The sequence below is a fragment of the Lithobates pipiens genome, unplaced genomic scaffold, assembly GCF_037356315.1.
Source record: "Lithobates pipiens isolate NorthernLeopardFrog02 unplaced genomic scaffold, aLitPip1_a1.2 Scaffold_10, whole genome shotgun sequence".
NCBI classification, from domain to species: Eukaryota; Metazoa; Chordata; class Amphibia; order Anura; family Ranidae; genus Lithobates; species Lithobates pipiens.
The window spans coordinates 192,968,579-193,231,733 of NW_027507686.1; the positions used below are offsets into that span (position 1 = coordinate 192,968,579).

Genomic DNA, 263,155 nt, shown 5'->3' on the forward strand with positions numbered 1-263,155 from the left:
GCTGGCCAATCAGGAAGCCAGCGGGCAGGGGAGCAGAGAGATGACATCATCTCTCACTGCCCTGCATCCCTCCAGTTCCGCCCTCACTGTGCAGGAAGCTGTATGCAGCAGAGAGATTACATCATCTCTCTGCTGCCTATCTTCACTCTAGACTCAACAAAAGAACACCTTAGCAGAAAAGTGACACAGTGGGTGACAATCCGCAATGTGTGGCAGGCTACGTGGCAAGTGGCAATCCGCAATGTGTGGCAGGCTACGTGGCAATCCGCAATGTGTGGCAGGCGACGTGGCAAGTGACAATCAGCAATGTGTGGCAGGTGACGTGGCAAGTGACAATCCGTAATGTGTGGCAGACTACGTGGCAAGTGGCTATCCGCAATATGTGGCAGGCGACGTGGCAAGTGACAATCTGCAATGTGTGGCAGGCTATGTGGCAAGTGACAATCCGCAATGTGTGGCAGATGACGTGGCAAGTGACAATCCGCAATGTGTGGCAGGCGACGTGGCAAGTGACAATCAGCAATGTGTGGCAGGTGACGCGGCAAGTGACAATCCGTAATGTGTGGCAGACTACGTGGCAAGTGGCTATCCGCAATATGTGGCAGGCGACGTGGCAAGTGACAATCTGCAATGTGTGGCAGGCTATGTGGCAAGTGACAATCCGCAATGTGTGGCAGATGACGTGGCAAGTGACAATCCGCAATGTGTGGCAGGCTATGTGGCAAGTGACAATCCGCAATGTGTGGCAGGCGACGTGGCAAGTGACAGTCCGCAATGTGTGGCAGGCTATGTGGCAAGTGACAATCCGCAATGTGTGGCAGGCGACGTGGCAAGCGACAATCCGCAATGTGTGGCAGGCTATGTGGCAAGTGACAATCCGCAATGTGTGGCAGATGACGTGGCAAGTGACAATCCGCAATGTGTGGCAGGCTATGTGGCAAGTGACAATCCACAATGTGTGGCAGATGACGTGGCAAGTGACAACCCGCAATGTGTGGCAGACTACGTGGCAAGTGGCAATCCGCAATGTGTGGCAGGCGACGTGGCAAGTGACAATCTGCAATGTGTGGCAGGCTATGTGGCAAGTGACAATCCGCAATGTGTGGCAGATGACGTGGCAAGTGACAATCCGCAATGTGTGGCAGGCTATGTGGCAAGTGACAATCCGCAATGTGTGGCAGATGACGTGGCAAGTGACAATCCGCAATGTGTGGCAGGCTATGTGGCAAGTGGCAATCCGCAATGTGTGGCAGGCTACGTGTCAATCCGCAATGTGTGGCAGGTGACATGGCAAGTGACAATCCGCAATGTGTGGTAGGTGACGTGGCAAGTGGCAATCCGCAATGTGTGGCAGGTGACGTGGCAAGTGACAATCCGCAATGTGTGGCAGGCTACGTGGCAAGTGACAATCAGCAATGTGTGGCAGGTGACGTGGCAAGTGACAATCCGCAATGTGTGGCAGACTACGTGGCAAGTGGCAATCCGCAATGTGTGGCAGGCGACGTGGCAAGTGACAATCCGCAATGTGTGGCAGGCTATGTGGCAAGTGACAATCCGCAATGTGTGGCAGGTGACGTGGCAAGGGACAATCCGCAATGTGTGGCAGGCTACGTGGCAAGTAGCAATCCGCATTTGGAGACAAGTGACGTGGCAAGTGACAATCCGCATTTGGTGGCAGGCGACATGGCGAAAGACACCCTCAGGGCCCCCATTGATTCTGCATTATGGTGAGTTGAACCATTTAATTTTATATTACAATGTATTAATAGAAATAATGTGCTTCAGTCATCCTGACACCATAACCACCATGGTGCCGTAATGGTTGAAGTGCCAATACCAGCCATTTCCCATATAAATTGCCCCCAAAAAAACATATTTAATAGAAGTGCTCCTCCCGAGACTAGACTCTGGATCCGCCCCTGGTTAGAGGATGAACCTCTTTGATTCAAAAATGATCGCACAATTTCAACCCCCTTTTGATGTGGGATAGCGTTGTATAAGCATTCGACATCGATTGTTACAAGCCAGGTGTTAGGTGACACAGATATATCATCAATAACCCTCAATAACTCAATCGTGTCTTTGATGTATGAAAAAAGCGAGGTAACATGGGGACGCAAGTAGTTGTCTATTAGAGAGCTCGCGTTCTCCGTAAGACTCTGACAACTAGATATAATAGGTCGTCCAGGAGGTTCAGTCAATGATTTATGTACTTTCGGAAGCGCATAAAAGGTTGGGAGTTTGGGATCTTTGATGTTAAGAAAGTCCCAAGTATCTTTATCAATTATTGCTGATTTGTAAGTTTTAAAAATTATACGGCGGTATTGGGCGTCAAAATTAGAGATCACTGTAATAGAAATGGGTCGATACCATTCTGAGTTTTTTAGAATCCTCTGACACATATGGATGTATTGTGAAATATTCATAATGACCAAGTTCCCACCCTTATCGGCTGGCTTGATCATTATGTCTGGATTGGTTTGTAATGATTTAAGTGCTTTCCTTTGTTGTTTTGTAAGGTTAGAAGATTTTGTAGAGGTAAATGAACTTTGTTCTATAGTTTTTACAAACCCGTTGAGTGAAAGACAAATATTAGGGTTTGAGTTCAATTGTGGAAATAATGTAGATTTAGGTTTATATGTTGATGGAGGGGGAAAGGACATGGCAGCTACGGATATACCCGTAGATTCAATGAATATCGGGTCATCCGAGGTGTCATGTCCCTCCTCCCAGAGATCCATCAAATCTTCCATTGCCTGCTGTTCAGATATATTCTCCATTAGTGGGCTTACAGGAAATTCATTTTTGGGTTTATCAAAGATAGTTTTGAATAATAGTCTGCGGGCAAACAGGTGTGCATCCTTTATCAAGTCAAACCTATCTATATCAGCATTGGGACAAAAGGTTAAACCAAATTTTAAAATCTCTTTTTCTGATTCGGTTAAGGTGTAACTAGACAATATACACTATAGACAATTCTGAATTTGCCTCATCATCATGATTCAAATGTAGACCACCATTTAGATTGATCCCGGAGGGGGTTCCTTCCCTAAAAAATGGGGGCAAAACGGAGGTCGGCCGGAATGGGGGTGCCTGAGGGTGAGATAATAACATTATCCATGTTTGTGTTACTTACTGTGGGGTGATTCAGAGCTAGCATGGTATTAATGACATTAGTAGTGCTGGACGTGGTCAAAGTAGAAACAGGAGCAGAAAAGGAAGATCTGCGAGGAAGAGGTAAAGAAGACGGTTGAAACATTGTGATAGAACATGTTGGTGCCTGTTTATAGGTTGAAGGTTGTGCCCGAGGTGGTAAAGAGGTACCAGAGTGAGGATATTGTGAAGTAGAAGAGGCCGTGTCCGAATCTCCCTTCCTCTTCTTAGGAAAGCGATCTCCCGAAAGGTCTCGGTAAACGGTGGACTGGCTAGATGAGAGAGATGAGGAAGACAGGTTAGACATATTTTCATCATGTTTATTATTTCTTGTTTTGTTTTGACGTGGGTTTTCTGTCTATGCCCTCTTGAGCCACTATACCCAACCGTTGAGCGTGTGATTGTGCACACCTTTTTCATCCTAAGTTTGGGGCACCTGCGTGGGATTGTGGAGAAGGGGGAAGGGTAAGCACCAATTTGAGGTCCTGGGTGTGGAAATTATAATCATATGATGTATTTCTATATATGTTATAAATTGTATCATGTTTGTAATTAATATTTGTCATTGTTATTACTAGCTCGTGCATCCCCTGAAGAAGCTTACTGTGAAACATGTTGGGATAATCAAGCACAAGCAGTCCTGTATCTGTTTACCATATGGACCAGTTGTTATGTGTTACTTTGTATAAGTAGATATTAACCTAACACATGTCATGTGCTAGTTTTTAATATTTGATAATAAAAATATGGCTTTTATAACCCTTATGTTTTTTTCTTTTCCCTGGGCCATTTTTGTCTAAAATAATTATGCACCGTAAAAATCCCTCTTTTCCCTTTTGAGTTCTCTCATTATTTAAAAGATTATTGGAGTTTCAAAGAAAATTTTATTAAAAAAATGCCTCTCAGACATTGTCTGGCATATCAATGGCCCCCCTATCCACAAAGTACTCCACATATCTAGATCGGACCTCACGGGCGCTTTGGGGGGGCAAGCCAGGACGAGCAACTTCAAGGGCTCCCATTTTCCATCAAGTCTGCATCAGGGCCAACTAAGGCCACATAGTTTACTGAATTTTTTTTCAAAAAATTGTGCAGAACGCAGCAGGCAAGCAAAATATGATTTAGTTTATATTCCGCCATGTGTATTAGAGTCAAAAATAGGCGGAAACGGGTGGCCATTATCCCAAAAGTGTTCTCCACTACTCTTCTGGCTCTGGCCAGCCGCACATTAAAGATCCTCTGATCCGGGGTGAGGGTCCTCATCGGGAAAGGCCACATCAGGTGGTTTGCCAGAGCAAATGCCTCATCCGCGACTAAAACGAAAAGGAGTCCTTCTACATTCTCCTCTGGAGGTGGCAAGCCCAGACTGCCCCTCTGGAGACGCCAGCAGAACTCCGTCCGCGCGAACACTCTACCATCCGAAATACGGCCATTTTTCCCCATGTCCACATACAGGAAGTCATACGTCGCTGACACCACCCCCAATATCACAATACTATTATACCCCTTGTAATTATAATAGTAGGACCCCGAGTTGGGGGGTGGGACAATGCGGACATGTTTCCCATCAATTGCACCTCCACAATTGAGAAAGTCCCAACCGCTGGCAAAGTGGGATGCCACAGTCTGCCATTCCTGTGGCGTTGAAGGAAACTGTGGAGTCAAACAAGAATTTTTTTTGTCATTTTGCACATTAACATTGAAAGAAAATTAGACACAAACATTTTTGGCCAATATCAGTATAACATTTTTGGAAATGAGTATTTAAAGTCTAAAGTATAAGGTCCCCTTATCAGGATTCCTCACTCATTTTAGGGGTGTTTAGGGGAAAGCAATACTATGGTGCTGATAATAATAATAATAATATAATGCTAAGTGACTAGGCTATAGGTTTATGGCCCCAGAAGAGCATGCTGGGGAAGTTAGTGAAGGCAAATATGCATGAAGGACAAAAAAGGAACTTGAAAAGCTTCCAGCATGCATGAGGACAAAGGGGCACAGCATATCAATTACAGCATATTACAATCATGGTAATTAGGGAATGAGGAAAGAAATACAATACATTAGCAAACATTAAATACATAGAATGTGATGTTAAAGTAGAAAACTCACCTTAATATAGTCCTTCTGCAGGACCTGTATGATGGCAGAACAGGTCTCTGGAATAATGATTCCCAGAGCCGGGGGGGGGGGGGGGGGGGGGGGGGAGATGCCTGTCGAGAACTTCAGGTCCTGAAGACTTCTCCCTGTCACCAAGCACCGCAACATGGCTCTGCTCCGGAGTGATGGCTTGCCACATGCAGGTATCCTACCTGCTGATATAAGGGGACAGCAAAGCCAGCAGACGGTGAAAAACGGGGTCCGTCATCCGGAGATAATTCCTGAAATCATCAGGATTATTCTCCCGGCTCTCACGAAGCAAAGGCATGTGCGAGAACTGGTCAGGCTGGAGCAACCAATTCTTGGTCCACGAACTCCTCCTCGCCCTGTTTATGGACCGGGCTTGTGTCAAAGCTAAAAGCCCAACACCAAGCCCCTACACAGCACAAACTCTATGACGAGTACATACACTAAACATGGCTTTAAAACGGTCGGCTGGTCAGAACGGACAACAGAAGGCACCAATAAACAGCAAGGCCTGAAAGAACGAACTGAAAACCAGAGACGAGCAGACAATAAGCAATGAAAATCAAAGCGTACTATATACCAAGATATAGTCCACAATGACCAACAAATGCTAACTGACTACACGCACTGATAAGCAGATACGCACCGACAAGCACAAACTGAAGAGCAGTAACGATCTGAAGCACAAATCTGAAAAGCGCAAATCGTCTCTAACCAAACTTCTACTAACACGCGATAAACACAAGATCAGCAGAAGGAGCCCAAAGGGTGCCGGACGTGGTGCTGAACTTCCCTTTTCTAGTCCCGTCGGACACAGCTTATGTCACCGCGTTCTTGGCAACCGGAAATTCCAACAACTTAGTCCAACCGTGTGTATGCAACACCACTTCCAGACCACTTCCGGACTAAATCCGTCAGAATTCATCCAACGGATTTGGTTGTCGGAATGTCCGACCCTGTGTACAAGGGCTTACAGGAGTGAATTTCCCTTCCTAGGGGTAGATTTCCTCCCACTTCCTGTTGTCTCCCTCTGTAAGTAGGAGTCATTTGTAAGTCTGATGTTTGTAACTCGGGGACTGCTTGTACTGGTTCACAGTGGAGTTTACTCTGAGATGGTCTCAAAACATGGTATTTACTACCCACTGAGCACAGACATTTGTAAAAACAGGAATAATTAGTGTAAGAATAGTGCAATACTAATTGTGCTGTGAGCTCTGCACAACAAAGTACTAGCACTGGTCTCCCAACAATGAGATATAGAATCTAAAGCCAAAACTTCAATTTTATTCTTGGATAGAGTGGATGAGAGTTATCAACCTCTGTGTCCTGTTGGGGATTCACTCTTTCTATATGTCCTATATGACTCAGAAAACCAAAGAGGAACACTGTTTACCATGGTGTCCTCTTGCTCTGCATTGCCACTGCGGATGAGCGCCACCTGCAGTGGAGACAGTGGACTGCACCTGCCTACAGGGTGGTGTGAATAAAGGCTTACAAAGGGGTTTTCACATTTTGGAGATATTTTCTTACACTGTTTGTTGGCTCTACAGGACAGAAAGTGAAGGAAAATTCCCTCAATAGGACAAAGGTGCTAAAAAATGTGGGAATTTTAACTCTTCCTACTCTATCCAAAAAAAAAATAGTTTATATATAATTTAACATGCCATTCCGAAGAGCCAACTCTGAAGAACAAGAAATTGGAAAGCTTGCAGAACCTGAGGTTGAAATTCTCATATCAGAAACCAGTGACAAACAATTACAAAACACATAGCGGAAACCTGACTACCGACATCATCTCCCGAACACATGCCTGATGTGTTTCTCAACATTTTTTTTATGTTTCCATGTTTTTTCCCGGTGATTAGTGTCTTAAAGCAGAGTTCCAGTCATTTGTGTGTTTATTAAAAGTCAGCAGCTACAAAAAGTGTAGCTGCTGACTTTTAATAAACAAACACTTACCTGTCCCAACGGTCCAGTGGTGCACTCACCCCAGCAGTTTTCTTCCTCTCTCCTCTCTCTGCGGCGCCGGAATTTCTACTATGGTAACCCAGCTGTGACAGCTTGCAGCTTCACAGCCAGGTGCCTACTGCCCATGCGTGAGTGGCGCTGCACTCTGTGATTGGTCCTGAAGTCTTCTGGGACCTGTCTTGTGTCCCAGAAGACTTCAGAAGGGAGGGGGAAGAAGAACTTCCACTTCGGATCACCTAAGGCGACCAGAACGGAAGTGGCAAGTGACAAAACCGGGTACCCGCTCCCCCCCTCCCCAAAAGCTCAGTTTCACCATCAGGAGGCGGGGAGGAGGCCTTAAAGCAGAAGTTCCACTTTTGGGTGGAACTCCACTTTAAATTATATAGCAATAGCCTGAATTACATAAAATCATTATTTAGCTTCACTTACAACGCTAAAGTATATCTAGAGGCAAAATGTATTTTAGTTTTGGATAGAATGGAGAGGGATTAGTGTACGTGTTGGTGTAAACTAAAGTCATAAAGTAGGATATAAGGCAATTTGCCCAATGTGGCCCAACACTGCTGGTGTGAATCAGCCCTTTTCCATCTCAGCTGGTTGGCTGGTATTAGGGTTGTCACCTCATCCCTTTAAACCTAAACACATATGAATTAGGCCCCTTTCACACATGCGGACGATATGTCCGTATTTCATCCATCCGTTTGCGGATGAAATACGGGCATACATTCATCCCTATGGGATAGCGGGTGTCTGCAGGTGAACATCCGCAGACACCCGATATCGTCCGCCTCCGCTATTGTCCGATTCTGCAGACGGAGGAAAATCCTATTTTTCTATCCGTCTGCAGAGCGGATCGGATGAACACGGACAGACAGTCCGTGCTCGTCCGATCCCCCATAGAGGAGAGTGGAGAGCTGACAGGGCGGTCCCTGCACAGTGTGCAGAGACCGCCCTGTCCACCGCCGGCTCAGCGGGGACAACGGAGCGATCCCCGCTGAGCGAGCGGATCATCACGGGGCGGATAATTACTGATCCGTCCCGTGTGAAAGGAGCCTTACACAGGTTCTGAGGCTAATTTAATGCAGATAAGGTGAGCTTAACCCCTTCCCGCCGAGCGTACGCAGATCTGCGTACTCGGCTTCCGGGGGGTATACCGGGATGATGCCCGCACCTGCAGGCATCATCCCGGTGCCGTTTTGTTCAGCGGGCGATTGGCTTTCCAGCCATAACAACCGATGCGGCTAAAAGCCGCTCGGCTGTTATGCCGGAGGAGCGGGAGGGGACGTCCCCCCCTCCCGCCGCCTCTCGCCGCTGTTACCGGTGCTCCCGCTCGATCGGGAGCACCGATCAGTGGTCCGACGCCTCCGGCTGCTGCGGAGGAACTGGAACGAAGCCGTAATCGGCTTCGTTCCAGTCTCCTCATCGTAAACACGGAAGCGACGTCATGACGTCACTTCCCGTTTACTCGGCTGCCAATGGCGCCGGTTTTAAAAAAATATCCGGTATTCAGAATCGCCGTTTTCGGCGATCTGAATACATTGAAGTGTAAAGGAGGGGTGGGGGGTCTTTTAGACCCCCGATCCCTCCATAAAGAGTACCTGTCACCACCTATTACTGTCACAAGGGATGTTTACATTCCTTGTGACAGCAATAAAAGTGATCAAATTTTATTTTTTTTTTTAAAACAATTTAGTCGTTTTAAAATAAATCAAATAAATAAAAAAATAAAAAAAAAATTTTCAAAGCGCCCGCCGTCCCCACGAGCTCGCGAAGCAAAGAAAACGCATACGGAAGTCGCACCCGCGTATGTAAACGGTGTTCAAATCACACATGTAAGGTATCGCCGCGATCGGCAGAGCGAGAGCAATAATTCTAGCAGTAGACCTCCTCTGTAACGCTAACCTGGTAACCGTAAATTTTTTTTAAAGCGTCGCCTATTGAGATTTTTAGGTACCGTACTTTGTCGTCAATCTACAAGTGCGCGCAATTATAAAGTGTGACATGTTTGGTATCTATTTACTCGGCGTAACATTATCTTTCACATTACGCAAAAAAATTGGGCTAATTTTACTGTTTTGTTTTTTATTTATTCATGAAAGTGTCCCTTTTCCCAAAAAGTTGCGTTTAAAACACCACTGCGCAAATACCGTGTGACATAAAATATTGCAACAATCGCCGTTTTATTCTCTAGAGCCTCTGCTAAAAAAAAATATATAATGTTTGGGGGTTCCAAGTAATTTTCTAGCAAAAAATATGGATTTTAACTTGTAAACACCAAATTCCAAAAATAGGCTTAGTCATGAAAGGGTTAATTACCACCTTAATCAGCCACAGAACCTTTGTAATTACAGGCATTTACTAAAGCTGGAGAGTGCAAAATCAGGCTCACTTCTGCATAGAAACCAACGAGCTTCCAGGTTTTATTACCAAAGCTTAATTGAACAATCTGGGGTTAGAAGCTCATTGTCTCATCGTTTCTATGCAGAAGGGAGCCTGATTTTTCACTTTCCAGCTTTAGTAAATAAACCCCATTGTGTACTTAAAAGTGGGGTATGCCTTTAATATGTGTTCGGGTTTCAAGGGATGAGGTGGCAACCCTAGCTGGTATGCATCAGGCATGTCCATGTTTTGCCAAAGCCGGCTTGGCAGACTGCTTGCATAGCCCTTGATCATATCTCAGAAGGCCAGAAGTATGCAAATATGTAGAGCAATGCAAATGAGAACTCCGCTCAAATGAACTTGCAATCTAAATAATAATATATTGTAGAGTTTTTCCTCCTAGTCAAATATCAGTTATATATTACCAGTCCCTTGGGACGACCTTGTGTCAGATGACCTGTGCCTATATTAACATGCAATCACGGATCAATATGTTCTAGGCTTACTGACAGTAAACAGGTTAAAAGGTAGGGAGCTACTTAGCGTGCCGAAATTAAACGTAATACCTAACCTATTTAATGTGTGCATTGCCTAGGAAGTACTGTGGTACCAAAATCCGATCACAATCCCAGCAGGGTGACATAAGGCAAGAGCCTCGTCTGTCTAATTCATATCTGGCTTTTCAAGAGAGGTGACCTTTCCCCTACTTCAGAGATCACCATGTGACCAGTGCTTGCCTCCGGGGAGGTTGGAGAAAATAACACTCTGCATTCCGAATGCCCTTCAATTGACACCATGAAGATTCCACACGCATTGTACATGGATGACTTAGCTCTTGTTTTGCTTTCGTTTTCACTCTTACGTCACTTATCTTACATCTGCAAATTTCTCTCAGGATTTTGTAGTTTTTGTATTCTAATTTCTGGCAGAAAAATGTATCGAAATTGCTTAGCGCAGACATTTTTAAAAAGCGTGATGTTTAGTTGTTTATACACAACAGCACGCTGGATTTGTGTCATACATCTGTGTTTTGAAGGAAGTATGGCGACCGTTGTAAACAAAAAGTTACGAAATAAATTGAAGAAGGAATTCCAGTGGAAAAAACGGCTTGCAATCAATTATACTATATTATAGCGAGTTTCACGTAAAGTAGAACTATAGGCAAAACTTCCTAAGGGAGGGTCATAACCCCAGTCAGATTTCTTTTCACCGTCTGTGTCCAATTGAGGAGATTTCCCTTCACTTCCTGTCCCATAGCCAAAGAGGAAGTGAGAGGAAATCCCTGCAAATATAGGGAATTCCTTGGGGATCCCCAGCTCACCAGAACTAGTTTCCCCACTGGAATATTTTTCATCTATTGCTTATCTGGGGACAACCCAGAAATGGGCTTTTCTTTTACTTTCACTTTCAATGATAATGGTAAACAGGACAAATAGGGTGAAACTCCCTAACGGGGCGTCACGTCACATTCGGCTACCCATCACATTTTGCTACCCGCTGGAGTGCGCATGCGCGACGCCGGCATATGCGTTCCAACAAAGGGCCCCTCACGGGCTTGCTGTGGTTGCCACATTTCGGGCACGGCCTCGCTTCGCTCGGCATAATTATGATCTGGATCTATGTCCACGTGGATGGTGGGGCTTGAACCTGGACTCAGGGGTGGAACGCACATGGTGTCATCGTGCATGCGTAGTCCAGCGGGTAGCCAAATATGATGGGTTGCTATATGTGACGAAACAGGGGCACAGACAGCAAGAAAAACTGTCAAGTGTTCTAATCCCTCTCCACTCTATCCAAAACAAAAAAGTTTGCCTTTAGTTATACTTTAAAGTGGAACTCCACCCTAAAGGGGAACTTCCGCTCATCGGATTCCCCCTCCCTCCGGTGCCCCAATTGGCACCTTTCATGGGGGAGGGGTGCAGATACCTGTATACTACAGGTATCTGCAATACTTTCGTGCATATATAGCCACAGAATATCCGCAGATGCCCGCCCTCACCCTCCGTTGTGTTCTGGGAAACACACAGTTCCCAAAACACAATGGGGACCAGTGAAGATGTGCAGCGCGACTCGCGCATGCACAGTAGGGAACAGGACAGTGAAGCCGCAACGCTTCACTTCCTGATTCCCTGACCGAGGATGGCGGCGGGGGCAGCTGAGATTTGAGCAATTGCTTGTCATCTGCTGCCGACAACAGGGGCACCCTGGACAGGTAAGTGTCTATTTATTAAAAGTCAGCAGCTGCAGTATTTGTAGCTGCTGGCTTTTATTTATTTTTTTTAAGGTGGAGCTCTGCTTTAAGATGACACTAAACTCTAGTTTAAAAAAAAAAAAAAAGTTATACTCAAGTATACCACCAATCAGCTATAACATTATGACCGTTATGAAGATACATTTATTGAATTCTGAGTTTACAAAAAGACAAAACATATTACAAGTGTACAGAAAAAACATTGAACAAAATAAAAAAAAAAACAATAAAGTCGGTACCAGAACATCTCACATGTCTCATGTTGGTAGTAACAATGGTGCCACCCAGAAAATGCAATAATAGTGTAGCGGCCATAACCCGTTGCAGGGCGGCCTTGACTGAATGGGCTTACCGATTACCTTCTCCTGGCCTGCTCCTCCGCGTCTAGGGGTTCCCAGGGTTGATACCCAACAACTTGTACACTGACACAGATAAAGTCCTTTCAAAAGGTTTTATTTTGCAGTAGAACTTTCACAAAACACAGTCTCTTTGGGAACAGAGGGTACGGGTGAAGAACTCAGATACCTTGAACTGCAGGTTTAACAAAGTCTCTACTTCCACCCAGAGAGTAGCCACTCGCAACTGGGTACTTCAAGGCTGAACAGGCCTCTAGCCAGAGGTCATGACAGTCAGCACGTTGACTCAAACCTTGAACAATCAACTGAAGATGAACGGGAACCTTTTTCCAACTGTACCTGGAACGTTTCCCGCTTCCTTTGAGGTACAGGAAAAGTGTACACTCGTCAATGTCCTTCCCAACTCAGTAACCAGGCACTTCTCAGGATGCTACTTGCCGGCTCTCCTCCGAAGAGTCCTCCCCCGGTCACTTGTACGAGCTGCGGTGTCCCTCCAAGCCGAGAGAACACCCCGACACTTGAATCCTCCCTCAGTTACAGTGCCTCGGACCAGCAGGTTCCGAAACTCGGGAACAGACGGATCCCTACCCCAGACCAGTTGGGTCTATCAGGGGCCACTGACAGGAACATGCTGAGGATGTCAAACACCCCGTTACCGGGACCCCTCACGGGGCTACCCCGGTCCTGGAACCAGAACAGACCACTAGGGTCTCTCGAACAACTCCGGAACCCTGAACACGTGACCCACACCTGCTTAAGTACCCTCTCCTCAGCGGGCCCAGCACTCCCGCAGATTGGCTCCGAGAGGTCCATACCCAAACATCCAACCAGGCCTGGTTCTAGCCTGTCATGTGCACCTCACCGCTCAAATGACAAGGCAGAACATCAATCATGGCCTGGTCAGACTGGTGTTAAGGCTTACCTACACAATTAACCCTCAGTACTGTAGGATCCTGAGGCAAAAACTAAATTTACAATGCGTGTGACATTTGATCCCAAATGTCATCCACTACAAAAGCAAATACAATATCTGCCAGAACAAAGTGCATAACAGTTATAAGTATAGAGTTATGACTGTACAGAAACCAGAGTTAAAGGACTACCAATCCACTTGCACCAAATCTTTTGGAACACTTTTGGATTCTTTCGAAGTTCAAAGGTAAGTTTATATAAGAGTGGGGAGTCATTTACAAGTTTTAACCAGTGCGTCAGAGTATGTGATACTGATGCCTTCCAAGTTAACAGAAGTGATTCCTCAAATTATTTTTAAATTCATCAGGCCAAGCCACCTTCTTCCATTGCTTTGTAGTCCAGTTCTGATGCTCCTGTGCAGATTTTAGGTGCTTTTGGCTAGGAACGTGGGTCAGCATGGACCCCCTGACCTTTCTGCGGCTATGTAACCCCCTATGCAGCAAACTGCAATGCACTATGATGCATTTCTATCAGAACCAGCGTTAATTTTATCAGCAATTTGAGCTACAGTAGCTCTTCTAATGACTGGACTACACAGGCCAGTCTTCACACCCCACGTGCATCAATGAACCATGGCCACCCATTACTCTGTTGCTAATATAACTGTTTCCGTTCCTTGGACCACTTTTGGTAGGTCCTGACTAGGGATGAGCTTCGTGTTCGAGTCGAACATACGTTCGACTCGAACATCGGCTGTTCGCCCGTTCGGCGAATTCCGAACGTTATGGGCAGTTCGCGCCAAATTCGTGTGGCGCTCACGGCCCACAATGCACTGCATCATCGCAGTGCATTGCTGGCTCATGATTGGCCAAGCATGCACTGTGACCCCGCATGCTTGGCCAATCACAGCGCCGGCAGCGAGGAGAGCCATGATTGGCCACAGGCTCAGGCTGTGTAGTACACGCCCCACACTATATAAGGCCGCCAGCGCGGCGGCCTTGTGTAGTGTGTTGGCGTCTGAAGCAGTTAGTGGGTGTTCTGTGTACCTTCAACACAGTATACACCGTTATCGGCTGATTTTCGATCTTGCTCTTCTGTAGTGGTTGTTGTCTGCGTGCCCTGACCGCAGTATACACCGCTATATTCACCTCACCTATATAGCTAGTGATCTATCTTTTATAATAGAGCTTGTAGTCAGTAGTGTTAGGAGCTTGTGTGTGCTGTCTGCGTGCTCTGTACCCAGTACACACCGCTATATCCACCTACATAGCTCTTCTCTATTTGAGCCATCTGCAGAAGTTATTGAAAGTTGTGTGTGCCTCCAGCACAGCACAGTATACATCTGTATATACTCCTTTATCTCTGGTGTTCTATAATAAAGGCATCTGCAGGAGTTAGTGGGTGTTTTGTGCCTCCAGCACAATATACACCTGTAGCTACCCTTTATTGCTGTTCTCTAATAGAGCCATCTGCAGGGCTTAGTGGGTGTTGTGTGACTCCATTACAGTATACCCCTTTATCTCTGGTGTTCTATAATAAAGGCATCTGCAGGAGTTAGTGGGTGTTGTGTGCCTCCAGCACAATATACACTACCCAACTGCTGTTTTACCCAACTCCCTTCAGGCCATTACCATGTCTGGAAGGCCAGCAAGGAGAGGCAGACAGGCGCGAGCCGATAAAAGAGGGCAAGCAGGCTCTGTGTCTAGAGACAACAGTGCTGGTCGTGGACGCGGTGCATTGTCATCAGCACGTGGCCATGGGACACGCTTGTCCTTCTTTTCGGCAGCTGGACATGTTGAACCGCAACATGCCAACGACTTGGTAGAGTGGATGACCAAGCCCTTTTCATCCTCCTCATCCTCTCTCACCCAGTCTCAGGGTACTAGCAAAGCAGCTGCCAACGCATCGTCTTCCCTCCTCTCAATGTCATCATCAGTGACTCCTTCCCTAGACCCACCACGTCCTCCTGAGGAGTCTCCTGAACTCTTTGAGCACAGTGTTGGGTACATGCTCCTGGAGGATGCCCAGTGTTTTGTAGGCTCTGATGATGACACTCAGCTAGAGGAAGGCAGTAGCGTGAATGCAGAGAGAGGGGATACTCAAGAAGGACAGCAATCTGGCAGTCATGTTCCACAAGCTGCAGCATATTGCCAGGTTTGCTACAGCAACGAAGAGGGAGGGGATGATGAGGGCACTGACTCCACGTGGGTGCCTGGTAGGAGAGAGGAGGAGGAGGAGGCACATGTCCAACGAGGCAGGATGCCCTCCGGGGGCCAGCTTAGGGGCAGCACACCGACTGAATCACACCGCAGAGCTCCGCCTGTGCAGGGCGCTGCCTCTGCGCGTTATTCTAAAAGTTCTTTGGTGTAGACCTTTTTTGAGACGAGTGCATCAGATCGTACCGCTGCTATTTGCAACATATGTCTCAAGCGTATCTCGCGTGGCCAAAACATCAGCCGCTTGGGCACCACATGCTTGACCAGACATATGTTGACCTGCCATGCAGCTCGTTGGCAAGCGTACCTCAAAGACCCACACCAAAGAACAAAGCGGACCTCTCCTTGCTCCTCATCAGCTGGCATCTCCAACCCCACTAGACCTTTAGTCCTCTCTGAAACCTGCTCTGAGAGGAATGAAGGTGTAGAATTAGGTGTGTCACAGCCAAGTGCTTCCGGGCACTCTGCTAGCAGTACACCCACGTCCGATTATAGCAGGCAAATGTCCCTGCCCCAGCTGCTGGACCGGCAAAAGAAGTTCACTCCCAGCCATCCACATGCCCAGCAGTTGAATGCTAGCTTGGCTAAATTGCTAGCACTTCAACTGCTGCCTTTTCAGTTGGTAGACTGGGCCCCCTTCCGTGAGTTTGTACAATGTGTGGTTCCTCAGTGGCAGGTCCCCAAACGCCACATTTTCTCACGGAAGGCGATTCCGGCTCTCTACCGGCATGTGGAAGGCAATGTCCTTGCCTCGCTGGACAGGGCGGTCAGCGGTAAGGTGCATATTACCGCTGACTCATGGTCCAGCAGGCATGGACAGGGACGTTACCTGTCTTTCACGGCCCATTGGGTCACTCTTCTGGCAGCTGGGAAGGATGCAGGACAAGGTGCAGTAGTGTTGGAGGTTGTTCCGCCACCACGCCTCCAAAATGCTACTATTGGTTGTGACACACCTCTCTCCTCCACCCCCTCCTCTTCTTCTTCCTCCATGGCCTCTTCCAGTGCTCTGTCCTCAGAAACAGCGGTGCTCTGTAGGCGTTCCAGGGGCTACGCAAGTACGCAGGCAAAACTATGCCATGCCGTGCTTGCGCTGGTTTGTTTGGGGGACAGGAGCCACACTGGGGCGGATGTTTTGTCAGCTCTGCAGGGGCAGGCCGAGAGGTGGTTGACGCCACGCCAGCTTAAGCCAGGAATGGTGGTTTGCGACAATGGCACCAACCTCCTCTCCACCCTCCGACAGGGACAACTGACCCATGTGCCCTGTGTAGCTCACGTCCTTAACCTGGTGGTGCAGCGGTTCTTGGGCAGGTACCCGGGCTTACAGGATGTCCTGAAGCAGGCCAGGAAAGTCTGTGTGCATTTCCGCCGATCATTTAATGCCTGTGCTCGGCTGGCTGAGCTCCAAAAGGAGTTGAACCTGCCCAAGAACCGCCTTATATGTGACATGCCCACCAGGTGGAACTCAACGTTGGCCATGCTGCAGCGGCTGCACATGCAGCAGAGGGCCATCAATGAGTACCTGTGCAACTACGGCACCAGGACAGGGTCAGGGGAGCTCGGTTTTTTCTCACCACGCCAGTGGGGCATGATCAGGGATGCATGCACTGTCCTGTCACCGTTTGAGGAGGCCACAAGGAAGGTGAACAGTGACAGTGCATGCATCAGTGACACTGTACCTCTTGTCCACCTCTTGGAGCATACGCTGCGTGGAATAATGGACAGGGCACTTGAGGCAGAACAGAGGCAGGAAGAGGAGGACTTCCTTGCCTCTCAAGGCCCCCTTTATCCAGACAGTGTTCCTACTGTGCCACCCATCACACAGGAAGAGGATGAGGAGGAGGAAGAGGAGGAGGAGGATGATTGTGTCAGCATGGAGGTGGAGGCTGGCACTCAGCAGCAGCAGCAGCAGTCTTGTAGGGATGATTTACAGTCCCAAGAAACACGTGGACTTGTACGTGGCTGGGAGGAGGTAGCTGCGGATCATGTTGTCCTTAGTGGCCCAGAGGACCCTGGACCGAATGCCTACGCTGCATGGCCTCCCTGATCCTGCAAAGCCTGCGGAAGGATCCTCGTATTCTTCGGATCAAGGAGAGGGACCATTACTGGCTGGCCACTCTCCTTGATCCACGGTACAAGGGTAAGGTTGCCGACCTTATCTTGCCATCGCAGAGGGAGCGGAGGATGAGACATCTCCAGGAGGCCTTGCAGAAAGGTCTGTGCAACACGTTCCCAGAGACTGGGAGGTTACAAACTCCTGGTCCTGGACAACGTGTTGCTGAGGCGTTGGTCAGAAGGAGCGGTGGAGAAGGTGGCCGTCTGACTGATGCTTTCAGACAATTTTTTAGTCCGCAGCCCCAAGGTATGATCGGTTCCAGCAACCATCGCCAGCGTCTGATTTACATGGTGCAGGAATACCTAGGGGCAAGGTCAGACTTGGACACAGTAGTTTCAGGAATTAGGAATTAGGATTTCTCTATTACTGGGGCGTGATAGCGTCATGACGTAGGGGGCGTGGCCTTGTAGCTCATTCCTCCGTGTCCTCCCCGCTCTCCCTCGCTCCCCCTCACCTCACGCCGCATGGAGCGCGGCGCACTGCTCAGGCGCTCGGGTCTTACGGACGGACCGGACTGCTGATACCGTTGATACGGTCTCCGGAGGGGTACTGTCTGGATGGAGAAAACAAGCGGACCGGAAAGCAGACACAGGCGCCGGGGTCATACCGGGATGACGAAGTAGGACACCACCGTTCTCCGTCTGCTGCTAACTCTGCATAAGCCGGCTGAATGATCCGTATTCTAACATCCTCGTTGGCCCTCACTTCCCCAAGCAGCGCTGTAACGAAAGAGAGCCTCTGGAAGATAATGCTGATGGCGGGACGCTGGGACTGACTCTGCAGGGCTGCACCAGGGAGGTGGTAAGCTTATCAGCCTGTGAGGGCTAAGTCAGTTATATAGTATCCTTGCTTGGTGGTATCTGTAAGGGGAGCTTGGTGGCAGTGACAGGTGGAGGAAGACCTGCGACTGGAGAGTGCCCCAGGAAATACAGCAACCCCCTATAGACACACTGGAAGAAGTGTATTAGTATCCTAGATGGAAACTATGTTGAAGATTGTTTAAAGGCCAAGATATCTCTATACTGTTGAAGTTTTTATATTGTTGAAGTCTCGACATTGCATATGTGCTGCGGAGCCCCCTTAGAGTAAACAGCGGGGAACTTATGGTGAATACCGTCTTATATCTATCTTGAGATGAAATAATAGACTTTGAAGGAGAACAACAGTGACTGGTATTACCTTATGCGAATCTGCTGGATCAGCGGATCAGCGGTCTAATAATATTGGAGATTATCTATGACTGGCACCCTGAAAATAATACCTCCTATGGTGCCTGGGGTGTCTGGGTGCCTGGGTGGGGAGTGTGGTAACAGAGACAGGGGGTAGATACCCTGGAAGTGGGAGTGGGGAATTCCACGGTGAAAGTAAAGATCTGATAGTGACTCCCCATAGGGTACCCCGGAAGAGAGGTATTTGTATCTGGACTGGATATGGGAATTATAATGAAGAAGTATTCAAGTATCAAGATGTTCCTGTATTACTGAAGTCCCTGTATTGCTGTGGCCCTTATTGTATATGTCTTCTTATGGATCAAGGTGGGGTCTAAACTTAAAGGGCCCACAGTGAACATTGTTTTACACTTACTCTGAAGGAGAATAATGGGTAATGGGAATGTCTAATTCCACTATCTGGATCGGCGGTGAAGTTACACTGGAGACTGCGAGATAGTATCTTGAAAGTAAAATTTTTTATGGTGCTAAACAAAAACGCATCAAGTGCTCCTGACCCTTTCTCGGAGCAGGTGGATAGAAGAAGTTTATCTACACACTTTCCCTGGACTTATACTTGATAATATATTGGTTAAGGGTATTGTTCCTCCCCCCCCTTTTTTTTTTTTTTATCATGAAGGGGAAATCAAGTAAAACAAAATCGACCACCCCAGTCTCAAGCCCGGTAGGGATTCAAAGATATATGGCGGCAAATTCTACTATAAGAGAAGAGGAGAGCGGAAGCCCTAGAGTGGAGAAATCCACACGGGCAGGAGCTAGTAGACAGAGAGGAGGGGAAAGCAGAAAAGAGAGGAGTATCCCCACAAATTTAGCTGAGACCCAGAAAAATGGAAGGGCTATACAGAGGGCGGTGGGTAGACAGGAAGAGGTGCAGGAGGAGGAGAGGCAGGGTGTAGAGGGAGGAGGGATACCCTTGGGGGATCACGGTCGGTCGCCACCCCTAGTACAAACCTCACATTTAAAAGAGATGCTCGGGGAGATGTTTACAAAAATGGAATCCTCCCTTAAAATAGAAATTGCCACAATAAGGGTAGATATCGGGCAAGTATTGGGGAGAGTAGAGGAAATAGAAAACAGAGTAGAGACCCATGAGCAGACAATAGAAGAAATTCGGGAGCAGGTCACAGCATTACGGAAGGGAAACAGGGCATTAATGCATAAATTAGAAGACCAGGAAAATCGCAGTAGGAAAAGGAACTTACGGATAAAAGGCCTCCCTGAGGCCCACAACAGCTTAACACTTAAAGAAGTGGCCCAATAAATATTCAACCCACTTTTAGATAGAGAAATCTCAGAACCTTTAAGAATAGATAGAATCCATAGGATAACACGATTCTCAGGAATGAGGTCAGAATCTCCGCGAGACGTATTAGTGAGGTTTCATTATGTGGAGGAAAAGATTCAAGTGATGGGTAAGATTAGAACTAATCCAGGGCTGTCGTATGGGGGTCTAGAACTGCAGATCTATTCGGATTTGGCGCTAAGAAGAAGGAGACGACTTAAACCGCTCACGGAAATGCTGGTGGCAGCAAATATCCCTTATCAATGGGGATTTCCATCATGTTTAATCGGAAGGAAGGAGGGACGGTCTGCGGTGCTCCGTTTTCCCGAAGATTTACAGGATTTCTGTGAGCGGTTGGGTTTAAATCCTCCCCCGCAGTTAGAATGGGAAAAGGATGACGAGGTAGGGTCGATAGGGAAAAATACTAAAAATAGGAGGACTCAGGAGCCTTGGACCAGGCAGAGAGGAAGAGGGTCAACTGGCGGTGAGGGGGTATAGTGGGGGATGGGGGGGGAGGGGGGGTGAGCGAGGCGGGGTCTCCTATGGTTGTGGACTTGAATGAACCCTAGGGAAGCTATGGAGGTGGGCCGACCAGGTGGGGAGGCCGTCCAGAACCATAGTAATAACGGGAAAAGGGCTGTCTTACCCAATCCCTTGAGATGTTCCGTTATAAGACATGGGGGGGGGTGGGGGGAGGGAGGGGATGGGGGGGTGTGAATGGTTTTCTTGGGGCTCTCACTCGATCCTTCCTTAGAGTCAGTAGGACTAGAGGTAGCTGGGACCACTGGACGCGTCAGAAAGAGAGGAAATTAACCTTTTTCAATTTGCAACCAAAATATGGAAGTACTGAATGTGGTTACTTATAATGTAAGGGGTTTAAACACAAAAAGGAAAAGATTTAGGATTAATGATGAATTAAGGTACATGGGAGCAAGTGTGGTGTGTCTCCAGGAGACACACATAACACACACTTCAGGTATAAAGATTAACACAGTGGACTTCCCGGTGTGGATATACGGGGATTCTCCCTCCGCTTACTCTAGAGGAGTGGCGATTGGTTTTGGTAAAGAAACAAGATTTGAGCTAGAAAAGCGTCTAGTGGACCCAGAGGGGAGATATTTGTGTGTAAAAGGGATGTTATCAAACATGAAATGTACAATTGTTAATGTCTATGCTCCGAATAAGAATGCTGATAAATTTTTAAGCAAACTGCTAAAAAAGATAGAAGATTTTAAGGAAGGGAACCTGATCTTAGCAGGCGACCTTAATTGGAACATGGACGCGAAGAAGGAGGACGTTAGGGAGACAGGAAGTGGGCCACCTAGGGTCAAACAGAGGAAGTTGGTTAAAGCTTTAGCAGGTTTTCAACTCCAGGATGCTTGGAGGGCATTGCACCCAAGGGATAAAGACTATACCTGCTTCTCCCAGGTACACGGCTCTTTCTCTAGAATTGATTACATTTTCTTAGAGTACCATCTCCTATCAGCTCTGAGGAAGGCTGAAATAAAATCAATAACGGTTTCTGACCATGCGCCAGTGGCGATCCAGCTGGAGATGGGGGGAGTGCGTGAGCCGGGGACAAGCTGGAGGCTCAATGAATTATTGTTACAAGATAAGGAATCAATAAATAGGATTGAACAGGAAATGGAACAATTTTTTTAGGTTAAATAATACCCCGGAAGTCTCTATCTCAATACTTTGGGAGTCACATAAAGTCGTAATGAGAGGTATACTAATTGGGATTGGGGCGGGAAAGAAAAAAGAGAGGGAGAGAAGGAAGCGACTGCTGTATGAGGAAATACAGAGAGAGGAACAAAGTAGAAGGACGGAGGGAAACCCGGAGAGTCAGGAGTTGAAAAAAATAAAGAGTGAGTTAGAAGAATGTCTGGAGCAAGAGAGGAAAGCTGCTTATCACATGCTAGAAAAGGAGAGATATCTTTGGGGGAATAAATCAGGAAAATGGTTGGCCAGGAAGGTAAAGGAAAAAAAAATAGAACTTTTATCCCAAAGGTAAGAGATAAGAAGGGAGAAGTACAAACTATCCCGGAAAAGATAATGGACACCTTCCAGGCGTACTTTAGTGCTCTCTACAATATTGAACATGGGGGGGGGGGGTGCGACCCGAGAGGAAATAGGCGAATACCTGAGGAGGCTAGATCTACACAAGCTAACGCAAGAGGAAACGGCCTCGATAGAAGCCCCAATTGCGATTGAGGAAGTGGAAAGAGCAATTAAAAATACAACAGTGGGAGGATGTCCAGGTCCGGACGGGTTCCCGATCTTATATTATAAGAAATTCCAAAAACAACTTGCGCCAAAATTATGTGAGTACTTCAATGCGGTAGGAGAGGGGGGGGGGGGGGAATTTAGAGATGAAACAATGCTGGCACATATAGCATTAATTTTGAAGGAGGCAAAAGACCCCATGGCAGTTGAAAGCTATAGACCAATATCCCTCTTGAATTCGGATATAAAGCTGTTTGCAAAAATTATTGCGGAACGATTGAGGCCCTATGTACCGGATTTGATCCAGAAAGATCAGGTGGGTTTCGTTCAGGGGAGAGAGGGGAGAGATAACGTTCTGAAAACTATTGTGTTGATGCAGGAGGCGATCAGACAGGGAGCCCCTACCGTTCTGGTGTCGATTGATGCTGAAAAAGCATTTGACAGGGTCGGCTGGGGCTTCCTGTTTGAGGTACTAAGATACTTTGGATTAGGTGAAAGGATGAGAAGATGGATAGAAGCTCTGTACGACCATCCCAAAGCCAGGATAAGAATCAATGGATCCCTGTCCCGCCCCCTTGAATTATTTAATGGGACGCGGCAGGGATGCCCCCTCTCACCGCTTCTTTTCATAATGGTGTTAGAACCCCTTCTGGCAGCCATTAGGAGAAACCAAGATATCCAAGGAATAAAAGTAATGGGTAGGGAGTATAAGATAGCATGTTTCGCCGATGACCTCTTACTGTATATGGCTAACCCAAGGATCTCTATCCCGGTAGTCATGAAAGAACTTATGGAATTTGGGAAGGTCTCAAATTTCAAAGTGAATATGGCGAAGTCGAAGATACTAAACTTAAACCTACCGATAGTTGAACAGAAGGCGTTGCAAGGGAAGTTACCGTTTAGATGGTGCTTGAAAGAATTAGGGTATCTTGGAATTAATTTGACGGTAAAAATGGGAGGTTTGTTCGAGGCTAACTATATCCCCCTTCTTAATAAAATTAAGCAGCAACTGAGTAAGATTCAATATAGAGCCCTTTCGTGGACGGGAAGAATAAATGTTATAAAGATGTTCATCTTACCGATATTCACTTACACCTGCCAAATGATTTCTATCTTGTTATCCCCAGCGTATTTAAATAAACTTAAAACTATGATTGGAAGATTTATATGGAGGGGGAAGGCAGCGAGGGTAGCAATGCATATCCTATCTAGACGTAAAGAGAGAGGGGGGTTGGCCCTACCCGATCTTAAAAAGTATTATGAGGCTATCATGGTATCCCGCATTAGGGATTGGATATATACCAAGGAAGGCAAGGACTGGGCAGAATTAGAAATTTATTTAAGCACAAAGAATATAGGAGAATTAATATGGATACCAGCAAAAACTAGAGAGTTAGCAGCAAACACAAGTACACTGACAAAAAATGCACTGTGGGTGTGGGACACAATAAATAAGAGATATGGTTGGACACATAATTCTCCACAAATTCCATTGTTGGATAATTTTTTTTTTAGACCACGACAGGAAGAGTACATACCGTATATACTCGAGTATAAGCCGAGATTTTCAGCCTCTTTTTTGAGGCTGAAAGTGCCCCCCTCGGCTTATACTCGAGTCATCGCTGTCTGTCTGCCCGATCAGCGTGTCGAGCAGACAGACAGCGGCCATTCTAGGATTCAAAGGCCGCGCCTCCGTCGGTGATAGGCGGAACACTGAATTTCCCAGCAGTCTGTGTTCCGCCTATCACGGACATCCTCTCATCCTCGTCCGTAGTATGAGGATGAGCGGACGTCCATGATAGGCGGACCACTGACTGCTGGGAAATTGAGTGTTCCGCCTATCACGGACATCCGATAGGCGGAACACTCAATTTCCCAGCAGTCAGTGGGAAATTGAGTGTTCCGCCTATCACCGACAGAGGCGCGGCTTTTGAATCCTAGAATGGCCGCCGACGAAGAGCTGAAGGACGGAGGCTCGGCTCGGGACGGGCCGGGACGGGACGGGACGGGCCGGGACGGGACGCAGGCTGGACGGGACGCAGGCTGGACGGGACGCAGGCTGGACGGGACGCAGGCTGGACGGACGCAGGCTGGACGGACGCAGGCTGGACGGACACAGGCTGGACGGACACAGGCTGGACGGACACAGGCAGGCTGGACACAGGTAGGCTGCACGGACACACACACACACACACACACACACACACACACACACACACACACACGGATGCATGCACACACACACACACACACACACACAGGGATGGATGGACACACACACACACGGATGCATGGACACACACACACACACACACACGGATGCATGGACACACACACGGATGCATGGACACACACACACACACACACACACACACACACATGCATGGACACACACACACACACACACACGGATGCATGGACACACACACACACGGATGCATGGACACACACAGGGATGGATGGACCCACAGGGATGGACGGACACACAGGGATGGACAGGCATGTCTCACCCTCGGCTTATACACGAGTCAATAATTTTTTCCAGTTTTTTTGGGGGTAAATTGGGGGCCTCGGCTTATATTCGGGTCGGCCTATACTCGAGTATATACGGTATATTTCAGTAGGTGGGCTGGGAAAGATAGTATTAGATTACACGAGGTCATGGTAGGTGATAGATTATGCACATATGAAGAAATTATTGGGAAATGGGGACACAAGCCTTTAGATAAATGGAGACACTCACAGTTATCTCATTTTGCCCAGGCCTTGCCGCATCCATTGAGGGGAAAGGAGAAGTTGAGGCCTCTAGAAAAATTACTAGTGAACCGGCATAGCCTGGAAAAAAGGATAGCAAAAATATACAAAATCCTGATAGAGGAAACTGAAAATAAATATCCTGAGTACCTGGGGAAATGGGAAAGGGAAATAGGCCCTTTATGCAATGATGAACAAAGAAATAAAATACTGAGACGTACGTATACGGTAGCAACAGACTCACAAACAAGGGAAATGTCCTATAAACTCCTGACTAGGTGGTATATAACCCCACAGCAAGGAAATAAGATTAGTAAGGAAAACCCCATTGGGTGTTGGAGAGGTTGCTCGGCGGTAGGGTCTTTTGCTCACTTATGGTGGGAGTGCCCTAAAATGCAAGCATACTGGGGGAAAATAATAGAAGCAAGTTTAAGTGTAACAGGTGAAAGGATCAGGAGTGACCCATGGGTGTGCTTATTTCATAGCACAGAAGATAGAGATGAAGCGTATGGTCGGTCCCTGACCCCTTGTCTGTTGAACGCTGCTAAAGCTTTGATTCCACGGAAATGGAAAAGTCAAGATCCCCCCACAATGAAGGAATGGGTAGAGAGACTGGAAAAGATAAGAAATATTGAAGCCATGATCTCTAAGTCAGAAAGTTCAGAGGAGAGGTATCTGAATAAGTGGAGGCATTGGTTACAATTCAAAAAAACTGATAATTATTGGAAGCTACTCGAATGTTAAGGAATGGTTATAAGGGAAGAATCGAGTGAGAGGGGGAGGGGGGGAGGGGGGGGGGTATAAAAGGGATTTTTATTGGCGACAATGTAAAAAGGATGAATTTTGTAAGAAATGTGATTGTTTGATAAAATCGATAAATAAAGAATTAAAAAAAAAAAAAAGGTCAGACTTGGACCCCTTTCCCACCGAAAATCCTCTGGCTTACTGAATCTTGAGGATGGATCACTGGCCAGAGCTTGCACAGTATGCAATTGAGCTACTGGCCTGTCCTGCATCCAGCGTTCTTTCGGAACGCACCTTCAGTGCTGCTGGTGGCTTTGTTACCGATCACAGGGTGCGCCTGTCCACCGAATCAGTTGATCGACTGACCTTCATCAAGATGAATCAGTATTGGATCACCCACAGCTACCAAGCACCTGAAGCTGATGTAACCGAATATTTTTTTTTTAAATATCACATCCCTTCAAGACTGCCTATGCTGATGCTGAGTGACTGTCCTGTTATGTTGATTGTCTATCCTCTTCCTCCTCCGCTGATATGTTGGAAGAACATTTCTGGTTCTGGGTGATGCCATCAGCCCAATTTTTCTGCCCCTGTTTAACAGGGGCGTTTAATTACAATTTTTGATGCAATGCTTTGCAGCAGGGCTAATTCCTGCAATAAAAATAGAGTATATGGGAGAGGTTGCAGTGTGGTGGCACCAGCACCAGTGCCTAAGGCCCAATTTTTCTGCTCCTGTTTAACAGGGGCATTTAAGTACAATTTTTGATGCAATGCTTTGCAGCAGGGCTAATTCCTGCAATAAAACTAGAGTATATGGGAGAGGTTGCAGTGTGGTGGCACCAGCACCAGTGCCTAAGGCCCAATTTTTCTGCCCCTGTTTAACAGGGGTGTTTAATTACAATTTTTGATGCAATGCTTTGCAGCAGGGCTAATTCCTGCAATAAAACTAGAGTATATGGGAGAGGTTGCAGTGTGGTGGCACCAGCACCAGTGCCTAAGGCCCAATTTTTCTGCCCCTGTTTAACAGGGGCATTTAAGTACAATTTTTGATGCAATGCTTTGCAGCAGGGCTAATTCCTGCAATAAAACTAGAGTATATGGGAGAGGTTGCAGTGTGGTGGCACCAGCACCAGTGCCTAAGGCCCAATTTTTCTGCCCCTGTTTAACAGGGGTGTTTAATTACAATTTTTGATGCAATGCTTTGCAGCAGGGCTAATTCCTGCAATAAAACTAGAGTATATGGGAGAGGTTGCAGTGTCGTGCCACCAGCACCAGTGCCTAAGGCCCAATTTTTCTGCCCCTGTTTAACAGGGACATGTAATTACAATTCTTGATATAATATTTCACAGGAGGGCCCGTTCCTGTGCCCACCCAGAGTAACTGTGAAGACTTATAGTGTTGTGGCACCAGCACCACAACCACCAAAGGTCAATTTTTCTACCACTGTTCAACAATGGCATGTAATTACAATTCTTAATATAATCTTTCACAGCAGGGCGCTCCAGCGCCCACCAAGAGTCACTTTCAGGGCTTACAATGTTGTGGCAAAACCAACACCTTGTTCCGCCATTTCTGCAGAGCATATAAGGCAGGCCCCTACTTTCAAACATCCAACTTACAAACATCTCCTACTTGCAAACGGAAGGAGACAACAGCAAGTGAGATGAAAAAAGATGGACGACAAAACAAATTATACAGGGGTGATAACCCTTCCCTATGTTTTCCAAAAAGCTTAAAAATTGTTTTTTTGACTGGAGCTACACTTTAAAAATGTACCAGTTGAAAATTACAAACAGATTCAACTTAACACAACAAACCTACACAGTCCCTGTCTTGTTTGCACCGCCTGTATACTGCTGTTCTGAGTATATAGGGCCTGGGGGCCACACGCATTTCCTTTTTTTAATATGGGTACGGGGTTCCCCTTAATATGCGTACAAGACCCAAAGGGGCTGGTAATGGGCAGAGAGGGCCACCCATGCCATTTTTCTCAATGATTTTCAACCATATTGCAGGAACCAGATATAACATTAAAACCGCAAGCAGTTTTAAATGATGTTATTTACGTTTAATGTCATTTTGTGCAGGGACTGTTCTAAACACGGGAAACACGTGGCACTTCACAGGCATACCACAGACACCCCCCAGGACCATATTTAAAGGAATATTTCACTTTTTTTCACTTTAATCGTCATTAAAATCAGTGCTCCCGCCAAAACTGCCATTTTTTAAAACATTTTTTTGTTTTCAAAAAGGATTTTATTAAAGACATTAACAGAAATACAGAGTCAGCAAAATGAATCAAATTTCAACATTAGCAAAAGTAGTTGGATGATAAGGTTACAGACAGGTGATAAACAAATAGCAGAACACTGCAGGACAAACCACCAATTACAGATAGACAGTATGGGTCTCACATCCAACCACAGGTTAGAGAAGGAAAGGAGACTAACACGTTCAATGAGCTGACCATCATAGCCAAAATACAAAAGAAGGAACATGAAAGAGAAAGAGGGGAAAAAGAACAGAAAGAAACAAAGGGAGAAGAGGAAAAGATGCAAATAGAGAGCAAAAAAATAAAAAAAGCTGCATGAAAAAACCGAAGGTGCGATCACTTCAATAAGCGAAGTAGGAACCATGGGTTCCATTTAAGGTCATAAATTCGTTCCGTATCATGTAAAGTGTGAAAGATCTTTTCAGACAACATCACCTGATCAATACGTGAGAGAACCTGTGCTAATGGTATCGACTGGGATTTCCAGTGAAGTGCAATAGTCCATAGTACAGCGACGCACATAGAGTGCACCAACAAAGTGTTTAGGAGTGTCAGGCGGGGTTTGGAAGAGAAGACAGTGGTGATAAGAGAGGGACAGTGCTCGGCCAGCGAACCCGTCCATCAGTCTCAGGACCTCCTGCCAGACAGGACGAATTAAGTCACAGTCCCAAAAAATGTGAATAAAAGTGCCGGGGTGATTACACCCTCTAAAACAGTTGGGGGATGTAAGGGGATAAATCTGGCGCAATCGTACCGGGGTGTAGTACCACCTGGTGAGAACTTTGATGGCCGTCTCCCTAACAGTTAGGGATCTGGTGCATTTGCGCATATTGTTCCAACCTTCCTCCCAATCCACCACTCCTGCCTCCAGCGCCAATTCCTCCTCCCAGCGCGTTCTATAACGCAGAGATTGACCTTCCGAATGTCCCTCCAGGGCCTTATATATCAGAGAGATCAATCCTCTTTGACGTGGGAAATTAAAGCATACGTCTTCAAAGATAGTGAGCTGTGCCTGGGGACGGAGTGCATAACGGGAGAGAAAGAAGTGGCGGATCTGCAGGTATCTAAAACGTTCAGAATCCAGGAGTTGGTGTTGGGCCTGCAGTGTCGAAAAAGGAACAAAGCCAGAGCCCGACACAAAGTCCTTCAGCTGGGTAAGCCCACAATGGACCCACATACCAAAAGATTCAGGATGGAGGTAAGCCAGGGGGAACCTAAGGTCACCTAGGAAGGAGGCGCCCATAGAGCCACCCAGGACAAGGACGTATTTCTGCTTAAAGCGGTGCCACAGTAAGAGGCAATCTGCCACTATAGTATTACGGGTGTTTAGCGTCGAGTGAGGACGATTAGTTGACCACATAAGTCCAGGGAGGAAGAATGGAGCGATCGAGTCACTCTCAAACTTCACCCAGGGGACTCTAGAATTAGGGATCGACCACTGTGCTTGTTGAGTAAATCTGCAGGAAAGGTAGTACAACCAAATCTGGGGTACCCCCAAACCCCCATTTTTCATAGATCTGTAAAGTACCCCCCTGGCAAACCTGGGAGCTTTATTGTTCCAGATAAATCTGTTGAAATGAGACTGAAGGTCAAGGAGAAAACATTTGGAGAGCTTAACCGGTAGAGAGCGAAATAGATACAGCAACCTAGGTAGGATAACCATTTTGAGGGCCGTGATTCGTCCTATAAAGGGGATACGTAATGAGAGCCAGCTTTTAAGGGTGTTTTTAAGTTTGCTAATCAGTGGGGGATAATTGACCCTAAAGAGGTCCTCGAAATTCCCGGGCAGTCCCACACCTAAGTAGGGAATATGGGAGGAAGCCCAAGTAAAGGAGTAGTTTTGTTTAATAAGGGCCAATTCATTTGGGGTAAAGCCTATGGGGAGGGCTACAGATTTGGAAATATTAATGGAAAGGCCAGAGACTTTCGCAAAGTGAGACAGTGTCATGAAAAGATTGGGGAGAGAGACATGAGGGTTAGTAATAAACATCAAAACATCATCAGCATACATGCAAAATTTGTACATTTCGTTTCCCTTAGTGTAACCAGTAATATCAGGATGTCTTAGGAGGGCAATAGCCAGGGGTTCTAGGGCTAAAGCAAAAATTAAGGGGGAAAGGGGGCACCCCTGTCTAGTGCCCTTACCTATGGGGAAGAAATCTGAGCTACAGCCAGGTAACTTAATGCGAGTCCTAGGATTGTTGTAAAGGGCTTGGAAACCCGTCAGAAAGCTGCCCCGAAAGCCCATGAGTGGCAAAAGTGTGTCTAAATAGTTCCATGTAACACTATCGAACGCCTTTTGTATGTCTAAACTCAGCAGGAGGAGCCTACGGGAGAACAGGTTGGCATCTTGAATAACGTTGGTGGCTAGGCGGATATTATCTGTGATAAAGCGATGTGGGATGAAACCCGATTGAAAGGGGGAAATAAGGGTAGGGATAAATTTTGCCAGTCTGTCGGCTAAGATTCTACTAAATATTTTAATATCGTTGTTTATAACCGAGATTGGCCAAAAATTTTGAGGTAAATTGTGATTTTTATTGGGTTTAGGGATCAGTGACATGTTAGCTAACAGCATTTCCTCCGGGAAGCTATCGCCTAACAAAATGGAGTTGAAGAGCTGCATCATTCTAGGGGCTAAGATCATGGAAAATTTCTTGTAATAGAGAGCTGAAAAGCCGTCCGGACCAGGGGCAGAACCCAATTTTAGTGACTTGAGAACCCCTAAGATCTCAGGAACCGTGATGGGGGCATTCAGTGCCTCCATTTGTGAGGGGGAGAGTGTCGGAAGCGGGATGTCATGTAACCAGGACAGGTCAACGGGGGAAGGAAAAGTGTGGGGGGATTCAAGGAGTTTCGAATAGAATTGCTCAAAGATCCTGAGGACCTCCCTAGGATGTGACGATACAAAACCTTCACTATTAGACAGCCTGTAGACATGAGGCGGGCGAAGTGTGTTAGACAACTTCCTAGCAAAGGAGGTCGATGCAGAGTTGTTGAATAACAAACTGCGGGCCTTGGCCCAGCGAAGCGTCTTCTCAACCTTAGATGACAACAAGGAGTCAAGTTCCAGGCGCTTCTGGTCTATGGCACGCCTGGTCGAGTCCAAGTGCAATGAGGATGAGTCTTTGTATAAGTGATCTAACTCTCTGGTTAATTCCACTATCCTAAGTCTGTTGGATTTGTTGCGGGCCGCGGAAATACTGATAAGTCTCCCTCTAATGACGGCTTTATGCGCCATCCAGAGAGTGGAGGGCTGTAAATCTGGGCGAGCATTCAAAGCAAAATACTCCTCCAGAGACTGAGCTACCTGGGCTTCCACACCTGCATCCGAGAGAATAGATTCGTTCAATCTCCAGGAATGGGGCGTAGGGGCGAGTCTAATAAAACCCGTGGTGAAGGAAATAGCCTGATGGTCCGACCAAACACAGGGATGAATGGAAGCTTCTAAAGAATTAGCTAGTATAATTGGAGTGGAGTATATGTAGTCCAACCTCGCATAACTATTATGCGGGTGGGAGAAAAAAGTGTACTCCCTGCAGCCTATGTTGTGGGCTCTCCAGGTGTCAGTAAGCTGCAGGTCCCGTAGACCTCTAGAGAGCGACTTCGGGAAAGCTCTAGAAGTGGTTGATGTCGATGAACGGTCTAGAGTGGCGTTGGCTACTGCATTAAAATCGCCACCCAGGAGCAGGTGAGAGGAATGGTATTGTGCTATTTTCTCAAAAAATGACCCAAAGAAAGTGGCTGAGCCCTCGTTGGGTGCATAAACACTGGCGATAGTAAGTTCTCTGTTGTGGACAATGCCCTGAACAATAACATAACGACTGTCGGGGTCTCTAAATACATGCTTAACCTCCATCGGGAGGGAGGAGTGGAGGAGTATGGCGGCACCCCTGGTCTTGGACGAGTGGAGCGAGTAAAAGGCCTGGGGAAAATCTTTATGGAAAAATTTAGGGTGGGAGGAGTGGGAGAAATGGGTTTCCTGGAGTAGAAGGATTTTAGCTCCAAGACTTTTATAAAAGGAGAAGGCTTTACGCCGTTTGGAGGGTGAATTAAAACCCTTAACATTATGGGAGACACATGTTATTGCCATGGAACGTGAGAAATAACTATAGGTAAGAGATCAAATGTGGTGGCAGGGGGAGAGAGGGAAACTCTCAAGGAATACTCATCCAACTGGCGCCAAAAAAACAGGGGTGCCCTCATATCGACAGCAGGGAAACAAAAAAGCAAGATACAGTGCAATAATAACAAGTGTAGCATGAGAACGCTAATCTTAAGCATAAATGGAGCCTGAGTGATCGAAGGAGCAGGAGACATGGAAAATGATCCACCTATAAGGGAGAAAAACAAAAAACATAACAAAAGAAAGTAAACATTGGAGAGGAAAAGCCCAGAGCCTGATATAGGCCTGGGGAAACACATTAATGCTAAGCGTGGTAGCGTGTGGGAAAGAATAGCCACACCAAAATAACAGTCAAAACCCGAGACAACCAGGTCTCGTGACCAGTAGGGTTGCGCAATGGCGGGGGGAACCCACCAGAGAAGCAACCAACCACTGGAGAGGGGAGCCATACAACAGCTCCTAGGGACTTGTAAAAAACCAGTGTGTTGGGTAGGAAAACCTGAGAAACATATTGCCCCTCACTCCGGTGCGCCCCGCCAACCCCCGAAAAAATGGAGGCGCGGAGCGAGCGGGATACAAGAGAGGAAAAACAGTATAAAACTAGAACCTAAACATACGCTACCCCCAAAAATGTAAACATGAGTAGTTTATAAACAGCCACTGGAAAGTATAGCAAACCGCAGTCTGAGCCTTCAGAGAAAAAAAAGAGAAAAAGCATCATCGAGGACTATCCTCCACCCGATCCTCGGCACCATATCTGATTCTGCGTCTGTCCCTTCTGGTCGGGGGAGTTTGCCAAATAGGTGTAGCCCGGGGAGTGGAGGGCGGTCTGCGAATCGTAGAGGCATCCAAAAGTCCAAGCTTCACCAGGATCTCCTGACCCTCTAGGACCGAGGTGGCAGAGTATGTCGAGCCGTTATGAGGAATCACAAGACGAAACGGGAACCCCCATCGGTACCTGATGCGGGCTGATTGCAAGACTGTGGTTATCTCCTTTAGATTCCTTCTCCGCTCTAAAGTCGCCGGAGCGATATCAGGGAAAATTTGGATAACTTTGTCATCGAGAGTGATCCTCTGCTTGTTGCGAGCTGCTCTCAATATGTCCTCCTTGACCAGAAAGTCCTTCATACAGAGGATGACATCCCTGGGAGGTTTATCCTCCGGGGGTTTGGGACGCAAAGCTCTATGTATCCGATCACACTTGAACGTATTGGCCTCATGGTCAGGGAGCAAGGATTTAAACAACCTAATCACCACCGGGATGAGCTCAGACTCGGATTCCGGGATGCCTCGGATGCGCAGATTATTGCGTCTATTTCTGTTATCGAGGTCTTCCACCTGAGACTGAAGTAGCTGGACTGTGGAGGATAGGGCTTCATGTTCCCTGCTGAGATCATTGTGAGCTATCGCCAATTCATCATGTTTAGTCTCTAACCTCTCAGTCCTTGCGCCCAGAGCCGAGATCTCCTGTGAAAGTGCATGAGAAGTCTTTTGAAGTTCTGATTGAAACTTGGAAGCCAATCTGTTGTACATGGATTCCAGACTGTCCTCTAGATCTTCTTTTGAGAGGGCACTGGGACTTCTTCTGTCCGACAATGGAGCCGGTGAGCTTGGGCCCAGTAAGCGTGGAGGGGAGGCCGGGTCGGGGGAGAGACGCTCCCCAACTGCCCCCGCACGCTCCATGTTAGATTGTTCCTGTGAGCGTAGTAGGTACTGTGTGAGGGTCTTTTGGGCGGTGCTCCGTGCCTTCCTTTTTTTAGTCGGCATACACCAAGGCTCTGCGGGTTAGGAGATGAGGTGAGAAAAAAGAGAAGGGGGGTGAAACTTGGAGCAAATGTACCTCAATGATAGGCTGAAGTCCCGAGCGGAGCTAATCTGGGCCTCAAAAACACATCTTGAAACTAGTTACACGTGCTGCTACCTTGAGAGGAGGTGGTGTATTGACGCAGGAGCAGCAAGAGAAGCGCCTGTAGCCAATCTGTGGGCTTGCTGTGAGTTGTTGTGCCTCAGACTTATGTAGGGGCCCGATGGCAAACCGTTCCCATGGAACAAATGAAAGGGGAGGCCCCCCCGAAAAAACAGTCAATGGGGGGTTAAGGTTCCAGGTAGCAGCCAACCCCAGGGGGGGGGGGAAGATCATATTGTACTCACTGCGGGTCCAAGGAGAGATGTAGCAATTGCCACGGCAAGGATCCTGGCGAACCACAGGTACTGGAGGTGAAAACTGGTGGAAGTGACCAGGGGGTGGTGAGAAGCGGTGACAGGAAAGGCTCAGCAGGGCCCAAACAGCTCCATCTGTCAGTCCAAACGATCCTTGGGTTAATTATCGCAGGGGGGGGCAGGGGAGGCCCCCACTAGCTCCAGCGATGCCCCACGCCGCCCTAGAGAGCGGGACCTGGAAGGGTAGTTCCACCTGCGGTTAAAATAGGCCCCAGGAGTGTGGACGGAGGGCCGAGGCCTGCTCCGGGTGTAGCAAGATGGCCGCCGGCCGGTGCTTCGGATAACCAGGCCGCAATCCTCCAGGCACAGCAACTCCGCTCCGATCTGCCCTCCGGTCCAAGGCAGGGAGGCCACTCCGTGTGGACTACGGGATAGCGAGCCCCCTCTGGATACAGCAGACGTCCGGAAACTTCGGGACCGGCATAGGCCGCAAGATGGCGGCGGAGCGACGCTCGCGTGGACGGCAGCCTCCGGGCGGGCCGGAGCTCGTGTAAAGCCCGGAGAGGCTCCAAAAAGTCCCCAAATGACGGCGGGCAGCACCAGCAGGGCTCGTGGCTGAGGAGAGCCCGATCTGCAGTATTAGGAGGCCGGATTGCGGTAGATAGGACAAGGCCGCAGCGGAGCTCTCCCTGATCGCGTCCGTCCGCGGTGACTTCCGGTCACGCCCCTTTTAAAACATTTTAAGGCATTGACCCATGTCCCCTGGGGCAGGTGCCAGGCCCCCAAACCCTTTTTAGGACAGTATCTTGCATATTAGCCGTTAAAATTAGCACTTTTAATTTTGAACGTTCGAGTCCCTTAGACTTCAATGGGGTTCTAAAGTTCGTACGAATTTGGGGTCCGTTCGAAAGTTCTGGTGTGAACCGAACCGGGGGGTGTTCGGCTTATCCCTAGTCCTGACCACTGCAGACATGCTTCATGCTTAGTGTGTCAAGTCTGAAATAGGAAAGTAGGGGGACTGGCAGGATTACCAAAATTTGAATTCAAAGGAAGCAATACAACAAGAATAGGATACATTTTAACACAAGTACATGATAACACAGACACATATCAGGAATATGAAATGTAGGGGTAACATATTCTTTAACCCCCCTGAGGTCCATAAAGAAGGTGAGAGGTTCATATGGGGCCTAACGCCAGTCTGATGTGCCTGCAGTGGAGGGTGCTTGGTATGATCCAACTTTTCACAGACTTAGGCTGGGTTAACACTGGAGAACGCAGCGGCTCACAGCAAGAGTCTGGTGCGTCTTCATTGACCTGAATTGGACCAAAAGACGCACAGGACTCCCATGCAATTTGTACCAGAACCACTGGAGAGATGTGTGAACCGGCACCATAGAGATCCAGTCACGATTTGCTGCTATGCTATGCGAATTGGATGCAGGTAAACCTGCATCCAATTCGCAATAGTGTGAACCCAGCCCAAGTGTTCATTTTGAGGTGTTTACTCACAAGTCCCCAGGACAGCTGCCACCTTATAGATTCCTCTGGAGAAAGTTCAGTTAGTTGAGACAGTCCAGACCAGATCCCTTGTGGTAAGGCCCAACAATCAGCTTCTAACAGGGTCCATCCAGGCCTTCAAGTAATACTAAAGGCTTGTTATATTTTGTTTAAAAATATCAAAATTGTCATACTTACCTGCTGTTGCAGTGGATTTTCACAGAGCGGCCCAGATCTTCCTCTTCTCGGGTCCCTCTTCGGCGCTCCTGGCCCCTCCCTCCTGCATTCTGCCCCCACAGCAAGCAGCTTGCTATGGGGGCCAGAGCTTTGTGTGTCCATTCTGACATGGAGCCCCAGCTTGACCCTGTCCCCTCTCCTCATTGGCTCACTGACTTTGATTGCTGCCTCAGCCAATGAGGGAGAGGCACCGGATACCCGAGGCTCTCGTGTGCAACATTGCTGGATCGATCTGAGGCTCAGGTAGGTATTAGGGGGGCTGAGGGGGGCTGCTGCACACTGAAGGTTTTTTATCTTAATGCAAAGAATGCATTAAGATAAAAAACTTCTGTCTTTACAACCAGTTTCAGCCTGACACCTAACTCTCCAGTGCGTCAGACTGTTTATCCCCCTTCCAGCCCCCTTCTGGAACTCCTCTCCAGGGATTGACTGGAGCATGATAAATGCTGGTTATTTATATCTCCTGCCCTAAACTCTAGAAACTTCTTTTAGGGGCTGAGGGAAGCAAACAAAATCACAGCCCGTGAAAACCTGAACAGGCCAAAACAAACAATTACTGCTCCCGGGAAAGAGCCAAAAAAAGAAATGGACCTAGCATCCTACACTAGGAGGGTGCTACATTACATTTTTGGTTTAATACTGCTTTGTGTTGCTTTCTTATGGCCTTTGGGTCTTGTTTACACAGAGACGTGTTTTTACTGGCCCCTTAACTGGCCTTACACTACAAAAGCAGTGGATGTGGGTGTTCAAATTGCGACTCAGCAAAAATCATCCCTCCTCCCATGTTCAGAGGGCTGTAGTGTCTGCTAAACGCGACCTATGCAGCTGAATGTGGCAGTGCCGCAACCGTTACGCAACTGCTTGCAGTGTTTTTTTAGGGTTGAAATAAGAGGTGAGGAGGCAACATAGCGCCTCCTTACTGCCTATCAAATTCACTCTGTAAAGTAATCTACCACGGGTTGCTCTTCAGAGGGCATTACCAATGTAAATTAGCTCCAACAGCAACTTTAGGATCAGTTTAGGGACACAGACCTTAACTGGGTTTTTCAGCCAATTTCACCTAGTGTTAAAGCTTTCTGAATACCCACTAAAGCAGTGATGGCAAACCTTGGCACCCCAGATGTTTTGGAACTACATTTCCCATGATGCTCATGCACTCTGCAGTGTAGTTGAGCATCATGGGAAATGTAGTTCCAAAACATCTGGGGTGCCAAGGTTCGCCATCACTGTACTAAAGCATGAGAAAACTTCTTTAAAGTGACAAATGCTAATCTCATGGTTATCTGTGTTTAACATCTCAAACATGGCGCTGAAGGCTGCGTTAAAGGTTTTTGAAGCTACCTGAAGCTTTGCAGCTGTCTTGCAAATATATGGTTAGTATTCCTCTCAGTAATTAGTGGTTATTGCATAACTTTATTAAATCCAAGTTAACTTTTAGGACTTATCCTCAAATGACTTTAAAACTGATCTTGAGTCATTTTTTTTTAAATTTCAGCTATTAAATCTTCTGCCCTTGTTGTTTTAATTCAATCTTATTTTATTCATATAGAGAGCAAGGGAGGCAGAAAAAAAAATGTAAACATTACAAACATTGGTAAGGTACACCAACAATAAGCATCATGTACGTCCAATAAACAAATGTATATCCAGGTTACATAAAATTGGAATGAAAACATGTTTATGCCTTATAAATTAGGAGACCATCTGTTATAGCAACCCCTGAAAACATTACAGGTTAAAGTAACATTCACCATCATTTCAGAAAAGGGGATCATAGTGTCCCATAGGTAATGCATCAGGAAAGGTTATGTGAAAAACCTGTCTTTATGAAAATGAATACGTCGTAGGAGTCACACACTGAATTATTATCAAAGGATAAGTCGAAGTGATGGCACATTTGCTCAACGGATTCCTAAGGGTGTATTTAGACATAGAGGAAAAGGAATAGTGGCAGAAAATACCGTGCAGAAAGATAGGGGACAAGAAGCACTCCATCATAGTACCAAGGCGACATCATCTATGCCACTCTCAGGGAAAAACTCAGAGAAATATCGGAACATGGACCATGAAATCCAAGTGAGAGAAAACTTTATCATATTCCTCTGCCAACAGATGCTCAAGAAGGTCCCTTTTGAGGTCCACTTCAGTAGCCCAATCCCCCAGGGAAGGCATGGTTGTCAATCTCCAGTGACGGGGAATGACTACTCTGGCCGCTGCAAGAAAGTGTTACTATGCATCTTTTTTAATGGATTTGAATTTGCCAGGGAGTATAGATAAAAGAGCCACCTCAGGTGAAGGTTGAATGGAAATCACCATCAGTTTACAGTATAGTTTGAAGATCTGTCACCAAAATCCCTGTACAGGAGGGCACTCCCACCAGATGTGGAGCAAGATTATTATTATTATTATTATTATTCATGATTTATATAGCGCCAACAGTTTACGCAGCGCTTTACAGTGTATAGGGGGGACAACACAATTATAGTACAATACAAAAGGTACAGGAGGGCCCTGCTCGTAGAGCTTACATTCTAGAGGGAGGGGGTGATGATACAAAAGGTAATAGCTGCAGAGAATGATTTGATGGGGGTGGTTTGGGGACAGTTAGGTGGGTGTGGGATAGGCTTCCCTGAATAAATGAGTTTGCAGGCCGGGAGCCAAGACACCGCCAACAGGTATCTGGTACTGCCGAGTTGAAATGGTATATACTAGAAGGGCATCTTTACCATCTCGTTACCCACTTTTTCCTGGGTCTTAGTGTCTAGGGATTGCTTGTGCGTCAGGATAAAAAAAAATTTCCAGTCAATAGGGGAGATAGATGACGTAGTTCTGCCTCCCAGGCCTCTAAAAATGGCGGAAGGTCAGGAGAACAAATACTGAGCAAGAGGGAGTTAAGTTGAGATACTACATGTGCTGGAGGTTCTGCCTGCATGAGCAGTTCCTCAAATCCTGTCGGTTCAGCTAGGATGTCTGGAATGGATGGTAAAGTCCGGATGTAAGAAATAGTCTGTTGTCTCTAAAGCCACTGCATGGGATGTTGGGAAAGCAAACCGGAATCTGTCCTTAAAGTGGGGTCTGGGAGGAAGTCCATTCTCTTCAACACACTGTATATTCTTTTTCACATGGGCTTAGAGAACCTCAAAATGCAGGTTATTTCAGCTATAGGGTCAATGTGCGTTCAAGACACATTTCATGCGAGTTACTTAAAGCTGTCCAAGTATCACCTCTGATTTTCATGTTTTGTTCACATTTTTTATTAATGTTATTATCAATTTAACTGATACTGTATCACTTTGTACTTTGAATTTGATTATATTTTTACCCTTCTATCTCCCCTCACCTCCTGAAGAAGCAGAGTGTTCCCGTGAAACCTGTTAAGATAGAGAGAGATTGTCATCCCATGGAAAACACCTTATTTAATATAATATTCTAAGAGCTCAATCCATCATTATTATGTCGCTTAAAGAGTTGAATTTATCATTATTGTGACATGTTTGCTGTCTGTAACTCTAGGGGGGGTATCCGTGATATACAATTCAGGTTATTATTGGATAATTACGACAACCCTGAAATTTACACTTTTAACATCAAGTCAACAATGCTTCCATATTTCCAATCTGACAAGTTCCCTTTGATGTAGTGGTTTATCAAAGCAAAAATTTCCATTACATGTTGATTATAAACAGAGCCAACACTGACCAAAAGGGAAACCAGAACAATCACATATTACAACATATCGCATTTTTGTAGGTTCTGATCTTCTGTGCTAAAAAAAAAAAAGTGATGGTTTCTTCAACTGTTCCTCAGATTCCTAGAACTGCATTTCCTCTTTCCTGTGAGTACCCTGATCTGCTGCACTTGTGACGTGTTTTTATATGAATTTTGCCTATTGATTGGAAAGTTTGATGGCAGAAGAATGGCCTGACACCTCCTTTTGGAAGTGCTAGTTACTTAGCTGTCATGCTGACACTCTTACCTTGATACTAGGAGTCATTGACCTGGAACAACTATGCAAGTATGAACTTCTGACTTTCCTGATATGCATTATTTGTTCAGGACCCATGACTAACACAGTACTGAGAACTGTGGGTTATCATAACAACCAGGTATCTAGTTGTTTTAGGTAGTTTAGCAATAATAGTCTCAATATATCTCATAAGCCCCATACACACTATCAGATTTTCTGCTGAGTTTTCCTTCAGATTTACCAAAACCATGTAGTGCGAGGGCCTGCCTGATTGCACACACATTGAAACTCCTAAGGTTTGACCTCATATTATATGGTTTTGGTAAATCTGAAGGAAAAACTCAGTTGAAAGTCTGATAGTGTGTATAGGGCTTTAGAAAGGTTTATAATATAGTGATACTAAACACACACTGTTTTATTTACATTGCCCCTTATATTTCTGTATGTGGATGAGGCGAGGTATTTATGTTAATTAAAAAAATCAAAGTACTTTTTTTTCCTATTCAATATACATCTGTCACATGATGCAGATCTTCCCCAGCCTGTCTGCAGGGAAACATAAGCAGGAGGAGCTTCTAGTCCTCTGCTATTGGCCGTCTTTATCAATAGATGTCTATTGAGAAAAACGCAATGACAAAACGCGTCTAGGCATGACCATACGGCTTGTGAATCTGTCAGCTGCCCCAATCTCTACCCTGGTATCACTGCAGATGAGAATCCTAGGATCAGTGAGCAAGTATCCTGTCATGTTGTACAGCTATTTTGGTTTTACCATTGGATGCTGTTCAGGTGACCTGACTGAGATATCGGAGATATTGATGGTGTTCCCTTTCTGGATTTAACTGCTACACAGGAAAGACATACCTAGCAAGTGTCTACCCTAGATTGAACAAGCGTTTACCCTAGAGCACTATTTTACCTTTATGGATCGCTAGAGATGAACTTTTAAGGCTTATGATTTATAATTATGTGTTATTATAGCAGCAGCCTGTTCTTTTACACTGTACATAATTTACGCTGGATGAGTAATAGTGTTTTCTTTAAGGGTTGATGTATATGAAACCTTTCTATTTTATTGGTATTTAAACATTAAAACCAGGGGAATAAAAAGAAATCCCAAAATAAAATGTGAACATCTCCCAAGATTGTTCCATACAGGAAAACATATTATACAGTCAGTGAATCACAAAAAATATAGATCCTCAAGGTCAACGCGTTTCACATATCAGGCTTCCTCAGGAGAGTAACCTAGTTAAAAAGCAGAATTAATAGGTATTAACAAAATAATTCATCTTTTTTATTCATACACAATAGCAATTATTTTTTCATGTGTCTCAAAACAAAAATATAAGGGAAACATCAAATGGTAGACCAATGGCTGAGAGGGCCCAGATTAACCAGATGTGCATGAGCTTTTAGTGATTGTGTTTAGATTTACTTTAACAGATAATTAAACCCAAAGAACAGCTTACTGTCCTCAGATGTGGTGGCTGCATTTGTTTTCTATTTTTTTCAAGCTGAGAACATTTTAAGCAAATACAGAAAAATAGGATTTTTATAACAGCTTACCTGTAAAATACATTTCTTTGATGTACATCAGGGGACACAGAGCCATAGTAATAACTATGTGGGTTATATTGGCGTATCAGGTGCTGAACACTGGCACACCCATTAAGGCATGTACTTTCCCCATATAACCCCTCCCATTACTGGGAGTCCTCAGTTTTGTAGCCAAGCAATACAAGTGTATAAGAAGAAGGGAGGGACCTCTGTGTCCCCTAAAGTACATCAAAGAAAATGATTTTACAGGAGAGCTGTTATAATAATCCTATTTTCATTTCTTACATCAGGGGACACAGAGCCATAGTAATAACTATGTGGGATGTCCCATAGCAATTGCAACTGAAAGGGGGGGGGGGGACAGAACAAGGAAACTGGAGGCCAGAGGACTCCTACTGCAGCCTGCAGTATATGCTGTGCCCAAAGGCAATATCCTCAAGACCCTTAATATCGATTTGATAAAATCAGATAAACACATAAACCGAAGAAGTTGTGGCTTTACAGATCCAAGCCATAGAGGCCCGATGATGCACCGTCAAAGAGGCACTAATCACCCTGGATGAGTGTTCTCTTAATATGAAAAGGAAAATGTTTCTTCTTTAAGTTGATGCTTGAACAATCACTTGAAAAATCCATTTGGAAAATTGTGGATCTTGACGCTACCTGTCTATTTCTTGGACCCTCTGGCAGAACAAACAAAACCTGTGTTTTGCGAACCTGAGCGGTCGCCCTTAAATAGACTCTGACCGCTCTTGCTACATCAAGAGAATGTAGTACTCTCTCTTTCCCAGATTAATGCTCTGGGGAAAAAGAAGGAAGAATAATATCTTGGTTTAAATGAAACCTGTTACCACTTTTGGTAAGAATTCAGGATGAGGACATAAAACCACCTCATCCTTATGCATGATGAAATATGGCTCTTACAAGACAGAGCTGTTAGTTCCGATACTCTTCTAGCAGAAGAAATGGCAAGCAGAAAAGATTATCTTTCTTGTCAAAGAACCAAGGGAATTTCTCGTAAGGTTCAAACGGCTGATTTAGCAAACCAATTTTAAATCCCAAGGATTTAGAGGTGCCTTGATAGGGCAATAAACCGTGTTACCCCCTGAATAAGCTACGCACCAAGAGTGAGAAGCAAGAGGCCCTAGGAAAAGACATCGACATGGCCTGGATCTGGCTCTTGATAAAAGTCAGGGCCAGCTTCATTTAACCACTACAATACAGGGCACTTTCGCCCCCTTCCTTCCCAGCCCAATTTTCAGCTTTCATCGCTCTAGCGCTTTCAGTGACAATTGCGCAGTCATGCTACACTGTACCCAAATGAAATTTTTATCATTTTGTTCGCACAAATAGAGCTTTATTTTGGTGGTATTTATTCACGACTCTATTTTTTATTTTTTGCAATATAAGCGCAAAAAAAGCGGAAATTTGGAAAAAAAACAATATTTTCTTTTTTCTATTTTAAAAGAAATCCAATAAAATCAAATTTTGTCATAAATTTAAGCCAAATGTATTCTGCTACATGTTTTTGGTAAAAAAAAAATTCCGTTAAGTGTATAATAATTGGTTTGTGTGATCACGGACATATGTACGCAAATGATCATGTACATATGTGTGCAGGTGATCACGTACATATGTGTGCAGATAATCATTGGGACATGTGATTTTAGTGGGACATATGTGGGGGACATGTTTTTATTATTAGGGACATGTGTTTTTATTATTTGGGGACATGTATGTTTTGGGGACATGTGTGGGGACATGTGTTTATACTGTGTGGTGTGTTTACACTGTGTGGTGATTTGTGTTTACACTAGACTGGTGATCAGTGAGTAAAAAGCTGTAAAAAACAGCTCATACTCACTGATCATCAGCCGGCTGCAGCGATCTGCTCTCCTCTCCTCAGCGATGACTTCTGTGTGAGGAGAGGAGGAGCCGATTGCCTAGCAACCGGCTGTTTGTTTACATCACATGACGGCCGTGATTGGACACGGCCGTCATGTGATCAGGAGGGCCAATCACAGAGCCCTCCTGCCGATCTGAGATGCGCCGTGTCCGGGTGACACGGGCGCATCGGGATCACGCCGCTGCGCGGGCACGCGCGCGCGCGATCCCGCTCCTTCTGATGGACGTTCCTGAACATCCTATCAGAAGTACACGGCTCCCACCCGGCCGTATATGTGCATTGGCCGGGTGGGAAGTGGTTAAGATCCCATATGCAGCAATCAGGAATCCTGCCTATTGACATACTTCCTGGGGCGCCAACCCCTGGATCCATACCGAGAAACCTATGCCTTCCAGATTCAAAAGTAAGTGATTCTGGAAGCCGGCTTCCCGGCCTTAGTCAAAGTAGACACTACTGAAGGAAAATACCCACAATCTTTTATAGAGTGGGATTCAACAGTCAAACCTGTTAAACTCTTTGTCCGTAAGGTAGGATGAAATACCGGACCTTGTGCAAGAAGGTCTGGCTATAATGGCAGAGTCCAAATGACTCCTACTGCCATCTTTATGATCTCAATAAATTAAGATCTTCTGGGACCCGCTGGGGCCGCCAGAATCACCTCCTTTTGTTCCTGCTTAATCCTGCGGAGAAGGCGCAGAATTAGCAGAACTGGAGGAAATGCATAGATTAGTGAAAACTGATCCGCTTGGAAAACTAATGTGTCTGTTCTGCCTGCTAGCAGACCCCTTGTTCGACAAAGTTGTCGACCTTATTAATGAATCTGGACAGGAATAGTCCATTAAAAATGGGGGGAGGGGGGGAAAAAGGAAGAGGGTGGGACTTTAGATAGCCATAATGCGCTCTGCTTATGTGCTCTGCTTATTTAAAGGAATAGTCCATGTCCAGAGTACCCCCTCTGACATATTGCTAGAAAGATGTCTGGGTAAAGAGATCATACTCCCAGAAATAATTGTTGGCTTCTCAAGTAGTACGCCTGAAAAATTAGAATTGCCGAAAGGCAAGGAGTGTTGTGTTCTGCCAAAGCTAGAACCTTATTCACCTCTTTTTGGGTTGCACGACTTCTTGTGCCTCCCCTGGTGATTGATGTAAGCCACCGCCGTGGCCCTGTCAGACTGAATCCTGTCAGGACAGTCACGTAGTCTGACCACCCAAATTCTAGGGCCAGATGTACTGCCTGAAACTTCCAAAAAGTTGATAGACAAGGTCCTCTAACCTGGACCATCTCCCCTGGACAGAATCTTCTTCCAGGGCTACTCCCCCGCCTAGAAAGCTGCCATCTGTTGTTAACACCTTCCAGGATAAAGATTTTCCCTCTTGCTGGATAACAACCACCAATTTAGGCTCTGACCTATGTCGGGAGCCAAGCGTATTAGCAACAAACAAGGCCCGAATCTTCTTTATTCCAGACCGACAGGATGGTGTCTTGAAGCAGTCTTTGAATAAAACTGCGTGTAAGGGACGGCCCTGAAGGAGGCCACCATTTCCCCTAATATTTAAAATATCCTGCACCCGAATGAAGGAATTTTCCTTTATCCTGATAAGTTGAATTAGTCCTACAATGGAACTGATTCTTGTCTGGGGTAAGAATACCTTCTTCTGTATGGTTGCTATAACCAGCCCCAAGTAACCTCCTTGATGGCTTTAAGGAGAATCTTCCTAGGCTGAGATCCAACCTAGAGATTTCAGATATCTACAGCTGAGATCAAACTCTGGTTTTAGACCTGAGCCTGAATGATCTATTAAAAGTAGATCTTCTAATAGGCTAGGACCGTTATGCCTTGAGCCCTTAACTTGGCTAAAGGAGGAGCCAGAATCTTTCAGAACACTCGTCGAATGGCAGTGCCACAACTGAAAAAAATTATTTTATATTTCAAACCGCAGAAATGGAGATGTGCAAATCCCCTCCTTGCAGGATGGACACAGCCGATTGAATTATGAAAGGATCGGATGTTTAAGTGCCGATTCAGATCTCTGAGATCTAGAATGGGTCTTACCTCTCTGGCTCTGGAACCCTAAAAGGTTTGAGCCAAAACCCCCTGTTCCACTAAGGGAATCTCTTATATCACCGACTGGGATAACAGCTGATCCAGAGGTCAGAAAGAGAGACTTCTCTCTTCTTTTTTTTTTTCTCTGGAACCTTAGGACCATTCTCTGAGGAGATGGAAACTCTTGCATAAAGACTGCCGCACCAGCAGCCCCAAGGACCCCACTGGCAGCACCCAAACAGGGACCCGAACCCCAGCCCTCAGATCGAAAGCTGACTGAGCCATCCAGGCTATTGAAATTCTAGTCGTAACCTAGAGAAAAAAATCGCAGAAATCTCTCTGCTCTTGACATTGTTCCTGCCAGACCTTGAGCATCACAGGACCTTTCCCCTCACCCAAACGAGTGGGGGTGCTCCTTCATGAGAAGGCTTTAGCATTCTGCTTTATGGGCTCTCTGCCCCCAAGATCCTGGTGCTGCCCTTGGGAACTTTCTCCTGAACCTGACAATTGAGATAGTCGAGACTGCCTAAGGGCTGATGCCCCAGGCATAGGAGAGGCTGCACGATTAAAGGAGACATATTTAACCTCGTTTTACTGGTAAAGAGAGCTTTACCCTTTTGGATGTACTTATCCACTCTAAATAGCCATACCCCAGGAAGGGACACAAACTGGCTAAGGGTTTCACATGGTGCTTCGGCTGATCAATATCTCAGCCACGGACCTCTGTGAGAATGCACTAGTCCAAGTATAAGCCATAAGGCTTACCCAATCGAGTCCTTCATAGCAACTGTGAGACACAGTGCATCAAATACACCAGCCCCTTGCCGGGCCTGCTGATCAGGCATAATTTTCAGGTATCTCACACCTGTTCCTTAGCCCCTTGGAGTCCACATTTTCCAATGCATTGGCGTGACTCAAAATGTGCTCCACCAAAATAGTGGAGCAGACGTTAAAGGGTTAATGGACTGAGCTACTCCAATTGTAGCAAGAACTGCAAAAGACATCCTGTCTTTAAAAGGAAAATCCAACCTTAACTTGCTGGATCCTTTAACATCAGTGCATTATCCACTGGACATGTGAGACTCTGCTCACTGAGGTGATTGCACCATTATTAGCTGTATCCCCCCATTTCTTCATAGAATTGTTCCCATTCAGAATACATAGCTATGCATGAATAGGAAAAAAACATCCCTAGGAGGGGGAGGTTCAATGAAACTTATTAGAGGTAGATACCTCTAGAGCCGGTGCATCAGGCAAAAAAAGGGTTAGGGGAGTAGACAAACACTTGATTTGTGCGGCTACTTCCTCCCTGTTATGATCCTCCGAAGAGAAAAGATAAGTATCTTCCAGTATTTGGGAAGAGCTACCTGATCCCTAGCCTCCTGCACCTCAACAAAAGGGCTCAGAGGACTAGATGGGAATCTGCTATGTTTAGTCCTACTATGGAGAGACATCATAGCAATAAGCTTTTAAATGGTAGAAGAAAAAACCTGTTTGTATGAAATACACAGAGACAGAAGTGTTCTACCCTTGACGGCTCATCTGACTGGCCCTATACCTCTCAGGGGAGGATTACATTCTTTTGGAAGGGTTTTAGTTTGTTGTATACCCTTAACCCCTTAGAACCCTTAGAGGAGTTCCTGGTCCCTTTGCCACTCATAGCTTACAGTACAAAGCAGAGGCACTGCCAGCAAAAGAATGTAACACTGCTAGGCTATAGTACAGTACAAACCAGGGCCGATCCTGGACAGGGTGCACGGGGTGCAGTGCACCCAGGTGCCACAGAGGTGGGGGCACTGAAGCGCCAGAGTGCTCCCCTTCTCCTCTCCTTGTCCATAGGCAGCTTTCTCCGCCAGTCACCACGGCCGAATCTACCCTCCCTCCTCCTGTCAGAGGAGGAGAGCAAAAAAACAGCCGGAGATCGGAGCGGCTGTGTCTCTGTGTGCAAAGAGAGCGGTTCATGCCCGAGTCTGACGTCTTCCAGTTCTCCTCCTGTGAGTAACGCCCGCCTGCTGCCCAAGCCTGACACGATCTGCTCTCTACCCGGGAGGCGCGGTGGCACACTGTCCTCTCCTCTTCAGCTGCCACCCAGGTGTTTTTAATTAGCTTAATGGAGGGGGGTGGTGTGTCGGGGTCTATACTAATGGAGGGGGGTTTGTCCTGGGGGTCTATAATAATGGAGGGGGGTTTGTCCTGGGGGGGTCTATATTAATGGAGGGGGGTCTATACTAATGGAGGGGGGGTTTGTCCTGGGGGGTCTATACTATTAAAGGGGGGTTTTGTCCTGGGGGCTATACTAATGAGGGTGGGTTTGTCCCTGGGGGGTCTATACTAATAGAGGGGGGTGGTCCATAGGAACTGCAGTCTCTGACCATCTCTTGTAACATGTCTGCAGTCTCTGACCATCTCCTGTATTATGTCTGCCATCTCGGACCATCTCTTGTATCAAGTCTGCAGTCTATGACCATCTCCTGTACTATGTCTGCAGTCTCTGACCATATCTTGTAGTATGTCTGCAGTCTCTGACCATCTCTTGTAGTATGTCTGCAGTCTCTGACTGTCTCCTGCACTTTGTCTGCAGCATCTTGTAGTATGTCTGCAGTCTCTGACCATCTCCTATATTATATCTCCAGTCTCTGACCATCTCCTGTACTATGTCTGCAGTCTCTGACCGTCTCCTGTACTATGTCTGCAGTCTCTGACCATCTCCTGTACTATGTCTGCAGTCTCTGACCGTCTCTTGTAGTATGTCTGCAGTCTCTGGCCATCTCCTATATTATATCTCCAATCTCTGACCATCTCCTGTATTGTATCTCCAGTCTCTGACCGTCTCCTGTAGTATGTCTGCAATCTCTGACCATCTCCTGTACTATGCCTGCAGTCTCTGACCATCTCTTGTAACATGTCTGCAGTCTCTAACCATCTCCTGTAGTATGTCTGCAGTCTCTGACTATCTTCTGTTGGATGTCTGCAGTCTCTGACCATCTCTTGTATTATGTCTGCAGTCTCTGACCATCTCCTGTATTATATATCCAGTCTCTGACTGTCTCCTGTATTATGTCTGCATTCTCTGACTGTCTCCTGTATTATGTCTGCAGTCTCTGACCGTCTCTTGTATCATGTCTACAGTCTCTGACGATCTCCTGTATTATGTCTGGGGGCTCTTTCTAACAGACTCTCTAACAGAAGCCCTCTCTGTGTGCATCAGAGAGACTCCCCTCCAGGACTCATCAGTGTACGCTCTTCCTGTATTTTTTTTATTGTTAAAAGATCATGGCAGGATCCTAGGGTAACAAAGACTTCTTAGGGGAGCATCTCTGTGTTTGAGTCGTTGCTATAATATCATTTGTAAAGGGGAGGAGTTGGTAAGATGACCACAACCACGTAGGGGCACCAGAAATATTTCTGCACCAAGGCGTCTGTGACCCTAAGATTGGCCCTGGTACAAACTGCTATTAATCCTAGCTGTGCAGTACAATGTTGTCAAAAAGGGGGATGCCTGTGTCACCAAACCTGACCAGCAACCACTCTGCTCTGTCCCTGCCAGGCAGCAGCTTCTCTCACAGGGCTTTACAATGCTTCCTGCACGTGTGGCCGTCGTTTAAGACCGTTATCCACACCCCCCCCTTCCTCTTTCAAAAGAAGGAAGCTAAGTCTTCCGTGCGAGCATCCTGCATCATGGCGGGGGGGGGGGTAAATCTTCTGCTTCAGTGAGCGGCCACGGCTTGCCAAAAACATTCTTCTTTTTTTTTTCACAAAAAGAACAAGGCAGCTGGCTGGCAACAAATCAGATAAAAAATGCCAATCTAGGGGCCCAGGAAGCGATCAGACCCCCTTTCTCTTACCTGAGGGCAGGCCCGGACTGGCCATAGGGCAGACCGGGCATTTGCCCGGTGGGCCAGGGGCCACTGGGCCGCTGGGCTGCATGTCTGGGACATGCAGAGTCGGCAGCGGGTTCTGTCATGCTGCAGGACCGGTGTACTAACACTGGCCGTTGATGTTCCGCCAGCGGTGTAGTAAGTGGGGGGCGGGCCGCCAGTGAAAGGCTCTTTGAGAGCTGTAGTTGTTCTTTGCAGTGGGGGGTGGGTGCGTGCTAGCCTCGGAGCCGCACTCGAGTGACACACGTAGGCATGGGGCGGGCGGAACCTGCAACTATTCCCCTTCTCTCTGGCACAGTGGAAGCAGCTCTGATCAGTCTCAGTTCGGCTGTCTCCAACAGCCGAGCAGAGTGAAGCCGCCTCCCCCTACCCCTCCTCCTTTATGTCTACACAGGGGGAGGGGACTCGACATGCAGTCCTGTGCTGATCTCAAGACCTGAGACTCAGGTACATTATGTGTCTGAAGGGGAGGTCTGTAATGTAGGGGGGTAGGGGGGGTCTGTAGTGTAGGAGGGGTTCTGTAATGTAGGGGGGTCTGTAGTGTAGGGGGGTTCTGTAATGTAGGGGGGTCTGTAATGTAGGGGGGTCTGTAATGTAGGGGGGTTCTGTAATGTAGGGGGGTCTGTAGTGTAGGGGGGGTTCTGTAGTGTAGGGGGGTCTGTAATGTAGGGGGGCGGTTCTGTAGTGTAGGGGGGTTCTGTAGTGTAGGGGGGTTCTGTAATGTAGGGGGTTCTGTAGTGTAGGGAGGGTTCTGTAGTGTAGGGAGGGTTCTGTAATGTAGGGGGATCTGTATTGTAGGGGGGTTCTGTAGTGTAGGGGGGTTCTGTAGTGTAGGGGCGTCTGTATTGTAGGGGGGTTCTGTAATGTAGGGGGGTTCTGTAATGTAGGGGGGTCTGTAGTGTAGGGGGGTCTGTAGTCTAGGGGGTTCTGTATTATAGGGGTTCTGGTATTATTGGGGGGTTCTGTAATGTGGGGGTGTCTGTAGTGTAGGGGTGTCTGTAATGTAGGGGGGTTCTGTAATATAGGAGGGGGTTCTATAGTGTATTGGGGTCTGTATTGTAGGGGCGTCTGTATTGTAGGGGGAGTCTGTAATGTAGGGGGGGGTTCTGTAGTTTAGGGGGTCTGAAATGTATGGAGGTTCTGTATTGTAGGGGGCGTTCTGTAGTGTAGGGGGTTCTGTAGTGTAAGGGGGTCTGTAATGTAGGGGGGTCTGTATTGTAGGGGGGTCTGTAGTGTAGGGGGGTTCTGTAATGTAGGGGGGTTCTGTAATGTAGGGGGTTGTGTATTGTAGGGGGTTGTGTAATGTAGGGGGGTTCTGTATTGTAGGGGGTCTGTAATGTAGGGGGGTTCTGTAGTGTAGGGGGGTTCTGTAGTGTAGGGGGGTCTGTAATGTAGGGGGGTCTGTATTGAAAGGGGCGTTCTGTAGTGTAGGGGGGTTCTGTAATGTAGGGGGGTCTGTAATGTAGGGGGGTTCTGTAGTGTAGGGGGGTTCTGTAATGTAGGGGGGGTCTGTAGTGTAGGGGGGGTTCTGTAATGTAGGGTGGGTCTGTAGTGTAGGGGGTTTCTGTAGTGTAGGGGGTTTCTGTAGTGTAGGGGGGTTCTGTAATGTAGGGGGGGTTCTGTAATGTAGGGGGGTCTGTAGTGTAGGGGGGTCTGTAGTGTAGGGGGTTCTGTATTATAGGGGGTTCTGGTATTATAGGGGGGTTCTGTAATGTGGGGGTAGTGTAGTGTAGGGGGTTCTGTAATGTGGGGGGGGGGTTCTGTAGTGTAGGGAGGGTTCTGTAATGTAGGGGGGTTCTGTAATGTAGGGGGATCTGTATTGTAGGGGGATCTGTATTGTAGGGGGGTTCTGTAGTGTAGGGGCGTCTGTATTGTAGGGAGATTGTGTATTGTAGGGGGGTGCTGTAGTGTAGGGGGGTTCTGTAGTGTAGGGGGGTTCTGTAATGTAGGGGGTTCTGTAATGTAGGGGGGTCTGTAGTGTAGGGGGGTCTGTATTATAGGGGGTTCTGGTATTATAGGGGGGTTCTGTAATGTGGGGGTGTCTGTAGTGTAGGGGTGTCTGTAGTGTAGGGGGGTTCTGTAATGTAGGAGGGGGTTCTATAGTGTATTGGGGTCTGTATTGTAGGGGGGTCTGTATTGTAGGGGGGAGTCTGTAATGTAGGGGGGGTTCTGTAGTTTAGGGGGTCTGAAATGTATGGAGGTTCTGTATTGTAGGGGGCGTTCTGTAATGTAGGGGGGTTCTGTAGGGGTTCTGTAGTGTAGGGGGTTCTGTAGTGTAAGGGGTTCTGTAGTGTAAGGGGGTCTGTAATGTAGGGGGGTCTGTAATGTAGGGGGTTCTGTAATGTAGAGGGGTTGTGTATTGTAGGGGGTTGTTTATTGTAGGGGGGTTCTGTAATGTAGGGGGGTTCTGTATTGTAGGGGGTCTGTAATGTAGGGGGGTTCTGTAATGTAGGGGGGTTCTGTAGTGAAGGGGGGTCTGTATTGTAAGGGGCGTTCTGTAGTGTAGGGGGTTCTGTATTTTGGGGGGTGTCTGTAATGTAGGGGGTGTCTGTATTGTAGGGAGGTCTGTAATGAAGGGGGGTTCTGTATTGTAGGAGGGTCTGTAATGTAGGGGGGGTTCTGTAGTGAGAGGGGCTTCTGTATTGTAGGGAGGGGGTCTGCACTGTAGAGAGGGTATCTGCACTGTAGGGGGGTCTGTGTAACATGCAGGGGGTCCAGAACTGGAGGTTCAGGGTGCTGTGTACTGTAATGGGGTCCATAGGTGCAGGGCACCGTGTAATGTAAAGTTGTCCAGAGGCCTTGCCCCCCCCCCCCCTCCAGGCTGCTCTGTCTAAAATGCCCGGGCCTATTTTTTGTCCCAGTCCGGGCCTGCCTGAGGGTCTGAGCTGGCTTAGTAGGAGAGGAGAGTGGAGCTTCTGCTGTTTCCAGCATCAGAATGGTGAGTGCTCAATACAGCCTCCTGTGGTGACACATAGACATGACATGACAACACAATACATGGAAGGAGAGATTCCTGAGAAAATCTCCCTTACCTTATCCTCGCAGCAGGGTTTTATCAGAGATTTAAAAAAAAACAATCTTCACCCTTCACGGTAGGCTCTGGGACCTTAAAGGGAACCTTCAGGAACTGGGGAACACTCAGGTTGACCCACAATCCTGGACCTGCGACAGCACCCTGCCAGTAAACTTTTATTGGCCTTACTAGCAAAAAGTACTGGATCCCAGGGCCTAGCTCTCAAAGCATTTGCAAGCAAAACCTTGTGTCTTCGGATGACAAGGCTCGAGTACTGTTCATTTAGTCAATTATGGAGACATCAGAACGGATCCAGTCAGGATGGCTGGGTCTCATCAAGTATTACTGTCCGTGGAGCTCAGTACAACACATCGTTACACGTGCCCAACACCTTAGACACTGGGAGGGGTTATATGGGGGAAGTACACGCCTTAAGGAGCATGCCAGTGTCCAGCACCTGATACGATATAACCCACATAGTTATTACTATGGCTCTGTGTCCCCTGATGTAAGAGAATAAATACTTGTTGACCTTGCCAAAAATGCTGTGTCCTTGTTACTTCCTATGAGAATATCTTCTTCTTTCCTAGCTATCTTCTGTAAACTATCTATTGCCGTTCTTCCTATGAAATTGTCAGGAAAGGTTCCCTCTGCTGGTAATATTGATCATTTGGCATGCAGTACTGAGATTCACCAGCAGGTGTCTCCTTGCAGTTTGGAGCTGTTAGAAGAACTTTTCCCTGCTGGAATTATGTCATCTTTGGGCTGCAGTACTGGTGTCCACCAGCGGGGGGGGGGGGGTCCTGGCAGTGTGGAGCAGGTATTACCTTCAGCAATCAGGCGTCACATGACTTTGATAGCCGCTATAGTATAAATACCCGGCAAGTGCACACATGCCTTGCCCCGGTATTGTCCCTGTGCCCTGACCTGCAGCCTGTTTATCTGTGAGCCTGAGCCTGAGCCTGGGCCTGAGCCTGAGCCTGAGCCTGAGCCCTGAGCCCTGAACCCTGAACCCTGAGCCCTGAGCCCTGATTTCTGTATCCTGTACCTGTTTGTTTCTGTCCCTGTATCCCTGGATCCTTGCCATGCAGCCTGACTCCTTCCATCTTGTTTCCCTGTCAGTTTACTCCAGGCCCCACATCTGCTGATCTCCTGTTTATGACCCTGGCCTGGCTTGACTACGATTCTGGTACTCCTTTTTGCTATATATGCCGGTTGGTTTATTATCATTGGTTGTTCAGTTTGTTAACTCTGTTTGTATTGGCGGTGTGCTCACATTTATATGCATTTACTTTAATAATAAATTTATTTACTTTCACCTATTTATGTCTGGCTCACTCTGTCGCAGTCACTCAGTTCTGGTCACATCTGGTTTATGACAGTAATAGACATGAAGCAATATTGACTAGTTTGTAGTCCATATCAGGAGAGCAGCCTAAGGTGACAGTCATAAAAAAAAAAAGGGGGGAGTTAAGGTCTGGAGTGACCACTCTCACACCTCCATCCCTGTTCATGCATTCGGCACGGCTGTTACTCGCATTTGCGTTTTATTAGTCTGATGTAGTGGTCACAGATCTGGGAATGTGCTTTACATGGTGGAGCTTGCTCAAATGCATGTAGGTAATATATTATTATTTTTTATCTATGTCACACTCACTGTGTAGGCTGTATCACTCTATCATAGAGGTCACTTATGTTTTTTTTTCCAACTATACCTACCTATATATATTACATTTGGCGTTTTGCTTACCACTGTGTATTTCCCCTTAGCCTCCCCACTTATGCTGATCCCATTATGTGTTTTGAAATCCATGCATCTTCATATATACTTTTTAGATATGTCTATGGGCGTACCTGAGACCACAGACCAAGCATCTCCACACAGACTGTGCTGTTCATCCTGATTTTCTCCTACTGCGGTTTCTGTTCGCTTCGTCCCCTCAACTCCCATACTGGATATACTTTATTGATGCTGTCTTGACACCCAGTCGTTGGTGACCCAGCCCAGTGTATTGGTGAGTATGAGGTCTTCTCTTCTCTTTATGACCTCTCTTACCAACTATTCCTTTGGCCCCTAATCTTCTATTTATCAACATATACCAAATATTTTTATCATTTCTGTGACAGATGCATTGGTCCCTGAAGAAGCGAGCTAAGCCTCTCAAAACGCATAGGACACTTTCAAACTATGTGTTTTGAAATCCATGCATCTTCATATACACTTTTTAGATATGTCTATGGGCGTACCTGAGACCACTGACCAAGCATCTCCACACAGACTGTGCTGTTCATCCTGATTTTCTCCTACTGCGGTTTCTGTTCGCTTGGCCCCCTCAACTCCCGCACTGGATATACTTTATTGATGCTGTCTTGACACCCAGCCGTTGATGACCCAGCCCAGTGTATTGGTGAGTATGAGGTCTTCTCTTCTCTTTATGACCTCTCTTACCAACTATTCCTTTGGCCCCTAATCATCTATTTATCAACATAAACCAAATATTTTTAACATTTCTGTGACAGATGCATTGGTCCCTGAAGAAGTGAGCTAAGCCTCGGAAAACGCATAGGACACTATCAATGCTTCCTTTATGTTTATATTTGCTGGGTATATCTGTTGTATTATGCTTACATACTGCTTCCAATTATGTATGTGCATTTTTTATTGTTTCTATGATGTATGTGGATCTACTGGCTTAGCAGCCTACAGTGAATTTTGTTGTTGTTTGTGGATGTGCAACTATTGTAATGAATTGATATTTGTTTCTACTCATGCTGTGAACATTTGGCTATTATGTCGGGTAACGCACAATCATTGTTTTTCCCATTTTGTTACACAACATTTTGTAATTAACAAATTGATTTTATTGCACTTTTTTGTGAAAGTGTGCCAAATCTCTCCGACCTCACTCAAAGTCCCAGGGCTACTTGTTTCCCTTTTTTCTTAGGGTGACAGTCATGGCTCCTTCCATGGATACAGTAGAGGAGTGACATAGCCACCCAGGGACAGGAAGCCTGTTATTTGCAGGAATACCAGGTAAAAAAAATCCCAAAAATGCTTATATCCGTATTTTGGTTTTGGGTTTAGATACCCTTTAGGCCCCTTTCACACTGATCCATTGCAGGTTCCTTGCAGCACAGTGTGCAAAATGAGGGTTACGCATGCTTTGCCATAGACTTCCATTAGATCAAGCGGTTTTGCTGGATTTTCTGAAAGTGCACTAAAAGTCTTGCATGCAGGAAACTACAGTGAAGCAATGTGAAAGGGGCCTTAAGGTAAATGCTGGAATAAAAACTCAAAATATGGGTTTTCTATAAATACAATCTTTAAAAATGTTTGTAACTATGTTTTAGGATGGTTAACCTCTTTGTACTGACCGCCCCCCAGCCCTTTAGGAGTTCTAAAAGTTGGGAAGTGGAGACGGGCATTCAGGTCATGTGATAGCTATGACTGCATGTCACAGCGGTCACATGATCGGAAAGCACTCAATCGCAAGTATGCATCAGGTTTTGCGATGCCTGCCGGTTACCGCTCTGGGAGCGCGCTCTCTGCACACAAAGTTGTAAACACCTATATGCGGCTGCTCGGCATCAAGGACCACCCACCGAGAGGCCACATATATGCATACAGCCAGTGCCATGAGGTTAAACATTGTCTTTTAATATGATGAGACTACCAATCAGAAGCTTTTAGAATTTACTTAAGCCTGTTCACATTTTAATACACCTCTACCTACTGTACTTATGAGTTCAATGTTCTTTGTTCTTTTTGTTTTACTATTTTAAAATATAAAGTAGCAGATATTTAACATTTCTGTCACACGAGGACAAAGCGCTGTTACAGGATGTCAGAGTCCTCTGCTGACATCACATCATTCCTGACAAACTCAACCTTCGTCCCCAGGACGGTGTGAGGTGGAATGTTTCAGAAAATGATTTGCAGGAAGGAGACTAGGGTAACGTTTAGTGCTTGTCTCTGTATTCCAAGACTTTTTTTAGCATATTGTGGAAAAGTACTACAAATGACAATGCCACTTTATTTAATACTTGCAATAGTCCACAATATAAATGTTTGTTTCTTGTCGCATGTATCAGATGAAATTCCTCTTAATAATCTAATGGAGAGTGCCAAGCTAGGTCACAAATAAAATCATTAGCATTACAAAAACATTCAATGATATATATTTACTAGAGTTGTTCTAATAATGTAATTCTATTTTTGTTTTCTACATAGCCAATATAGACCATATTCTAGGGTGGTAGTGTATACACTGTGTTGCAAAAATTGGTGATGGTTGACCTCTTCCGGGGGGGAATGAACTGTATGCTACCAATGCTTGTTTAAGTACACCTGTGGATTTTGTGTAGCCATACTTACCGTGGGTAGATATATAAGAGACCTATAAATCCAGTTTTAAAGGGACATATACTCATCCATGTGGATGTATATTCAAGTCCATGATATTGTGGACTGAATTCTGGTGGAAAGGTTCCACCTTTAACTTTTTCCTCCTCCTCCTCCTCCTCTTCCTCCATTGATTTGGGTCCCCACGACTTACCTCCAGTGAATTATATGAGGTGTTATTTTTGCTGCTCAGTGATTGCAGTATTCTAGTCTGCTTCTCCCCATGATATTACATAAAACCTGGCCTGTTAGTGGGCTCCCGAGGACAGGGTTGATGACCACTGGTCTAGAGTATGTGTTTTTTTTTCTTAACAAAAAACCTTAAAGGGGTTGTAAAGGTTCGTTTTTTATTTTCTAAATAGGTTCCTATAAGCTAGTGCATTGTTGGTTCACTTACCTTTTCCTTCGATTTGCCTTATAAATGTTTTTTTTCTTTGTTTTCTTTGTCTGAATTTCTCACTTCCTGTTCCTCCTCAGTAAGCTGTTCAGTCAGCTGTTCTGGCTGACTAACCACCAGCTCGGATGATGGTGAGAAGTTTACTGAGGAGAAACAGGAAGTGAGATATTCAGACAAAGAAAAAAAAACATTTAGAAGGGAAATCGAAGGAAAAGGTAAGTGAACCAACAATGCACTAGCTTAGAGGAACCTATGTAGAAAATAAAAAACAAACCTTTACAACCCCTTTAAACACAATAAACAAGCAATTGTTCAACTGTTTCAGAGATAAGCAAAGGAAAGGCTTTCCATATATGTTTTTCCTTTGATGTCTTGCTTGTTGTCATACTTTCTTTGTCTCCATAAAATCAGCTGAGCTGATGACTAGTTTACCTTGGAGATTTAGGATAAGGATCATAAATGCCTCAGCCAAAAGTTACCCAGACAGGTTTTAAAAACCTATCTGTAAACTGCTGTTAGATGTCAGAGGTGGATACTGTGGTCTGTTTTGTAGTAACTGGCTTGGGCCAAACCAGAAAATCTGGAAAAACAGTAAAAAAATAAATAAAAAAAAGATGAAATCACATAGCTCCCAACTGTCCCTGATTTCGAGTGACTGTCTCTGATTGGAAGCAATGTCCCTTTGTCCCTCTTTCCCCCTCATTTGTCCCTCATTTTAGTCTGATCTATATATTTGTATATAAAATGCACTTTTTATCTTTCAAAAGGTGTTTCCTTGTGCTAAGCCTTTCATCTAAATTCTAAATTGCTGCATTTGTAAATTTTTAAAGCCAATGTAAAGGAATAGTAGTGGTAAAAAAAAAACACTTGTAGCTTTTGTTTTTTGGTTAATTCTCCTTTAACCAGTTTCCGACCAGCGCACGCTGATGTACGTCGGCAGAATGGCACGGGCAGGCATATTGGCATACAGGTACGTCCAATCTTTAATGCCGCCCTGCCATCACGAGCGCGCCGCCGGCGGCACGCTCGCGTGCTGGGTGGGACCCCCGTGAGTCCGGTCGCGGGTCTCGCGGACTCGATCGCCGCGGGCATACCCGCGATCGTCTCATGGGGCGGCCGAACAGAGAGATGCCGTTGTAAACAGCATCTCCCCGTTTTGCCTAGCAACAAGTGACGCTGATCTCTGCTCCATGTGATTGGAGCAGAGATCAGTGTTCACTAAATGAAAGCCCAGACCCCAACAGTTAGTAACACACCCCTAGGAACACTTAACCCCTACACTGCCACGCCCTAGTTAACCCCTTCACTGTCAGTGTCATTTACACAGGAATCACTGCATTTGTATAGCAGTGATTGCTGTATAAATGACAATGGTCCCAAAAATGTGTCAAAAATGTCCGATGTGTCCGCCATAATGTCGCAGTCACAATAAAATCGCTGATTGCCGCCATTACTAGTAAAAAAAAAATTATTAATAAAAATGCCAAAAAACCCTATTTTGTAAACGCTATAACTTTTGCGCAAACCAATCAATAATCGCTTATTGCGATTTTTTTTTTTTTTTTTAATCAAAAATATGTAGAAGAATACGTATCGGCCTAAACTGAGGGAAAAAAATGTTTTTTTAAAGATTTTTGGGGGATATTTATTATAACAAAAGGTAAAAAATAATGCGTTTTTTTCAAAATTGTCGCTCTATTTTTGTTTATAGCGTAAAAAATAAAAAACGCAGAGGTGATCAAATACCACCAAAAGAAGCTCTATTTGTGTGGGAAAAAAAGGACGTCAATTTTGTTTGGGAGCCACGTTGCATGACCGCGCAATTGTCAGTTAAAGCGACGCAGTGCCGAATCGCAAAAAGTGGTCTGGTCTTTGGCCAGCAAAATTGTCCGGGGCTGAAGTGGTTAATGGAGTGTGATAGGGGGCGTGTCCTATGCCTTCATACGTTTGCTAGTAGGTGTCCCTCATTTCCATCTCAAAATGTTGGGAGGTATGAAATCACCCAAACCCCACAAGTATACAACAATGCAATTAAATAGAAAATATAATTTTTACATAAAACCGGAAGTAAAGAAAATGAGCACTAATTTCCTATAGAAACTAGTTAGAATTCTTGTATTTATTCCTTTGTTTGTCACTTTTTGTATTTTTGTGTTGTACACGGGTTGCACTGTGTGATGAGTAGGATTGCAGGTCCTCGGGCCTGCCCTGAAAGTCTTGGGAGGGGGTAGACATGGGCTTTTAGCTTAGTTCACCCTCTCTCATGGGATCTCCCTTTGGGGGAGCTCCACCGAATACTTGGGTGGGTCTGTTTCGGCAGATCCTCCAGAGAAAAGGGTCCATCTGGTTTCGGCCAGATGAACCAAGTGTAAGTACCCTTGTCCCCGTCGAGAGCCTAATGCCCCGGAGGATTCAGGGCGAGGCCCTCTGATTTTAGAGAGCGCTTGTGTACCCGTTGCAATTTTTTGTGTTTCACTCCTTATGTGTGTGCCCATTTTTTTGGCACCGGGTGAAGTTTTTCAGTGTGTTTCACACGCCTTGGTCTTTCAAAAAAAAGAAAAAACTAGTTAGAATTCTTGTAAAATTCTTAGCAAATAAAAGGTGAAAATCAACTGGATATTTGTAACAATCCCACTTTTGTTCTTATTGTCTTTTCTCAAATGTTATTAAATCAGGCAATTATTATTTATAGTGTCATTATATCTCTAAGGCCGGCCTTAGACAGAGTGAATTTCCTGCAACTATGGGTTGAAAGAAATTTGCTTGATTACCCCATCAACCTGGTAATGCCTCCTGCAGAGTCTTTTGGGGAGATTTATTAAAACTGGTGTACACAGAATCTGGTGCCGCTTTGCATTGTAAACAATCAGCTTCTAACTTCAGCTTGTTCAATTAAGCTTTACCAATAAAACCTGGAAGCTGATTAGTTACTATGCACAGTTGCACTAGATTCTGTGTAAACCAGTTTTAGGCTGGCCACACATGAAGCAAATTCCTTCCCTACAGCTACTACAGGTTGCAGGAAAGAAATTCTCCCAATTCTCCCATCAATACAAACAGTGTTTATGAGTGAATCCCTCCTGCTGGGCCATTGTCTTCTCCCGGTGGGGAGGGCAGAGGAAGCCATCCTTGCCAGGAGAAGACAGTGATTTAGCAGCCGCTAACTATAATCGCAGGTAAAACCCGGTATGCTGGTTTTACCCAAGCTGATCGATTGATCAGCTTGGTACATTTAGCCTGTCCATACATGGTTCAAATATCATCCGCTTCCTGCTGCCTTAGTAACTCTCCCTCATTTTGTTCTTCTGGCAGAGGAAGCCATCCCTGCTGGGAGAACACAGTGTTTATTGCCAGCAGATATAGCAGCCTCTAGCAACAATTGCATGTAAAATCCAGCAGGTTGGTTTTACCCAAGATGATTGATCGATTAAATTGGATACCTGCCCATACATGGTTCAAATCAGCAGGAACTGGAAGAGATTCAAACTGTCTGTGGCCAACTTAACTGTAACAAATATATTGAAATTTTAAAGCGGGAGTAAACCCAAAGACTTTTTTACACCTGTAAAGGAAAAGGCATAATGAGCTAGTATGCACCGCATACTAGCTCATTATAAAATACTTACCTTAGAATGAGGCGCCGGCATCTCACTCAGTCCACACCGAGGGAGCTGACATGTTCCCTCGGCGTGCCTTCCGGCGATGTGAGCGGCTGGAGCCGCAATGCCGTCACTCCCGCACATGCACACGGGAGTATTCAGCCGAGAATCCCCTGTGCTCATGTGCCGCTGAAGTCAAAGGCTCATTGCGAGGGGAATATCTCCTAAACAGTAAATGTCTATACAATTTGGACATTTTCACTTGGAGGTGTACTCACTTTTGTTGACAGTGGTTTAGACATTAATGGCTAGTTGTTAGTGTGTTGAGTTATTTTGAGGGGACAGCAAATTTACACTGTTATACAAGTTGTACACTTATTACTTTACATTGTAGAAAAGTGTAATTTGTTCAGTATTGTGACATGAAAAGATATAATAAAATATTTACAAAAATGTGAGGGGTGTACTTACTTTTGTGAGATACTGTATATGATTATATTGAAATTATGACTAAAGCTAGCGATACACATTTTGAGTTTTTTCATGTAGCCTCACATTTCGAATCCCCCAGCAATGCTTAACAGCATGGATAGTGGAATCTCCCCAGCTGACTAGTATTCAGGCTGCCTCTCCACCTGTCTGAATACCTGAACAGTGACTGCACATAATTGGATGCATTTACTACTCAGCTGACAATTTTCCACCGACTCCTTGGATTTTTCTGTTGACTTTGGTGGAGATGGTTGTTCGAAAGGGCTACCTGTGGCACAAATATTAGCAGATTCAGTAGGAATAAGATGAAATTGAAGCCATGTATGGCCAGCTTAAAGCGGTAGTAAACCCGCAAATGTTATTTTTTTTTTTTTAAACCTGCAAAGCAAAAGGCATAATGAGCTAGTATGCACCGCATACTAGCTCATTATGAAATACTTACCTTAGAACGAGGCCCCGACATCTGGCCCGATCCACGCCGAGGGAGCTGACATGCTCCCTCGGCGTCTCTTCCGGGTATCGCGGCTCCGGCGCTGTGAGTGGCCGGAGCCGCGATATCGTCACTCCCGCGCATGCGCGCGGGAGATTTCAGTCCGGCCGGACGAGCGCTGCCGGATTTTCACGGCGAGAACCCCCTTGTGGAGTCAGCGGCGCATACCAAGGGGAATATCTCCTAAACCGTACAGGTTTAGGAGATATTTTTTTTACCTACAGGTAAGCCTTATTATAGGCTTTCCTGTAGGTAAAAGTTAAAAAATTGACCATACAACCACTTTAATGTGTTATTAAAACCAGGAGCCTGCATTCACTATATCTGGTCGCCCATAATACACAGAACATGGAAACGCAATTATTTTTGTAAATATAAACTGCTAAATATTTTTTCTCATCAGCAGCATATAGCAGTCTTTAGTTTCTGAATAAAGCTTGTAGGAGGAGTTTTAATTTTGCCCTGATCCTCTGTCTGAACAGTGCTGATTGGCCCTGTGCTGATCATATTCACTCACCCAAGAAAACAAAACAACTATTTAGCAATACACACCAAACTGAGCATGTGCAGCCTGACTCCTAATGCTCTGTTCTATTAGTATATGGGTTGGAGTCAGTTAAAGAAGAGGAGGATCAGAGAGACAGGAACACACAGCCTTTATACATAATGCAGAGGATTAACCCTTAGGCCGCGTACTCACGCGGGGACTGTTCGCTCAACTTTGTTCGTCAAACAGTTTCAGCGGACAGTCCGCTCAAAATTAGCATGGACGGACTTGGCCACACACGACGAACGAACAGTCCGCTGAAACCGTGCGCGATGACGCGAAACGGCACGTACGACGGGACTAGAAAACGACGTCCTATACACTGCAATGCAACCTTCGGCGTATAAATTCTTTCTGAGCATGCGCGGAACTTAGTTTGACGAACAAGCCTACACACGCGGGGACTGTCCGCTCAAACCAAGTTTCAGCGGACAGTTTTTCGGGATTTCCGAAAAACTTTGTTCGTCAAACTGTCCGCTGAAACTGTCCGCTGAAGCCCACACACGAGTGGACTGTCCGCTGAAACACTGTTCAGCGGACAAAGTTGAACGAACAGTCCCCGCGTGTGTACGCGGCCTTAGGTTCAACAGTGAGTATAACAAGCATGCTTTACTACATATATAGACTGATTTTTACTGATGTGGGTTTAGTAACACTTTACGGACCCTAAAGGATTTTCTTACTACAGATGTGTAGCTATTCCCTTGGTTGATCAGTTGCCATCATTTTCTGTAACCTGATATGTAAGTACACAAATGCTTCAATGTACCCCCATTTCCTATTGGCCGTCTTTATTTGCTAACATTTTGTTATTTGTGCTTTTTATTAGAAATACGTCTCTTGCCCTATACTCACCCCTGATGAAGGAGACCAGAATATCTCTGAAACGCGTAGGGTATTGAGTATCTTGGTCCACCTTACCCTTTATGGGTTATTTGTCCATCTACTATCTATATCACACTACGGACATTGTTGCACGTATTTTACTATATCTTTATACTTTATTATACTAAAAACATTTCTCATCTTACTTGACTATTGCACGTGCCTTTAAAGTCCAAACAATAGGGGGTTCTCTCCCTTTTCTCTGTCGATATAGGATGTGGCACAACATTTTTGCACAGTAATGCCGAATAAGACTTTTGTTTGTACATTTTCTGTATAAAGAACCTTATTTATGATCACTATGGGAACTTATTAGGGAAATGTCTCTCTTTTCAAGTTTCTTATTGTGATGTAAGGCTATCAATTTACAACCCAATGGTTACAAGTAGAGATGGGCGAACTGTCTGGGCCGAGCATCAGTTCATCCCTGAACAGTGCCCATTCATCTACGAGGTTGCATGTACCCACAGTAAGCCAGTAGATTTTACAAAGTTGCCAATATTCTGGAATTCAGCTCAGAAGACTCAATAATGCAATTTCTAGACCAACATTTTCAGTTGAAACATGTATCAAGTGATTTCTGCATTGCCAACATGTTCAAAGAAGAGCTGAGATCTGCTAGTTTGTTGGCCAAGGAATAAACATAATCGTCAGTATTGTCCTGAAATAGTTGTGTTTATAATTGAATGCCAGTTAATTATTTACCTATTAAACCCCCAAACAAGACATTACTTAAAGTGCACCTGAGCTCTGACTATGAAACTTAAAGAGTTTACATGTTCTTAACAAGAAGTAAAAGAACTTTAACCTCTTGCTGACCGCCTAATGCACATCAGTGGCAGCAGGGTGGGTGGGCTTTAAAGTCAATGTGCCGCACACGTATGTCCATGTTGCATCGCTCTCCTGTGCTGCAGTGTGTTCCCAGCACACTGACTAGGCTCACCAACATCTCCTGACCACCATTTCAAATCAGGAGCAAGAGGGAGAGGTTATATCAGAGTGGTTATATGATCAGGAACTTCACCTCCTGTTGTTTAGAAACCCTTTTAAAGGCTGTGGGATTTTGCAGCAAGGGGTCTGATCAGGTCCATCAATTTTCCAGGTGGATCTGATCAGAAGGTCCATGTATTCTGATGGACAGGTGGGTGTAAACGGAAAAAGTTTCTGTTTACCCCCGCCTACCTATGTGTCCGATCTGCAAAAAAATGAAAAAAAAATTCCTTACTGATTTATATTTGGCAGTGATTTTTATGAACACTGGAAAAAGAAAAGTTTGCTTTAAAGAAGAACTATTATTTTATACTTTAAAAGGGAGAATTAAATTGGTTGTTATTATTATTTTTATTATACCTACTACTGTTGTTATCTTTTTTTTATCAAGTTTTTTTTTTTTAATCAAGTGACAACATATTAGGCACCTAATAATAACTTTAAGGCTGGGTTCACACTGTGTGCGAATGCGGCTCACAGCAGGGGTTCGGTGCGTCCCTGTTCTCCTTTTCAGAGACGAATTAGGCCCAATTTTTTGCCTGAATTCAGACCTGGGGAAGCCAAAGACACACAGGACCCCTGTTCATTCCGCTCTGTGGCTGCCCCGGAGATGTGTGAACTGGCTCCATTGAGAGCCGGCCACACTCTCCTGTCATGCGAATTGGATGTGTGGAAACCCACCTCCAATTCACACTAGTGTGAACCCAGCCTCAGGGCTTATTCACACCCTAATGCAGGATGGGAAGCCTGAGTGCCATGTGTTTCCCACACTGCATTCAAAACAAACGCACCGGATTATATAGTACTGCACTACCATGTGATCCGGGGCAGTGCGTTTTGGAAAAGTAGTGCATGCACTGCTTTTGGAGCAATCCAAAGCAATTTTAGCCCATTCATATGAATGGGATGAAAATCGCACCACACCCCACCACACAGATTCAAGTGTGAACTGGCCTTAAAATAACAAATACAAATATATGCATATATACAATATACTGTATGTAAGGTGAGCAGCTGCCTTCAGCAAGTCAGCTCCTTACATGTTCTGTACCTTTAAGTGGAGTAGGAGTTCATTTCCAGGTCAGCTTACTTTTAATGCATTAATTGAGATATATATAAATATATATACAGTGCCTTGCGAAAGTATTCGGCCCCCTTGAACTTTTCAACCTTTTGCTACATTTCAGGCTTCAAACATAAAGATATAAAAATTGTATTTTTTGCGAAGAATCACCAACAAGTGGGACACAATTGTGAAGTGGAACGAAATCGATTGGATTTTTGAAACTTTTTTAACCAATTTAAAAAATGAAAAGTGGGGCGTGCAAAATTATTCGGCCTCCTTGCGTTAATACTTTGTAGAGCCACCTTTTGCTGCGATTACAGCTGCAAGTCGCTTGAGGTATGTCTCTATCAGTTTTGCACATCGAGAGACTGAAATTCTTGCCCATTCTTCCTTGCAAAACAGCTCAAGCTCAGTGAGGTTGGATGGAGAGTGTTTGTGAACAGCAGTTTTCAGCTCTTTCCACAGATTCTCGATTGGATTCAGGTCTGGACTTTGACTTGGCCATTCTAACACCTGGATACGTTTATTTGTGAACCATTCCTTTGTAGATTTTGCTGTATGTTTGGGATCATTGTCTTGTTGGAAGATAAATCTCCATCCCAGTTTCAGGTCTTTTGCAGACTCCAACAGGTTTTCATCCAGAATAGTCCTGTATTTGGCTGCATCCATCTACCCCTCAATTTTAACCATCTTCCCTGTCCCTGCTGAAGAAAAGCAGGCCCAAACCATGATGCTGCCACCACCATGTTTGACAGTGGGGATGGTGTGTTGAGGGTGATGAGCTGTGTTGCTTTTACGCCAAACATATCGTTTTTCATTGTGGGCAAAAAGTTCGATTTTGGTTTCATCTGACCAGAGCACCTTCTTCCACATGTTTGGTGTGTCTCCCAGGTGGCTTGTGGCAAACTTTAGACGAGACTTTTTATGGATATCTTTGAGAAATGGCTTTCTTCTTGCCACTCTTCCATAAAGGGCAGATTTGTGCAGTGTATGACTGATTGTTGTCCTATGGACAGACTCTCCCACCTCAGCTGTAGTTCTCTGCAGTTCATCCAGAGTGATCATGGGCCTCTTGGCTGCATCTCTAATCAGTCTTTTCCTTGTCTGAGCTGAAAGTTTAGAAGGACGGCCATGTCTTGGTAGATTTGCAGTGGTCTGATACTCCTTCCATTTCAAAATGATCGCTTGCACAGTGCTCCTTGGGATGTTTAAAGCTTGGGAAATCTTTTTGTATCCAAATCCGGCTTTAAATTACGGACCTGCCTGGTGTGTTCCTTGGTCTTCATGATGCCCTCTGCGCTTTCAACAGAACCCTGAGACTATCACAGACCAGGTGCATTTATACAGAGACTTGATTACACACAGGTGGATTCTATTTATCACCATCAGTCATTTAGGACAATATTGGATCATTCAGTGATCCTCGCTGAACTTCTGGAGTGAGTTTGCTGCACTGAAAGTAAAGGGGCCGAATAATTTTGCACGCACCACTTTTCAGTTTTTTATTTGCTAAAAAGTTTAAAATATCCAATAGATTTCGTTCCACTTCACAATTGTGTCCCACTTGTTGGTGATTCTTCACAAAAAATAAAAATTTTATATCTTTATGTTTGAAGCCTGAAATGTGGCAAAAGCTTGAAAAGTTCAAGGGGGCCACACTGTACAAAGGCACCGTGGTGCTAGCATGTCTAACTTTCCTTTCCCCGTGTATACAACAGACTACGCTGTCTTAAAGGAGAAGTATAGCCAAAGTTCATTTGGCTGTACGTCTCCTATGGATCACAGGAGTGCAATTAATTTTGCACTCCTGTGACCCTTTTTCAGCAGAGAGCGGGCTGAAGTTCACTCTCTGGTGACGTCACAGAAGTCGGTCCAGGCATGTCATCACTACAATGGAATCTGGATCCGTCAGGTGCTTGGACCGACAATTGGCTCAGGCTCTCAGCCCTCACCCGGGTGCCACCCACCAGTGGGGTGACACCATCAAGGTGCTGTCAAGCCCCCCATCAGTGTAGTGGGACTTTTCCCTGCTCAGTCCAGCAGAGAACTCTGCGGCATTGTGACAGGCGAGCTGCGGGCTGTCAGAGGTTTCCCCCGCTCATCCCTCCTTTCTCCTCTCAGGGAGAAGAGATGGTGGCTCTCACCAGGTTCCCCGCCCAGCTTCCTGCCCGCTCCTTCCCTACGGGCCATAACTGAGGGCCAATCGAAGGAGACTAGGAGAGGAGAGCATCATGAGACATGTAGTCCAAAAGACTGGTGGCCCCATTTTCCACAGGGAGGAGGCTACAGCTCTATCAAGAGAGAGATTGAGAGACTGCAGCCTGGAAAAAAGCTGAGGGAGAGAGTACTACAGGACAAAGAATGAGCAGTGTGCTGGGCGGAAGCCAGAGAGAGAGCCACACTGCCCAGCGCCACCAGAGAGAGAGCCACACTGCCCAGCGCTACCAGAGAGAGAGCCACACTGCCCAGTGCCACCAGGTAGAGAAAGGCTGAGCCACTACCAGGGTAATGACATACTAAACTACTGACCAGAGTCGCCCCCGGGGGGGAACCAAGAGTGAGCGATTGTCCAGCCGGAGGGATCACTGTTGTAGATTCGCTGGGTCTGGTAAGAGGGCCTGTTGGCCATTATCCATTACTTATCCTAAGAACAGTACTCTGTCTGCAGACTCTGACCATGATAATGTGATAATGACATTGTTGAAAAGGGGCTGTGCATGAGTGACCCTAAAATGATGCCCCTCCCAAAAAAGTTCTGCGGACGCCAATGCCTGAAGCTACAGAGGTCAGTGAGTGTTTAGATTTTGTAAAGCCTGGATCCAGTTACATGTTTCCCTTAGTATGCCTACAAAGGCAAGGACTGCTATCTTTCTGAGAATTACAAGCTTATGCTATGTACACAGGATTGGACATTCCAACAAAAAAAAAAAGTGGATTATTTTTCAGACGGATGTTGGCTTAAACTTGTCTTGCATACACACGGTCACACAAATGACCGTGTGTAAAAATGACCGAGAAAAATTAAGTTCAATAGCCAGTGTGGCTCTTCTGCTTGATTCCAAGCATGCGTGGACTTTTGTGTGTTGGAATTTCCGACAACAATTCTTGTTGTCAGAAAATTTGAGAACCTGCTCTCAAACAGTTTTTGGAAATTTCAACAGCAAATGTCCGATGGAGCATACACACGGTTGGAATTTCTGACAACAAGTTCACATCGAACATTTGTTGTGGGAAAATCCTATCGTGTGTACAGCCCATAGGAGACTTCTGCCCATCCTTGGTCTTGGACCTGCTACACCACTAACAAGACTCATCTGATGAAAAGCAGACACACATAACTCACAACTTCCTTCCCTCTCTTCAAGGATTGCCTGGGCCACTTGGAAAATTTTCTATACACTGGAAAGTTTCTGTTAATATATAATTGCTTCAAATGTTAAAAGTAATCTTTTTCACTCCTACTGTGTATCTGTGATTGATAATTTTCTAGCCCAAGCGTCAGATTGGGTGAAAGATCAGGCTTCTTCTGGTACAGCATGGAACTTCAATGGAACTGCTGAACAAGATTTATGCATACAAAAATTTCCCTCTAAAGATAAAAGCTTTAAACATCCTCTAATCTTATAACTATTGCTCTTTTATGTCAACAATATCAACAAAGTTTTAATTTAGTTATAAATGAATATCTATTGGTTAGACTGCTGCTAACAGCAATCGATCATTAAAAACAAAGGTTGTAACAGGTGTACATTTTATAAAGCACTGGTAATTGGGCTTTGCATAATGAGGTAGACTTTGCCCATGAGTGAGTGGTGATTGGTCATACAGTGCTCATAAAGGTACACACAGATTATGGAAAACTAGATTAGCTGGCAGTCAGTAACTTTCCAGTAATTTATTACGTCACTCATCAATCTTCCATTCATATCCTTCTAAGACCCCAAAGCAACTAACGATAGTGTGAGGTGACCTGTAATGAGATGATGCAAGAGGTGACCCAACTGGAATCTGTGCAATGAGGCCATAGATACTTTTTCTTGTTGTGCTTCCACGGACCACTGGTCTACCTAGTAGAATCTGTTGCCAAACTCAACCTACTAATAAAAATGCTTATACTGCGCCATGCAGTGAAATTGGGGTCAGTGGGAGCACATCAGGTGAACCAGGAGATCAATACTTCTGGTAAGTATCCTGGTAAGTGTCCATTTATGAAGAAAGAGAGAGTGATGTCACCAGCACACCAAGATCTCCAAAATGGGCCCAAAGCTTTAATCAGCGGTCACATCATTACAGCAGAAAGCAATGTTTCAGAGCCACGCATTGGGCTTTACATAATGAGGTAGACTTTGCCCATGAGTGAGTAGTGATTGGTCATACAGTGCAGATTACGGAAGACTAGATTAGCTAGATTAGCTGGCAGTCAGTAACTTTCCAGTAATTTATTATGTCACTCATCAATCTTTCATTCATATCCTTCTAAGACCCCAAAGCAACTAAAGATAGTGTGAGGTGACCTGTAATGAGATGATGCAAGAGGTGGCCCAACTGGGATCTGTGCAATGAGGCCATAGATACCTTTTCTTGTTGTGCTTCCACGGACCACTGGTCTACCTAGTAGAATCTGTTGCCAAACTCAACCTACTAATAAAAATGCTCATACTGCGCCATGCAGTGAAACTGGGGTCGGTGGGAGCACATCAGGGGAACCAGGGGATCAATACTTCTGGTAAGTATCCTGGTAAATGTCCATTTCTGAAGAAAGAGAGAGTGATGTCACCAGCACACCAAGATCTCCAAAATGGGCCCAAAACTTTAATCAGCGGTCACATCGTTACAGCAGTAAGCAATGTTTCAGAGCCACGCAGGACCCCTTCAATGAGGCATGTGAAGGGTTCCTGCGTGGTTCCGAAACTTTGCTTTCTGCTGTAACGATGTGATCGCTGATTAAAACTTTGGACCCATTTTGGAGATCTTTGTGAGATGGTGACATCACTCTGACTATACACGGTTCTAGCCGGGGGTCGCTTCAGCACCTACTACGAATACAGCCATCTCTACAGGAATGTGTGCATTGGGAATAATGGGTTGGTATTTCTGAAGAAACTCCAGCCAATTATTTCTTGTGAATGGAGTGGTGTTTGGTGGCGCGAGTAGCAGGAGAGGTAAATTATTTTTTGTACAGAGAACACTTTAGTGGCAAACTGAGTGTGGAGACCTTTTCTTTGCTCCCTTACTGCTTCAGGAGCCCAAAATATACCTGGTACTTCCTGGTATGGGGGAACATGTGATTCACTACCCTTCTGCCATGTGACAGAGTTGGTGTTTTTACATTTATGCTATTACTCTGTGTAAGTGGCAATAACTTACTACAGGCCAGCCTGCGTTCCGGTTTCAAATGGCCCTCCTGGTAATTTGGCTATGCATATCCTTTGTGGCCCCCAATGAATCCCCAAGCGCCGTGGGGGCCACACAAGATATATACCCATATTTATATCTTTTGATCGATCAAAAAAATTAACGATTAATCAGGGAATTAATCTTTAACCATTTGCCGACCAGCGCACGACGATGTACGTCGACAGAATGGCACGGGCAGGCAAATGGGCGTACATGTACGTCCCTTTAAATTTGCCGCCCTGCCATCGGGAGCGCGCCACCGGCGGCGCGCTCCCGCGCTGGTCAGGACCCCCGTGAGTCCGGTCACGGGACCCGCGGACTCGATCGCCGCGAGCATCCTTGCGATCGTCTCACGGAGCGGCCAAATGAAGAAATGCCGTTGTAAACAGCATTTCTTCATTCTGCCTAGCAACTAGTGACGCTGATCTCTGCTCCATGTGATTGGAGCAGAGATCAGTGTTCACTAAATGAAAGCCCAACCCCCCACAGTTAGTAACACACCCCTAGGAACACTTAACCCCTACACTGCCACCCACTGGTTAACCCGATTCACGCATGCGCAGTAGGGAACCGGGAAGTGAAGCCGCAAGCACCCGAGAGACGATCGAGAGATCGGCTTCGGGTGCCGACATCGCGGGCGCGGTGGGCGGGTAGGTGTCCTTATTTTAAAAGTCAGCATCTGCAGTATTTGTAGCCACTGACTTTTAAAACGGCCGAACTCCTGCTTTAAGAGACCGTTTTCTTTTATTCTTTTGGCTGCATTTTTTATGAAACCTAAACAGTGCAGAAACAGAAAGAAAATACAGCGCCATTGCTTTTAGCATTACACTTGTTGACCAAATGCAAAATGCATGCAGACTTCAGGAAAAACGCAGGTGTTTATTTTTTCTTATAAAACCGGAGAAACACTCCCTAGGACTGAATAAATGAGTATGTGCAGTAGACAGCTGATCCCAAGTCACCATGTAAAAATCTCTACATGGTAATAGGAGAGAGACAAATAACAAGTTGTACTATGACACGGCCAACCACTCCCTCATAATCCTCCTTAGTAACAGGATATAGTATTGTTTATCTATCTCTGAACAGGTAGTACTCTGTGCAGCTGCTGGGAACACACTAGCATTGGCTGAATACCACTATTGTCCAGTGTAGTCTTATGCCGTGTACACACGGTCGGACTTTCCGACGGAAAATGTGCGATCGGATCTTGTTGTCGGAAAATCTGATCGTGTGTGGGCTCCATCGGACTTTTTCCATCAGAATTTCTGACACACAAAGTTTGAGAGCTGGATCTAAAGTTTTCCGACAACAAAATCCAATCGTTTAAATTCCGATCGTGTGTAGACAATTCCAACAGACAAGGTGCCACACATGCTCAGAATAAATTACGAGACGAAAGCTATTGGCTCCTGGCCTGTTTATAGTCCCGTCATACGTGTTCTACGTCACCGCGTTCTGAACGATCGGATTTTCTGACAACTTTGTGCAACCGTCTGTATGTTAGACAAGTTTAGGCCAAAATCCGTGAGAAAAAATCTGACGGATTTTATCATCAGAAAAACCAACTGTGTGTACAGGGCATTATGCCGCGTACACATCGACCAGACTTTCCGGCAGACTAGGCCCAAAGGCATTAGTCCATCGGACAATCCGCTTGTGTGTGGGCTAGTCCGATCGTTTTTCGAAAAAAAAAATCAGACGGACCTAGAAATAAAACATGTTTCAAATCTATCCGACGGACTTAACTCTGACGGACTAAAATTGGGAAAACCGTTGGTCTGTGTGCTGGTCCGACGGACCAAATGCGACGCAAGGGAAGTTATTGGCTACTCGCTATTGAACTTCCTTGTTTAGTCCCGTTTACGTCATCATGTTCAAAACTAACGAACTTTCGAACGGATTTAGTCTGTTCGTGTGTGGCCATTCGTTTGTGCGCAAAGTCCGTTGGAACTCCGCCGAAAGTCCTTCGGGAAGACCACCGGACCCAGTCTGCCGGAAAGTCCGGTCGTGTGTGCACGATATTATTTTTATATGTACCCAAGGTAATGTACAGAGGCCAGTGCTTTGTGCTATCTTCTGTTTTCCAGCCATTTGCTTACAGGGCACTTAAACCCCCTTCCTGCCCAGACCAATTTTCAGCTTTCAGCACTGTCACTCTTTGAATGACAATTGTGCGGTCATGCTACAGTTTACCCAAATTAAATTTTTATCATTTTTTTCACACAGATAGAACTTTCTTTTGGTGGTATTTAATTGCTACTGGGTTTTTTATTTTTTGCTAAATAAAACAAAAAGTGACCGACATTTTGAGAAAAAAACAAAACTGTTTCATAGTTTGTTATAAAATTTTGAAAACAGGTAATTTTTCTCCTTCGCTGATGTGCACTAATGAGGCTGCACTGATAGGTTGCTCTGATGGGCACTGATAAGGTGGCACTAATGGGCATTGATAGGTGGCAATGATAAGCACTGATGAGGCGGCACTGATAGGTGGCACTGATTCACCCCAGCAACAATAGATCCTACAACAATAGATCCCCACAGCAACAATAGATCCCCACAGCAACAATAGATCCCCACAGCAACAATAGATCCCACGCAACAATAGATCCGCACAGCAACAATAGATCCCCACAACAATATATTCACCCCAGCAACAAATAGATATGTGTGAGTAACCGTGCAAAGTAAATCAGTAATGATCCGCCCCGTGAAGTTCCGCTCGCTCAGCGGGGATCGCTCCGTTGTCCCCGCTGAGCTGGCTGCGGACAGGGCGGTCTCCGCACACTGTGCGGGGACCGCCCTGTCAGCTCTCCGCTCTCCTCTATAGGGATCGGACGAGCATGGACCGTCTGTCCGTGTTCGTCCGATCCGCTCTGCAGACGGATAGAAAAATAGAATTTTCCTCCGTCTGCAGAATCGGACTGTTGCGGAGGCGGACGAAATCGGGTGTCTGCGGATGCTCATCCGCAGACACCCGCTATCCCATAGGGATGAATGTATGTCCGTATTTCATCCGCAAACGGATGGATGAAATACGGACATATCGTCCGCATGTGTGAAAGGGGCCTAAATCATATAAATAACAAAAATATTTGTGTAAAAAGGAATATAAATTGTGCAATGGTATATAATCGTTATCACATACTCTCAGTCTTCATCTTGTTCATAACCATACAGAAACAACCCCGAACTATATCTCAACAAAACACCTATATAAACGTCCAAACAAATGAAATTATATTGTCCATTTATTGTTTAACCACTTAAGCCCCAGACCATTTTGCTGGCTAAAGACCAGACCAGTTTTTGTGATTCGGGCACTGCGTCGGTTTAACTGACAGTTGCGCGGTTGTGCGATGTTGCTCCCAAACAAAACTGACGTCCTTTTTTCCCATAAATAGAGCTTTCTTTTGGTGGTATTTGATCACCCCTGCGGCTTTTATTTTTTGCGCTATAAACGAAAAGAGTGACAAATTTGAAAAAAATGCATTATTTTTTACATTTTGCTATAATAAATATCCCCCAAAAATACATAAAAAAAACATTTTTTTTCCTCAGTTTAGGCCGATACATATTCTTCTACATGTTTGTGGTAAAAAAAATCACAATACGCGTTTATTGATTGGTTTGTGCAAAAGTTATAGCGTTTACAAAAAAGGGGATAGTTTTAGGGAATTTTTATTAATAGATTTTTTTTTACTAGTAATGGCGGCAATCAGCGATTTTTATCGTGACTGCGACATTATGGCGGAAACATCGGACATTTTTGACACATTTTTGGGACCATTGTCATTTATACAGCAATCAGTGCTATACAAATGCACTGATTCCTGTGTACATTACACTGGCAGTGAAGGGGTTAACTACTAGGTGGCAGTGTAGGGTTTAAGTGTGTCCTGGGGCGTGTCTCTAACTGTGGGGGGCGTGGCTACGTGTGACACATCACTGATCTCTGCTCCCGATCACAGGGAGCAGAGATCAGTGACAGTGTCACTAGGCAGGACGGGGAGATGCTTGTTTACATTAGCATCTCCCTGTTTTTCCTCTCGGTGAGGCGATCGCGGGTATCCCCACGGCGATCGCATCCGCAGGACCCACGATCCGACTCACGGAGGTCCCGACAGACACGCGCGCACACCAATGGCACGGCGGGAAATTTAAAGGGATGTACAGATACGCCCATTTGCCTGTCTGTGCCATTCTGCTGACGTATATATCGGCGTGCGCCGGTCGGCAAGTAGTTAAAGTGGTTGTAAACCCTTACAAACCACTTTGACCTACAGGTAAGCCTAGATTAAGGCTTACCTGTAGGTCCAAGAAATATCTCCCAAACCTATACGGTCGATGACGAAGATGCCGCGTCTCGGCTCCCGTGCGCATGCTGTGATTCGCCGGAGCAGCGAGACCCACGGAGACCCATCAAGAAGATGGACGCTCGGAACTACAGGGGACAGCGGTGACTTCGCTGGCTCCTGTGTCAGGTAAGTGACACATAATGGGCTACTATGTGATGCATAGTTGTCCATTATGCTTTGCCTTTGCAGGGAATGAAAGAGGAAGTAAACTCATCAGGGTTTACTTCCTCTTTAATGTGCAATTTGCCAATATGCACAGGGTGCACTATCCTGTGTGAATATGATAATCCTGTGCTCTTAGATCATTCATCTGTGATTGTTTTTGACAATTTCACCACCACTTCAGTGACAATACCACCACCACACGGATTGGCCACTCACCAGATGCTGGTATAAATGCGCCTTTGGTTCATTAAGAAGGGATAACCACTCCACTTGTAATGTTTGTCCTTGCTGACCCCAATAAACTATGGGCATATAGTATCCATCCTCATAAAAAACAAACAGCGATCATTGTGAAATATGCTTGCACTGTTTATTTTAAAAAAAATTAAAAATGAGACTGTGAACTCACATTTTGTAGTGCCCATAAACTGGCACCAAGCTGTTCCAGCAGTTTGAATGAATGTAAAGATGCCGCCATATATTTCCTAGGCCGGCTTGTGGTGAAAGCCTCGTTTTCACCTGGTTTGTGGTTCAAACCTCGTTTTCGCCCGGCCGGAAGTGATGTAGTGACATTGCGTGTATTTCCCAGCAGCCTCTACGCGTTTCGCAATAATGACTGTGTCTTCAGGAAGCTGCTTATTGTCAGTGTGTCACATTATTTATACCCCAGACCTTTAGTTTAGGTCAGGCTTTCTCAACCTTTAAACCCTAGAGGAACCCCAAAAATAATTTTCATGTCTCCAGGAACCCTTACTAAAACCAAATCATCTGGGCTGAATAGGAGCAATGCTCCTTATACATCAAGCTGGGGGGAGGGGGTGGGCAGCCCTTATCCTTGCAGCACTGGGGTCCTTGGTTCTCATTTCAACTAGAGTGCTATCTGCATGCTCTCCCTGTGCATGCGTGGTTTCCCTCCCACATAAACATGTTAAATGGTCCTAATATGTGTGTACAAATTGGCTATTAACCACTTAACCACGCCGCATGGCAATGTACGTCGGCGCAATGGCACCGACAGGCACAGGCACGTACATGTACGTGCTCGCCTTCCAGCGGGTGGGGGGTTCGATCGGACCCCCTCCCGCTGGATGCGGCGGTCCGTTTTGCTGCAGGAGCGATCCGGGATGAGGGGATGGCCGTTGGTTTCTGGCCATCCCCTTTCGATCGCTCCTGGCGAATGAGAAGCTTCCCCCGCTGTGTATAGTAAACACAGGCAGGGAGGAAGTGATGTAATTCTCCTCGGGCGGTCTTTTTGACCGGACTGCAAGGAGAACACAGAAAGTAAGTGCACCAAAACACTACACTGACATGTAAGCACACAAATCCCCCCCCCATCATCCCCCCCTCCCAGTCACAGTGTCACTGATTGCAGTGATCATTTATTTACTGATCACTGCATTTAGTGTCAGTTGTGACAGTAAAAACTGTCAGGGCAGTTAGTGTTAGGTCCAGGGTAGCCCCCTACCCCCCCAATAAAGGTTTAACCCCCTGATTGCCCCTAGAGTTAACCCTTTCATCCCCTTTTGCCAGTGTCACTAAGCAATCGTTTTTCTGATCGCTGCATTAGTCTCACTGGTGCCGCTAGGTAGCTAGTTATTCTTTTAGGTTCACCGCCAAGTTTTTATAGCGCTAGGTACTCCCATATACTACCCAATAATGGTTTTAACCCCCTGACTGCCCCTAGTTAACCCTTTCACCCCTTTTGCCAGTGTCACTAAGCGATCATTTTTCTGATCGCTGCATTAGTGTCACTAGTGCCGCTAGGTAGCTAGTTATTTTTTTAGGTTCACCGCCAGGTTTTTATAGCGCTAGGTACCCCCATATACTACCCAATAATGGTTTTAACCCCCTGATTGCCCCTAGTTAACCCTTTTCACCAGCGATCACCGTATAAGTGCCACTGGTGACGCTGGTTAGCCAGTTAGTTATTTAGGTTCCCCGTCAGGTTTTTATATAGCGCCAGGGACCCCCATATACTACCTAATAAAGATTTTAACCCCCTGATTGCCCCTAGTTAACCCTTTCACCAGTGATCACCGTATAAGTGTTACGGGTGACTCTGGTTAGTTAGTTTGCTTTTTATAGCATCAGGGCACCCACCATTTATTACCCAATAAAGGTTTAACCCCCTGATCACCCGGCGGGTGATATCAATTAGGTTTTAGGGTCAGGGTCTGCGTCGCCCCAGGCAGCGCTAGGTTAGTAGCAGTACCGCTAACACCCACGCGCAAAGCATAAACCTCCCATAGTGGTATAGAATCTGAACAGATCAATATCTGATCTGATCAGATCTATACTAGTGTCCCCAGCAGTTTAGGGTTCCAAAAAAACGCATTGTTAGCCCAGATACCTGCTGGCACCTGCGTTTTGCCCCTCCGCCCAGCCCACCCAAGTGCAGTATCGATCGATCACTGTCACTTACAAAACACTAAACACATAACTGCAGCATTCGCAGAGTCAGGCCTGATTCCTGCAATCGCTAACAGTTTTTTTTGGTAGCGTTTTATATTTAAATCCGGAAGGCAGTGCTTGGTTTTCGGGTCCCGTACGTGGCTAGGCTCCCAAAAAGTCCCCCACATGTCGTATCCCCGTACTCGGGAGAAGCAGCAGAATTTATTTCAGGGTGTAATTTGACTTATGCCCATAGCATGTGTGAGCAATATATCATTTAATTAATATTCCTACAACTTGGACTCAACATGCCTCTCAGTAAATAGCTTGGGGTGTCTACTTTCCAAAATGGGGTCATTTTTAGTGATGGACGAACTGCCGACGGGACGTTTCGCGAATACGAAACGCGAACGCGGCCGATAGTTCACGAACCGTAACGTTTGCGGCGTGCCCCATTGACTTCAATGGGAGGCGAACTTTACAAACCTACAGGTCAAATTTGCAGCCACAAAATAATTACTAGCTGTGCACACATAGTCCCACCACATGGCCAATGACATAACACATGTATGAGGTGAATCTGGGATCGACAACTACAAACATTCTTTTTTTATATGTGAAATTGTGACAATTCAGGACTGTGGAGCGCATGAAGGCAATGGAGGAGAGGGAAGGTCAGGGTAGGCAAAGAAGAGGGTGCAGGAGATGATCACCAGCACCGTGATATAGAGCACTGACACCACCTGCACTGTGATAGAGTGATCTGACACCAGCACCGTGATAGAGAGCACTGACATCAGCAGCGTGACATACAGCACTGACACCTGCACCGTGATAGAGTGATCTGACACCAGCACCGTGATAGAGAGCATTGACATCAGCAGCGTGACATAAAGCACTGACACCAGCACCGTGATATACAGCACTGACACCAGCACCGTGATATACAGCACTGACACCTGCACCGTAAGCAGCCCCAGGAGGAAGTCAGCATAGCACAGGGATGGTGGGAGCCCCTCATAATGAGCATAGCACAGGGATGGTGGGAGCCCCTCATAATATGCACAGCAGAGGTACAGCCCCAGGAGGAAGTCAGCATAGCACAGGGATGGTGGGAGCCCCTCATAATAAGCAGCCCCAGGAGGAAGTCAGTATAGCACAGGGATGGTGGGAGCCCCTCATAATGAGCATAGCACAGGGATGGTGGGAGCCCCTCATAATATGCACAGCAGAGGTACAGCCCCAGGAGGAAGTCAGCACAGCACAGGGATGGTGGGAGCACCTCATAATAAGCAGCCCCAGGAGGATGTCAGCATAGCACAGGGATGGTGGGAGCCCCTCATAATAAGCAGCCCCAGGAGGAAGTCAGCACAGCACAGGGATGGTGGGAGCCCCTCATAATATGCACAGCAGAGGTACAGCCCCAGGAGGAAGTCAGCACAGCACAGGGATGGTGGGAGCCCCTCATAATAAGCAGCCCCAGGAGGAAGTCAGCACAGCACAGGGATGGTGGGAGCCCCTCATAATGAGCATAGCACAGGGATGGTGGGAGCCCCTCATAATATGCACAGCAGAGGTACAGCCCCAAGAGGAAGTCAGCACAGCACAGGGATGGTGGGAGCCCCTCATAATAAGCAGCCCCAGTAGAAATATGAAACCGCTCAACCTCTTCAAACAGGAGGGTACAGGCATATAGTACGGTGTGCTTTTTTTGTACAAGGAAGTGAGCCAAATGAAGAAAGAAGGTCTGTGTGCTCGATTAAAAAAATAGTTTATAGACATATATATGGTCTACTGGTCACATGTGTTGAATTCCTCCGAGATCCATGCTTCATTCATTTTTAGAAATGTGAGGTAGTTAACACTGTCGTGAGCTAGGCGAGTACGCTTATCGGTCACGATCCCCCCTGCTGCGCTGAACATCCTTTTGGACAGGACACTGGACGTGGGGCAAGCCAACAGTTTCGATTGCAAATTGGGCAAGCTCTGGCCAGAGGTCAAGCCTGCCCACCCAGTAGTCCAGGGGTTCATCACTCCTCAGAGCGTCCACATCGGTCGTTAACCCGATGTAGTCGGACACCTGACGGTCTAGGCGTTCCCTGATGCTGGATCCGGATGACACCTGTCGATGGGTTGGCTGAAAGAATGACCTCATATCAGAAGTCCCCAACACATCTTCAAACCGGCCTCTTCTTGCAGGCGCTGTTGGATTGGTACCCGCAACTCCTTCTCTGGGAGTAGGAATTGCTCCTCTGCCAGCGCACGCAAAAGCAGAATGCAGCATTTCTCGAAGCAAGGCCTGGAAGTGCTCCATTCTGACAGCCCTCTGTGACGGCGGTAACATTTCCGCCATTTTGTGTTTGTACCGGGGGTCTAAGTACGTTGCCACCCAGTACTGGTCCTTGACCCTTATGCTTTTTATACGGGGGTCCCTATTAAAACACTGGAGCATGAAGGCCCCCATTTGCACTAAACTGGAAGCGGTGTGGTGGCCTGGCTCCTGCTCATCATCCAGGATAATGTCGTCCTCTTCATTCTCCTCTCCCCATCCACGCACAACAACAGGGATCCCAGAAAGGTTTAAAGCATGCTCTTCTTGCTCCTCCTCATCCGCCCCGGCACCATCCTCCTCTGACTCCTCTTCAGACTCCTGTTGTTCACTTGTCTCAGATAGAGTAGCCCCCCTGGGAATTCATCCAGCATTGCAACTTCCTCATCTTCCTGCTCCTGCTCCTCTACAGCTTGATCAATGACACGACGCAATGCACGCTCCATAAAGAAGGCATAAGGTACCATGTCACTGATGGTGCCATGGCTGTGACTAACCAATTTGGTGATCTCCTCAAATGGCAGCAGAAGTCTGCATGCGTCACGCATGAGCAGCCACTGGCGCGGTGAAAAAAAACCCAGCTCCCCAGAACCTGTTCTGCCGCAGAGTTCATACAGGTAGACGTTAACTGCACGTTTCTGCTGGAGCATCCTATCAAGCATATAGAAGGTTGAGTTCCATCGCGTCGGGCAATCGCAAATAAGACGTCTGACCGGCAGATTGTGTCACTGCTGAATGTCAGCAAGGCGAGCCATGGCCGTGTAAGATCTTCTGAAATGGGCCGAGATTTTCCTTGCCTGCCGCAAGATGTCCTGGACCCCAGGGTATTTAACAACGAATCGCTGCATGACCAAGTTTAAGACGTGTGCCATGCATGGCACATGCGTAATTTTGCCCTGTTTCAATGCGCTAAGCAGATTGGCACCGTTGTCGCACATCACTTTACCAACTGTCAAATTGAGCGGTGTTAGCCACTGATCTGCCTGTGAACGCAAAGCTGAAAGGAGAGCCGGGCCAGTGTGGCTCTTGGCTTCCAGGCACAACAGACACAGCACGGCATGGCAACGTCTCACCTGGCATGTTGAATAGGTTCTGGGGAGCTTAGGCGGCGCAGCAGAGGAGACGCTAGCAGCGGAAAAGGAGGAGTCAGCCGAGGAGGAGAGGGAGGAGAATGGAGTAGGAGGAGGAGGAGAAGAAGAGCCAGACCTGCATGCAATCCGTGGCGGTAAAACCAAATCTACACGGTTGCCACGGGTTACATGCTTGACGGCCGTCAGAAGGTTCACCCAGTGGGCAGTAAAAGTGATATACCTTCCCTGCCCGTGTTTGCTAGACCACGTGTCTGTGGTCAGATGTATCTTGGCACAGACACTGTGTGCCAGAGATACATTCACTTGCCGCTGAACATGGCCATATAGCTCTGGGATGCCCTTCTGTGAGAAATACTTCCTTCCTGGGACCTTCCATTGTGGTGTTCCAATGGCCACAAATTTTCGAAAGGCCTCCGAGTCCACCAGTTTATATAGCAGTAGTTGGCGGGCTATCAGTTCTGACAAGCCAGCCGTCAACCGTTGGGCAAGAGGGTTATCCGGTGTCATCATTTTTTTACGCTTGAACATTAGGCCCACGGAAGACTGCCTTTTTGAAGAAAAACCTGAGCTTGGCATGATGGAAGGTGGAGTGGAGGAAAATTGTGGGGAGAGAGGAGAAGGAGAAGTAGAAGATGAGGCTGGACGGTGATAGCCTGGAGTGTGGCTTTGTGTGTTCCGTTGCTCCCACTGGGCTCGGTGATGGCAGCTCATGTGCCTTCTTAAGGCGGTCGTCCCTAGGTGAGTGTTGGGCTTACCGTGACTAATGCGTAGACTGCAAAGATTGTAGATGGCAACACTATTGTCAGCAGCGGACACGTTAAAAAAAACCCACACTGCGGAGCCATGTGCCGGCATCCTGGGAGCGTCAGATGTGACCGTACATGGTCGATTACTCACTCCTGATACATCAGCAGTCTGCTTTGTCCCTCCTGTGCAATGTAAGTTATTCCTGCTTCTCCTCCCTATCTGATGGTCCATATCTCCCTCTGAACTCCCCTCCTCTTCCTCTCCTCCTTCCCCACCGCTATAAGTAGAGATCTCGGAGTAGGCAGCAACACCGGTGACCAACCTCCTCCTTGGGCTGATCTGGGTACTGTCGTCAGACTGCTGAGTGGCGGTTCTTGCTACCTCCTCTTCCCGATCCAATGCCAAGAGTGGCTGCGCATCAGAAATGTCTTGATATGGATCGGAAAATAATTCCTGTGACTAAAGCGGAAGGTATGTGGTGGTGGTGGTGGTGTTGTTGGTGGTAGTGTCTTTGGGGGTGCACATAGCAGAGAGTGAAGAAGAGGGTGCAGATCGAGAGGATTAGGAGGGTGCAGAAGAGTAAGGCTGAGTGAGCCAGTCAACCAATTCTGGTGCTTCCTTTGACGTAATCGCACACACCTTCTGCAATTTCCCACTTTGGCTCAAGCTTGTTGCTCCTGCCCTACCCCTACCACCCCTGCGGAAGGGTCTGCCTCTTCCTCTGCCTGTCATTTTTTAAATGACCCTGTGACAAAACTCTCAGTCCCTATACTGATAAAGGACTGCTGTAGAATAGGGCAGCAGTCAGCAGTAGTGCACCTCAACCCTATATATTGTGGACCTATACCAGTCCTTAAGGATTAGCAGACTGTACCTCACTCAACCCTATATACTCTAGTACGCTATACCTTACCAGTCCTTAGAAGGACCTTTGTGGAACTAGTAGGTTGTGATTAGCAGACTGTACCTCGCTCAACCCTATATACTCTAGTACGCTATACCTTACCAGTCCTTAGAAGGACCTTTGTGGAACTAGTAGGTTGTGAATAGCAGACTGTACCTCAGTCCCTATACTGATAAAGGACTGCTGCAGAATAGGGCAGCAGTCAGCAGTAGTGCACCTCAACCCTATATATTGAGGACCTATACCAGTCCTTAAGGATTAGCAGACTGTACCTCACTCAACCCTATACACTCTAGTACGCTATACCTTACCAGTCCTTAGAAGGACCTTTGTGGAACTAGTAGGTTGTGATTAGCAGACTGTACATCAGTCCCTATACTGATAAAGGACTGCTGCAGAATAGGGCAGCAGTCAGCAGTAGTGCACCTCAATCCTATATATTGTGGACCTATACCAGTCCTTAAGGATTAGCAGACTGTACCTCACTCAACCCTATATACTCTAGTACGCTATACCTTACCAGTCCTTAGAAGGACCTTTGTGGAACTAGTAGGTTGTGATTAGCAGACTGTACCTCACTCAACCGTATATACTCTAGTATGCTATACCTTACCAGTCCTTAGAAGGACCTTTGTGGAACTAGTAGGTTGTGATTAGCAGACTGTACCTCAGTACCTATACTGATAAAGGTCTGCTGCAGAATAGGGCAGCAGTCAGCAGTAGTGCACCTCAACCCTATATATTGTGGACCTATACCAGTCCTTAAGGATTAGCAGACTGTACCTCACTCAACCCTATACACTCTAGTACGCTATACCTTACCAGTCCTTAGAAGGACCTTTGTGGAACTAGTAGGTTGTGATTAGCAGACTGTAACTCACTCACCCTATATACTCTAGTACGCTATACCTTACCAGTCCTTAGAAGGACCTTTGTGGAACTAGTAGGTTGTGATTAGCAGACTGTACCTCAGTCCCTATACTGATAAAGGACTGCTGCAGAATAGGGCAGCAGTCAGCAGTAGTGCACCTCAACCCTATATATTGTGGACCTATACCAGTCCTTAAGGATTAGCAGACTGTACCTCACTCAACCCTATATAGTCTAGTACGCTATACCTTACCAGTCCTTAGAAGGACCTTTGTGGAACTAGTAGGTTGTGATTAGCAGACTGTACCTCAGTCCCTATACTGATAAAGGACTGCTGCAGAATAGGGCAGCAGTCAGCAGTAGTGCACCTCAACCCTATATATTGTGGACCTATACCAGTCCTTAAGGATTAGCAGACTGTACCTCACTCAACCCTATATACTCTAGTACGCTATACCTTACCAGTCCTTAGAAGGACCTTTGTGGAACTAGTAGGTTGTGATTAGCAGACTGTACCTCACTCAACCCTATATACTCTAGTATGCTATACCTTACCAGTCCTTAGAAGGACCTTTGTGGAACTAGTAGGTTGTGATTAGCAGACTGTACCTCAGTCCCTATACTGATAAAGGACTGCTGCAGAATAGGGCAGCAGTCAGCAGTAGTGCACCCACCCTATATATTGTGGACCTATACCAGTCCTTAAGGATTAGTAGACTGTACCTCACTCAACCCTATATACTCTAGTACGCTATACCTTACCAGTCCTTAGAAGGACCTTTGTGGAACTAGTAGGTTGTGATTAGCAGACTGTACCTTAGTCCCTATACTCATAAAGGACTACTGCAGCAGAAGGGCAGCAGTCAAGTATAATATTCTTTCTATATTTGGAAGAAAGAATATGTACAACCCTATTACCATACCAGTCCTGAAAAGGACCTTTGTGGACCTAATAGTAACAGCTAATGATTAAACTGACTGTCCCTCACTGCCACACACAGCTTCCTGTCTGTCCCTATTGAAACTGACAAAACACAGGCTGCTGCAACAATAACTTGAATAGCACTGCATTTAAAACTATATCCTGTACTACTACACCATACCAGTCCTGAAAAGGACTTTTGTGGACCTAATAGTAACAGCTATTAAACTGACTGTCCCTCTCTGCAACACACAGCGTCCTGTCTGTCCCTATCTGCACTGAGAAAAGACAATCTACTGCAACAATGACTTGAATAGCAGTGCCTCAAACCTATATCCTGAACTACACCTATACCATACCAGTCCTTAAAAGGTCTTTTGTGGACCTAATAGCTAACGATTTGGGTCACTGCAGTCTCTCCCTGCTCCACACAGTAACCTCTCCCTATAGTGACAGTAGAAAGAATGTAAAATGGCCGCCGGATCGGGTCTATTTATAAGTTAGGGGGAATGTCCAAGTGTCCATGTGCTGTAATGTCTCAATTGGCTGTCCTGTACCACATGATGGATGTGTCATCATAGGTCAAAGTTCTTTTACACAGTAAACACGTAAGTCCGCCGGGGTGAACAGTGGCAATAGTCCGCCGATCGAGCGGACCGCGAACAGCCGAAATTTGCCGCAAACCGACCGCCGGGCGAACCGTTCGGCCATCCCTAGCTATTTTGGCATTTTATGGCCTTCGAAACTGTGATAGGTAGTGAGTAGGGATGAGCCGAACACCCCCCAGTTCGGTTCACACCAGAATTTTCGAACGGACCCCATGTTCGTACGAACTTTAGAACCCCATTGAAGTCTATGGGACTCGAACGTTTGAAATTAAAAGTGCTAATTTTAACGGCTAATATGCAAGATGCTGTCCTAAAAAGGGTTTGGGGACCTGGCTCCTGCCCCAGGGGACATGGGTCAATGCAAAAAAAAGTTTTAAAAATGTCTGTTTTGGCGGGAGCACTGATTTTAATGACGATTAAAGTGAAAAAAAAGTGAAATATTCCTTTAAATATCGTGCCTGGGGGGTGTCTGTAGTATGCCTGTGAAGTGCCACGTGTTTCCCATGTTTAGAACAGTCCCTGCACAAAATGACATTTAACGGAAATAACATCATTTAAAACTGCTTGCGGTTTTAATGTTATATCTGGTTCCTGCAATATGGTTGAAAATCATTGAGAAAAATGGCATGGGTAGCCCTCCCTGCCCATTACTAGCCCCTTTGGGTCTTGTACGCATATTAAGGGGAACCCCGTACCCATATTAAAAAAAGGAAATGCGTGTGGCCCCCAGGCCCTATATACTCAGAACAGCAGTATACAGGCGGTGCAAACAAGACAGGGACTGTGTAGGTTTGTTGTGTTAAGTTGAATCTGTTTGTAATTTTCAACTGGTACATTTTTAAAGTGTAGCTCCAGTCAAAAAAACTATTTTTAAGCTTTTTTGGAAAACATAGGGAAGGGTTATCACCCCTGTATAATTTGTTTTGTCGTCCATCTTTTTTCATCTCACTTGCTGTTGTCTCCTTCCGTTTGCAAGTAGGAGATGTTTGTAAGTTGGATGTTTGAAAGTAGGGGCCTGCCCTATATGCTCTGCAGAAATGGCGGAACAAGGTGTTGGTTTTGCCACAACATTGTAAGCCCTCAAAGTGACACTTGGTGGGCGCTGGAGCGCCCTGCTGTGAACGATTATATCAAGTATTGTAATTACATGCCATTGTTGAACAGTGGTAGAAAAATTGACCTTTGGTGGTTGTGGTGCTGGTGCCACAACACTATAAGTCCTCACAGTTACTTTGGGTGGGCACAGGAACGGGCCCTCCTGTGAAATATTATATCAAGAATTGTAATTACATGTCCCTGTTAAACAGGGGAAGAAAAATTGGGCCTTAGGCACTGGTGCTGGTGCCACGACACTGCAACCTCTCCCATATACTCTAGTTTTAGTGCAGGAATTAGCCCTGCTGCAAAGCATTGCATCAAAAATTGTAATTAAACAGGGGCAGAAAAATTGGGCTGATGGTATCACCCAGAACCAGAAATGTTCTTCCAACATATCAGCGGAGGAGGAAGAGGATAGACAATCAACATAACAGGACAGTCACTCAGCATCAGCATAGGCAGTCTTGAAGGGATGTGATATTTCAAAAAAAATTATTCGGTTACATCAGCTTCAGGTGCTTGGTAGCTGTGGGTGATCCAAGACTGATTCATCTTGATGAAGGTAAGTCGATCAACTGATTCGGTGGACAGGCGCACCCTGTGATCGATAACAAAGCCACCAGCAGCACTGAAGGTGCGTTCCGAAAGAACGCTGGATGCAGGACAGGCCAGTAGCTCAATTGCATACTGTGCAAGCTCTGGCCAGTGATCCATCCTCAAGATCCAGTAAGCCAGAGGATTTTCGGTGGGAAAGGTGTCCAAGTCTGACCTTTACCCTAGGTATTCCTGCACCATGTAAATCAGACGCTGGCGATGGTTGCTGGAACCGATCATACCTTGGGACTGCGGACTAAAAAATTGTCTGAAAGCATCAGTCAGACGGCCACCTTCTCCACCGCTCCTTCTGGCCGATGCCTCAGCAACACGTTGTCCAGGACCAGGAGTTTGTAACCTCCCAGTCTCTGGGAACGCGTTGCACAGACCTTTCTGCAAGGCCTCCCGGAGATGTCTCATCCTCTGCTCCCTCTGCGATGGCAAGATAAGGTCAGCAACCTTACCCTTGTACCGTGGATCAAGGAGAGTGGCCAGCCAGTAATGGTCCCTCTCCTTGATCTGAAGAATACGAGGATCCTTCCGCAGGCTTTGCAGGATCAGGGAGGCCATGCAGCGTAGGTTAGCTGAGGCATTCGGTCCGGAGTCCTCTGGGTCACTAAGGACAACATGATCCGCAGCTACCTCCTCCCAGCCACGTACAAGTCCACGGGTTTCTTGGGACTGTAAATCATCCCTACAAGACTGCTGCTGCTGCTGCTGCTGAGTGCCAGCCTCCACCTCCATGCTGACACAATCATCCTCCTCCTCCTCCTCATCCTCTTCCTGTGTGATGGGTGGCACAGCAGGAACACTGTCTGGATAAAGGGGGCCTTGAGAGGCAAGGAAGTCCTCCTCTTCCTGCCTCTGTTCTGCCTCAAGTGCCCTGTCCATTATTCCACGCAGCGTATGCTCCAAGAGGTGGACAAGAGGTACAGTGTCACTGATGCATGCACTGTCACTGCTCACCATCCTTGTGGCCTCCTCAAACGGTGACAGGACAGTGCATGCATCCCTGATCATGCCCCACTGGCGTGGTGAGAAAAAAAGCGAGCTCCCCTGACCCTGTCCTGGTGCCATAGTCGCACAGGTACTCATTGATGGCCCTCTGCTGCGTGTGCAGCTGCTGCAGCATGGCCCACGTTGATTTCCACCTGGTGGGCATGTCACATATAAGGCGGTTCTTGGGCAGGTTCAACTCCTTTTGGAGCTCAGCCAGCCGAGCACAGGCATTAAATGATTGCCGGAAATGCACACAGACTTTCCTGGCCTGCTTCAGGACATCCTGTAAGCCCGGGTACCTGCCCAAGAACTGCTGCACCACCAGGTTAAGGACGTGAGCTACACAGGGCACATGGGTCAGTTGTCCCTGTCGGAGGGCGGAGAGGAGGTTGGTGCCATTGTCGCAAACCACCATCCCTGGCTTAAGCTGGCTTGGCGACAACCACCTCTCGGCCTGCCCCTGCAGAGCTAACAAAACATCTGCCCCCGTGTGGCTCCTGTCCCCCAAACAAACCAGCGCAAGCACGGCATGGCATCGTTTTGCCTGCGTACTTGTGTAGCCCCTGGAACGCCTACGGAGCACTGCTGGTTCTGAGGACAGAGCACTGGAAGAGGCCATGGAGGAAGAAGAAGAGGAGGGGGTGGAGGAGAGAGGTGTGTCACAACCAATAGTAGCATTTTGGAGGCGTGGTGGCGGAACAACCTCCAACACTACTGCAGCTTGTCCTGCATCCTTCCCAGCTGCCAGAAGAGTGACCCAATGGGCCGTGAAAGACAGGTAACATCCCTGTCCATCCGTGCTGGACCATGAGTCAGCGGTAATATGCACCTTACCGCTGACCGCCCTGTCCAGCGAGGCAAGGACATTGCCTTCCACATGCCAGTAGAGAGCCGGAATCGCCTTCCGTGAGAAAAAGTGGCGTTTGGGGACCTGCCACTGAGGAACTGCACATTGTACAAACTCACGGAAGGGGGCCGAGTCTACCAACTGAAAATGCAGCAGTTGAAGTGCTAGTAATTTAGCCAAGCTAGCATTCAACCGCTGGGCATGTGGATGGCTGGGAGTGAACTTCTTTCGCCGGTCCAGCAGCTGGGGCATTTGCCTGCTATAATCGGACGTGGGTGTACTGCTAGCAGAGTGCCTGGAAGCACTTGGCTGTGACACACCTAATTCTACACCTTCATTCCTCTCAGAGCAGGTTTCAGAGAGGACTGAAGGTCTAGTGGGGTTGGAGATGCCAGCTGATGAGGAGCAAGGAGAGGTCAGCTTTGTTCTTTGGTGTGGGTCTTTGAGGTACGCTTGCCAACGAGCTGCATGGCAGGTCAACATATGTCTGGTCAAGCATGTGGTGCCCAAGCGGCTGATGTTTTGGCCACGCGAGATACGCTTGAGACATATGTTGCAAATAGCAGCGGTGCGATCTGATGCACTCGTCTCAAAAAAGGCCCACACCAAAGAACTTTTAGAATAACGCGCAGAGGCAGCGCCCTGCACAGGCGGAGCTCTGCGGTGTGATTCAGTCGGTGTGCTGCCCCTAAGCTGGCCCCCGGAGGGCATCCTGCCTCGTTGGACATGTGCCTCCTCCTCCTCCTCTCTCCTACCAGGCACCCACGTGGAGTCAGTGCCCTCATCATCCCCTCCCTCTTCATCGCTGGAGCAAACCTGGCAGTATGCTGCAGCTTGTGGAACATGACTGCCAGATTGCTGTCCTTCTTGAGCATCCCCTCTCTCTGCATTCACGCTACTGCCTTCCTCTAGCTGAGTATCATCATCAGAGCCTACAAAACACTGGGCATCCTCCTGGAGCATGTACCCAACACTGTGCTCAAAGAGTTCAGGAGACTCCTCAGGAGGACGTAGTGGGTCTAGGGAAGGAGTCATTGATGATGACATTGAGAGGAGGGAAGACGATGCGTTGGCAGCTGCTTTGCTAGTACCCTGAGACTGGGTGAGAGAGGATGAGGAGGATGAAGAGGGCTTGGTCATCCACTCTACCAAGTCGTTGGCATGTTGCGGCTCAACATGTCCAGCTGCCGAAAAGAAGGACAAGCGTGTCCCATGGCCACGTGCTGATGATGACGATGCACCGCGTCCACGACCAGCACTGTTGTCTCTAGACACAGAGCCTGCTTGCCCTCTTTTATCAGCTCGCGCCTGTCTGCCTCTCCTTGCTGGCCTTCCAGACATGGTAATGGCCTGAAGGGAGTTGGGAAAAACAGCAATTGGGTAGTGTATATTGTGCTGGAGGCACACACAACTTCCAATAACTCCTGCAGATGGCTAAAATAGAGAAGAGCTATGTAGGTGGATATAGCGGTGTATACTGGGTTCAGAGCACGCAGACAGCATGCACAAGCTCCTACCGCTGACTGCAAGCTCTATTTAAAACGAGCAAGATAGTTTGCTATATAGGTGGATATAGCGGTGTGTACTGGGTTCAGAGCACGCAGACAGCACACACAAGCTCCTACCGCTGACTGCAAGCTCTATTTAAAACAAGCAAGATAGTTTGCTATATAGGTGGATATAGCGGTGTGTACTGGGTTCAGAGCACGCAGACAGCACGCACAAGCTCCTACCTCTGACTGCAAGCTCTATTTAAAACAAGCAAGGTAGTTTGCTATATAGGTGGATATAGCGGTGTGTACTGGGTTCAGAGCACGCAGACAGCACGCACAAGCTCCTACCGCTGACTGCAAGCTCTATTTAAAACGAGCAAGATAGTTTGCTATATAGGTGGATATAGTGGTGTGTACTGGGTTCAGAGCACGCAGACAGCACGCACAAGCTCCTACCGCTGACTGCAAGCTCTATTTAAAATGAGCAAGATAGTTTGCTATATAGGTGAATATAGCGGTGTGTACTGGGTTCAGAGCACGTAGTCAGCACGCACAAGCTCCTACCGCTGACTGCAAGCTCTATTTAAAACGAGCAAGATAGTTTGCTATATAGGTGGATATAGCGGTGTGTACTGGGTTCAGAGCATGCAGACAGCACGCACAAGCTCCTACCGCTGACTGCAAGCTCTATTTAAAACGAGCAAGATAGTTTGCTATATAGGTGGATATAGCGGTGTATACTGGGTTCAGAGCACGCAGACAGCACGCACAAGCTCCTAACACTGACTGCAAGCTCTATTATAAAAGATAGATATATCGCTAGCTATATAGGTGAATATAGCGGTGTATACTGCAGTCAGGGCACGCAGACAACAACCACTACAGAAGAGCAAGAACGAAAAATCGGCCGATAATGATCGGTGTATATTGTGTTGAAGGTACACAGAACACCCACTAACTGCTTCAGACGTCAACACACTACACAAGGCCGCCACGCTGGCGGCCTTATATAGTGTGGGGCGTGTACTACACAGCCTGAGCTATGATTGGCCACAGGCATCCTGTCTGTGGCCAATCATGGCTCTCCTCGCTGCCGGCGCTGTGATTGGCCAAGCATGCAGGGTCACAGTGCATGCTTGGCCAATCATGAGCCAGCAATGCACTGCGCCATCGCAGTGCATTGTGGGCCGTGAGCGCCACACGAATTTGGCGCGAACGGCCCATAACGTTCGGAATTCGCCGAACGGACGAACAGCCGATGTTCGAGTCGAACATATGTTCGATTCGAACACGAAGCTCATCCCTAGTTGTGAGGAGTGAAATCAAAAATTTGCACCCTTAGAAATCCTGAAGGCAGTGATTGGTTTTCGGGGTCCTGTACGCGGCTAGACTCCCAAAAAGTCCCACATATGTGCTATCCCCGTACTCAGGAGAAGCAGCAGAATATATTTTGGGGTGCAATTCCACATATAACTATGGCATGTGTGAGCAATATATCATTTAGTGACAACTTTTTGTAAACTTTTTTTTTTGTGTCATTATTCAATCACTTGGGACAAAAAAAAATAAAAAATATTCATTGGGCTCAACATGCCCCTCAGCAATTTCCTTGGGGTGTCTACTTTCCAAAATGGGGTCATTTGGGGGGGATTTGTACTGCCCTGCCATTTTAGCACCTCAAGAAATGAGATAGGCAGTCATAAATTAAAAGCTGTGTAAATTCCAGAAAATGTACTCTAGTTTGTAGACGCTATAACTTTTGCGCAAACCAATAAATATACGCATATTGCCATTTTTTTACTAAAGACATGTGGCTAAATAAATTTTGCCCTAAATGTATGACTTAAATTGAGTTTATTCGATTTTTCTTATAACAAAAAGTAGAAAATATATTTTTTTCTCGAAATTTTCGGTCTTTTTCCATTTATATTGCAAAAAATAAAAATCTCAGAGGCAATCAAATACCATCAAAAGAAAGCTCTATTTGTGGGAAGAAAAGGACGCAAATTTCGTTTGGGTACAACATTGCATGACCGCGCAATTACCAGTTAAAGCAGTGCAGTGTGAAATTGTAAAAAGACCTCTGGTCCTTAGGCTAACATTTGGTCCGATGCTGAAGTGGTTAAAGCGGTTCTTCACCCTAAAGGGGAAGTTCCGCTAATCTGATCCCTCCCCCCCTCCGGTGCCACAATCGGCACCTTTCAGGGCGGAGGGGATAATCCAGGGATCTGCACCCACTTCCAGGCAGACCGCCGCAGATGCCCCGCCCCCCCCCCGTTGTGTTCTGGGAAACACACAGATCCCAGGACACAGCGGGGACCAGAAGAGACGCGCAGAGCGACTCGCGCATGCGCAGTAGGGAACCGGGCAGTGAAGCCGCAACACTTCACTTCCTGATTCCCTGACAGAGGATGGCGGCGGGGGCAGCAGCGAGACGAGCGATCGCTTGTCATCTGCCACCGACATCGCTGGACCCTGGGACAGGTAAGTGTCCATTTATTAAAAATCAGCATCTGCAATATTAGTAGCTGCTGGCTTTTAATATTTTTTTTTTAGGTGCAGAACCACTTTAACATGCACGCTGGTCCCAAGCCTAGCATTTGGAGAGGGTTGGAGAAAGACCTGGCAACCCATCACATGGAAAAGGCCTTTAAGTGCATCAGACACGGTGAGCATATAATTGCTGAGCCCCTATTTACATGTTAGCATTTTCAGGCAATTATGGAGTCTTTTTTTTTCATTTGCATTTTTGTATGTGAGTTTTTCTGCCATTTTCTGGCTAGTACACACAATAGCTCAGCGTAGGAGATTGCTGTACTAACATCAGATTTTTAGTACAGTGGCTCCGACCTGAGGTGTCAGTTTTAACTAGTAGTGTGTAAGAGGCTTTACTGTTTAAGCAATTAAATCTAGTTACTAGCAATCAATCAGCTTCTAACTTTAGCTTGTTCAATTAGGTTCCGTTCACATCTTGGCGTTCAAAATCGCGGGCGGAATCGCTGCGATTCCGCCCACGATTCGAAATAGCGGCAAATTGCGGGAGGCACGTGTGATCCCCATCACTTCCAATGGCACCCCAAATTTGTCAGGTGTCAATCGTGGATAGATCACGCAAACAGAATCACGGGATGCCTGTCGCTCCAAAAGAAGTATAAGAACTTAGGCTACTTTCACATTAAAAGCGTCGGGCGTCGGCTAGTTTTAGCAGCACCTTACTGTCGTTTTTGCGGCGCTTTAAGGCTGCTAGAGGGGCGCTTTTAACCCCTGCTAAGGCGCTTGTGTTGCTGCCCATTCATTTCAATGGGCGGGGCGTTTTGGGATATACACACCGCTCCAAAGATGCTGCTTGCAGGACTTTTCAGAACGTCCTACATGCGCACCGCCCCAGTGTCAAAAGTCACACTGAAATGAATAGGGAGGGGGTTTTCAGGCAATAGCTAGAGACGATTTCTAGCACTAAAACGCCTGAAATCTGCCTCAGCGTGAAAGCAGCCTTATGCCGCGTTATACACGATCTGAGTTTTCGTCTGAAAAATCTTGGATGGTTTTTCCGACGGAATTCTGCTCAAGCTTGACTTGCATACACAGGATCACACAAAAGTTCTCTGAACTTTCGACCGTCAAGAACGCGGTGACGTACAACAGTACAACGAGCCGAGAAAATGAAGTTCGATGCTTCCTAGCATGTGTCAAATTGTTTCCAAGCATGCGTAGGAATTTTGTGCATCGGAATTGCTACAGACGATCGGAATTTCCGATCAGAACTTTTTCCGTCGGAAAAATAGTGAACCTGCTCTCAATCTTTTGCTGGTGGGAATTGTGCCAGCAAAAGTCCGATGAAGCCTAAACATGGTTACAATTTCCAACCAACACCTCACATGTGACTTTTGCTGGTGGAAATTCCGATCGTGTGTATGGGTCATTAGGTTTTGACAATAAATCCTGGTAACATGCATAGCTGCAGCAGATTCTGTGTGCACCAGTTTTAGGCATGGTTCACACTGGTACGACACAACAGTCAGGCCGCGTACACACGCGCGGACTGTTGGCCCAACCTTGTCCGCTGAACAGTGTTTGGGCGGACAGTCCGCTCGTGTGTGGGCTTTCAGCGGACAGTTTCAGCGGACAGTTGAACGGACAAGGTTTTACGGAAATTCCGAAAAACTGTCCGCTGAAACCTTGTTTCAACGAACAGTCCGCCCGTGTGTAGGCTTGTTCGTCAAACTAAGTTCCGCGCATGCTCAGAAAGGATTTTCAAGCCGAAAGTTATAATGCAGTGTATAGGACGTCGTATTTTGCGTCCCGTCGTACGTGCCGTTCACGTCATCGCGCACGGTTTCAGCAAACTGTTCGTTCGTCGTGTGTGGCCATGTCCGTCCATGCTAAGTTTGAGCGGACTGTTCGCTCAAACTGTTGGACGGACAAAGTTGGGCCAACAGTCCGCGCGTGTGTACGCGGCCTCATACAACTGTGGATCCGACTTTGCCCTGTGACTTGAAGTCTGACATCCATCCGACTTCAATGAACAGGGATCCGACTTTGATCGTTAGCGGAGGGTTAAAACCGGCTGCTAGCGGCCGAATAGCGCCGCTAAAACAACGGTAAAGCGGCGCTAAAAATAGCTTTTTGACATGTCAAATTGCATGCCAAATCGCTTCAATGTGAACCTAGGCTTAAGAGAGCTTTCATACCGAGCCGCCTAGGGCGTTAGCCGGAAAAGTGGTGCTATTTTTAGCGCCCGCTTTACTGTTGTTTTAGCGGCGCTATTCGGCCATTAGCAGCCAGTTTTATCCCCCCGCTAGCGGGCGAAAATGGGTTAAAAGCGCCCGCAGTGCGTCGCAGTAGCTGCGTTTTGCCGGCAGTATCGCAGCGCTGCCCCATTGATTTCAGTGGGGAACAGCGGTGGAGGAGTGGTGAGTTCACTGCTCCTTCACCGCTCCAAAGAAGCTGCTGGCAGGACATTTTCTGACGCTCTGGCAGCGCACCGCCCCCGTGTGAAAGCCCTCGGGCTTTTACACTGGAGTGAATGGAGCCGCTTTTTTTCAGGCGCTTAGCGCTGTAGCACCTGAAAAATGCCGACAGTGTGAAAGGGGTCTAAGGCTGGGTTCACACTGCGGCGGTGACGAGATCGGATGCGATTCGCACCGCACTGCAGTGCAAATCACATCCGATCTCTGTGCGATGCGAGTCCAGCCATACAGATAGTATGGCTGAATTCGCATCGCATCTGGCCCAAACTCGCACAGGACCCTTTTTTTGGTCCGCAGCAGAATCGGATCACATTGGGTGCTTACACCATACGATCCGATTCCTGTCCGAGTTTGCAGATCGCACTGCGATATGCGAACTGATCTGGGGGTGTCATTAACTTTTCACTGACACTCCCAGCAGTTTGCATAGGGCAGTGGCATGCGCAGCATTCCCGCATCGCAGCAGTGTGAACCCAGCCTAAAGGAGAAGTCCAGTGTGAGCTCATTCAAGGGGGCTTCTCCTTTGGGTCACAGGAGTGCAATTTGTTCTGAAGTTCACACCACATGCAGTCCAGTGTGTTTTCTTTAAAAAAAAAAAAACGCATGGATAGTAGGTTATATGGTTTTCAATGGCATAGCTCAAAGCAGTGTGGGCAGTTCCAGTGTGTTCCAGTTCCAGAAAAAAAAAAAAAAGTAGAACATGCTGCATTTTGCCTGCACTGAACTGTACTTGAATGTGGTAAAACGCATCAAAAATGCACCGGTCCTTATTTAAGTTGAAAAAATAAGAGGGGGGGGTGCACTAGAACGCATCCTTAACGCGCATGCAGAAAAGCATCGGAATGCATTTCTATGTATGAACTGGCCCTCAAAGTGGTTAACACGTCCGTTCTGCGTCATCTTCTAAAGCAGGAAGTGCTGCGATAATCCATGCAAAATATTGAAATTATGGCAACGACGCCAGTGATTTTTCTCAGCATCGCCTGCCACTTGTGGGTTTGAATGAAATTCCATGGCAGCAGCTAGGAAGCTCCAGCTTGTGTAGTGTGTATAAGGGAACAATGCAGGTCCCTCCCTCTGGTAGGAAGGCGCAGGGCGGGGAGGGCTGAATTTCCATTCTGTGAGGTTTGCAGGGCAGAGAGGCTGGAGGATCTGCACAGCTTCTGCTGCAGCTTATCAAGAGGAGAGCACAGGCAGGTAACACATGCTTCCCTTCTAGCAACATCTAACTCTGCACCCCTTTCCCTGGCTATTGTAATGTTGCTTTCTCCCTGCTGCTAATACAGGAGGTCCATGCCCCACATGCAACTTTATCCCGGTGTCACCCTGACACTAATGGTGAGGATGTAGTTGTCGGTCATTGGGATGAGTAAGCCTTGCATTGCCAGGGTCTTCATCAACGAGCAATGTGCTGCAAACCTATGATCTGTCATCAGACCACAAGAAAGAGCTGTCATCTGGTTCCTATGGGCAACTACATTAAAAGGAGCTTTCCTTAGACGAGACTGGGCTGTTGTGATCTGGTTGCTATGGGTAACCACATTAAAGGGGCCTTTCCTTAGACGAGACTGGGCTGTTGTGATCTGGTTACTATGGGTAACTACATTAAAGGGACCTTTCCTTAGACAAGACAGCTGGTCATCTGGGTGCTATTGGTAACCACATCTAGTTATCACATTGATTGTATAGTGCCAATTCATTCAGGACCTGCAGAAATGTCATTTTTTCTTTTTTACTTTGATATTACATTTATGTGTTTATGTGCATGTGATACATTAGAAGTCAGTTATGTTTGCTTATATCTTAAAATATTTCTGTTAATATTTTTGTATTGTTATTTTATTTTCTTAGCCCCCGCCTCACGCTTGTGCGGGTCGCGAACGCTCACAAAACTGAGTGCGTTTCCGACCCACAGCCGAAACGCGCTGCTCTTTACCACTTGTTCTTAGTGGCCGCCCTCCCCTCCACATCAGGTAAACGCGCGGTGTCACAGCACCATGCAATTCCGTGCAGTGCGACTTAAAAAAAAAATGTTACTAGACGCCGTTATCTGCTTTTCTCATTTCAAATGAATGGGCTGCTGTTCTCGCAACGTATGCATGCAAATGCGCCACACAAGCGCAAACATAGCCTTACGTTGCATGCCATTCCGTCATACGTGACACACAATCCTGATTATTACCTGCGTTTCTCATTTCAAATGAATGGGCTGCTGTTCTCGCGACGTATGCATGCAAACGCGCCACACAAGCGCAAACGTAGCCTTATGTTGCATGCCATTCCATCATATGTGAGACGCAATCCTGATTATAATGGATTTATAAAGCGCAAACATTTTACAATATAAAGGGAGAAAGTACTGTTATCGTGCAATTCAATATAAGAGGTTTGGGCGGGGGCTGCGCCCAAGAGCTTACAATCTAGAAGCTGAGGATTATGTTTTAGGATTATTTCACATTCTGCTGTCTCCATCCTATGTAGGGTAATGATTGCAGAGAATAGACTTTTTGCAAATTCATTTTAATGTTAGGTGGATCAGATTGCAAGCTTTGCTGCCCATGAGTCCTTTGTACTTTATAACCCTATCACTGTGATATAGATGTGATGCACAGTGGAAGGATCTGGCTCAGCCTGTCCTATCACACGCTGTTTGAAGATCTCCATTGTAAAGAGAACCTTCCTCTCCTCTATTAATTCACGTTGCATCCAGGCCAGCCAATCACAGCGCGCGACCTTTTACCTACTTTCTGTGCAGACGCCGTCATGTGCTCTCAGAGCGGGTTTGGGGGTTGGGTGCGTGACGTGTACGGAGGGGCGGGGTCCGCTAATAGGAATAGTGTAGTGTGAATGCTGTGCCCTTGACTATAAAAGGGAGATGATGATGAGAAGGGGGGAGGTGGAAGTCACCTTCCCCCTATAGAGCGCAGTGTAATGGTAGAAGAACTGGCTAGCAGGTTGCCAGGGAGAGTAGAATTCCTCTTCAGCTTCCTTGTTTATCCTGTGCTTTTGTTTATAAATAAAGTTTTGGCCCCATTCACACCTGAGCACTTTGTGGTGCGTTTCCTTACTAGGCGTAACACTCAAGACTCCCATTGTGTGTAATTTCAACGCTCAGTCGCTTGTACACTTCGCACAGTCCTAGACGTATATGACCTATATTGGCTTCATGCACAGAGCTGTGCAGAGCCTGACTGACTACTAAGGATGAGCTCAGGCGTGTTCGCATACTCCATGTGCAGAGCCCGCCAGGAAGTTGGCGAGGGGGCTGCGCTAATCACAGGCAATGAGACATTTCACGATCTCTGCAGCCGTGCATCAGGGCAATGTCTCACTGCCTGTGATTAGCGCAGCGATGCATGCGCTCTGCATGTGGAGTATGCGAACATGCCTGAGCTCTTCCTTACTGCCTACCATTATGTCCAGGACCTGCTGCTACCGCCATGTGGGAGGTGGCTGTACACGGTTGTGCGCCAGGAGTTGAGTAAAGCATCCGCATACTCACTGGCCTATGCTCTGAGTGTACACTATCTGCATTCAGAGTATACTTTCGCAGGGGCTGCCCGTGCATTGTGGGTGCACGGGTGCCACCCCCCCATCCATGCACCCGGCCCCTTTCAGGATGCCGGACGCATGGATTCCTATGGCGAGGGCAGGAGGGGGTGCAACTTTTGGCTCTAATAGGCTTCAAAATAGGGTGGGCTCGGGGCACAGAGAGTGCGCCCTGATCTCACCCAATGGTGTAACGATAGCAATGAATTTTCACTATTTTCACACTAACGCTCCTCCCTGCCAATCAGGGAGGCAGGTCGTCAGACCTGTTTCCCAATTGCCCAATCCTATTGGATGCCTGGCGCTTAGGAAGAGGTGGCACAGAGGAGACACCAGGACCAGACGTCAGGACTGGTAAGTGCCGGACCACCTATGGGGGGGGGGCTGCAATCGGGGGTCGGTGGGCACAAGTGGCTGCATATGATGGGCACAAGTGGCTGGATATGATGGGCACAGTGGCTGCGTTTGGTAGGGATGAGCTCTGGCGTGTTCGCATGCTCCATGTGCAGAGCCCGCCAGGAATTCAGTGCAGCGCTGCACTAATCACAGGCAGTGAGACATTGCCCGATCTCTGCAGCTTTGCATCGGGGCAATGCGCAAAAGCGCCTCAAAATGGTTCTTGCAGCAGTTTTTGAAGTCACGCGACCTTCAAAAAAAAAAAAAAAAGCGCACCACTAATGCCTCAAAAGTGTTTGAAAAGCTCTGCAAAATAGGCAGTTTTCAAACGCCTCAGTGTGAAAGGGATCTAACATGTTAGTGCTGCAGCGACCCCCCCCCAGTGCTGTGGTAGTTCATTGAAAGTTCCTGTCAGTGTGTAAATGAGCTCCTCTCCCTCCTTGCCCAACACAGGAAACAAATGCCTGGAGCTTTATACACGTGCACAAAGGTTGTAAGATGTTTTAAAAACACGCATTAATGTATACAAGAGCACTTCAATATAAAAAAAATACTCTACTCATGGGTGACTGAGGGCTGGACCTATCATGTTTTTGTTGACATGTGGAAGCAGATGTGTGAATGCCGCACCACACCTCCTGCGATTTATGTAAGAAGCAAATATATAGCACAAACATTTTTCTTAAAGGCTCATTCATACAGAGGATTCATTTTTCTGCTGACCAAAATCCACAGCAGAGAAACTTTACCCTATGCATACATTTTGCAGGTTGGAATGTCTGCAAATCTGTCCTCATGGTTGGCAGTAGGGATGAGCTCAGGCGTGTTTGCATGGAACACGTGCAGAGCCCGCCAGGAAGTCGGCGCAGCGCTGCGCTAATCACAGGCAGTGAGACATTGCCCGATCTCTGCAGCCACGCATCGGGGCAATGTCTCCCTGCCTGTGATTAGCACAGGGCTGCACCAACTTCCTGGCGGGCTCTGCACGTGGAGTATGTGAACACGCCTGAGCTCATCCCTAGTTGGCAGCCATGAGGACAGATTTGCAGACATCCCAACCTGCAAAAACGAATTTCAGGGAGGTGGCACTTTGCGCCCGCAAACACTTTTTTTTTATTTAATTTTTTCAGAATGCTTTTTAGGGGGAGGGGTTTGGGCAGTGGACAGTGTTGGTAGGGCAGTGTGTCCAATTTCTGACAGGTCCCGACCCCCCCCCGCGTGCAAACCAGCAGGGTGGGGGGGGGGAGCCAGCTGTGGGGGACGAGACGGGGCGGAGGACAAGAGGAGCAGTGGAGAACATTGGGGCCGGAGGACAACGGGGGGGGGGGGGGGGGAGAAGGACACAGAGGGGGCTGGGGGAGGAGCACACAGAACAGTGGGGAATGATCGTTGCGGTGGGAGGGACAGCTGTGAACACCGATCTCCCTGTATAGCTTTTTAGCTGACAGCCGCGGCAGGGAGAGAAGGAGAAGCGGTTGTCAGCTAAAAATCTATACAAAGGACCGATCACTCCCGGGAGATCGCGAGGCACGTGCGGGAGATGCCTCAGAAATGCAGGAGACTCCCGCACCTTGCGGAAGACTTGGGATGTCTGGTTTTGTACCATGTACAAGTCAATGGCTGGTGCCACCACTGTCCACGTTCAAGCACTTATAGAAGTGGTTACATGGTGATGGGGCTTTTGACTGGCCCTAGATACAGACCGCTTACGTCCAGGGCTAGTTGTTCTGACTACAGCTAATCATCTAGTGTGTATGTGACCAGATGCTGCTTTTAGGCCTCATTCACACATGCATTTTAGTGGGAGACCCCAAGTGTTTGCAGGAGACACAGTGGGGTTTCCAAAAACAGCTGCAGGCTTTAAGGCCTGACTCACACCTGTGCTTTTTGCAGATTTGCGCCACAGAACGTGTTCCATAGGAAACCATGTTAAATGGACTGTAGTGCAAATCTGCAAAAAGCACTAAAAATGCATATGTGTGAATCGGGCCTAAGACCCATACAAAACAATGAGAGACCAACAGGGGCTGCAGCTGTTCATTCTGGATGCAAACAGTTGGCATCTACAAGCTAGCATCAGATCCCCCATCTTTAGCTCCTGGATCTGGACATTAGTGTTCCCACCTTGCTTTGTATGATTCCACACCTCATGCTGTAGAGGTCTAATGCCCTGTACACACGGTCAGACATTCCCGAAGACAAAATCTTCAGACGGATTTTGGCCCAACTTTGTCTTGCATACACACGGTCACACAAAGTTGTCAGAAAATCTGATCGTTCAGAAAGAAGTGACGTACAACACGCCAGTAGCCAATAGCGTTCGTCTCATAATTTATTCTGAGCATGCATGGCACTTTGTGCATCGGAATATAAACGATCGGGTTTTGTTGTCGGAGAATTTTATATCCAGATCTCAAACTTTGTGTGTCGGAAATTCCGATGGAAAAAGTCAGATGGAGCCCACACACGATCGCAATTTCCGACAACACGACCCGATCACACATTTTCCGTCGGAAAGTCCAACCATGTGTACAGGGCATAACAGGCAGGGTGAGTCTTACAACAATTGGGGTAGGTAGTAGTTGGAAGTACAATCGGAGTCCCTGACTAAATGGTGTATTAAGACACAATGGCATTCTCCAAAACCTGAAGTATCGGTTTTGTGTGGACTGACCTTAGTGCAAAGCAGAGGTTGCTCTGATCTGGATTTACCTATCATGAACTCACTAATATAAAGATCACATTCATTCATTCATAGCCCTGGTGCCAAACCAGTGGCCCAGGATCCTCGTGTGGCCTGTTGGCACTCTTTTTATGTGGCCCTTAAATTCCTGCAGACATTAATCAGTTTTTTCCTATTCCCCAATTATAGTAGTGATTTCTAGCAGTCTTATGTGATGTGTCTCCAGGCAATCACTGTTCCCTGGATCATGTTTCCAGTCTCCAACAATTCCTATAGTATGTTCAAAGTCTCTTACAGTCTCCTGCATCATATCTGCAGTCCCTGACCATCTCTTGTATCGTGTCTACAGTCTCTGACCATCCCTTGTATCACGTCTGCAGTCTCTGACCATCCCTTGTATCACGTCTGCAGTCTCTGACCATCCCTTGTATCACGTCTGCAGTCTCTGACCATCCCTTGTATCACGTCTGCAGTCTCTGACCATCCCTTGTATCACGTCTGCAGTCTCTGACCATCCCTTGTATCACGTCTGCAGTCTCTGATCATTTCTTGCATCATGCTGTATATGGGTTGCATTCCCATTTATTTGTAATGGGATTCCCAATGTGCATATATGCACACAACAAAAGCCTCTAACCCACAATGCACTGCAATACATGCAACTGAAACATTCGTGTCACCTTTCAGACAATGGACGCACATTGAGGGCACAACACTGTGAATGGGCCCTAAACTTGTATTTCTACTCTTATACATTTGCAGTTTAACTCAGTTAAACAGCAGTTTAAAATCACTACAGCCTTGTCATCCTGTTGAGCGCTGTGCCATTATGCAGGCAGCGGAGGGTTCTCAGCTGTTGTGCCAGTCAGTACTGGTCCCATCTATTTCCTTCCCGGGCATTGTGATTGATGGGGCAGAAATGTCCAAATCACTCATAAGACCTGTGGAAAGGACGAAAGGTGCCTTCTTCCATGGTGAATCCGATGGTGAGAATAGTGCTTTAGCTCCTGTTATGACATCACTACAATGACATCACAGGAGGGACCACACGGCATCTCTGATTGCGGTAAGTAAAAATAAAAATAAAATGCAGCAGCCATCAAAGAGGTGCAGAGCTGAATATGTTAAGAAAACAAAAAGCAAAATGATACATGTACACCGATCAGCCATAATATTATGATGGCGCACCTTATATTGAGTAGGTCCCCCTTTGGCACCAAAACAGCACTGCCCCTTTGCAGCATGGATGTCACTAGACCTTTGAAGGTATGCTGTAATATCTGGCACCAAGTAGTCAGTAGCAGATCCTTTAAATACTGTAAGATGCGAGGTGGGCCTCCATGGATTGGACTGGTTTTTCCAGCAAATCCTGCAGATGCTCAATTGTATTGAAATCTGGAGAACTTGAAGGCCAAGTCAACACCTCAAACTTGTTGTGTTATTCAAACCATTCTTGAACCATTTTTGCAGTGTGGCAGGGTGCATAATCCTGCCATTCCTGGCCATCTGGGAATAGCGTTTCCATGAAAGGGGTATACTTGGTCAGCAAAAATGTTTGGGTAGGTGGTACATCCACATGAATGGAAGGACACAAGGCTTCTCAGCAGGACATTGCCCAAAGCATCACACTGCCTCCTTCGGCTTGCCTTCTTTCCGTACAGCATCCTGGTGCCATCTCTTCCCCAGGTAAGTGACGCATGTGCATCATCAGACCAGGCCACCTTCTTCCATTGCTCAGTGGTCCAGTTTTGATGTTCACATGCCCATTGTAGGGGGTTTCAACTTCAGGGACAAGATGTTTACTTTACTAAAATATCCCACCAACATTTGGATGCCATGATAACAAGATAATTAGTGTTATTCTCTTTCTGTCAGTGATCTTAATGCTATGGCTGATCGTGTATTTTAAAACCCTGCATACTGCTATTGTAATAGTTTATCTATGATAAATAATGAGATGTTATACTTCCTCTTATCTGCACCAAAAAAAACAAACACAGGTGGAATCTTATTATTGATTACACTGTACGGATGACCCATAGAGAACAATGGCTGTATGTGGTATACACCAGTACTTATGTAAAGCTGTGCATGCGTACGGACTTATGACCCTGGACACAGACTGTCTCTGTACACATGTGTATGTTTACGCAAGTACAAGTTTATACCTGCATACAGCTATTTCTTTATGAGTTGTGGTACACACATAGGTGTGCGCAGCCTACTGCATTAGGGTGTGCACCCCAAAACTCAAACACACGCACCTTTCTCTGCAGCCTCAGCTGCACTGGACAGTGAATGAATGGGAAGTGCTCTGTGCTGAATGGCTTCATGTGCATTCACAAACTGAAGCGTAGTAAACTGAGTCTACTATGCATCAGTTATGAATGAACATAGTGAGTGTGTTCATTTAGAAATGGAAGGGGCCGGTAAATTACATATTTACTAGCCTCTTCTCCATTCTTCATCCTGAAACATCCCCTACAGCAGCCGGGGGTAGATGAGAGGAGGGAAGCCAGCAACACTGTGGGGGGGGGGGGGAGGCGCAACATGGGGGGTAGTCTGGGCAGGAGAGGGAATCGACACTACACGTAGAGATTAGGCTGTGCTCAGGTACACCTGGCACACCACCTGTGCCCGCCTATGGGGTACACAATACTAGTGGCTCTCAGCTTAGTGTGGCATACTACAAAGACTTAAACATGAAGGTGCTGTTTAAAACAACCAGTCAGCTATTTTCTTTCATTTTCTAATAACTTCTTGAGAAAAAAAGATTGTGAATTATATCTGCATGAACTTTGTCTTTATCTGGCCTGTTACCTCCACCCCTCCCTTGTTGTCATCTTTATTACTTTTATTACACTTGCTTTTTCTGAGAACTCGAAGTACTTGGAGTTTGAGTAAAAGCACTTATCAGTACAGATAGCCCAGCACTGAGCAGTCGTTCATTATTACCAATTAAGATTGTCTGGCAAAAGCCTTTCTCTGCAGCGCTGAACTTTGCTGGACTTGCGAACAAGTTCAACTTACGAACAAGCTCCCAAAATGGAACTCGTTCGTAAGTAGGGTACTTACTGTATATACAGTAGGGTTACAAGGGTATTGGTGCAGATACTAAGCATTTGTACAAGTACTTGTACTCGTTGTCTCGCTACTAAAAAGGTACGCAAAATATTTAAATCAAAACGCAAGCAAATTTAAAGATGTAAATCCCATATAATAAGGGTAATACAATCGTGACACATACACCAAAGTCTCTGTGAAGTGAAAAAGAGAATAAAGATAACTTTATAGGATATGGTCTCTCTAAAGATGGCAGATCTATCAGGTTTTGGCGTGATACAAATCTGCATTTTTTTGTCATATGTGACGTCTTCCTGGGTCCCAGGAAGACGTCACGTATGACGAAACATGTCAGGCGGAACTACACGCTGATGTCATCATGCCTTGCGTGACCCCTGAAGTGCAGGTGTTCGTTCGTTTGTAATTTTATTGTCGGTGTTCTGACACAAAACCGCCTATCAGATAGTGTCCGGGCCGTACTGTGCAGGCGCAGCGCTTGAGCTCTTGTACGGGGGACAAGGAGAAGCCGAACATCTCCGAAGAAGAATGGTGCCTGCGCACTCCAGGTTGAAGCCCCACCATCCAAGTGGAAATAGGGTTGCTCAAAGTAACAGGGCCCCTCGCTGGCTCGCCACGCTTCGGGCACGGCCTCGCTTCGCTCGGCTTTTATATTCTAACTCTATGTCCACTTGGATGGTGGGGCTTGAACCTGGACACAGTGTGCAGGCGCCGTTCTTCGGAGATGTTCGGCTTCTCGGCGGACACTATGTGATGGAGGACAGTATCTGATAGGACACCGGCAAGTGCTTTTTATGCTGTTTTCGTATATTTTTATGGAAAACCTTTATACAATAAATGAGCAGTGTTTAAAACAATAACGCACTATTGGAGCAGTATTCTTTATATTTGCTCCACGCTCATTTTGGGGATTGGTAACTTTGGAAGAAAGTGGGTGGATGGTGGCCAGTGATTGAGGAGGACGTCCGTGGCTCATCTACACACCTTGGTCCAAGATCCATATTAGACCCTGCAGAGGGCTATATCTGCTGGTGTATATGACCTAGCTACAATAGGAGGTCTACACCATCTAGTAGGAGGGTTTATTTCTACGGAGGGAATCATCACTTGGCGTTTGAAAACTCAGAATTCTTCCCCTCTCTACAGATTTGTAGCACCACAAAACCTGATCTACCTACCATCTTTAGAGAGACTATATCCTATAAAGTTATCGTTATTCACCTTTTCACTTCACAGAGACTTGGATGTATGTGGCACTATTGTATTACCCTTATTACCGGTATATGGGATTCACATCTTTATTTTGTTTGCTTTTTGATTTCAATATTTTGTGCACTTTTTTTATTAGCAGGACTATTTTCATTTACTAAGTCTTGTATATGATTATATCGCATGTTTGCGTCGCTGCTTTTCTTCTTTCACAGGTTTATTTTCACACAATAACATCAATAGGGCAGTATATACACTTTGAATATACACTTGTACTCCTACAAATGCTTTGATACTAAAACTGATTGTTTTTTGTGTGTTGCTTTGCGATTTGAGCCCATCCCAAACAAATCGCACTGCAAAGAATTGTGATTTGAACAGGAATGCGGTGCAATTCCTGTCCGAATCCTGGGTTCACACAGGAGCAGTTTGAGAAACCACATGTGAATCGCACTGTATTCCTGTTCAAACAACCTGTGATTCTTGGCCGTGCGATTTGAGCCCATTTCCAAAAAAAGTATTGGTTTTAGTATCGGAGCATTTGCACAAGTACAAGTACCACACTGCATGAAAAAAATAGGTATCGGTAATTGGTATCAACGAGTACTTAAAGCCGAGTTCTGTGACTGTCCACCACTTTAAAAATGAAAAGCCAACAGCTACACATACTACATGCGTGTTGTATGTGTAGCTGCTGACTTTTAACATTAGGACACTTACCTGTCCTGGAGTAGAGCAACGTAGGCACGGCAGCCAATGTTTCCATCGGCTGGTAGGGTGCTGGCGCCGTTATTGCGGGTAAGGGAAGTGTAGCCTTTCGGTTTCACGGTTGGGTCCCTACTGCACATGCGCGAAGCGAACTGGCCCGGCAGAAGAGGAGGGGGAGGGAGGCTGCTTACGTAATTCACCGCTGCCTGGTCTCCCGGAAGGGGGGGACAGAGTACCTGTAAAAAACTGATACCCGCCCCCCCAGGAAAAGTGCCAAATGTGGCATCGGAGGGGGGGGGGGGGGGAGGAATCAGATAAGGGAAGTTCCACTTTTGGGTAGAACTCCACTTTAACAAAAAGTACTTCTTCTTAAAAACTGGTATTGTTTGGAATCTTCATGAAAGCTTCCTGTAAGAAGAACAGACTGCAGTTTGTTCACACTATAAAAAGGAATTTGCTGGCCCTGTTATCAGATATGGATACACAATGTCACTAACATGAGATCCCCCATGAGATTCCCTTAACAATCTTTGATGACAGACCAAGTCTTTTAGTTCTTCTTATCTGTCTGTCCTGTTCATTCCATTTAGTTACCATTTATATGAATGAAGCGTAGCACAAAGTGTGCCGGGTGTGACCCTGTACTCTGCCCCGAGTCTGTTCTTGGCCATTATCATCAAAGGAATAGAAAGAACAATCGTCATTCGGCGTAGTGAGCATACAATGATATTTATTAGTACTAGACTTCTTTGCACAATAAAACAGTTTTAAAAGCAGGAAGTAGTTCCATTATTAAAGTGGTTGTAAACCCTCCCTAGTGACTAGAATAAGGCCTAGAATAAGGCTTTCCTATAGGTAGTGGAAATATCTTCTAAACGTGTGCCGTTTAGGAGATATTTCACTTGTAGTGCGCCAATCATGTAACTGTGCACGCGCTGTGAAGAAACGGACCTCCGTACCATTTCATCCCCCAGCGTGTGCAGTTACTGATGGCTCCCAGGAGCATGCACGGGAGTGACGTCACGCGGCTCCGACCAGTCACAGAGCTGGAGTCCGCTGCCCCCAGAAGGCAGAGGCACGCAGATAAACCGCGGCCTACACAGGGGACAGCGATCGATTCGTTTTCAGGTAAGTGTCATATAATGGGCTAGTATGCAATGCATACTAGCCCATTATGCTTTTAATTTGCAGGGAGCAAAAGAGGAAGTAAAATCCATTAGAGATTTACTTGTTTCATACTCTATTCAAGGTGGAAAGGAGATGTTGACATTTATTGTGTAAGGCCCTATTTACAATATGATGCTCAATGTCAGATGTTCACTCTATACCAGCGCAGGTGAGTAGCATATTTCTTAATGGCATGAAAAATGTAGCAAAACATGATAATATGAAGAAAAAAAAAAAAATCAATGGTCAAAGCTTAAAAAAGGTGCATGTCGCGCATAGGGTAGCCCATTGAAATTAATAGACTGCGGAATGCGTAAAGTGTGATTGGTGCACAATAAAGTACATGTGCGCAACATCTGACGTTGAGCATCATATTGTAAATAGGGCCTTGCACCATAAATGTCAACATCTCCTTTCCACCTTGAATAGAGTATGAAACAAGGAAATCTGTTAGTTTGTTTTGTGCCATCTTTGTCCCATTTAAGAGCTTTCTCTTCACTTCCTGTCCTGTAGATACAACAGGAAGTAAGGGAAAATCTCCCCAGAGTGAGGTAAGTCCCCCGTTAGACCGTTGTCACAGGAAGTGTCCACTTAGGAAGATTTTCTCTCCCTTTCAGTTCTGATGACGACTCGCTCCCCTCACTTCTAGTCCCAGTGACAGCGGTCATCAGGGCAAATAGAGACGGATTGCGACAAGGTTCCAACCCCTCGCCCCTCTATCCAAAACTAAAAATAAAAAGTTTTGACTCCAGACACACTTTAACCACTTGACCACTGGAGGGTTTACCCCCCTTCATGTCCAGGCCATTTTCTGCTGTGATACGGCACTGCGTTACTTTAACGTTATTTTAATGGCCATCATGCATTTCTGTACCCAAATAAAATTTATATATGTTTTTTTTTCCCCACAAATAGAGCTTTCTTTTGGTGGTATTCAATCACCGCTGCATTTTTCATTCTTTGGCTATAAGCAAAAAAAAAAAAAAAACACGTTATAAAACACATTAAATAAAAAAAATAGAGAAAAAATCTAATTTCCTCATAAATTTAGGCCAATATGTATTCTTCTACATATTTTTGGTAAAAAAAAATCCCAATAAGTGTGTATTGGTTTGTGCAAATGTTATAGCGTCTTCAAACTATGGGATGGATATTGGAATTAGTATTTATTTATTTTGTATACTAGTAATGTTGCCAATCAGCGACTTATAGCAGGACTGCGATATTGCAGCGGACAGTCAGACACTAACTGACACTTTTGACACTTTGTGAGAACCAGGAACACTACAGTTTTGGTGTTGCATGAAAAAAAACTGACAGCTCCGGCCATGAGCCGCTGTACTAACCATGCAAGGTTAATCCAGCGATCTCCCCCGCTGAGCTGTTGAGTTCTGATAGGGGAACGCCGGCCCCCCCGCTAGAACACTCCAATCGCTGTTATCTGCCATTGGCTAAGAGCTCTGATTGGGAGTCAGTCCAGCATGCATGTCCGACAAAAGCCAGCCAATGTTCTTCGACATTCTGCCTGTGTGTACAGGGCTTAATACAGTTATCAGTGCATATTTTTAGCACTATCACTGTATTATTGATACTGGCTGAGAAGGGCTTAGACATCTAGGGAGCTCAAAGGATTAAATATGGGCCTAGCCAGTGTTTTACTGCGCTGTGTGTGCTGCGTTTTACTCAGGGAAGTGAGGCAAAAAAGTATTTGATCCCCTGCTGATTTTGTACATTTGCCCACTGACAAAGAAACGATCAGTCTATAATTTTTAATGGTAGGTTTATTTTAACAGTTAGACACAGAATAACAACAAAAAAAAATCCAGAAAAACGCATTTCAAAAAAGTTCTAAATTGATTTGCATTTTAATGACTGAAATAAGTATTTGACGTTTCTTGTAGTTGGCCACCATGTTTGCACACATCTCAGGATCTCAGGAGGGATTTTGTCCCACTCCTCTTTGCAGATCTACTCCAAGTCATTAAGGTTTTGAGACTGACTTTTGGTAACTTGAACCTTCAGCTCACTCCACATATTTTCTATGGGATTAAGGTCTGGAGAGTGGCTAGGCCACTCTATGACAATAATATGCTTTTTCTTGAGCCACTCCTTTGTTGACTTGGCCGTGTGTTTTGGGTCGTTGTCATGTTGGAATACCCATTTTCAATGCCCTGGCTGAGGGAAGGAGGCTCTCACCCAAGTTTTGATGGTGCATGGCCCGTTGTCCTGTCACATTAGTAGAAAAACGCCCCAAAGCATAATGTTTCTACCTCCACGTTTGATGGTGGGGACGGTGTTCGTGGGGTCATAGGCAGCATTCCTCCTCCTCCAAACACGGCTAGTTGAGTTCATACCAAAGAGCTTGATTTAGGTCTCATCTGACCACAACACTTTCGCCCAGTTCCCCTCTAAGTTATTCAGATGTTCATTAGCAGACGTCAGGCGGGCCTGTGTGTGTGCTTTCTTGAGCAGAGGGACCTTTTCGAGCACAGCAGGATTTGAGTCCTTCACAGCCAGCGTAGTGTGTTACCAATTGTTTTCTTGGTGACTATGGTCCCACCTGCCTTGAGATCATTGGCCAGATTCTCCCGTGTAGTTCTGGGCTGATTCCTCACCGTTCTCATGATCATTGAAACTCCACGATGTGAGAACTAGCCTGGAGCCTCAGACCGAGGGAGATTGACAGTTATTTTGTGTTTCTACCATTTGCGAGTAATCGCACCAACTGTTGTCACCCTCTCACCAAGCTGCTTAGCCATGGTCTTGTAACCCATCCCAACCTTGTGTAGGTCTACAATCTTGTCCCTGACATCCTTGGACAGTTCTTTGGTCTTTGCCATGGTGGAGAGATTGGAATCTGATTGCTTCTGTGGACAGGTGTCTTTTATACAGGTAACAAGCTGAGATTAGGAGCACTCTCTTTAAGAGAGTGCTCCTAATCTCAGCTCATTGCGTGTATAGAAGACGCATGGAAGCCAGAAATCTTGCTGATTGATAGGAGATCAAATACTTATTTCACTCATCAACTTATAACTTTTTTTATTTATTTTTTTAAATGCATTTTCCTGGATATTTTTGTTGTTATTCTGTCTCTCACTGTTAAAATGAACCTACCATTAAAATTATGGACGGATCATTTATTTGTCAGTGGGCAAATGTACAAAATCAGCAGGGGATCAAATACTTTTTTTCTCTCATTGTATGACTATGAGTTGACCTGCATTTTACAGGTGCACTAAAACACAGATCAATGCACTATTCTGAATTAGCCCTAATACTGTTATTACATAAACTGTGTGAACTGTGATGAGTAAGGATCTGTTTAGCTGCAGGAAAAGGTCTCGGATGTTTATACAACACATTATATTAAGCACCTTTTTATTACTACAAATACTTTACAAGTATTCTCTGGTGTGTATCAGTTTATTTCAAGTGCTTGTTGTAAAAGTGCGCACCTGATGCCTGCGTGTCTGTATCTAAAACAGTCATTTGCAAGCAATCTTTTCTGCTTTTACAGTTAAGCGAAAATCACTTAGCCAGATTATTCTGTATAACGTTAAAGGGTGTAGTTATAAAAAAATCTACAGAGGTATTTGTCCTTTGAAAATGTGAGAGTGCAAAAATAAATGTTATTAGGCTTTTTCTCTCCAGGTTGAATGTTCAGTTTTACAAAATGGAGTGAATCAGAAAATTACCCCATTTTGGCCACTAGAAGGGGCTGATGGTAATACGGTAATCAAGTATATATTAAAGTGGCTCTAAAGATTACTTTTTTTTTTCTCTCTCTTTAAAATAATGAACACATAATCCTTGCTTGCTCTGTGTAATGGTTTTGCACAGAGCAGCCCCTATCCTCTTCTTCTCAGGTCCCCTGCCGGCACTTCTGCCCCCCCCCCCCCTTCTTGCTGAGTGCCCCCATAGCAAGCTGCTCGCTCCCAAGCGCCTCTGTGTGGCTACGGGACACAGTTCGTGGCTCAGTCCCACCCCCTGCTCCCTTTTTACTGACTGTGATTGACAGCAGTGGGAGCCAATGAGGAGGGAGAGACCCAGGAGAGCTTGTGCACATTGCTGGATCGGGCTCAGGTAAGTATTAGGGGGGAGCTGCACACAGGTTTTTTTTTTTTCCTTCACGCATAGAATGCATGAAGGAAAAAAAACCTTTGGCTTTTATAACCACTTTTGTGCAATATTTTCCTGATTCACTTTATTCTGTATGCATGCATAACATTTGATCTAAACAAAAAATGGCCTAATTATATAAATTTTTTTCCTCCCTAGCTCAAACGTACATGCCGTTTCTGAGGATTAATATCACTGCAATTTTTTTTATATGTCCTCCTCTATATTATGCTTAAAGTGGTGTTCCACACACCAAAAAAAAAGCTTAAAATAAAAAATAAATAAAAAAAAAAACATTTGGAAGAAAAAAAAAATTGAACTCGCCTCTAAATGCCTGTTCCTAGGGGGCCCCTCGTAGTCTGCCTCCTTCGGTGCCCGGGCACCTAACGTCAATTTCCCTCGGCGCAGGAAGGGCTCAGCTCTGCCCCCTCCCTCTTGTCAGTCATCTGGGACACGTGACAGGTCCCAGATGACTGCGCGGCCAATCACGGCGCCATGCATGCATGCGCAGTGGGTGCACGGCTGTGCCCACAGTTGCAATGCCGGCGCCGCTGAGAGGAGGGGGCCTGCAGTATTTGCAGCTGCTGACTTTTATTTATTTTTTCTTCAGGGGAACACCTCCTTTAAATTAATTTGAAATGCAGGAATCCGGTAGATGGACCCCATGAACAATCATAGTTAGAATCACTGTTATGGAGAATACACCTTCATTTGTATAGTAAATAGCCTTGGTTTCTGTGGCTTCCAAAAGGGGCTGATCTTTAAATTTAGGGAATTCTGTACTGAAATAAGTGCAGAAGTTACCATTGATGATGTCCTTTTGGAAAGCTAGTACACACAATCAGAATATCGGATGTAAAATACAGCTTTTTAAAGGGATCGCACGATAATGTGATCGTTAGTGCAGAGCTTTCGAGAGCCAATCACAAGAGTTCATGCAAAATTATTCAATGGAACAACCATAAAATTAGGATTTTTGTTCAATTGGTACAGAAGACATCGCATGTACGGAGACAAAAGGATACAATACATTGCTTCCGAAGTTGTACGAGAATTTTCGTTAATCGAGTAACTTCTTCATTTTCGATATGAGACTACCATGCAAAAAAAGTTATAAAAAACGGACGTTCATTCATCTGATGTTCTCATTGTGTGTAAGAGGCTTTAGGTTCCTAGCTGTGCCCGGCTTGTATTTATAGTCACTGATCTGGTTCAAATATGCAGTTAGAGAATTCAGGGGAAGAAATTAACTCCTGATCTGCATCATGGTTCTATAGCTAGGTTTTCTCGGTCTCTCCGCCCCCCCCCCCCCCCTCGTGATCACTCACTCAGGCTGTACATTGTAATATTATAAGAAGCAGTAGCAGAAAGCTGAGATGCGTTGGGCAACATGCATACACCTCCGAGAATCTAAATTATAAACAAAGATGGTGCTGACCTGCAGAGAAAGATTTATGGTGGTGTGCTGTCAGAAAGCCGCTACCCATCAGAATATGTAATAGAATTGACGTATCGGCACGGCCATCTTGGTACACCCGCACTCGTCCGCAGTAAGCCTACAGTCAGAAGGCGGCAAGCGGACATCTTTTTACACCCACTGAAGACTTGCATTTTCACACTTAGTTTATTGATATAGTCAAATACAGTATTTGGAAGTCCGTGTCACTGTTTTGATGAATTTCAAAACATCGGCAAGCCTGCTGATCTCACAGGTTTGGTAATCTGACAAAACACCGCTGCTTTTAAAATTCAACATCAAAACGGTTTGACGGATTTCTAAATCCTGTATTTCACTATATGAGCTCAGTTTACTGGTAAGAATAAGTGTGAAATGCATGACTCCAGTGGGTGTAAAAAGGTGTCCGCTTGGCGACTTCAGACTGTAGGCTTACTGTGGACGAGTGTACCAAGATGGCCATCATAGAACGGCATTAAGGTTGCAGACATCTCAAGTCTTCCAGAAGGTGCGGGAGACTCCTGCACACCTGCAAGCCCCACCCGATCTCCCGGGAATGATTGGTGCGGTGGAGATCAGCTGTGATCACTGCTCTCCTTTGTATAGATTTTTAGCTGACAGACACTTCTCCTTCTCTCCCTCGCGCGGCTGTCAGCTAAAAAGCTATACAGGGAGATCGGTGATCACAGCTGCTCCTGCAGCCGTACCGATCATCCCCAGCTACTCGTGTGCTCCTCCTGGGCCACCTCCATGTCCTTCTCTGCCCCTGTTCTCCTCCAGCCCCCTCCATGTCCTTCTCTGTCCCCGTTCTCCTCCAGCCACCTCCATGTCCTTCTCTGCCCCCGTTCTCCTCCAGCCACCTCCCATGTCCTTCTCTGCCCCCGTTCTCCTCCAGCCACCTCCATGTCCTTCTCTGCCCCCGTTCTCCTCCAGCCACCTCCATGTCCTTCTCTGTCCCCGTTCTCCTCCAGCCACCTCCATGTCCTTCTCTGTCCCCGTTCTCCTCCAGCCACCTCCATGTCCTTCTCTGCCCCCGTTCTCCTCCAGCCACCTCCATGTCCTTCTCTGCCCCCGTTCTCCTCCAGCCACCTCCATGTCCTTCTCTGCCCCCGTTCTCCTCCAGCCACCTCCATGTCCTTCTCTGTCCCCGTTCTCCTCCAGCCACCTCCATGTCCTTCTCTGTCCCCGTTCTCCTCCAGCCACCTCCATGTCCTTCTCTGTCCCCGTTCTCCTCCAGCCACCTCCATGTCCTTCTCTGCCCCCGTTCTCCTCCAGCCACCTCCCATGTCCTTCTCTGCCCCCGTTCTCCTCCAGCCACCTCCCATGTCCTTCTCTGCCCCCGTTCTCCTCCAGCCACCTCCCATGTCCTTCTCTGCCCCCGTTCTCCTCCAGCCACCTCCCATGTCCTTCTCTGCCCCCGTTCTCCTCCAGCCACCTCCCATGTCCTTCTCTGCCCCCGTTCTCCTCCAGCCACCTCCCATGTCCTTCTCTGCCCCCGTTCTCCTCCAGCCACCTCCCATGTCCTTCTCTGCCCCCGTTCTCCTCCAGCCACCTCCCATGTCCTTCTCTGCCCCCGTTCTCCTCCAGCCACCTCCCATGTCCTTCTCTGCCCCCGTTCTCCTCCAGCCACCTCCCATGTCCTTCTCTGCCCCCGTTCTCCTCCAGCCACCTCCCATGTCCTTCTCTGCCCCCGTTCTCCTCCAGCCACCTCCCATGTCCTTCTCTGCCCCCGTTCTCCTCCAGCCACCTCCCATGTCCTTCTCTGCCCCCGTTCTCCTCCAGCCACCTCCCATGTCCTTCTCTGCCCCCGTTCTCCTCCAGCCACCTCCCATGTCCTTCTCTGCCCCCGTTCTCCTCCAGCCACCTCCCATGTCCTTCTCTGCCCCCGTTCTCCTCCAGCCACCTCCCATGTCCTTCTCTGCCCCCGTTCTCCTCCAGCCACCTCCCATGTCCTTCTCTGCCCCCGTTCTCCTCCAGCCACCTCCCATGTCCTTCTCTGCCCCCGTTCTCCTCCAGCCACCTCCCATGTCCTTCTCTGCCCCCGTTCTCCTCCAGCCACCTCCCATGTCCTTCTCTGCCCCCGTTCTCCTCCAGCCACCTCCCATGTCCTTCTCTGCCCCCGTTCTCCTCCAGCCACCTCCCATGTCCTTCTCTGCCCCCGTTCTCCTCCAGCCACCTCCCATGTCCTTCTCTGCCCCCGTTCTCCTCCAGCCACCTCCCATGTCCTTCTCTGCCCCCGTTCTCCTCCAGCCACCTCCCATGTCCTTCTCTGCCCCCGTTCTCCTCCAGCCACCTCCCATGTCCTTCTCTGCCCCCGTTCTCCTCCAGCCACCTCCCATGTCCTTCTCTGCCCCCGTTCTCCTCCAGCCACCTCCCATGTCCTTCTCTGCCCCCGTTCTCCTCCAGCCACCTCCCATGTCCTTCTCTGCCCCCGTTCTCCTCCAGCCACCTCCCATGTCCTTCTCTGCCCCCGTTCTCCTCCAGCCACCTCCCATGTCCTTCTCTGCCCCCGTTCTCCTCCAGCCACCTCCCATGTCCTTCTCTGCCCCCGTTCTCCTCCAGCCACCTCCCATGTCCTTCTCTGCCCCCGTTCTCCTCCAGCCACCTCCCATGTCCTTCTCTGCCCCCGTTCTCCTCCAGCCACCTCCCATGTCCTTCTCTGCCCCCGTTCTCCTCCAGCCACCTCCCATGTCCTTCTCTGCCCCCGTTCTCCTCCAGCCACCTCCCATGTCCTTCTCTGCCCCCGTTCTCCTCCAGCCACCTCCCATGTCCTTCTCTGCCCCCGTTCTCCTCCAGCCACCTCCCATGTCCTTCTCTGCCCCCGTTCTCCTCCAGCCACCTCCCATGTCCTTCTCTGCCCCCGTTCTCCTCCAGCCACCTCCCATGTCCTTCTCTGCCCCCGTTCTCCTCCAGCCACCTCCCATGTCCTTCTCTGCCCCCGTTCTCCTCCAGCCACCTCCCATGTCCTTCTCTGCCCCCGTTCTCCTCCAGCCACCTCCCATGTCCTTCTCTGCCCCCGTTCTCCTCCAGCCACCTCCCATGTCCTTCTCTGCCCCCGTTCTCCTCCAGCCACCTCCCATGTCCTTCTCTGCCCCCGTTCTCCTCCAGCCACCTCCCATGTCCTTCTCTGCCCCCGTTCTCCTCCAGCCACCTCCCATGTCCTTCTCTGCCCCCGTTCTCCTCCAGCCACCTCCCATGTCCTTCTCTGCCCCCGTTCTCCTCCAGCCACCTCCCATGTCCTTCTCTGCCCCCGTTCTCCTCCAGCCACCTCCCATGTCCTTCTCTGCCCCCGTTCTCCTCCAGCCACCTCCCATGTCCTTCTCTGCCCCCGTTCTCCTCCAGCCACCTCCCATGTCCTTCTCTGCCCCCGTTCTCCTCCAGCCACCTCCCATGTCCTTCTCTGCCCCCGTTCTCCTCCAGCCACCTCCCATGTCCTTCTCTGCCCCCGTTCTCCTCCAGCCACCTCCCATGTCCTTCTCTGCCCCCGTTCTCCTCCAGCCACCTCCCATGTCCTTCTCTGCCCCCGTTCTCCTCCAGCCACCTCCCATGTCCTTCTCTGCCCCCGTTCTCCTCCAGCCACCTCCCATGTCCTTCTCTGCCCCCGTTCTCCTCCAGCCACCTCCCATGTCCTTCTCTGCCCCCGTTCTCCTCCAGCCACCTCCCATGTCCTTCTCTGCCCCCGTTCTCCTCCAGCCACCTCCCATGTCCTTCTCTGCCCCCGTTCTCCTCCAGCCACCTCCCATGTCCTTCTCTGCCCCCGTTCTCCTCCAGCCACCTCCCATGTCCTTCTCTGCCCCCGTTCTCCTCCAGCCACCTCCCATGTCCTTCTCTGCCCCCGTTCTCCTCCAGCCACCTCCCATGTCCTTCTCTGCCCCCGTTCTCCTCCAGCCACCTCCCATGTCCTTCTCTGCCCCCGTTCTCCTCCAGCCACCTCCCATGTCCTTCTCTGCCCCCGTTCTCCTCCAGCCACCTCCCATGTCCTTCTCTGCCCCCGTTCTCCTCCAGCCACCTCCCATGTCCTTCTCTGCCCCCGTTCTCCTCCAGCCACCTCCCATGTCCTTCTCTGCCCCCGTTCTCCTCCAGCCACCTCCCATGTCCTTCTCTGCCCCCGTTCTCCTCCAGCCACCTCCCATGTCCTTCTCTGCCCCCGTTCTCCTCCAGCCACCTCCCATGTCCTTCTCTGCCCCCGTTCTCCTCCAGCCACCTCCCATGTCCTTCTCTGCCCCCGTTCTCCTCCAGCCACCTCCCATGTCCTTCTCTGCCCCCGTTCTCCTCCAGCCACCTCCCATGTCCTTCTCTGCCCCCGTTCTCCTCCAGCCACCTCCCATGTCCTTCTCTGCCCCCGTTCTCCTCCAGCCACCTCCCATGTCCTTCTCTGCCCCCGTTCTCCTCCAGCCACCTCCCATGTCCTTCTCTGCCCCCGTTCTCCTCCAGCCACCTCCCATGTCCTTCTCTGCCCCCGTTCTCCTCCAGCCACCTCCCATGTCCTTCTCTGCCCCCGTTCTCCTCCAGCCACCTCCCATGTCCTTCTCTGCCCCCGTTCTCCTCCAGCCACCTCCCATGTCCTTCTCTGCCCCCGTTCTCCTCCAGCCACCTCCCATGTCCTTCTCTGCCCCCGTTCTCCTCCAGCCACCTCCCATGTCCTTCTCTGCCCCCGTTCTCCTCCAGCCACCTCCCATGTCCTTCTCTGCCCCCGTTCTCCTCCAGCCACCTCCCATGTCCTTCTCTGCCCCCGTTCTCCTCCAGCCACCTCCCATGTCCTTCTCTGCCCCCGTTCTCCTCCAGCCACCTCCCATGTCCTTCTCTGCCCCCGTTCTCCTCCAGCCACCTCCCATGTCCTTCTCTGCCCCCGTTCTCCTCCAGCCACCTCCCATGTCCTTCTCTGCCCCCGTTCTCCTCCAGCCACCTCCCATGTCCTTCTCTGCCCCCGTTCTCCTCCAGCCACCTCCCATGTCCTTCTCTGCCCCCGTTCTCCTCCAGCCACCTCCCATGTCCTTCTCTGCCCCCGTTCTCCTCCAGCCACCTCCCATGTCCTTCTCTGCCCCCGTTCTCCTCCAGCCACCTCCCATGTCCTTCTCTGCCCCCGTTCTCCTCCAGCCACCTCCCATGTCCTTCTCTGCCCCCGTTCTCCTCCAGCCACCTCCCATGTCCTTCTCTGCCCCCGTTCTCCTCCAGCCACCTCCCATGTCCTTCTCTGCCCCCGTTCTCCTCCAGCCACCTCCCATGTCCTTCTCTGCCCCCGTTCTCCTCCAGCCACCTCCCATGTCCTTCTCTGCCCCCGTTCTCCTCCAGCCACCTCCCATGTCCTTCTCTGCCCCCGTTCTCCTCCAGCCACCTCCCATGTCCTTCTCTGCCCCCGTTCTCCTCCAGCCACCTCCCATGTCCTTCTCTGCCCCCGTTCTCCTCCAGCCACCTCCCATGTCCTTCTCTGCCCCCGTTCTCCTCCAGCCACCTCCCATGTCCTTCTCTGCCCCCGTTCTCCTCCAGCCACCTCCCATGTCCTTCTCTGCCCCCGTTCTCCTCCAGCCACCTCCCATGTCCTTCTCTGCCCCCGTTCTCCTCCAGCCACCTCCCATGTCCTTCTCCGCTCCCGCCGACTGCAAGAGGAACCAGTTAATGAACACAGCAAGCGAGATCTCTCCTGTGTTCTGTGATAAATGAGCAGAGTAAACTGTGTTTACTCTGCTCAGTTTATGAATGGACAGGAGCCTCTGTCTCCTGTTCATCCATCTTTAGTGCCGAGAAAGGGACTGGGGAATATGTGTCCTCAGTCCCTTTATCTGTCTCAAAGGGGAGATGTCAGGGGTCTGTTTCGACCCCTGACATCTCACCAAAGCCCCCAAAAAATATTTAAAAAAAATTGTGAAAAAGTGTAAAAAAAATTAATTAGAAAAACTACTGACACTACTCTCCCCTACCCTACCAACAATGTCCACTGCCCCAACCCCCTCCCCCCAAAAAGCATTGTGAAAGAAAAATTAAAAACAAATTAAATTGTAAAAAAAATCAGTTATAAAAAGCTCAAAAACTACTGATACCATCCACCCCCTTCCACAGAAGCACTGCGAAAAATATTGAAAAGGTGATTTAAATAATATTTTGCCGCGGGGGGTGGGGGGGCGTCTGTGGGCGTGAAGTGCCACCTCCTTGAAATGAGTTTCTGCAGGTTGGGATGTCTGAGGTTGCATTTTCTGATGGGTAGCAGCTTTCTGATAGAACAACAGCATTGGTAGGTGGAGTACCAGGGTAATTAATACCTACAAGTGTTACATTAACACACTAAAATAACGGATCCAAAATCTGCTGTAAGCCCCCATTCACGCCAGTGGGACTTGCATTGCAATTTGGAACTGTCAAATCACATGACAAGTCACACCCCATTGTCGGTAATGGAACCATTCAAATAGTTGCGACTCTGAAAATTGGTTTTTGCACTACTTTTTTTTTTTTTTTTTTGATTTCAGTGCAAATCACACTGATGTTTGAAGTAGCACGATTTTAATGCTGCACTGGTGCGAATGGGGGCTTAAAGTGGTTGTTAACCCACTAGGTACACTTTACACTATCTTCTCTGTTTATGTATGTAATGTGCCCCTGTGTCTGTGCCTTATAAAAATAATGCAGCTATATGCCTGTTTCACAGCGCTGATCGGTGCTCACGTGATCTGCCGACTCTCTCCTCTCCCGCATGACAGCTGCAGTGGGCGGGCCTGAGGATCCCCCACTGACGCCAGTCATGGGGGGGAGGAGGAGAGCTGCAGCTTTAATACGAGAAAGGATAGAGACAGCGGGTCATGTGAGAGCTGATCAGCGCTGTAACAATTATATAGTTGCATTATTTTTATAAGGCACAGACACAGGGCACATTATATGAATTGGGATACTGTAAATTTAACCCTAATTTTAGCAGGAGGAGGGGGTGGGCACAGACATGGAGCTGACAGGCAGGGAGGGGAGGGGGAGAGGACGGAGGAGAGCACAGAGAAGGATGGGAGAGCTGTGGATGATGGAGGTACATAATATGACCACGGTGTCAGGGCTTAGCAGCCAGGATAAACCAGGGTCAGCTTACAAAGGGGAGGGTAGAAACTGGCAGGATCATCCAGGTATTTCAGGTGATACAGCGGGCCATTCAGCTTATGATTCATCGGTTGCTAAGGATACACCGCCCGGCTTCCCGGCCTGCTTCTTAACAACCAGCTATATACAATTTGTTAAAGAGAAAAAAAATGCAAAACGCATGAAAATTGCATGCAAAATGCATCAAAAACAGAAAAACATCACAAAATGCACTGGAAAAACACATCAGCCGCATAGATGTGAACCAAGGGTTAAACATGACATTTGGCAGGTAGCCTTTGCCAAGAGACCTTTTACCAGGCTCAGCACACAATTGTGTGGGTGGTGTTAGTTGTGGCATGCATGGCTCGGTTGGATTGGTTATTGATCCTTATTGCACACGGGCAATGGATTCCGTTTTGTGTTTTATGGTGGCTAACAGATTTTGAACACTAGGGACTAAAAAAAAAAAATGTCCTAACTGTACTTTCACAGAAATCTATTTCCTTCTTGTTAGACTCACAAAGCATGAATGCTTCCCAAAACGCACTATATGCAATCTGCTAACACTCAGAGTTTCCTTTTGCTATATTTAGCACATCAAAGGAAAAAAAATCATACTAACAAGTGCAGACTCTGGCCAAGGGACGAAATCTGCAGTGAACTGCAGCACATATATTGCCGCAGGGAGGTCGTTAGACTATGCACTCCATCAGAATAGATTATGCTCATCAATTTGTTTGCCTGCATAAAACTGCAGTTGCATGGGAAATTGCTTTTCCCATGATCAGAAATGTATTTTAGTTTTGTGTCTAAAATATATATATTTTTTTAAACCCCAAAAACAGAGCTAGAATGTGCCCTTTAATAGAAAAGCTATTGTACTCAGCTTTTCAGCAGCCCTTGTCAACTATACCTAACATTGCTGTTTCCATCAGTGTCTTTTGCATTCAACACTTCTGGGAGTGTCAGGGGCCTGCATCTCCCACTATGTGCCGTTGCTCCACCTGGGGAGAAGGCATTGTCGAAGAAAGTGCTGTGGTCTTTTCGAGATATAATAAATACCTGTGTGCATAGGTGTAACTAGAACCTTTGGGGCCCCAGTGAAAGAAACCACGAAGGGCCCCCCTGACCACCAAGGCCCTTTCCATTTGCCCTTCCTATTGAGCCCGAGGGCCCTTCCCACTGATCCCAGGCCCTTTTACTTTTATTGCAGGGGCCTTTTTATAAGCTCTGGTCCACACTGGGACACATGGAGTTGCATAACAAGTCAAAACACATTCATTTCAACGAGTGCCTTCTTTATCATTGCAACTCAAGTTGCAGTAACAGAAAAAATAAGGTCCTGCACTACTTTTCTGTGAGTTTCTTGAGATTTAAGTGCCAAAGACTGGAACGTTAAATCCCAAAAGATGCAAGGAAAGCGCAAGCAAGTTGCATGACTTTGGGGTCACAGCAATGTGAACCAAGCCTTATAGTCCCATCCGCCCCCCTCCCTCCCATGGTGGCAGGATGCCAGGGCCCAGTCGCAAGTGCAACCTTCGCAAACCCTGTTAGTTCCACCATTGCTTGTATGTTTTACTCTTCCACAATCCTTGGCATGCTCATTACATATGTCTGCATTAACAGTAATGGTTGCATGTGAGCTCATTGCAGCCTCTCCTAACAATAGGGGTACATTAACCTGTCCCATGTCCTTCTACCCTATATCTATGCCTCTATGTGCTAAAAAATTTAAAATATAGATGTGCATTGTGAAAGTGCTGAATCCTAGGGTGGGCAAGAATATGTGACCCGATTTGTGGATTTTTAGAGGCAGCTCTCCAACAGGGAAAACCCAAGGAGTGCCTGAGAACATTTGTATGATATAAGAAGCATTGGAGCACCACACTGATGAAATTAGTTCAATATGGTCTTTTTATTAGATATGATGCAAAGGTAAAGGAAAAAAAAAACGTGTTTCAAGTGCTCATATATCCCCCTTCGTCAGGGACTTGTGTGCTGCCCATAAATACCAATCTGTACCTGACTTGTGTCAAAATGCTGCTGTTATATTTGTTATCAGAACAGACCAGTACAGATATGTCATCGTTGTCAGAACATAAACCCTGATGAAGAGGGATTTCTCCTAGAAACGCAATGGCTTTTTACCTTGCATCATATCCAGTAAAGCTTCTATACTGGATTTTTTTTCTTTTTTTTGATCCGTGCACAGCTCCCATTCTTCCAAAACCCTGCCAGTAAATTTAGGCTCAGTTAGACAAAAATAAAACAACATACGTTTTGTAGAGTGGTAGACAGCTCTCTGATTTTAATTAGTAAGGGCCTCTGTTTCCAGAAGAACATAAATGTGCAATGTAATAGGAATCAAAGAACTGAGCTGATAAATATAACATCTTTACAGAATGTGACTTTCAAACGGCAGCGCTTTTGTTTCTGTGGTTTAGTCTTGGTGTACATTCATGTTATAACTTGCAAATTGATTAGGTTTGGTTAAATACACATAGCGGAATGAAGTATTGTTTGTTTGCCTTGTGGTATGAAGTCAAATAGGTTGTCATTTACCCTTTTATCAGCAAGGAAGAATGTAAACTGAAAACGATCTACACTGCCATGAAGATCAAGATTACTGCTTTGGCTGTGCCACTTGTCACATTGATTCGTGTTTTTCTTTTTTTTTTTTTTTTTTTTTTTTTAATTCAATTCTGATTTTATGGAAAATTTTAGGAATTTACATAACCAACAAACAAAAAAAGTAAAAAAACACATTATCCACATCCTATAGTTAATAACAACAAACATACCACATTATAGTAAAATATAGTAAAATATAAAACATAGAACAATAAACACCAACACAGTGCCGGAGTCCCTAGAAAGAAGAAAAAAAAAAAGAGGGAAAAAGGGCACAAGGTGATACTTCAAACAAGTGAGGGCGAACCCCGGCACCCCAGACGCCCCAGCCCCATGCTCCCAACGACGCCCCCACACTCTGCAGCATAGTTGGGCATCAAGGGAAGTGTGGCCGCCACCACTGCCCTAGATCACCCACATCCCTAAACCCTTATAGGAATATTCCTGCCTTAAATTCCCAATCCCTATCTTCAGCTCCCACAGTAGTATTGGATATATTACACAAAGCACACACACACCCATAAAACACAAAAAATAAATGGATAAAGAGTAACAAAAAAAAGGAATTTTTTTTTTTTTTTTTTTTTTAGATGGATAAATAGAACTACCAGAAAATGCTACTTAAGCCAAAGTTGCCTCACTAAACCCGACTCTGCACCAGTTTCACATCCTCCAACTTCTAATCAGGTTTTTTAGTAAGGAGACTGATGATTTCATACTGGGGCAAAGAGCCATAGGCTCAGAGCAGTCCCAGCTTGACCGAATATAAAGCCACATTTTTAAATATCTGTAAATCTGACCCTACTTATGGAAGCTGAACATTCGTTTGTCAAAACCACAAAGCAAATCAAAACCTAATGAACAAAGAGCAACAGATTTTCTGAATCTCATCGTACGAAGAATTCGAGGCATAAAATAATTTTTATCGACCACGAGAATGCAATCTAAAATAGCCTGATCAAACGTAGTGGAAAAATCTAAAGAGATTTCTGCCTTTTTTCCCTTTTTTTTGATTCCATTTTCATTTAATGGCAATTGTTCCTCTTCATTGAAATCGTCTTTTTATTTATTTTTTATTTTAACCTCCAGAATTACCAAATTCTTGTGCTCAGTTAAAGTCATGGATCGTAGATTGATTCATTTTTGGCGAACACTTTCAATCAAATTTACAATTACCAGTGAATCAAAAGTGGTTGAGATTGAATATTGGCGTGGGATACAGTCCGTTAGTTAAAGCGGTAGTAAACCCGCAAATTTTTTATTTATTTTTTAACACCTGCAAAGCAAAAGGCATAATGAGCTAGTATGCACCGCATACTAGCTCATTATGAAATGCTTACCTTAGAACGAGGCCCCGACATCTGGCTCGATCCACGCCGAGGGAGCTGACATGCTCCCTCGGCGTTTCTTCTGGGTATCGCGGCTCCGGCGCTGTGAGTGGCCAGAGCCGCGATATCGTCATGCGCGGGAGATTTCATTCTGGCCGGCCGGCCACTGCCGGATTTTCAGCCCGAGAATCCCCTTGTGCGCATGCGCCGCTGCAGTCAGCGGCGCATACCGAGGGGAATATCTCCTAAACCGTACAGGTTTAGGAGATATTTTTTTTTTTTTACCTACAGGTAAGCCTTATTATAGGCTTTCCTGTAGGTAAAAGTTAAAAAATTGAGTATACAACCACTTTAACACCCCATAAATAGTAGATCACTGGCCAAGCTCTCTATTCCTCTGGCTACCCTTTGCATAACCCAAACAGCACATGGAGCAACCCACTTCCCTGATGCCTTTTAAACTAGTGGTCTCCAAACTGCGGCCTTTTGATTGCTTTTACCTGGCCCTTGGGGCACTATTTTATCTACTGATACCAACAATGGCACATAATTCCCTGCCAATGAAGGGGCACAAATACTCCCAATGACACCAATATTGGGGCAAAATTCCTTCCAGTGATACCAACATTACGGCACAATTCCTCCCACTGACATCAAGACCTTTTCTACTCTCAATGGCCATAGCCCAGCTCTCCTAAATTCTGAAGGACAGTAAACTGGCCCTTTGTTTAGAACGTTTGGAGACCCCGTCTTTAAACTAAAGTCAAACTTTTGTCTTTGGTTATGAAAGGGAAGGGCTAGAACCCCTGTTTTTATTGCAGCCTGTGTCATCCTTTATTATACTTTTCCTAGTGCAGATGCCTTTCTACATCTGTCCCTAGAGGTTAGCTCTGGGGTCTTGCAGTTTGGTTATAATCCCTATGTGAAACATTGCCTGCATGGACTTTGCATGTCCTCCTTGTTGTTTGTGAGGGCTTCCTTTCAAAATCAGGGAACGTATTGGCTGGATAATTGGCTTCCAGACAAATTGGCCCAAGTTGGTGTGTGTGTGTATATATACACGTGTTTGACTGTGATAAGTACATTCGATTAAAAGCTACACTGTAGTAGGGTCTGAGGTGAACCTCTTTACTTCATGAAGCACTGCAGAAATGTTTAGGCCTTATCTGTTACTAAACTAAATAACTAAAGTAGTTTATATTCTCCAAACAGATGTATTGTACATAGAAGCTCGATATTCTCAAAACCTCCCCTGTGGATTAGTGAAGCCATTGTCTTTGCCAAGTGACAGCTCCAGTTACAGTGATTCAGATTTTTGGCCATTTCTTATGTAAGAAAAACAGATGTGTTTGTTGCCTTAAGTCAGTAGGAAATACTTGACCATGTTCCAGCATCTGGCTGAAAAGAAAAACCTAACCCCAAGATCAATATGTGCTTTTGAGTGTTGAGTCTTTGCATTTTCCTTCATTCTTATGACATTTGTAGCACTAAGCCTAAGGGGACCTATTAAGGTGGCCCCTGGCAGATGACACGGGCAAACCCAGGGCACAGATTCTAAGTACCAGTCAGTCTTCTTTAGAGTACCCCACAAGGGATGATAGCTGGAGACCTCATCCTAGTGGCACCCTGGGGTTGCCCCGGGGATCACTCCATCAGTGGATGACAGGAACAAAGGGGCCACAGTGCAATGACAGTGGTCAAAACAGAAGACTAGAGAGTATTCAGATGCTTAAGCAGGCAGAGAGCAGACAGACAGGTGCAGGCAGGGGTTGAGGCAGGCAGCAAGTAGAGTCTAGTCAGGCAGTCTGGGTTGGCAATGAGCAAGCACTAGATGAGAAAGTAGTCAAGTTCGAGCAGGGGTCAAGGCAAGCGGCAAGAAGGGGGTAGTCAGGCAGTTGGTGTTGGTAACAAATTGGCAGTATAGAACAAAGTAGTCAAGCAATCTGCCTCACAACAATTCGGCAATAGTAAGCTTTAGCATCAAAGATCACAGGTACAGTGGTGTGAAAAAGTGTTTGCCCCCTTCCTCATTTCCTGTTCCTTTGCATGTTTGTCACACTTAAGTGTTTCGGAACATCAAACCAATTTAAACAATAGTCAAGGACAACACAAGTAAACACAAAATGCAATTTGTAAATGAAGGTGTTTATTATTAAAGGTGAAAAAAAATCCAAACCATCATGGCCCTGTGTGAAAAAGTGATTGCCCCCTAAACCTAATAACTGGTTGGGCCACCCTTAGCAGCAACAACTGCAACCAAGCGTTTGCGATAACGTGCAATGAGGCTTTTACAGCGTCCTGGAGGAATTTTGGCCCACTCATCTTTGCAGAATTGTCCTAATTCAGTTACATTAGAGGGTTTCCGAGCATGAACGGCCTTTTTAAGGTCATACCACAACATCTCAATAGGATTCAGGTCAGGACTTTGGCTAGGCCACTCCAAAGTCTTCATTTTGTTTTTCTTCAGCCATTCGGTGGTGGACTTGCTGGTGTGTGTAGGATCATTGTCCTGCTGCAGAACCCAAGTTCGTTTCAGCTTGAGTACACGAACAGATGGTCGGACATTCTCCTTCAGGATCTCTTGGTAGACAGCAGAATTCATAGTTCCTTTTATCACGGCAAGTCTTCCAGGTCCTGAAGCAGCAAAACAGCCCCAGACCATCACACTACCACCACCATATTTTACTGTTGGTATAATGTTCTTTTTATGAAATGCAGTGTTCCTTCTACGCCAGATATACTTGGACACACACCTTCCAAAGAGTTCCACTTTTGTCTCATCGGTCCACAGAATGTTGTCCCAAAAGTCTTGGAGATCATCAAGATGTGTTGTGGAGAAATTGAGACGAGCTTTGATGTTCTTTTTGCTCAGCAATGGTTTTCGCCTTGGAACTCTGCCATGCAGGCCATTTTTGCCCAGTCTTTTCCTGATGGTGGAGGCATGAACGCTGACCTTAACTGAGGCAAGTGAGGCCTGCAGTTCCTTGGATGTTGTTGTGGGGTCTTTTGTGACCTCTTGGATGAGTCGTCGCTGCGCTCTTGGGGTAATTTTGGGCGGCCGGCCACTCCTGGGAAGGTTCACCACTGTTCCATGTCTTCACCATTTGTGGATAATGGCTCTCACTGTGGTTCGCTGGATTCCCAAAGCTTTGGAAATGGCTTTATAACCCTTCCCAGACTGATAGATCTCAATTACTTTCTTTCTCAATTGTTCCTGAATTTCCTTGGGTCTCGGCATGATGTGTAGCTTTTAAGGATCTTCTGGTGGACCTTACTGTGTCAAGCAGCTCCTATTTAAGTGATGCCTTGATTGTGAACAGGTGTGGCAATAATCAGGCCTGGGTGTGGCTAGAGAAATTGAACTCAGGTGTGGACAACCACAGTTATAGTATGTTTTAACAAGGGGGGCAATCACTTTTTCACACAGGGCCATGATGGTTTGGATTTTTTTTCACCTTTAATAATAAACACCTTCATTTACAAATTGCATTTTGTGTTTACTTGTGTTGTCCTTGACTATTGTTTAAATTGGTTTGATGTTCCGAAACACTTAAGTGTGACAAACATGCAAAGGAACAGGAAATGAGGAATGGGGCAAACACTTTTTCACACCACTGTAGGTAGCAAGAAGAGACAGCACCAGCTTGTTCATAGACTGCTGCCCAAATATGCTCCAGGTCACTCCTATAGCACCCTCCGTGTACAGTAGAAACTTTTGAGAATTTGTTTAGAGTTGGCTGGCAGAGCTCCAAGGGCTGAGTCCCTGTTGCTTCCCCCTGGCTTCTGGAACTGCTGGAGGGTTCTAGAACTTAGAGGGTGGAGGAGCAAAGATGTAGTCTCAATATTTTTGGAGTCTCCTCCAATCCCTGGGTGAGAACAGACCAGAAATTGGACAGACAGGCCATAAATATTTGGGAAAATTGCCATGTGGGAGCCGAGTCCAGGGTCCAGCTGTCTGGAGGGGACCCCTGGGCTGGGGGGCTCTGGCACTGGGCAGAAGGAAGGAGCCAAAGAGAGAGAGAGAGAGCAGCAGATGAAGCCTCACACCCCTTCAGCCTCAGCTAGGTTTAACTGAAGCCATTGTGGAAGCCATTGGGACCTGTTCAGCAGTCACGTGTGCCAAAGGATTCACCTAAGGGACTGAGAGAGTAGCTTCTTATGCAGAGCAGACAAGGACAGAGCCTGCCTTCCTCTATGGGCGGTTGAATGGAAATGGACCGTCTGTCCATTGCCATCCAACTTTCATCCAATCCGATCCACCAGACGGCTGGAGATCTCCATTCATCTGTGTTTAGCGGACAGAATTGGATTGGATGTTGGGAGGACCAATGAGAGAGCAATGTATGGATCCGCCTGTCAGTTTTTCTATGGGAAAGGGGCCCAAGGTGTGAAAGTATACAATACAACTTGGGTGGAGGCTGTAGGGTTGCCACCCATCTGGGATTCACCCGAACAGTCTGGGTTTTGAATTATGTATCCGGGTTTAAGGCTACCCGAGACCCAGACACATTATTCAGACCAAACTATGGCTCCCCAATGTTTGGGGCTGAGCAGCCAGCAGGTACCTCATAGAGAAAAGGGGCTGGTGACTGAGGGGTGCTCTGCAGACTCTAATGTAAGGCTTTGGGAACCCTGATTTAAGAGGGGATGCTGGGAACTCGGATGTAAGTGGGGGCTTTGGTGATGCAGAAACCCCCTTGCATAAGAGTTCCCCTTAAAAAAAGAAATGCTGTGTGGCGCTAAAGTGTTTGGGGGTAGGTTGGTGGGGAGGGGTCTTTTATATAGGCACTGTCACTTTACCCTGACAATGGCAGAGGAAATGAGAGGAAATCTCCCCAACAGATTTCTTATTCCTGTCAAAGATATGCAGTTCCTGGAGGGGAGATGTAGGATGTGGTGATCAGGGCTACTGTTAGAAATCACAGGGCCCCATACAGCCTACTTGACAGGACCCCCACAACACAGTGTACTATGCTTCAGTGATAAATGGACGCAGGAGTAATTGGTATCGATTGCTCACTGTATTTATTCATAAAAGGAAGGGGTCAGTAAATTACATATTTACTGACCCCTTCCCCTCCTTCTCCATCCGTGAAACATCCCCCCCCCCCCATGTGCCCATAGCAGCTACTGGTGGGGAAAGAAAGGAGGGAAGCCAGCAGTGCTGTGGGGGAAAGGGGCACACGGGTGGGGGAAAGGGGCACACGGGTGGGGGGGGGGGGGTGTCTTGACAGCACATGGAAAAACACATGTGCTTGGACCAATCCCCCCTGCAGTGCAGCCAGAGGCAAAAAGAAGAGGAGAAGCTAGCAGCACTGCAGTGGGAGGCAGAAGAGGATTGTTGTCTGCAATAAGACAGTACAGCCGGACCTCCTGCTCAGCAAGTGCCTGGGCCCCCCTTTTGAGCTGAAGGGGCCTGGGCCCAGCACTGGAGGGCTGGTTCTACTGCCTGATCAGCGGCCCTGATGGTGACGCTTTCTTCCAGGAATGCCTGAATCACTATACTGCCTGAATAGCATTAAAGTGGCTGTAAACCCACTAAAATAATAAAAAAAAATAGATAAATAAAAAAAAGACAAAGGCATAATGAGCTAGTATGCATAGCATTATGAAATACCTTAGATCGAAGCTCCCACTGTGGTCCCCGTACACAGCTCCGGCAACATCACTCTCGGAGTTACTTCTGGGTATTGCGGGCTCCGATGCCTTGATTGGCTAGAGCCACGATGACGTCACTTCCGCCGGTAACGGCACACTAGCTGAAGCAAGTACACAAAAGTCAGCACATGCTGATACAGGGGATATCTCCTAAACTGTGCAGGTTTAGGAGAAATCTGGGACAGCTACAGGTAAGCCTTTATTATAGGTTTACCTGTAGTCAAAAGTGGATTGTAAAAGTTTACAACCACTTTAAAGATCATTGGACAAGTAAAACAGGTAATATAAGTATTGCAGCTGTGTATTGCACAGGCACACTTATACAAAGGGATGCGCTCCCCATTGCGCTGCAATGTCCATAGAGAGGCTGGGTGGGTCATGGAACAGGCTTGTTATGTGTAGAGAAGCCCAGGACCTGGCTGTGCTGTCTGGCACTAGTATCTGGATCACATAACTGGCTGAACATATGTAGAAATCCTATGGCAGGTAAATATTTTACATATATACATTTCAGCGGTGGATTTAGTTTGGAGCTCAGAATTACGGAAATGGTTTGCCATACAATAAATTTGACTATTCCCTTTAGATACACATTTTTCTTATATTTCCAAAATATTCCAGTTACACTGGTATTCTACAGAGGGTCTTTGGTGCTTATGCTGTTCATAGGACTATATTTGGATTACGCCTCAGACATTTCTCAGGGAAACTTAGTTTTATTACATGCTAAATATGAAGTTGTACATTTTATATTTAGCCAGTGTAGACGGGGGAATGCAGAATCTACCATGTATTTTCCACTCTTAGGGATTTTGATAAAAAGAAATGCATGTATACAGTACGTTAAAGAGCTATGTGTGTGTAGTATAGGTTTCCGGGGACAGTCCCCGGATTGAGGACACTGTCCCCAGATCAAGTTTTGTCCCCGGATTGGATTTGCTGGGGCAATTTCAAAAACATAAAAAAATGTAAATACAAATTCTGAATTGCACACCCCCGCTCCTACTAGCTTAGGGGGGTATATTATTTTCTATTATCCGTGCCCCTTTCTGATGATCCTGTGCTGGTTGGAGTGAAGGGAATATTTTTTTCAGTATCAGGTCCATGTTACATAGTTACATAGTTAGTAAGGTTGAATAAAGACACCAGTCCATCCAGTTCAACCTAAGTGTCTACAATTGTCCCCATCACTGTACATTGCACACTCACATCGGTCCCTACCCTCAAGGAGCCCACAATCCAAGGTCCCCATTCATATACTGGGGTCAATTTTGGACAGAAGCCAGTTAACCTACCTGCATGTCTTTGGAGTGTGGGAGGAAGGAAACCCACGCAGGCACAGGGAGAACATGCAAACTCCAGGCAGGTAGTGTCATGGTTGGGATTCGAACCAGCGACCCTTCTTACTGCTAGGTGAGAGTGCTACCCGCTACACCACTGTGCCGCCCGCCTGTGTTCTTCTGCCTTGACTCAAGTCCCAGCCAGCCGCCTACCTGCTTATCTTCTTGCCTTCCCTGGTGGAGTGATCTTCCTCCACTCCCAACCCAATAGTAGCCAGGGCCTGGAGAGTAAGTGCCCGTTCACACTACCGCGACTTGTCAGGCGACCTAGCCGCCTAACAAGTCGCGCTCCGTTCTGTACTATGGAACCATTCTAATAGGAGCGACTCAAGTCGCTCCGACTTAGAAAAAGGTTCCAGTACTATTTTTGGGGCGACTTCAGGTGACTTGCATTGACTTCTATACAGAAGTCGTTTTGCAAGTCGCTGCTGAAGTCGTGTGCAGGTCGCGTCTGTGAGTCGCGCTGCAAGTCGTGTCGCCCCTGTGTGAACGGGCACTAAGACTTGACAGGCTGTGAGGTGGGCAGAGAGTCGCTGATTACAGCCATTACTAGTAAAAAAAAAAGTATGTCCTCAGATTTAATTGTAAAAAATCTGGTCACCTTAGTGTAGTACTATAATTCCCAACAGCCAATTAGGTCTTAAATACTGTTTTTTTTTTTTTTTTTTTTTTTTTTTTTTATATTTCCACATGCTTTTGTTTGGAATATCCTTCTGCATGTTGATGGGAACCACTGCAATTCAATGGCCTACCTCTTAAAGCCAACATTCTTTTTTGCCAGCTTGGTGGTACATTGCAGCTTGACAAGATTATGATCACTGTAAGGACTGGGGCAATATTGCAGCTTGCTATCTGTTTCATTGCCCATTCGCTTACTATGGGGGGGGGGGGGGGGGGGCTGAGGACAGGTGCGGTCACATATTTGGACATTTTATGTTGTCATGGGTTTGCTTTAGGTTTGGGGCTGCTGAGGAAGGACAGTCCTATAGCCTGTAGTAAGTAAGTACTTATTTTCATAATTGCTGCTGGGGTAACTATAGGCGGTACAGGGAATCCAATCGGACCCATAAGATAATACGACCCAAATACATCCCCCTTGTTTGCCACAGTACCTACTGTAGAAAAAAAAACACATTTCCTTCTTTCATTCAAACCCCCATTTTCCTTTACCTGCTGCAAATAGTGCACAGCCTATTTGCCTTTATTAAATCAACCCCATTATGTACACTGGCTGCTCCAAGAAAAATTGAGAAGGCTCCTATAAGTGTTTTTGGAATGCTATAAAAATGCTTAAAGGCTTAGGCATCATTATTATACTTTAAGCCTATTATATGTTGGCAAGTTCAGTAGGTTCCTTAATCTTAGTTGAGAACATTGTGTGCACGTACGACTAAAGATAAATCCATTGTCACAATTAAAACTTTTATTTTCCTATATAAAGATTTCGTTAAAATTCAGCACGTGTGCACATAGAGAAAAATGTAATGTTAACAACTACAGATACATGTTGAAATGTCACATTTCTTAGCATAGACAAAATTTAAAGTTTGTGGTCACCCAACACTAAAATGTCAGCTTTAGTGGACAATGACGTGGTACAGTACATACTAACTACTGATCAGTCTTTTAAAGTTCATGGTCCTGAACTCTGCTCCTGGATCTACGTAGCAGGCTAATACATGGTCTGTCTCCTAAAGCAGGGGTCATCAACCCTGTCCTCAGGGCCCACTAACAGGCCAGGTTTGCAAGATAACTGAAATACATCACAGATCATTTGCTGCTCGGTAATTGCAGTATTCTAGTTTGCATCTCCCCAAGAAGGTAATGCATAAAACCTGGCCTGTTAGTGGGCCCCTAGGACAGGGTTGATGACCACTGTCTTAAAGTTTACATTCTTTCATTATGTCCCTTAATCTAACTCATAGATAATCTGTCAGTTGAAGTTCAAAGTTCTGAATTCTCCTGAATCTAAAGGTTCTAGGCTTATAGATCTCTGTCTGTCTCTTGAAGTTTGCATTACATAAATCTGTTCCTGAACCTAGGTACCATACTCTCTTTTGAAGTCTAATGCCGCGTACACACGACCGGACTTTTCGAGGGACTAGGTCCGACAGACTTTCGACGGAGTTCTGACGGACTTTCCGAATGAACGGACTTGGCCACACACAATCACACCAAAGTCTGACGGATTCGAACGTGATGACGTACGACCGGACTAGAATAAGGAAGTTCATAGCCAGTAGCCAATAGCTGCCCTCACGTCGGTTTTTGTCAGTCGGACTAGCATACACACGAGCGGATTTCTCGGTAGGAACTGGGTCCGGCGGAGTTCCGGTGGAAAAATTTGAAACATGTTCCATTTCTAAAGTCTGTCAGACTTTTGCAAATCAAAAGTCCGCTGCAGCCCACACACGATCGAATGGTCTGCCGGAATAGTTCCGTCGGACCTTTGATGTTGAAAAGTCCGGTCGTGTGTACGCGGCATAATGCCGCGTACACACGTCTGGACCTTTCGAGGGACTAGGTCTGACGGACTTTCCGAATGAACGGACTTGACCACACACAATCACACCAAAGTCCGACGGATTTGAACGTGATGACGTATGACTGGACTAGAATAAGGAAGTTCATAGCCAATAGCTGCCCTAGCGTCGGTTTTTGTCCGTCGGACTAGCATACACACAAACGGATATCTTGGTCCGGCGGAGTTCTGGTGGGAAAATTTAAAACATGTTCTATTTCTAAAGTCCGCCGGATTTTTGGCAAGCAAAGGTCCGATGGAGCCCACACACGATCGAATTGTCCGACGGACTCGTTCCGTTGGACCTTTGCTGTCAAAAAGTCCAGTGGTGTGTACGTGGCATTAGGTCCTGAATTCTGTTCTGGAACCTAGGTACCGGGCTCGTAGAAGTACTGTATATTGTAGCTCAACAGTCAGGGAGTTAGAGCAAAGAGCAGACTCATTCACAGTAGGCTGTTGCTAAGCAAAACCAAATCTGAAGAAACCTGAGTTTTGTAAATCACACTTACGACCAGAGCTAAGACCACATCCAAGATTGCAATGCAAGTGCCATTCAATAGGTTACTGAACCTGCATTGCATTGTGGGTGGTTGTAATGTAGGCCTTTAAAGTTTGACTAATCTATACTGTTCTTGTAATAAAGCTGTTGTCTTTACATATGTCAGAACTCATTATTTGCATTTTTTTTATCCATAGGAGAGTGGTAAGTAAGGATGGCAGAAGCCCACCAAGCCGTCGCATTTCAGTTTACAGTTACTCCAGATGGCATTGACCTGAGATTAAGTCATGAAGCTCTGCGACAGATCTATCTCTCTGGCCTCCACTCCTGGAAGAAGAAGTTCATTAGATTTAAGGTAACAAAAGCCTATATATGCAGTGATACCATCAAATAATAAGTAATTTTTCACCTGATTTTTATTAATATATTCTGTCACATATGCACTGTATTTCTTGACAGAATGCTCTGTGCAAATGCAGATACTGCCAATGGTAACCGTACACCTTCAGACTCAGGGTCTGGTTGGGTTTGTACATTGCTACACATCCATTTTTTGCATGCTTGTTTTCCTCTATAGTGTTTTATCAATTGACATTATTTGCTTTGTGATACCCAATTAAAGAGTTAGCCCACCAAAAACTAATATATATCTGAAGCTTCTTTTTTTGTGGGGATAGCATGGACTCTGTGCCTCTCTTGTCATTCTGTAATATATATCAAAATATTAGCCAGCTCCCTCCTCATAGTGGCATATAGGAGCTTGGTTCCTGGGTGAAGTTTAATGCCTGCGGTAGTTCTTTGCATTTGCATCTTGTTTCTATTTTATCATGGCAACACTACATTGAGGAACTTCAGTGTAACAGACACAACTGTAAGATAGATGTTACAGAAGAAAGACAATGAGAGAGAAATGCTTATATATGAAGCCTGTATTCATATGAACATTTCTTGTCGACCATCACAACCATTGAGCTTTCAACAGTTATTTCTGCAACCTGGAAAGAAAGTCAGACGCCATTGTTGACCTCTTTTTATGAAATGCCAGTTACCAGTCGCCTAACTACAGTCCTTATCCTCTGTCTTCAACACTTCAAGTCTCTGACCAGGAACAAGTAAAATTCTGACTTTTACTTGACTTTTTTTATTGAGCATATTCAAAAATATACGCACAAGACATCGGGTAGGTAGTACATCATATATAAGCATCAATGAATTCCACAGTGATCCAGATAATAGTGTAACCATCAGCAGCCTATGACCATAATGTCCTGAATCCCCAGCCCTACCCCATAACTCAGTATGGTCGCTTTTTTTGTTTTTGTTTTTTACTGTAAACAGGGCAAAAAAAATGTCCTTTAAGAGAAGGAGGTAACCGATTTCCCCCCCCCCCCCATTCTATTACGGGCAGAACTCCCCCCCTCCCCGGGGGGTTCCAACGTTTATTTTAGAAACCATGGGCAATGGGATATAGAATACCCTACATCCTTCTAACTTCAACATTTATTGTCAGTGCATTGTGCTCATACTCCCACCCTATGGTGGAATGCTGCCATTTGAATTTATACTCCTAGCCATCTAAACCATACCTTCCTGAATTTCTTGGGGGCACCCCTGGCTTCATATGTCATCCTATATAAAAGTACATCCGCATTCACTATCTTTACCCACATCCCTACTGTCAGCTGTTCTCCATAGATCCAGCGCCGGGCTATAAGTTTTCTTACTCCAAAGTACTAAATCCTAAGGAACAGTTTAGTGTAAACAGTCATCTCCTTCTGGTCAAATGCCCCCAGGAGGCAGCGTAGGGAAGAACATATTTTAGGTAGGTCCAAGTTATCGGATATAAATGCAGTCACTTGAGACCATAAAGGTCTTATTCTAGGACATTCCCATACCATATGGATGAAAGTCCCTTCTACCCCCCATACATTTGACACACTGCAGAGTCTCTCTTATGCATTCGGTATAATCTTGTTGGCGTGTAATACATCTGGTGAAGTTATCGAAGTTGAATCATATGATCCGTGGAAGAGATGACAGAGACAAGATAAGTATCCAGAGCTTCCTGCCATAACTCCTCAGACAACTCTGGTACAATAGCCACCCATCGAGCCCTGGCCTTGGATATCAACCCCGGGTTCCCAGGACCCACCTCCCTATAGTATCTAGAGATTCATTTGGTTGGATCCAGAACAATTAGAACCTTCTCCAGAGCCGAATTTTGTACCTGAAGCCCCCCTCTCCAAAACTGTGCCACCGCTGCATGACACAGCTGAGCATAGTAGAAATGCCACGTCCTGGGTATTCCAAATTGTTCCTGCAATTGTGTAAAAGTGGACAATCTGTTGTTGTGGCATATATGATGTAGATACTTTATACCATACTTAGCCCATACTTGACCATCTGTCAATTGAAAAAACTCCTCCAAGGGTTTATTACACCACATAGGGCTATTTGGGGATAGCTGTAAGGGCTCATCCGCTGGGAACAGAGATGGAATATTTTACCCAGAAGCGCCATGACCGATTCCCACCTTCCTCCCTGGGATCCCCTTCCTGTATACTATATTTTCTAGGGTTTCTTGCGAGGTGGCAACTGCTGCTTCCAGTAAAGTAGTGGCATTAGGTGTCTGGGTAAATAATCGCCAATGTAAAAAGAACAATTGTGATGTGAAAAAATAGGAGCACAAGTACAGAAGGGATAGCCCCCCCATCGTAACTGGTCATTTTAGAACAGCTAGGGAGACTCTGGGGGCTCATGATCCCCACAGAAATCCCACTACAATGGAGTTAATGGTTCTGAAAATCTGCAGTGTCACAAAGAATTTTGGTATCAACATTCATTAGTGAGATCGGACGATAGGAGACACAATCCCGAGGATCCTTTCCCTCTGTAGGGATCAGACACTTCCCTCATAGAAGGTGGCAATCTACCATCCAACCTAGCCTGATTGAACACTCACAGCAGGCGAGGTTGCATATCTCAGACCCCTGCCTGTCTTAAACACATTTAATATACACAGGGACGTATTCTGGCCTTGTCAGTTACGCCAGGAGCCTGTTATTCTTGTCCCCAAACTCAAAGATGCGCCTCCGCTGTTCAAGTCTAAGTTTTGTGGTTTGGTCAGTCAAAACAGCACAGTATTCCCTGGTTCTTTCCTGTAGGGTCAGCAGTCTCTCTCTAGTGGGTCCCCTAACATATTCTGCTTCTGCTAGTGACACTCCTGTCTCCCTATCCTGCACTGTAGAGGCCAACTGTTTTTTAAACCCGCTCACTTCTGCTATGAACACCCGCCCTGCAGAGTGGCTTAAAGGCCTCCCATTGGAGAAGATGAGACCCAGTATTTCCATTTTAAGCCCAGAAGTGATTGATAGCCTCAGTACATTTAATCGTCACGCATGCCTCTTGCAGCCAACTAGCTTCTGTCCACCAGTGACGGACCCTGGTTTTGGCCCCAGATTGAGCTCCAGCGGCATAGGAGAATGGTCAGACCGAGCTCTAGGTAGATAATATACCTCCCTGACCAGCTCCATACCTTCCCCCTCAGCAGGATTAGTGTCAATTCTGGAGAGCGTCTTGTGTGTTTCAGAATAATGCCACGTACACACGATCGGAATTCCGGCCAGAAAAATACTGATGAGAGCTTTTCATTGGAAAATGCGACCGTGTGTATGCTCCATCGGAATTTAGCTGTCTGAATTTCCGCCAGCCAAAAATTGATAGCATGTTCTCAATTTTCCAGACGGAAAACTTTCTATTTACCCAGAGGGAAATTTTCAAAAGGAGAAAAAAAATATATATCCAAGGGGGAGAAAAGAAAGCAGTAGGAAATTTCCACACCACCTCCGGTCTACAGATTTGTCATAGGTTGTTAAGGGGGATGGGAAGAAGTTCCAACCTGCGAGCGACCATGGGCATTCAGTCATTCTGAAGCTTCAGTAGGAGTTGTGAAAAAATAGACCTTCTCGTTATCCACAATGCGCAGTTTAGCAGGATATAACATACTGTAGATCAAGTTCAGATCCCTAAGACATTTCTTTACTGGTTGAAAAGAGGCCCTCTGTTTCTGAGTGGCAGCTGAGAAGTCAGGTTAAATGGATATTCGATAGCCATTAAACTCCAGCTTAGGGCCCGTCCTAGCCCCCTTCAGAATATTCTCCCAATCACGAAAATGTAACACTTTTGCTATCATAGATTGGGGAGGTGCTCCCTTTTGGCAGAGCTTGGCCCGAAACCCGATGTGCCCTTTCAAACATTTTGGTGAAAGTATCAGGAGCCATGTGTTCTCCAAGCCAGCTCTCCAAAAATTCTTCCGGGTGTCTCCCCTCCATTCCCTCAGGGAACCCCATCAGCCATATGTTATTCCTTCTCATGCGGTCTTCCATGTCGGCCATCTTTAAAGTGTGCTCAGAAAGGGTTTTCTTGGTCACCTGCACAGCAGTGTCCAGAGGCCTGACAGTATCGTCCAGGGAGGCAATGTGATGGTCTGCATTCTGAGCCTTTTCCCTCAGTTTCCACATATCATGCTTCATGAATGAGAACTCCTTCTTAAGTTCCCCAAATTGATCAATAAGTTTGTTCTCACATCCCTGCATGACTGCCATTATCTGTGTAAGGGACGGTTCATTCACCTCCTCCTCCCCCCCTGCCAGCTCTGCCTATGCGGTTATTCAGTCTGTCCTGTGATCTCCCTCTTCTCTGGTCATGAGCCCTCTGGGGTCTGGGACTCACCCGGTCCAGTGGAGGAGACATTGGTCTCCACAGGTTTCTGTAGCGGCGACCATTCCTGATTCTCCCAGTTACCAGTGCCATTTTGAGAGCCCCAGGCAAAGCAGGCTAGTCAGTCTCACAAGGTTTTGGGCCAGGGGGGCCCGTATTTGACCATCCTCGGAGGTCCCAGCACACATCCCCAGCAGCTCAGCTCAAAAATCAGGCGCTGCTTTCACAGGATCAGGTAAGGACCAAAAGCCTGCAGACGGAGCTCTGTTCCTTCACTCCTCACATGCTGTGCGCCGGCTCTGCCCCCTTACTTGACTTTCTTAAACTTCTGCTTACTTGTTCCATATATAAGGCAAGATAATGACCAAAGTATGTCAGTGATGGCAGCCCCTTTCCTCATAACAGATTTATGAGAACTATGGGATAAATACAAGAATTGTGTGCATTCTTACTTGAATCTTGATGTCCTTTGTGTATTTATTCCAAATTTGTGCAGTGATCTAGTATGAAACAACTTCTATACTTTGCCTGCTTTACAGGCTCAAAAAAAATGTGCATTTATCATTTTTTTCCTAAAAAAGGAACTTATCCTTTAAATGTTTTTTTGGTGGCTAGAATTAAAGAGAAAGTAAACCCTGATAAGTTTACTTCCCCTTTCATTCCCTGCAAAGGTAAAGCATAATGGACTACTATGCATCGCATAGTAGTCCATTATGTGTCACTTACCAGACACAGGAGCCACCAAAGTCACTGCTGTCCCCTGTAGTCCGGTGCATCCATCTTCTCGGTGGGTCTCGCTGCTCCGTCGCTGTCATTCGGCGAAGCCGCGATGACGTCACTCCCACGCATTCGCACGGGAGCCGCCACGCGCGGCATATCACCGTTGACGGCGGCGCGCTCAGTGCGCCTGCGCGCCGCTGTCTACGGCGCATGTGCCGTAGATAGCGGTGCCTGTCTTTCGGCAAATATCTCCTAAACCGTGTAGGTTTAGGAGATATTTCTTGGACCTACAGGTAAGCCTTAATCTAGGCTTACCTGTAGGTCAAAGTGTGTTGTAAGGGTTTATAACCACTTTAAGGTCAATTGATATTGAATGTATGAGTTGTAATGTTTAGTATCATTATTCCAACTCTACTATGACATCAATCAGAAAATGTACAGGTGACAAAAGTGGCTAAGCTAAATGTCAGGTCCTGCCTATCACAGTCATGGCAAGGATAGAAAAAGATTTCCTTCGTTTGGCCAAAAAAAGCAGTGCATATTTCACAGGGAATTGAATCTGCTCCCCTTCCTCTAAAATAATTATACTCTTTTGAATGACCTTACACCTAGACATAAACATGGAAGTGTGCACAGTAAGGGAGGTACAGCAGATCCAAACAAATTAAGAAGACAGCACGCCAATAAACTTACAATGGGCAACTTGATTTACTGAGGTATAGCACAAATGAAACCCCTTCATTGTCACCTTGATAGGTATTAGGGTTCACGTATGGCCCTGAAACACTGTTAGTAAATCAAGGCTTCCTCTGCAAGTTTATTGAACTACTGGCTTCTTCTTCTGTTTCTTTTTATAATCCTGGCACGGTACCAGCATCATATTTTAATCTAATCGCAAAATGTTTATTTGGTGGGACACAGACAGTAATATTATTATTTCTTCCGTAGAATGGAATCCTCACTGGCGTCTTCCCATCAAGCCCTACCAGCTGGTTAGTCGTGGTGGTTGGCGTGACATCAGCACAAATGTATACCAAAGTGGACCCGTCACTAGGATTAATAGAGAAAATAAACCAAGCACTCGCTACAACGTAAGTCATTAAATGAGATGACATCTGTACAATGTTAACGGAAGTAGGGTTGTGTCTCTACTCTGGGCTCACGGCCAAGAATAGCACGTGTATTCTCTATAATAATATGAGTGAAAGAACAGTAATATGTCTTGAAGCAATGAACATCGCTCTAATGGTGCTTAGACGTTACACTATAATACAGAAAGTCAGTGCAGCCCAGCACATCAATGACTAAGCAGATTGCTTGGTCTTAAAGTGGAACTCCAGCTATAATTGCCCACAAAGCCATCTGCCCTTCCCCCTGAAGCCCCACAGGTCTTTCTTATTTAAAATAACCTATACAAACCATTTTCTGCAGTCTTCTAGACAGTCCAGCAAAGTCTTAGGAGCTTCCTCCTTTTTTCTTAGTGAAGGGGGTGGGGGTAGGCATTCCTCGTAGGCTGAGCACTGTTAAGTCCTGGAGAACTGTGAGCTCACCCAGTGCAGTCACTCACCCCCAAGGGGTGTGTGAACAACAGGTTGGGCTTACAAGAAATGGGCAGAATATAGTGGGTGTCATTCTGCTTGGAGAGGACCTGTGGTGCCAGATGAAATAATAATCTGGGGCAGTACTGAAGCATGGAGGGCATAAGTAAAGCGTTAGCACTTTTTTTTTTAATACAGGATAGAACACAATAAACAGTAAAAATAAAAAAAACATCTAAGCAGTTTCTTCTGCAAAATGTATCCTCGATTTAGACATGTCCTCCACTGTAATTCCTTTCCACAACAAGATGTTACTGGTTCCCTTGTTAAATGATGGCCATCATCATTCAACCCAAGTCCAGGCTGTCATGGACATACCACCATGGGGTGCATCACCATACAGGCCTATGGTCAACTCTAAGTAGTGGATTTTAGGAGAAAGTATTTCATTAAGATGCTGAAGTTCTGCTTTAAAGCGGGAACTAGGATTGTGAGGTTGCTTTATGAAAGCTGGAGCTGTGGGGTCTAGCAACCAATAGGGATTTGTCTAGATGAAATGTGAAATCTGATTGTATGCTATGTAGCACAAATCTACTTTTGCTTCATGGTTCTTTAACCCATCTTTAATCAAATTTTTGCCATTTGGGGGCGCACCTGCTGCTTCTGCTGTGAATATTCACAGCAGAAGCCGAACATCGGTAAAGAAGACAGAACGTCAATCTGCTTGTGTAAACAAGGTAGATCAGCGTTCTGACTGGGAGGAAGGGATGGATTCTGTGTTCTTGCAATGCAGGGACTAGAATCAATTACTTCCCCTAGTAAAAACAGTATACAGTGTACACCAAAACACTGGCTAGGCACACATTAAACCCTTTGATCGCCCTATAGGTTTAACCCCTTCCCAGCCAATGTCACTAGTATAATCACAGTGCATATTTTTCGCACTGATAACTGTATTAGTGTCACTGCTTCCCAAAAAGTGTCAGTGTATGATTGTCTGCCGTAATATTACAGTCCCAATATAAGTCTCTGATTACCGGCATTACTAGTAAAAAAACGAAACAAAAAAAACAGTATATATTCCATAGTTTGTAGACGTTGTAACATTCCTGTAAACCAATCAATATACACTTATTGGGATTTTTAGTTACCAAAAACATGTAGCAGAATACATACATGTATATGTTTTTATAGCAGAAAGTAAAAAAAAAAAATAGATATATATATATATATATATCTATCTATCTATCTCAAATACCACCAAAAGATGGCTCTATTTGTGGGGATTTTTTTTTCTTGGGTTCAGCGTTGCAAGACTGCACAGTTGTCAGTTAAAGTAACTCAAAAAGTGGCCTGATCATGAAGGGGGGTAAATCTTCCAGAGGTCAAGTGGTTAATTTGCCCCTCCTAGGTGGCAGACGGTAGACAGCCCAGTGTAGTGGGTGTTTATTTATGACAGTGGAGAAACTGCTATAGGCAGCAGGCTTCTTTTCACCCCATTTTACAAACTTGTCTGGCGTAATAAAGCTTGTTTAGTTCAGTGATGGTGAGAGTACAGCAATGTTAGAAAGAGACTTGCAAAACTAACATTTGTTTATAGATGGAGCATTTAGATTGGGCTTTAGATCAGTGGTCTTCAAACTGCGGCCCAGGACCAGATGTGGCCCTTTGTTTGCTTTTATCTGGCCCTTGGGCCACTATTTCTATCCACTGGTCCACCGGACTAAGGCCGCCGGAAAGTCCGATTGTGTGTACATGGCATAAGTTTCTGCTAAGTGTGTCCTGTGTGCTACCTTCACTGCACTGGTCCTGCTGTAGAGAAACATCGCTGCCTTGGCACATCGTCCTAGGACAGCTATGGTTCTCAATGGCTGTGAGATAGAAATAGTGTAATGTCATTGGATAACACTAAGCCCTTGTACACACGGTCGGATATTCCGACTGAAAATGTCTGCTCGGACCGTGTTGTCGGATAATCCGACTGTGTGTGGGCTCCATCGGACTGTTTCCGTCGGAATATCCGACCGACAAAGTTTGAGAGCTGGGCTATAAAATTTTCCAACAACATGATCCGATAGGACTTTGTCCGATCGTTTGTACAGAATTCCGATCAGACAAAGTGCCACGCATGCTCAGATCAAATTACGACACCAAAGCTATTGGCTACTAACCGCAACGTAGTCCCGTCGCATGGCATGAACGTAATCACGTTCCGAACGATCGGATTTTCTGACAACTTTGTCTGACAGTGTGTATGCAACACCACTTTCGGACAAAATCCGATGGATTTTGTTGTCGGAATGTCCGACCGTGTGTACAAGGGCTTAGACAGTTTTGATTTTTTTCAGACCTGATCCAGAAAATACATAAAAGCCATAAATCAATATGCTGTGGTGGTGTAAACCTGCATCAGGATCCATCAACACACTGTAATATTATTAAATCAGTACAGTAGGCATATTGATTTATTGTTGTCTGTCCAGCAGTTTCTCTGATGTAATCATTCTGCAGACAGTATGTTATTGCTGTGGATACATCTTCTACAGGATCTTTTTCTTCATAATTACAGGGTATACTATTACTTAAAATTGGTATTCACAGTAACTCCCTTTTTATTTGCAATTGGTACTGTTATAATGAATTAGATATAATTGTCATAAGGTGTATAATTCAATGACTGTCTGTCATTACTTGAGTATCAGAAAGCTGTAAATACACAGTTATGCTTTTTTTTTTTTTTTTTTTTTTTTTTTAATCCAATTTGGATATCTATTATATATACAATTCTTAACAAACGCACACCATAGACTGATTTGCAGTCAGGAGTGGTATTGTGATGTCTTTCTATATAGACATGCAGACTCATAGGGGAAGAGGCACACAAAAATCTGGTAACCAATCAGCTTCTAGGTTTTATTGTCAAAGTTTAATTGAGCAAGCTGCCATTAGAATCTGATTGGTTACTATACAGATTCCATGTGCACCAGTGTTGGTAACTCTCCTTCATATAAGGAAAAAACCTTGCGCAAAAAATTATCTAAAATAATAACTTATAAAAAAAGCTGCTCCCCAAAACAATCAACTAAGCACTGTGCAATTGTTTAAGGTTTATTGATACGTGACAACGTCCAGAGCGAGCATAGGAGAAACCAAAAGCTTCACGTCACTTCTGGATCCCAGCTTCCGGTTTCTCCTATTCTTGAGTGGAACGCACACACGCTCTGGACGTGAGCCCAGCAGCAAGCGGTTGTCGCATATCAATTTTTGCAGGCTAACCTCAGTGCCTGGTGAAGGCACCAACAAATGTAAGCAGGCACCATTTTCATGTATGATTTTAAACAAAACACAGTATTGCGCTATGTATTGTCCCTTTGTTTTCTATATGGGAATACTTGGTGGAGAGGAGCTTACAGTTTAGAAGATCCATCCATTAACCAAGGGTATCCAATTAGGATTTCCCAACAGCGCATTAGACCTTCTTTTTAAGTAAAGAGGTCGTCCATTTGGTGAGCAGTTTCATTTCTGAGCGCTTTGGGTGTATCCATATGATAAACGATGAAGGAATTCTCCCTTTTTTGTGGTGTGGGTCTACTATCAAGACTCAACATTGAATGTTATGGACTTTATAATTTATATATCAATCAATTTTTTATCACATCATATGTATATCAGAAATGGTTATTAATTATTGCACTTATATGCACATGTTCCATGATATATGGTCTCATTTAAGGAATTTATTAGAATAATTTTGCACTTTATGCACATGTTCACTTTATTCCATGTCATATGGTTGTATCTAAGGCAGGGTTTCTCAACCAGGATTCCATGGAACCCAAGGGTTCCTCCAATGGTTGCTAGGGGTCCCTTGAGCAATGACCAATTTTTCCCTCTCAGACAAGTTCCCATTGACACCAATGATCTTTTTAGCTATCTGTAGGGGGGAAATTCTTCCCCAAGACCATAGATGTAAGGAGCACTCTTCCTCTGACTATTAAACCAATGTATCATGAGTTGTAGATATAGCCATTTTTAACAAGGGTTCCCATAGTCCGAAAGTTTTTTTTCAAGAGTTCCTCTGTGTTGAAAATGTTGAGAAAGTCTGAGCTGAAGGAAGGAACCTAATAGAATCACTTAGCGCCCCCTATCGCCCTTTTAACCAAATCTCCTTCATAGTGTCCAGTATGCATTCTTCCAAAAGAAGTTTGCTTGCTGATTTAGACTTCTGGTAACATTGGGGTTGATTTACTAAAGACAAATAGGCTTAGTAAATGAGGTAAAGCTTCACTTTGCATAGAGTACCCAATCGTGTGCAAGGAAAATTTAAAGTAAAACAGCATTTTTATTTGTACATGATCGGATGATGGTCAGCAGAGCTTCTGCTTATTTACTAAGCTCTGGAGCAACTGCACTTTGCAGCATTCGCAGCCTGTTTGCCTTTAGTAAATCGACCCCATTGAGCTATAATCTACTATCTACGAGTCATTTTGGAAATTTAACATGAGTTATTCTGTCTTCAAGAAGCTTTAGTTAGAGCTTTAAGTTTAATTTCGTAATGCTTGTAAATATATTTTGTTTTCTAACAGTGGATACATGACAAGTCAGACTCAGAACGTTGTCAGTGGTGTTATCTTTGGCACTGGTCTATGGGTGGCTCTCTTTGCCACCATGCGCTACTCTCTGAAGACGCTCCTGTCTTACAGAGGATGGATGTTTGAGGAACATGGAAAGCTCTCCACTACTACTAGGTTATGGATGGTGAGTAGATCCAGTAAAATGCAGCCAATTTTGTTATAGCGCTAGTACTGTTATTAGTCTACAATCTTACATCGACACTATATACCCCCCCCCCCCCCCCAAAAAAAAAATGTTTAAAAAAAATTATAATCACTATATCAGCTTTTGCCTAAACTGAAAACCGGGCCTGGCTAAACAAAGATTATCTAACACAAGAGCTGTGTGGATTCTTGCCTGAATCTTGGTGCTTTTTGTGAATTTCTTCCAGACCTGTGCAGCAATCCTGCATGAGAAAACTCCTACACTTTTCCTCTGTGCAGGAGTTTTCTGTAATAAAGACCACTAAAGACCACTACTCTCTCTCCTTGTGCAAGGTGACTGCTCTTGTATCTGCCCCCTGTCGTTTTCTGGAGGCAGCCTGTAGCGGGTGGAATACCTGGTCTCATCAGCACGTCTGCAATCTACTCAAGCTATGTTCAGCCCAGCGATGATGTTACCGCTACTTTTACAAGGGTATATATTGGTTTGCAAGGGCATTTTCATTTGCAAATTTTAAAGCTCGTACAGGTCAAAGCTTTGTCTGCAGTTTCATGTCAAGCTGTAGACCAATAACAAAGAAACACACAAGGAAGTAATAGTTTATTTTGAACATGGAAATCATGTGAAGTTAACATATGACATCCTTGCACAGATGCAACTGTTTTTGTTGTTCCAATAGTAAACATATATACTTATCAGACTGTTCATGCTTTTATTTTGGTGTAAAGACCAGCGATGTTCAATAGTGTATTACAGCCATAATTTTGGTTTGGCTATCTACAACCACAGCTACAAGAATTTATATTGATATGAATATTAACTCAATAGCCTATCAGTTGATCAGGTCTTTATGGGTAAACTTGCAGTTTACTACTTTTTACTACTCTTGAGCCATTTGTGTCATTGTGCCTGCGGATAGCATATATGTTTTTGTTTTTCAGGGAATGGTGAAGTTGTTCTCTGGACGGAAGCCAATGCTGTACAGCTTCCAAACTTGTCTTCCTCGCCTCCCGGTGCCAACTGTTAAGGACACAGTCAGAAGGGTAGGTTGTGCATTATTTATAGCATGTTTAACCATAGAAAAACATGGCTGTTACTTTGTAAGCTCTTTGTAGCTAATGTACCTTCCATTACATTCATGCTTTTTGAGATTTTCTTTTTAAACATGTAATAAAAAGCTCTATTTTTTGGTTAGGATTGTAACATGCATCTTACCATAGAGTAATACTGTGCAGTAGCATGTCATAGAACTGAAGCATCCTTAAAGTGAAAGTAAACCCATCGATCTAACAGTTTGGAAAAACAGTTACATTCCCGGCATGCCGGAAATGCTAACTGTCACATTGGTTGTACTCTCAACCTAACTTTTAAACTATCCAATGGCTGGTGTCATAACTGATCACATGTGCAGCTTCATGGCAGTTTAATATTAAACGGAGGCCAAGATGGCAGCTTCCTTGGCTGAAAACGATAGGAGGGTTTACTTCCACTTTAATAGATATGAAGCACACTCACTGCCATGCTGACTGCTTGGTCCCTTCATTTTAATCAACTTCATAATTAAAGTCAAACCTTTTTTTTATTTAAGATAGACTAGGGAATGATTAAAAGCACTGTCAAATTTTTGCCATCATCGTCTCAATGGGGAGATTTACTTTCACTACCTGTAACTGTCAGAGAGTAAGGACATCTCTTTAAAGTGAGGACAATCTCCTTTAAAGCTGTCACTGGACTAAGTGTCCCCATTAGAAAATGTCTTCCCTGTTCCGGTGTCTTGTCTTAGTTAAAGTACCCTTTAGGATCACTCTGGATCAGTCCAGTATTTGTGTCTTTTTTTTCAATATTTGTCAAGCCTTGATAAAGGTGGACCATTTGAGCTTCCAAATGTATTAGCTAAGTGTTGAAAACGATGTAACGGGTATGGAGGCATTTGTTCAATTATGTTTGATGCCTCATATGAAGTCCCAAAACCCTCTTTCTTCTTCAAGTGTTGAAAACCATTTCTGGACTTAACACAGTCTCACATTTTCCTTTTTGCACCCTTATTCAATCAGGAACATGAGCCCACAGTCTTTACTCTTTGAAGGGCTGCCTAAAGGGAATGCCTACATATACCAGACTTGAGACTCGCTTTGGGCAGTTAGTAAAATAAACAATCCAGTTTCCCACCCTCCTTTCTCACCTTTCAAGCTTTGTTGCTTTCTTTGCCCCTGTTGGAGAAATTTACACTCTCTGTTTGTCCTGGTGACCTTTGTTACAAGTGTTAAAAGTAATAGGCAATCGAAAATGTTGAGTTGTCACCAGAACAGGAGGCAAGGATAAATCTTCTAATTTCACTCCTTCACTACTTGTAGTGACAGCTGTGTTACCGAGAAGTTCCCTTACTTTGGAGATATGTCCTCTCACTTACTGTTGTCTGGGGGGCTAGAAGTGATGGAATATCCCCCCAATGAGATGCAGATAGCAAAGAACTTGACAGGAGTTTTAACTCGTCTCCCCTCTGTCCAAAGCAAAGTTTTGGCTTTAGATACATTTAAAGTAAGATAATATTTTATTATTCCAATGTTATTGTAATCTCAACTATTTTGAATATTTTCCAGAAAATTCAGAGATTTATCTAGCAGAGTAAAAGCATTTAAGAGTCCTAAAGCATATGTAAACCCAAAAATGTAAAACTGAACTCTGAGCTGGAGACTAAGTTACCCTTGCAGTGGGTCCCCCTCTGAATTGCAAGGGTTAACTGCTCATTTTGTCTAGGGGTTGATGAATAAGGTGTGGGTGTAAGCCGGCTCTTGGTGTCTGTACATCTAAAAACTGGTAACCTGCAATGTAATGTTTTATTTGTTAATTTAGATACGCTTACATTTAGGCCCCTAACACACGGGGTGGGCGCCATTGAAGTCTGCCTGCTCAGCGGGAAATTTGTCCACTGATGCCCGCTAAGCAGGTGGATGGCTGGTCTGTGTCTGCTCCACCTATGCAGAGAGGACACAGACACAGCATGCTCTCCCCTATGGGGGGTCGAATGTAAACAGACCATGGGGGTTATTTACGAAAGGTAAATCCACTTTGCACTGCAAGTGCACTTTGAAGTGCAGTCGCTCTAAATCTAAGGAGTAGATCTGTAATGTGTGGAAGCTCTGCTGATTTTTTTCATCAAATCATGTCAAGCTAAAATGATGTTTTTTATTTTCCTTGCATGTCCCCCTCGGATCTACAACGACTTTACTTCCAAGTGCACATTCAAGTGCACTCAAGTGCAAAGTGGATTTGCCTTTAGTAAATAAACCCCCATTTGTCTGTTTACACGCCCGACTGCCATCCCATCTGATCCCATCCGTCTGTTTATAGCGGAGAGGATTGGATGTCAGAAGGTGTCCACTCCATAGAGGAGACCGGAGGGTCCAATCAGGTGCTCCTGAAAAACTAACAGGTGGCCTCGGTAGGTCTGCCTGTGTGAAAGAACCCTTACTATATATTATGCTTTATATACAGAGGTAAGTATATATTGATGTAGAATTGCATCCATGGTGCCAAAGTAAAGTTGGTTGGTCCTGAAGTAATTTAACTCAAGATTGCAGCCACCAGCATATAATATACTCTGTCTACACACACACAGTACATCACTGAATGCAGTACTTACTATAGAACTGGATCCAACTTCTGTGAGGGTTCAAAAAACATTAAGCTTGACAGATAGAAGTTGTTGGGTTATAACCTACCTAGCTTCTGGTGTTTGCCTAGTTTCAGCAAGCACTGGTGAACAGACATTTGCTCTTCAGCTACATTTTTGTACTTTTTTCAATTACATTAGAGTGATGATCATGCATCTGTATAAAATAAATCCAAATACACTATATGGTCAAAAGTATGTAACCGCACCTCCACATTATTGAGTACATGTGTTTCCAGTGAAGGGTTCTGTTAATGCTACAGCATACAAAGATATTTTAGGCAACTGTGTGCTTCCGGCCATCTGACAACACATTGGGGAAGGGCCCGTTCTGTTTCAGCATGACTTTGGCCCTGTATACAAAGTCAGCTCTGTAAAGATATGGTTTGTCAGGGTTGCCAAACGTCAGTAAATTCTGTGACAGTTTATAAAATCTGTGATTTTTACATCTGTCAGTGAATGTCCATTACGGACATGCATAGGTCGTTGTAAAAATCACAGATTTTACAAACTGTCACTGAATTTACTGATGGTTGGCAACCCAGTTTTTGACATGCTTGTAGTGGAGAAACTCAAAGACACAGAGCCCTGACCTTAGCCCTATTATACACATTTGGGATCAGTTGGAACACTGAGCGTAAGCCAGGTCTTCTCATCTAACATCAGTAGCTGACCCTACAAATGTTCTTTGGGCTGAGAGTTCAACAGAAACACTCCAAAATCTTGGGGAAGGCCTTACTAGCAGAGGGGAGGTTGTTAAACCAGCAAAAGGGGGGCATGCTCCATATTAATGCCCATGGGCATATTAATGCCCAAGGTCCCAGAATGGTAATATCCAATATGCTCATATAAGTGTGGTGGTCAGAGATTCACAAACGTTTGGCCATATAGTGTGTATTAAATAGGAAATGGACAGGTAATTATACCTTGTTGTTTTATGTGAATTTGTAGGAACTCCTGGTAATGGGGTAAGTCTTTGAAGCACGGACACAATGCACTTATTATTGCAAAGAGCTTCTAACATGCTGATGTCCATGATGCAGCTATGCTTCAGTTTTCAGTATCAGCTTGTGGCTTCAGTTTAAAAATCTCACCATTGCTTTCTAATGTGTTCAAGTAGGAAATCTTTACAGATAATAGCTACGTTTGTCCTGAAGTAGTGGCTGCATATTCTGTGTTGTTTGACACTATTTCTTTAGTCCAATTTTAATAAAAAAAATAAAATAAAAATAAAAACTGAAAAGGACACTAAAGGTGGTTGTAAACCCTTATGCCGCGTACACACGACCGGACTTTTCCACGGACTAGGCGGAGTTCCGACGGACTTTCCGAACGAATGGACTTGGCCACACACAAGCACACCAAAGTCAGATGGATTCGAGTGTGATGACGTACAACCGGACTAGAATAAGGAAGTTCATAGCCAGTAGCCAATAGCTGCCCTAGCGTCGGTTTTCGTCCGTTGGACCAGCATACAGACAAACTGATTTTTTGACCAGACTCGAGTCAGTCGGAAAGATTTGAAACATGTTTTAAAACTAAAGTCCGTCTGCTTTTTAGACAACAAAGGTCCGATGAAGCCCACACATGAATGAATTGTCTGGCAGATTTGTTCCATCGGACCTAGTCCATCGAAAAGTCTGGTCGTGTGTAGTACATTACATTATGCATTACATATACCCAGTGAAGTGACTGCCCTCAAGTGATACACAGGTGAAACATTTTCTCTTGGTGTCAGGAAAACTTGTCAGAAGTTACTCATGCTGAAAGCAGAGGAGTGAAGCAGCAGACAGAAATGATATACTCTGGATTGAGACAAGTACACACTATAGAGGAATATGCCTTGTTCATATTTCATGAGGTTTACATCCACTTTAAGGCTGGGTTCACACTGCTATAAGGAGCCGCTCACAGCAGGGGTCCGGTGTGTCCTTGTTCACCATTTCAGGTCTGATTTCAGGCTGAATTCGGACCTGAAACAGACCAGAAGATTGCTGTGCAATTCACACTGGAGCTGCTCCAGAGATGTGTGAACCAACTCCATTGAGAGCCAGACATGATCTCCTGACCCCAGCCTAAAGCTGTACTCCTGGCAAACACCTAAATTACACACCTGTTAACTGTCTTATCGGCCTAAGTGTTTTAACTTTTTTCCATACACTTTTCTACTTTTTACACCTCTGCCAGGCCGTACAGCCAAGAGAGTGACATCATTTTATTTGTTAGCATTAAGGAATACAGTGGTGTCATCTCCTTTCTCCCAGTTGGAATAATTGTACAATGAAAGAACAGCACTGATAAGTCACCAGTTGTGCTCATTCTGCGCTTTCCTCCTGTTTGCATGTTTCCTCACAGCACATGTGCATGTAGCAGATTCTGATTGGTTCTAGGTGCTGCCCCTATTTCTCCCATTCTTACTGCTGCCAGGGAATACTGAGGGTGATATCTTGACAGATTTAGGTGCTTATGCTAGTTGTATGAAAAAAAAAAACAATTCTACACAATTGTATTAAATGGTGCTTTTTTCCATCTGCCAGGGGTTCAGATGCAAGAGTGCGTTTTAAATAGGACAGTTTTAATTAACTGATTACCTCCTCTTGCCAGGAAGCATGAAGGTAGTGCTAGGCTTTCTTATTAGAAAGCACCTCTTTTTTTAGCAGAGGGTTGTGCATGCATCTTTTAATTAAAGTGTATTTGAAAAACAAATATTTCATCAAAATATTGAAAAAACATTGGTTCATAAAATTTAAACCTTCTATGCACTTCAGCAAAGTAGTGCTCCTATGGCCAGTCTCATGACATGATCTGACCACTAATTAAAAAGAAAATTAAATAATGTGCAAATAACAAAACAGTATCTATTGTTCTGTGTATCATTTATGACTATAGCATATACTGTCAATGATGCACATAATTGCATGGATTTGAGATCACTTATTCGCACTAACAAGTGTTTATATGTAGCTAGAGTTAGCTCCTTTTAGCACCCCCTCCTCAGCAGAATTTTTCTTCATATATATTTTTTTTGTTGGCTTCCCCTTCCCACCGCCACCATTCTGACCTAAGCCAGAATTACATGTCCCTGGTTCTGCGGCTTCCTGGATCAGGCACAAAGAGGGGCCTGAAGGTGGGCCCAGTGCATCACCGGCATCTGGCTGCCTGAACCTGGAAGAGGGACAACACTGGATTGGCTTTGGTGGTGAGTATGTGTTTTGAAGAGAACCCAGAAATACAGGTATGAGGAAATAAGTTAAAGGGTTTGTAAACCTTCGCCGTTTTTCACCTTAATGCATTCTATGGCTCCCGCTGCTGTCAATCAAGTCCAATGATGCGGGGGGGCCGTCCGAGTCATACATTCGGCGGCTATGGATGCCGAATGCTGGACTCGGGAGCGTGCCTGCAAGGTAACCTCCTCGGGGAAGCGCTTCCCCTGGGGGTTATCTGATGCGGGGAGGAGCCGACGGGGGACCCCAGAAGAGCAGGTTCGGGGTCACTCTGTGCAAAACAAGCTTCACAGTGGAGGTACGTATGATATGTTTGTTATTTAAAAAAAAAAAAAAAAAAAACCCTTACAATCACTTTAAGTGCTGTTTTAATTATTGGAGTTTCAGCTTACGATTACTGCAATAAAACGGCAATAAAATATTATACTCTCAAGATTCAATGTAATCTTGATTGTATTATCTGTTTTGAAATGGCTGTTACTGAAGTTTTATTTTGTTCTTTGCAAGATGTTCAAATTACTGAGCAAAGGTTGTGCTGGGTGAACTTCTGGTCATTACACTATAAAATTGAAACTATGTCTTGTTTACTTTTTGTATCGCTTTTACTATCTTCTTTTAAATGCTACGAAATTATATATCACCTGCTTTGCCTGTACATTGAAGTAATTGGAGGTTTTGTCCAACACATTGGATATGATATTAAAGTAGTGTGCGTTTGCTCTCCCCCCCCCCCCCCCCCCAAAAAAAAATATATACCACCAGCCGCCACTGGTCTACAGAAGGAGGGATGTCACTGTCAGGCCCAGACTTTGGGTTGCATAAAACAAAGATCCCTTGTACTAAACACTTCCAGGAAAGAGGAACTAAAAGCATTTGTTACCCCAACACTTCCTATTCCTTATATGTGCCCACTGTACCATGTTCTTGAATGAGAAAGAATCCTGTTCTTTGCATTGCTTCCTTTATGTGAAATCCCCTGGTGTTTCTGCCAGTCCCTCTGCTTGCCTATTAAAAACTGACCACACTAGGCATGAGAGCACAGTGTGGCCAGTTCGCTAGCTGTGCTGGGAACTCATTGTACACTCCTCCAATGATCAGACTTGTCCTGACACACCCCTGTGTAATAGCCATTCACTGGGAAGCTTGGTGTGCTGCTGCTTCTCCTCTCCCCCCGCTATTATGCAGCTGACACAGGAGGGAATGTGATCAAAAAAAAAAAAAAGGGGGAAAAGGTATTTATAATATTTTTTTTTATATCTATACAAAAATGTTTTGCCTTTCATTTCCATTTTAAACTGACTGGGTTGTTTTACAAGGTGATCGTTTACAATCACTTTAAATTGAAATGTATTCTAAAAAGTTCAAAGTATGCAGGGCATTATCTGATTGGACAAGGTAGAGAGTCAGAAAATCTCAGAAAATGCAAAGCATTCTCTGAATGGCGCTCTTCCCAAGTGGCTGACCCCTTGTGTGCAGAATGCAGCAGCCCAGCTGTTCAGCATGCGACCTGGAAACAAGTGGAGATCACTGGAGTAGCGGTGTCTACTTCAGCTGCCAGGGACATCGGGCACGTATGGTTTATCCATAGTTACGTCAGTCCAAGCTGGACTCTCTCCAAAAGGAGGGAAATCTCTTTTTAGACAGCTGTCACCGGAAAAAGTGTCCTCCAATGGAATTTGCCCTCTATTCGCCGATGCATTTCTTCGCGTAGATTGCCCTTAATTTCCTGTACTGGGTGAACTGCAGGAAATTGGTAGAGGAAGTGAGGAGAAATCTACTCTTGGATAGTTGACAACCAAGCAGTGTACCCATAGCAAGATTTCCTTCAGTTCTGAAAAACAAAACAAAAAACATGTACATAGGCTCTTAGATATTATTAGTGGTTGAAATATTATCCGTGTGTTTCGGCCTTCGGCAGCCAATCAGATGAAATCTACACTTTCCGAACAATCAATATAGGTTTGAAACTTATCAGTTGCTCTGAGGTTTTCAATAAGTATTGCTTTCCAATCTCAGATTTCATAATTAAACACTCATTGTCATATCTGTTACTGTTTCGGTCTATCGATTTTGCCTGTAGTAGACTGGATGTATTAGCTGTCCTGTAACTGCAAATGAACAGTACTTATAGCTCCTATCTTATATCAAGACATTCGTAAAATCATACACACTGATCATTTTCTGAATGACTATAGATGGAGAAGATAAAAAAGCAGTACAGTATGACCCCTACAGTATCATTATTTTGGCACTCTAACTCTTTCCTCCTTTATTCCTTTAGTACTTGGAGTCTGTTAGGCCCCTCATGGATGAGCAGCAGTTTAAGAGAATGGAAGGCCTTGCCAATGATTTTGCCATTAGCCTTGGACCAAAACTTCAGTGGTACTTGAAGCTGAAGTCGTGGTGGGCCACAAACTATGTAAGTGACATGTTGTTTTTTTTTCCAGTAGTTTTTCTAAGTGCAAATAAGAATAAAGCTTTTATTGTAATGTGAAAAAAAGTGTAGCTTCGTCAAGGGCTCTCTAAATTTTTGTTCTGTGTGATGTAGGTGACAGACCTGCTGTCTGAAATGCTAGAACAAATCTGGTAGCATTATCCTCGTAATAATAATAATACTTGTATATAAAAGTTGTAAAGGCTCAGGATAACAAAATAAATCATTTGACAGACTGGGAAATTCTTGGAGGTGTTACAAGAAATATCTAATAAAAAGATAAACGGAAAGCAAACCCAAATCTGCTTTCGTTCTGTCCTACAATCTCCTGGAGGCTGTGCGCCCTTCGAGTTGAAAATTGACAAATGGCAGGAGGCAGAGCCCTTATCTCATGTATGCTGCTCCAGGTGCTCAATTTGCTCTGTCCTTTGTTCTACACTGACATGCACTGCTGCCTTCTGCTGTCTTGGTACATCTTGTAAGAACTGCTCTGATGCACTCGTTTTCAGCTCTGCTAGATCAGCAATCGTTTTTGTGCTGGACTCCTGACACAGAAAACCATATACTACTGTTAGGTTCCTGTCACTGTAACGTTAACCCTTCTTGCAACCCTAACCTTCTTTGTAACCCTCAACTGTAATTTCAATTCTCTGTAAAGCCTACCCTCCCTGTAATTACAAGCCTCTCTGTAGTCTTAACTATAAATCCAACCCACTCCATAACCCCAACCCTCCCTCTAATTCCAACCTTTCTTGTAACCCCAACCCCCCCTCTAATTCCAGCCCTCCCTCTTATTCCAATCCTTGTAACCCTAGCCTTCCCTCTAATTCCAACCCTTTCTGTAAAGCTGGCCATAGATGGATGGAAAACCGGCCTGTTAAGCAGAGACCAGCCCAGTTTCGATCCACGTGTCTCCACTTAAGAGGAGTTCATCTAATGATCGACTTCTTTTGAACAGGCTTGTTGGAAAATATGTCTTGGTCAGTTGCTGCAGCTGTGGATCAGTTTATTCTGACCGTGGAGAGTAACTGCTGTCAGAATACGTGCCAGCGGGGAGGATTCCTCCATCCACAATCAAGGTGGATGGAGGAATCTGTTATGTTTTGTTTTTCTTAAACAGCCCCATGGCTGATTGTAAAAAAAGAAAATAAAAAAAAGCACATACTCTATGGCTTGTAATTTTAAGACAAAAGTAAGAACATTTGGCCAGACTTAGTTGCCATTAAAGTCCAGCCAAATGTTCTTTCTTTTGTCTTAAGCTATAGTCAAGGATGTGGCAATGGAGTGACTTTACCATTTTTGTTAGCCTCTCTGTAAACCTAAGCATCCCAGTAATTTCAACTTCTGTCTGTAACCCTAATCTTCCAACCTATGTGTTACATTAACCCTACCTCCTAATTCCAACCCTGTCTGTAACCATAACTATTATTTCAACCCTCTTTGCAAACCTAACCCTCCATGTAAATCCAGCCTCCTTTCTAACTCCCTACCCCGTATTTCAACCCTCTCTGTAACCCTGATTGTTCCTGTAATTCCAACCTCCACTGTAAACCTAACCCACCCTCCAATTTCAACCCTCTCTGTAATCTTAAAACTAACCCTCTCAATAATCCCAACCCCCTCTGTAGACCTAATAATACCCGTAATTCTCTGTGACCCTAGCCCTTCATGTTATTTCAACCTCTTTGTAATCCTAAAACTTCCAATAATTCCAACCTCGTCTGTATCTGTAACCCTTCCTCTAATAACAAACTTTTTAACCTTAACACTCCTTGTAACCCTAACCCTTCCCCTTCCTGTAATTCCAACCCTTCCTGTAATCCTAACCTTTTCTGTAATTTCTCTTGTTGTAATCCCTAACATGTTCTCAAATTATAACCCTCATTGTAACCACAACTACAATAAAAATCCTAATTTTAACCCTAACCCCACTTCTCCCATGCAACCGTACATCCCACCTCCCTCCCCTCCTCCCATTACCCAAATGTACCATAAGCCTTCGTTTAGCTCTACCTATGTCCTAGTATTGACTTGGAGTTTATGTTGGCTTTTTCTTATTGCTGCCCTTAGCTAAGAAAGTGTCAGGGGAGCAAAGTAAAGGTAATCAAAAGCAACTGCAGGGGTGGCATTAAAGTGATCCTGTTGTTTTGCTCACTTTAAAGCTTCACTCATTTGCCATTCTTTCCTCTAATGGTGCCAAATTTTTTCTTTTCCAAAATTCCTCTTTGTGTCATTGTGTGTGGTATGTGTGGGAGAAATATTTGTTACTAGTGCAGAATTTAGTAATCACAGAATTGTACTCATTGTTAGAATGCCTCATGAAAAGACCCATAGTATCTCAATTATATAGCGTATGTATATCATTATATGATTTTTTTAAAATGTGTGTGTGTGTGTGTATATGTGTATATATATATATGTGTGTGTGTGTGTATATATATATATATATATATATATATATATATATATATATATATATATATATATATATATATATATATATATATATATATATATAATATTTTCTTATAAAATATTCAGTTTATATTATTTAGTACAACTTTATAGCAGCTAAAAGGTAGTAATAGATTATGTATTTCTTTTTGACTCTTGAATCTGTCCTCCCAGTTTGGTCATATGGACCTTTTTGTATGCATGCCATTCTCTCATCACGGTTGCTGTAGATTAGCGTTTGTCCACTTTCTTGATATAGGGGGCTCAACTGCAGCTCCTGCTATCACTGAAGGGCTACACATAATATTTATTGAATATAAGGTTAAAGAAAGCTGTCAAAGACCAGGAGCATCCTACAAGAGATTGTCAGAGACTATGAACATGCTATAGGACAGTGATGGCGAACCTTGGCACCCCAGATGTTTTGGAACTACATTTCCCATGATGCTCTGGCACTCTGCAGTGTAGTGGAGCATCATGGGAAATGTAGTTCCAAAACATCTGGGGTGCCAAGGTTCGCCATCACTGCTATAGGACTTGTTGGAGACATAACTTCCTTCAAGAGACAATGAAAGACATTGTATGCTTCAAGAGACTATTAAACTTTTCTGAGGACAACTGGATGTTTTCTGGGTACTCATTATTATTATTATTAAAGTGTATCCAAATCCCCAAAAAACAGTTGACTATATTGAACTTACCAGTTTTTAGATGTGGTGGCTGCATTTGTTTCCCTTTTCTATTGTTTTTTTACTTTATTTTTCACCTGGTGCTTCTGCCAGTAATACACGTCCTGAGTGGACAACGCTGACTGATCTATGGAGGAGCAGTGTTGTCAACCTAGGTTGCTCTCCTGATTTGGACTTCAAACCCTCATTTCTGTGACCTAGAGGAACATTGCTTTGTAGTTCACAGAAGTTAGGTTTGCTGATAACATCATGATTTCTGACAGGATCAAATGGCATTTTTTTGTACTTGCACAAAATGTACTTAACAAAAGAAAACAAATGCTGCCACCACATATAAGAATTTGTAAGCTGCAAAATGTTATTTTTTTCCAATTAGGTTTAGATATAGCTTCTAATTTGTATGACACTTCTTTAAAAGGTTACCCTAAATCTCTTTTCTCACTGTACTGATTTCTCTGTTTCTTGATAGGTAAGTGACTGGTGGGAAGAGTACATCTACCTCAGAGGCCGTGGACCAATCATGGTCAACAGCAATTACTATGCAATGGTGAGTTTGTCTATTTAAAGAAAGTAAAGCCAGGTAGGTAGGTGAGATAGAATAAAATCAACCAAACAGCTAAAACCGACCATCTAAACCAGTGGGAGAGCCATCTAACAGAGGATATATGCATGTTTCTCTTCTGTCACATCTCCTTGAAATAGGTTGATTCCTCATTTTAGGATAGTGGCCATTCAAAATTGTGGATCATTCTTTTTTGCCCCAGGCCAGCTTTGAAACTAGAACTGCTGCCTTACAGCACTAATACATGCTAATGTTATGGAACCACTGGGTTTTCTGCCCATCACCAGCACATTATATGGAAACAATGGTTTAGAGAAGTAGAGATTATGGACTGACAAGATGGTACGGCCAGAGAGATAATGGTGAGATGGGTTTATGGGTCAACCAGTGAAATTCGCATACAAATATAGAGGGGAAGAGGTAACCAACCTCATGGGACTTTTAAGGGTATCGATATTACATAATGTAGGGAGAGGTATCAACTGTTTTGGTGGCTCCACCTCGTTTCTGAAAAACAGTGCAATTCACAGTAGAGCCTTCTCAAATGAAAAGCCTGTCAGTATCATTTCCATCCCAAATTTATTGTGTTTAGGGCAAAATCTACTGACACATGGACATTTTCCCAGTGTATTTTTCCACCATTTTTGTGACGTAGCCATATTGTGACTTTAGCTAGAATTTGCAACGCAGCCCATCAATTCACCAGAATGTTATCAGTGGTTAATTCCTCCCATTTCTTACATATGTTCAGATGAACTTGCCTTGCGTCTGTCAAATATTGTTTTATCTTCACCAGTTCCTTGTAAATAGTTTTATCTCATGTTCTGTACTACTTATTGCTAGAACGGTTGTGTAAATGTTAGCAATGTAGAGTTCAAACTACAATAAAACCACTATTAAAATAAAACACTAAATAGCAGGGCATTTTATTACCACTTGACATCGTTTGCCCTCTCTCCTATGAATAATGTTCCCATGAATTGACATATAAGTACATTGACTAGTAACCTTTTAATCGGCCTTTGTTTCTTAATAAGAAGATACAGCTATCTATATTAGTGACCAGCGGTGTAGTAAGAGAACTGCCCCTGCCCATATAGCTTAAGGTTAACCTGTGCTGTCCCCATGCAGGACATAAAAACAGGTTGACTTTAAGTTAGCCCTTGTAAGCAGCTAACTGCTCTGCTGTTCTATTAAGCTGGAAAGTGAAAGGAAAGTCTTAGGTGAGCTATGAGTCACAGGATTCTTAGCCTCTTCATGTCACAGAGATGATTGACCAAATGCTTCCACATGGAATGGGTCACATTCTCCTCCCAAAATTGGAAGTACTGAGCATATCCTCTGACTCCCAGTGCTGAAATGTGTCGGGAAACCAAAGGAAAACTAAGTGTATGCTGGGGTTTATGGGAGATTGAAGCATTGAAGATTGTGCTCATAAGTTTACATACCCCGATTGATGATTTCTTGGCCATTTTTTTTTTTTTTTGGAGCATATGAATGATATCACATATTTCACTCGTGGTTAGTGTTTGGTTAAAGCCATTGATTATCAATCAAATGTGTTTACTCTTTTTAAATCATAATGGCAACAGAAACTACCTAAATGACCCTGATCAGAAGTTTATACCCCAGTTCTTGATGGCGTGTATTTAAACATCATCAATGACAGCTTGAAGTCTTTTGTGGTATTTGTGGATGAGGCTCTTTATCTTCTAAAACTGGTAAAGCTGCCCATTCCTCTTGGCAAAAAGCCTCCAGTTCTTGTAAATTCTTGGACTGTCTTTCATGAACTGCACATCTCCCCAGAGTGGCTCAATGATATTGAGGTCAGGAGACTGAGGTGGCCACTCCAGAACCTTCACTTTATTCTGCTGTAGCCAATGACAGGTCGACTTGGCCTTGTGTTTTGGATCATTGTCATCTTGGAATGTCCAAGTATGTCCCATGCAGTTTCCTGGCTGATGAATACAAATGTTCCTCCAGCATTTCCATACTGCATTCATCTTGCCAACAATTCTGACCAAATTTCCTGTGCCTCTGTAGCTCACACATCCCCAAAACCTCAGCGATCCACCTCCGTACCTTTCATCATCGGCCTTGTTGACTCCTCTCCAAATGTAGTGTTTATGGTTGTTGCCAAAACGCTCAATTTTGATCTCATAACTCCAAATGACTTTGTGCCATAAGGTTTGAGGCTTGTCTCTGTGCTGTTTGGCATATTGTAAGAGGGATACTTTGTGGCATTTGCATAGTAATGGCTTTCTTCTGGCGACTCGACCATGCAGCCCATCTTTCTTCGAGTGCCTCCTTATTGTGCATCTTGAAACAGCCACACCACATTTTCAGAGAGTCCTGTATTTCAGTAGTCATCAACCCTGTCCTCAGGGCCCACTAACAGGCCAGGTTTTATGTATTCCCTTGGGGAGATGCAGACTAGAATACTGCAATCACTGAGCAGCAAATGATATCATCTGTGATGTATTTCAGTTATCTTGCAAACCTGGCCTGTTAGTGGGCCCTGAGGACAGGGTTGATGACCGGGGTTGATGACCACTGCTGTATTTCGCCTGAAGTTATTTGTGGGTTTTTCTTTGCATCCCGCACAATTTTCCTGGCAGTTGTGGCTGAAATTTTTGTTTGTCTTCCTGACCATGGTTTGGTTTCAACAGAACCCCTCATTTTCCACTTCTTGATTAGAGTTTGAACACTGCTGAGTGACATTCTCGATTCCTTGGATATCTTTTTTTATATCCCTTTCCTGCTTTATACAGTTCAACTACCTTTACCTGCAGATCCTTTTGACATTTCTTTTGCTTTTCCCATGACTCAGAATCCAGAAACATCAGTACAGCACTGGATGAAGGATGCAAGGGTCTGTCAGGAGTCCATAAACCCATTGACATTTTATACACACACAAACTAATTGCAAGCAAACAAATCACAGGTGAGGATGGTTACCTTTAATAGCCATTCAAACCTCTTTGTGTCAACTTGTGTACATGTTATGAGGCCAAAATCACCAGGGTATGTAAACTTTTGATCAGGGTTATTTGGATAGTTTATGTTTCTGTTGCCATTATGATTTAAAAATAGTAAACAAAGTTGATTGATAATAAATGGTTTCAGCCAAACACTAACCTGGACCGGCTCTGTGACGTCGGTGAAAACGGGTCACAGGAGTGCAAAACAAACTACACTCCTGTGATCCACAGGAGAAGTACAGCTAAATGAGCTTTGGCTATACTTCTCCTTTTAAAGTGGGGTACCCCCTAAAAAAAAAAAAAAAAAAAAAAATTAAAAGTCAGCAGCTACAAATACTGCAGCTGCTGGCTTTTAATAATCGACAACTTGCCTGCCCCAGGGTCCAGCGATGCAGGGGAACGAAGCCCCCCCCCCCCCCCCCCCCCCCGTTCTCCGCTCGCGGCGCCGTCATGCGTACTGTGGGCACCCGGCTATGGCTTTACAGCCGGGCACCCACTGCGCATACGCGAGCGGCGCAGGGCGCCGTGATACGCCATACAGTCACCTGGGACACAGGTCTCAGGTGAATGTGCGGTGCGAGAGGAAGTGATGTCACCAGCCCGGGCAAGGAAGAAGGCAGACTATGAGGGACCCCTTAGCAACAGGTATTTAGAGGTGAGTAAAAAACAATTTTGCCAATTTTTTTTTTTTTTTTCCCGAATTTTAAGCAGCTTTTAATTTTTTGGTGGCAACACCATTTTAAGTTAAATACATGTACAGTATATATTTTATTCTGTCTAATGGAAACTAGAGAATTGTTTAGGCTGCCACTGATGACCTCTTTTGGAAGTTGTCTGGCAGTCTCTGGTTTCAGTTCCTAACTAGAAACGAGCTTGGAAATAAGTCAACTAAAAAAGTCAGAACCCTTGATCTCAGAAAGAGCTATTTGCCAGTAAATTAGCAGGAGACAGGCGACTAGTATTTTAAGAAGAGCAGCAATGGAAGGTACATACTGTATGCCTTTCAGTACAGGTTAAATTATGTCATTATATTCTTTCCATGGTCACAATCGTGATGAATATAAAAAATGACCTTTATCTTCCAGGATTACCTATATGTGTTGCCAACCCATATCCAAGCTGCAAGAGCTGGCAATGCCATCCATGCCATTTTACTCTATCGAAGAAAACTGGACAGAGAAGAAATAAAACCGGTATTTATAATTATGTCCATAGCATTACTACTGATGTTTTTGTAAAATATTATTTCACTCAATAATGAAAATGCTATGTGGAATGTGACATATAACCATCTTTAGGGCTCCAGTGCCAAGATTCATCAGCTGGACTTGGCTCTTTATACTGGAGCCATACTTCTGAGCTCAAGGCACATGGGGGGTGCAAACAATTGGCTGGTCTTTGAGGCTTAGTGGGAAACATGCTGGAGTGTAGTTCTAATTAATTTAGATTAACTGGAAACCAACCTTTGTGGGCATCTGATGTAAAGGAAAATATGTAAAGGTGTCAGATCAGCATGGGCACAACCTAATGACATCACCATGCTATGCATTGTGATTCATTCTTGAACATTGACTAGGTGAGGCACTGTATATAAAATCTGCTAATGGTAGTCTTTGGCTGGATGGAGTTAGAATAAAAGGGGCGAGCCTCTGTCAGGTTAAAAATGTTGTTTGTCTCCTCGTTGAGCAGATATTTGTTGTCAAATTGTAAATACTGTCTCTGTGCCCACCGAGTAGATTTCTCTTCTTTTCCTTATACATCTGACACCTATCACATGGACAGAAAGTCAGGGGAAGTGCATACAGCAAACAACTTACAGGGGTGCTAACCTTCCTTTCTCTTCAAGCATATTTGTCTTAATGGCTGCCTGTGTTCCAAATACTCATTAAATTGATAGGAAATTGGGACATTGGATGTGGGAATACCCACATTCAATTCACATATGTGTGAACCCAGGACTGACAAAACATAGGGAGGGATTTACTACAGCTGGTGCACACCGAATCTGGTGCAGCTGTGTGTAGTAAGCAATCAGCTTCCAGGTTTTATTGTCAAAGCTTAATTGAACAAGCTAAGGTTAGAAGCTGATGCTTTTCATAGTTGCATCAGATTCGGTGTGCTTTTGTTTTATTAAATCCCCCCCATAGTGTTTTTGACTGAGGAGTGTCAGCCCTGCCCTGTTATCTTTTGCTAAACTACTCAAACCTTTTCCCTGTCCTATTCTCCACAATCTAAGGGCTAATTGTTCTGTGGTCCAAGGTATGAACTGGGAAGTCGAACTACCTTCCTGGAGATAACACAGGAAATATGTGGAGGATACAGGACAGCTCTGAATTTCTGACATGATTAGCAGGGTTTTTGCACTTACAGTGGAACCTCTGATTGCGAGTAACACGGTTTTACAAACGTTTCGCAATACGAGCTGTTTTTAAAAAGAAAATCCTGACTCACTTTGCAAGCGTTGTCTCGAAAGGCGAGCAGGATTCAAGCCTCTGGGGTGTGCAGTACTGCATTTGGCCAGAGGTGCGGGGGAGCTGGAGACACTCGGAGACGCACTCGGAAACACTCCATTCTAGAGTGCATCCGCGTGTTTCCAAGTGCCTTCAGTGCCCTCGCACCTCTGGCCACATGCGATACTTCATAGACACGCAGTGGCTGTGGAACGTATTATCTGAGTTTCCATTATTTCCTATGGGGAAACTCGCTTTGATATACGAGTGCTTTGGATTACAAGCATTCTTCTGGAACTAACTATGCTCGTAATCAAAGGTATTACTGTATATAGAAAAAAAACACTTTCAGTTGTATATTTAAAGTATATGTAAACCCTTACCTTGTAAAATAATCTATTCAGTTTAAAATAGGGATGCAAAATTTATATATGTATAGATAGAAAAAACATTATAAATGCTTTTTTGTCCATTTGATCACATAAGTGATCTCATAATCTCTGTTCTCAGCTACATAAGAGCTAGGGGAGGAGAAACTGCAGTACAATGGTTATTCCAGTGAATAGCTGTGTGTGTGTGTGTGTGTGTGTGTGTGTGTGTGGGGGGGGGGGGGGGGGGGGGGGTGACAGGACAAGTCTGATCATTGGAGGAGAGCAGCACAGCTATAGAACTGGCCACACCGTGCTTTCATGCCTAGTGTGGTCGGTTTTTAATAGGAAAGCAGAGGGACTGGCAGAAACACCAGGGATTTAACACACGGGAAGCAATACAATTAAATCAGGATACTTTTTCATACCAGTACATGGTACCACAGGCACATATCAGGACTATGAAATGAACAGGCCAAAGTGGAGAAAAGAAGAGAAGTTAATTCTTTCGTTGCAGAAACTTAAAAAATGGTCTTGTTGGGTTTTAAATAAAGATCCGTTTTTCAGTTGATATTGAATTATTGTAGATTTCTTTGGAGGATGTTGGAGGATGCACACTTGTAAATGAATCACATTGCCTTGTCTTTTATTTCTACCCTTAATATATTTCTAAAATTGTATTTATAACCCCTGCGGCACACTGTGTGGTATGTGGTGTAGATTCTGATGATGGGATCCACTGTTCCATTATGCTCATCTCAGTGGGAGAGAATGTTTAATACTTCCCGGATCCCTGGAGAAGAAACAGGTAAGAGCAGCCAGTGGTTGTATAACCAGTCCCTCATATTGGTCAAATATTAACTGTGAGACTCCTCGCCCATCACACTGGCATAGATGTCAGCTTCCAAGGATTGCAGCCAATAAGATTCGATGGCGACAGGTTAAAGTATTTAATTGCCAAGAGGAATTTGGATTTATCCTTTACAAGGAACCATGTATACAACTCCATGGAAGCTGACATACAGTATAAAGAATTTGAGGGTTACACTATTTGTTGAATTTGATGTCGTTTTGAAAATTCCTAAATTAATTCTTGATTGATTGATGGCCAACGGGCACTGCCTGGGAGCAGTTTTCAATGATGGCATTTTTTTTATGGTATCTCACAGGTAATATTTCACATCTTTGTCCTTCCTTCGTCTAGATGGCTGCTTGGCTCTACCTCTCCTTATTTTGTGTTTCCATTCCAGGTTCATCTGGGTCCTTTCATGTTTTTTATTGCTTTATTTTTTAAATGACTTTTTTACCTGTTTGACAATACTTTATTTTCCATACCCTCCCCTTATTTTGTCTCATCCTTTTTGTTTCCTTTCAGCTTATGATTAATAATACCATTCCAATGTGTTCCGCCCAGTATGAACGAATGTTCAATACTAGCCGTATACCTGGCATTGAGACAGGTACAGCTTTGGCCCTGTCTTCCATGTTGTCAGTCATCTCAATTGTAGCGCATGTGCAGAAAGAACCACGTTTTTTTTTTAACACATGTGTGACAATAGAACGCTTCATTTTTGTATGCTTATGTAATTTTTTTGTTGTATTGTTTCAAAATGAAACGCAGGAGCCTAACTGTACTAGAGTGGACCATTTACAAACTGACTGCTATATACAGTGGAACCTTGGTTTACGAGTAACGCGGTTAACTCGCTTTTTGAAAGACGAGCAACTTATTTTATTATTCTGACTCGGTTTGCAAGTGTTGTCTTGCAAAACGAGCAGAATTCAAGCGAATGGACGGTTCAGTACCGCATTTAGCCAGAGGTGCGGGGGCGCCGGGGACACTCGGAACGGTTTGGAGCCGTTCGGAAATACTAGAAATGACCGGGAAATACTCTGTAACACTCCGAAGTACTCCGTTCCCGAGTGTTTCTGAGGTTTTTCCGAAGCTTTCCGAATTCAGCTGAGCTGTCCCTGAGTATTTCCGAGGCTCTCCGGCGCCCCCTCACCTCTGGCAACATGCGGTATTGCATGTAATAGAAGTCAATGCAGAATGAATTATCTTTGTTTCCATTGACTTCTATGGGGAAACTCGCTTTGGTATGCGAGTGCTTTGGAATTACAAGCATTCTCCTGGAACGGATTATGCTCGTAATCCAAGGTTCCACTGTACTCTATTTCTCTGGTATATTCTGAGATTTTACGCACATGGCAAATTTTTGTTGCTAGTTCCATTTTTAGTGGATTTCTGAAATGCTAAAGGAATTCTGAAAGCTGAGCTCTGGGCACAAAACATTTTATTTGATATATTCCTCAATAATGAACCGAAATGCCTTTTGAAAACCTATCTATTATTTCCCTGTGAAAGCTATAGTGACAATATCACTGTGCTGCACATGTGTACAATGGGACGGATACAAAACCAGCTGCCCTGCACAAGGTCCATGCTTATGTACCCGATTACTATCAAAGAGATCAGACAGCACATATATACTGAAAGAATTAGGCATACTCTATGTCCTCTTTTCTATGCAAGATATAAAGGGAATGTATAGTGGCTTTGCAGAAATATTCTTTCTTATTATGATGAGGACTAAACAAAAAAAACGTATTTCCTGTTCCTTTCCCTGCCTTAAAGCGGAGTTCCACCCAAAAGTGCTACAATTAGTACCTTTTGGGGGGGACAGGATACCTGTCTTTGACAGATACTCTGTTCCCACTTCTGGGAGTCTGGGCCGCGGCGCATGACATCGCCACGGGGCTCCATCATCCTCTCCCTGTCGCTGGGCCAGTAGGAGAGAGGTGCAGGGCATCGCACATGCGCAGTAGTGTTCCCAGCACAAAGCCGTAAGGCTACACTGCCGGGTACCCTTACCTGCAATGGTGGCGACAGCACCCGACAGCTGATGGAAACATCAGCTGCAGTGCCAACATCGCTGGACTCCAGGACAGGTAGGGGGCATATTGTTAAAAGCCAGCAGCTGCAGTATGTGTAGCTGCTGGCTTTAAAACATTTTTTTTGGGGGGGGGGGGGGGGGGCAGAACACCTCTTTAAAGTGATTCTAACGGTTTTTCCTTTTTTTTTCATTTAAACATAACGGACCTGTTATACTTACCTGTTCTGTGCAGTGGTTTTGCACAGAGTAGCTCTGATCCCCATCTTCTTGGGTCAAGCAGCTTGCTATGGGGGCACCCGAGCTGAGCCGCTGCCCTGTGTGTCCATTCGGACATGGAGCCGTGGCTCGGCCCCATCCCCTCTCTCTCTCCTTATTGGCTCACTGACTTTGACAGCAGCAGGAGCCAATGGGGCCCCACTGGTGTCTCAGCTAATGAGGAGAGAGAGTCCTGGACTCTCATGCAACATGGCTGGATCAAGATGGGGCTCGGGTAAGTTTTGGGGGCGCTGAGACACATAGAAGGTTTTAGAATGCATTAAGATAAAAAACCTTCTGACTTTAGAACCACTTTAAGGCTGAACTCCAGGAATTAGCCAAAGTCTACCCTTACAGTGGGCTCTTCAACTTTTCGCACTACAAGGGTTACCTGCTCATTGGGTCTAGGGATGCAGGAATAAGTAAAGTACTCACCTTATTCTCTGCTCAGGCAGGCTTCCTGGACCTGTGTGACCTGTCCAGTGCTGCTTCTTCTCTAAGACGCGCTCTGGCCACAATCACACTCCATCCTCCTTCACATACAATGCAGGTCTGATAGCCCCGCATTGCACATGAAGACACCAAGAGACTGCCCACTGGACAGAACTTTGTGGAGAAGAGGAGAGAGCCGGAGCCAGGGGTTAAAGTAAAAAGTCGAGTCTCTAAACCTCCCCTCTGATTTGATGAGCGTTTAACCCTTGCCTTGTCGTGGGTTGACAAGGGTACATTTGGACTAATTTCCGAAGATCAGCTTTGAAACTAGGCTTTACTGAGTTTCATTTGGAGAGAGAGTATGAAAGGAAACAGTTTTAGCTGTGTTCCTGAATCCCATAATGTATGGATATACCTTTAAAAATTGAGAATTTGCAAAACAAAGATATTATTTAGTAATTTAGTTCAGTAAAACAGTTATAGCTAGGAAACATGTTGTTATTAGGGGAAAAGCACAATGTTTATTGCAGGAAAACACTTGGCTCATTGAACCCCATGGGGAGCACACGTGTCAGCATACGTAATGCTTCTATACTTACAACTTCAGTCAATATTTAACTTATCATTCCCTTCCTTTTCTGAGTAAACACAGTGAGTGATCTGTACCGATTGCTCTTGTGTTCATTCTTAACTGAAGCATTGTAAATTATGTTCACGATGCTTCAGTTTGTGAATGAACAGGATAACCCTTCCCATTTGTTCACTATCCAGTGCAGCTGAGGCTGCAGAGAAAGGGACTGGGGAATCTTTGTCCACAGTCCCTTTCTCTGTCTTACAAATGAGATATCAGTGGGTCTGTTTAGATACTAGATATTTCACCAATATCCCCCCTTAACAGGGCTGCTAAAAAATCTAATTGTAAAAAACGACTAAAAAATCTAATTGTAAAAAACGACTAAAAAATCTAATTGTAAAAAACGACTAAAAAATCTAATTGTAAAAAACGACTAAAAAATCTAATTGTAAAAAAATACTAAAAATAAAACACACCGTCCACTGCCACTATCCACTGCTCTGCTCATATACACGCATGTGTGTTTGTGTTCTGGGGTGCACACCAATGTGAGGCGGAAACAGTAATATCTACTAGGCAGGACAGTTACATTTTGATGGCGTAGCGGTATTACCACCAACTCATATACTGGGAACATGCCCTTATCTATATGTAGCAGGTAAGTGGCACTCAATGCAGAAAGCACTCAGGTATTGTTGTGCTCACTTGGTAGTGTAGAGTATGTATTAAACCTATGCTGCCTAATTCATTGTATAATGTGTGTCTGTTAAGAGATGTTGCAGCTCTTTTATAGCATATACTTGAGTTCATAAGAATGGACATTACTGCATGCCTCTGCTGCTAGTCTGTGAATAGGTTTAGTATAGATCAGGGATATGCAATGAGTGGACCTCCAGCTGTTGCAAAACTACAAGTCCCATCATGCCTCTGCCTCTGGGTGTCATGCTTGTGGCTGTCAGAGTCTTGCAATGCCTCATGGGACTCGTAGTTTTGCAAAAACTGGAGGTCCGCTAATTGCATATCCCTGGTATAGATCATCCTAATTAACTGATAGGGGCCCCTTCCATGTATAAATATCTTACTCCCTTTACATCTGCTTTTACATTTCTCAACAATTTACAGAAATATCTGTCTATGGTCTACATCAGGAGTCTCCAAACTTTTGAAACAAAGGGCCAGCTTATTGTCCTTCAGACTTTGGGGGGGGGGGGGGGGGGCTGACTGTGGCCAGTAAAAGTGGAAGTTTTCCTGGCATCAATGAGAGTGAACATTGCCACATTTGGTATTTGTGGGAGCAATAGCTCCCCGTCGTTGGTATCATTGGGAGAAATAGTTCCCCACTGTTTGTCAGTGGGAGAAACAGTGCCCCATTGTTGGAAACAGTAATATCTACTAGGCAGTACAGTTAAAGTTCCATGGCTTAGAGGTGTTCTCACCCGCCCAAGGGCCAGATAAAGGCAAGCGAAGGGCAACATCCAGTCCCTGAGCCGCAGTTTGGAGTCCACTGGTCTACATCAGTCAGCAGTTGTGTTTGTAAATGGACCACACAGTAAGCAAGCTTTATAACAGCGTGATGTTCGTCAAGTCTGCATTTGAATTGCCACTTAATGCTTTTTGCATTATTTTTGTCACCTAAATGTTGCTTAGCACACTACAGTCTATTTTTGCACCAAAAACCACGTAATACTTCACCTACTTGCATGATCAAATCTTTTACTAACCCAATATCATTTTACTGTCAGAGGGTAAGAATAATGCAACTTCTTCTACTGACCGTAAAACAGCTTTCCTTGTGAGCTAACAGCTTTCCTTCTTTATGGATCATGGTGTTTGTGGTGTGGGGGTTCTTATTTAATAAATGTCTGATAATTATATTGATAAATCATTGATCATATCTTGCGCATAATTACTGTGTTTTTAAATTTACAAATGGCACATAAAAATAAGGAACAAATTAAATGCTTGCTTCTTCTATTTCTCAAGTGTTCCATTGGCCTGGAATTGGTCAGTTCGGCAACCATTACAAAGCAAAAAAATGATAGGATCGCACTAACCATGGAATCCAGCAATGAAAGTTCTACTTTCATTATGGCCCCCGTGTGAGGAAGCAGAGACTCAGATTGATGTTGATAATATTGTTACTAGGGTATTTTTAAGATATACAAAAAAAATCAATAGGTGATTTAGCCCACCAGTGCCCAACCAATTGTTATATTTAAGTTGACCTTTAAGACAAAAGAAGCTCAGAATATACTGTATGCTCTTCAACCAAACTAGAGAGATCGAAATCAGACAGTATATTATTATAAGACATTTCTAATGTCTGAGTGTAGGCATTAAAAGATTTTAAAGTGCTGTGTGTCCTAATGATAATATGTTAACAGTCTTCCTTAGATGGATGAATAAATAGTAACAGAAGAGCTGAAATACTTGCCCTTTGTGGAGTAAGTTCTACTTTGGGTTGCCTCCAGTGCTTATCTCATAAAGAAAAAAGCCTAGGCAGTTGGCCAGCCATCTTTGCTGAAAGATAGGGTCTGATTTCAGATTGGCTTCTCCCCTTCTGCAAAAATCATTTAGGCAAACCTCTTGGCTTTTTGTTATCTAATTACTACTGTGAGAAGCTTGGAGCAGCGTTTTTCATCAGGAAAAGTATTTTAGGCACTTTATTTCTATTTATTTATGCATACCATCAAGACTGTTAACATAACTTTAAGGTGATTGCAAGCGATCACCTTGTAAAACAACTCATTCAGTTCAAAATAGAAATGCAAGGCAAACATTTATGTATAGATATAAAAAAATATATATATAAATAACTTTTTCCCTTATTTTATAAGTGATCACACTCCCTCTGTTCTCAGCTGCATAAGATGGGGAGGAGAAGCCACAGCACACTGATTTTCCCAGTGAAAATCTGTGCGGGTGAGGGTGGGGTGCCAGAGCAAGTCTGATCATTGGAGGAGAGCTGGGTGAGCTCCCAGAACAGCTACGGAACTGACCACACTGTGCTCTCCTGCCTAGCCTGATCATTTTTTTAATAGGAAAGCAGAGGGGCTGGCAGGATAACCAGGGATTTCACACAAAGGAGGCAAAAAAGAACAGGATAATTTTTCATACAAGTACATAGTACAACAGGCACATATCAGGAAATGTGGAAAGGTATGGGTAACAAACACTTTAAAGAAGAGCTCCAGCTCCCTCACCAAATTTTTTTTAGGTCAGCAGCTACAAATATTGTAGCTGCTGACTTTTAGTATTAGGACACTTGCCTGTCTAGCGTCCCTGCAATGTCGACACCCCAGCTTATTTTTCAATCAGCTTTCGGGTGCTGTCGCCACCATTTTTTGTATGGGAAGCCGCCAGTGAAGTTTAAGTGCAAGTTCGCTTGTGGTTGATTTACTAAAACTGGCGCAGCTCTGCATAGAAAGTTTAATTGATCAAGTTAAAGTTAGAAGCCGATTGGCTATCCTGCAAAGCTGCACCAGATTTTGCACTCTCCAGTTTTAGTAAATCAACCCCTTAACATCATTGATTCCAGAATCCTACTGAGACCTGTAGAAAAGCACATGATGGGAAGCTACAGTCTTCTCATACCTTACAATAGGCAGCACATTAACTATGTTCTATCTAAAGCACCCTTCAGTTATTAGAAGAAGATTTCAGAAGTAAGCCAAAAGTCATGGTCAAGCTGATAAACGGGTATTTCTTATTATAGCAGTGTGTATGAATGGCATGCAGTGTGCCAGAATTATGCCACTAAATTGTACCACTTCTTTAAAGTGGTTGTAAATCTGAGCCATGAAATAGTAATAAATTATATCCCTCTATAATGTGTTCTTGTCACATTTAAGAGCACTAAGTGTCATTTCTGTCTACTGCTTCATTCCTCTGCTATATGCCTGAGTCCCTTATGACAAGTTTTCCTGACACCAAGAGAAAAAAAAGGTGACAGGGAGGTATCTTCAGCTGATTGACAGCCTCAGTTCTGTTCATGTGTGCTGTTTGTAGGGGGGGGTGTCTCTTCCCTCCAATTAGCTCTCATATCTCTTCTCACTGAGCTCTGCCAATTGTAATGTCAGTTCCCTGCCTCCTTTTTTGTGAACTCTGCGACAAACCTTCAAATTCAGATGTAGAGAAGAGAAAACTGCAGATAGACAGGTACAACTTATGTAGGAAGATTTGTTTCATTTCTGTGTATCACCCGGTATTACTTCAGTTTCACTGGGTATATGTAGGGTTTACAACCACTTTAAGCAACACAACAGTACTGTAAACCAGTCTCCACATTACAGATAGTTCTAATTGACATCTAATAGAATTCAGTCTCTGGAGGAAGGGAGGTTGGAAACAGATTAAGCCTGCAATGGGCTCTTGTCTTTATAACTGTAACTCTCTGACCATTGTAGACACCATTCAGCATGTAAAGGACAGCCGGCACATTATTGTCTACCACAAGGGACGCTACTTCAAAGTGTGGCTGTATCACGATGGACGATTACTGAAGCCCAGGGAGATTGAACAGCAGATGCAAATAATTCTGAATGACAATTCTGAACCTCAGGCTGGAGAGGAGAAACTGGCAGCCCTTACTGCTGGAGACAGGTAAGTAGTGGACCGTCTTTGTATGGCCTGCCCATTACACCTGCTAGTGGGTCATGATAATAAATGGGACCTTGAACAGTAAACATATGTAGAAAGTACTCCATGTAGGCTATTTAATAATTAAATGACGGTTTTTAAATCGTGCTGTGATTTACTGTACAATTTCATATCAAGGTGACAGCCAAGGACCTGGTTATAAAGGGGGGGAAATGAGCATAGCCTTTTAACTACTTGGCCTCCGGAAGATTTACCCCCCTCCATCAGCAGGCCATTTTTTGTGTTACGGCGCTGCGTTACTTTAACTGACAATTGCACGGTCATGCAACGCTGTACATGAATTTTTAACAATCTATATTCCCATCGCACACGTTCCCGGAGAAGGCTCTAGGATTCTGGTTCTGCAGCTGGAGATGGGATCATGAAAGTCACAATGAAGATGTTTGCCAGCACACTACCGATCTTCAAGTTGAGTCCAAACGTTTTTTTTTTTTTGTTTTTGTTTTTTGTGTGGTCGGGTCTGTGGTGTGCTGGCAAATATCCTCATCGTAAATTAAATTTATGTCCTTTATCTCCCACAAATAGAGGTTTCTTTTGGTGGTATTTGATCACAATTGAGTTTTACATTTTTTGCGGTATAAAAAATTTTATTTGAAAAAAAAAAAACAATATTTACTTTCTGCTATAAAACATATCCAATAACAGAAATTAGAAAAATTTTATTTAGGCCAATATGTATTTTGCTACATTTTTGGTAAAAAATTCCGATAAGCGTATATTTGCGTAAAAGTTAAAAAGTTATACTGTCTTCAAACTATGGGATAAATACTGGAATATTTATAACTATATATAACTAGTAATGGAGGGGGTTTGGCGACTTTTATAGTGGGACTGCGATATTACAACGGACAATTTGACACTTTGTGGGAACCAGTGACACTAATACAGTGATCAGTGATAAAAATATGCACTGTCACTGTACTAATGACACTGGCTGGGAAGGGGTTAAACATCTAAGGAGATCAAAGGGTTAAATGCGTGCCTAACCTCTGTTTTTGTGTATACTGTGTGCTGCTTTCACTAAGACCCCTTTCACACTGAGGCAGTTTTCAGGCCGTTCACTGCAAAAAAATAGCACCTGAAAACTGCCACACTTTCACACTGGGGCGGTGCGCTTGGGGGATGGGAAAGTCCCACAAGCAGCATCTTTGGGGCGGTTTTGGAGTGCTGTATACAGCGCTCCTACACTGCCCCTGCCCATTGGAATGAATGGGCAGCACTTCCGAAGTGCCTGAAAAGCGGTTCAGAAGCACCCCGCTAGCGGCCGAAAAGCGCTGCTTAAACAGAGGTAGAGAGCTTTACCGCTAACAGACCTGCCACCCCAGTGTTAAAGGAGTCTAAGGGATGTGATGGATTTTCTTTCCCTGCAGGAAAACAAATACCATCACATCCCCACTGTCAGGATGGAGCTCTGCATAGTTTACATATGCAGAGCTCCTTCCAGCCTTTCTTCTCGACAATCAGTGGGTGGCGGTGGACACCAATTGGCCGGCAACCACTGATCAGCTTCTGCTATGACCAATCACAGCCGATGTGTCACGTCTGCAGTAAGCACCCGCCCCCCTACCAGGAAGTTCAGAATCACATGTACAGTATATATATATATATATATATATATATATAATGTGTAATTCTGCACAGAACGGCTACTCTAGGGCAGTTGGCAAGTGGTTAAACTGCAAGTCCACTGTCTGTCTGCATGGTCTTGTGCTCCATTTATAATTGGGGCAGCCTCTAGGAGAAGCTAGTGTCTTTCACTGTAGTAGCATTGCCCACTACAGTGATTTCAAGCTTTCATGGGGATTCCATGGGTATGACACATGCATACTTACTTTGGTCCAAGCTGGACTAATGTCGCAATGTAAAAATTGTCACACCTGCACAGTTATGTAAGAATTGTATAATCGCTCGTGTTTATGATATCAGTTTGAGACACTTCTGAGAACAACCAGAATTCATTAACGGGTGCATTTGACCTGCCATTGACCTCCTCCTGTCCCGCATTTACCTTGCCTCAAAAAGCTTTGCATTCCCAAAGACTTTTAGGTCCCTTTCACACTACCGTGTGATTTTGCCACGATTTAAGGGAGACTTGAGGTCTATGAACCTGAACTCGCATCAAAGTAGTGCAGGGCCTACTTTGAAGTCGGCACGAGTTGAAGTCATACTAAGATGAATGGTTTAAACAGTATTGGGCAAGAAACCACGCTAGTGTCCCAACACAAATAAAATAAACAAAGCAGTAGCTTGAAGTGAGATACACACAATAATAGATAGAAAAATGAGAGAAGCTGCGCTAAAAATCCCAATTATTGCAGGAAAATTCTTCATTAAAACAGCTATTATGTTATTGATCAACATTAAGGATGAAATAAATCCTCTTCCCAATGGCACCACAGTGACTTCAATCAGAAAGTGCCCCGCCACCTTAACAAAAACGTTCTTACTGGATGGCAAGCAAACATGGCACGTGGCTATAGCCCAGCCAAGACCTTTAGCTTGCATGGACGATCAATGGCCGAATAACCCAGTAACACAAGATGGATGATTGTAGATCTCCCATGCCCTGGCACCATCTATGAAGTCCGTGGCCGTTAAACCCAGAAATTGACCCAGAAAAAAAGACTGACCATAGCGTCCAGTCTCTCCATATGTTCAGCTAAACACATGGTTTATTCGGCCATTGATCGTCCATGCAAGCTAAAGGACTTGGCTGGGCTATAGCCACGAGCCTTTTTTGCTTGCCATTCGGTAAGCAGGTTTTTCTTAAGGTGGCGGGGCACTTTCTGGTTGAAGTCACTGTTGTGCCATAGGGAAGAGAATTTATTTCATCCTTAATGTTGATCAATAACATGCCATTTTAATGAAGAATTTTCCTGAAATAATTGGGACTTTTTAGTGCAACTTCTGTCATTTTTCTAATATGAATGGTTGTCATTGGAAATCATAGGGAACGATTTGTCATGTGACTTTGCAGTCCCAAGTCGTAGGACAAGTGTGAAGGGGGCCTTAGGCTTCATGTACGCTGCTGGTAAATGGACATTTTAGGAGCAGGTGGACAATTTTTTAAGCTGCCCCTGAACTCTCCTCTGTTATCTTATCAGTACATGTACACGGGGTCATTTATAGTTGTTTCTAGTTGAGTTTAGGTTGGAAAGCAAAAAAATGCGTTCAGAACGGATGTTCAGAGGCATTTGAAACTTTTTGACTATTTGGAAAAAAATAACTCTTCTAAACGCGAACGTGGATAAACGCGGCATGTAAACACAGAAAACTGACATTTTTAAATGTTGGTTACTATCTGTCAAGTTAAATCATTCAGGGGAGGTTGTAAAACGTCTCATGTACATTAAGCCTTAAGGGCATGAAAAACCCACCTGATGCCAACAAAAGCCCATTGACACAGGCCCTAAAGCTTATTATATCTATTGTAAAATTTCAGTGGATATATTTTTTTTTGCTGTCTTGCTTTGGAAACAGTAACCCATAATAGCAATAAACTAATTTCTAGGTGTTGATAACATTTAAATAATCACAGAATATATAGGATTTACTTTGCAGGAATTGTGCTATACAGACATTTAGGTTTTCATAGCAGTGATAAACGCAGTTCTTTTGTATGTGTATAATACAGGGTACCTTGGGCCAATGCTCGTAAAACCTACTTTGCAAATGGAAGAAACAGGCAGAGCCTGGATGCTGTTGAGAAAGCGGCTTTCTTTGTAACCCTGGATGACACTGAACAAGGATACAACAAGGATGACCCTGTGACATCTCTTGACAAATATGCCAAGTCTCTCTTACATGGGAAATGTTATGACAGGTATTCTTTCTGAGTGTTGTTTGTACATGGAGACTTTTTTTTTCAATGTAATTGTTCAATTATTTCCATGCATTTACTAGATTATATCTGGCTGAAGATGTTAAAACTGATTTTTGCTAACTTTTTGTTTAAAGAGGAAGTAGACCCTGATGAGTTTACTTCCTCTTTCATTCCCTGCAAAGGTAAAGCATAATGGACTACTATGCATCCCATAGTAGTCCATTATGTGTCACTTACCTGACACAGGAGCCAGCGAAGTCACCGCTGTCCCCTGTAGTCCGGTGCATCCATCTTCTCGGTGGGTCTCGCTGCTCTGCCGCTGTCATTCGGCGAAGAAGCGATGACGTCACTCCCACGCATGCGCATGGGAACCGACACTCGCGGCATATCGCCGTTGACCGCGGCGCGCTCCGTGCGCCTGCACGCTGCTGTCTACGGCACATGCACCGTAGACAGCGGTGCCTGTCTTTCAGCAAATATCTCCTAAACCGTGTAGGTTTAGGAGATATTTCTTGGACCTACATGTAAGCCTTAATCTAGGCTTACCTGTAGGTCAAAGTTGGTTGTAAGGGTTTACAAACACTTTAACACTCCCAGCATTAACGTTAACCTCGGTCTAAAAGTTTTTATAACATAATCCATAACCCTTAGCTACGAAAACTTTTTTTTTTAACCTACTTTCTCCAAGGGTACATGATTATATTTATTCCCCCTTTGACATCCCTACAGTGGTTGCTGAGATCTTCACTCCACTGAATGTGAGATGCTAGATGGTGCCCTGCGTTACTTTCTCCAGACACAGGGTACCCTCTTGGATCATGTACCAGGCAGTGAGTGGCAGAGAGGGGTATCAGCTGTGACAGTGTTGATTATCATTTTCATCAGCATATGTGCGGCTGCTAAGGATAGCAATGTTGCCGTTAATTCGCAAAAGGGTTCTGAAGCGTTGCCTCCTCCTGATGGAGGACCCAAGAGGTGGCAGGATCACCAGGTATTTAAAAAGAAGAAAAAAGAAGATTTAGTTAGTAAAATGTTGTGCTTATTTGTATTGTGCTTCTAAGAACACATACTGTAGGACGTTTTTCAATTTAGTGTATAGTTGTACTTTAATGCAGCCAGTAATTTCAGCTGCACTCATTTTCCCCAGAGCTAAGTGAATGTGGTGTAGTTCTACTGATTTTAATCGGGGACATGCAATCAGGTGAGGCAGGGCCTCGGTTGCCAAGAAAAAACAAAACAAAAATGATCGAGCTTCAAGGGTCATAGCTCGGAGACCTGGGGTAATAGTTCTACTCCACAACTGGTCAAAATCTGGGGCTCCTAGCACCTATGGTTCCTGAGATACGGGGCTCCTTGCACAACCTGTCAGAAGCTGCATACAGAGCGGCCAGTTTGAATACAAGCTGGCACACTCTGTTTGCAGCAGACTGAGAGGATGAGCTCAAAGTGCCTCTCACTTCTTGTGAGAGGCACTGAGCTCAATGGACAACTTGGAGCCTCTGACCAATGGTAAAGCACCATTGGTCCAAGCTGTCCAATAAAAAAAGCTGCAGTGGAGGCTCTCCTCTCACTGCAGTGTCTATGAAGGGGGCATGTGTCTAGCCCTCTTAACTACAAGGAAAAAAACATGGGTTTATGGGTATAAGGTTTACCCATAACCCCATGTTTTTCTTACACAGTTAGGAGGAATAATCTGCTGCTGCTGAAAATGTACTATTTTAACCAAGATAAATCATATATTATTATGCTATATGTTATAATAACATAATCATTTATTATTTATATATTTACTGTGAAATTACTGGTTTGACGTTATAACTTTTAAACTTCAGTAATTTGTCCGTTAAGCCACCTGTTTGAGTACAGTTTTTGAAAATATAGTAAATTGCCTTAAAAACAATATATAATCATTTGTATACAGCTTATGGTATTAAACCACTTGCCACCCAGGCCAATTCTGACACTGCTCTCCTACGTATAAAATTCATAATTTTATTGCTAGAAAATTACGCAGAACCTACAAAATATATATAATTAGCAGACACCCTAGGGAATAAAATGGTAGTTGTTACAACTTTTAATGTCACACGGTATTTGCGCAGAAATTTTTCAAACCCGTTTTTTTTATTTTTTTTTTTTTTTTTTTTTAAATAACCTGTTTACGAATAAAAAAAAGAAATCTAAAGTTAGCACGATTTTATTTTTTATCTATAATATGAAAGATGATGTTATGCCGAGTAAATAGAAACCTAACATATCACGCTTCAAAATTGCGCACACTTGTGGAATGTCGCCAAACTTCTGTACTTAAAAATCTCCATAGGTAACACTTTAACATTTTTTACATGTTTAGAGTTACAGAGGAGGCCTAGCGCTAGAATTATTGCTCTCGCTCTAACATTTGCGGTGATACCTCCCATGTATGGGTTGAATGCCATTTACATATGCTAAATTAAGTCCTTATGCTGGTTAAATTATTAAACTGAGAACTAATGAAGGTGCTATATATAATCTATATAATCATGGAATGGTTCAGGTTCTATTCTTTTATTATATAGATTATAAATGGCACTTTAATTATTTCTCATAGTTTACTAATTTAACCAACATAAGGACTTGTTTTAATAAAATCAGGACTGTTGGTAGCTAATGAGAATCAAATATGTAACTTGTGAATATGTAACCTTTGTGTATCTGGCTCTGATGAGTCAGTGCCTCACTGCACATCCCTGATTTTAATCATCCAATCATATGTAATCACAAATGCAGTTTTTCTTATTTTCCTTGGACCTGATTGTGTATTCTTTACAAAGTGAAGCTTCACCAAATTCACCAAGCTCTGGCAAAAGTGAGAGCAACTACCCTTGCAAAGCGCACAGTCTATTTGCCTTTAATGAAACCACCCCTATGCATATTATTATTATTATGCACAATTTATATAGCGCCAACATTTTACGCATCGCTTTACAATGTAGAGGGGGGACAGCGCAATTGCAGTACAGTTCAATACAGAAGGGACAGGAGGGCCCTGCTCGTAGAGCTTACGTTCTAAAGGGAGGGGGTGGTGGTACAAAAGGTAATAGATGCAGGGAATGATTTGATGGGGGTGGCTCGGGGACAGTTGTTAGGTGGGTGTGGGATAGGCTTCCCTGAATAAGTGAGTTTTCAGGAATCTCCTAAAGGTGGACAGGTTAGGAGCTCATCAAACATACCGGGGCAGGGAGTTCCAGAGGATGGGAGAGGCTCTGGAGAAGTCTTGAAGACGAGCATGAGAGGAGGTAACAAGAGAGCTGCTAGAGAGCAGTAGGTCCTGGGAGGAGCGGAGCCGACCAAATGCCAACTGAAACCTTTAAGTGAAGCAGTGCTTTGGCCCTGCAATGCAGAACAACAGCCTCACTTTAATCCCACTTTTCTCCAGTTGCACGTGGTCACCTTTCCTTTGCTTCCCCACTGATCTGTTCAGCCACTGCTTTTGAAAAAATAAGCTCTGTGTAAGCTCAGAGTTGCTCTGATTGAAGCTTACACAACTGAGGGATTTCCCTGAACCATGTAAGTGATCTGACAGCCCCCTGTATATAAACAGATTTCCCTGCCCCATGTAAGTAAGCCACATGTTTTGCTATGCCCAGAAGTACCGGGTTTTCTTCACTGTCATTGGTAAACTGGATGGCAAGTGTGTAAATGAAAGGTGAGTATGAGCTGATGATGGAGTCGGGACTTTTAAAAGAAATTATGAGCAGATTTACTTTAAAACTATGGGTGGCATCTGAAGGACTGACTTACCCAATGGTGTCTTCCATATCTTTCGGGTTTCTGTTTCTCTTCTACACTCCTTCCAAAACATCAGCTCTTATTAGTTAGAGCAGTTATTTTACTTTTCACATTTTATCAGCTGTTTTAACACTGGGCTTGTTTCAAGTGTAGAAGATCTTTAAAGTACCAACCCATAGCAAACAATCAGAAAATAGCAGCCAACTTTCAGCTTCTATACACTCAAGTACTGGTCAGGTGCTAAGCCATCAAACTTGCTATTGCTCTTAGCACACGTTTCCTAAGTCCATTTTTTTTCTTTTCCAGATGGTTTGATAAAACAATCAGTTTCATTGTGTTCAAGAATGGGAAGATGGGCATGAACTGTGAACATTCCTGGGCTGATGCCCCAATTTTGGGCCATCTCTGGGAGGTAAATGATTTTAAACTATTCATGCATCACCAGTCTGTTTAACCACATTGTACATATTAATGATTACCTTAAAATGGTAGTGTAGATCTTGCTTGTAATGTCTAGTACACGCGGGCTGAATTGCAGGAGACATTTGGCAAGTCAATAAAAAAACGTCTGACATTCGGCCTGTGTGTATGTCAGCCAGTCCGGCAGAAGTCGCCCATTTGGCCAGCTTCTGTCAGATGAGCATGCTGGAAAACCAACAGCTGACCGCCTTCCCCGATCAGCGCTTTTCAACCCATGGCAGAGCGTGCTGATTGGAGTGTTCTGGGGGGGGGGGGGGGGGCCTGTCCCCCTGTCAGACGCAACAGCTCAGCGGAGCATATACCTGTACTAACATTGGTCTGTTATTACAGCAGCTCCAACTGGGGCTGCCAGTTTTTTTTTTTTTTTTTTTTTTTTTTTTTTTTTTGGGGTTTGAAATAAAAAAATAACCAAGTGTGCCAGGCTTAAAAGAGGAGTAAAAAATTTTTTTTTCATACGTAAATAGGTGGAATGCAGCATCAGTCCAATGCTGCATCTGTCCCACGGCACCTCTGCACTGAGAACCAAGCATTCGAACATCACCGATCGCTCAGTTTTCAGAGCTCTATGAGCAGAGAACTGTCTCGTCTCCCACCTCGCTCACTGGAGCGGTGAGCTGTGGAGGGGGCGGAGCGGTCAGGTCATCTCAGGCTCTCAGCAGCTTACTGAGAGAGAATCTTAGCCGGGTGTCATTCCAGGCACTCTGCGCATCCAGTTTTCATGGTCGGGAGGACGTGGTGCCTGAACTGAAATCATGACGTCCGCAGAGAACGGACATCAGTCCACTCTCCGCTGAAAACGGGTCACAGGAGTGCAGAATAAATTGCACTCCTGTGATTCATAGGAAAAGTGCAGGTAAACAAGTTTTGGCTGGACTTCTACTTTAATCGTACACACAGACTGACGCAGTTAGATAAAAGTCCTTTTTTTGAACAATGTTGTTGCTTCTGTGTTTTACAATTTTCTTTTTGTGTTGCATGTACAGTACGCTATGGCAACTGATAAATTAGAATTAGGATACGAAAAAGATGGACATTGTAAAGGAGAGCTTAATCCTAGCATCCCTCCTCCAAGCAGACTGCAGTGGGATATCCCTGAAGCGGTAAGATGCACAATACTACAAATGTACTGTAAATGGCTACATTGTGGATCAATGGATTGCCTTCGGGAATCAGAAAATAATTTTTTGCCATATGAATAAATGATTGCACTGATGGGTGGCAATGATGGGCACTGGCAGGCATTACTGATGGCCACTGATTGGCATCCCCTTATGGGCACGGATTGGCATTCTAGATGGGCTCGTGTGGGCATCCTTGTAGGCACCGCTGATGAGTCTGCATTGATAATCAATGCGCTGATCATCAGCGCAGACCCCCCCCCTGTCAGGAGACCCACCAATCGCCTCTCTTCTACTCACGCCCTGTCAGCGCGAATACAGGAAATGACGATAACCGGTACTTCCTGGTTACAATGTGATCAACTGTGATTGGACACAGCTGATCACATGGTAAAAAGCCTACGTCATAGGCTCTTTACTGAGATCGGAGATTCGGTGTGCCAGAGTCAAACACCGCACTACCGATTGCTGTACACAAGCAGCTTTTCCTGCTGGACGGCATATGAAGCCCAGCCAGGATAATGAAACCACCGGCTCTGCTATAGGCCGCTCTGCTATAGGCTGGGCGAGATGTGGTTAATCTTGTGTCAAGACTTGTCCCAGTCTACACATCTCAAGGGTCAGTGCAGAGATTTAATATGACTTGTCTCACTTAACATTTTTCTAAGCTCATCAGTGTCAGGTTGGCAGTAAAGATTGCTGATGGCATTTGTTAGCTTTCTAGGCATTGACCAATGTAGCATTTGTTGCCTAAAAGTCAATTAGAATGATCATTTAATTTGGTTACTTTATAATTCTATTAGAACATAGCAGCAACAGATATTGCGTACTGAATATCTTTCAGTTAATGAGGGCTAAGAAGCCTGGAACAGCTGTATGTAAGTTGATATTTTTGGCTGTAAAAATGACTTCTATATCTGGGCTATATGCCAGTGGTTCTGGATGGACAGAAGGGGTGAAAGGGGGGAAAAAAAGGAATGAGTTGCATGATTCCACCAACTTACCAATAAACAAAAACTGAGTTCCTTGTTTCTAGGCTTTGTAAGGACGTGTAAATAACTTCTGTTATAAGAAGACAATGCCGTATCTCACATTCATTCACAAATGAAAGAGAAAAGTTGACAACGTAAATTACAGATTCAGATTTTGTGTTCTACTTTTACAGAATACTTTATTAATCCCAAAGGGAAATAGTTTTCTAGCCAGAGTCATTTTTTGCCTGGTTTAGGAGCATTCCAGCCAGAAAACGTTTTTATTTTTTGTTCAATACCCAACAATATAGTTCTCTTTTGCTCACTGCTGGAGGCAATTGTTCTTTCCTATACAAATCAATAGGGTTGATTTACTAAAGGCAAATAGACTGTGCACTTTGCTAGTGCAGCTGCAGCCCCAGAGCTTAGTAAGACCCTTTTCACACTGGGGCACTTTTGGGCTTAAAATAGCGCCTGAAAAACACCTCCCTGCAGTGCCAATGTGAAAGCCCAAGTGCTGGGGCGCTGCGCTGGCAGGACGTTAAGAAAAAAGCATCTTTGGGGTGGTGAAGGAGCGGGGTATATCCTCCACCGCCTCTGCCCATTGAAATGAATGGGCACTGCTGCCGAAGCGCCTGCAATGCGCTTCGTCAATGGTGCTACATGGGTGCATTTAACATTTATTTGGGCAATAGCGGGGTTAAAAGCATCCCGCAAGAGGCCAAATAGCGCCGCTTCTTTTACCGTCAACGCCCGCCCCAATGTGAAAGCAGCCTTAGTGCCGGTTCACACAGGAGCGACTTGTCAGGCGACTTAGCCGCCTGACAAGTCGCGCTCCGTTCTGTACAATGGAACAGTTCTAATAGTAGCGACTAAAGTCGCTCTGACTTAGAAAAAGGTTCCTATACTATTTTTCGGGTGACTTCAGGCGACTTGCATTGACTTCTATACAGAAATCGTTTTGCAAGTCGCTGCTGAAGTCGTGTGCAGGTCGCGTCTGTGAGTCGCACTGCAAGTCGTGTCGCCCCTGTGTGAACTGGCACTTAATGTAGTGAAACCATGCTGATTTCCATTATCCAATCATTTGCAAGCAAAAATTATGTTTTTTTTTTTTCCCCTTGCACCAGATTGGGTAATCTTTATAAAGTGAAGCTTCTAAAGGCCCATACACACGATCAGACTTTTTGACCACAAACATGCAAATTAGCTGTTTTGGAGCAACATCCGACCGTGTACGCTCCATCGGACAAACTTTTTGGTTTTCATCTGACTTTTGTTGGCTGTGCGAACAGACAAACTTTCTGGCAACAAAAGTCCGATGGAGCAAAGTCTGATCGTGTGTACAGAAAACCATAGGATTTTTGTACAAAGTACAAACAGGCATGCTCAGAACCAATGCAAAAGATCAGACAACAATACAGAAGTTGACCAAAGGTGGCGGTAAAGAGCAGAAAAAACACATGATTTGGTGAAAGTTGGCTGAAAAAGTCCTGCCGTGTGTATGCAATACAAGTTCTCGGCCGACGCCCTTTGTACAAAAATCCACAGGAATCTTTGTACAAAGTCTGATCGTGTGTATGAGGCTTTACATTAAATTTTTTAATAAATGGACCTTCTTGAACTCAATCTACATATACTGTTAGAAATTTTTGTTCAAGGAAAAACTTTCCATCCTGCTTCTTTCGAATGTTCTCATCTGGATTTGAACCCACTAATGATTAGAATATAAAACAAATTTCAAACAAAATGCTACTAGTGTATGGCCAGCTTCAGTCTAATGCCGATTTACATGAGCCCTAAAGAGCAATGGGAGTTTTTATTTTTAAAGAAAGTAGTGCATAGATAATAATCTGTCAGGTGATGGTAGTAATTACCAGAAAGAAACAGATTTAATTCCAGCAGCTGTTTTGTTCACACAGTTGGTAGGTTGGCCAATATTATGCCACTGCAATGAGGATTGAACCCTACTGTGCTTCCCTAGGAGACCCGTATACCTGTCAGAAGTCCTTTTCGTCACACATGGAGATTTTCTCTGTGCATTGGGCTCCAGTTTGCCTATTTTCTGTTTATTGAAGAATGGGAGGTGTTTAATCATGAATATACAGTATATCACCTCGCCATTGACCAAATTTGCAGACTAAATGATAGTTAAGTGTCCCATCTTGTGCCACCTTTAGTAACTGTGTGATCACACTTATTGTGCACATGAATATACTGTATCTTTTACAATGAAACCAATGGAAAATCATGACCAACCTTTGGCTAACACTTTGCCTCTCGTTTCTTTGTTTCAGTGCCAAAGCGTGATTGAGAGTTCCTTAACTGTTGCCAATGCTCTTGCAGATGACGTTGATTTTCATTCATTTCCTTTTGAACATTTTGGCAAAGGGCTTATCAAAAAAACCCGAACAAGCCCAGATGCCTTTGTCCAGTTGGCTCTTCAGCTGGCACATTTTCGGGTAAGCTTTGATGCGATAAATGGCTGTGCTGAAATAGACTGGAGGGCTTGGAAAGTTGTTATGCAAGCCATGTAATACAATGGATCCAGATAAGATGTGTTCATAATAAAATGGTGAATTTGTTCATAATTAGAACATTGCTTACATCATAATCCAACTGTAATGTTTCAGAGGCTCTTTTCTGTGCATTGCTGAGGTTATTATAGTTTTGTCTACAAAAGGAATGACAACTATATTGGATCACTTCACATGTCTTTTCATTTTTGTTCACTGTAGGACAAAGGAAAATTCTGTCTGACGTATGAGGCCTCCATGACCAGATTATTCAGGGAAGGCAGGACCGAAACTGTACGTTCCTGTACTATTGAAGCCAGCGAATTTGTGTTGGCCATGGCAGATCCCAAACAAAGTGTAAGTACCCAAAGCAGACCCTTCAGCAGCTTTTACAAGTCTGCATGAATAAATTCCTGAAATGTTACAATATAGAGTAGCAGTGTTAGGGCTCATGCACACTGCAGCTCAAAAAAAAACTGCTTTTACAGGCATAGCTTTTATTTCAGCATAAAGAAGTTTGTACTTTTTGAGTTCTTTTGCACGTTTTTATTGAGCTCTTTGAGCTTTGTGTTTTTTTTCATAAACCCTCCCCTCAGCTAATTTGTCCTAATTGTTTTAGTGTGTGTGTGTGTGTGTGTGTGTGTGTGTGTGTGTGTGTGTGTGTGTGTGTGTGTGTGTGTGTGTGGTTTTCAAGCTTCTTTGAGCTTTTTCATGATTTCTTTAATGTTTTTCCGCGTCTTTTCTGCTTGAAAGCTCCTCTCAAAAACGCAAGTTAGGTGGGTTTTATTTCTGCCTGTAAGAGCATATGCCTGTGAACTCCTGAAAATGCCAAAGTGTTCATGGACACATTGGCTAACATGGAGGTGAGTTTCCAGGCAGAAAAAAAAGAGAGCTTAAAGCTCAAAAGCCTGTAGGAGCCGCTTCTTTGAGCTGCAGTGTGCATGAACCCTAATGCCACGTACACACGACCGGACTTTTTGACAGCAAAGGTCTGACGGAACGAGTCCTTCGGACAATTCGATCGTGTGTGGGCTCCATCGGACCTTTGCTTGCCAAAAATCCAGCGGACTTTAGAAATAGAACATGTTTTAAATTTTCCCACCAGAACTCCGGAGAAATCCGTTCGTGTGTATGCTAGTCCGGACAAAATCCGACACTAGGGCAGCTACTGGCTATGAACTTCCTTATTCTAGTCCGGTCGTACCTCATCGCGTTCAAATCCGTCAGACTTTGGTGTGATTGTGTGTGGCCAAGTCCGTTCATATGGAAAGTCCGTCGGAACTCCCCCGAAAGACCGTCGGACCTAGTCCATCTAAAAGTCCGCTCGTGTGTACGCGGCATTATTGTTTATAAAGGTTCTCGTATCATTAAAAATCTCTCCTTGAGCTCCAAGAAAATGACTTTGGCTGAGATGATGCCATCAGTCTGCTGCTGGCAGATGGAAATATTGCTTTAGTCCCATCTTTCTTGTTGATCAGGCTCTGAAGGAAGTCACAAAGTAAGAGGGTGAACTGTGACATTGGATAACACAGCCAAGAACTGCATAGGCACCAGGATTTACATGATGGTGTCATCCCTGAGGAGGTATGTCATCATCTCAGTTCAGGAAGTAGATGCCCTGGGTAGTGCTTGAAAAAAGGTGGCACTGTATTCCTGAAGAGTAAAGCAGAAGAAGGCATTGTCAGAAGTAGGGTGATCTCTGCGAGGAATAATAAATACATGTAGATGTTGCACTTAGGCTAGATTCACACCTTTGCATGATTTCTTGATGTGTCTTCCATGAAAAGCAATGGTAATGTATCAGAACGCATCTTAAAGCATGTGTCAAAACACGCAATGGCACATGTTGATGTGTAATGACACACTTGATGCATCTTTATGTGCATCAAATGCTCATTGAAAATACGCAACACTGCAAATTAATGCGCAAAGACATGCATGTTAACACATTTCCTGTATATCTAATGCTAGTCCACTTTAAAGGACCCTTTCACTTCATTATGTAGTGGGAATGTACATCACCGCTACACGATTTTAACATTGCGATTTTCACACGATCCCGTGTGTTGCATAGGGCAGCGCATTCACTTGAATGGGCTGCCGTATGTGCATTTGTTGCCCAAAAAGAAGCTCCTGCTCCTTTTCAGTTGACTAGCTTCACACAATTTGTGAAGGCGTGGTTTGCCACGATTGATGCGTGATAATAGCGGTAGAATCACATCTTGTTTAGGGTACCATTGATGATAATGACATCCAAACGCCTGCAGTGCGCTGTGCTGTGATTGCCACAATTTAGGATCAGGGGCAGAATTGCAGCAATTCTGTCCGTGATCTCAAATGGTGAGGTGTGAATGGGCCTAAGCATTCGCTCCTGTACATGTGGCTAAATCTGACCATTGTGATCTCTCCGGTTTTTATTACAATGTTTTTGGTACGTTCTTCTCTTTAAACTGGATTATAATGGGGTTGCACATTTATTTCTGCATAGGCTACTGGAAGAGAGCTCATGCTGCAAGACTGTCCTATGTTCTAATCTATCTAGTGGTGCGCCCCATTGTTTTTTCTTAAATGCTATAATAAGGAAGTGACTTTTACCGATGATCAGAGAACTAATATGTTTAATAAAATTTCCTTTTTTTTCATGCAGAATGAAAATAAAATTAAGTTATTCAAGGCAGCGGCAGAGAAGCACCAACAGATGTATCGCTTGGCCATGACGGGACAAGGAATTGACCGTCACCTCTTCTGTCTCTATGTGGTGTCAAAATACCTGGGGGTTGACTCTCCTTTCCTTAAAGAAGTAGGTTTCATCTCCTTAAGCAGCAGTCATTTATATCAGTACAGTTTATAGTCTACACAGATTGAAAATTAAAGCAGAGTTCCTAGCAAAAAAATTGTTACAATAAATATAATGGAAATATATTGCTTTCCAAAGCAATTTTATCACTGTTCTGTCAGTGCTCTAATCCAGACGTCCTTGCCACCCATCAAAACCATTTCTTAATACTTCCTTGAAGGCTACAACCAGTACTAAATGATCCAACACACATGGAAGCCTGTCAGTGGACAATGAAGGAACAGCAGGACACATCACTCTGCTCTCCCTGCTCTCTCCTCCAGTCTGTTTGTTCCCTTTCATCTCATCTGCACTGAAGCAAAACTTTGCTGGTTCCTAGTGTTGGCCTCCCTTCTTCCAGTCTGTCCTGCTGTAAAAGGGATTTACATGAGACAATATCTTTCCAAATGTGAATTCTACTAGTTGCATTCAAATATAATTAAATTTTTTTTTTTTTTTAAGTGAATGCTAATTTTTATGTCGCATGATATTTATGCAACTGTTTTTTAAAAGCTAATTTTCGGGGCAAAATATAATAAAATGATTTTTAGTGCAAACACACACAATATAATACACATGTATTGGTAAAATATAAACAATGAGGTTGCATCTAGTAAGTAGATAAAACATTCCAAGTTTTAAAATTGTGTGTGCCCACGATATCACAAAAATGACGTTGCCCAGAAATCTGAATAGGGGATGCTTTAAAAGCATTTACAGCTCATCAGTTTAGGTGCTATAGAGAGGAATGTCACTGCTGACCTTTTTCGAAAAATGCTTGTTGCCTGGCTGTCATACTGTCTGAACAAGCATACAGCACATAAAGTCAGTACTCTATTGTTCTCAGTGCTGGGCTTTTGACGCTGAAAGCAGGTAACAAAATAATTTTCTTATAAGTGCCTTTAAAACTTTCTGAATTTTAATGTGGACAATAGTTATCCCTTTGCTTAATGAAACTTAAAACTCAACCCCTAAAGTGATGCCTTAAAACTTAAACCTTAAGCCATGTACACACGATTGGATTTTCCGACGGGAAATGTGTGATGACAGGCTGTTGGCAGAAAATCCGACCATGTGTACGCTCCATCGGACAAATATTGTCGGACTTTCCGCCAACAAATGTTGGATAGCAGGTTTTCAAATTTTCTGTGGACAAATGTCTGTTGTCGTATTATCCAATTGTGTGCACACAAGTCCATCGGACAAAAGTCCAAAGTACAGATTTGCATGCTTTGAAGCAAGGATGAGCCAGAAGCGGTCGGTCTTGTAAACTAGCGTTCGTAATGGAGAATTAACATTTGTGACGGGGCAAATTATGAAATCTCGAAATGCAGCGCACAATTCTCTTCTTTAATGGGATAATAATGAAGCTGCTTTATGGTGATAATGATGGAGTTATTGCAAACACATTTTCAAAGGCTTTTTTTTCTAGTGATATCAAGAATATTATTATTATGCTTTTTTTTTTTTTCCAAGTTACCACAACACCATTATCCCGTAGCTTTTAAGATCAAAGATACAACTACAGTGGTGTGAAAAAGTGTTTGCCCCCTTCCTCATTTCCTGTTCCTTTGCATGTTTGTCACACTTAAGTGTTTCGGAACATCAAACCAATTTAAACAATAGTCAAGGACAACACAAGTAAACACAAAATGCAATTTTTAAATGAAGGTGTTTATTATTAAAGGTGAAAAAAAATCCAAACCATCATGGCCCTGTGTGAAAAAGTGATTGCCCCCCTTGTTAAAACATACTATAACTGTGGTTGTCCACACCTGAGTTCAATTTCTCTAGCCACACCCAGGCCTGATTATTGCCACACCTGTTCACAATCAAGGCATCACTTAAATAGGAGCTGCTTGACACAGTAAGGTCCACCAGAAGATCCTTAAAAGCTACACATCATGCCGAGACCCAAAGAAATTCAGGAATAATTGAGAAAGAAAGTAATTGAGATCTATCAGTCTGGAAAGGGTTATAAAGCCATTTCCAAAGCTTTGGGAATCCAGCGAACCACAGTGAGAGCCATTATCCACAAATGGCGAAGACATGGAACAGTGGTGAACCTTCCCAGGAGTGGCCGGCCGCCCAAAATTACCCCAAGAGCGCAGCGACGACTCATCCAAGAGGTCACAAAAGACCCCACAACAACGTCCAAGGAACTGCAGGCCTCACTTGCCTCAGTTAAGGTCAGCGTTCATGCCTCCACCATCAGGAAAAGACTGGGCAAAAATGGCCTGCATGGCAGAGTTCCAAGGAGAAAACCACTGCTGAGCAAAAAGAACATCAAAGCTCGTCTCAATTTCTCCACAACACATCTTGATGATCCCCAAGACTTTTGGGACAACATTCTGTGGACCGATGAGACAAAAGTGGAACTCTTTGGAAGGTGTGTGTCCAAGTATATCTGGCGTAGAAGGAACACTGCATTTCATAAAAAGAACATTATACCAACAGTAAAATATGGTGGTGGTAGTGTGATGGTCTGGGGCTGTTTTGCTGCTTCAGGACCTGGAAGACTTGCCGTGATAAAAGGAACTATGAATTCTGCTGTCTACCAAGAGATCCTGAAGGAGAATGTCCGACCATCTGTTCGTGTACTCAAGCTGAAATGAACTTGGGTTCTGCAGCAGGACAATGATCCTAAATACACCAGCAAGTCCACCACCGAATGGCTGAAGAAAAACAAAATGAAGACTTTGGAGTGGCCTAGCCAAATTCCTGACCTGAATCCTATTGAGATGTTGTGGTATGACCTTAAAAAGGCCGTTCATGCTCGAAAACCCTCTAATGTAACTGAATTAGGACAATTCTGCAAAGATGAGTGGGCCAAAATTCCTCCAGGACGCTGTAAAAGCCTCATTGCACGTTATCGCAAACGCTTGGTTGCAGTTGTTGCTGCTAAGGGTGGCCCAACCAGTTATTAGGTTTAGGGGGCAATCACTTTTTCACACAGGGCCATGATGGTTTGGATTTTTTTTCACCTTTAATAATAAACACCTTCATTTACAAATTGCATTTTGTGTTTACTTGTGTTGTCCTTGACTATTGTTTAAATTGGTTTGATGTTCCGAAACACTTAAGTGTGACAAACATGCAAAGGAACAGGAAATGAGGAAGGGGGCAAACACTTTTTCACACCACTGTATGTTGGTGTCCCTTGTTAATTTTACATTGTATTCTTTAAAATGTAACTGCCTACTCCCAAACTGTCATTTGAAGTAAAACACATAGCCAATTATTATTCTCCAATTTTTTTTTTATTGTGCATTAAAAAATAAAACAAATACAATTAGACATGCTATCTGCCAATAGAACTTAACCAACAAGTACATTCTGTGCATCCAAAAATATAAAAATATAACAAATGAAATCATTATTCAAACAAAAAAATCTACAAGGCCAATAATAAATAACACGTTATCTCCTCCGATTCCGCAACATGTTTGGTTGACGAACGTCCATTCACAAACAAACTGAAAAGCACAAAATGAAGAACACAAACTGAAAAGCGCTAAATGAAAAACGCGAAAAGAAAAGTGTGAATCAACACTCACCAAACTTCTACTGACACAAAATTAGCAGAAGGAGCCCAAAGGGTGGCGCTAAAAAGCTGAAAAACGGCTACGTTCCTATTTGTTGGCCAACAATCGTGTGCCGTGTGTATGAAAGCCAAGTTTGGGCCCATGCCCTTTCTGACAAAATTCCATGGTTTTGTTGGTGAACAATCCGACCACCACTGTGATACAGAAGCAGTGCTCAGCTGCAGGCTACATGAGATGTACACGTTACATGGGATGCTGTAACTTATAACTTTCAGGCTGGGTTCACACTATTGCGAATTGGATGCGGTTTCCCTGCAGGAGATTGTGATCGGCTCTCTATGGATCTGGTTCACTCCTCTCCCGGGCGGCTCGGGTGCAAATTGCACATGAGTCCTGTCTAGGGCTGAAACAACGAATCGATTAATCCACAACTAATCGATGACTATTTTCATAATCGATTAATCGGCCAGTAACATAATGGGGTTAAAAAAACCTCAAATGAACCCTTTATAGTACAAAAAGAGCAAATCGCTACTGTAAATATTACTTTCACTGTTCTACAGTAAAAAAAATGAACCCCTTACAGTAGTGATTATCTGATTTTTGATTTTTTTTCTATTATAAAGGGATAATTTTAGTTTTTTTAACCCCATTATGTTAGTAAAAGTCTTAGACCTGGTTTACATCTATGTGCTTTTTGCACAAATGCACTACAGTTCATTTACATGGTTTCTTATGGGACACGTTCACATCTGAAAGGGTCAGGGACTTTTAATGCAAAATGTTGCTTCTTTGGTTCAATATACTTCAATGGAGAAGCTGCAGAAAAGCATGTAATGCGTTTTTGCAGCAATTTGTGTTTTTTAATCTGCCCAAAAAAAAGGCAAAAATGCAAATTGCAGTAAAATCACGTGCACAAAAATCCAAACGTACAGCAAAAAGCACTGCAGAAACAGATCACAAGCAAACTGCATAGGTGTGTACCGAGCCTTATGCCGGCCACACGGATCAGTTTTCAGACGAAAAATCTTTGTACATTTGCTGAATGAAAGAATTTTGTTTGAAATTTTCACTTGTTTTTAACATTCTGTTTTTAAAATTGAATGTAATTTCTGAACGAAAACCACATACATTGTCTGAAAATTCCTTTGACTAAGAAGTTTTCTATTTCAAAATTTTCCCATCTCTGTGGTTGAAAATGAACATCAATTTGACCCACTTTTTTTTTTTTAAAGGTTATTACCCGATTAATCAAAACAATAATTGGCCAACTAATCGATTATGAAAATAATCGTTAGTTGCATCCCTAGTCCTGTCCGTCTTTTGTTCCATTTCAGGTCCGAATTCAGCCAAAATTTTGTGCTGAAATCGGAACCAGAACCGGTGAGATGCACCGGCCGCTCCATGCTCTAGTGTGAACCCAGCCTCATACAAAGGCCAACGGTAACCCTTGTAGCACTTACCATTTCACTGCCTGCTCTCAGTGATTTTCACAGATACTTCAAATGGGCTTTAACACCTAAACTAACCCTTATGTCGGCAAACCTAGTGTCTGAAACTTCTTTACCTAAAGCTACCAGTTCCATGCCAAAATGTAACAGCTGGAACTGAAAACTGAGCCGCATCTTCTGTGAATTACTGGAAGAGAAACCCCTATTGTATTTTTATTTGAATTAGCAACATGTTTAACTTAAGATTCAGATACTGTCATTTGAATCATTTAGCAGTCATTATATGGTTACTAGGATGATACTAATGTCAACATTTAATTCTCACAGGTCCTGTCGGAGCCATGGAGATTGTCTACCAGCCAGACACCACAGCAGCAGGTTGAGCTTTTCCAGTTGGAGAAGTACCCAGAAAATGTTTCAAGTGGCGGTGGCTTTGGACCTGTAAGTAGACTTGACTGTTCGTTTAATTTGCAGTGTAATTGTTGTGATCAAAAACTCCAAAGAGCTATTGTATGGTGATCCTACCATATTAAACAAGCAGGTTGTCCTGAAAGAATATCTAAAAAAATATTTTTTTAGTCTTCATTGGGGTATACACAAAAAACAATAAAATAAAAGCCTTGTCAATTCGATTAGCTAGATAAATTGTTGAAATGTACCATCATCCAAAATTATAAGGAATATAGGTCAGGAGGCCTGGTTCCCACACCGGGCTTACCGAAGGCAAAAGCGAGCTAACGGACTATTAGGGTACATGTAAAGACATTGGTAACAAAATATTTGAACCAGAATAAAATACAGACAAAGTTTATTCAAGTAATAAAATCATTTAACAATGTATAAACTGCTACAGGTGGCGACGTATTTCTACTAGTTTCGCTCTAAATGAGCTTCTTCAGGAAATACATGTGTCTGTAAGAAAATATGAGTATAAATATACATAATGAATTGAACAGAAAAAAATCATTCATTGGGGTATAGTATATTGCTGAAAAGATCCTGCTAACAGTTTGTTGCATTTGCAGGTTGCTGATGATGGGTACGGTGTCTCCTATATCATTGTTGGTGAAAACCTGATCAACTTCCACATATCAAGCAAATTCTCCAGTCCAGAGACAGTAAGTATAATATATTCTTGCTTCCTTTATGGCTAGTAGCTGTGGAAACCCTTCTTCAGATTTGGATGTGTATTGCTACGGACTTATCGTTGAAGTGATCAATGTCATTCTGATTAAAGGTGCCATTAAGTAATGATTGGTTTTGAAAGCCAGAGGTCCCCCAACTTCTGTTTTTTGTAAAAAAAAAAAAAAAAAAAAAAACATGAGGCAACTTTCAGAAAAAAAACTAAAACTTCCCTATCTAGGATTCCCTAGGATTGAGCGGGTTCCTATCTGATTGGGATAGGACTCACAGAGAACCTTAGTATTTGGATGCAGTACAAGTTTTCACCAGCAGGTGACGCTACAGGGAAAACCTCTAACTATATTCTCCAAGCCCAGAAACATGTACAAATACACAGAAACTTCCAGTTTTCTTTAAAATTCTCATTCACCCTGCAAGATGTCAGTGAGCCATGGTTAAACCTTAGTCCTTAACATAAAATTATACCTTACTACTCTAGTGCAGCACTACCTAACTCAAATGTAACTTCTTAGTAATGCACAACACACTACATCAAAAATTATTACATAAAAAAAATCACCTGCATGCTGGAAATTGAATGCAATTGGTGCTTCACACATACATTATATAATAATCATATTGCACACCATGTGATCTTGTGAAATAAGGCACCTGCCCAGCTACCAATTGGGGAAACCTCTCAGTCTCAAGTGCTGTCCTAGATGATTCTCGAAAACGAAGTTACCAGCTTTAGTTCTTGTTTGAAGAAGCAGTGTCGCCAACATACATAAAATTACAAGTTCTGACAACCTGCTTATGTCAGCAAGCATGGATAACTGGAAATGAGCTGCAATGGAAACTCCTTCATCGGACAGCAAATGTCTTAATGGATTTAGAGGAAGGTGAGTTATGCTCTGTACACATGGTCAGACATTCCGACCACATAATCTGTCGGATTCTTTCTGACGGATTTTGTCCGAAACTTGTGTTGCATACACACGGTCACGCAAAGTTGTCGGAAAATCCGATTGTTTCTGAACGAGATGACGCACAAATTGTACGATGGGACTACGTAGAGGCCAGCAGCCAATAGCTTTTGTCCCCAAATTTATTGTGAGCATGCGTGGCACTTTGTGCGTCGGAATTCTATACACACAATCAGAAAAAGTCTGATCGGATTTTGTTGCCTGAAAATTTTAGGTCCTGCTCTCAAATTTTTTTCCGTCAAAAATTCCAACGGTAAAAACCAGCTAAAGCCCACACACAATCAGATTTTCCGACAACCTAATCCGATCGGACTTTTCCCGGAATTTCCGACCGTGTGTACAAGGCATATGAGCTATTACCCTTTAAAGGGGAAAAGGCTGCAAGTTTACCTAAGAAGATATTAGAGGGTGTTGGAGACAACTGATCACCCAGAGAGTGGAGAGAAGGAAAGCGATGTTCAAGGGTAAGGCTGTGAGTGACCTATTGGATTTATAGGTCAACATTTGGAGGTAGGAGCATAGTGTGCACGATGGGCAAAACACGTGTGACACAAAGGAGTGGATTTTGGAGTGAATCATGGTGGAGCACGGGAATATTTCGGACTCTTATATTGTTCATGGACTGTATTTCATGAGACCACATGGTGTTTTTGACATATTGTGTTGGGCACTAATTATAAGTTAAATTTTTTTGCGAAATTAAGCAGTGCTGCACTAGAGTGGTAAGTTATACATTGAGGTGTGGGAACTCATTACAGTGTTGGCTGCAGCCTGGTTGCTTCATTTCCATCTCTCTCGTGGGGGGAGAGGGGGCTGACAGCCTCTCTACCCTTCCCCCCCCCCCCCCCCATGCCTTTTGCCTGGGGAGGGAGGGGGTGGGGTTGGTTTGCCGCTATCCTCCGAAAATATTGAGCACCAGTTGCCACTGCTCAGCTGCCTGTCGGAGCCAGGCAGTGGCCTGTCTGGCCTCATACACATTGTTGAAGTTGAAAAACTGTGCTTCACAGTGGCAAAAATAAAAGATCATGTTGTGGTCAGTATGCAATACCATCGCCTGCCACCACAACCCATAGAAGTGAATGGGATCACACCACAACTGTGGTTCAACCACATCTCTTAGATGCAGTTGCACCATGGTAAGGAGGAACTTTCAAATGACAAAAATTACACTTTTCGTAAATTAATAGGGCATTTGTCAACATTACCAGGTTACATTCTAGTTTTGGAAAATCTGTGAATAATGTTCGTCAAGTTCCAAATTTCCATCAACCTAGGCAAAGATTACATTTTATCTGAATACTATGTGCATTGTGGGTGTTAAGCACCATAAGTGACTGCGCAAAGTCTGTTACTTTCATTTGGATGATCTCAAGAGTAACGCTAGCCATGCACTGCTGGACTGGCCAAATCTTGATCAGTGTGTGGACTCCCCTACTTGACAGAAGTCGAATGTTTAATTAGCTTCTGTTGAAGGGACATAATGGAAAATGTTCCATCAGTCAGTGACTGCAACTAATCAGCTGATCAGTGTCAGAATACAAGGTCCTGGCTGGGGGATTCTGCCCTCCATCTCATTTGTGTGGATGCAGAAATCTGGCTGAACAAAAAAGAAAACCAAGTATATGCCAGCGAAAGCCAACTTTAGATGAGGAAGACCAGCAGAAAGCAATACTTGCTTCTGTACTATATAAAACACATAATATATAATTACTCTACATACTATAAAGAAAAACAAGGTTTTTAAGATCTATATATCCTCAAGGTAGCCACCATGCTCAATATGTGTAAAGATAAGTAAGGGATAACTATACAAATCCAAAAAGGTAAAGAGGCACTCACAAGTCTTACAACGGAAAAAAGTCAAAGCAACAGCATTTTATTGTCAATGTTTCGACTGCACAAACAGAAGGTCGTAGCTCTATATTAAAATGGTTCTAAACCTAATTTTTTTATTTTAATTAACAAACATGGTATACTTACCTGCTCTGTGCAATCATTTTGCACAGAACATCCCTGATCCTCCTGTTTTCGAGTCCATCGCTGGCGCTTTTGGCTTCTGCCACCATAGGAATCCGCTTCCTATAGTGGCACACCTGTGGACTCTATCCTGAGCCACGCTGTCTCCGTCCATTGACACATACAGAGCAGTTCTGCCCCACCCCCTGCTCCCTCCTCGCAGGATTTGATTGACAGCAGCAGGAGCCAATGGTTTCCACTGCTATCAATCTGCCCTGTGAGGAGAAAGAGAGTGGAGAGAGCCGCTGCTCTCAGGCACGGTGCTGGATTGAGATCTGGCTCACCTAAATATAAGGGGGGCCGGGGGGGGGGGGGGGAGCTGCACGCTGAAGGTTTTTTTAGCCTAATGCATTGAAAGTATTAAACCTTTTTTCTTTACAACCACTTTAAGGTAGAATAATGCAAAAGGAACTAAATAACCGTGTGACAGTCTATAAATGATTTACAGTGACTTGTGGTTGGAAAGTCAAACACAGACGTGCAAGTGTGGTGTCTGACCTTGTTTTTTGTTACAATGTGAATATAAGTGCAACAAGAATTATTATTTTTTTTTTATAGAAGAAGGAAGGATTAAAACCTCTCCATGCACTCTGGAGCTCATAAACAGCCGTTTTGAACGTTGGATTGCTGGCAGGAAAACGCTGCTTTAAAAACACAATTTTATCAGCATTTTGCATTGCCATTAATGCTCGTTTAGCAGCGCTAGCTTTTAGCTGCGTTTCTCTGCCGCTGCCCTATGGGAACCCATTTATTTGAATAGAAGTCGAACCACAAGTCGGATCATGATGATCCAACTTGTGGTGCGACTTGTGTGCTGAGGATGAAGGGGAACCCCGCCAAAATGAAGGAAAAAAAATTGGTGTGGAGTTCCCCCCTCAGACAATACCAGGCCCTTCGGTCTGGTATGGATTTTAAAGGGAACCCCTTCGCTGGAGAAATGGTGTGGGGGTCCCCCAAAATCCATACCAAACCCTTATCCGAGCATGCAGCCCCCCCCCTGAACTGTACCAGGCCGCATGCCCTCAACATGGGGGGGGGGGGGTAAGTGTGCCCCCCCCCCCCACCCAAAAGCACCTTGTCCCCATGTTGATGAGGACAAGGGTCTCTTCCCGACAACCCTGGCCATTGGTTGTCGGGGTCTGCGGGCAGGGGGCTTATCAGAATTTGGGGGCCCCCAGATCCCGGACCCCCACCCTATGTGAATGAGTATGGGGTACATCATACCCCTACCCATTCACCTGGAAAAAATGTGTCAAAAATAAAACACACTACACAGCTTTTTAAAGTATTTTATTAGGCAGCTCAAAATTTACTGACAGAAAAAAAAGTGAAAAACATTTTTTTTTCTACATTTTTGGTCTTTTTTTTTTTTTTTTTGTAAAAAATAAAAAACACAGCAGTGATTTAAATACTACCAAAAGAAAGCTCTATTTGTGTGAAGAAAATGAAAAAAATGTATTTGGGTACAGGCGGCGCTGAAAGCTGAAAAAATGGCCTTGGGCAGGAAGGGGATGTAAGTGCCTAGTAGGCAAATGGTTAAAAGGGTTGTAAAGGCAGAACGTTTTTTTATCTTAATGCATTCTATGTGTGTAGCAGCCGCCTCCAGCCCCCCTAATACTTACCCGAGCCCAATCTCTATCTGGCGATGTCCACAAGTCCCTCGGCCAATCCGGGACTCTCCCTCCTCTTTGGCTGAGACACAGCAGCGGCGTCATTGGCACCTTCAGCAGCTTCTGTCAATCAGTCAGTTAGGCAATCAGTAGAGAGAGGGGGTGTCTGAATGGATACACGGAGCTGCAGGTTGGCTCGGGTGCCCTTACTGCAAGCTGCTTGCTGTGGGGGCACTCAACAGGAGAGAGAGGCCAGGAGCAGCGAAGAGGGACCCGTATAGAGGAGGATCCAGACTGCCCTGTGCAAAACCAACTACAACAGAGCAGGTAAGAATGACATGTATGTTTTTTGTTTTTTTGTTTTTAATGAGACTTTACAATCACTTTAATATTGCTTTAAGCACTAAAATGGCTAATGCTATGTGAATAAATCCACTGCATTTGAAATTTCTTTTAGCCTAGGTTAGCATTGGAGCGATTTGGCATGCTATTTGACATGTAGATGGCAATTGCTGGCAATGGCATCATCGGAATCGGTGCGGCGCTGCACTAATTCCCAAAAGTAGGTTCTGTACTACTTTTGGCGACTTCGGGGTGCGATTTCCATAGACATCTGTGCAGCAACCCACACAGGTGTCTCTGAAATTGCCCCCAAAGTCAGGGCTGACATGCGGGAATGAAATTGCGCGAGTTCACCTGAACTCGCACAATTTCATTCCGCTGTCGAGGTGAACCTGGGCTTTCGAATGATTACTGTATGATCTCTAATTAAAACAATAACAGAATACTGTGGCAATTAAAATACATACTTTTTTTTTTTCCTTAGGATTCACATCGCTTTGGACAGCACATCAGACAAGCAGTGCTTGAAATTATGGGTTTATTTAACAACAGTATAAACAACTGCAACAAGGCCAAGAAGTAATGCACTCATATTTTTCTTCTAAAGAGACCAGAAAAATCATTCAGACACAAATCTAAACCATACACAATGCAACATAAGAAAATAGACTCTGTAGTTGCTGAATGTAGTGACTGCGAAATGACAGGTCATATCAAACCTGTTCACCTTACATCGGTTTAAGAATTTTCTTTTTTACATTTTTAGGCCTGTGGAACGTACATACACTTCATATCATTTCAGTTGCTGCTGGAATGTCAGACAAATGTTACAAGGGCTTCTTATATTTTGGAATAGTATATATAGCTGTGTATAACCTCATTTGCTATACTCTGAACATTACACACATTACTTTTTTTTTTTTTTTTTGTCTTGATTTGTTTTCAACTTGGTCAGCCAACCATCTTTTAAACAGTCCGTCTATTTATTGTTTTGTTTTGTTTTTGCCAACAGCTAACCACAAATGGTTGACATGTGGATCAAGAACTTCATCTACATCCAAATGCATAAAACATGTAAAGCTTAGAGGGGACCTAGACTCAGACAGCCTTACTCATAAAGCATCTAAACTCCAAAACAATCATTTCATGTATATCAGCTTATCAGTTCTTAGATGTGATGGTTGTGCTAACTCACTGTATTTATGAAGGAGCCATGGTTGTCACAAAGGCTGGACTTCGAAACATGTCTTCCTCTCTTCATCTCCATTACATGGCATATTAAAGTGGTTGTAAACCCTTACAAACCACTTTGACCTACAGGTAAGCCTAGATTAAGGCTTACCTGTAGGTCCAAGATACGGTTTAGGAGATATTTACCTGAAGACAGCCACCGCTGTCTATGGCGCATGCGCCATAGACAGCGGCGTGCAGGCGCACTGGGTAAGCCGCAGATCGCTGCGATATGCCGCGAGTGTCGGCTCCCGTGCACATGCACGGGAGTGACGTCATCGCTGCTCCGGCGAATCACAGCGCCGGAGCAGCGAGACCCACCAAGAAGATGGACGCTCGGAACTACAGGGGACAGCGGTGACTTCGCTGGCTCCTGTGTCAGGTAAGTGACACATAATGGATTACTATGCGATGCATAGTAGTCCATTATGCTTTACCTTTGCAGGGAATGAAAGAGGAAGTAAACCCGTCAGGGTTTACTTCCTCTTTAATAGTCGTTTATAGAAGGAAAATCTTTTTTTTTTTTTTTACTCATAGGACGTAAAAAACGATACTACATTTCTGGCAAGATCAATGGTATTTTCTGTACTTGCCGAAAAATGTTTTTAGAATGCAAAACAAAAAAGGAAATGCAGCCACCAAATCTAGAAACTGTAAACTGCAATGTATTAAATGTTTGTTCTTGGGTTTAGATAAGCGTCAGACAAGTAGTGAATGATATAATGCAGCTGCTCTTTAGCCTAGGCTCACTTTGTTATCCATATCACAGTGCTGTGTGGCTGTGAGGTGATCATCATATTAGGAGAGATGCCAGCTATCTCCAGGCAGAATTCTCTGCTTCTGGACTTCGGGTTCCGATAACACCAATCGTGTAATCAAAAACAGGAGTGGGCAGGATATGCCCCAGATGGTGTAGAATTCCTGATAGGCTTCTGTAAGGCTAGAAAAACAGAGGGTGCCTAGGCACCATTGCTAGTGGAAGTGCACTGTGTCTTCTAATCAGGAACTAATTGCTGAATATACATTTATACTATATGCTTTGACACATTAAACTTTGTTAATGAATACCTTTTAGACAGCCAAAGTTTTAGATTTTCAGACTAGGTCTGCTTTAACCTCATTTAAATTACTGTAAATATCACATTAACTGTACACTGTTACTTTGCTTTTAAAGGTGCTTTCCGAGCTAAATTACTTTTAGCCAGTGGTTCTGACCCCTACCCCATTTCCCCTGGATCAGGACCAGATTTTCAACTTACAGAGTGCCCTTAAACCAATCACAATTCATCTCTGAACTGACTATACTTATTGAAATCTGGTTGCTCTGGATTATTGAACATTCCAGTATATTATTGAATAAGTCTGCAGCTGTGATATCTCAATGTTTTTAGTATGATGATGGGTCTGAATTAGCTGGCAAATAGTATTTTAGCTTTAAAACAAACTTTTTAGGATACATAGGCAGAGAAAGTATATTTATCTACATTTAAACAGAACTGAGTTATCTTGGGGGACCTGACCTTATTACCAAATGTTAAGTTAACTATGTCGTTAGTTGAAATTACTTTGTGATCTTAATAAATACTTGAATATGCAGAGCTATACTCTGTAATATATGAAACTGCAATTTAATAATAAAAAAAATGACCAGGGAGTGGATAGGTTGAAGTATAAGTTTATGTAACAAATAAGACAAAGTAGGGTGCTTTATAGCAAATCTATAGTCCAATGAGTGAACTAAGCTGCCACTTCAATGCTGGAGCAGATGCCTCTAGATTAGTTCCAGAGAGCTTCAAGTGCCCTGAAACTTTGGGAGCTCTTGTATGCAAATATTGACCATCTCCTGAAGGTCAAGAGTTAGGGTTCATCCCATGCCACCTCTTGCCCCTCATTGTTTGCCAGTGATGTCTCCGAGATAAGCCAACGGTCAGGTGGGAGAGGCCAGCCCAAATTTAGGCCATGGGAGCTGGTTGGTATTTGCGTATTATAGCTTCCCAGTTCTCCAGACTCCTAGGGAACGCTTACAACAAAACTGAAAGTATAGACTGGTGCCTACTACAGCAGGTTGATGGCAGCTTCGTACATTTACCAGGACTACAGGTACACTTTAATGAAACTTGTTCAACCTTTAAAGCCAGTAGAGTTTTGATTTTAAATCATATTCTCCCTCTTAAAAGAGTTAAAGCGGTAGTAAAGTCTTTATTTTTATTTTTTTAAATGGTCCCTTGTGAAGGCTTAGGTCATAATGTACTAGTATGTATGGCATACTAGTACATTATGATAGACTTAGCTGCAGATGGAGTCCTCCAGGTGCTGACAAAGCTCTCCTTGGTCTTCAGCAGCTTCCATCTTCGCCCGGTTTTCTTTTCGTGTTCATGATCTTCAGGCACTTGAATGTCCGTGCCACAGGTGACATCACTCCCACGCTTGCGGGAGTGGTATTGCTGCGGCACGCAGAGTGGGCCGTAAATGTGGTCTGAGCTGCGCATGTGTGGCTCAGATAACATTACCTTCTGACAGGCAGGTGGGGCATTTGTAACAGAAGAGGCCACTAGGCTCTCTTCTGTTCTAAAAACCCTGCTTGTCAGTTGATTTTCACTTGTAAGAGATTACTACCACTTTAATTGTATCTATGTTGTCATTAAGATTTTGTAACTCAATGCAAAAAAACAATGTATACTGGAATCTGCTTGGTTCTTATGGGTATCTTTTAAAGATGGTGCTGATCTGTAAGTAGGTCCTGTACAAAAATGAATGGCATACTTATATGGCTCAAGGTTTGGAAAAGTACAGCACTGAAAAAAAAGTAACACAAGATGGAATATATTTTTCATAATGCAGATATATTCATGAAGATTATAGGAACCTTTTAGAATCTAATAGGATAGTTTTTTAATCTGCTGACCAGAAGCATTTATTTCAGGCCTTTTTGGCAACCTGGCTATTGGAATTGGTCCAGTTCTACATTATTGGACCTTGTTCTCCTTAATCGATATGATCTATGTTTTTGAATCTCTGCTCTCCAAAACGTGTATTCATAACTGCACAAAATCTACCATAAAATAGATAACAAGCCTAATTAAACTAGATAACTTGGGTGGTAAGTAGCATTAAAACAATATTGGAAGAGCTTCATTAATTGGAATGGGTGCAGCTATCCACTTTTGGGGTCTATTCACACCTTTGAGGCCGAGCTGTGATTGCCAAGACCTAAATAGGATCTCTGTTTTCTAGCCATATTTTTATGAAATACATTTTCTATTAAACATTAAAAAAAACTCTGATCTAGTCTGCTGTTTGTTGTAACTTCACTTGCATTACCTCTCTGGCTGTTACAACAGCAAAGTTGCAGTTTTCGGTTGTAGCCCGGTCAGTGTGAACAAACACTTATCATAGATCTCTGGCACTGATGTGTTTGTGATTGGCCTTTGTAAGTAACAATTTGGGGAGACATTACTTCAGTTTGTATTTTTGTAAATGCCTGTGCCATATTTGTAAACCTTTTTTTGTACATTTGAAGTGGTGATCTGGGAAAGTATGGGCATTTTGGCCACCCCTGTGTCGGGAAATCAAAATTCTGTGACAGTGCCTTATGTATACAAGACTCCCAAACATAGAAGCTATGGTGGGGTTTGAAGAAAAAAAAAAAAAAATATATATATATATATATATATATATATATATATATATATATATATATATATATATATATATATATATATATATATATATATATATATATATATATATATAATATGGATTATAGATAAGTGACTACAAAAATGGTGATTTAGAATGTGCTTTGTTGGCTAAGAGGCTTCAGAGGCCTCCATACCTATATACAGAGTATCAAGAAAATGATGCAGTAATAGCTGACTGTGCACAACCTTTGTAGAATGTTGACATTTTATAGGATACCAATAGCCTATTTTGGAGTATGCTTGAATGTATATTAAGATATGTTCAAGAGTCACAGAGATGTGAATATATTTAGAGATCGCTGCTCAAATCTCTTCATTTTATTTTGGGTGAAGGTTCTTGGAAGGAGGTGATTTATTATATGTACTGCCTTTTACTTACCTTAGATCAGTGGGCACAAGTCGTGGCCTTCCCCAGCCCTGTTCTCTTCCTATTCAATGTGGCCACTTGGTACTGCACTATCATAGACCCTAATAGACAAACTGTTTCCCTGTAGGGTTGCATAAGACACATGTTTTTCCAATAAAGTAAAGTTAACCCTTAATGAAATGTCAGAGCAGCTTTGCCCACCACTGCCTGAATGTTCGAAATATTAACAATTCTTACTAACGATTCTCTTCCAAAGATTAATTTCCATCCTGATGGAAAATCGGTTTTCTTGATATTTGCTAGCCTATCAGTTGTTTTAAAATTGTTTTGTATATGAAATTAACTAAATGTTGTGCAGCCAGATCAGGCAAAAAAAATTGTACCAGTTACGGTCCTTCTGAAATATCTGTAAACTATATGTTTCTTAGCAGTCCTAACTGTCTAGATCTAATGCGTTCCTCAGACAGTCTCTTCCTCACTCTTTCTACCTATAGAGACTCTTTTGCCACCTAAAGAAAGTTAAAGTACTGCACCCTGTAAATTAAGACTTTTAATATTTTTTAGAAACACCAATAAGGTGTCATAACACACAGATCATAAAAATGTTTGTTTATTGTACTTCAATAATAATAATATGTAAATACAAACAAAATTGAAAACAAGCAAGGAATATTAAATACAAATTTTTATGTTGCCAAATGCTCTTCGCTCGGCATGTTTCGCCAGGAGGCTTCTTCGGGAGCCATAAAGCATTATATATGCAATATATAAACACAATATATTATGAAAAATCTTTTCCAAGTAATTTATACAGAGTATAGATTTCAAAAAAGGGTGGCTTTAACAACAATTCAGTAAACAATATCACCAGTGTCATCAATCACATGTAAAACCGACCACATTGTGAAGGAGGATAAACCAAAGGAACTCTTACTACTGATATTCAAAAGGTTGATTGAACAGCCTTCACAAGGTGTCACTGAGGTTCGTGCATAAAGGGAACTGACCCCACCAATACTAGTAGGCCATGTATATTGAAAAAACAAGTTGGGTGTATCTACTACAGGATGATAAATTCGCCCCAGGCAAAGATATTCCAAAACAGGGGAAAAAACCTATTACAGGCGGTCCCTTAGTTATAAACATCCAACTTATAAACGACTGTTAGTTAGAAACGGAGGTAGACAACAGGTAGGGAGTGGAAATCTACCCCTAGAAAGGGAAATTCACTCCTGTAAAAAGGTACCTCCACTGATGCTTTATCACCAAGGCTTGTTTCCAGAACAACCTAAAATTTTCAAAATACAATTGTCATTGACACAGTGCAGTGAATTCTTCTGAACAGGGGCACAGACAGCAAAACAAACATTACAGGGGTGTTAACCCTTCCCTATGCTATCCAAAAAGCTTAAAAATATTTTTTTTGGCTGGAGTTGCACTTAAAAAATGTACCTGTTCCAACTTACAAATAGATTCAACTTAAGAACAAATCTACAGATCCTATCTTGTTTGTAGCCCGGGGACCGCCTGTATACCTTAGAACGATCCCAATGGTACCCTTCTATTCAATAAACTGATGGGAAAAACTATGGGATGGGGTTTCAAGGAGGAAACCAAAGGTTCCTTGCTTTCAATATTCAATATCCCTTGCTTGTTTTTAATATTTGTTTGTATTTACATATTTTTTTATGTTGCATAATAAATAAACATTTTTATGATCTGTGTATTATGGCACCTTTAAAGTCCCCTTATTGCTGTTTCGAAAAATGTTCTTTTCTGGGATGCAGGTGTCTTTTATCTCCAGTGTTGAAAAGCAACTATTGCCAATTTTTTTTTTTGGAACCGGAACACTTCATGGTTCCCAGCTGTGAAGTGTGGTTCCATCCGCCATCCCCTACTTTGCTACAGAACAGAGTAGTGACATAGGCGATGGTGGATGGAGCCATAGTGCGCAGCAGAGATCCAGGCAGAAGACTCACATGGAGGTGAGTTTGATGCTGAAGATTCTTCAGACTGCAAAACTCTTCAACACGTGGCACTGAAGTAAATACTAAACGTCTTCTTTTAACAGCAAGCAGGTTTTTCAATTTTCTTTAGGTGACAACAGTGTCCCATTAAGTGCCAGCCTCCATCAATGGAGAATCATGCAATACTCAGAGGTTATGAGGAGCACAGCAGAGGAACATCTCAGCCAGATTTGAATGGCAAAGCTTGAAAAGAGAGTATCATTTTCACAACTTCCACCCAAAGAAAAATTAATTGTTTCAGTAAAGAACTTCTTTAAAGATGGAACTGACAAACTTGTTAAATGCACATTAAGAGTCTATTACATGGTTTTGGTTAACATTAAAAAAAAAAAGAAAAATAAGGCAATTTATATTTCAAAAGATGAATGTTCATTAGTAACGGAATGGATTGCTTTTTTGTTATTATTTTTCATATCTTTTTTTTAAAGGTGCATTTCCCCTGATATGAATGTGCTTTATGAACTATGCCTTTAAAGCAAATATCAGCCTTAATTTTATTATGAGTCTAGCTTTTTTTTTATTATACTTAACGTTTTTATTTTATAAGCCCTAAGCCTGTAGTAGAGTAATGTCATTGTAACGCTTAGTGGCTCTTGGTTACCTCAACAAACAGGGCTAAGGTGTTATTTTAGCAGACTTCTATTAACTGAATAACACATGACCTTGATAGTACAGTATTAAAATGAACAAACCCTTTAAAACATGCACTATTTGGGGGACTGCACCTTTAAATGTACTGTGTAAGCAATGAACTAAGAATTGAAGGAAGCTTATCATACCTTGTATATAAACTCTAGATTAAAAGTCTATTTGGTTTAATCACATTGTCTCACACAAGTATAGCTACTACTTTGAGGAGGCTGTATAAATGTGCACTATTTATGACAGACTAGTGTCAAATTTGAGTTATTTAGTCAAATTTGTTATTAATTCAGTGGTGTAGGTGAAATCTGATGTACACTCGGGTGTTTACATATTATAGAAGCTGCCAATGTAAACTGTTGTTCTGACAGATGGGAAATGATAATTGATAATGTTTTTTTTTTTCTTCTATTTAATTTGAATTTATTAAAGTATATCAATTTATGTAGAAGTCCTCTTCTTTTGTAACATTAAGTACCACTGCATGTAAATACAATGTGCTCCGTTGGGTGTAAATCTTAGACTGGCTAAGATATTGGATTTAGACTGTCATTAATAAAAACTTAATTTAACTTTTTTCCAGTTTTGTTATGCTTTTTTTGTTGTTTAAAGTGTATGCGGGGGCAAAATGAGAAAAATAAAATAATAATTTGGTACATCTCTGCAATATATGAACCTTTCCACATTTTCCTTAACCATTTGCCGTTTGCCCCATAGCAGTTATGGCACAGCAGGGAGGCTCTCTTGGGCAGAATCACGTGTGTGTGTGTATGTATGTGTGTATATGTATGTATATGTGTGTGTGTGTGTGTGTGTGTGTGTGTGTGTGTGTGTGTATATATATATATATATATATATATATATATATATGTGATTTTGCACTTCCGCGTGCCACCCGCGGGCCACTTTTACTGTGAATTTCTGCCGGCACCCGTTGATTGTTAGTAATACACACAGAACTGAGGTCTGCCCATGTAAACAAGGTAGATCTCAGGTCTGACCAGGGATGAGGAATGGATTTTATGTTCCTGCAAATCTCTTGCCTTAGTAAAAGTACCTAGCACAGTACACAAAATTACTGGCTAGGCACATAGTTAACCCTTTGATCACCCTAGATGTTTAACCCATTCCCAGAAAATGTCATTAGTTCAGTGACTTTGCATATTTTTTTAGCACTGATCACTGTATTCGTGTCACTGGTTCCTGCAAAGTGTCAGTGATGCCGCGTACACACGATCGGACTATCCGGCGGACTTAGAACTGCGGACTTGAGTCCGCCAGACAATTCGATCGTGTGTGGGCTGCAGCGGACTTTTTCTTCCCAAAAGTCCGGCGGACCTTGAAAGAAGACTTGACTCAAAATTGTCCGCCGGACTCGGCTTTCCGGCAGACAATCCGCTCGTCTGTGTGCTAGTCCGCCGACTTTTCAAATGAATGGACTTGCCCACACGCGGAGTGAAGTCTGTTCATTTTGAACGTGACTTCAGGTTTGATGGAACTAGCGAAGGAAGTCAATGTTGCGGCCTCCATCGGCAAGATTGACACCTTGCTAGACCCGTCGCCTGGTATGGATTTTAAGGGGAACCCCTACGCCGAAAAAACGACGTGGGGGTCCCCCCAAATTCCATAGACCCTTATCTGAGCATGCAACCCAGCTGTTCAGGAAATTGGGTGGGGACGAGCGAGCACCTCCCCTCCTGAACCATACCAGGCCACGTGCCCTCAACATGGGGGGGTGGGTGCTTTGGGGAAGGGGGCCCTGCGGCCCCCCCACCCCAAAGCACCTTGTCCCCATGTTGATGAGACCAAGGGCCTCTTCCGGACAATCCTGGCCGTTGTTGGGGTCTGCAGGCAGGGGGCTTATTGGAATCCGGGAGCCCCCTGTAATAAGGGACCCCTGGCTCCCCACCCTATGTGAATGAGTATGGGGTACATCGTACCCCTACCCATTCACCTGGGGGGAAAAGTGTGCACAAGAAAAAAACAGGTTTTTAAAGTAGTTTATTAGGCAGATCTGGGGGTCCTCTTCTGACTTTGGGGGTCTTCTCGCCGCGCTCCTCCGCTATCTTCTTCTAGCTCTTTTACTAGCGTTGGCCCGGTCTTCTCGTTCGTCGTTGCCGCCGCCGCCTTCTTCGTCCTTCTCTTCTTGCGATGTTGACACAACGCTCTCTCCGGCTGTAATGCCGGGGACACGTGCGGCGACTTATATAGGCATAAGGGCGGGGTCTCCAGGTGATGTCACATGGTGACCCCACCACTTATGATGTCACAGTCCCAGCATCCCCGGGACCGTGACATCATTAGGGATGGGGTCATCATGTGACATCATCTGGTGACCCTGCCCATATGCCTATATAAGTCGCCGCGCAACGTGTCCCCGACATTACAGGGGAAGAGAGTGTTGTGTCAACATCGGAAGAAAAGAAGGAAGAAGAAGACGGCGGTGACGAACGAGAAGACCGGGCCAATGCTAGTAAAAGAGCTGGAAGAAGATAGAGGAGGAGCCCGGCAGAGCGGGAGAAGAGGGCAGAAAGCGCATAGAAGTCGGAAGAAGACCCCCACAGACAGAAGAAGACCCCCGGTCGGCGATGACTAACGAGAAAGCCGGGCTCCGCTAGCAAGAGTGGCAAAAGACCAGAAGATAGCGGAAGAGCCCAGCGAGAAGACCCCCAAAGTTGGAAGAAGACCCCCGGAGCTGCCTAATAAACTACTTTAAAAACCTGTGTTGTGTGTTTTTTTTTTTTTTTATTACCACTTTTCCCTCCAGGTGAATGGGTAGGTGTACATTGTACCCCATACTCGTTCACATAGGGTGGGGGGACGGGATCTGGCGGCCCCTTTATGAAAGGGGGGTCTCAGATTCCGATAAGCCCTCCGCCCACAGACCCCGACAACCAATGGCCAGGGTTGACGGGAAAAGGCCCTTGTCCTCATCAACATGGGGACAAGGTGTTTTGGGGTGGGGGGCCGCAGGGCCCCCCTTCCCCAAAGAACCTACCCCCCATGTTGAAGGCACGCGGCCTGGTGCGGTTCAGGAGGGGGGGGGCGCTCCTGGCCCGGCCGGGCTGCGTGCTCGGATAAGGCTCTGGTATGGACTTTGGAGGGATCCCCACAACGTTTTTTGGTGTAGTGGTTACCCTTAAAACACATACCAGGCGACGGGGCTCGCAACGTGTCAATCTCGCCGATGTAAGCGGCGACATGGACTTCCTTCGCTAGTCCCATCGTACCTGAAGTCACGTTCAAAATGAACAGACTTTAGTCCGTGTGTGGGCAAGGCAGTTTATTTGAAAAGTCCAGTGGACCTCCGCCAAAAGTCCAACGAATTGTCCGCCGGAAAAGTCAGTTCCTGTGTGGTCATGTGTGTGCGAGTCCACTCGTTCGGAAAGTCCAGCGGAGGTCCGCAGGACTAAGTCCGCCGGATAGTCTGATCGTGTGTACGCAGCATGAGTGACCAATTGTCCACCGCAATATTGCAGTCCCGCTATAAGTCGCTGATCGCCGCCATTACTAGTAAAAAGAAAAAAAAAATCCATAAATGTATCCAATAGTTTGTAGATGCTATAATGTTCACGTAAACCAATCAATATACACTTATTGGGATTTTTTTTACCAAAACATGTAGCAGAATACATATTGGCCTAAATTTATGAAGAAATTACATTTTTTTTGTTTTATTTTATTAGATATGTTTTATAGCAGAAAGCAAAAAAGTTTTATTTATTTTTTGTTCGAAATTGTCTGTCTTTTTTGATTTTAAAGCGCAATAAATACAAATCGAAATGCTGATCAAATACCACCAAAAGATAGCGCTATATATGGGGAAAAAAAGGACATACATTTTATTTGTGTACAGTGTCGCATAACTACGCAATTGTCAGTTAAAGTAACACAGTGTCGTATCGAAAGAAATGGCCTGGTCATGAAGGGGGGCAAATCTTAAAAACTCTGCACTTACAGAAAAATACTTCCTGATCCTGTCAGAAATTCAGCAGAAAAAAGTTTGTATGCTGCACTGAAGTGTTATCAGTCCTGCCCAGTTATGCACTGTGAACTACCGAACAACCCCCCCCCCCCCCCCCATCTAGTTAGGGGGAGGAGGAGCTGTTCTGTAGTCCTAACAAACTTCTTGTCTTAAGATGCCAAAGGCTATATACTACATAGATATAGTATAACAAGTGAGCATTGTCACCTTAGGACAGAAAGTGTGTTACTAACTGGATCACCAGGTACAAATAAAATAAAAAAGAGCCTGAAAGAAAACTAAAGCAGCCAACACATCTAAGGACTGGTAAGCTGCAATATATTACATTTTCGTTTCTGAGCTTAGATACACTTTGGGGCACATTTATAAAGCAGTGAATGCATTCAGTGTAGGTGGATGCTCCTGGTGCATGTTTTAAATGTCAGTAATTGATTCACCTGCAGTGAATGTTACATTCACGGCTATATAACTATGCCTAGTTAACATAATTTATTCAGCTTCTATTAACATAGATGCAACTTTTATTCTCTTTTGGTATCAAAAAAATGAATGTTGTCAAGAAGATTTATACATACCTGATATTATAGAGTAACTCAAGAAAAGTTTTTTTTTTTTTTTTTTTGGAGTTGGTACCTTGTAATAGTTTTCATTTTTGCTTATATATTTATGAATGATATACCCAGCAATTCCTTTGCCCAGAGACACAGCAGGAAGGAAGTGGGAATCTCCTCAAACTTAGTGGAAATACCACCTTATAGAAATGTCGCCAGAGCAGCTGTGCCCAGGAGTGGGACAAGGGGTGGGCAGGAGGGACGGCTGCCCTATGCACAATGGTTTATTGCAGGGATGTGGGTGCCCAGAGGGAAAGGGGGGGAGGGGGCACTGTTTGGCATCTTTTGCCCTGGGGATTAGTTGACCTTGTCCCTGGCTGGCTATGCCCATTGGAAGATATGCCATTTAATCAAATTTTGGTGACAGCAGTAAATTCTGCATTCACCTCCATCTTCCCCTCCAAGTGACAGTAGCCACCAGGGGAAATAGTGAGTGGAGATCTCCCCAACGGGGATACAGAAAGTAATAAACACATACTAGAGGTTTTAACCTATTCTTATTCTATCCAAAACAAAAAAACGAAAACCTTTTGGCTTGAGTTGTAAAACATCAGTTCCAACCTGAATGGTTATGTTTTGGTCCTGTTGAATTATTGGATGGCTTGTTGTAGTAATGATCGCTCTAGTGATGGTATGTCCCAAGGAGAAATTTCCAATTCTAACCTATGTTCATAGCCATTAAATGTCTATATGATGACGTTCTGTTCCCCTAACTTATTTTGCATGTATTGTATCAACTGAGCAGGAACAGATAAGAGTATGCAATGACATTTGCTAACATCCTTGCAACATATGTAACTGGCTTGGAGAGCACTGTGTTTTCTCAATAAATGTAGTTTCAACATTAATATGTTGCTTCTGTAATTCGCTCAACTTTACAATCATTATAACTGTAAAATAATTACTGTTGTCATAGTAAATGATGACATGTTGGTCTAACTTTCACAATTTATTTGTGCTCATACAACCTTGTTTGTCTTGTGTGTGGAAACCAGCCTACAGTAATGATTGGGTAACAGGAACACAAATGAGTTACAGGACTAAGACAATAAGGAGCAAAACTTGGTTAATTGCAATCAGTTTCCTGGAGCGCATGTGGAGAAATATTTGCTCACTTGTCAGGTTTGTATAGTGCATGTGATTTAAAATCCACCTTAATGCCGCATACACACGACCAGACTTTTCGACAGCACAGGTCCGACAGAACGAATCTGTTGGACAATTCCATCGTGTGTGGGCTCCATATGACCTTTGCTGTCCAAAAATCTGACGGACTTTAGAAATAGAACATGTTTCAAATTTTTTGGTTGGAACTCTGCCAGTCCCAGTTCCTATAGAGGATTACGTTTGTGTGTATGCTAGTCCGACGGACAAAAACCAACGCTAGGGCAGCTATTGGCTACTGGCTATGAACTTCCTTTTTCTAGTCCGGTCGTGCGTCAACACGTTCAAATCCGTCGGACCTTGGTGTGATTGTGTGTGGCCAAGTCCATCCATTCAGAAAGTCCGTCAGAACTCCCCTGAAAGTCCATCGGGAAGACCATCGGACCTAGTCCGTCAAAGTACGATCGTGTGTACGCTGCAGAAGACTCTGTTCACATCTGAGCGATCTGAATCGCGACGATTCCGCTCAACAATTCGGATCACTCACATGTGAACGGAGCCTAATACTTTTGGGCTAAGATTTTATATTGTCAAATATAGAGTGGGTAGCGCTGGTCCACACACCAACATAAAATCTCTATAGTGCAATTATATGAATATGTGTAATGGAGCAATTATTAAAACAAATAATATTGCACCTCCTATCCACAATATTCACTAATCCTATCACATACACAATGTGCAATTATTGAGGAAAGGGAAAATGCATAAATATGTGCAAAACAAATACAATATTGTAGATAAAAAAAATGGCATTAATTAAAGTGCCATTATGTGCAAAGAAATATATTTAGCCTAATGACATTCTTCAAGTCCACAAAGTTCCAAAAAAATATTTTAAACTATGAAAACAATGTCCACCGAACTGCAATCTCAAAGTTTAAAAAAAATAAAACATAATGAAAATCCCCTTCACAGTGAAAAATCCACCCCCAAAAAGTGACCGATACCGTTACTAAGAGGAGCGCACTCAGAGGTCACTTGAAGAGATTGATCGTGTATGCTGGTCTATAATTTGACTACCCGATCAATCTGGTGAGTCTAATCTAGTGATAGTGGTGAAGAATTCACTTTTTGGTGGAGGGTTTTTCACTGTGAAGAGGATTTTCATTATTTTGTATTTTCAACTTTGAGATTGGAGCTGTAATATTATGTGTTTTAATAATTGCTTGATTACACATATTCATATAATAGAGATTTTATGTTGGTGTGTGGACCAGCCCTACCCACTCTATATTTGACAATTGTTTTTATTGATATATCAATAATTGGAGCAGCAGTGGTTTTGGTATTTTGTTAAGATTTTATATTTACTGTAAATGTGAAAATTCACCGCTAGTGTTTTTTTTTTTAATGTAAGGGTATCTATAGACACAGAAGTAGGTTAGCAAAATGGGGCCCTAGGCAACACAGAAGCTCTGGCCCCCATGCTTTGACTTTAATGAGGATTGCAATAGACATGGGGAAGCTGTCCTATTTTCACTGTGTGTGCTGGCATCGGCCCCACCAGACACCAGAAGCCTAAAATTACATTGCACTATCCTCCTGGTCATTGCTGGATTACCAAATAGACAGAGTAGACACTGACCCATTGTCCCAATGCTGTTTAAGGAGAAAGTAAACTTCCATCTTTAAGTTTTACCTATAGGTAGTATAAATATCTCCTAAACATGCACCGTTTAGGAGATATTCACTGTCCTATCAGCCAGTTACGTCACTGGCACATGTGCTCTGAAGGAACGGCCGCCCATGCTGTTTCTTCAGAGCAGTGTGCCGCGACCATCATCGCGGCTGCAGCCAATCACAGAGCAGGAGCTGTGAAACCGGAAGGAAGACCGGGTATAGATTTTCTGAAAATGCAATATATGGCTACCTCGAGGAGTTCTGTACCCAAAATGTGTACAGAACCCCCTCCAGATCTGTAATTTCCTGCTTGCGTGATTGGCTCACTGATTTTCCCAGAACATCACAGCATACACATGCTGTTCCCTCAGAGCTGTGGGCTACGGCTTCCATGCTCATGTGCGGGAGTGACATCAAACAGCCGAGGCTCCCTAACCTGGAAGGAAGACCGTGTGAAGATGGAATCCCTGTCAGCAGTGACAGCACACCACTGGAGGGCTTTGTTATGAGGTCATTCTTTCATAATGTGCTAGTGGACCAGACTTTTTTTTTTTGTGATGACTTTGCTACTGCTTTAAAGGCTCACCTTCAGCGGTCAGTTGGTGTAACCTTCATAAATGTAATCATCCCCATCTAGCAGCCAACATGCACACTACTTATGCCGCATTGTATATTACAATTGTGTGTATGCCTCATTTGACTTTTTTTTTCCGGAAATTCCGATGAACCTAAAATGGAACATGTTCTAAATATTTCCGATGGAACCAATTCCTATCGGGAAACCGCTTGTCTGTATGCTGTTCGACGGACCAAAAATGACGCACGCTCTGAAACAAGTACGAGGTGGAAGCTATTGACTACTGGCTATTGAACTTCCTTTTTCTAGTCCCGTCTTACGTGTTGTACATCACCACATTCTTGACGGTCAGACTTTGGTGTGTACGCAAGACAGTTTCAGCGAAATTCCGTTGGAAAAACCTTCAGAGTTTATTCAGACGAGAAAACTGGTTGTGTTTACAGGGCATGAGTTAAATTTTATCCTACTAGAGCGCACACCAGAAACCTCCAGAACCCTGCCTGCGAGGGGGACTAGGGGGTACAGACTCCCTAGGGGGCCTCCACTGGCACTGCTCCTGGTTTATTGTAGGAGTGTGAAGGTTAATAGCTGAGTCCCCTGAACATCTACTGAGCTCTAGGCTCCTGCCTAGGTTACCTTGTGGCTCTGAATAGACAGTATGAGACTACCACCTAGAGTAGACTGTAGATAATTTTGCGTGTATAGGATTCCCCAACATCTAAGAACTGCTGAGCAAACAAGTTGGATATCCTGTCCAGATTGCTATCACTTCCTTTCTTAATACGCACTGCTATCAGCAGCACCTATTATGCTGGTTCCTATTATCTCCAATTCTCTCCAATTTATTTCATACTCTGTAGGCACAGGTGCCTATGGCTTTTTGCTTGAAATACTTTGTTTTCATTTAATTGTGACCAAAGGAAAGAGAATGAGGGGGTGAGATTGGGACAAATCTACCAGGCATACATGTACAGTTAATTTTTTCTTTTCTAGAGGATGTTACAGGTGGTTATGGGACACAGTGAGATTGGCAGCACTCAGCGTGACTAGGAATAAAATAGTTAACCTGGAATGGTGCATCACTAAAACCGTGCATATTATATAGTCAGAACTAGGGATGAGCCGAACACCCCCCGGTTCGGTTCGCACCAGAACTTTCGAACGGACCCCACGTTCGTTACGAACTTTAGAACCCCATTGAAGTCTATGGGACTCGAACGTTCGAAATGGAAAGTGCTAATTTTAACGGCTAATATGCAAGATACTGTCCTAAAAAGGGTTTGGGGACCTGACTCCTGCCTCAGGGGACATGGGTCAATGCAAAAAAAAGTTTTAAAAACGGCCGTTTTGGCGGGAGCACTGATTTTAATGACGATTAAAGTGAAAAAAAAAAGTGAAATATTCCTTTAAATATGGTGCCTGGGGGGGTGTCTGTAGTATGCCTGTGAAGTGCCACGTGTTTCCCGTGTTTAGAACAGTCCCTGCACAAAATGACATTAAACGGAAATAACACCATTTAAAACTGCTTGCAGTTTTAATGTTATATCTGGTTCCTGCAATATGGTTGAAAATCATTAAGAAAAATGGCATGGGTAGCCCTCCCTGCCCATTACCAGCCTATTTGGGTCTTGTACGCATATTAAGGGGAACCCTGTACCCATATTAAAAAAAGGAAATGCGTGTGGCCCCCAGGCCCTATATACTCAGAACAGCAGTATACAGGCGGTGCAAACAAGACAGGGACTGTGTAGGTTTGTTGTGTTAAGTTGAATCTGTTTGTAATTTTCAACTGGTACATTTTTAAAGTGTAGCTCCAGTCAAAAAAACTATTTTTAAGCTTTTTGGAAAACATAGGGAAGGGTTATCACCCCTGTATAATTTGTTTTGTCGTCCATCTTTTTTCATCTCGCTGCTGTCTGATGTTTGTAAGTTGGATGTTTGAAAGTAGGGGCCTGCCCTATATGCTCTTCAGAAATGGCGGAACAAGGTGTTGGTTTTGCCACAACATTGTAAGCCCTCAAAGTGACTCTTGGTGGGCGCTGGAGCGCCCTGCTGTGAACGATTATATCAAGAATTGTAATTACATGCCATTGTTGAACAGTGGTAGAAAAATTGACCTTTGGTGGTTGTGGTGCTGGTGCCACAAAACTATAAGTCCTCACCGTTACTCTGGGTGGGCACAGGAAGGGGCCCTCCTGTGAAATATTATATCAAGAATTGTAATTACATGTCCCTGTTAAACAGGGGCAGAAAAATTTGCCCTTAGGCACTGCTGCTGGTGCCACCACACTGCAACCTCTTCCATATACTCTAGTTTTTTTTGCTGGAATTAGCCCTGCTGCAAAGCATTGCATCAAAAATTGTACTTAAACGCCCCTGTTAAACAGGGGCAGAAAAATTGGGCCTTAGGCTGAGGTGAATATCGCGGTGTATACTGCGGTCAGGGCACGCAGACAATAACCAGAAAACAGCAGAGATAAAGGGGTATATACAGATGTATACTGTGCTGTGCTGGAGGCACACACAACTTCCAATAACTCCTGCAGATGGCAATTGGGCTCAAATAGAGAACAGCTATGTAGGTGGATTATAGCGGTATGTACTGGGTACAGAGCACGCAGACAGCACGCACTATCTCCTAACACTACTGACTGCAAGCTCTATTATTAAAGATAGATCACTAGCTATATAGGTGAGGTGAATATAGTGGTGTATACTGCGGTCAGGGCACAGACAATAACCACTACACAAGAGCAAGATAGGAAATCAGCCAAAAACGATCGGTGTGTAACTGTGTTGAAGGTACACAGAACACCCACTGCTTCAGATGCCAACACACTACACGAGGCTGCCTCAAAGGCGGCCTTATATAGTGTGGGGCGTGCACTACACAGCCTGAGCTATGATTGGCCACAGGCATCCTGCCTGTGGCCAATCATGGCTCTCCTCGCTGCTGGCGCTGCGATTGGCCAAGCATGCGGGGTCACAGTGCATGCTTGGCCAATCATGAGCCAGCAATGCACTGCGCCATCGCAGTGCATTGTGGGCCGTGCGCGCCACACGAATTTTGACGCGAACGGACCAAGAGTTCGGATTTCGCCGAACGGACGAACAGCCAATGTTCGAGTCGAACGTACGTTCGACTCGAACACGAAGCTCATCCCTAGTCAGAACAACCAGCAGTTTCAAACAGGACCCTGGCAGTGAAGTAGGAAGTCTCTGAAACAAAAAGGAAAAAACTTGAGCACAACTAACTGGTGCTACAGTTTAAAAAATGCAGTAGACTGATCAATAATATATGTGTGCACTAAAGACACAATTACACTTTTTGATGCCCCTGGTCTATTTTACATCCTGTGGTTTGTTTCAAAAATTAACCTGGATGACCAGGCCTTAAGACTGAATATAAGAATATTCCAATCCTGTTTTTTTTTTTAATTCCCCTTCACATGATTGAAACTTTACACTTTGGTACATTAATTCTATTGTGTCATTAATAGGTGTGTTTCACTAAATTCATTCTATGCCCTCAGTGGTCACTCCAATGACCCTGCCCACCAATTCATACACCTCTTATAGAATGTCGGTCCTTAATTTAAGGAAATATTAATGCCTGGTATCCCCGCATCCAATTCACAAGTCAGGAGATTGTGACCGGCTCTCTTTGGAGTCCTGTACGTCTTCTGGTCTATTTCAGGTCAGAATTCAGCCAAAATTTTGGGCTGAAATTGGACCAGAAATGGTCAACAGGGACACACCGGACCCCTGCTGCTGTGTAAACCCATTCTTACACCTACTTAGGCAAACACTGGTGGGGACAGTGTTCTGAAGACAAATGTGGATTTCACTTTTGAGAAATTTCCACTACTTTCTACTGTGTCTTCCAGAAAGGAAAATAAAGGAAATGTTGCCAATTGGACAATGCCAACAAAAAGAAAAATTACATGGTTTTTAACAATTTCTACTCTATCCAAAAAACACTGAAAATTACCTTTGTCAATTAAAGTCTCTGTAAGTTTAAAATTGTTTTTTTATTTTATTTTAGAGAATGGAAGGATTAAAGTCTGTCTTGGGGTTATATTTCACTCCCTTTATTCTCCTGACTTTAAGGCTGGGTTCACACTTGAGAACACAGCGGCTCACAACAGGAATCCGGTGCGTCTCCATTCACTGTTTCAGGTCTGATTTCAGCCCGAATATTGGGCTGAAGTCGGACCTGAAACAGACCAAAAGGCACATAGGGACTCCTGTGCAATTTAAACTTGAGTTGCTGTGGAGATGTGTGAACCAGCTCCATAGAGAGCCAGTCACAATCTCCTGCTTTGCGAATTGGATGCGAGGAAACCCACATCCAATTCACACTGGTGTGAACCCAGCCTAAACCTCAACAGGAAATGGGAAGAAATCTCTACAAGGTGAAGGCAATTCCCTTCCTAAACTGTTGTCACAGGAACAGTTGTTCCCCCTAGGGTATTTTCTTTATCTCTTGCAACATGGATTTCCTATCCCTTTTTGTCTGACTGGCAATGGTCACCAGGACAAGAAGAGATCCTGACCTTTCGTATACCTCTTGTCCAGTCACAGAACGTCTTGTATTCTTTGAAAAATAATACGATTTTCTGAATGGAGGAACTTCACAGAAAAGTGACCTACTGTGATTGCTGTACTCTAGCCCCTGACTGTCAATTTCACTACCAAAACATCGGCAGTGACATACCGCCAGAGGCTGCAGGTAAGTAACAATTGTCAAGAAACAAGTAGCAACCAGCAGTGGAGCCCACATAATGAGGGTCAACTTATGTTTTGCTCACAATTCAGCTTTAAATACCTACACTCTGACCCATAACTCAAATAAACACTTATGAATTATGGATGCACTAAAAAAAGTAAAAAATAAAAAATGATTGGTCCAATACTAATTGACCTAAGCAACTTTGTACCATGCCCCATGCCAATTCTTTTTTGGAGCTGCAGTCATTATGCTGAAAACCTTTACACAGGTGTATAAAATGATTCATTGGAATCTCTCATGCCGCGTACACACAATCAGAATTATGGTCAAAAAAAGGTCTGATGGTTTTCTCAATGGAATTCCGCTCAAGCTGTCTTGCCTACACAAGGTCACACCAAATTCCGACCGCCAAGAACGCGGTGACGTACAACATGTACGACGGGACTAGAAAAAGGAAGTTCAATAGCCAGTAGCCAATAGCTTCCGTCTCGTAGTTGAATCTGAGCATGTGTGATTTTTTGCATGTCGGAATTGCATACACATGATCGGAATTTCCGGTAGAAAGTTTTTCCGTCTGGGAAATTGAGAAAATGCTCTCAAATTTTTGCTGCCGGGAATTTGGCCAGCTAAATTCCGATGGAGCATACACACAGTTGCGTTTTCCGATGAAAAGCTCTCTTCAGTCTTTTGCTGGCCGAAATTCCAATTGTGTGTATGTGGCATAAGAGGTCAAGTGGCCGCTTGTGGCAAAATGTTTCTCTTCCTCAGCTGCAAATATTATAAATGGCAAACCTAGTCTTCTTATACTAAGCAATATCATTTAGAAAAATGCATAATACTTGTAAATTACGGGGGGCATGGCCTGACCTCGGGAGAGAATGGACGCTTGAGAGCAGAGCTCCTACAGCGATCCAGTCCTATAGCCTTTGTGGAAGCCCAATCTCGCTCAAATATCCCGGATAACATGGGCACAGCCTCAAGGACTTTATCTGCATCCCGCTCCCATTCACCGAGAAGGCAGCAAGGCAGCCTCAGTCAGAATTTGCCTGAGCTATTCCGCTCTCAGAGGGACAACATGGCGGCTACCCGCCACAACTCCACACAGACGTCGGCCCCCGATCCGCCGAATTCAACACACAGCACTTATCTCTTTGACCAGGGGAACCTGACGATTACATCACATCAACACCCAAGCATCCTGGACCTAAGAGCGGTTGCGGCGGATATCAAAGAGACTCTATCCGCGGCCATAGCTGAACTGAGGCTGGACATCTGCGCCATTGCCGACAGAGTGCAGGATGTGGAAAAACGAACGGCGCAACATGAGACGGTAATCCGAAATGTTACTCAGAAAATAGACACACACGCTACAATTACGAGACCTCCAACGCCATCAGGAGGATTTGGACAACAGGGGGAGACGTCACAACCTCCGTGTGAGAGGTTTACTGGAGTCAGTTGAAAATGAACAACTAGAAGCAACTGTGACTGGAATATTCAATGACTTACTGGATAGACCGGCCCAAACACCAATCGCCATCGAAAGGATTCACAGGGCATTACGTCCCAAGGGCCGTGAGTCTGACCCCCCTCGTGATGTTGTCTGCTGCTTGGTAGACTACAGATTAAAGGAGGATATAATACGGAAAGCACGCAATAGGATTCAACTTTCATATGGCAGTACCAGCATTCACATCTACCAAGACTTGTCGGGCATTGCACTCCAACACCGCAGAGACTTGCGCCAGCTTCTGGAGGCATTACGTGCTAAGGGAACACAATACAAGTGGAAATTCCCCTTTGGTCTTGTAGCAACGCACTGTGGTCGCACTGCCCTATTACGTGTACCTGAAGAACTTCCCTTCTTCTGTGATACGATGGATATTCCACTGGTAGAAGTGCCCAATTGGTATGCGGCCTTTCATACTAGCAGGCCACGTAGCCGAGAGGGGAGACAAGATGAACCGATGGATGCGCAAGCAAGCCGACATCGCAGACACGGATCAGTGTCCAGGAGCAGATCGTATCATTCGCGGAAGGATTCACGTAACAGAAACGGCCCTACCGACTCACCTCACTCTAGACGTGCTCGCAGAGACATGGAACCGTACAGGGGCCAATCACCGGGACTGTGAACACCAAGTCCAGATAAGTAACACTAATGCGCCTCCTTTCCCCTTGATACTGCCCTAATTTTCAATTACTTTCTTCGGTCACCTCTCACCTTTTCGTTAACCCCTCAGACTCAGATTATCCCCAGCGCAGATCTAGCGCACCCAGTTGCCTATTAGTTTAAAATGAATGCCCGTACTTTTATAACACCCTGAAACATCCATGATTCTACAAGACTATGATATGCAAGTAGGCAGTGATGTGCAGGTAACTAACACATACAGAGCAACACTTGGCTTAATGTTTCCCATCAGTCGCGGAGATTTCCTCACTGGTTAAACGTTTACACATTGGCTGTTTGCACCGGGGTAGATACTGTCAAGTAGGAGATGTCGGCTCCATTCACCCCCCCCCGGACATTACAAGAGTTCATCAGCATTTAACATGTCCGGCAGGTATGGAAGGTCCGGAGAGGACATATCAGCTCACAAAAGATGGCTGAAACCCTCGGATGCTAGTCTTGTCCTCCCCAAGTTGGAATAACATACCCTTCATGTGCATGATGACATACATATGCTTAAACGTTAGAATGGTTGTATGTTGGACAGCCGTTCGGCAGTTAAATTACATCCTAGATTGGGGGATATCTCACTGGTTATGGGTTCGCTATTAGATGTGGGAATAAGTTTGCTCTATTTCAGTCACGAGAGCTGAAAAAATAAATTATACGGGACACTTACTGCATTGTTTAGTTCCTATACTACATATTCTCTGAGAGACACAGAACTTCATTAGGTCACCATGAAGTACAGATTTTTACACGGTCTCAGAAAAAGCGTCTTAGACAGGATGTGCCGGCTGGCTGCAGCCACCTGTCACCTGGGTAGGATGGCTGGTGAGGACATGCTTTCTGAATATGCAGGTCGGGAGGGCTGACACATAACTTCTCTCCTCTATGCTAAAAGATTTGTTATAGGTTTGATATTTTGTTCTCTGTTTTAGTCACATGTTGAATGTTTGTTGAAACCACGTTCTATAGGTTTATTATTATTACTACTATGGTTGGCAATTGTTTTTAGGCCTCTTTCAATGGCTCTTGCTCGTATCTCTCCATAATCTGGGAAGATTTGGGAGGCAGAGATCAAGCTAAACCGTTATGGTCACTTATACACATTTGACCAATCATTTAATCAATCCTTTGCAGCCCAGTCAGAGAGAAATAAGATAAAGTGCATTAGAGGGTTGTTTGTAGGAGATGTCGGCTCCATTCACCCCCCCCCCCCCCCCCCCGGACATTACAAGAGTTCATCAGCATTTAACATGTCCGGCAGGTATGGAAGGTCCAGAGAGGACATATCAGCTCACAAAAGGTGGCTGAAACCCTTCGGATGCTAGTCTTGGCCTCCCCAAGTTGGAATAACATACCCTTCATGTGCATGATGACATACATATGCTTAACCGTTAGAATGGTTGTATGTTGGACAGCCGTTCGGCAGTTAAATTACATCCTAGATTGGGGGATATCTCACTGGTTATGGGTTCGCTATTAGATGTGGGAATAAGTTTGCTCTATTTCAGTCACGAGAGCTGAAAAAATAAATTATACGGGACACTTACTGCATCGTTTAGTTCCTATACTACATATTCTCTGAGAGACACAGAACTTCATTAGGTCACCATGAAGTACAGATTGTTACACAGTCTCAGAAAAAGCGTCTTAGACAGGATGTGCCGGCTGGCTGCAGCCACCTGTCACCTGGGTAGGATGGCTGGTGAGGACATGCTTTCTGAATATGCAGGTCGGGAGGGCCGACACATAACTTCTCTCCACTATGCTAAAAGATTTGTTATAGGTTTGATATTTTGTTCTCTGTTTTAGTCACATGTTGAATGTTTGTTGAAACCACGTTCTATAGGTTTATTATTATTACTACTATGGTTGGCAATTGTTTTTAGGCCTCTTTCAATGGCTCTTGCTCGTATCTCTCCATAATCTGGGAAGATTTGGGAGACAGAGATCAAGCTAAACCGTTATGGTCACTTATACACATTTGACCAATCATTTAATCAATCCTTTGCAGCCCAGTCAGAGAGAAATAAGATAAAGTGCATTAGAGGGTTGTTTGTTCCTTTCACTGCAGATAACCCGCTTCCATAGATTCTATTTCTATAAGCATTTACATGGACTGGTCGCTGGCAACATGTCCTGATTGTTGCCCCAGTTCTCCCGAGTGATCTTGTCCAACCCCACTACGGCTGCGTGGACGGAGACACCCTGCTGACAGTGGGGTGTGGTCTGTCCTGACTCCGTACCTTCACTGACGCCACCACTTTAAGGGAAAGGCAGGTTCCTTGCCCTTGAAGGGGGTGCCCAGGAGTAGACCCACACACCCGATCCCCATTCCCTTTTTCTTCCCTGTCCCCCTTTATTTCCCTTTTCTCCCTTTAGTTTAATTCAATTTAATTTACTTAAAGCTTTTAGGCTTAACTCTAGCAATCACAAAATGCCTGTCCGCAGTATTCCCACATCACACCCTCAGATCAAGCTCTACTCACTTAATGTGCGAGGGCTCAACACTCCTGAAAAGCGATCTCAACTCCTTCTTCTCTTGCACAAGGCCAAGGCTGACATCGTATTTCTTCAAGAGACCCATTTCAAAACAGGTAACACACCCGCACTCCGCTCCCACCACTATCCACTTGCTTTTCATGCCACCAACCCTTCTGCTAAGTCCAAGGGTGTTTCAATTCTCATCTCCAAAAATTGCCCTATTCATATTCAAGATACACTCTTGGATGAAGATGCACGATACATATTTCTGAAAGGGAAGTTGTTTAATCGACAAATCACCCTAGCTAATATATACGCGCCCAATCAAAAACAAGTTCCTTTTTTCAGAAACACCTTACAATCCCTCACATCCTTTTTTCAAGGCATGCTAGTGGTCGGAGGAGACTTTAATGTGGCTCTCTCCCCTAACGTGGACTCATCCTCTGGAACATCTTCAATAAAATATACAGTGGTGTGAAAAAGTGTTTGCCCCCTTCCTCATTTCCTGTTCCTTTGCATGTTTGTCACACTTAAGTGTTTCGGAACATCAAACCAATTTAAACAATAGTCAAGGACAACACAAGTAAACACAAAATGCAATTTGTAAATGAAGGTGTTTATTATTAAAGGTGAAAAAAAATCCAAACCATCATGGCCCTGTGTGAAAAAGTGATTGCCCCCTTGTTAAAACATACTATAACTGTGGTTGTCCACACCTGAGTTCAATTTCTCTAGCCACACCCAGGCCTGATTATTGCCACACCTGTTCACAATCAAGGCATCACTTAAATAGGAGCTGCTTGACACAGTAAGGTCCACCAGAAGATCCTTAAAAGCTACACATCATGCCGAGACCCAAAGAAATTCAGGAACAATTGAGAATGAAAGTAATTGAGATCTATCAGTCTGGAAAGGGTTATAAAGCCATTTCCAAAGCTTTGGGAATCCAGCGAACCACAGTGAGAGCCATTATCCACAAATGGCGAAGACATGGAACAGTGGTGAACCTTCCCAGGAGTGGCCGGCCGCCCAAAATTACCCCAAGAGCGCAGCGACGACTCATCCAAGAGGTCACAAAAGACCCCACAACAACGTCCAAGGAACTGCAGGCCTCACTTGCCTCAGTTAAGGTCAGCGTTCATGCCTCCACCATCAGGAAAAGACTGGGCAAAAATAGCCTGCATGGCAGAGTTCCAAGGAGAAAACCACTGCTGAGCAAAAGGAAACATCAAAGCTCGTCTCAATTTCTCCACAACACATCTTGATGATCCCCAAGACTTTTGGGACAACATTCTGTGGACCGATGAGACAAAAGTGGAACTCTTTGGAAGGTGTGTGTCCAAGTATATCTGGCGTAGAAGGAACACTGCATTTCATAAAAAGAACATTATACCAACAGCAAAATATGGTGGTGGTAGTGTGATGGTCTGGGGCTGTTTTGCTGCTTCAGGACCTGGAAGACTTGCCGTGATAAAAGGAACTATGAATTCTGCTGTCTACCAAGAGATCCTGAAGGAGAATGTCCGACCATCTGTTCGTGTACTCAAGCTGAAACGAACTTGGGTTCTGCAGCAGGACAATGATCCTAAGCACACCAGCAAGTCCACCACCGAATGGCTGAAGAAAAACAAAATGAAGACTTTGGAGTGGCCTAGCCAAAGTCCTGACCTGAATCCTATTGAGATGTTGTGGTATGACCTTAAAAAGGCCGTTCATGCTCGAAAACCCTCTAATGTAACTGAATTAGGACAATTCTGCAAAGATGAGTGGGCCAAAATTCCTCCAGGACGCTGTAAAAGCCTCATTGCACGTTATCGCAAACGCTTGGTTGCAGTTGTTACTGCTAAGGGTGGCCCAACCAGTTATTAGGTTTAGGGGGCAATCACTTTTTCACACAGGGCCATGATGGTTTGGATTTTTTTTCACCTTTAATAATAAACACCTTCATTTACAAATTGCATTTTGTGTTTACTTGTGTTGTCCTTGACTATTGTTTAAATTGGTTTGATTTTCCGAAACACTTAAGTGTGACAAACATGCAAAGGAACAGGAAATGAGAAAGGGGGCAAACACTTTTTCACACCACTGTAGAGCTTTACGTGCGATAAAAACACAGCTGACTACATTGACGTTACATGATACCTGGCGAACATTACACCCAACAGATAAAGATTATACTTACTTTTCCCCCCCGCACAATAAATACACGAGGATCGATTATTTTTTCTTATCCCAGACAGATTAAGAATCAGTGCTCACAGCTACAATAGAACCTATGGTTCTGTCTGATCACCACCCAATATCAGTCACCATTTCCTTCCCCACATGACCTACGAAACCTTTTACCTGGCGTCTAGACAACTCCATGTTAAATGACCTGGATATAGTTCACAAGCTCAACACATGCCTTACGCATTACTTTGTTGAAAATACCACTCCTGAAATATCCCCTTTAACTAAATGGGCAGCGCATAAGTGTGTAATCAGGGGAGAATTTCTGTCACTGGCAGCTAGAAAACGAAAAGAGAGAGCAGCGCGCATTGACAAGATCTCAAAACAGATTCACTCACTAGAAAAACGGCATAAACAAACATTAGCTGTAAATACTATGCTTGAACTTCAGAAAGCTAGAGAAGATCTCCTTGAGGAATTGGGGAAACCAATTAGAAGAAAATATATCCTTATGCAACGTAATTTTTATGAATTTGGAAACAAAGCCAGAAAATTCTTAGCCAGGGCAATTCAAAAGAAAAAAGTATTAACAACAGTACACCATATCACTGATCCCAGAGGCAACAAAATAGAAACTCCATCGGGCATAACGGACCAGTTTAAAAAATTTTATTCTAACCTTTATAATCTTTCCTCTACTCACCCAACAGGGACACCCTATAACAGAAATAAACTGATCACAGATTTTTTAAACGAAAATTGCACACAAGGAATTTCAGAGGAGGAGGCCATAACTTTGGACATGCCTATCACAGGGGGGGAGATCTTAGCAGCCCTTAAACAGTTAAAACCGGGCAAGAGCCCGGGCCCAGATGGCTTATCGACTAATTATTATAAAACATTCTCGGAAATACTGCTCCCTCATCTTATTGAAACATTCAATACTATTCCCAATTCCCCCACATCACATTCTGATCTCCACGAAGCCCATATCACGATGATCCCAAAGCCTGGTAAGGATGAATCTTTAGTTCCCAATTATAGGCCCATCTCATTAATAAACGTTGATATGAAATTGTATGCAAAAATCTTAGCAAATTGTTTACTCCCTTTACTTCCTTCACTTGTAACTTTGGACCAGGTAGGCTTTATCCCGGGCCGAGAAGCTCGGGATAACACATTGAAGGCGATCAGTATTCATCATTGGTTGTCCACAACCAACACCTCGGGCTTCTTCCTCTCGTTGGACGCGGAGAAGGCATTCGTCAGGGTGGCGTGGGACTACATGATGGCAACGCTTAGGAAAATGGGCCTAAGAGAACGCACATTACAATACATCATGGCACTTTACTCATCCCCCACTGCCAGAATTAAGGTTAATGGTCACCTGTCGGATGCCTTCTCCTTGTCGAACGGGACTAGACAGGGGTGCCCCCTATCCCCAATCCTATTCATCCTCACGCTAGAGCCTATGCTTCAAAAACTGAGAACCAATCTAGACGTTAAAGGGATTCAGATAAATGACAAAATACATAAAGTGGCGGCATATGCCGACGACATCCTCTTGTTCCTAACGGACCCTATCACTACTTTACCCAATTTGCTACAGGACTTTGCCTTGTTTAATTCGATAGCTAACTTTCAAATCAATTTCCATAAGTCCAAAGCCCTCAATATTACTCTACCTAAATCCGTTGTTGAACAATGTCAAACAAATTTCCCATTTAGTTGGGAAAAACACGCCATTACATACTTAGGAATCCAATTGCCAACCAAATTATCAGATCTCTATCCCCGAAATTATCTGCCTCTTCTAAATTCAATTAGACAAGACTTACAAAATTGGAACAAACCTACATTTTCATGGTTCGGGAGAACATCGATTCTGAAAATGAATGTGCTCCCAAGAGTCCTGTATCTCCTACAGACGATACCAATTACATTACCTTCCACTTTCTTCACCACATATAAAACTCTATGTTCTCAATTCGTGTGGGCCAATAAACGTGCACGTATACGTTGGGAGAGATTGTCCCTACCCAAATCGCAAGGCGGGGTAGGATTGCCTGATATACAAAAGTATCAGTGGGCATGTCAGTTAACGAGGATACTTGACTGGAATGTTCATAAGACTACTAAAGACTGGGTTTCAATAGAGGAAGCATTCGCCCGAAACCCCATAACCCTCCTCTCCTGGTTGAACCCCCAAAATATTCCAGCTAAACTCACATCACATCCACTGATAGGTCCAACCCTAAGCTCGTGGAAAACAGTGTGTCACAAAAATTTCTTCGACATCCAGTCCGCTCACCTCGTTAGAACATAATCCAGACTTCTCGCCAGGTATCAAACCACGACAGACCCCTGAATCGCCGAACGCAGAATACATTAGGGCGGGAATTTTTTTCGACCATGGGAAAATGATCACCTTTCAATCCCTACAGACCAAACTCCCTAACAGACAGATTCCTTTCTTTAATTTCTTACAGATCAGGCATTTTCTCCTTGACACACACTCAACATTAAACTGGAGTAGAGAACTGACTTCCTTTGAAGAAATTTGCTCTAGGAAAACACCGCAAAGACATTTAATCTCTGAGAAATATCCCCTCCTCTTCCCCAATACATTGTGCCTAAACGATCCTGCTATTACTAGATGGATGGCAGACCTACAGGTTGACTTAACGCAAGAACAGTGGGATAACGTCTTGACAAATATCCATAAGGGCTCTAAGAATGTGTCTGTCCAAGAAAATGGATATAAAATCTATTCCAGGTGGTATAGAACCCCTGTATTCTTACACAAATGCTTTCCTAGAACCTCATCCCTCTGCTGGAGATGTGGGGAAGCGGTGGGAACACTTGTGCACATCTGGTGGGATTGCCCCCTTATTAGATCGTACTGGACGACCATTCACCAGCTCATTTCCAACATAACTACCTTTACCCCAGATTTCACCCCAGCACAATATTTACTCCATCATGCATCCATGCCTCAAAGTCACTATAGGAAATCCCTGGTAATACACTTGATAAATGCAGCCAAAATGTGCATTCCCGCTAGGTGGAAACAAAACACGCCGCCTAGTGTGAGCGATTGGTTACGATGAGTAGATCGAATAAAGGAGATGGAAGAAATTGTCCATCAACTCCATGATATTTCACCCAAATATACCAAAGTCTGGGCATGTTGGTTGCACTTCCAAAAGTCTACAGAATACAAAACATTACGCAATAACCTATAGCTTGACCGAGGGGGATGCACGTTCGGGCCTTACTGGCCGGCCTGAACCCCCCCCCTTTTTTTTTTTTTCTTCCCCCCCCATATACCTCCCTACTGCCCCTTAGCCCCCATCCCAAACTTCAGATAGCCATTGGTTTTGCAGAAATGTTTGCCCTTTTTGTTCACAACTTTACTAATCTGATTAACAATAAGATAGGTCCTAATTCATAGCCCTTGGGTCTGGCAATAACAAACACAACAGACAGAAATTCTTCCTGATCAGATTTGAACGATGACATTCTCATCGCTCTCACAGTCAGAGCCCGATAGAGGTGGGAATGATGAGAGAACAGCCATCTTTTTTTTCAAAACTGTATACGTTTATGCATAGACCCTGGGACAGCAGGGACCAGTGAGGACGCTCACTTCCTGATACCCTTACCAAGGATGGCGGCGGCAGCAGACGAGAGCTAACGAACAGATCGGCTTCGGCTGCCGACATCGTGGGCTCCCTCGACAGGTAAGCTCTAAGATAGCAAGAAAGAATGCTCTGATGAACGATTTTCAGAATTTATATATAGACTTTAGAACAAAAATCTCACAATGTTTGGCAGGCTTAAAAATTATTTCATTTTCATTTTCATTTATTTTCATTTCATTTAATTTTTATTTTGAAAACTAAAAGGAATACAACATAAAAATATTTTTCTCAAGCATGTCCAGGTTTAAACAACTTTTATTAAAGTCGTTCTAAGCTCTAAAAGTTTAAGGTAAAAAATGCCCCACTAACTGCTCCCCCTTAACCCTACACTCACCTGACACCTGATCTTTCCCCTTCATAGGCTCCTGCTGCTGACAGTCAAACTCCTGTGAGGAGGGAGTTTGGGGGGAGTGGCCCAGCTCGGGAGCGCATGCACACAGGTTGCCCTCCACAAGAAGTTAGAAGCTCACTGGGTTGCTAGCAAGTACCGTATATACTCGAGTATAGGCCGACCCGAGTATAAGCCGAGGCCCCCAATTTACCCCCAAAAAACTGGAAAACTTATTGACTCGTGTATAAGCCGAGGGTGAGACATGGCTGTCCATCCCTGTGTGTCCGTCCATCCCTGTGTGTGTGTCCGTCCATCCATCCCTGTGTGTGTGTCCATCCATCCATCCCTGTGTGTGTATCCATCCATCCATCCATCCCTGTGTGTGTATCCATCCATCCATCCCTGTGTGTGTGTGTGTGTGTGTGTATCCATCCATCCATCCATCCATCCATCCCTGTGTGTGTGTGTGTGTGTGTGTGTGTGTATCCATCCATCCGTGTGTGTGTGTGTGTGTGTGTGTGTGTGTGTGTGTGTGTGTGTGTGTGTGTGTGTGTGTGTGTCCGTGCAGCCTTGTGTGTGTGTCCAGCCTACCTGTGTCCCAAGCCTCCGTCCCGAGCCGCCGTCGTCCCGAGCCTCCTCCGTCCCGTGCCGTGCCTCCTCCGTCCCGTGCCGTGCCTCCCCCGTGCCGTGCCTCCTCCGTCCCGTGTCTCCTCCGTCCCGTGCCGTGCCGTGCCTCCTCCGTCCCGTGCCGATGGATCGCCGCTCTTCTCGGCGGCCATTCTACAATTCAAAATTCCGCCTCCGCCTGTGATAGGCGGAACACTCAATTTCCCAGCAGCCTGTGTTCCGCCTATCACAGACATCCTCTCATACTCGTCCGTAGTATGAGAATGAGCGGATGTCCGTGATAGGCGGAACACTGACTGCTGGGAAATTCAGTGTTCCGCCTATCACAGGCGGAGGCGGAGAAGGAGGCGCGGCTTTTGAAAATTAATGTCCGCCGTCTGTCTGCTCGATACGCTGATCGAGCAGTCAGACAGCGGCGACTCGAGTATAAGCCGAGGGGGCACTTTCAGCCTCAAAAAAGAGGCTGAAAATCTCGGCTTATACTCGAGTATATACGGTACATAAGTACTGTATGTTTTCTATACCTTCAGCCTCTTTTAAGAAACATGGGGGAAATACTTGTATGTAGAGACTTTCTTAATATGTTTTTTGCTAATAGTGTGAACCCCTGCTGTATATTATATTAAACTAAATGTGTATTTGTACAACACATTTTTGCAATATATATATATATATATATATATATATATATACAGTACCTTGAAAAGGTATTCATACCCCTTGAAATTTTCCAAATTTTGTCACACATTTTGTCACATTTGTTACAATCAAAAAATGTAAATGTATTTTATTCGGATTGTATGTGATAGACAAACACAAAGTGACACATAATTGTGAAGTGGAAGGAAAAAGATAAATGGTTTTCAACAAATAAATATGTGAAAAGTGTGGCGAGCATTTGTATTCGGCCCCCCCTGAGTAAAAACTTTGTAGAATCACCTTTTGCTGCAATTACAGCTGAAAGTCTTTTTGGATATATCTCCAGTCTGCATAGCTCTCAGTAAAAAAAACATAAATAGAGGGCTTCCACAGTGAAGTCATTTTTAAAAAACAGCCAATTTATTTAGGTAAAATATGCACTCACAAAAAAATGATACACAATCGGCTTTGTTACCATGCATAAAACCAAATACCAGACTTCCTCATACGCCACTTTCGGTCTGCATCTACCTTGCCTCACACCCTACAAGTTATGTCACGGTCACGTGACTTCATCAGTAGGAAGAGCTAGGTAGACACTGTGTACTGATATACAATAATAGATTTCAATGGGCCGGCCACCATTTTTTTTAAGCCAATATAGAAAACAAACTTGACGGCCATCTTGCCTGTGGTCAAAAGTACCAAGCACTGTTGGCCACATTTATGAAGAAAGTGAATGGTAGGGTTTGGCAGTCATTTTCCCTAGGATTGATTACAATGTTCATTGTCGGGCAACACATTAGAACTTCCATGAATTTGATGGCCGTAATCTCCAGGATAAGCTGCTAAGAACGTATTATCCCTAACAATGCTGGAGAATATAAAGAGGATCCTGGGGGTCACATGACCAGAGCAAGGACGGCAAAAAATAGGTAAAAAAAAAAAACATGGTGTGGGGAAAAGGATGTGAAAGGAATGGGGCCTGGGCCAGCCTGGCTGGAGTCAGACTTTAAAGAGTGTCCCGTGTCTAGCATGTGGATGTAATAGTTTCAATTTACCACTGGAACCTTTAAAAGTAATTTACATTTTATATTTGTCAAAGCTCACAATGAGTTGCTTGATAATACCACAAAATAACAACTGATTCCAAATAATGTACAATTCTCACTGTCATTATATAAGCCTATATCTCACCTTCACAGAGAATACAAGAGCAGCAAACCCCAGGCAGCAGCAATTCATGTACAAGGTGCTAAAGATGGACCATAGGATGTGATCTTTAATTATAGCATTGTCTTCAACCATGGTCACTACATTAGTTGTTTTGCGGGGTAATACCCAGCAGCATTGTAGGCTGGCACTACACCTGCTGTGTGTGGTTCATAGCCATAGTTAACTTGACTGGTATGCATTCCTTCTCCAGGGTTAGAGGAATTAGGTGGCTTCTCGGCATCCATTCTGTATAAATAGGTATAAACACTTACTTGGAACCTGATGAAACAACACTGAAAAGTTACAGGGGGAGTTTATATGGCACTAACGGAAGGATATTTCAAAAGATCACATCCTAATTCCTATTTTCTTTTTCCTTTTTCTAAACTATGCTTTTTTCAGGTACTGACTGGTGCGCATCTCGTTTCAGGCACCTTTCACAATTAAGAAAGTGTTGCAAAATTAAATTGACCTGAAGAAATGTTTTCACCTTTAACTCTTTTACTGTTAAACCAATTTTTCACATTTTTGCACACATTAAAATGTGCAGTTTTGGATATAAAATGTACTTAATAGCTCCAAAACATTGTATGTTTTCTCTAAAATACACTCAGTCAATAAGGATCTAACACTCTGGTAAAAAATCACTGTAAAACAAACAAAATAAAAATACTTAACCATACAAATGTGTGTATCTGTCCACAAATCATCTAGATATAAAATCATTTTCAATTAGGTCCCAAAGTGAAATCCACCCATCTGAATCCAAATACTGTATATAAAATCATCTTGTGCCTCCACCCATAATTGGAAAGTGGATCACCATACATATGTGACCTCCAAACCACTGAAATGCCAAGAAATCTCTTAATAACTTTATGTCCAGCAAGAGAAATTGCCTATCCGATGTTACTGACATGGGCGTAAAAACTCTGCAATAATCCATGCACAGGAAATAAATATTGATTAAAATACACAAGCAGAAAGCAGTTATATCCCTCCCATTGTTTTGTTACTCAGATATACTTTAAGACCACTAGGGTTCCAATTATGAACCTTCACAAAATAAAAGCCTAATCTATGCTTAATGAAACCTTTTCTAATGTTCCATATATGTTCAGATACATGTATTGATAGAGTTCTAATAGTTTGTTTCATACTTGGAGTGCCTTTACTGGAGGCTACAGAGGCAATCCAGCAGACAAATAATATGAGTAGTTTGACAAAAAATAATAATATGTTCACTGTAAAGTTTTTACTATTAATCCTAGAGCTAAATGGTAATTTATTTGTTCTCTATATGAGGAGTTATTCATATGACCACTTCCTTTAACCACTTGCCTACTGGCCATTTTTACCCCCTTCCTGCCCAGGCCAACATTCAGCTTTCAGCACTGTCACACTTTGAATGACAAAAGCCTGTGACAAAAATTATATTTGAGCTTGGTTTGGATCAGCAATACTAGACTTTATTTCAACCTTCAATGTACCAGGATTTTTATTACATTATATAGTTTTAGGTCTCTGTATGAGGATCAGTTCCAAGACTTTGGCCTTACATAATATATGCCAGTGCTTTTTTTTTAGGACAGTAATTAAAAAGAAAAATAAATGTTTTGGGGAGTTGTTTTTGATGCCTTGCTTCTAACATGCATTTCTCTGTGTTCTCCTGTCACCTTTCTGTTTAATGCTAAAAACAGGCTTCTTCTATAAAGAATGGGGAATCAAAAGTCTTCTAAGGGACATGAGACACCCACCAACTGACCAGAGGCTAATGAATCACTCGTGAGGGATTTCGTCAGCAGCCCTAACTCTGCAGTCAGCCATAGGGTCCACCACCTTGCGGTGCACTCCAGACCCTGGACTTAGGTGACCTGACAGGAAGATTTCCACCCATTGCATGAAACATGGATCAAGCACATCTGTTTCCTAACCTTTCATTACCACAGGCTGCTCTAATCCCTACTGGCCTCAGGAAAATCAATATACCATACTACTGGTGATTTCTCTTTACCCTTACAGCAGGACATGAAGGCAAATCAACTACTTTTTGCTATCCAGAGGATCTTCAGTTATTCTGTATTACCCTAAACATTGCCTGCCCTAAAATTCAGTGGTGGGAATGCCTCCTAAAACTTCCTTTACCACCTCCAATGCTGCAGAAGGTTCAACACCAGAGCAATCCCAGAAGCCTTCACTTCACGTCACTTCCCCTTCCTCCTAACAGCAAACCCTCCATTTAATTCTCCAACTTTGCACTCATTCCACCTGCTATGATGGTGAAATACCTGATCTGTTCATCCGCTATCATGATCAAGTATCTGAACTGTTCTATCTACTCTTATGGTCAGGTACCTGAACTGTCTGTACAAAGAAGCCAAAGTGCCATCTACTATGGTGATCATGTACCTGCACATTTATGACTTATGAACTGCAATAGCTCGGAGGATAAAATGGACTTTGTATTCTACAGTTATTAGAGATCTACATTTCAATTGCTGTGCTGCAGCTGTGATCTGATCACTGGATGTCTAAGACTCTGCTGTCCATCACCAGATATGGAAGACAAGCTTCTATGCTTCTGAACTCTTGAAAAGGAAAATGTGTTGTTCTTTTGTTGAAAAGAAACATCGAGGTGTAACTAGGAAGAAATAGAAGGAAAGAGAGTTACACCTCGATGTTTCTTTTCATAGAACATCCTTGTCTGCAGTGCCTGCCCTGGGTATCGCTCTCCTATCAAGCCCACAAGGTCTCCACCTCAGCTCCTGGTTTGGAGCCTTCTCCCGGACAGCTTACAGCGCCCTGCCACCACACCAGCAACATATCAAACCTCTATTTATAATTTTACACAAGCTTGCTGTTGATGAGTGGTATTAAAAACCACGAAACACGTAGCGCTACCGGTTGCTGTGTCTTTATCAATCATATCATGATTCTCTAAGTGACTATGCAAATTTACTCCTTCTGGTCCAGTGAGGCTATAGGTCCAGCAGGCCATATTATTGTAATATTGGTTTATATTTATTTCTGTGAAATGAACCAGGGAATTTTATGTGTATATATTATGAGAAACTACCATTAACCTCATTGTTAATTCTTGCCTAATGCAAATTTTATTATGACTTGTTTACAATGACTGTATTTAATGGTCTAAATACTATATGTATATTACCATGTATTATTCTTATCAGGAATTTGTATGCTTTTCAATTCAGTTTTTTAATAAAATCCCTTGCTTTATCCAAATACTCTTTTGCTGGCTGGTGTTTCATATAAAGTCCCACCCCCTTTAGTGTTAAATACACTTCCCCTTTCAAAATATCTAATAATGAATTCTAAACCTGGCTAAGGGGCCATAAAAGACATATGTCAAGTGAATGGTCGGTGTAGCCGACTTCATGCTAAAGGAATGCCCTTAAAAACTGACCAGGTCCTTAAAAACAAATTTTGCTTGCAAGAGGAGTTGGCCGGGGTTTGGCCATTCCTTACACACAACCCCTCTATATTACAGTTATGACTTGGAACATTCAGTCTCACATCAGAGCTGCAATTAGGCATGTGTCCTGGTCATCTGCCATGCTATAATGGGGGGAGTCTGTGGCGAAACAGCATCTGTAATTAAGTATTCTTGTTATATTTTCTAATATTATCTGTATCAGTCATTACTTTTATTAAATGTTATACTTACAAGTATTTGTGTAATCTCTCTTTGCACATATCAAATACATGCCCAAAACTGTAAACTATCACTTATTCATGATAAAATATCCGCTTTAAAGAGGAAGTAAACTCTCCCACTCTGATGCTTCTTTTCATTTAGTCCATTATAATAAGTAATTATCAAAGTATAACCACTGTAATGCAGCCCAAATCGCATATTACTTACTGTTTAAAGAAACTTTAAAAATCTTATTTCCAGGGGTTAGGCAGCGCCATCTTAAGTATTGTTTTATGAGTCCACAGTAGAGTGTATTTCCGCCCTTACATTGAGCACTTCCTGTACTGTTAACCAAGCCTCCTTCTCAATTCAACGTTTCTATGGCAACCCTGCTTCTCTGTTTATAGTTGACTTGTTTTATTTCATAGTATATACTTGTGCTGATTACCTAGTGTTTGCCTGCATGAGTCCTATCAGCTTCAGCTGATAAGACTGCAGTTATTTCTGCCCATTGCCCTGCTTTACACTGTACGTGAGGTCACATGGTAACATGATGTGTAGAAGGAAGCTCTGAGTGATTAGCAGCCTCCTGGGAGATCAGTGCTGTGTGCCATAGGAAGTCCTGATAACAGATAGATAAGACATAGAGAGTGTGCCGTAAATCAGGGGAGAGCTGGGCATGCTCAGTGACGTCATTCTAAAGAACAAAAAGGATTACAACAATACTAAGCAAGTAAGGCGATATCTACAAGCAGTGTTTATTAGGGTTTTTTATGCTGATTTACATGGGACAAAGTTGTGGGGGAGGGTTTACAACCACTTTAAGGCTCAACAAGAAAAGAAAACAAATCTCTACAAGGTAAAGTTAATTCCTATCCTAAAATCAGGAACAGTTGTCCCCACTGGGGTATTTTCCCTCATCTCTTGCAACTACTCTTCAGACTTTTTGTCTGAATGTCAATGGTCACCAGGGCAATGAGAGATCCTGACATTCATATGCCCCTTTTCCAATCACAGAATGTCTTGCATTCTTTGAAAATAATTCAAGATGTTTTCTGAATGAATGAGCTTCACAGAAAAGTGACCTACTGTGATTGATGTGCTTCAGCCCTGACTGTCAGTTTTGCCGCTGGAACTTCAGCAGTGACATACCACCAGAAGCTGCAGGTAAATAAAAATTTTCAAGAAACAAACACCTTATTTTTTGCCCATCCCATTTTTGCCCACAATTCAGCTTTCAATACCTATACTCTGACCATTAGCTCAAGTAAACACTTATGGATTATGGATTCACTCCATACTTGAGGTGATTGTATCCATATTAGTGCAATTGTGACAGAGAAAATTGAGTACTGTCCGTGATACTTTTTTTATTTGCAATAACATATCATTTTTCATGGACGAGCTTTCGGGGTGTGTCCCCTTCTTAAAGGTCTAAGCACTACTGATTCACAAAAGATTTAGTAGAAGGTAAAATGTTAAAACAAAGCAAAAAAAAAAAAATAAATCTCTGAGGGAAAGGAAAAAGAAAAACAAACACATACATATACAAATCCAAAAAGTCAAAACTCAAAAATTATTGGTCCAATACTAATATTGACTTAAAGGGGTTGAAAAGCTTTGTTTTTAATTTTCTAAATAGGTTTCTTTAAGCTAGTGCATTGTTGGTTCACTTACCTTTTCCTTCGCTTTCCCTTTTAAATGTTTTTTTCTTTGTCTGAATTTCTCACTTCCTGTTTCTCCTCAGTAGACTTCAGTCAGCCAGAACAGCTTACTGAGGAGGAACAGGGATTGAGAAATTCAGACAAAGAAAACAAAGAAAAAAAAACATTTAGAAGGGAAATAGAAGGAAAAGGTAAGTGAACCAACAATGCACTAGCTTAAAGGAACCTATTTAGAAAATAAAAAGCAAGCCTTTACAACCCTTTTAAGCCAATTTGTACCATACCCCATGCCAATACATTTTGGAGCTGCAGTCATGATGCTGAAAACCTGTGTATAAAATGATTCATTGGAATCTCTCAGGCTGCGTACACACGCGGGGACTGTCTGCCGAAACTAAGTTCGTCAAACAGTCCGCTCAAACTTTTGAATGAACGAACACGCCCACACACGGCACTTTTTGAGCGGACAAATACGGCAAACTTTGTTCGTCGTACTAAGTCCGCGCAACTTTTGAAATGAACGGACTCGCCCACACACGAGGCAACAGTCCGCTCATTTCGAGCGCGTGTGCAGGTAGGCGGGGCCCGCGACGGAGACGTCGCGGGCTCCGCCGCCTGGAATGTACTTAAAGGGGAACCCCAACGCCGAAAAAAATCGGCGTGGGGGTCCCCCCAAAGTCCACAACAGACCCTTGTCCGAGCACGCTACCCGGCCGGCCAGGAAAGGGGGGCGAGCGAGCGCGCCCCCCCTCCCGAGCCGTACCAGGCCGCGTGCCCTCAACATGGGGGGTGCCTTGGGGAAGGGGGGGCCGCGCGGCCCCCCCACCCCAAAGCACCTTGTCCCCATGTTGATGAGGACAAGGGCCTCTTCCCGACAACCCTGGCCGCTGGTTGTCGGGGTCTGCGGGCGGGGGGCTTATCGGAATCCGGGAGCCCCCTTTAATAAGGGGGCCCCCGGATACCGGCCCCCCACCCTATGTGAATGAGTATGGGGTACAATGTACCCCTACCCATTCACCTGTAAAATAAAAGTACCCAAAAAAAAACACAACACACGAGATAAAATATTTTATTGCACAGCTCCGGGGGTCTTCCGTCTTCGGGGGTCTTCTCGCCGGACTCCTCCGCTATCTTCTTGTAGCTCTTTTGCTAGCGGAGGAGTCCGGCTTTCTTCCTCCCCGCCGCCGGCCTCTTCTCCCGACTTCGGGGGTCTTGTCCCCCTCTTCGGTTCTTCTGCCGGGCCACCGCGCCTTCTTATAGCTCTTTTGCAGGCGGTGGCCGGTCTTCTGTCGCCGCCGCCTTCCGTTCTTCTGCCGGGCCACCGCGCCTTCTTATAGCTCTTTTAGAGGCGGTGGCCCGGTCTTCTGTCGCCGCTGTCGCCTTCCGGTCGCCTTCCGTTCTTCTTCTTCTTCTTCTCCAGGAGATGTTGACACGTCGCTCTCTCCGGCCGAAATGCCAGAGCCGCGCTGTGCGGCCACTTATATAGTGACAATGGGGCGGTGTCACATGGTATATGTCACATGGGTTGGTCACATGGTGACCCCGCCCCCTTACGATGTCATAGTCCCCATGTGACATCAACCCATGTGACCAACCCATGTGACATATACCATGTGACACCGCCCCATTGTCACTATATAAGTGGCCGCACAGCGCGGCTCTGGCATTCCGGCCGGAGAGAGCGACGTGTCAACATCTCCTGGAGAACAAGAAGAAGAAGAACAAGAAGAAGAACGGAAGGCGACCGGAAGGCGACAGCGGCGACAGAAGACCGGGCCACCGCCTCTAAAAGAGCTATAAGAAGGCGCGGTGGCCCGGCAGAAGAACGGAAGGCGGCGGCGACAGAAGACCGGGCCACCGCCTGCAAAAGAGCTATAAGAAGGCGCGGTGGCCCGGCAGAAGAACCGAAGAGGGGGACAAGACCCCCGAAGTCGGGAGAAGAGGCCGGCGGCGGGGAGGAAGAAAGCCGGACTCCTCCGCTAGCAAAAGAGCTACAAGAAGATAGCGGAGGAGTCCGGCGAGAAGACCCCCGAAGACGGAAGACCCCCGGAGCTGTGCAATAAAATATTTTATCTCGTGTGTTGTGTTTTTTTTTTGGGTACTTTTATTTTACAGGTGAATGGGTAGGGGTACATTGTACCCCATACTCATTCACATAGGGTGGGGGGCCGGTATCCGGGGGCCCCCTTATTAAAGGGGGCTCCCGGATTCCGATAAGCCCCCCGCCCGCAGACCCCGACAACCAACGGCCAGGGTTGTCGGGAAGAGGCCCTTGTCCTCATCAACATGGGGACAAGGTGCTTTGGGGTGGGGGGGCCGCGTGGCCCCCCCTTCCCCAAGGCACCCCCCATGTTGAGGGCACGCGGCCTGGTACGGCTCGGGAGGGGGGGCGCACTCGCTCGCCCCCCTTTCCTGGCCGGCCGGGTAGCGTGCTCGGACAAGGGTCTGTTGTGGACTTTGGGGGGACCCCCACGCCGATTTTTTTCGTTGGGGTTCCCCTTTAAGTCCATACCAGGCGGCGGGGCCCGCGACGTCTCCCTCGCGGGCCCCGCCTACCTGGAGACGCGCTCGAAATGAGCAGACTTTCCTCCGAGCGGGAACAGTTTGCTCATTTCGAAAGTGGCCTACACACGGGCGGACTGTCCGCTCAAACCAAGTTTCAGCGGACAGTTTTTCGGAATTTCCGAAAAACTTTGTTCGTCAAACTGTCCGCTGAAACTGTCCGCTGAAGCCCCACACACGAGCGGACTGTCCGCTGAAACACTGTTCAGCGGACAAAGTTGAGCGAACAGTCCGCCCGTGTGTACGCGGCCTCAGAGTTCACGTGGTCTTTTTTGGAAAAATTCTTCTCTGCCCCCGGCTGCAAATATTCTAAACAGCAAACCTAGTCTTCCTATGCTAATTAATATAATTAAGAAAAAAGCATAATACTTGTAACTGACTACTAAGGATGAGCTCAGGCGTGTTCGCATGGTCCATGTGCAGAGCCCGCCAGGAAGTCGGCGCATCGCTGCGCTAATCACAGACAGTGAGACATTGCCCCGATGCACGGCTGTAGAGATCAGGTAATGTCTCACTGCCTGTGATTAGCGCAGCGCTGCGCCGACTTCCTGCCAGGCTCTGCACGTGGACCATGCAAACACGCCGGAACTCATCCTTACTGATTACCATGGCAAGTGGCCATAACAAGGAACTAATATGCAAGGTACCAGGAGATATGAGATGAATATAGCCTTTAATAGACAACAGGGGTGTTGCTAGGTGGCAAAAAGACCTGGGGCTTCAGCCCGAAGACCAAGAACTAGGGGTGGTGATGTATTTGGCGTGGCTTTTTTTTTTTTTTGGCTGGGTGGTGGGGTTGTATGACTTACCAGTGCCCATCAATGCTGACCACTAAACTGCCTGACCTACATACACTGACCTACATACCCTGACCTACTTACACTGACCTACCTGACCTACATACACTGACCTGCCTGACCTACACACACACACACTGTCTGACCTACTTCAGCTTAGCCCTGGTGTGTGGTCACAGCAGACAGTCAGTCAGTGACTCATCAGAGAGGAGCCGAGTAGAGGAGGAGAGCCGCCGCCCGAGCGGGGAGCGGGGATGTGGTGTTCCCGCCTTCTGAAACCTGCACTAATGTCATGTCACTCACACGTCCCGCGGTCCTGGCATTGACACTGAAGGCGGGACCCGCTATGGCACTCAGCCGCACTGGGCCAATTTCGGACGCATTTGGCCACTTTCGCCAGCACTTGCAATCAGAACGGTCACGGCGCTCGGGGCTAACAATGGAATGCAGCATTCAATAGACTCTGGACTTTTCAGGATCATGGTCGGGGCTTCAGCCCCCCCCCCCCCCCCAGCCACCCCCTCCCGACACCCCTGATTGACAGCATTAAGCTGAATACCACAACCTCAGTACAAAAAAACCCCCAGTAGTTTCAAGGCGATCACACTTTTATTTTGGGAGTAATAAAAAGGTATATAGAGTAAACAGAAAGCATGGGAGGGAGGGTTACAGCTTCAGGAATGGCTCAGTTATATGTACGTGTGTTAACATAGTTGACAGTCCAGACTCCAGTTGCCATTAAGATGATCATGAGAATAAACCATAGTATGGTTATAGTAGTAGTAGCAATGTTCAGGCTACGTGCCGTGTCACTGTAATTTTTGGCACCAACTCTGTCTCCCAGGAACTTCCGATCTCTGGACTGTAAAAAAAATGAAAGACATATTAAAGCCCAAGGGTGCATTCAGACAAAAATCAGCACATGGGAAATTATTTACTATTAATCTGATGAGTCTCTGGTACAGCATCTATGAATGGGGGGGGGGGGGGGGGAGAGCAGGCATAGTCTGAACCTACGTTAGGCAGTTCTGGCTACACTTAGTCATTAAATTCAGGGGGTATTGGACAGGAGGTGTAAGGAAAGCCCTCTTGTCAGGTTATCCTCTACCCATGTACATGACAAGTAGCTAGCAGGATTAACAACAATGCTCAGCAAGGAATGTGCTACCCAATACTCCCAGAATGGTTACAGAAACTATTCATGTATTGATCTAATATATGTACTGTATAAGTCCTTGCATGGGCAAGAAAATACTGACTGTATATATTTTGCCTTTATATTTTTAATTTATACTCGTATATGCATTTGGCATGGATGGCAATGAGTGGCACTTAATTGATAAAATAAAGCATTCTTTAGGTTAATGGAAAGCTCCACACTTTATTATGGTATATGCTGCATTAACAAGGGATGTGGACACCATGTCCGCATATAGACAATTAAGAGATCTGCTTATCCTTATATTATTTGTCTTTATAAATATTGAACTTTATAAATATTTCAATATTTAAATCTATTTTAATAGGGGCCGCTGTATGTTTTTACCATGGCGACAATGTCACTTTAAGGGGTAACTGGTAGTGAATATACACATATCACTGGTTACTTGAAGTGAGGTGCTCTATGACAGGGGGTGCTCCATAAATATAGGCTTCTATAAAGATGTTACTCATTTATAAATGTTGATCAGCAATTCTTGGAGGTATCCACAGAAATTTGATAACTGTATTTTATATGCCTATTCAGATTACCAGTGTGTGTTTCCGCTGGTGGGGTTGGCGGACAGAATGAGGTTCAGGTTATTTTAGAGGAAAACAAAAGTTATCAGTTGGTGAAAATGATTTGGGCAATCAAACTTCTCTAAATAAATGGGTATTTCATCCATAACCAGGCAGATATGCTAACAAGAATTTCTAATAACTTAATCACTAACCTGTTTAACCTTTGGGAATAACAGCATTTTTGATAGTTCTAGTGTAGCACCCTCCTAGGTAGGTACTAGGATTAAGCAAGTTTCGTTTTGGCTCACAGTAAACAGTGTGGATATATTGACTATTCCAATCTGTTCAGTGTTTCACTTGCTGAAGGTTTGATTGCTCTCACTGCTTTCTGGAGAACTGTGGGTTGTTCTGGAACAAAGGTGTAGAGCAAGGGAAATGAGCAGCGTGAATATTTATACCCCAATCCCTGAGAGTGTGGCATGGGTGGCTGCTGGGAGTCTGTATAAATACTATGGGACACAGAGCAAAGTAATCAATACTATAATGTGTATGTATGTGTATATATATATATATATATATATATATATATATATATACACATACATACACACACACACACACAGTTGTGCTCATAGGTTTACATGCCCTAGCAGAATTTATGATTGCTTGGCCATTTTGCAGTGAATATGAATGATAACACAAAAACATTTCTTTCACTCGTGGTGTTTGGCTGAAGCCATTTATTGCAAATCAACTGTGTTTACTCTTTTTAAATCATAATGGCAGGCAACAGAAACTACCCTAATGACCCTGATCAAAAGTTTACATACCCTGGTGAAATTGGCCTGATAACATGCACGCAAGTTAACACAAAGGGGGTTGAATGGCTATTAAAGATAACCATCCTCACCTGTGATCTGTTTGCTTGTAATTAGTGTGTGTTTATAAAAGGTCAATGCGTTTATGGACTCCTGACAGACCCTTGCATCCTTCAGCCAGTTCTGCACTGACGTTTCTGGATTCTGAGTCTTGGGGAAAGCAAAAGAATTGTCAAAGGATCTGTGGGGAAAGGTAGTTGAACTGTATAAAACAGGAAAGGATATAAAAAGATATCCAAGGAATTGAGAATGCCAATCAGCAGTGTTCAAACACTATTCAAGAAGTGGAAAATGAGGGGTTGTGTTGAAACCAAACCACGGTTAGGTAGACCAACTAGAATATCAGCCACAACTGCCAGGAAAATTGTTCGGGATGCAAAGAAAAACCCACAAATAACTTCAGGAGAAATACAGGATTCTCTGAAAACATGTGGTGTGGCTGTTTCAAGATGCACAATAAGGAGGCACTTGAGGAAAGATGGGCTGCATGTCGAGTCACCAGAAGAAAGCCATTACTACGCAAATGCCACAAAGTATCCCACTTACAATATGCCAAACAGCACAGAGACATTCCTCAAACCTGGACCACTGATGTTTTGGGGATGTGTGAGCTAGAAAGGCACAGGAAATTTGGTCAAAATTGTTGGCAAGATGAATGCAGTATGTTATAAACAAATACTGGAGGAACATTTGCATTCATCAGTCAGAAAGCCTCGCATGGGACGTACCCGGACATTTCAACATGACAATGATCCAAAACACAAGGCCAAGTCGACCTGTCATTGGCTACAGCAGAATAAAGTGAAGGTTCTGGAGTGGCCATCTCAGTCTCCTGACCTCAATATCATTGAGCCACTCTGGGGAGATTTCAAACGCGCAGTTCACGCAAGACAGCCCAAGAATTTACAGGAACTGGAGGCTTTTTGCCAAGAGGAATGGGCAGCTTTACTATCTGAGAAGATAAAGAGCTTCATCCAAAAATACCACAAAAGACTTCAAGCTGTCATTGATTTTAAAGGGGGCAATACATGGTATTAAGAACTGGGGTATGTAAACTTTTGATCAGGGTCATTTGGGTAGTTTCTGTTGCCATTATGATTTAAAAAGAGTAAACACAGCTGATTGTTAATAAATGGCTTCAGCCAAACACTAACCATGAGTGAAAGAAAAGTTTTTGTTCATATTCATTCATATTCTCTGAAAATGGCCAAAAAATCATAAATTCTGCCAGGGTATGTAAACCTATGAGCACAACTGTGTGTATGTATGTATGTATGTATGTATGTATATATATATATATATATATATATATATATATATACACACACACACACACACATACACACACACACACATACATATACATACATACAATTCTGTGAAAAATTATTTGCCCCCCTTTCATTGTCACACTTAAATGACTCATCAAACAAATTTTAATGTTACACAGAGATAACCCAAGTAAATACAAAATACAGTTTTTAAAAGATGGTTTAATTTATTAAGGTAAAAAAGCTGTCCAAACCTGCCTGGCTTTATGTGAAAAAAGTAATTACCCCCTAAACCTAATAACTGGTTGTGCCACCCTTAGCGGCAACAACTCCAATCAAGCGTTTGCGATAACTGACAATGAGTCTTTCACGTTGCTGCGGAGCAATTTTGGCTCACTCTTCTTTGCAGAATTGTTTTAATTGAGTGACATTGGAGGGTTTTTCAGCATGAACGGCCTGTGTCAGGTCATGATACAGCATCTCACTTAAGTCCAGGCTTTGACTAGGCCACTCCAAAACCTAAATTTTGCTTTGTTTGAACAACTTGGAGGTGGTCTTGCTGTTGTGTTTTGGATCATTGTCCTGCTGCATGACCCAAGTGCACTTGAGCTTGAGGTCACGAACTGATGGCCGGACATTCTCCTTTAGGATTTTCTGGTTGAGCTCAGAATTCATGGATCCATCAATTATGGTAAGTCGTCTAGGTCCTGAGGCTGCAAAGCATCCCCAGCTACAACCATGTCTGACTGTTGGTATGATGTTCTTGCTATGAAATGCTGTATTCATTTTATGCCAGATGTAACTGGACACACACCAATTTTTGTCTCATCAGTCCACAGAATATTTGCCTAAAAGTCTTGATGTTTTTTGGTAAATGTGAGATGAGCCTTTGTGTTCTTTTTGGTCAGCAGTGACTTTGGCTTTGGAACTCTCTCATGGATGCCATTTTTGCCCAGTCCCTTTCTTATTGTTGAATCATGAACACTGATCTTACCTGAGGCAAGTGAGGCCTGCAGTTCTTTAGGTGTTGTTCTGGGTTATTTTATGACCTCCTGGATGAGTTGTTGTCATGTTCTTGGAGTAATTTCTGTAGGCCGATCACTCCTGGGAAGGTTCACCACTGTTCCAAGTTATCTCCATTTGTGGATAATGGCTCTCCCCATGGTTCACTGGAGTTCCAAAGCCTTAGAAATTGCTTTGAAACCCTTCCTAGACATACATGTTTGTTTCTAATCTGTTCTTGAATTTTTTTTAGATTGTGGCATGATGTGTGGCTTTTTGTGATCTGTTAGCGTGCTTCACTTTGTCAGACAGCTTCTATTTATGTGATTCCTTGATTCAACAGGTCTGGCAGTAATCAGACCTGGGTGTGGCAAGTGAAATTTAACTCAGCTTTCCAAAAAATTGTGGTTAATCACAGTTCCTTTATGATTCAGCATGAGAAGGGGCAATTACTTTTTCACATAGGGCCAGGCAGGTTTGAACATCTTATTTCCTTAATAAATTAAATAATCATTTCAAAACTGCATCTTGGATTTACTCGGGTTATTTTTGTGTAATGTTAAAATTTGTTTGATGATCTGAATCAAGTGTGAGAGATATGCAAAAAAAATTAAATCAGGAAGGGGGGCAATACTTTTTCCCAGCACTATACATATATATATATATATATATATATATATACATATATATATATATATATATATATATATATATATATATATATATATATATATATATATATATATATATACATATATATATATATATACATATATATATATATATATATATATACATATATATACATATATATATATATATATATATATATATATATGTATATATACACATTTTTTCCCCAGAAATAACTGAATAGTGTCTTTTGTTGTAGAGAATATACTGCTTAAAAACCAACCAAGGCTTTAAAAAAATCTAAAATACTGCACATAGTAGTTAAAATGAAAAAAATGGGCCAGCATGGCTGGAGTTGGACTTTAATAAGTATGCCATGCCTATGCAAAGTATATTGGATAGAGGCATACAGCATGTGGCTATAATCGTTTCAGTTTTGCCACTGGCACCTTTAAAAGTAATTTACATTCTATATTTGTCAAAACTCACATTTGTTTGATAATACCACAAAACATCTGATTCCCAAAAAAGTACAATTCTCACAGTCACTCTTATAAGCCTATATCTCACCTTCACAGAGTACACAAGAGCAACAAACCCCAGGCAGCAGCAATTCATGTACAAGGTGCTGAAGATGGACCATAGGATGTGATCTTTAATCATAGCATTGTCTTCAACGATGGTCACCACAGTAGTCGTTGCAGGGTAATGTCCAGTAACATTGTAGGCTGGCACTACTCCTGCATGTGGGTTATAGCCATAGTTAACTTGACTGGTATGCATTCCTTCTCCAGGGTTAAAGGAACTAGGTGGCTTCTCGGCATCCATTCTGTATGAAGAGGTAAGGACGCTTACTTGGAACCTGATGAAACTGCACTGGAAAGTTACAGGGAAGGGGGTGTTATATGGTGCGAAAGGAAGGATATTTCAAAAGATCACATTTGAATTCCTATTTTCTTTTTCCTTCTTCTAAACTCCTATACTTTTTTCAGGTACTGACTGGTGCGCATCTCGTTTCAGGCACCTTTCACAATCAAGAAAGTGTTGCAAAAATTAAACAGACCTGACGAAATGTGTTCTCCTTTAACTCTTTCGCTGTTAAACCAATTTTTTAATTTTTGCACACAATAAAAGGTGCAGTTTTGGATTAAAAATGTACTTAAAAGCTCCACAACAATATATGTTTTCTATAAAATGCACTATAAGTCAATAAGGACCTAACAGTGTGATAAAAAGCAATGTAAAACAAACAACATAAAAACACATAACAAAACAAATGTGTGTATCTGTCCACAAATCATCTAAATATAAAATCTTTTTCAATTAAGTCCCAAAGTGAAATCCACCCACCTGAATCCAAATACTGTATATAAAATCATCTTGTGCATCCACACATAATTGGAAAGTGGATCGGCAGAAGGATATGACCTCCAAACCACTGAAATGCCAAGAAATATCTTATTAACTTTATGTCCAGCAAGAGTGGTAACTGCTTATCCTATGTTACTGGCATGGGCTAACAACTCAGTAATAATCCATGCACAGGAACAGTTAACATTGATATGAAGACACAAGAAAAAAGCAGTTATAAACCTCCCAGTGTTTTGGTACTCAGTCAATACCACATACTTTAAGATAACTAGGGTTCCAATTATGAACCTTCACAAAATAAAAGTCTAATCAATGCTCAATGAAACCTTTCCTAGTGATCCAAATATGGAAAAACACATGTATGAGCTGACGCAGCTGCGCACCCCAAAAATTTGCAAAAAAAGTGGAAGAGTTTCCCCAAGGGGTTTTTTAGCAGCAAAATATTGTAAAACCGTAATTGATAAAAAAATTATTATTTAATTATGATATAAAATACATTTCATTGTACAATCAATATTGAATATAAGTTCTGGCTGGCGACATAAACAACAACAGAAACCATCACTTGTGGCAAACCATACACCAAGGAGATACTAATTTTACAGTTACTTTTTTTATACAGTTACATTATAATATTGTTATCCACATGAATACCCCAGGAATACCCCAATGCATTTCGACCCATTTCAGTTCTGGTCTTCTTCAGGGGGATTTTTTTTTCTAAGGAGATATATCAGGAAATTTCTATTAAGGATTGCCTACAATATACAAAACATAGTCAAACATTGCATAATATTTTTTTTTTTTAAATATATACATCTCCGTATGTATGTTGAAGTATTTACCATTCTGGGGATGAAAAAGTGAGAATATGTCACACAGCCAGCGTATTAAAAACGATAGCATTTGGTGGTCCCACAATGTCTGCTCATTCCCTCCAACCCTCCAGGCGTGACCATAGTCCACGGGGCTTACAGGGAGCCACACACTTGGACCTAGTGGGGAAGGTGTGGGGCGAGGCACCTGCAATATGATATTTGTAAAAGTCAGTATGCAATCAGCGGGTGCTGGGTAAGTGTTCCGTGTTGATGATGATCCAAATATGTTCAGATACACATATTTATAGAGTTGTTACTGGAGGCTACACAAGCAATCCAGCATGAAAATAATATGAGTGATTTGACAAAAAATAAAATGTTCATTGTAAAGGTTTTCCCGGTAATCCTAGAGGTAAATGGTCATTTTTTTTTCCTAGGTGATGGGTTATTCATATGACCACTTGCATAAAATCCTTCAACCACTTGCCTACTGGGCCTTTTTACCACCCTCCTGCCCAGGCCAATTTTCAGCTTTCAGCGCTGTCACACTTTGAATGACAATTGCGTGGTCATGCAACACTGTTTCCACAAATATAGCTTTCTTTTGATGGCATTTGATCACAACTGGGCTTTTTATTTTTTGCTAAACAAATGAAAAAACACAGAAATGTTTGAAAAAACAAAACAAATACATTTTCATAGTTTGTTATAACATTTTGAAAACAGGTAATGTATCTCCTTCACTGATGGGCACTGATGAGGTAATTTAATCTCCTTCACTGAGGCTGCACTGATAAGCTGGCACTGATGGGCCCTGATGAGGTGGCACTGGTGGGCACTGCTGAGGAGGCACTGAAGGGCACTGGTAGGTGTGGCACTGATAGGTGACACTGATAAGGAGGCACTGATGGGCACCGATTGGCAGGACTGATAAGCACTGGTGGGCCTCGGTGGGACTGCACTGATAATCAGAATACTGATAATCAGTGCCGATGTCCCATTAACACAAGATGGGTCTTATTCTCTGTCAGCGTGAGGAAAGAAAATCCGGTAACCGGCTTGTGTTTGCATCCTGTGATCATCTGTCATTGGCTGACAGCTGATCACGTGGTAAAGGACCTGTGATTGGAGTGAGTGCAATCACGGGAGGACATAAATATACACCCTCCCAGCAAAATAAGCCCACGTTGTAGCCATCATTTAGCTATAGCATGGACGGCATGCAATTAAAAATTATTAAAACCTGTGAAAAAGAATAGTATTTGATCTTGGTTTGGATCAGCAATACTAGATGTTATTTTATCGTTCAATGTACAGCTTCATGGTGGATTGGTGGATCAGCACCACTTTTACCCTTAAATGTACCAGGTTTTTTATTATATAGTATTAGGCCTCTGTATGAGGATCGGTCCCAAGACTTTGTCCTTACATAATATATATATGCCAGTGCTTTTTTTAACAGTCATTAAAAAAAAAATTTGGTAGTTTATTTTGATGCCTTGCTTCTAACATGCATTTCTCTGTGTCCTCCTGGCACTGCTCTGTTTAATGTTAAAAACAGGCTCCTTCTACAAAGAATGGGGAATAAAAAGTCTTATAAGTGACATGAAGCACCTACCAACTGACCGGAGGCCAATGAATCCCTCGTGATGGATTTCTTCAGTAGAAAGATACCACCGCTGGAGGAATAGCCTATCTGTACACGCTGTATACACCTAGTGCCAGGAGAGGCACATATACATGTGAGTCCACCTTTTATACCCTATTGCTTTTTTATCATTAATAAACATGTAGCCAAGTCTCGGGTCCCCTTTGGTCTAATGAGAATCTCCAGAGTTAGGGATAGCTGACATCTATGTAGAGTGGGTTATGAAGCACGGTGGGTGTGATGCAAGACAGATTCATGGGTGCCAGACACTTCTTGAATGCAAAGAGATTTATTGTCTCTTAACCTTCTTAGTGATATTCCTGAGTGTGGCTCTGGGTGAATTTTCCATACCAAGAGCGGTAACGCCGAGCCACACTCAGGGCTGCATCACAGTATCCAGTGAAAGTTACTTACCTTGTCCCCAGGATCCCAAATTAGTGGATATTATTTGGTCTTTGTGAAAGTTAGAGAGTCTACAAGCTGTGGTGCGAATCATACAAAATTGATCACATCTGATGTACTGGTGGTCTATCTCATTTCTTGCGACCCGAACAAGCCAGGAAAGTACAAATCCCCACCAAATTACCCCTTTTTGGAAAGAAGACATTCCAAGGTATTTAGTAAGAGGCATAGTGAGGTTTTTGGTGTTGTTATTTTTTCCCACAATTCTTTGCAAAATGAAGATTTTTTTGTTTTTTATTTTTTTCCCCACAAAATTGTCATTGTAATAGGTTATTTCTCTCACATGGCATGTGTATACCACAAATGACACCCCAAATTAAATTCTGCTACTCCTCCTGAGTATTACGATACCACGTGTGTGAGACTTTTTCACAGCCTGGACACTTAGAGAGGCCCAACATTCAGGGAGCGCCATCACGTGTTCTAGGAGCATAAATTACACATCTAAATTTTTGACTACCTGTTACATTTTGAAGGCCCTGGAGCACCAGGACAATGACATGTGACACTGACGTGGCACTGATGGCAGATGGCACTGATACATGGCACTGATGGCACGTGACACTGATGTGACACTGACGACAGATGGCACTAATATGTGGCATTGATGACACCGATGACAGATGGAATTAATCTGTGGCACTGATGACACGTGACACTGATGTGGCACTGATGACAGATGGCACTAATACATGGCACTGATGACACCTGACACTGATGACAGATGGCACTAATATGTGGCACTGATGACACGTGACACTGACAGGTGTCACTGATACGTGGCACTGATGACATGTGACACTGACAGGTGGCACTGGGGATACATGGCACTAAGGACAGGTGGTACTGGGGACACGTGGCACTAGGGACGGGCAGCACTGGGGACACGTGGCACTGGGGACAGGTGGCACGGATAGGTGGCACTGGGGACAGATGACACTGTTAGGTGGCACTGGGGACAGGTGGCATTGATAGGTGGCACTGGGGACACATGGCACTGACAGGTGGCACTGGGGACAGATGGCACTGATAGGTGGCACTGGGGACAGATGGCACTGGGGACAGGTGGGCATGTGTGTGTGTGTTTCACTGTGTGTCTGTTTTACTGTGTGTGTGTGTGTGTGTGTGTACACTCACAGTCACAGACGCTGCAGCTGCAGCATGGAAGCTCTCCCTCCTCACACGCCCACGGGGGTGCGCATTAGGGAAGTAAACAGGAGGACGTCCAGGGACGGCCTCCCGGCAGTTAGCGTCCGCTCTGTAGCCATCTTTTGGCTATAGGGCGGGCGCGAATCGGTTAAGTCAAAAGCGGTTTTAGACCAGATGGAAAACAGTGATAGTAAATTAGAACACTTGCAGAATTGAGTGATAGTGATTTGTGGGGAAATTCGTTATCCGACAATGAAAGTGTCAACAGCAACAATTCTGCAAATGAGCACATTTCTGTGTTTTTGAGTTGATTACATTATTGAATACATTTTATTATTACCGTATATACTCGAGTATAAGCCGAGATTTTCAGCCTCTTTTTTGAGGCTGAAAGTGCCCCCTCGGCTTATACTCGAGTCGCCGCTGTCTGACTGCTCGATCAGCGTATCGAGCAGACAGACGGCGGACATTAATTTTCAAAAGCCGCGCCTCCTTCTCCGCCTCCGCCTGTGATAGGCGGAACACTGAATTTCCCAGCAGTCAGTGTTCCGCCTATCACGGACATCCGCTCATTCTCATACTACGGACGAGTATGAGAGGATGTCTGTGATAGGCGGAACACAGGCTGCTGGGAAATTGAGTGTTCCGCCTATCACAGGCGGAGGCGGAATTTTGAATTGTAGAATGGCCGCCGAGAAGAGCGGCGATCCATCGGCACGGGACGGAGGAGGCACGGCACGGCACGGGACGGAGGAGACACGGGACGGAGGAGGCACGGCACGGGGGAGGCACGGCACGGGACGGAGGAGGCACGGCACGGGACGGAGGAGGCTCGGGACGACGGCGGCTCGGGACGGAGGCTTGGGACACAGGTAGGCTGGACACACACACAAGGCTGCACGGACACACACACACACACACACACACACACACACACACACACACACACACACACACACACACACACACACACACACACACACACACACACACGGATGGATGGATACACACACACACACACACACACACACACAGGGATGGATGGATGGATGGATACACACACACACACACACACAGGGATGGATGGATGGATACACACACAGGGATGGATGGATGGATGGATACACACACAGGGATGGATGGATGGATGGACACACACACAGGGATGGATGGACGGACACACACACAGGGATGGACGGACACACAGGGATGGACAGCCATGTCTCACCCTCGGCTTATACACGAGTCAATAAGTTTTCCAGTTTTTTGGGGGTAAATTGGGGGCCTCGGCTTATACTCGGGTCGGCCTATACTCGAGTATATACGGTATATTATTATTTTTGATAATTATTTATAGTTATCTATTATATTATAATTTAAGATTTTGTGTTTCAAACTTTATCATACCCGGCATGTCTACTAGACTCTTGTTTGGACAGATTTAAGTGAGTTATTCCTAAAGCCGCGTACACACGGGCGGACTGTCTGGCCAACTTAGTCCGTCAGACAATCCGACGGACAGTCCGTCATACTTTCGAATGAACGGACTTGACCACACACACCACTTTTTGAGCGGACTAATACGGCGTACTAAGTCCGCCATACTATCCGCCCTACTTTTGAAATGAACGGACTCGCCCACACACGCGGAGGAAAGTCCGCTCATTTAGAGCGCGTCTCCAGGTAGGCGGGGCCCGCGAAGGAGACGTCGCTGACCCCGCCGCCTGGTATGGACTTAAAGGGGAACCCCAACGCCGAAAAAAATCGCGTGGGGGCCCCCCCCAAGTCCACAACAGACCCTTGTCCGAGCACGCTACCCGGCCGGCCAGGAAAGGGGGGCGAGCAAGCGCCCCCCTCCTAAACCGTACCAGGCCGCGTGCCCTCAACATGGGGGGGTGCCTTGGGGAAGGGGGGGCCCCCCCACCCCAAAGCACCTTGTCCCCATGTTGATGAGGACAAGGGCCTCTTCCCGACAACCCTGGCCGTTGGTTGTCGGGGTCTGCGGGCGGGGGGATTATCGGAATCCGGGAGCCCCCTTTAATAAGGCGGCCCCCGGATACCGGCCCCCCACCCTATGTGAATGAGTATGGGGTACAATGTACCCCTACCCATTCACCTGTAAAATAAAAGTACAAAAAAAAACACAACACACGAGATAAAATACTTTATTGCACAGCTCCGGGGGTCTTCCGTCTTCAGGGGTCTTCTCGCCGGACTCCTCCGCTATCTTCTTGTAGCTCTTTTGCTAGCGGAGGAGTCCGGCTTTCTTCCTCGCCGCCGGCCTCTTCTCCCGACTTCGGGGGTCTTGTCCCCCTCTTCGGTTCTTCTGCCGGGCCACCGCGCCTTCTTATAGCTCTTTTACAGGCAGTGGCCCGGTCTTCTGTCGCCGCCGCCGCCGCCTTCCGTTCTTCTTCTTCTTCTTCTCCAGGAGATGTTGCCTCGACGATCTCTCCGGCCGGAATGCCAGGGACGCACTGCGCGGCCACTTATATAGGGACAAGGGGCGGTGTCACATGGCTTTGTGAAATGTGTTTCGGCGGACTAAGTTGGCCAGACAGTCCGCCCGTGTGTACGCGGCTTAAGAATTACAGGCCTACAATGTAAAATGCCAAATTTCCATGCAAAACAATTGTACGGCTTTGAGATGCAAAAATCTGACATAATCATACCACCAGGGAGGTTAAACAGAACTGTGAGAGGGGGTTTAGGGCCAGGACACCCTTTAGTAGTTAATTGGCTCAGATACTTCTATAGGTAGACAGCCATGCAGGAAAAGGCACCCAGCCGAATACCACATCTGCATGTGTAGACATGCTGTCTCCTATGGCAATAATCTTGAACAGTTTCTAAAAAAGGTTACAATAAAGTCTTTCACTTCCTCTGCAATCTCCTATTGTAGATCTTCACTCAACTGAGCTCCCAGTCTCTCTCACTAGACTTGCTGATCCACTGCCACTGGATCCCCTGAGCTCTTCCAACCTTCTCGCTCAGTATTTTCCTCAAGTGTCACCCCTGCATCCCTGCTGGGTCCCTAGCTTGGCATCCAAGATACTCCTCAAGCGTCACCCCACTTGGATGCTCGGTCCCTGGCTTGGCACACAAGGCTACTCTGCAAGCGTCAGCTCTGCTGGCTGAGTCCCTGGCTTGACTCCTGCTGAAGTTTCCCGATTCTTCACCGCCCCGGTTGGTGAGAACACCACTCTGGTACTTGCTTCAGCTACTCACAGTGGTCCCCGGTAACAAGGTGGATCCCCTCTAACTCCGACCACAACAGGTTCTCCGGCCGGCAGAACCGACACTTCTGGTTGGACTGGAAGCTGCAGTCGCAATCCTAAGCTGCTCTCTTGCTCCTGGATAGGCCCTCAGACAGCCAACAGCCAGATGTCCCCAGGATGGGTCTCAGGCTCTGGCCTAGCAGCCCAGAACAGCACAACACATGTCCACCCAGACAGCCGTCCAAGTGGCACAGCACCCTGATCACCTGACCTCACCCAAATAAATAGGCTCTTTCAGCAGGCCAAGGGACCCAAGAAGATCGCATTGGCTGACATACCCCATCTATTCCTTACTTAACAGACATGTAATTTTGAAAGCTTCAAGCTTCTCAGCCTTCAGTTAGTTCTAAATGAAATACAGAACACTGGTGTTTGCTCTGGCAGCAAATGTTAGCTGGCCTTGTAGGCAATGATAAAAATGTTCTCTCTAGAGTACAGTGCCAATCAGTGGCTGCAGCCGATCATCAGTATATTCTGACAGCAGCAGGTGCAGTTCCACCACACCCCAAAGGTGCTCTATTGAGGCCATTGGAGTACAGGGACCTCATTGTCGTGTTCAAGAAATCAGTGGTGAGATGATTTGAGTTTTGTGGCATGGTGCATTATCCTGCTGGAAGGAGCCATCAGAAGATGGGTAAACTGTAGTCATAAAGGGATGGACGTGGTCAGCAACAATACTCAGGTAGGCCGTGGAGTTTAAAACAATGCTCAATTAATGCTACAATTAGTACTAAGGGGCCCAAAGTGTGGCAAGAAAATATCCCCCACACCCAACGCGGCATCCTGGCCTAGGCTGCCAAGGCCCAGGCCTAGGGCAGCACTTTGCAGGGGGGCAGCACGGACAGAGTCCCCGCCGGCTTGCGATACACTGTTAGTGTACCGCCAGTCTTATGGGGTGGACTGGGCTGAGGGGCAGATTAGTTTAGCACTCCCATAAAGCGGCCGGTGTTCCATCATATAAGGTCCCCCATCAGATAGTGCCCGCTGTGTACTGCGCATGCGCAGTACACAGCAACAGATTCCGAAAATAGCCAAGGATGAACGGCGCCTGCGCCGTGAGTCCAGGTTCTAGCCCCACCATCCAAGTGGACATAGAGTAGGAATAAAAAAGAGCCGAGCGCAGCGAGGCAGAGCCCGAGCCCGAAGCATGGCGAGCAAAGCTCGCCCGCGAGGGGGCGTCTAATTTTCACAACCCTATGTCCGCTTGGATGGTGGGGCTACCACCTTCACTCACGACACAGGCGCCGTTCAGCTTCAGACATTTTACGAAGCTTCTTCTGCCCCGTACTGCGCATATGATGGCCGGACTGAATATGCCAGAACACCGGCATTCCACAACTGATGGGGGGGGGGGGGGGATGCCGCTTCTAATTTTGACTGTCCTCTCATCCTGGACCACAAACCTTCCTCACTGTGCACAATGTTTTCTGCTGCACCATTGGCATGGTTATATCTTCTTAGTCCTCTCCATAAAATTATCAGAAATTTGTGCTTGAAGTAGAACTATAGGCAACACTTTTTTTTCATTTTGGATAGAATAAGGGAGGGTTATAGCCCCTGTCAGTTTATTTTTTACCATCCCTGTCCCATTGCAGAGATTTCCCTTCACTTCCTGCCCCATAGCCAAACAGGAAGTGAGAGGAAATCTATGCAAATTAAGTGAATCCATTACCCCCCCAGGCCCTCAGAACTAGTGTCCCCACTCAAAATTTTCAGGGCGGGTCTTAAACAGCAAGGGTGTGGCCTTGACAGGAAGGGGTGGGTCATATTTAAATTAGGGGGTGTACGAGTTTAGTCAGGCCTAGGGCAGCACAAAACCTAAATACCCTACTGCCCACACCGTTACAACACCACCAGACTGAACTATTGACACAAGGCAGGATGGATCCTCACTTTCATGTTGTTTATGTCAAATTTAGACCTTACCATCTGATTGTCACAGCTGAAATCGAGACTCACCAGACCAGGCAATGTTTTTCCAATCTTCTATTGTCCAATTTTGGTGAGCCTGTGTGAATTGTAGCCTCAGTTTCCTGTTCTTATCTGACAGGAGTGGCACCCAGTGTGGTTTTCTGCTGCTGTAGCCCATCTGCTTCAAGGTTCAATGTGTTGTGCATTCAGATATGGTATTCTGCAAAACTGGTTGTAATGAGTGGTCATTTGCGTTACTGTTGCCTTTCTATCTGATCAAACCAGTCTGCCCATTCTCCTCTAACCTCTAGCATCAACAAGGCATTTTAGTCTATACAACTGCTGCTCACTGGATATTTTCTTTTTTTGGACCATTCTGTGTAAGCCCTAGGCATGATTGTGCATGAAAATCTCAGTAGATTAGCAGTTTTTGAAATACTCAGACCAGCCCATCAGCACCAACAACCATGCCACGTTCAAAGTCACTTAACACCCCTTTCTTCCCTATTCTAATGCACAGTTTGAACTTCAGCAAGTCGTCTTTGCCACGTTTAGATGCCTAAATGCATTGAGTTGCTGCCATGTGATTGGCTGATTTCTAGGATGTAAGCTCTAACCAGTTAGAATGAACGAGTTGAGTAACTTTACTGTCTGCCTTCATGTTGTAAAGCGCTGCACAAACTGTTGGCGCTATATAAATCCTGTATAATAATATTAATTAGCATTTTGTATTTTCAACTCAAGCAATTGAACAGGTGTACCTAATAAAGTGGACGGTGAGTGTATGTATAACAGTGTTGTTGCAGAGATTATTATTATTATTATAAACGATTTATATAGCTCCAACAGTTTACGCAGCGCTTTACAGTGTATAGGGGGGACAACACAATTACAGTACAATACAAAAGGTACAGGAGGACTCTGCTCGTAGAGCTTACATTCTAAAGGGAGGGGGTGGTGGTACAAAAGGTAATAGCTGCAGAGAATGATTTGATGGGGGTGGATATAGGTGTTGATTTATATATATAGGTGATATATATACAGTGGTGTGAAAAAGTGTTTGCCCCCTTCCTCATTTCCTGTTCCTTTGCATGTTTGTCACACTTAAGTGTTTCGGAACATCAAACCAATTTAAACAATAGTCAAGGACAACACAAGTAAACACAAAATGCAATTTGTAAATGAAGGTGTTTATTATTAAAGGTGAAAAAAAATCCAAACCATCATGGCCCTGTGTGAAAAAGTGATTGCCCCCTAAACCTAATAACTGGTTGGGCCACCCTTAGCAGCAACAACTGCAACCAAGCGTTTGCGATAACGTGCAATGAGGCTTTTACAGCGTCCTGGAGGAATTTTGGCCCACTCATCTTTGCAGAATTGTCCTAATTCAGTTACATTAGAGGGTTTTCGAGCATGAACGGCCTTTTTAAGGTCATACCACAACATCTCAATAGGATTCAGGTCAGGACTTTGGCTAGGCCACTCCAAAGTCTTCATTTTGTTTTTCTTCAGCCATTCGGTGGTGGACTTGCTGGTGTGTTTAGGATCATTGTCCTGCTGCAGAACTCAAGTTCGTTTCAGCTTGAGTACACGAACAGATGGTCGGACATTCTCCTTCAGGATCTCTTGGTAGACAGCAGAATTCATAGTTCCTTTTATCACGGCAAGTCTTCCAGGTCCTGAAGCAGCAAAACAGCCCCAGACCATCACACTACCACCACCATATTTTACTGTTGGTATAATGTTCTTTTTATGAAATGCAGTGTTCCTTCTACGCCAGATATACTTGGACACACACCTTCCAAAGAGTTCCACTTTTGTCTCATCGGTCCACAGAATGTTGTCCCAAAAGTCTTGGGGATCATCAAGATGTGTTGTGGAGAAATTGAGACGAGCTTTGATGTTCTTTTTGCTCAGCAGTGGTTTTCTCCTTGGAACTCTGCCATGCAGGCCATTTTTGCCCAGTCTTTTCCTGATGGTGGAGGCATGAACGCTGACCTTAACTGAGGCAAGTGAGGCCTGCAGTTCCTTGGACATTGTTGTGGGGTCTTTTGTGACCTCTTGGATGAGTCGTCGCTGCGCTCTTGGGGTAATTTTGGGCGGCCGGCCACTCCTGGGAAGGTTCACCACTGTTCCATGTCTTCGCCATTTGTGGATAATGGCTCTCACTGTGGTTCGCTGGATTCCCAAAGCTTTGGAAATGGCTTTATAACCCTTTCCAGACTGATAGATCTCAATTACTTTCTTTCTCAATTGTTCCTGAATTTCTTTGGGTCTCGGCATGATGTGTAGCTTTTAGGCTAGGTTCACATTGCTGCGATGCGGGAACGCCGCGAATCCGCGGCGTTTTCCCGCATCGCATACCTCCCGCCGGCAGTTCACACTGCCCTATGCGGACGGCTGGGGGTGTCAATGTTATGTTAATGACACCCCCAGATCCGTCGGCATATCGCAGTGCGATCTGCCGACTCGCACAGGAATCGGATCGCATGGTGTGAACCCCCATGCGATCCGATTCCGTTGCGGACCCAAAAAAGGGTCCCGTGCGAGTTTGCTGCGGGACCGCTGCGAGTTCAGCCATACTATCTGTATGGCTGAACTCGCAGCGCTACGGAGATCGGATGTGATTTGCTGTGCGAATCACATCCGGTTCTCCCCCCGCAGCGGTGTGAACCCAGCCTTAAGGATCTTCTGGTGGACCTTACTGTGTCAAGCAGCTCCTATTTAAGTGATGCCTTGATTGTGAACAGGTGTGGCAATAATCAGGCCTGGGTGTGGCTAGAGAAATTGAACTCAGGTGTGGACAACCACAGTTATAGTATGTTTTAACAAGGGGGGCAATCACTTTTTCACACAGGGCCATGATGGTTTGGATTTTTTTTCACCTTTAATAATGAACACCTTCATTTACAAATTGCATTTTGTGTTTACTTGTGTTGTCCTTGACTATTGTTTAAATTGGTTTGATGTTCCGAAACACTTAAGTGTGACAAACATGCAAAGGAACAGGAAATGAGGAAGGGGGCAAACACTTTTTCACACCACTGTATATAGATATATAGGTATATATATATATATATATATATATATATATATATATATATATATATAGAGGTCTAGGTGTTGATTTACTAAAGGCAAATGGACTGTGTACTTTGCAACGTGTAGTGTCCCACTGCAAGTGCAGTTGTCCCAGAGCTTAGTAAATGAGGTAAGACTTAACTTTGCAAACAGTACCCAATCATGTGCAAGGAAAAAAAAAAAAAAAGCATTTTTGCTTGCACATGATTGGATGATGAAGGTTAGCAGAGTTTCTACCCATTTACTAAGCTCTGGAGCAACTGCACTTGCAGAGTGCAACTGCGCTTTGCAAAGTGCACAGTCTTTTTCCCTTTAATTAATAAACTCCAAAGGTTCTTGCCCAGGAAATCGGGTGTTAATGAGGAATCCTCCCATTCAGAGGTGAAGGCATTCTCTGAGCAAGAGGTCAATATGCTTTGACAAAGTGTGCACATACACGCAAAATAAAATGGCCAAAATTGTAATCTTTTAACTTTGTAATCATCGCTGTCTGAATTTGTAAATAGCTTTTGCTTATTAATACCACAGAGTTAGTTGGTTGCAGACACTTACTTCCTGTCCCTTCTAACTATGCAAGAAACCCTGGTTGGAGGACTATGATATTATATAAAGCAGATTTTCCAGGAAGTAGACACAGAGGACTGAGGTATATGACCTTATATACACAAGAGCTGCATGTATCTCACACAGACTAGAAGCAGAGACAATTAGGCAATTATTCCTATGTTTTAACAGTTTAACTGGAGCTGTACATAGCTTCTTGAGTGTGTATCTAAATCCTTGTGACAGATGTATCTCTGTCCTAATGTTATTATCTCA

General features: G+C 44.4%; 1 protein-coding gene and 1 long non-coding RNA gene across 5 annotated transcripts; both read left to right on the forward strand.

Annotated features, from left to right (window-relative positions):
- The first annotated feature begins 53,823 nt into the window (after positions 1-53,823).
- LOC143942315 (uncharacterized) lies at positions 53,824-62,445 on the forward strand. The gene is made up of 4 exons (XR_013264756.1): positions 53,824-53,993; positions 54,214-54,392; positions 55,323-55,411; positions 62,356-62,445. It is a non-coding gene; the product is annotated as an uncharacterized LOC143942315 (long non-coding RNA).
- A 33,631-nt stretch (positions 62,446-96,076) lies between these two features.
- Positions 96,077-208,968, forward strand: CPT1A (carnitine palmitoyltransferase 1A). 4 transcript variants are annotated; one of them, XM_077460794.1, is made up of 19 exons: positions 96,078-96,228; positions 134,636-134,793; positions 140,826-140,968; positions 146,002-146,173; positions 147,133-147,234; positions 155,370-155,507; positions 159,135-159,212; positions 163,294-163,401; positions 165,747-165,834; positions 173,588-173,783; positions 177,475-177,663; positions 181,741-181,846; positions 182,898-183,014; positions 186,298-186,462; positions 186,739-186,873; positions 189,164-189,316; positions 194,676-194,789; positions 195,374-195,466; positions 200,909-208,968. In XM_077460794.1, the coding sequence occupies exons 2-19, from the start codon at positions 134,653-134,655 to the stop codon at positions 201,005-201,007; spliced, it is 2,337 nt and encodes a 778-aa protein (XP_077316920.1). In that variant the 5' UTR covers positions 96,078-96,228; positions 134,636-134,652; the 3' UTR covers positions 201,008-208,968. The 4 variants fall into 4 exon arrangements, 3 of the variants coding, with proteins under 3 accessions (XP_077316920.1, XP_077316922.1, XP_077316921.1); XM_077460796.1 differs by lacking the exon at positions 165,747-165,834 and adding an exon at positions 166,402-166,486; XM_077460795.1 differs by having other exon boundaries at positions 96,137-96,224.
- Positions 208,969-263,155: the final 54,187 nt, after the last annotated feature.

Excerpts from the sequence above, each read along its gene's own strand:
- CPT1A (XM_077460794.1), top strand. The coding sequence starts at position 134,653 with ATGGCAGAAGCCCACCAAGCCGTCGCATTTCAGTTTACAGTTACTCCA. Across the intron at positions 194,790-195,373 it reads GTGGCGGTGGCTTTGGACCT|GTTGCTGATGATGGGTACGG; the intron begins GTAAGTAGACTT and ends TTGCATTTGCAG. Across the intron at positions 195,467-200,908 it reads AATTCTCCAGTCCAGAGACA|GATTCACATCGCTTTGGACA; the intron begins GTAAGTATAATA and ends TTTTTTCCTTAG.